Genomic DNA, 274,836 nt, shown 5'->3' with positions numbered 1-274,836 from the left:
CTCTGCCTCCTCTCCAGGCGGAGCTGGTGGTGCCACATGGTCTCCATCACGGCGTCCAACAGGTGCAGCACCTCCACAAGAGCTTTCTCTTCGGGGTCTCCTTGCTGAGACGGCTCCCTTTTGTCTTGCTGCTGCGAATCGGAGAGTTTGGGGGGAGAGAAGGGGAGAAAGAGAGCGTTGAGTAACCGCTTGCTTTCTCCCTTTATCGGTGGAATGACCCTCAGGAAGAGAGAGTGACAGACTGAAAGCGTTTTCCAAGGCATCTGGGAATCATGAGGCAGGGAGTTCCGCAGCCCCGCGACAATTCCTCCACGGTGTGGATTCGGCTGAGAGACAGCGGCTAGCTCAGGGCTACGACCTCCACCGTCCAGCAAATTTCCAAGTGAGGGTTGGAACCCTGGTCTCCTAGGTCCTATTCCGGGTCCATAACCACTACACCGCACTGTCTCTCTCCAGTTTTGTCAGTACAAGGCAACAGGTGTGTGGAACCTTTGGCCTGCAAGATGCTGCCGAACCACTAGCCTTGCTTGGCGTTATTTATTAAATTTAAAAACTGCCTTTTATCTGCAGATCTCGGGGCAGTTTGTGATATAAAACCCCCACAAAATACATGGTTAAAACTAAGAAACAGCCAATAACACATTTAAACGGGTGTCCATCAGATTTTGCCTGGTGCCTAAAGGTCTCACGGGTGTCTCCTCCTGCTTCTGCTACAATAAACTCCCCTCTTTTCGGCGTCTCACAGAACCAGGAGAGGCATGAAAAGGGTGTAGAGAGGTGGGCTTCCGGCAGGCATAGTCTCAGATTGCTTGGGAAAAATATTCTGGAGAGGAGGAGATTCTCCAGGGCTGCGTGCCTAGTTTCTGCCTTCTATCTCTCTCTCTGCCCCCCAATAAATAACCCACCCCCCAAAATACCTTCTGGGCCCGGAGAAATTGTTTGGTGAAGTGGACGATGGCGGAGATGGTCGTAATGGCTAAAATGCCGATGATGACCCAGTAGCAGTAGTAAAGCAGCGGCTGAGGGCTGAAAGGGAAGCCCAGCATTGTCGGGGAGGTGGCTAAAGTCACCCCGAAAGGGAAGTCCATGCCCCCGTAATACCACCGGGGCCGCTGCACCCCACTGATGCCCCACAAGCTGCTGTTCATCAGAAGACCCAAGGCCCACAAAGCCATTGTCTGGACCGGGAGGACGCAAAACTCCCGAGTTCTGATCCTGGTTCCAGAACCACCATCCCAGTGTTGCCGGGCGACCCAGGAGGAAACCATAAAGAGGAGGGGGGGAGAGAAAGACCCCCCCCCCACATTTATCCCAGCCCCCCTCGTGCCAAGCCCTTAGGGACACCTGCGGATCTGGAAAACCCGCAGTCCCAAAATATCAAGGGTTGAGTGAGCATCGGAGAGGCACTCTGCACGTGCATCGATGGCTAGTGGCCGGGGTAGCTGCTGCTCGCACCCGGATCTTGCTTGTGGGTTTCCCATTGTGAGAACACAACGTTAGATGGGCACCAGGGGTACAAACTTGAGTAAAACATTGGCAGGCCTGCGCATGGGCACAGCCAGGAATGGTGATGTGAGCTTTTTATTTTTTAGGAAATCAAAGTTTGTTGAGTTTTTACTGGGGGGCCTGGACCCCGCAAATATTTTATAGGGACCTCAGCCCCTAGGTGTTGGCTTCTACGATGGCCTGATCCAGCGGCACAGCTCTTTGGGTGGGCTTATGGAGCCTCCAGCTCCAGGGGCAGTCTATTTTAGATTCCTAGGTTCTGCGGTGCATCTTTTTTTTTTTTTTATGATATTTATTAAAGTTTCAAAAGAAGGATACATAAATAAGAAAAATAAAAATAGAAAAAATAAAAATACAAAATACAAAACACAGAAAACAATTAAAAACAATTCCATCTTTTCATCACTTCTCTTTCATTTGCTTGTTTCCCGGACCTCCTCTTACCTCCCTTTTTTGTATTCCAGTTCAATTTATTAGTTCAGCAATTCCTTTCCCTCCTTTTTAAACCTGATCTTTAATCTTAATATATTATAGCATTGGGTTTTTACGTATTGAAAATCTAATTTTTCCATATTCTTTTATACCATTACAGCTAGAAACCATTTAACTTCAATCCAACATCATTCTAACATTCATTAATTTTGCAATATTTCTGTAAATAGTCTTTAAATTTCTTCCAATCTTCTTCCACCGACTCTTCTCCCTGGTCTCGGATTCTGCCAGTCATTTCCGCCAATTCCATGTAGTCCATCATTTTCATCTGCCATTCCTCCAGTGTGGGTAGATCTTGTGTCTTCCAATACTTTGCAATAAGTATTCTTGCTGCTGTTGTAGCATACATAAAGTTCTGTCCTTCTTTAACACTGATTAGCTGACTATGCCCAGGAGAAAGGCCTCTGGTTTCTTCAAGAAGGTATATTTAAATACCTTTTTTAATTCATTATAAATCATCTCCCAGAAAACCTTAATCCTTGGGCACGTCCACCAAAGGTGAAAGAATGTACCTTCAGTTTCTTTACATTTCCAACATTTGTTATCGGGCAAATGATAGATTTTTGCAAGCTTGACTGGTGTCATGTACCACCTGTATATCATTTTCATAATATTCTCTCTTAGGGCATTGCATGCCGTAAACTTCATACCTGTGGTCCATAACTGCTCCCAGTCAGCAAACATAATATTATGTCCAACATCTTGTGCCCATTTAATCATAACAGATTTCACCGTTTCATCCTGAGTATTCCATTTCAACAGCAAGTTATACATCTTTGACAAAATCTTGGTTCTGCGGTGCATCTTAGGCCACTGTAAAGGGAAGGACGTTCCTCCTTTGTCCGTAGGTCATGGGTAGGCAAACTAAGGCCCGGGGGCTGGATCCGGCCCAATCGCCTTCTCAATCTGGCCTGCAGACGGTCCGGGAATCCGTGTTTTTACGTGAGTAGAATGTGCCCTTTTATTTAAAATGCACCTCTGGGTTATTTGTGGGGCATAGGAATTCGTTCATTTCCCCCAAAATATATAGTCCGGCCCCCACAAGGTCTGAGGGACAGTGGACCGGCCCCCTGCTGAAAAAGTTTGCTGACCCCTGCCCGAAATGGTCACAAATTTCTAATGGGGAGGTGCCAATCCCACAGGAGGCGATATGGGGTGGCGGCCAGCAGGGGGCAGCAGTGGATTAGTTGCTGGAGCCCAGAGGATTTTTTTGAAGCTCAGAGCCGGGGATTGAAGTTCTTCCCCCCACACAGCGCTACAGTTCCCAGCACCCCTTGAACTACAACTCCCAGGATTTTTTCTTTGTGGGGTTTCTTAGGCTTGTTGTTTAGTCGTGTCCGACTCTTCGTGAGCCCATGGACTAGAGCACGCCAGGCAGACTAGCGTCCTTCAAAAAGAGGACTGACGCAGCAACGCTTTAAAAGGAAAAAATACTCTGGCGTGCATAATGGCTGGGTGGGCAGGAGTAATAATTTATTAAAAATGGGTTGGAGAAGAAATGTCTTTAAACACCTCCGGAAAAGCGAGTAAGGACAGAGAGGCATTCCATGAGCAGTCAAATCGACCCAGATCTGTGGGGAACCCCCCCAATTAATGCCTGCTGGACTCTAAACCGCTCACAGTGTACAGAGGAGTATTCATGTGCCCTGGAATATTATTCACAGCTGTTCCTCCATACTCTGAAACTGTAAGGGACTCCAAAGTGGTGTTCTTGTCCCACGACGGGGCCTTCTCGGTGGTGGCTCCCTGCTTGTGAGGAGCATCTGTCTCCCACGTTACTCACTTTTCAGGGTGGGTTTAAAGCAGGCATCCCCAAACTTGGCCCACCAGCTTTATTGGGACTACAATTCCCATCATCCCTGACCACTGGTCCTGTTAGCTAGGGAGGATGGGAGTTGTAGTCCCAAAACAGCTGGCGGGCCGAGTTTGGGGGTGCCTGCTTTAAAGCCATTCTAGTTAAACCAGGAATTTTGATGACAAAAATGATACTCGTGGAATCAGAGAAATGTAGACTTGGAAGGGCACCTCCAAAGGTCATCTAGCCCAACCCCCTTGCAATGCAGGTAATTATTTCTGAATGTGCTGCTTATACCTGCAAATGAGCACCTTCCACACAAATCTGTGTCCTGTTTCTTTTTTTAAAATGTTTTTATTTTATTTTTTGATGTGTGCCTGTCCTACACATAACATCCTGTCTGACAAAGAGCCCTGTTGCACTCAAAAGCTTGTGACATTTCTGCGCTCCTAAGAAGGTCCTGCAGGATCAGGCCGAGGGCATATCGAGTCCAGCATCCTGTTCTGTCCGTAAGTACTGCCGCCTCTATCCATGGAGGCACAGAACAGCCATCAAGGCTGGCTGCCATCAGCTGCCCTCTCCCCCTCTGCGAATTTGCCCAATCCCCTTTTACATCCTTGCTGGCCACCGCTGCCTCATGTGGCAGGGAGTTCCGCCGTTCAACTACGCATTGCGTGGAGGAGGACTAACATCCTGAATTTCCCAGAATTCAGCGTTGCTGACTGTCCACCAGTACTAGTGTTATGGAGAGAGTAAGAAAAACCTTGCCCTCTTTCTCTGTGCCAGGCACAATTTGCTAACCTTTTATCTCCAAAAGCTCCAAAATGCTGCAACCATCTCCTTCCATCCTTTGAGTTTTCCCCAAACCTCCTGCAACCAGACAGTACCCATTTTTGGCACGATACAACCAAAAATGTCCAGTTTCCCCCTCTCTTGCGGCTTTTGGCTTTAATGCTGGCATCACCAGCAGAGTCAACTGTTTGCATTTCAGGCACAGAAAATGCCCCAAATTGGCTGCTTCACAGCGGAAAGGTTGCAATGCCATGTCTGCAGCCGGGTACAAAGGCCTGCTTATTAGCAGCCGTTTCGGAGGAGCCAGAAATAAAACGCTTGCGTGTTTTTCGTTTTTCAAGCAGGAAACATGCCTAGGAACACGTACGACGTGGCAGCCCAGAGAACTGCACTCTGCACGTGTTCAGAGGCACCCCCGAGCATCCGAAACGGAGCTTGTGGCGACTTTCCCCCCTTTGTTTGTGTATTTAAGTATCGGGAGAACGGTTTCCTTTTTACTTCATTTTCTCCCTTGAAAATTTTCAGTTACCATATTTCAAAAAATTAGAATCACACACCACTTGAAAAACTTGACTGCTTGCTGTGGCAGCACCTGAACTTTGGAACTCCCTGCCTCATGAAACCAAGCAGGCGCCTGCACTCTACACTTCTCTGCACCCGCTGGAGTCGTTTCGGGTTTAGACGTGCCAACCCGGATGCTTAGAAAACTGGCGCAAGTTCCAGCCTGTTTTTTTTTAGTCTATAGTTAACTTTCAAAAAGTTTTAAATGGCCGTTATTATTTTACGGCTTTTATATTTTTCGTGAACTGCTTTCAAGTCTTTTTTTGCAATCAAGCAGAGTGTAAAAATTTTACGAAGCAAATAAATAGCGCACGACGGATAAGGCAGAACGCCGCGATTGGAGGAGACTCCTGTGTGACCTGGAAGTCTGCACGCTTCCTCTGGGACCGTAACCCTATTTTCTGGCCTGCTCCCTGCGTGAGGGCAGCTGCAGGGGGCTGTTCCCACAGGTCCCTGGACGCGGCTCCCTTCTCCTCCCCTCATCTCCCCTTTCCCAGATCTCTGGCTCCCCCCTTTCCTTGGGGATCAGGTAACCCACCCAGCTGCTGCCTTCCGTCAACACCGGGGTCCAGCCGCCGCCAGCTGCTCCTTCCACATCCCAGAAATCCACACACACACACACATTTCGCACGGAGAAATGAGATATAAGGGGCTGACGTTTTCCACCCGACTCCTTAAAAGTAGGCTGGAGCTGGGTTCGAATCCTTGCTCCCACCGGTGCGAAAGGCAATAAGGAAGAGTAAGGCAAAATTCGGGCAAAAATGACAGCAGCAATCAAAAATTCAAAAAATCAAAAATTCTATACAGAATGGGAATGCGTAGGGGAATACATGAAGAAATAGGGTCATAGAATCATAGAATCATAGAATCATAGAGTTGGAAGAGACCACAAGGGCCATCGAGTCCAACCCCCTGCCAAGCAGGAAACCCCATCAGAGCACTCCTGACATATGGTTGTCAAGCCTCTGCTTAAAGACCTCCAAAGAAGGAGACTCCACCACACTCCTTGGCAGCAAATTCCACTGTCAAACAGCTCTTACTGTCAGGAAGTTCTTCCTAATCTTTAGGTGGAATCTTCTTTCTTGTAGTTTGGATCCATTGCTCCGTGTCCGCTTCTCTGGAGCAGCAGAAAACAACCTTTCTCCCTCCTCTATGTGACATCCTTTTATATATTTGAACCTGGCTATCATATCACCCCTTCACCTCCTCTTCTCCAGGCTAAACATGCCCAGCTCCCTTAGCTGTTCCTCATAAGGCATCGTTTCCAGGCCTTTGACCATTTTGGTTGCCCTCCTCTGGACCCGTTCCAGTTTGTCAATGTCCTTCTTGAACTGTGGTGCCCAGAACTGGACACAGTACTCCAGGTGAGGTCTGACCAGAGCACAATACAGTGGCACTATTACTTCCCTTGATCTAGATGCTATACTCCTATTGATGCAGCCCAGAATTGCATTGGCTTTTTTAGCTGCCGCGTCACATTGTTGGCTCATGTCAAGTTTGTGGTCAACCAAGACTCCTAGATCCTTTTCACATGTACTGCTCTCAAGCCAGGTGTCCCCCATCTTGTATTTGTGCCTCTCATTTTTTTTGCCCAAGTGCAATACTTTACATTTCTCCCTGTTAAAATTCATCTTGTTTGTTTTTGCCCAGTTCTCTAATCTGTCAAGGCCGTTTTGAAGTGTGATCCTGTCCTCTGGGGTGTTAGCCACCCCTCCCAATTTGGTGTCATCTGCAAATTTGATCAGGATGCCCTTGAGTCCATCATCCAAGTCGTTGATAAAGCAGAACTCTTAATAGGCAATTGTTAAGAGCTTAAGGACAAAAGAAGGAATTATAATTCAACAGTTTTCAAGTTACTCTATTTTATCGAAGCAACTAGAAAAAAATATATATGATGGGAAGAGCTCACATAGGTGAAGGGAAGCAGTGGGGAGGAGGGGAGGGTTAGGTTTAGGTTAAATTTGGAAAATAAAATAATATAGGGGACAGCAAAGGATATAATAGATTCTTACAGAATAGTAATATATTGTAACCAGAAGTTTAAAGGGGAAGTGAATGTACTTTTAGTATTTTCATTATTATAATATTATTATTTCTTATCAGTAGAAGGCAATGTTAATTTAGACTTATTTGTTCTGCTGTCTGTATAATTTTTTTAAAAGTCAATAATAATAATAAAAAGATTAAGACTAAATGTCAGGAAGGATTTCATGACAGCGAGGCGCGTTCGGAAGCGGTGGAAGGCGGCCGGCTCTCAAGTTCAATTCTTCGGCTACGATTCCTGCATCGCAACGCGGGGTTGGGCTAGATGTCCGCTGGGGGTACCCCTTCCAACTCCACAGTTCAGTGGAGGGGAAAATGGAAATTCATCATAGCAATGTAGTGACTGAATCCTGCCTTCCTCCTCTACAAAACCAGTTTTTCACTTTGCATCACATCAAGCCAAAAATACACAGTACGACTGCCTTTTTGGCAGGGGTGTGTGTAAATAAATGTGTGTATATATATACCTCGATTCAAGAATCTTGCAGCCTTTTCACAGGGAGCTGCCTTAACTTGTGCGGCACTTTTTTAAGGTCCACCCAGCGGCTAAGAGGGGTTTTCGCCGCAAGGCGCTGTATCCCCAACAAGACAGGACCCAAAGACGACGCTTCAATCTCCAAAGCCCCAGGCAGATCAATTCCTCTTGGCAGAGTAACTATTGAATCACTGCGTTTTATAGTGTTGGAATGGGACCCCTGAGGGTCATCCAGCCCAACCCCGTGTGATGCAGGAATCTCAGCTAAAGCACCTCTGACAGGTGGCCATCCGATGTCCGCTTAAAAAACCTCAAAGGACCCCTTCAACCCCATGGATTCCCTCGCTTGCGTTCTCTACCTATGGCTTCTGTCTCTGGTGCTCAGGATCATGACGGACATGAGAAAAGTTGCAGGAGAAAAATCAGCCTCTGTGGGTGCCTTGGGCTAAGGACCTATAGCTTGGGGAGGCAACCTAAGGCCGGGGGCCGGATCCGGCCCAATCGCCTTCTCAATCCGGCCCCCAGATGGTCCGGGAATCAGCGTGTTTTTACATGACTAGAATGTGTGCTTTTATTTAAAATGCATCTCTGGGTTATTTGTGGGGCATAGGAATTTGTTCATATATTTTTGTCAAAATATAGTTCGGCCCCCAACATGGTCTGAGGGACGGTGGACCAGCCCCCTGCTGAAAATGTTTGCTGATCTAAAGGAACAGGGTTCTGGTTTCCTGAATGCTGTTGTCCGGTCTAGGTGAAAGTTAAATTTAAAAAGAAATTAAAGGGGGGGGAATGGTGGGTTTTGCGCTGAGCTCCGTGGAGCTTAAGAGGACCCCCGAAAAAGCAGGGCAGGACTGGAGAAGGGATGGCCCCTCCCTCCCCAGGAGGATTCAAACTGGGACCCTCTCCCTACCTGCAAGAGAGGAGGAGCCACCCCATACCAGGACTGCCCCCCCAGGAACCTCTGGGGAACAGCTCTTGCTGTTGGAATCTCCCTTCTTGTAACCTGATGTCCTGGGTTCGAGTCCTTCCTTCCAGATCAGCAGGAAAGAAGCTTGCACCCTATTCCATGGGGCAGCCCTTGAGACATTTGATGTTGGCTCTCATATCTCCTCCAGGCTAAACATCCGCAGCACCTTCAACCGTTCCTCATCAGGCTTGGTTTCCACACTCTCGGTTGCCTCCTTCTGCGCCCCTTCCAGCTTGTCAATGTCCTCTTTAAATTAGGGTGCCCAGAACTGGACACAGGACTCCAGGTGGGGTCTGACCAAGGCAGGATAGAGTGGGATTATTCCTTCCCTTGATCTGGACACTAGACTTCTGCGGATGCAGCTGAGAATAGTATTAGCCTTTTTTGCCACTGCATCACACCGTTGGCTCATGTTACGTTTGTGGTCCACCAAGACCCCCTTTTCACATGTCCAACTGGGAAGCCAGGTGTCTCCCCAGTTCTAAAACTGCTTGGGTCAGAGTTTGGGGGGGCCTCAGGCCCACCCGCCCTGCTTCCCTTGGGTCACAGCGGTTCTCCACCTGTGGGTCCCCAGATGTTGTTGGACTACAACTCCCATCATCCCTGAGCTCTGGCCTTGCTAGCTAGGGGTGATGGGAGTTGTAGTCCAACAACATCTGGGGACCCACAGGTTGAGAAAGGCTGCGCTGGGAGTTTGCGAAAAGAGAAATTCAGCCCCCACCTGCCTCCCTTTGGAACCACGGCTGAATCTCCGAGAGATGCCCATCCAACCTGTTTAAAAACCTTAAGAGCACAGGATTGTAGAGTTGCACGGGGCTGCCAGAGGTCATCCAGTCCAACCCGCAGGAATCTCAACGAAAGCATGCACTGGGGGGGAGAACCGCCCTCCTGTGGCCCCGCTGCAACCCACCCTGGCTCCAAAAGGGGCAAGACACCCCCATTTCCTCCCCAGAACCTCACCCCACACCTCGGTTTTCCAGTTCTGAAAATCTCTTTTATTTCCAAATACGAGAGAAGCAAATAATGCCGTCAGTTCCCAACAGCAAAGAAGTGCGAGGCGTTACGAGACGGGCCCAGGGGAGTTTCGGGGAACCCCAAAATATTCCCTCTCTCTCTGCAAACTGCTGCAGCGATTTGGGGGGGGGTCTTCACAGAGGGGCGCAGGCACTTGGGTCGGGTGGGGCGTGTGGCCACAAACGACACGGAGGCGAGACACGGGTTCAAGGCGGCTCCCTCTGAAGCAAAAAAAGCAGTACCCTCTAGCATTTCTTTTTGCAAGGGGGACGACGACACGTGTGTATTTCCAAAGTTAAGCAAATAAGTTCTGGGGTGCACCCTCTTCCCGTTCCTCCCGTGGCTTTGCGCTATAACTCCCAGGGAGTTGTAGCGCAACGCCGCAGGAGGGCGCCAGGTTGGGAAACTCCACCTTGCAGAATCGAATTGGGCAATTCGTTTCCCAGACTTACAGAGGTGGCCAAACAAACAACCCCCCCCCCAAAAAAAACCCCCACACACGCACCAACCAACAAACACAGACACATCTTTGGTGGCAAGCAGGATTGGGCACAATTCCAGAGTCCCCCCCATGGGGAAGGGGGGGTAAACACCCCCCAAAAAAGGCACTTTAAGTCCAATGAACTGCGGCCGAGGGGTGGAAAAAATAGAGAAGCCAATATTGCTATAGTGCAAAAAATCCCAACAATCGTGAAAAATGATGTCGGCGACAAGGGAGGTCGGTTTGCGTATCTTCCTTGCTGGCAGAATCAGGAATCTGAAATGAGAGAGGAGGAGAAAAAATAAATCTGTTTCAGGCACCAGGTCAACCAAAGAAAGGAACCCAGAGATGGGGCGAAAAAGAGGTTTAAGGGGAATTATTCCTCCCGGTCAGCTCTTCCCCCCAGACACTTTGCACGTGCTCAGAGAGGCCCTGTCCCTTCCTTCCCGTTGGCAGAGGGGGCCTTGGAAGAGTCCCCAGCTCAAGAGCGCAAGGCGCTTCCCAGCAGCCACAGGGCACTTAGAAATAATAATAATAATAATAATAATTATTATTATTATTATTATTATTATTTATTATTTATACCCCACCCATCTGGCTGGGGTATAAATACTGTCCTTAATTCTTAATCCGCTTTTCCAAACCCAGCCCCACAAGACACCCCCCCCCAAATCTCCGTAAGAGAGAGCGTTGTCCCCATAACTATGTCTCTCGTCCAGCAAGAAGCCAAGTTTCTGGAGCAACGAATAAAAAAGGAAAATACTAAAAAAAAAACGGGGGGGGGAGTTGTGTGTGCGTGCCAGGATGAGACCGCAGCAAAGCTCTCCCTGGTATGAAAATTATAGTCTGGGCCTGACGGATTGGGAACAAGGTCCCAGTGTCATTAAAAAAGAAAACCAGAAGGCCCTGGGCTGTGAGGGCCAGGTCTGCTCAAGAGAAAAGAGCCTCAGAACCTAGGAGTCTTCAGGATCGGGGCCCCCTGCGGCCTCAACTGGGAAACTCGCAAGCAGGATTTGAACTCCCGGCTACTGGTAGCCCTCTCCTCCTCCATGGATTGTGGCAGGGAGTTCCACAGTCTAAGAAGGAGTTTTCTTTTCTCTGCCCTGAATCTCCCCAAACCCAGCTTCACTGGATGCCCACGAATTCTCGTTTTGTGGGGAAGAGGGAAGAGACGTTTCTCTGTCCGTTGCGTAATGTCATCAGCTTCTATCTTCTTGCACTGAACTCGCCTTTTCTCTCAACGACAAAGCCCCAGGGCTGCGCAGGGGAGGCCCTGTCACCATCGCAGGGGATGAAGTTTAAGGATGGAAACGGGGGGGGGGCAGAGAGACAGCGAGGGGGGGCTGGAAGAAGAGATGGTGGGAAGGAAGGAATGTGAAATAGGAGGGAGGGAGGGAAAGGAAGGAAGGAAGGAAGGAAGGAAGAGGGAGGGAGGAAGAGGAAGGAAGAGGAAGGAAGGAAGGAAGATGAAATAGGAGGGAGGGAGGGAGAAAGAAAGAGGAAGGGAGGAAGATGAAGGAAGGGAGGGAGGGAGGGAGGGAGGGAGGGAGGAAGGAAGGAAGGAAGGAAGGGGGGAAAAGATGAAGGAAAGAAGGAAGGAAGGAAGGAAGAGGGAGGGAGGAAGATGAAGGAAGAAAGGAAAAGAAGGGAAGGAATATGAAATAGGAGGGAGGGAGGGAGGGAGGGAGGGAGGGAGGGAAGAAAGAAAGAAAGAGGAAGGACGATGAAGGAAGGAAAAGGAAGATAAAGGAAGATAAGGAAGGAAGGAAGGAAGGAAGGAAGGAAGAGATAAAGAAAAAGAACAAAAGAAAGAAATACAGTCATACCTCGAGTTATGAACGCTGTGGGTTGCGCATTTTTGGGTTGCGGACCACGCTGAACCTGGAATTACCGGACAGGGTTACTTCCAGGTTTCGGCGCTCGCACATGCACAGAAACGCAAAATGATGTCATGCGCAGAAGCTCTGAATCGCATTACGCGCATGTGCAGATGTAGCACTTCAGGCTGTGGGTTGCAAACGCGCCTCGCATTACGCGCATGTGCAGATGTAGCACTTCAGGCTGTGGGTTGCAAACGCGCCTCCCACACGGATCATGTTCGCAACCAGAGGTATGACTGTGGGAGGGAGGGAGGGAGGGAGGGAGGAAGAAGAGAGAGGAAGGGAGGAAGAAGGAAGAAAAAGGAGGATAAAGGAAGATAAAGGAAGGAAGGAAGGAAGGAAGGAAGGAAGGAAGGAAGGAAGGAAGGGATAAAGAAAAAGAGCAAAATAAAGAGGAAGGAAGACGAAGGAAGGAAGGAAGGAAGGAAGGAAGGAAGGAAGGAAGGAAGATAATGAAAGGAAGAAAGGAAGAAAAAGGAAGGAAGGAAGGAAGCTTTTGTGGCACACCCCAAAAAAGGAACGAGTGGAAAATAGCTTAGAGGAAAAGAAGGGCAGCCCTGGATCAGTGGTGGCCTGCAGACTGAATGTGGCCCCCAGGCCTCTCTATGTGGCCCTCGGAACCCTCTCCAAGGCCACTCCCCTCGCAGACCTTGCTCCGCCCCTTCCTCCAGTGATTTCCCCTGGGCCTTGAGCTTTGGCAGCGCGGCAGAGGATGGAGGGGGGGTGCAGAAACTGCCCCCCTTGCCATGAAGGCGAGAAGGAAAGAATGGAAGGAAGGGGGGAAAGAACTTGCCCCCCCCCCCCGCTCTCCAGGGACGGCAAGGCGGCCTCAGCTGTCGGAGGAAGCAGATAAATATAGAGAGGAATTTTAACAGGGCAGGTGAGGATTTGGGGAGATGGGGGAGGACGTCTTCTCTTCAAGCCCCCAAAACCGGGGGGGGGGGGGAAGCATGCAAATAGGTTTCTCCCTTTCCTAGAGTGCAGCCCCCACCCTTTCCCCAACCAGATGCTTTGGTTGGGGAAGGGGGGGCAGCCACCTACGAAACTCACACTTACCGCAATGGGCTCTCAAGACGCGCCCATTTCGCAGCTGGGGAAAACCGAGGCTAAAAAGCGGGGCTTGCTCCTTTGTGGGCCAGCAGAGATCCCGGGGTATAGAGCGCTCTGGAAATGATCTGGTGGGGGCAGGAGGGGACAGACAACGAACGATGGGAGATTTCGGGCAGATAAAAGTACTTTTTCGCATGGACTACGGAACTCCCTCCCACAGGAGGGCTCTAAAAGAGGACTGGGCAAATTCCTAGAGGGGAGGGCTATCGATAGCCGCCGGCCGCAATGGCTACACTCTGCCATTCATTCTGAATATTTGTTCCTAGAAACCGCAGGAAGGGAGAGTGTCGGTCTTGTGTTCGAATCCTGCTTTTGGGCTTCCCCTGACAGGCATCTGGTGGTGGCCGCTGTGAGAACAGGGTGCTGGTCTAAAGGGGACCCCTTTGGTCTGATCCTGCAGGCTGTTGAAGAAATCTAAGAACTGACACCTCTCTCTTAAAAGCAGGAAAGGGTTTGTATTATGTCTCTGGAGAGGTGGGGGGGGGGAATATGGGGTTGGGTGATTAAAGCCTGACATGGCTCAGGGTCTCAGTACCTTAAGGACCCCCTCTCCCCATACATAGCACCCCGGACCCTGCACTCTTCTACATCCCCTCCCCACCAGAGGGTGGCAACAAGAGAACAGGGCCTTTTCGGTGGTGGCGCCTTCGTCACATATATTTAGACACCAGGCAAAAACATTTCTCTTCAGAAGAATGGCAGATGAAGATGATGGATTTTTCGGAGCTGGCCGACCTAACCGGAAGAGTCCGCAACCAGAAGGAGGACAAGTATCAGGAAGAGTGGATTAAATTTAAGGATTACTTAGTTAAATATGTTAAGTCAAATTAACTGAAAGCAGCTTGCAGATACTGAATTGGCTTAGGACTTTATTTATGTTAAGGCATGAATTAATATGTTTAATTTCAGAATGTGAAGATCTCAGGGTGTTAATGTTTAAGTTAAATTTTATAAGAACTGTGATTTGGAAATCCGTTAAAAGGACATGCAATGAAATTCAACCAAGGGGAAGCGAGGAAGTCACTTAACAATGATAATAAGTGTAATTTTCAATAAGGCTATGATTTACGTTTGTCTTATGTGTTTGTTTATAATGTTGTAAAAACCAATAAAATTTTTTCCCCCTCCTCTTCAATGGCCTTTGACCATGAAATAATCTATGGCCTGTTAGAGCTGGGGGGGGGGGGGCGGGGGACTGTTATTATGATTATTTTATTATTTTATTATTTTATTATTAAGCTGCATTATGTGTACTATGTTTTATTATTATGCTGTTACGCTTTTTATTACGGCGCTCTGCAAAATGTGTTCTTAATGTTTTACACCGACCTGGGATCTTTTAATAAAGGGCAGTATATAAATTGAATATATTATTATTATTATTATTATTATTATTATTATTATTATTAGGCTGCCAGGGCAACAGCCCAGTCCCCCATTATACCCACTCCATATTTCTCCAAGGCAACTGGTCTTTTGTGGCGGGCCGCCTCTGAAGCAGGAAGTAATACAAAAGCAATTAATTTATAATTATTAATCAATCTGTTGTGGCAAGCAGCAGCCTTGGGTAGACGCCCATGGGATTGGTCTAAGTCACCTTTAAAAGCCCCCAAAGCAAGCCAGTGACTAACCCCCACATCATGTGTCAGGGAGTTCCACATGCTAAGCAGAGCACAAAGGCCTCAGAGAGGGAGGAAAACGCCTCTTTTTGTGCTACTCCTGCATGGATTTTCCCACTCCAACCTCCGAAGCCCAAATGCTTCTGCCGGTCATCCGAGGGGAGACCCCCACCCTGATTCTGTCCAGGGATCTTGGCCCTGCCAAGGTGGCCTTAACTTAAACCTTAAGCATTCACAGCTGTGAAAACACCTCTCCAAATTAGAGGCCTGAAATTAAGATGGGGAAGGAGGCCGGCCAAGATTTTTCAACCCACGGCCAGCTCCACCGTTTGCAATGCCAGAGGCAGCGGCGGTGCAGTGGTTAGAGCGCCAGACCAGAACCTGGGAGGGACCAGGTTCAAATCGCGCCCCTCAGCCAGGAAGTTCACTGGGTGGCCCCTGCCCAACTAGCCCGTCTCACAGGGTTGTTGTGGGGGTTAAATGAGGGGGGAGAGGACCGCGTACGAAGAACCTGCTGCCAACGGCCCCTCTGGTCCCGCAGTGGGAAGCCTGCAATCAGGATTCGAACACAAGACCCCCCCCTCCTCCCTGCAGCTTCCAGCACCTCCAAAAATTTGTCTTCTAAAGCCATCTGGGCTGCTGGCCGGGGCTGCTTGCTGTGGGAGGGAGTTCCGCAGGTTAACGGCGTGGTTCTTTTTTATCTGCCCGTTCGGGTTTTGTGAGATGCCCACGAGTTCGAGTGCCGCACGAGAGGGAGGAATACTTTCTTCCATCCGTGCCGGGCTTTAAGTTTACAAATTTCTGCACCTACCTGAGCTCCCTGGGGTAGAAAAAAGAGGGGATCTAATTTGCAATTGAATAAATGAATACGCAGAACTGCTGAGCCCCTAGCTCGGCCCAAATGCAGAGCCAGACTTGGCTGCACACCTGCTTGGCATGCAGAAGGCCCCATGCTTCATTTCCCGACAGCATTTCCAGGTACCCCCTTGCCTGAAACCCTGGACAGCTGCTGCCGGCCAGTGTCTGCAATATTGCGCTAGGGGGAACCCAAGTGTCTGGCTGGGCAAGGGCTGCAGTTCAGTAGCAGAGCGCTTCCTAGGCCTGCAGAGAAGGTTGCAGGATTCAGTCCGGCACTGCGCCCATGCTGGCGAGCTGCCACCCCTGCTGCCAGCCAGTGCAGGCTATATTGAGCTACCCGTGGCTCTGTTGGCCTGCCTCGGGATGACGACGTCCCTCTCCTCCCCGCATGAGGAGAGCACAGGGACCGCAAATTGGGACACCTGGGTACGTCGCCAGGAGTAATTTCGGACCGCGTTGTGCCGCCAGGTGAGCCTCACGGCAGGTGCGCCGCCAGGTTGGTGGCTGATAAGGCAAAGCAAACATGCCCCAGGCCTTGAAGGGAGGTTTGGAAATCACCGTGGTTAAGGAAGAAGCCAAACCCGACGTTTTTCCTCACTGGGCAGAGTAGGGGAGATGCTAACCTGTTTCCCAAAATTGCAGGAAAACGCTTAAAGGAGTTTAGAGGAAAGGCGAACAAATGGTGGCGTTGTAGAAGTTTGCAAAATTATGCCCGGCAGGGAGAAAAGGGATGGGGGGACGTTTTCTGCCCTCTCTCTTGTAACATTCGAACTCGTGAGCAGCCCACACAGCTGAATATTGGAAGATGGAGGGGGGGGAAAGATATTTCAGTTGGAGGCTATGAAGGATAATGGCTGAAGGCAGCCCTGTTTAGGGAAGCTTTTAATGTTTAATAGGTTATTGTATTTTAATATTCCATTGGAAGCAGCCCAGAGTGGCTGGGGAAACCCAGCCAAATGGGCAGGGTATAAATTATTATTATTATTATTATTATTATTATTATTATTATTATTATTATTATATCAGTCTCTCATTGTTTAATTGGTAGATTTCTCTGGCATTTATTTTCAGGAAGGGGGGGTACAGTAAAACCCCAAATGGGTGATCAAGACGGAATTTTACTCAATAAACATATTTTAGAAGTTTACAGAGCCATGACATTTATAAATTTTAATGATTGACTGCCTGTTTTTATGTTCTTATGTTCTTTGTGTACTGTGTTAGTTTTATGATGTTAGCCTGGCTGCGGCTGGGATAAAAATAAATTATTATTATTATTATTATTAATGAGATTTCAGAGTTGATTGTTCACGACATTTGCTCTGTATTACTAAAGACGTATTATTATTATTAAACGTATATTATTAAAACGTATGTCTGGAAAAAGAAAAAGAAAATGTTGGGAAGATGAAAGAAAGCATGTGGTTGACCTACGGAACTCATGTCCACTGGAAACAGTGACAGCCACCGACCTGGGGGGCTTCCGAAGAGGATGAGACAAACCCATGGAGGAGGAAGAGAAGAGGGCTCTCGATGGCTACTAGGCAAAGCTGTCAACGTTTCCCTTTTTTTAAGGGAAATTCCCTTATTCCGAATAGGATTCCTCGCAAGAAAAGGGGAAAGTTGACAGCTATGCTGCTAGCCGGAGTGGATCCGCTCAGCCGGAAGCAGCGCTGCTTCTCTGAATACATAGAATACTGTGAAACAACTTAAGAAGGCTGCGATTTTTAAAAAAATACCTAGCTGTGCTGGAAGCGCAGTACCTGCACCCGGGACCCTTTCAACCTACAATTCTAGGGGGCAGACTCTCCTTCGCTGGAGGTTTTAAGCAAGAGGCTGCGTGGACCCCCATCGCCAGTGGTTCTGTAGCTGCGACTCCTGATCCGAAAGGGGGTTGGTCTGGGTGACCCTTCTTGGGGGGGGGTCCCCTCCCAGCAGTTCTACGGCCCCGATCTAGCCAAGGGGGGGGGCCTCAGGGTGCTGTCCTCTCCCCCATGCTTTTCAACATCTATAGTGGCGCCCGCCCTGTGGAACTCCCTCCCACCAGATGTCAAAGAGAAAAATAACTACCAGACTTTTAGAAGACATCTGAAGGCAGCCCTGTTTAGGGAAGCTTTTAATGTTTAATAGGTTATTGCATTTTAGTGTTTTGTTGGAAGCCGTCCAGAGTGGCTGGGGAAACCCAGCCAGATGGGCGGGGTATAAATTATTATTATTATTATTATTATTATTAGGCTGAGTGTTCATCAGTATGCGGATGATACCCAGCTCTACCTCTCTTTTAAATCAGAACCAGTGAAGGCGGTGAAGGTCCTGTGTGAGTGCCTGGAGGCGGTTGGAGGATGGATGGAGGCTAATGGATTGAGGTTGAATCCTGACAAGACAGAAGGACTGTTTTGGGGGGACAGGGGGCAGGTGGGTGTGGGGGACTCCCTGCTCCTGAATGGGGCAACTGTGCCCCCGAAGGACCAGGTGCGCAGCCTGGGAGTCATTCTGGACTCACAGCTGTCCATGGAGGCGCAGGTCAGTTCTGTGTCCAGGGCATCTGTCTGCCAGCTCCATCTGATATGCAGGATGAGACCCTCCCCGCCCACAGACTGACTTGCCAGAGTGGTGCATGCTCTGGTTATCTCCCACTTGGACTACTGCAATGCGCTCTCCGTGGGGCTACCTTTGAAGGTGACCTAGAAACTACAACTAATCCAGAATGCGGCAGCTAGACTGGGGACTAGGAGAACACATAACACCAGTCCTGAAAGACTTACATTGGCTCCCAGTACGTTTCCGAGCACAATTCAAAGTGTTGCTGTTGACCTTGAAAGCCCTAAACGGCCTCAAAGGCCCAGTATATCTGAAGGAGCGTCTCCACCCCCATCGTTCTACCCAGACACTGAGGTCCAGTGCTGAGGGCCTTCTGGCGGTTCCCTCGCTGCGAGAAGCCAAGTTACAGGGAACCAGGCAGAGGGCCTTCTCGGTGGTGGCTCCCGCCCTGTGGAACGCCCCCCCCCCACGCATGTCAAAGAGAAAAACAACTATCAAACTTTTAGAAGACATCTGAAAGCAGCCCTATTTAGGGAAGCTTTTAATGTTTATTAATTATTGTATTTTAATATTCTGTTGAAAGCCGCCCAGAGTGGCTGGGAAAACCCAGCCAGATGGGTGGGGTATAAATAATAATAATAATAATAATAATAATAATAATAATAATAAAGGGACCTCCAAGCCACAGTGTCAAAGGAGAAGCGCCTGCCCCCAGCTCTAGGGACACGGAGAGCTTCCAAGCTAGGAGCAGCAGTGACCTTTCTCTCCCTAACCCAAAAAATCACTGCATGTTTCTCAATCCCGTCAGGCTAGGAATAGACTTTTAACAGCCCCTAGTAAATGCTTCCGCGAAAAGCCTGCCTGTTTACCCGGGAGGAGCAGCAGCCACGGAGAGGAGAGTCTCTCCCTGTCAGCAGGTTTCGTAGAATCTCTGAATTGTAAAGTTGGAAGGGGCACCCAGGGGCCATCTAGTCCAACCCGCCCCCCCGCAAAGCAGAAATTGCGGCTGAAGAATCTCGTGACAGGTGACCACCCAACCTCTGTTTAAATGCCTCACCCTCACCACGCCTTTAAAGCAGAATCACACAGCTTTAAGCAGACACGGCTCCCCCCCCCAGAGAATCCTGGGAATTGTAGTTCGTTAAGGGTGCATCCTGGGAATTGTAGTTCGTTAAGGGTGCCAAGAGGAGACCCGTATTCTCATCCCTGAGGTTCCCAGCGAAGAGGAATTGCAGGTTTGCGAGGGGATTAAGGGAGTCTCCTCAAAACCCCCAGCCCCTTTCACAAAGCGCGACTCCCAGAATCCTTTGCGTCCAGGGGCGTTGATTGGTTTGTGTCTTCATTCCCAGTTTTATTACGTGTTTTGTGTTTTTACCTATGTGTTTTTATGCTGTGAACTGCCCCGAATGTAGGAAAATTGAACAAATAATGAAACGGAACGGCCGAACTTTAAACGGATGCAGCCGTCCTCGCTCCCCAACCCAAGAATCCTCTTTGTCACGCTGCAGAGAACGGCTGCATGATGTATCGATAGATCGCCCAAAACCAGTTTGAAGTCCACATCGTGATATCGGTTTCATAGTTTTGGACCTTGCAATATATCACGAATCATGATGTGTGTCAGGTCTGCGCGACATATATCCTCCAAAACTGGTTTCAAGTCAGTATAGCGATATCAGTTTCCTAATATTTGATCTGGAGATATATTGCAAATCATGATGTGTGTCTGCTTTGCAAAAACCACAAAGTGGGGGAAACTGTGAAGCCATCAAAAGTCTCTATGTAGCTCTGTCCTTATTTCAGACATTGCGATACAGTGCTACCTTGGTTCTCAAACGCCTTGCTGGTTCCCAAACGCCGAAAATCCGGAAGTGTTCCAGTTTTCAAAAAGAATTTGGAATCCGAAAGTCCAGTGCGGCTGTCGGATATTGTTTCCGGGGCGCCTGCACAAATCAGAAGCTGCGCCTTGGTTTTTGAACATTTCAGAAGTCAAACGGACTTCCAGGATGGATTAAGTTTGGCAGCACTTTTGTTTTCACTATTTATTTTGCGTTTTTGTTTTTTGAGGCTTTTTTGGTTAATTTGTTTTTGTGACTGTGTAGAACCCAGTTCAGCTACTGGTCGATTGACTGCATGACTGCGGAACAATGACTATCATCAGCGCAGATAAAAAATTTTGTTTAATTTTTATCATCACAACACTGCGTTATTTATTTTATAGTACAGTAAATTGTTTATTGCTTTCATTTTATGGATCAATGGTCTCGTTAGATAGTAAAATTCATGCTGTCTGAGGGGTTGTTTTTAAAAGTCTGGAACGGATCAATCCGTTTTGCATTACTTTCTATGGGAAAGCGCGCCTCAGTTTTGGAACGCTTTGGTTTTGGAACGGACTTCCGGAACAGATAAAGTTTGAGAACTAAGGTAGCACTGTACAGTGGTACCTCTGGATGCAAACGGGATCCGTTCCGGAGCACCGTTCGCATCCTGAAGCGAACGTAACACGCGACTGCGCGACTCGCCACTTCCACACATGCGTGTGACGTCATTTTAAGCGTCTGCGCATGCGTGAGCGGCGAAACCCGGAAGTAATGCATTCCGTTACTTCCGGGTCACTGCGGAGCGCAACCCGAAAATGCTCAACCTGAAGCGTACTCATCTTCATCCTGAGGTATGACTGTACAGTGGTACCTCTGGTTTTGTACTTAATTCGTTCCGGAGGTCCGTTCTTAACCTGAAACTGTTCTTAATCTGAAGCACCACTTTAGCTAATGGGGCCTCCCACTGCCGGAGCCCAATTTCTGTTCTAATCCTGAAGCAAAGTTCTTAACCCGAAGCACTATTTCTGGGTTAGCGGAGTTTGTAACCTGAAGTGTATGTAACCTGAAGCGTATGTAACCCGAGGTACCACTGTATACCAATATACTGCGATGTTCAGCTGGTGATACAGACATGTTGTTGAAAACCAGGTACCTGCCCCACCTTCCCACCGACACCACTCACCTGCCCCCTCTGAGCTCGCCTTCTGCCCCCGCAGCTCCCCAGAGCGGTGGAAGTCGATGCTGGCATAGCTGTGGATCACCCCAGGCGGGGCGGGCACCGCTGGCAGCCGCAGGACAGGCGCCGCCTCATTCGCCAGGTCCAAGTCGATGTAGTTCAGGCCTGGCTCGACTTGCGCCTCTCCGGCCGGGGGCCCCACCCCATTCCTCTCCGCCTCGGGGAACGTCTCGGAGCAGTGCCGCCTCCTCCCTTGCGAGCGGGCACGTACCAGTCGGGTCCCGGGTGCCATCTCGGCGTAGTTGTCAGATGCCGACGGGGCGAGTCCCTCTGGCGCAGCCCCGGCCGACATGTTGATGTAGTCTGCGGCCGCCCAGGACCCGAACTCGATGCTGACGTACTCGCCAGCGCTGCGGGGCGGCGCTGCCGCTTCCCGGCAGGCGAAGAGGGTCCGCGGGTGTCCGCCCGCCTCCTCCAGGCTGTCGGAGCTTGTGGACGAGGACCCGGAGAGGTGGCGGGGGTCAAAAGGGCGCAGTGTGGCCTCCGGGACGTGCTTGAAGGAGCGGGGCAGGGAGAAGAAGGGGGCGCCGCCGGGCAGGGGGCTGCGCTCCGGAGGGGTGCTGGAAGCCGAGTGACTGGCGGATGACATATCCATGTAGTCGCCGCCGGCGGGGGATTTCGCCCACCGGGCCGCGCCGTCCGGGGAGCTGCCGCCACTGGGGGACATCAGCATGTAGCCTCCTCGCTCGCGGGACGGGGAGGCGCTGCCCGGCGCCATGGGCACATAACCGCGGTCCTCCGTGGGCACGCCAGGCAGCATGGCCATGTAGCCAGGGTCGGAGCCGCGGAGGTTGAGGCCTTCCGGGTAGCTGGCAGAGACGGAGGGCGGCTTCCTCCGTGGCAGACCCTCCTTCTCCAGCGCCACCGGGGGCAGAGAGGACCGCTTGTTGGCCTCCGCCGCCGCCGCCCAACGTGCCAACGAGGCGCTGTCTGGCGATGCCCTCTTGCCCATGGTGACGTAGTCTAGTTCGCCTCCCACCAGCAGGTAGGCCAGGGGGTCGGGTGTCCCGGCAGGACGGCACTCGCCCGGGCTGGAGCCGCCTTCGTCCGACGAGACGGCGCTGTAATCGCTCAGGGAACTCGGCTTCCGCGGCCCAGGCACCTTCTGCGCCCCAGGCACGTGGGGAAGGCAAGGGGTGCTCTCCGGACGCGGGCGCCAGAGGAAGGTGCCCTGGCCAGCTGGAGGGTTCCCCGGGTGCTGCCGCCGGGGCGGCACCGAGATGGGCGTGGAGGCCAGCGGCTGGCTCTTGGCACGGACCCGGAAGTCATCGCTCAGCGCCTTCATGGCCTCCAGGATGGTCTCGTGCATGTTCTGCGCCACCACCAGGTCCTCCACCTGCATCCACAACTCGCCGGGCCCCGTGGCGGCCGAGCGCCCAACCTCCATGAAAAAGTAGTTCTCCGAGTGGCCGCAGCGGCGGACGCTGAGCAGCTGCAGGACCACGGCGGCCACGTCCGAGTTCAGCCGGACAAAGTCGATGGTCTTCTCCGTCAGGCAGAGGAGGTAGACGCCGGCCAAGTTGCGCGTGTGGCCCAGGCCCCGGGGACGCAGGCTGACCTGCCAGACCTCCTTGAAGGGCTGGCGGGGGGAGGAGGCCGAATCGCGGCCGAGGGGGGCATTTCCTGCGAGGGGGGGAACGAGAGAGGAAAAGGCGAGTGAGAAGGAGGCCGTTCAGTCAGCTGCAATTCCTGCCTTGCAGGGGGCTGGGCTGGATGACCTTTGGGGGTCCCCCTCCCAGCTCTTCTGTGATTCTGCAAATAAATAATTGTACAGGGGGGAAGTACCTCTGAAGGTCTTTTGGACAACCCCCTGCAAGGCAGTAATCTCAAGTAAAGCATACATGATGGTGCATAGAGAAGTTCCTCTCTCCTAACTCAGAAGGGACACCAACCAAGCTGCGTGTTGGAGGAGGGTTCAGGACAACCACGGGATTGTAGAGTTGGAACGGGGTCTAAGGGTCATCTAGTCCAACCCGCTGCAACGCAGGGATTTTTCACCCAATGTGGGGATCAAACCCACAACCCTGAAATGCAGGGTCTTGTATCCCAGCTCATAGTAGCAGGAGACAGGCCAGGTCCAGGCCACGTGGAAATGAGCAGAGGCACTGCAGTCGAATCCCGGGCAGACGGCCATCCCACCTCCGCTTAGAAACCTCCAATGAATCATAGACCTGCAAGTTGGAAGGGGTCCCCAAGGGTCATCTAGCTCAACCCCTCCAGCAAGGCAGGAATCCTGTCTGCAGCCGTCCCTGGGTGGCCACAAACTACCAACCTTCTGGTTAAAAGCAAGACGCACTGACCCTGGGCAGAGAAAAGGAAGCGCACAGTTGGACTGCGGAACTCCCTGCCACAGGAGGCGGCGTGACCACCAACCTGGATGGGTTTAAAAGACGATGGGACAAAATTCACGGAGGAATTTTGATGGTGACTAAGCCACGAGGGCTATCCTCTGCCCTCCACAATGGGGGGCAGCGGTGCTTCTGAGGACCTGCTGCTAGACACCGCAGGAGGAGAGAGCTGCTCTCGCACTCAGACCCCACAGGAAACCCCGCACATCCCACCCGGACTGGCCGAAAGGATCTGGCCATGTGGCAAGGAGTGCTTTGGTTATTCAGTGGGTTGGAGGGGGGGAGGAGGGGGAGGACAACGGTTGGGGGGCACAGAAGGTGAAGGCAGTGGGCGGATGGAAAGAGAATCGGGTAAACAGACCCAAAAACAGCCGGGCGCCCTGGCAACAACCGCCGTGCGCGCGTCACCTGGAAAGGAAGGAGAGGGACCGGTTGCCGGGGAGATTGTGGCAGGATAATTCAAAGCCCCCCCTCGCCAACCTGAGGTTAACTCCGGGGTTCGGGAAAGAGCAAATGTTTAAGCTAAACAGTTCGGGGAAAAGTCGAGGGGGGGAGAGGACAGAAGATGCTCAGAGAGAAAGGTGTTGCAGGTCCAGCTGTGAATCACAGACCCCCCCCCTTCCCAAAGTAGGGGGGGGCGGGGACAACAGGATTTAATAGGGGGATTGTGTCAAGAGGTAAGGGGGCAGCAAAGGGGCGTTGGAGGTGTAAAATCCAAGGAGTGCAAAGTCGGAAGGGGCACCCAAAGCACATCTAGACCAACCCCCCTCTTGGAAAGCATGAGTCGCAGCACACATTGCAATTTGCACCAGGCTTTGATTAATGGATTTGATTAATGGCAGAATTGGATAAAATGACAGGAGGAATTCGAAACCGTCAAGACCAGAGATTCACCGAAGATTGGAAGAAATATACGAACTATTTAAAGGGCGACTGTAGTCAACAAATCACGCTAGTAGGACTACAAGGAGTTTTGGACGGAGAAATATATATGAAACATTGCAAAGTAGAGAAAGAGCAGAGATATTAGTTATGAGATTTGAATGTAAGAAGTGTATATGAAGCGAACAGATGGAAAAATTTTCAGATGCAATTGATGGAAGTAAAAAAAAACAACCAACCGTACAAGATGTAAAAGTATGTTTAATTGCTGCTGAAAATGATATGTTAAAAAAACTATATTTTTTTTTTTAAAAAATGACCACCAGGCTTTGGAAAGCCGGCTGCAGCTGGGTCGTGCTCGCGCCTTTCGCCCGGCCGATTAAATCACGCTGGGTTTTTAATAAATGCGCAGTTACCCATTGCCACTTTTGAGTTTTATCATTCGCTTCCTTCACAGGCCAAGTGGAAAAGCACCACTCAGGATAATGGGTTTTCTGCAAGGGGCACTGAGGATGGGGTTGTGGGACCAAGGTGTGTGTGTGAGGGGGTAACTCCTTGCCCCCCCCACCAAAAAAAAAAAAAGAAACTGCTGGTCTGGACCCAGAACTCCCTGTGTGCCAGGAGAACCCAGGAGTCCTGGGACCTGCCTCTCTGCCTCTCTCTCCCAGGAAAATCAGCCTTCCCCCCCCCGCAAGGAATAGTATAGGGGGGGAGAGGAGAGAGAGAACATTATGTACCAGGCGGCGCATACCAGCTGCGCACACAAACATACATCTCCAACACCGCAAGCTGCAAAATTGGAAAAGGGGAAAGAGGTTTTGCAAGGAAGCACGCCTTGAACCCAGAATAATTCTTGCAAGGGGAGAAGGTTTGGGGTTTGGGTGACACCCCTGCGCGCCCCGTCGGGAGCAAAGTTCAGGGCAGGCTCACACCCGCAGAGGCCAGCGCTTGGCACGGGACCCTCCTGACCCAGTTCCAAGGTTTGCCCACAGCCAGTTCCCTCCTCCCTGGCAGGCCGGCTCCGCACGCCACGCCTGGGCCAGGATACGGCTGGCTGGGCTGCAGAGATCTAGCCCAAAGGTCCCAGGGAAACCTTTGCTCCCAAAGCAGCCTCAAGCCGGGGGGAGGAGAGGGACACCATTATCCTGATAGGTCAAGAGAGCCACGGGGAGCTCAATATTGCATGCACTGGCTGGCAGCTGCACTTGCACCTCGCCAGCGTGGGTGTACTGCAGGATTGAATCCTGCAACCTTCTGTAGGTCTAGCAAGCGCTCTGCTACTGAACTGCAGCCCTTGCCCAGCCAGACACTCGGGTTCCCCCTAGCTCAATAGTGCAGACACTGGCTGGCAGCAGCTCTCCAAGGTTTCAGGCAAGGGGTCTGTCTCCCCGCCGTACCTGGAAATACTGTCGAGAAATGAACCATGGGGCCTTCTGAATGCCAAGCAGGTGTGGAGCCAAGCACCCTGGGAACAAATCAAGGTTCTATCCCTCATTGTTTTTGATTAAACGACGACATAGGAAGCTGGTGCCGAGACAGACTCTAGGTCTGTCTAGCTGGATATTGTCTACACTGGCTGGCAGCCTCCCTGGCCCAGACCAACGAACGGCGCCTGCAGAGCAACAAGACCCTGGGAGCAAGGAGGAAATAAATAGCTTGGTTAATTAGCAGGCGGTAAACAAAAAAGGTTATGCAGAGGCCCGGGGAGCAAAGTGCAATGGTTAGAGCAGCCTTCCCCTAACCTGGGACCCTCCTGCAGGCTGGGGCTGATGGGAGTTGTCGTCCAAAAAAGCTAGAGGGCACCAGGCTGGATCACAGCACAACAAAACGGGGGGTGGCGGCATTACAGGGTGGGTAGGGGTCTCCCAGAGGCCATCTAGTCGAACCCTGTGGCCTGCAGAGGATGTGTTTGATTGTGTGCTTGCCCATCTGTGAAATGGGCTCAAAGGACCTCTAAGGACCATCAGGGTCTCTACCCTGATCTTGGGCTAGGAGACTCATTGAATCACAGTACTGTGCAGATGAGAGGGACCCCCAGGGGTCATCCAGCCCACCCCACTGCAATGCACCCCGTGTCTCTAGCCCTGTCACCTGCTCCCACCTGGAAGCGAGAAAAATAGACCCCCGGGCAAGAGATGTGTGTCTTTCCCAGCCCTCCTGGGATCAAACTGGGAAACTTCTGCGTGCAAAGAAGTTGATTTATCACGTTTATATCCCGTACATACCTGCCCTCCCCATTTCAGCCTCGAAACAACCACCCTGTGAGGTAGGCTAGCCTAAGAGTGAGTGACTGCCCCCCCCGGGCCACACCCTGGCCTCTCCCAGGTCCTAGGTCCAGCGCTCTAACCACTACGCCACACTGTCTCTCCGAAACAGCTGGAGGGCACCCAGGATGAGGAAAGCTGGCCTGGGCATCTGAATTAAGATGCGGAAGGTCACGTGCCGCACAGAAGCTCCGTCACCACTGTTTTTGTGGAACAAAACTGCCCCTCCAGGAACCCCTGGGGGAAATCACAAACCCATAGATTTGGAAGGGGTTCCCAAAGGTCCTCTAGTCCAACCCGCTGCATCGGCGGAATCGCCAGTTTAAAGGGTCGGAAAGCAAAGACACGCCTCTGCTGGTGGCCCTGGAAAAGCCCCCCTTGGGTCGCAAACGTGGGCTTGCAGGAAGAAACAGACTGAAGGTAGCTTTGTGGAGTAGAGCCTCCACAGCTCAGCAGGGTATAGCCTCTGCCACTCGTGCAGAAGGCTCCCAGTTCAACCCCGGGCAGTTATCATCAAGTATGGGTCTACCCAAAACCAGAGAGAGCTGCTGCCCACCTGTGTAGGCAGTACTGCGGTAAATGCACCAACGGGCCTGGAGGGGGAAGGTTTGCGGCTCAGTGGCAGGACACCTGCCTGGCATGCAGAAGGCTCAATCTCCAGGGAGGGCAGGAGAAAGACTGCCAGCCAGTATCAGGCAGTATTGAGCTAGGTGGGCCGATGGCTGGCTGACTGCCAGTCAGTACCAGGCAGTATTGAGCTAGGTGGGCCGATGGCTGACTGACTGCCGGTCAGTACCAGGCAGTATTGAGCTAGGTGAGCCGATGGCTGACTGACTGCCGGTCAGTACCAGGCAGTATTGAGCTAGGTGGGCCGATGGCTGACTGACTGCCGGTCAGTACCAGGCAGTATTGAGCTAGGTGGGCAGATGGCTGACTGACTGCCGGTCAGTACCAGGCAGTATTGAGCTAGGTGAGCCGATGGCTGACTGACTGCCGGTCAGTACCAGGCAGTATTGAGCTAGGTGGGCCGATGGCTGACTGACTGCCGGTCAGTACCAGGCAGTATTGAGCTTGGTGGGCCGATGGCTGACTGACTGCCGGTCAGTACCAAGCAGTATTGAGCTAGGTAGGCCGATGGCTGACTGACTGCCGGTCAGTGCCAGGCAGTATTGAGCTAGGTGGGCCGATGGCTGGCGCCGTATAAAGCTTCCTATTACAAAGCTTCCTATTGCATTGCTCGCGTAAGTAAGCCACGCTTCTGGTAGGGAATTGAGGTCCCAGGGCCAATTCCTGGAGAGCCACTGCTGCCAGCCTGTGTGGGCCATGGCCTGAGCTGAACAGCAGCAGCAGCACCTTAGGAATAAATAGTAAAAAATTAAGAACATCCCCCCTCCCCAAGGCGTGTTTGGCTTAAAAGGCTGAAGATACTCCAAGAAAGTAAGGAAAACCCACCCAGTTGGGGATCCTGTTTGACAGTGGCCAAATGCCCCTTATAATTAAGAATCAAGATAGACTGCCACTGGGCCTGGAGGCTCCACAGCAGCATCAGAACAACCCTGCTGGATCAGGCCGGGGGGGGGGGCATCTAGTACAGCATCCTGTCCCCACAGTGGCTGAAAAATTGCCTGTGAGAAACCAGCAAGCACGAGAGGAACTCAAGAGTAGCCACTGACCGTTCAAATCCTGCAGCAGGGAGTTCCAGAGTTTAACTCCACGGGTCACATGCCGGAATTCCCCCCCCAGCGCAGGCCAGGCTGAGTGGCATGGGTCAGGGACACAGCAACTCCTCGCCATGCCATGCCACCACGATGCTCTCATGCCACCCCCCCTGCCAACGTGGACCCCCCCTTCCCACTCACCCTTGGAGTGAAGCTCCACCAGTGCTGTGTACCACGCCTGCTGCTGTTCCGCGTCCTCGGCTGCCACCCCGAAGGTGCCGTCGCGCCCGTAGAGCACGATGAGGTGCCTGTGCCGGGCGTCCGCCCGCTTGTTGACGTTGAGGGCGCTGGCCAGCAGGTAAGTCCTCTTGGGGCGCGTGCAGAGGCCCCCCGCCCGGAACTTCTTCTCGTTCTCGTAGTATTCCAGGCGAGGGGGGCCTCGCTCGCTGCCACGCCGCAGGACGAAGAAGCGACGGCGGTGGGACTTCTGCTTGCGCAGGTAGCCACACAGGTGGACGTCCGAGAAGGCGGAGTCGGTCACGGAGGGGTCCATGGCCGCCGGGACTCTAGAAGCCCTTTGCCCAGCGCATGCCAAGGCCCGGGAGAGGAAAATTAACAGAACAGACTCTTGCTAAAGCGACAGATGGCACAGAATCATACAGCGTGATGCCCCGAGTACCAGATTTCGGGCACGTTATGCACACAGAAAAACGTGAGGCCAGTTTTGGTGCCAGGGACAAGGCAAGCCACATCCAGAGGACCCCAGGGCACAAAGGGGGCACCGAACAAAGAGTGGCTGGCCGATTCGGGAAGGAATGAGGAGGGGGAGCCCGGCTACGTGCCCGTGCAACCAACAAGAGACCACCTTTCAGGGGTGTCGCACGACGGGAAGAGCGAAAGTTCCTTCTGAAGCTGTCCGGAGAGGTTCGGAGAGAAAAGGCTCACATCCCAGGAGCAGCCGTCATCCCTTGCAAATCGGAAAGAGCCTCAGCGAATCGCTTCCAGGACCCATCCGCCCACCAGGTTGGCACAGAATAGCTTCCCTTCTCTCAGGCTCAGGTGTCACCAACTCACTCCAGGTGCGAGATTTAGCTCATTTCTTCTTTCTAGAGGAAAACATACACACGTAAATCAGTGTGTCAGCCAAGTTCTTCCAAGTTGCAAAGTTACAAAAAAGAAGAAGGGGAAAACGAACGACGCCGAAATCGTGTTTGTAACCTGGACAGTTTTGGCAACGATCTTCTCCCCCCACGCCAAAAAAAACCCCTTGTTTGCCTTGGAAGGAGAGTCCTTTTCCAGCAGACAAAGTCTCCTTTTTTTCTTTTGCAAAAGCTACCGCTTGCAGTTTGATTCTAATAAAAATCACATGCGAAGAGAGAGCAGGAAGGGGGAAATAAATCATCGCCGTTTTTTCCATGGCAAGTGTGGCGCTCTCTGGACTTAGCAGCTGCTAAATAAAATAAAAAATGTTTGCGCTCAACCTCCCACCCCTAAAAGAAAGGGGGGGGGGAATGGATTCATTGCAAAAAAAAGTATTTCAGGTACCATTATTTTATTATTATTATTAATGGGATGGTAATAAGGAAGGAATGGAATCAGGTCATGTGGTCCCTTGACTGGCCAGGAGGAATGTTTATGGGTCTCTCATTAACCTGGGCTTGCCATGGGGGGTGAACATTTTAATGTGCTTTCTAGGCACCCCCCAGCCCAGCAGAGAACGTCTAGAGGGGTTTTTGCATCATCTCAACACTGCAAATCGAAAGGGAACTTTAACAGGGAACATCTGCTCCAAAGGGGAAAAAATGTCAACCGCAATCGTTGGCAAAATTTGGGATTGTGTGGCAAACTTCAGAGCTTAGTGCAAGTTTGCAAATTTCTGGCTGCCCCCTTTCTCTAACGCAGAAAAACAAACAAAAAAATTTATTCCACTGAATAAAAAATAGGTGTTGGAACCACCGTGTTAGAGGCGGCTCTGAGACCTAAGCAAGGAAAACAGGAGCGAGGGACCCCAGAGAAGCAAACACATACGGCGACTCCCGACGTACTCAAGTGACACATATACACGTGAACTGAAAATAAAAGTCGCCTTTAAACCTGCAAGATGAGGTTTCCCGAGGAACGCATTCCGAAACGACAAAAGTGGGTGAAAGGCGGGCGCGGGGGTAGAATTGGCCAGTTTGACACACATGCGCGGAGAGGGGCGACTTTTTTTTTATTTTTGCCAAGTGTTTTGCAAGAGCGGGGGGGGGGGATAGAGAAAGCTGGCTTTTCAAGCGCAGAAAACGCAGCTGGCTTTTAAATAAATAAACAAGTCAAGCCTCCGATTCGCTCCCAAACCTTTTTCCAGAGAGAGAGGAGGGGCGCGCGCGCTCCAATGGTCACCCAAGAAGAACCAGCAGAGGAGGAGAAAAATCTAGGGCGGCCAAAAAAACAACAACTTGCGAGCCGCTTCTGCAGCCGCCTCTAGCCAAGCAGGAAAAACAAATTTTATAAAAAGGGCTGGGGAGGAGTGCGGGATTTACCAAACCAGGGATTTTTTTCTCTCTCCTTCTCTCCACCCGCAAACACACAGGCGCGCGCCCAAACGCACCTTCCTCTCCTTTTAAATCGCAATTAAACCTCTTGCTGCAAGGCGCAGCTGCCATTAACCTGGCCGCGGCTTGCAATCCTGCTCACCCTTCCGCCTCTTGCCTCCGCGCACCGAAGGGCTGCAGCTGGTGGGTTGCAAGGGCTTTTTTGGGGGCCGCTCCCCTCTTGCAAGCTGCCGTCGCCCAGCAAGGAGGATCCTGCGCCTCTTCTCTGCACACCGACCACGTGCCTCTCCTTTCTCTTCCTTCTTGCAGCAAAGAAACCAAGACCTCCTCTTCCTCCACGTCTGGGGTCTTTAACTCCGCTCCCGGGTCCGGGGGATTTGGAGAGGCTGGGCGCGCCCGGGAGTCCGCGGCGCCCGTTACGCAGCGCGGCGCGGGCCCAGCAAGGCTCCTGCGGGCCCCCCCACTTCGGGCTCCCTCCCAGGCTGGTTTATCCTCATGCAAACTGCAAACAGACCCACATGCCCGCCTGCCCTGCATTTATACCCAGCGCTGGATGCAGCCGGCGGGAGGCGGCGCGGTCCTAGCGCCCGCGGGGTCTCGGAGATGCGCGCGGCTTGCGAAGCAGAGATGCGCGCACTTTTGCAAAAGGCGTCGACTCCCCAGGGTCCGGCAGGGGCGGGGAATATATATGTATATATATATATCGCGTGAAGGGTGTTGTTTTTTGCACGCGAGGCGCACACGTATTAACCAGGGGCCTGATCCAGCTCTGAAATAAAACGGGATTTGCGCGAGGGAGCCTTGCAGGATCGGGCCCGGGATGGGTCAGATCCTGCAGCCTTGTAGATAACGTCTCCTTCACTGGAGGCTTAAAGTACCGGGGGTTCTTTAGCAGTTTTTCCTACATTGCAGCGGGTTGCGCTGGATGACCCCTGGGGAGCCCTCGCAACACGACAATTCCATAAACTTTCTTGGGGCGCTAAACTCAGCGCTGCTTTCTAATTCTCCATGCGCCCCTCACCTTTTCCCCTCTTTCCAACACCCCCTCCATTTTCTAGTTATTTATATCTTTTTCCCAACTCTCTAACATTAGAAATCTGCCCAGGGGCCCTTGCTGGATCACACCGCAGAGCCTAGCACACCCAGCTAAAATCCAGGGTGAAATCTAGTCCCGGAACCCTCCTGCCTAGACTACTGCAGTGCGCTGCCCGCCTTGGGCTGCCCTTGAAGACTGTTCCAGAATCTGCTGCCCTCTCAAAAACTTTTAACCCCTTGAGGGTTCGGTGGGTCCCCACTTTGCCCAGTTTGCACCAGGCCCATCCAGGCGCTGGTTTTGTCTCTTAAAGCGCTGCTGGGGGGACGGCAACCCGGAGTTGTCAAGAAGGCCTGCTCCATCCATCCATGCTCGCAGGTCTTCCGGAAGAGGTAGAACAGGACTGATTCCTGCATTGCAGGGGGTTGGACTGGATGACCTTTGGGGATCCCTTGCAACTCTAAAATCCTGAATTCTTCGCCTCCTTCCCTCCCTGCTTTTTCAGACTCCCACCCCTGGCGCCTCCCCCGTTTCACCCGCTGCCTAATCGGCGCGCCAAATCCACTTTCCCCCAGTGGGCTCGTGTAAACGGGAGTGGCTCCGAATCGAAAGATCCGGATTTCCAGGCAGACGGGGTTCCCGATTGCAAGGGCGGGAGGGCGCATGCATGCGGCGGCTTGCACCAGCGGGCAGCAGCCTGCGCCCCCCCCCCCCCGGCGGCTGCATCAGGCACGGGCCAAGCTGGACGTCAGCGCCGGCGGCTCCGGTGTAGCCTCGGCTCGCCAATCCGCAGTCGGCTCCGGCTCTCCTTGCGCAATGTTGCCACCCAGCGGCCAATCGGAGGCAGCCTCCGCGCTCCCCTTTTCCTGTCGCGTCAGCTCCCCCCTCGAACACGTGTGTGGCTTGCTGGTTGCGTGTTTGGGGCGCGTCGTCTGAACGGAACAGCCAGGACCTCCGGGGGTGCAGTGGGGGGTGAGCGCGCAAGACCTCCTGATGACAGAGTCATGACGTCTTTCGCGCACATCCTTTCCAATTAAACATTCATTTAGTTGGTGGCAGTTAGCAATACAAAACACGTGTGATTGCAGTATACGGGATCTGCCGGTGCCCGCGAATAACAAGATCCATAATTGCAGGGGAGGTTCGCTGGAGGCGTGTGCAATAAATTGGGCAAGGTCCATTAATCCAGATTTTTATTCTTATTTTTATAAAACTTTTTCCTGTAGATGAGGACTGGACGTAGCCTTTCCCAAAGCTCTGGTTTTCCCAGTAGTGATGTATGGAAGTGAGAGCTGGACCATAAAGAAGGCTGATCGCCGAAGAATGGATGCTTTTGAATTCTGGTGCTGGAGGAGACACTTGAGAGTCCCATGGACTGCAAGAAGATCAAACCTCTCCATTCTGAAGGAAATCAGCCCTGAGTGCTCACTGGAAGGACAGATCCTGAAGCTGAGGCTCCAAGACTTTGGCCACCTCATGAGAAGAGAAGACTCCCTGGAAAAGACCCTGATGTTGGGAAAGATGGAGGGCGCAAGGAGAAGGGGACGACAGAGGACGAGATGGTTGGACAGTGTTCTCGAAGCTACCAGCATGAGTTTGACCAAACTGCGGGAGGCAGTGGAAGACAGGAGGGCCTGGCGTGCTCTGGTCCAGGGGGTCACAAAGAGGCGGACACGACTAAACAACTAAACAACAACAACAACAATTTTGTGTGTGTGAGTGTCTGGAGAGTCGCAGGGTCTCTCGCTAAGACGTGTGCGCGAGATCCTGCGTCCCATTGCAAAGGCTGCTTGTCTCCCAAGTCCTGCAGGCACGCAAACAGACGCCTAGTGGTGCAAACGCTCAGATAATTCCAAACTGGGCGTCAAGTTGCGTTTGAACAACAAGGGCTGGGGAAGGGCGATAAGGTGCCCCCCACCCCGCGGCTAGGAGCCGTTGGGCGCTGATCCAGGGGCTTTTCCAGCACCCTGAGAGTAGCTCATGGCAGAGGAGTTTTGCCCAGCGAAACTCCGGAGGCGCCGCTGGCCTCAGATCCAGGAAAATTAGAGCACTTCACATTTTGCAGCGAAAGGAGGCAGAAATGCTTCTGGATGCTTCCAGCTCCTGGAAACCTCAGGAAGGGAGAGTTGTCTTTGCCCTAGTTTTTGTTTTGGAGGCTTCTTCCTGGTTGGCCGCCGTGAGAACAGGACGCTGGACTAGGTGGGTCATGGCCTCTTCCCATGTTCTGACGCTGAAACAGTGGGAACATGAAATGCCAGAATTTGCGACCATCCCATGAAACAGACTTGGCTGTAAAAATTCAGGACGGATGAAAGAATCTGTTGCTTCTTTATGCAGTGCAATGAAGAACTGCGGAACTCCCTCCTGCAGCAGGCAACCTAGGTGGCATTATTATTATTTATTAAATTTGTTTACTGCCCTATTGTCTTCTTCTTTGGCGATCACTCGTAGCCGAGTAAGATTGTCTTCCATAAACACAGTTTTAACAGTGAGTCCGTAAGTGACTGTGGAGGCCAATTCTGGATCCACATGTCCTTCCACAGTGGGGACATTGGTTTCCAGGCAGGAGTTGATCACAGTGTGGATTTGCCAAGTGTGCCTTCCTCTTAGCACGTTTCTCCCTTGCGTCCTGAGTTCGAGTGTCTTCAAAGCCCATGACACCTTTGGTAAAGGCTGTTCTCCAACTGGAGCACTAGCAGGCCAGTGTTCCCCATTTATCAGTGTTTATACTGCATTTTTTAAGATTTGCCTTGAGACAGTCTTTAAACCCCTTTTGTTGACCACCAACATTACGCTTTCCATTTCTAAGTTTGGAATAGAGTGGTTGCTTTGGAAGACGATCATCAGGTATCCGCACAACATGACCAGTCCAACAAAGATGGTGTTGAAGAATCACCGCTTTGACACTGGTGATCTTTGCTTCTTCCAGTTCACTGATATTAGTTCGCCTGTCTTCCCAAGTGATGTGTAAAAATTTTAGGAGACACCGTTAATGGAATCTTTCGAGGAGTTGGAGATGGCGTTTATAAGTGGTCCACATTTCACTAGCATACGGTAAGGTTGGTAGTACAATAGCTTTGTAAACAAGCATTTTGATTTCCCTGCGAATGTCCCGGTCCTCAAACACTCTGCACTTCAATCGGGAGAAAGCCACACTCACAGAGCTCAGGCGATGCTGAATTTCGGCATCAGTGTTGGCCCTTGTGGAAAGATAACTGCCTAGGTAGGAGAAGCGATCGACATTTTCCAAGGTTACACCACTGAGTTGGATTTGTGGCGCTGCAGAGGGGTTATTTTGTACTTGTTGGTGCAGCACTTTGGCTTTTTGGATGTTGAGCGACAGGCCAAGCTTTTCGTAAGCTTCTGCAAAGATATTTAGGATGGTTTGGAGGTCATCCTCTGAGCGTGCGCACACTACGTTGTCATCAGCATACTGAAACTCTATGACGGAAGTTACGGTAACCTTACTCTTTGCTTTCAGCCTGCTCAGACTGAAGAGCTTTCTTTCCATCTGTTTGATATATGATTTCTACTCCGGTGGGGAGTTTCCCTTCGACAAAGTGTAGGATCATGGCAATGAAAATAATGAGCAGAGTTGGGGCAATAACACAACCCTGGAATAAACCCTTCGAATAGATCAAGGAGGATTAGGTAAGTTCCTAGAGGAGGAAGGCAAGCAACAGGTTACCAGCCACAGTGGTTATTCTCTCCCATCACAGTTGGATTCTGTGTCCAGTTCTGGGCAGCGCAATTTAAGAAGGATGTTGACAAGCTGGAAGGTGTGCAGAGGAGGGCGACCGAGATGATCAAGGGTCTGGAAACCGAACCTTGTGAGGAATGGTTGAGGGAGTTGGGGATGTTTAGCCAGGAAAAGAGGAGAGGAGATATGAGAGCCATCTTCACTTATCTCAAGGGCTATCACATGGAAGAGGGAACAAGCTTGTTTTCTCCTGCTCAGGAGGGCAGGACTCAAACCCATGGCTTCAAGTGACAAGAAAGGAGATTGCAACTCAACATCAGGAAGAACTTTCTGACAGTAAAAGCCGTTCAGCAGTGCAACGTCTTCCCTCGGAAGGTGGTGAATTCTTCTCCCTTGGAGGTTTGTAAGCAGAGTTTGCATGGACACTTTTCCGGGATGCTTTAGCCGAGATTTCTGCATCGCAGGGGGTTGGGCTGGATGACCACCGGGGTCCCTCCCAACTCTACAGTTCTGTGATTCCTCTCCAGCTGTTTCAGACCACAACACAGGGAGAGGACAGGTGGAGGGAGGCTGTTCTAAAAGGTGGAGGTGGAAGGGGACCCATGGCCAGCAAAGGGAGCTTTTGCCGCCAGGATCATGCCAGGTTCCGCACGTGGCAAAGGACATTATGGCCAGCTGCCCATAAAAGCAGCAAGTTCCCGTAAAGAGCAGCTGTTAAATCCCTTTACCAGGAAACGGTTCCCTTCTCTCTGCCGCCTTTTCTTTCCTGCGGAAGGAAAACAATTTTAAAAAGCGCCATTCATAATAACAGTGTCTGTGGCTTCAAATACAAACTGCATTCATTTTGTCTGTTTACAAATTGCCATCTGTTAATTTTTTGTTTTTTATTTGCAGGTTTGGGCGATTGGCGTGGAGGAAGCGGTTTCTGGGGGAGGAAGTTCTGCGTCACAGGATCGTAGAACGGCAGATTTGCAAGGGAGCCCCAAAACTTTACCTAGCCTAACCCTCCAAAATGCAGGAATCCTATAGCCTGTATTCACGTGCAGGGAAGAAAATCCCAGAGAAAGACAGATTTGCTCTGTTAAATTCCAGCTAAGCGTTTGCATCCCCGATTAACGCCTTGATCGGGCAATTCATGCGATGCTATGACCCCTTCTGAACCAGAATATTAAATCGGGGCTTGGTGCAAGGATCTGGCCCCTACCCATTTGCGATGAGAGATGTCCTCAAGAAAAAAGGATCAAGGTTAAGCAAGGGCAGACAGAGGGCAGGAAACTATTTACACCAAACACTTGGGCCCCTGATAAGTTATCTCTGTGGCAGGCGTTGTCCCCCCGCCCCCCCGAGAAAGATCCTTGGACAAGTCCTTGGAGGTTAGAACATCAGACAAGGTTAGTGGCGCCCCCCTGCCTCCGTCCTGTGGCAGGGAGTTCCACAGATGAACTGTGTGCTGAGTGAGGAAGGGCTTTCTTTTATCTGCCCTGAATTCCCACACTGCAGAGGGGGTTGGGCTGGATGACCCCTAGGGGTCCCTTCTGACCCTACGTTCTTCTATGAAACTTCCGACATTCAGCTTCCTTGAATGCCCTCAAATTCTAGCCTTAGGGGAGAGTTAGGATAGCTTTTTCCCTGGTCCCTAGGAATCTCTAGGGACCAGAGATTCTTAGAAGACTGGAGTAAATATTTGAAAAGCAATTGTAATAACGCTAGTAGGACTGCAAGAAGTTCTGTAAGGAGGACGATGCGAAATATTGCAAGGAAGACTATGATGAGAATTATTAGTTAACGGTAATTAAAAGCAATAGAGAAATAATTAAGAAATGCAGAATAAGTGATAAAGAACGGAAAATCTTCAGTGGTGGTTGACGAAAGTCCAAAATATTGAATAAGATAAGAAGTTATGTTAAATGACTGTTGGAAATGATATGTTAAAAAATTAATAAAAATGTGTATATATATAAAAAGATAGCTTTTCCCTGTGCTTTTTCCCCACGACATGAGTAATATTATAATAATCTACCATGGGCCAGGCTGATTTGCGAGGCCCTGATCGTTAGGGGCGCCTAACGATGATGACCTGGACTTCTGCTGCGTCCCCCCCCCCCGGCAGAACACCCCCCTTTGCTGGGACCCCAAAGCTCAGGCCTCTGCAAGCCCACGGTGCCCCCGCAGCTTCACCCACGTCAAGCCCATTTACTGGAATTGGAGCTAATAAAATTTGTTCCTGGCTCGCGGAGAGAAAGGAGGAGAAGTGGAAGGAGGGAGCGATAAACAATTAGGGCCTTAATTATATTGAGCACGGCTTCCTCTGTGTTTTCTGCGGTGGTCTAAGTGGTTTTGGAGATGAGCTCGGGGCTTATGCCGCAGCAGGGCAGGGAGTGGGGGAATCGAAATCTTGACACCCCTCCCCTTTCCCTGAGTAATTAATTAAAAAACAACAACAAAGGGGCTTATCACAGAACTGTAGCATTGTAAGGACCCCCAAAGGTCATCCATCCCAACCCCCCTGCAATGCAGGAATCCCAGCTTGTGACACCAGAAAGAATGGCTTTCGTGGGAGAAAGTTTCTTTCTTCAGATGCGTGTTACGTTCTTGGGAGCAGGCCTCCCGTTTTATCTTCACAGCAGCCCTGCGAGGCAGTCTAGCCACGAAATAATAATAATAATAATAATAATAATAATAATAATAATAATAATTTATTATTTATACCCCGCCCATCTGGCTGAGTTTCCACGGCCACTCTGGGTGGCTCCCAATCGAGTGTTAAAAACAATACAGCATTAAATATTAAAAACTTCCCTAAACAGGGATAAGATAGCTGCTTATTACCTTGACATCTGGTGGGAGGGCGTTCCACAGGGCGGGTGCCACCACCGAGAAGGCCCTCTGCCTGGTTCCCTGTAACCTCACTTCTCGCAATGAGGGAACTGCCAGAAGGCCCTCGGAGCTGGATCTCAGTGTCCGGCTGAACAATCGGGGTGGAGACGCTCCTTCAGATATACTGGACCAAGGCCGTTTAGGGCTTGAAAGGTCAGCACCAACACTTTGAATTGTGCTCGGAAACATACTGGGAGCCAATGCAGATCTCTCAGGACCGGTACGATGTGGTCCTGGCGGCTGCTCCCAGTCACCAATCTAGCTACCGCATTCTGGATTAATTGCAGTTTCCGGGTCACCTTCAAAGGCAGCCCCACATAGAGCGTGTTGCAGTAGTCCAGGCGGGAGATAACCAGAGCATGCACCATTCTGGCCAGACAGTCTGTGGGCAGGGAGGGTCTCATCCTGTGTACCAGATGGAGCTGGTAGACAGCTGCCCTGGACACAGATTTGACCTGTGCCTCAATGGACAGCGGTGAGTCCAAAATGACTCCCAGGCTGCGCACCTGGTCCTTCAGGGGCACAGTTGCTCCATTCAGGACCAGTGAGTCCTCCACACCCGCCCGCCTCCTGTCCCCCAAAAACAGGACTTCTGTCTTGTCAGGATTCAACCTCAATCTGTTAGCCGCCATCCATCCTCCAGCTGCCTCCAGACACTCATACAGGACCTTCACCGCCTTCACTGGTTCTGATTTAAAGGAGAGGTAGAGCTGAAACATAGCGGTTGGCCAAAGGTCACCTCCTGACCTTCGTAGCTGAGTTAGGAATTTGAGGGGAAGGGTGTCTAGAGTTTGGGGGGGGGCAGCTGTGATGAAAATGATGTATAGGTGGCATATTACTCCTGTGAAACTAGCTAGAATGTATAAAGTTAGTAATAAATGTTGGGAATGTAAAGAAAAAGAAGGAACATTTTATCACATGTGGTGGGAATGTAAAAAAGTGAAAAACGTCTGGGAAATGATATATAATGAGATGAAAAAGATGTTGAAATATACATTTATTAAGAAACCAGAAGCAATTTTACTTGGCATTGTAGGAGATGATATAAACAGAAAGGATTGTAAGTTGTTTTTATATGCAGTGACGGTAGCCAGAATACTATTGGCACAAAAATGGAAGCAAGAAGAACTACCGACGAAAGAAGAATGGAGGATGAAACTGATGGACTATGCAGAATTAGATAAATTAACAGGAAGGATTCGAAACCTGCGGGATCAGAGATTCTTAGAAGTTTGGAGTAAATATAGGAACAATTTGAAAAATAATAGGAATGAGCAGATTATGCTAGTAGGATTCCAAGAAGTTTTGTAAGGAGAATTATTGCAAAAAAGATAATGAGGAGAATTATCAGTTAAGGGCAATTAAAGGTAATATGAAACTAAGAAATGCATAATAAGTGATAAAGAATGGAAAACCATCAGAGGTGATGACAGGAGTCTAAAAATATAGTATAAGATGAGAAGTTATGTTGTATGACTGTTGGAATTGATATGTTAAAAAATTAATTAAAAATGTATATAAAAAAAATAGAATTTGGGGCCCAGCGTCACTGATAGGATGTGGTCATCTTGTGCATGGTTCTGGTCGCCTCGCCTCGAAATGGATATTGTCAAGTTGGAAAAGGTTCAGAAAAGAGCAGCCCAAACGATTGAGGGGATGGAGGAACTCCCCTGCTCATAGTTAGGCAGTGGAACTCCCTGCCACAGGAGGCAGCCATGGCCGCTAACCTGGATGGCTTTAAAAGAGGATTAGAAAAATTCACGAAGGAGGAGAGGGTGATTGATGGCTGTCAACCATGATGGCTGTTCTGTGCCTCCATGAATAGGGGTAGCAATGCTTCTGGATATCAGTTGTTGGAAAGCGCAGGAGGGGAGAGTCAAGGGCCATTGGGAGTTGTAGCTCAGCGAGTAAAGTAAATGCCAAGGTGTTACTTGGCATTGTAGGAGATGGGATTAATACACAGGACAGTAAATTGTTTTTATATGCAATGACGGCAGCCAGAATACCACTGGCACAAAAATGGAAGCAAGAAGAACTACCGACGATAGAGGAATGGCGGATGAAACTGATGGACTATGCAGAATTGGATAAATTAACTGGAAGGATTCGAAACCTGCAGGGTCAGAGATTCTTGAAAGACTGGAGTAAATATATGAACGATTTGAAAAGTAATAGTAATGAGCAGATTACGCTAGTAGGATTGCAAGATGTTTTGTAAGGAGAATTATATGAAATATTGCAAGAAAGACTATGAGAGAATTATTGTTGTTTAGTCGTTTAGTCGTGCCCGCCTCTTTGTGACCCCCTGGACCAGAGCACGCCAGGCACTCCTGTCTTCCACTGCCTCCCGCAGTTTGGTCAAACTCATGTTGGCCACTTCGAGAACACTGTCCCACCATCTCGTCCTCTGTCGTCCCCTTCTCCTTGTGCCCTCCATCTTTCCAACATCAGGGTCTTTTCCAGGGAGTCTTCTCTTCTCATGAGGTGGCCAAAGTCTTGGAGCCTCAGCTTCACGATCTGTCCTTCCAGTGAGCACTCAGGGCTGATTTCCTTCAGAATGGAGAGGTTGGATCTTCTTGCAGTCCATGGGACTCTCAAGAGTCTCCTCCAGCACCAGAATTCAAAAGCATCCATTCTTCGGCCATCAGCCTTCTTTAATAGATATATTAAGAAATGCAAAATAAGTGATAAAAGACGGAAAATCATCAGAGGTGTTGATGAAAGTCTAAAACAATGTATAAGGTAAGAAGTTATGTTATGTGACAGTTGGAAATGATATGTTAAAAAACGATATATGTACAGTGGTACCTCGGGTTAAGTACTTAATTCGTTCTGGAGGTCTGTTCTTAACCTGAAACTGTTCTTAACCTGAAGCACCACTTTAGCTAATGGGGCCTCCTGCTGCCGCCAGAGCACGATTTCTGATTTCTGTTCTTATCCTGAAGCAAAGTTCTTAACCTGAAGCACTATTTCTGGGTTAGTGGAATATATATGGGAGTTGTAGCTCAGCGGCGCCTGGAGGGCAGCACCTTGGGGACAGTACTTGGTGGTGCGTTGATGTGCTCAGACAAACGGACAAAGCAAAGCCAGTGAGGGAACAAGGCTCCAGCCCTTGCTGCAGAAATCCTGTACGCATTCATGCGTCGAAATCTCAACAAGCCTTGCATCCTTCCTGGGAGATGGTGTGCACACACCTGTCGAAAGGTTGCTGGCGCTCTGTTCCAGCAGCACCTGTAAGTGCCTCTCCTTGATATAAAATCGGTTCCTTCTCCTCCCTCCACCCCTCGACCCATCCTCGGCCTCCCCCAGAGGCACTGGGTGGGTCGCAGTCTTGCGCCCGAGACCACCTCTCTGGGGGAGGCCGAGGATGGTCCGGGGGTTGTTTTGGGTGCCACCAGACTCCCTGTTTACTAAACCCAAAGCCTCCTGCTGTCTGCACATCCTTCGTCGTTTGTGGGCAAACAGTCTCTGCTTCTGTTGCCAGCCAGCCGTGGCACGTGGCCCAGGGCAAGCGCTGCTGTGTTGCCATCACACACACAAGGGTGTTGCGCGAAAGCAACGCTGACCTCTGGGGTCTGCTGCCCCAAGAGATCTTCTCACGTAGCTCCTGGTTAAACCGTGCATCTCGCTCCAGCAAGAGACACAGCGATGGCCACCAAGCTGTGTGGCTTTAGAAGGGGATTAATAATAATAAAATTTTATTTATATCCCGCCCTCCCCAGCCAAAGCCGGGCTCAGAGCGGCTAACAATAAAAGTAACACAGCATTCTAAAATCAATTCATTTTAAAATCAATTCAGAATCAAATTAATGCCAACCATTGGGCTAGAGTTCTGTGAGGATTACCAAAGGAGGGGGGTCAGACTGTGCCTCGACCAAAGGCCTGGTGGAACTGCTCTGTCTTGCAGGCCCTGCGGAAAGATGTCAAGTCCTGCAGGGCCCTAGTCTCTGGTGACAGAGCATTCCACCAGATCGGGGCCACGGCCGAAAAAGCCCTGGCTCTGGTTGAGGCCAGCCTAACCTCCCTGTGGCCCGGGACCTCCAAGATGTTTTTGTTTGAAGACCGTAAGGTCCTCCGTGGGACATACCAGGAGAGGTGGTCCCGTGGGTACGAGGGTCCTAGGCTGTATAGGGCTTTAAAGGTTAAAACCAGCACCTTAAACCTGATCCTGTACTCCACCGGGAGCCAGTGCAGCTGGTATAGCACTGGGTGAATGTGATCTCGCGGCGAAGACCCCGTAAGGAGTCTTGCTGTGGCATTCTGCACCTGCTGGAGTTTCTGGGTCAGTCTCAAGGGCAGCCCCACATAGAGTGAGTTACAATAATCAAGCCTGGAGGTGACCATCGCGTGAATCACAATGGCTAGGTCAGGGCAAGGGTGGTTAGGCGAATTCAGGAAGGAGGAGGTGGATGGCTGCTAACCGTGAAGGCAGCTGGAGGCAGCAGTGATTCTGAATGCCAGCTGCAAAGTTAAGTAAGAGGTAGAAAAATCATAGCATCGTAGAGTCTGAAGGGACCCCCAGGGGTCATCCAGCCCAACCCGCTGCATGCAATGCAGGAATCTCAGCTAAAACATCCATGGCAGATGGCCACCCAACCTCTGCTTAAAAACCTCCAAGGAAGAAGAGTTCATCACCTTCTGAGAGAGTCCGTTCCACTGACAAACAGCTCTTGCCGTCAGAATGTTCTTCCTGATGTTTAGTCGGAATCTCCTTTCTTTGTAACTTGAAGCCATGGGTTCGGGTCCTACCCTCCAGAGCAGGAGAAAACAAGTTTGTACCATCTTCCATGCGACAGCCGTTCAGATGCTTGAAGACAGCTCTCATATCTCCTCTGAAATGAAAAATTTAAGGTCATATATATATATATATATATATATATATATATATAATAAATGTTCATAAATGTACTGTCTTAAGGGTATGTCTATGTATGAATAGGGTGAGCCTGTGACCTGGCTCAGGAACTAAGTATTTGTCATTGCAATAGACTGGCCAGGCTCCCCAGGTAATCCAATCAAGCAAGCATTAACAGGTAACCTGCCAGACAGGAGGTAAACAATGCACTCAGATTTCTGTTGTAGACCACCCTTACTGTGATGTAGGTATGATGTTTCTGGGGGTGGTCTTGGACTCCAGGGCAGGCAATTTAAAATGTCTATATAAGGGCGGGCACACCTTGGTTCGGGGTCCTCCTCCTTCTCCTGCGTGTGAAGGGGGCACCCTGTTGCAACAGATCAATAAAGATCAGGCTTACTAGCTGCTTTGCTTCCCAGTATTCTCTGGTTGGCCTCTGTTCTTTTCTCCGACCGATGGAGAACCTGCAAAGGACTCTATAAGGGCTCTTGTGTCCCCCATAAGGGAAGAAGGGCAGATTTTAGTTTATTACACCTCTCAGCCTCCTCTTTTCCAGGCTAAACATCCCAAACTCCCTCAACCATTCCTCATAAGCCTCGGTTCCCAGACCCGTCATCATCTTGGTCTCCCTCCTCTGCAAACATTCCAGCTTGTCAGCATCCTTCGTAAATTGTGGCGCCCAGAACTGGAAACGGCCTCTATCCACTTTCTCCATGTCGTGCATAATTTTTCAAACTTCTATCGTATCGCCTCTTAACTTGCCTTTTTTCTAAACTAAAAATCACCAAATACTGCAATTTTCCTATATAGGGGCATCACACAAATACTTCCAGAATGTGGCTATAGCCTTATTTTCTTCCACCAAGAGAAATCTAGTTAGTGGTTTCTCTACCAAGCCCTGATTCTCATTTAAATCCAGATTCAGTAACGCAAGCTCCGAAAACTTAGTAATTTTACTTTCCTTGATGGCGTGCATGTTCTTTTTCCTTGTTTTTTTATTCTTATCTGTCTTATGTTTTATTTTCTGTTTATATACCGGTTCAATGTTTAGCTGTCCCAGTTCTGTGTATGTTTACATTTTATCACCAGGAGATGTTGGTGGTGGTTGTTGTTTAACTGGAGGTTTTAAGCTTCTCTGTAGAGGAAGTTCCTAGAAAAGCAGACTGTGTATTTCAAGGAAAACAAAAAACAAAAACCAGCACTCGTGTTGGTCACAGGAATGAGCCTTGTGGCACAACTTAAAAGACTTAACTCATTTTATTATGCTATGAGTCAGCTTTCTGCAAGCTCCTGTAGTTTTGGACTACATTCCCCATCAGCTCCAGCTGGCGTGGTCATATGATGCCCCAGGGGCCTGACGGGAGTTGTAGTCCAAAACATCTGGAAGAGGAAAAGCCAGCTGACTGGCATAAATAAACTATTGCAGAGTCCGCTTCATCAGGCGTAGTGTGAAGGGATGGAAACTAGATGGAGCTTTAGGGTTTTGGAACAGGCCTTACCCAAGGTTTTTATCCCTCTCTCAGGATACACGAACTCGTGGCCGTCCAATGAAGCTGAGCTCTTGTGATAGGAATTTTATGGTTTTAGATATACGGCAACGTTCATAACCACACGTACATAGATCAGCACAGGAAAGCCAACCTGGAACCATTTTGATTCCTAAACTGAGCAAATGTTTCTCTGCATGGTAAAAGTGGAAAAGCCTCCCCATTGTCTCTTCCTTCACAAATCCTGTCTTAATCTGTGTTTGAATAAGGGTGTGAGCCTTATCATTACAAAAGACTGCCAAGGCTCCCCAAGAAATCCAATCAAGTAACCTGCCAGACAGGAAATAAACAAAGCGACAGGAGAAAACAACATGCAAATGTTCTGTTTTAGACCGCCTTATCTGAGGAGTGGTCTTAGGTTACACCCCTTCTGTGATGAATGCATAATGTTTCTGGGGGTGGTCTTGATCTAGAGGATGGGAATTTCAAAAGTCTTTATAAGCCCTTGCACAGCATTTTTGGGGGTCCTCTTCCTCTCCTGCGTGTGAGGGGAGCACCCTGTTGCAACAGATTAATAAAGATCAAGCTTACTAGCTGCTTTGCTTCTCAATATTCTCTGGTTGGCCTCTGTTATTTTCTCCTACCAATAGGGAACCTATGTAAGGACTCTATATGGGCTCTTGGATACCCCATAAGGGAAAAGGGCATATTTTTATTTACAACACTCTGCAGATTCAGAACAGGAAAAAGAATGTTCACGCAGCGCAGGATTAACCTTTGGAACTCCCTGCTGCAGGATGTTAATGGAGAAATCTGGACAAAAAGCAAGGACACCAGCCAGGAATACCAGAGCAAAACAGCAGCCAGTAGGCTTGGTCTTGATTGAAGACTGTCGCGACAGGACGCCCACCTGCCACCAGGTGGAACAAGATGGAAGCCCAGAACAAAAGAGACCCCAAACTTTTATTAGCTGCTCATCCCCATGTTACACCCCCCCAACTACATCACTCATACATCATGAAAGGGGAGGTCTGGTGGCCGGAATCTGAGCATCCTGGACCCTGCCCCATGGCTCCCCTTGCCCTCCACCAATGTAGCAGGAAACACACACCCCAAACAGCCATCAAGTGAAACATAAAAGATCTTTACATTTCCCTGTTTCCCAGCCAAGTTAATCCCACCCTTTTGCCTTCATCTGGGTTTGTTATTTCTGGAAGGGCTACCTGTCTGGCACTCAGGTATCAGGATGCCAGGGATTATCACTCAGGCAGAGGGGCTGCTGAGGAGCTGAGCTCACAGGTCTAGATGAATTTCTGATGTTTTCCCAGTGAGCCAGTACATAGATACGTTTATCAGTGAATTCTTACATTTGGTATTGTGCAGCAAAGGCCCTTTGAATAGGCAGGAAGAAACTGTGATGAAGTGTTTTGTGGGGACAAGTCACAAAAGTCACAAAAGTGATTGTGCTGGTTTTGATAGTGGGCTGCAGGTGCCTGATATCTGCTGGAGGGGCAGCCCCCCCAAACTTTACATAAATTCCTGCAACAGGCCTGATTCAGCAAGCACCCCTTGTGTTCTTAGACTTCCTGAAAGTCCGCAGAGGTCCACCCTCTTCCAAAAGTTGTCATTCCGACGCCCCGTGGCACAGTGTGTTTGGGGCTGCAGGGCTGCTGCCCTGGACGCAAAACTGCCAGGGGTGCAAAATTTCAAAAGGGGGGGGGGGAGGAAAGGAAAGTAGTAATACGCTCTAGGTCAGCAGTTCTCAACTTGTGGGTCCCCAGATGTGGTTGGACTACAACTCCCATCATCCCTGAGCTGTGGCCTTGCTAGCTAGGGATGATGGGAGTTGTAGTCCCAACAACATCTGGGGACCCACAGGTTGAGAACCGCTGCTCTAGGTATTTGAAGATGGCTATAATCTCTCCTCTTTTCCAGTTCCTTCAACCATTCCTCATAAGGCTTAAATTCCAGACCTTTGATCCTCTCGCTTTCCCTCCTCTGCACACCTTCCAGCTTGTCAATCTCCTTAAACTGTGGCACCCGGAAGGGAGTTCCACTCTGCGCTGCGTAGAACCATAGAACTGTAGAATTGGAAGGGACCCCCAAAGGCCATCTATTCCAGCCCCCTACAATGCAGGGAGAAAGAAGTCCTGCCTTTCACCTGCCCTGGGGTTGCCTTAACAAGCCACCCCTTTCCCAGGGGGGCTCTGGGAATTGGAGTACGAGGGTCTTCTCAAGACTCTCAGCTGCCCTTAAGGAACTACAACTCCCAGGATTCCTTGGGTGTGGGCGGGGAGAGGGGGCAGCGTCTTCCTAAAGGGTCCTGATGCTGGTCCAGGTGGGGCCCTTAGGATTGAGGAGGAGGGAGGGTCAAAGGTCGCAAAGGCCTGCATCAGCCTTGAGGTCACAGAAGGAGCCCTCCCCCATTCCTCCTCTTGCTCTCCTGGCCCCCAGCCTGGGGGCAGGCAGCCCCCACCCATGGTGCCCTGGGCCACCCTGGCCCTGGTGGGCATGAACCTCGCCCTCTTCTGGCACCCTCTCCATGCCCCCGGGGCTGCCTGCCTGAGCGTGAGGACGGTGTGGGACCGGGGCCAGTGGCAGAGACTCTTCCTGGCCCCCTTCCACCACCTGGGCCCCGCCCACCTCCTCATGAACATGGCCACGCTCCTGTGGCTGGGCCACGGGGTGGAGCAGGAGGTGGGCAGCCTGCGGACGGGGGTCCTGCTCCTGGCCTTGGCCCTCGTGGGGGGGCTCTTCCACCTGGCGCTCAACACCCTCCTGGCCGCACTGACGGGGAACCTGTGGTACAGGGAGCACTGCGCCGTCGGCTTCTCAGGTGAGCTGGCTCTCCCATCCCCAACACGCTGCCCCCGGGGCTCTCCATCTCATAGGGCTGCGAGAGTCGGGGGGGTACCCCCAAAGCTCATCTAGTCCAACCCCCCAATGAAATTTTAGAGTTGGGATTCCCAGGCGTTTTCTAGCCACCCCTCCGCAATGCAGAGATCACAGCTGAAAAACCTCTGGAGGGTTATCACCATATCTCCTCTTGAAAAGCTCCTGCAGATTTCAGACGTGGGGTTTTAAGAGATGGAAGGGCCCTCCAAAGGACATCTAGTCCAACCCCGCCCCGCGCCGCAATGCTGAATCGTCTCTGTGAAAGGGCCTGTGTCCAGAGGCAGAGGTCAGATGCTCCTTTGACGTGGCTCCTCCATCTTCTCCCTCCTTCCAAGCTGCAGGGGTCCTCTTCTCCCTGGAAGCCATGGGCAGGCAAGTGGAATCCGTCCCTGTGGCAACGATGTCCAGCGGGTTCACGGTCACGACCAGGTGGCTCTGCGTCTTGGAATGCCTCCTCCTGGCCATCCTTTATCCCAGGTAAGCCCCGGATGCGAGTCAGGGAAGGGGAAAGAAACCCAAGCAGCAGGGAGCCAGCATTCCTGCCCCAAGTGGGAGGTAGAAGATTCCAGTCCCCTCTTCTGAGGTCGTTCCAACACTCTAGACACGCTCAGAGGCACTCTTGTCATCGCCGCTTTCCATTTCCTCTACTCGCTTAGGGCAGAATCCCAGCACAGAGGTCGCATAGTTAAACTGTGGAACTCTCCGCTGCAGGAAAAGCAGAGAAGCCACCTTTGGCCTTTACCCATCTGCGGCTGCAGAATTCTCCTTAAGATTTAAAAAAACAGGCCATCTGGCCACCTGCCAGGGGTTCTTGAGCTGTGGTCCCTGCATTGCAAGCAGCGGGTTGGGCTAGGTGGCCGCAAGGGGACCCCTTCCGACTCTACGGTTTTATGATTCTGTGATGAGCTTGTGCTGTGAGCTCTTTCCCCTAGAAGCAGCTTGAGTCACAGGAAGGAGAGGCTGAGTCATAGTGTGTGTGTGTCTTCTCCTGTAGGTGCAAGGCTGGCACAATACTTTTTGCAGCCTGGGGCAAACAGCGAGGTGCAGAATAACTGAGGGAACCACCAGCTGGCGACTGGACAGACCCCCAGGGCTTAGTGCAGGTGGGGCAGGGGCATGGGGCAAAGCCTCGTCCTCATAGAACGGTAGAGTCGGAAGGGATCCCCTGAGGTCATCCAGCCCAACCCGCTGCAAAGCAGGAATCTCAGCTAGATCACACACGGCAGGTGGACACCCAACCTTTTCCTTATAAGCCTCCAAGGAAGCCACCCACCTCTTGTGGGTGCCTGTTCCGCTTTTGAACAGCTCTTGCTGTCAGGTGGCACTTCCTGGGGTTTAGTCAGAATCTCGATGCTGCGAGTTCGAGTCCTGCTCTCCAGAGCAGCAGAAAACAAGCTTGCTCTGCCTTCTATGTGATGGCCAGGCCAGGGTCGGTACTATATGCTCAAGCCGCCTTGCCCCAGTGAGAAACCTGGCTTCCGAATTCTGCCCCAGCTGGATGTTTCTGAACAGCCTTTGGGGCAGCCCCACGTATCCCGTGTTGCAGTAATAATAATTTATTATTTATACCCCGCCCATCTGGCTGGGTTTCCCCAGCCACTCTGGGCGGCTTCCAACAAAACAGTAAAATACAATAACCTATTAAACATTAAAAGCTCCCCTAAAGAGGGCTGCCTTTAGATGTCTTCTAAAAGTTTGGTAGTTATTTTTCTCTTTGACATCTGAAGGGAGGGCGTTCCACAGGGCGGGTGCCACCACCGAGAAGGCCCTCTGCCTGGTTCCCTGTAACTTGGCTTCTCGCAGCGAGGGAACCGCCAGAAGGCCCTTGGCGCTGGACCTCAATGTCCGGGCTGAACGATGGGGGTGGAGACGCTCCTTCAGATATACTGGACCAAGGCCGTTTAGGGCTTTAAAGGTCAGCACCAACACTTTGATTTGTGCTCGGAAACGTCCTGGGAGCCAATGCAGGTCTCTCAGGACCAGTGTTATATGGTCTCGGCGGTCGCTCCCAGTCACCAGTCTAGCCTAATCTAACCTTGAGGTTATATGTCCACTTCTCCATCCTCCAGGAGTTCTCTCACCGGCCACGTCTCTGGGATACTGGCTGGGTTGGCCCTCTCCGCTGTCCCTCTGAACTAGGGCGACTGAAGATGTGAGCCTCTGGAGGAAGACCACCACCCACCACCCGCAGGAGCCATCAGTGCCGGCCCCCCACCCACCAACTCAATAAACCTGCCCTCCCTCTCTCCCTTCTTCCTCAAGTGATTCCTGAATCCAGCAGCGCCTGGCAGGTTCATAAAAGGGAAAGCTGACTCAGCCAGAGCAGGCTTCCTGTCCGAGGGCCACGTTGGCAACCTGCCAGGGGCCGCATGGTGGCGGCAAGTGTCCAGAGCAGGTCAACCATTGTCCAGTCTCCCTTCTGCGCCAATAGGTGGGCCAGCAGTGCAAACCTTTGAGAGGTTCCTCCACCTCCCTCTTTCTCCATTCTGCGTTGCAGGGGGTTGGGATGGATGACCCCTAGGGGTCCCTTGTGGCTCATGCAGGTGAGCAGAAAGCGCCCAGGGGGAGGACAAGGCCAGCAACGGGTGGGAGCCTGGGGAGGTCCAGGCCGAAGGCAACATTTGCCCCCGCGCCAGGTTTCCCCCACCCTCTATGATGCAAAGCCTGCCTTGGGCAGGGAAGAGAGTGTCTTTTGCTATGAGGTCCCAGTTTCCAGGGCTAAGATCCACTGCTGAAAACAGGTTCAGACCCCTGGCTTGTAGTGATCCCCGAATGTGACCGTGGAGATATCTGGTTTCCAGATATCTGCCTGGTCCCTCCTTGCAATTTTAGCAGGTCGGCAGAAGAGCTGATTCATTGCATTTATATCCCTCCTTTAGGGACGTGGGTGGCGCTGTGGGTTAAACCACTGAGCCTCTTGGGCTTGCCGATCAGAAGGTAGGCGGTTCGAATCCCCGCAACGGGGTGAGCTCCCGTTGTTCAGTCCCAGCTCCTGCCAACCTAGTAGTTTGAAAGCACGTCAAAGTGCAAGTAGATAAATAGGTACCACTCCGGCAGGAAGGTGAACAGTGTTTCTGTGCGCTGCTCTGGTTCGCCAGAAGCGGCTTAGTCATGCTGGCCACATGACCCGGAAGCTGTACGCCGGCTCCCTCGGCCAGTAAAGCGAGATGAGCGCCGCAACCCCAGAGTCGGCCATGACTGGACCTAATGGTCAGGGGTCCCTTTACCCTTATCCCTTCCTTTCTCTCCAAGGCGGCCACCACCCTCCTAATTTCTAGAATAACCCTGCGAGGAAGGTGAAGAGGCTGTGACTGACTCCCAGGTCACCTGGGGAGCTTCAAGATTGAGTGGGAATTCGAACCCAGACCTCCCAGGTCCTAGTCTGACACTCCAACCCAGTGTTTCCCAAACGTCGAGTCTCAATCTATTTCTGGACTACAACTCCCATCGTCCCCTAGCTAGCAGGACCAGCGGTCAGGGATGATGGGAGCTGTAGTCCAAAAACAGCCAGAGACCCGACGTTTGGGAAACTCTGCTCTAACCACTGCACCACATTGCCTTCCTAGCGTTCTCCTGCTATGGCTCAGCTCTATCAATTAAGCCGGGGGGAAGCAAAATGCCGTTCAGAGAAGGATCTGAAATGTTGCCCTCGAAGCTTGAACTGGATGTTGCTTTGAGACTTTTTTCTTTAAAATATAAAGCGGTAGAGAAATGAAAATATTAGCAATTATAAAAAAAATTCAACGGGGGAGACAAAGTGGTGCCATTGTGGCGAACATAACCCAGGTTTAAGGTGCCATTTGGCAGTGTGGTTATATCCGAGTTTCTAACGCTGCCACTGGCCCACTTAGCACTACCTGCTCGGACTGGCAGCCACAGCTCTCCAGGATCTCTCTCAACCCTTCCTGGACCCTTCCAGGAACCACCTCTGAGCGAAGGCCTTAGATTTAAGGCTTGCTTTCTTGTTGGGAATGCCTTTGGAGGCCGAGACGCAGCCCGCTCCGATCTCTTGGCGACGCTTCTCCAGGATTCAGAGCCCATGAACCCAGAGGCCCCGATCCAGCCGCTTCCAGGCCCGCAACCCGAGAGGCAGGCGTTTGCCGAAAGAAGACCAGGAACCACCATGTTTGTTTTTCAAATAGATTTTTCCCCCTTCCCCATATAGATATCTATAGACATTTTGAGTGCAACAAGTTCTGCGCTTATTATATATTTCGTGAGTATATATAGATATATATCTTTTAAAAATGTAGTCCATACTTTTGTTGAAAATATAAACTCCAGTCTTCCTTAAGGGGGTGGGGGAACGTATCCGTTCTGTTCCCAGGAGGGGCAATTGAAGGGTTACCCCAAAGAAAGGAAAAAAGCCCCGGCCGGCCTAGGGAGCCTGGGATAGGTAGAATACTTGTGCGCGGGGAGGGATTGTGGCCTTTGAAGGAGCCTTGGGTTGAAAGTGTGCGGGTGAAGGAGGAAGCGCGAAGGTGGGAGCCGGGCGGACGGTGCGAAGAATTAAAAGAGCTACAGCACACTGAAGGAAGCACAACGAGAGCTGCCGCCATTCGCTTAGCAAAGCCGTAGTTTTCCCTGCTCCCAGGTATCGAAGTCCAGCCAGCACATTCCCCAACCCATTTCTGCATTCAGCCAAACAGAATTACGGAAACTTAACGCTTTGGTCAGATTTCCTGAGACCACGAAAAAGGAGTGGGGGAGAAAGGGAAGGGACTTGCTTTCGAAAGATGCATAAAACCCCGCTTTTGAAATGTTGGGACTCTGCAGGCACTGTCTGACCAGGTGAGGCTGGTGGAAGACCTCCGGGGGGGGGGGGGGCTGGAAAGGCAGTTTTCTGGGGTTCCCCCAGGGCGGGAAACGCGGACGTCGGAGGGTATTGTGGCTCAGGGCATCTTTTTTGGCAGAGACACGGCTCTGAGCGCGTGTCAGCTGGGAGAGGAGATGACAGCTCTCCCTTCTGCCCCCTGAACTTCTTGGATGTTGGGGGGCTGCTCAGAGACCCTTGCCAAGGCTTTCCCAGAAGGCTCCCCCAACCCAGCAAGGCAATGCACATTGGCAAAGCACACAGCCGGAAGTGGGGGACCCAAGCAAGGACTGACTGCAAAGTCTGGGTTGCCAAACTTTGGGTTTTGCACGACAGCACAGACCTCCAAGCCTGGGGAGGGGGCCCAGACCTTTTCCAAAAGAGCCCCAGACCATACACACTGTCTCTGTCTTTCTTCCAAGCCTCTGGACTTGATTCTGGGGCTCCGGCATTGCAGCCTGGAGCCTCCGTTGCTCCAGAAATGCTTCGTCTGCTCACAAGCAGGCAGGTGTGTTTGTCGGCGACCCTGACCGCGTCTCCCTGCTGCCTCGTCTAGTGCAATAAAATGATGAGAGGAAGAGGCAGGACGGGGAGAGCAGAAGAGGAATCCTGTCTGCCTTCGGGGCAGCTTCGCCCTAGAGGAGAAGGGGGCCTGAAGCCTCCCCACGGCGGCTGGCAAGGGGGCCCGAAAGAAGCCAGAGAGACGTGGAAGGGGGATGCAGGCTGGTCTGTGTAGAGCCCGAATATCCTCCTCTCCTCCCCACCTTGGCAATCCCAGACCCCCCCCCAACAAGGGCTGCTGGGAAGCTGGTGGGAGGGGTGGCCAAGGAGGAAGCAGTTGACTCACAGGGGCTCCTGGACTTCCTGTTTACCCAGCATGCACATCCACCTCTAGGGACTGAGCTTCCCCAGCATCACTCAGAACTGCTTGCCGCCCCCCTCCCCAAATCTTCTCCCCAGAAAGCATCACTGCCCTGGTTTGCAGCCAGCTAACCCAGCTCCCTGGCAAGTCACATCGTGCGCTGCTTTCTGGAGGGAGAGGCCATAGGTTCCCCCCCAAAAAAAACCTTCTGAAAAGCACTTAAGCGCCCACCCCCAGTCCAGGGGGCGGGAAGAGTAAAGTGCCCAAGTGGCAAAGACGCTCTCTCCTATATGACACACATACACACACACACTCTCGAGGTGAGTCGGGGGTCTCCGGCGGTCTGTCGTCTAGCCAGCGCTATAAGAAAGGGTTGGTGGGGGGGTGTTTCGCCAGGGAGAAAGGGCCAGCAGGCGAGGAGGCCATCGGGGTCTGTGGGAGACAGAGACAGAGAGGTGGGTGAGTGGGGGGGGACGGGGACGGGGACGAGAGAAGGATCAACACACACACACAGAGACACACAAACACCCCAATCAACTGAACGGAAAGATCATCTTGAAATATCCAAAGATTCTGTAAGCTAGGGAGGGAAAGCCTATTTATTCCACTGACACCCAAACAGAGGAAAACACTATAAAAAAATTCCTTCCAGTAGCACCTTAGAGACCAACTAATGTTGTTGTTGGTGTGAGCTTTCATGTGTCTCTGAAGAAGTGTGCATGCACACGAAAGCTCACACAAACAACAAACTTAGTTGGTCTCTAAGATGCTACTGGAAGGAATTTTTAAATTTTGTTTCAACTACGGCAGACCAACATGGCTACCTACCTGTAAGAGGAAAACACTGTTTTCCTTCAGTTATTCTCAATAACGTAAGGGCTCCCCTGCCTGTTCCAGGATCCTGTTCCCACAGTGGCCAACCAGCTGCCTCTTCTGGGAAAACCAGAACCAGGATCCAAGCACAGGAGCGACCCTCTCACCTCCTGGGGTTTACGGCAACTGGGTTTCAGAAGCATCGCTGGGGTTAAAAAGGCAACCGTAGTGACATCTTCCTTTAAAGCCTCCTGCTGGAGGGAGTGCCACAGTTTAACTATCAGCTAGAAGGACTTTCTTTCATGTGCCCTGGATGCCCTCCAGTTAGGAGAGAGGGAGGAAAAAAATTCTCTACCCGCTTTTCCCGTGCTATGTGGAACTTTGAACATCTTCCTTGCCTTTCCCTCTGAACTGAAGAGTCCCAAACGCTGCAACTTTTCTACGTAGAGAGCCTGTTCCCACCCTGGCCCCTCAAACTGAGGAAAAAACATTGCTTTCTTTGATTAGTATCTAGATCACGTGAGCATCACCTGCCTTCGTACTGGAGCCTTCACGGATGCACACACACACACAGAGAGAGAGAGATCTAGGGGCTGGGGTGTGGAAAGGTGATCACAAGAGATGGGGAACTGGCAAGCAGGAGAGGTTGGAGGGCTGGAAGAGGAGGGGGAAGGAGAGGGGTAGGGGCTTGCTTACCACAAAAGGGTTGGTGGAGATCCCAACAGGCTGCCCAAGGGGTCTCTGTGCAGCTTTGGCAACAGAAAATCCACTGAATGGGGATCCTGAGGCAGGAGAGACACACAGAGAGAGTGAGTGAGTGAGTGTTGAGATGACTTTTGCCGTAATGAGATGAAATTGAAATACTTTATTGTCACTTGTACAACTTGTATGCAGTGAGATTACATAAGCACCGCCCACTCAGCTCTCTTAGTCTTAATTCCCCTCGTTTACTGACGGACACCCGCCAAACCCGAAAGTCAGTTGCCCTGTTGTTATCTTTTCATTCAGCAGTTTAACAGCCCAGGATAGAAGCTGTTCTTTACCCTGTTGGCACGACTAATCATGCTTCTATATATCTTCTGCCCGAGGGCAGGAGATCAAGAAAGTGCCAGCCAGGGTGTGAATCATCCCAGAGAATTTCCCTCACTCTCCTGAGGCAACGTTCTTCTGCTATTTCATCCAGTGGATTCACGGGACAGCCCATAATATCTTGTGCTGTATTCACCACCCTCTGTAGGCACTTCCTATCAGTAGATGTCAAACCGGCGTCCCACACAGTGATGCACTATGAAAGGACAATTTCTATTGTGGACCGGGAGAAGTAGATCATCAAATGTTGATTGACATCGTTCTTCCGCAATACTCTGAGGAGATGGAGTCACCCAGAGGGCCTAAAACACACCCAGGGAGGCTGGAAATGTTTTTATTTTTATTTTATTGCCTTTATATCTCCAAGGGTTCTCCTGCCCTCCTCATTTAACCCCCCAAACATCAGCCCTATGAGGTGGCTCAGGCTGAGAGTAGGTGGGGCAGGTTCAAGCCCTGGTCTCTCCCAAGTCCTGGCCTGACACTCTAACCGCTATAGACCGCCGCTGGCTCTCTTAAGAGAGTCTGGAGCTCAAGGTGGCATGTGCACGGTTCTCCCTGTCCTCATTTAACCCCCAGAGCAACAACCCTGCGAGGGAGGCTAGGCTGAGAGGCAGTGACCGGCCCCAGACCAGGCAAGCCAGCCCTCTGCTTCAGACATATTTACACTCTGCTTCAAATCCTGTGGGAAGCTTTTGTGCTATGTGCTGATTTCAGGGGCCCCCTCTCTGCTGTGCTGGTAAAGGTAAAGGGACCCCGACCCTAAGGTCCAGTCGTGGCCGACTCTGGGGTTGCGGCTCTCATCTCGCTTTACTGGCCGAGGGAGCTGGCGTACAGCTTCCAGGTCATGTGGCCAGCAGGACTAAGCCACTTCTGGCGAACCAGAGCAGCGCACGGAAACGCCGTTTACCTTCCCGCCAGAGGGGTACCTATTTATCTACTTGCACTTGGACATGCTTTTGAACTGCTAGGTTGGCAGGAGCAGGGACCGAGCAACGGGAACTCACCCCGTCACGGGGATTCAACCCGCCAACCTTCTGATCTGCAAGCCCTAGGCTCTGTGGTTTAGACCACAGCGCCACCCGCGTGCTGGTAGAAGGGGCTTAATCGGGGTCACCGAGGTCCTTTCCCTGTAGCATTCTCTCCTTCTCCCATGAGCCCCATGGGAACAAGGGGCAATGAGCTATGTGGGGACCCTCGACGGCCTTCCTCTAGCCTCGAGAGGTTTTGGCCACGCATGTAGAGCCCGTCAATGTGCCCATCACAACCCCAACGAGGGATAGGACCTTGACTGTCGTTTATTACCGTATTTTTCGCTCTATAAGACGCACCAGACCACAAGACGCACCTAGTTTTTGGAGGAGGAAAACAAGAAACAAAATATTCTGAATCTCAGAAGCCAGAACAGCAAGAGGGATCGCTGCGCAGTGAAAGCAGCAATCCCTCTTGCTGTTCTGGCTTCTGTGATAGCTGCGCAGCCTGCATTCGCTCCATAAGACGCACACACATTTCCACTTACTTTTTAGGAGGGGAAAAGCGAGTCTTATAGAGCAAAAAATACAGTAATTTTTTTCTATGAAGATGAGGCTCAGGCTGCTGAATTCCACAGCGCCTCAAATGTGAAAGCCCGCAGTTTCTCTGGGTGAGTGTGCAATGGCATGTCTACTTCTGGACTAAGTGCCACCCCCCGCAAAGAAAAGCACCTCTTACCGCCATTCTGCTGCTGACTCAGCATTGCTTGGGTCTGGAACAGAGGCGGTTGCTGGTGCTGCAGTGGGGAGGCGAAGACGCTGGAGAGGGGGGAGGTGGAGAAGCTGCTGGGGGACCCCACCACGAAGGCGCCTGCAAGAAGAGAGAGAGCCAGAAAAATGAGGAAGGGGCATGAATAACAGTGGAGGGTGGGGGATGCCTGGCTTGACGGCTGCACGTGTGAAAAGGACACAGCGGGTCTTAGGGGGCCACAAGCTTATGGACATGAGCCAGCAGTGTGATGCAGCAGCAAAAAAGGCTATTGCTATTCTCGGCTGCATCCACAGAAGTCGAGTGTCCAGATCGAGGGAAGGAATAGCACTGTTCCATTCCGCCTTGGTCAGACCACACCTGTCCAGTTCTGGGTGCCACAATTTAAGAAGGGTATTGTGCAGAGGAGGGCAACCAAGGTCAGGGGCCTGGAAACTGGAGGGTGTTGGGGATGCCTGGAAAAGACTGAGGAGAGAGGGCAGCCATCTTCAAACATCTGAAAGATGGAGCGAGCTTGTTTTCCGCTGCTCCACAGCGCAGGACCCAAACCGGCTGGTCTAGATGGGTCAATGGCCTGATCCAGAACACTCTTCCAGCTGTCTTCTATCTCCACATGTCAAAGGAGGTATTTCTCTGAATACCGGCTGCTGGGAACTGTGGGTGGGGAGAGCACTGTTGCACCCAGGTGCCGCTTGGCGGCTTCCTCCCGCAAGTATATTTACACAAAGGTGCCTTTTGCTACTCTCTTAAAGCCATCGAAGGGTCGGGTGCTGCCAACTGGGTTGCAGGGAGCAACGGGAGATGCCTGCCTTGCCAGAGGGTGGGCTAGATGCGCTTTGGGGGTCCCTTCCAACGCTACGGTTCTATGAGTCCTGCAGGGCAGAAGGCGGCTTACAAAACCCGCCCCTACTCCTCCTTTGCCCGACTCGCCGTCTCTCTCTCCGCCCTCCCACCTCTGCTCGAATGATAAGAACCACAGGACTGTAGAGTTGGACGGGACCATGAGGATGTTGACATTTCCATTGCACCTTAAGGAGCAGGCGTGTGGAACTGTTGCGTGTCACATGTCTGTTTACATTGCTTGAAGCTTCCGTTGTGAGTAGCTTTTGCTTTTCCTGTTCTCTCTGAGACGACGAGAGAGACGACATGTTTGTCCTGATTTATGATTAATAAATCTGTAGTTGTCGTATGCTTCCGCAAGCCTCACGCCTATTCTGTGTGCGCAGTTTGCTCTGCTGATAGTGTGCCCTGGCTCAGAAGCCTGGGTCCATACTCCACAGAGCAGCAAGCTCGGGAAGCGTGGTGTGCATGGCGTATTTGTGGGGTATGAAAAGAGTGCCACCATTCTCCTAAGAAAGAGGAGATGAGTGCTGAAGACTTGCGTCTATTACGTAGATCTGAAAGGGCCACAAAGGGCAAACCTCCAAAGAGGTATGCTGATGAGTTGGCTAAAACAGCAGTAGCTGCTGTTAGTAGCTCAGAGAAGGTGTGGGAACCTTCAAGCTCAGAAGCCCGAGTCGCTGATTTACGTCGGATGGTTTTCGCAGCGGGATGGCTGGAAGGAGGCGACAACAGAGGGCCCTCTAGCCCAAGCCCCTGCAATGCAGGAATCTCCCCCCACTCCCAAAAAACGGGGCTCAAACCTACGACCCCAAGAGTCTCAAGGCGGCAGGGAAAGGCTTACCTGGGCCCATGCCGTTGGTCTGGAAGGGGTTGGTGGAAGGCAGCGTGGGCTGAGCGACAGCAGAGGTGGCGAAAGGATTGGTGCAGGCTGGACATCAGAGAGAGAGAAAGAGAAAGTGCCCCGAGTTATACCACAAATGAAGCAACTGGCCTCTGCTACACCCCAGGAACGTGCCAGGGGTCCTCAGACTTTGCCATAGTAACCGAAGACTTGTGCCTAGAAATCTGCCCCTCCTTCTAAGACACACACCGCTCCCCAAAATTTCACGTCACCATTTTACTTCCTCATTGGATGACACACATGCACAGGCCTCGCTATGTGAGCACAATCAGTTCCTGCTCAACAGTATTTATTCAGTAAGCAGAGAAACGCATGGAAAACACACGGTTTTGCAGTACGGAGGGCTGACGAGGGCGGGGGAGAAGGCGATTTTGCGATGGATGCAGTTGTATAATAAATAAATTTATATATATATATATATATATATATATATATATATATAATACCCCGCCACTCTGGGCTGCTTCCAACAAAATATTAAACTACAGTAGTCCATCAAACAGCAAAAGCTTTCCTAAATTTGTGCATAGATTTCTGCATCTGACTCTCTGTATACCTGGCTGTGTCTATCTGACTCTCATGTGACACTCTCTCTCTCTCTCTATGTAACATTATGGTACAAATTCTTGGGATTAGCCAAATACTGCGGACCCCCCCCCCCCCGTTTTTCAAAAGCCAAGCAGTGCCACCAGACCCTCCAGTGTGTCCCAGTGCAAAACGAGGGCTCTGCCATCTCCCGGGCTGTGCATGTTGGTTTCTGCTTTCCTTCACTGTGCAGCGAAAGGGCTTGTCACGAGACAGGTGTTTACATTCCACAGTCTGTACTGTTGGAGTTTCTCACGGGAAAGGGAGACTGGATGTGACGTACACTGGTTTCCTGTTTTTCACTGTGTGATTCTCTCCGAGCTGTCGAGGAGAGAGGATGCATTTTCTGCTCCGGCAGAGGCAAGATGTCTTTCTGTAATATACCAGCTTTGAACTGTAAATAAAGCAATATAGAGTATGCAGCACGTACTCCTCATCCTTCCGCTGGGCACGAGACTCTGCTTTAAATCAACACGTGGTTATGGGCTCCAGAAGTCGAATCGGAGTGCCGGCAAAGGATCGGAATGCAGAGGGACAGATCGGATCGGAATCTGCTCTGCGCGTAGAGGTGATTGATGAGGTATGTGCTACTGCTCCGGGCAGCCTGCCAGCTTCTAGTTAATGGCTTTATGGCTTTATGGCTGGACTTTGAACCTTTAAAGCCGGTTTTGCCGGGAATAGGCAAAAGGCTCCCAGGCACAAGTCACTATGCTGGGGAAATCGAAAGTAACTTTTAAGTGCGCTTTTGGAATAAAGCAGCTGCAGCAGTGACGCAGCAAGATTTAAAGCAGCATATATGACGCTGAAGGCTAATGCCAGAGTCATGATGGCCCTTCAGGATGCTTGTGGGATTCCTAAGCTCAACAAGAAAAATTATGCCGACTGGGTTCTGTATGCAGAGGCAATTCTGCGGAAAGAGGGTTTGTTTGAGGTGATTACAGAAACCCCCCCAGCTCCAGTTACAGATGCATGGGAAGCTAAGGATTCCAAAGCAAGGGGAACTCTTACATTGATAGTATCCCCGGAAGAGCTCTGTCTATTGCGTGATAAGACCTCAGCCAGAGAAATTTGAGACGCTTTGAGAGAGGCTCACTTAAGGACAGAAGCTGGATCCACTATGTTTTACTTTAACAAGCTGCATAATATGGCTCTTGCTGAAGGTGGAGATGTGCGTTTACATCTGATGGAGATGCAAAATCTGAGACATGAGCTGCAACAGAGAGGACTCAACTTTCCAGAGGCTGTGTATTCTTTCATGATACTACAATCTTTGGGTTCAGGTTGGGAGTCTGTTGCAACCCAGATTGCTGTGCAGCCAACCGCTCAGCTAACAGTGGACTATGTAACTGCCGTGATTTTAAATGAAGCAGATCGCCGGGGTGCTAGCTGCATGGGCAAGGGGGAGTCTTCACAGACGTCATCCCATAGTGCAGTGGAACCACCAGATGGCGCCAAAGCTTTGAAGGCAGTGAAATGCTACTCGTGTGGACGTCTAGGCCATATGAAGAGGGAATGCAGATATCCCAGGGCCAAGACAGAACAGCGCAGCGATAGCTCATCGCGCGGAAAAGGCCGAGGCAAAGGCAAAGGTCCGGTGTCTAGGACAACGCAGCACAAGGCTATGGTTTCACGCTTCACTCCAAAGGTTGCAGAGGTCCAGAAGACGTCTAGATCTTTCTTCGTTGTTGATTCAGCGGCGACCCACCACATGTGCAACGATAAGAGACTGTTTGTGTCTTTTACACCGCAGGAAGGTGCGATTCACCAGGCGGATGACCACACTATTCCCAGTAAAGGCTACGGAACTGTTGTTCTTCACAGTTTGGACTTATCGATACAGAATGTGCTTTACGTGCCAGACGCCAAACATAATCTGCTCAGCGTTGGACAGCTGAATGAGCGGAACATTGACGTTTCCTTCAAGAACAAGAAGTGCATCATCACAAAGAAAAATGATTATGTATTGCATGCAGAATATGTTGATCGTTTGTTTGTTTTGTATTATGATGATGTTGAAAAGGATGACACTTGTTGCATTGCAGGTTCTAACAAAAGTTTGCATGCAGAATGTATTCACGATTTTCATAGAAAATTTGGTCATTTGCATTTTGAGGCAGTATCTAAAATGCCTGCCTTGGTTGAAGGTATGACTATTAAACCCTGCAGGTACCACATGAAGTGCAAAGCATGCACAGCAAACAAGGTGAAAATGGCTGCGAAAGGTAAGGTGTCTAGTAGGCAAGCTACGGAACCATACCAGGTTGTTCATGCAGATTTGGTTGGACCACTAGCGCCCTCTTTGGGTGGAAATAGGTACTTCATGGTTCTCGTTGATGCATTTTCCAGATATATTTTTGTGTACAATCTCAAGCAGAAATCAGAGGCTTTTCCTAGGTTCAAGGAATTCTGTGCTTGGTTGGAAAATGTGCACGGTAAGAAGATAAAGACTCTTTTCACTGATCGCGGGGGGGAATTCACTTCTCAGCAGTTTGAAGCTTTTCTGACTGAGAAAGGAATTCAACACGATTTGTCTAGTCCTCGCTCGCCATGGCAGAATGGACTTGCGGAACGGGCAAATCAGACATTGCTTCAAGGGTTAAAAACCTTGCTGCATGATGCCAATCTTCCAGAGAGTTATTGGGCCGAATCTCTCTCGTGTTTTGTTTACAGTTACAATCGCAGGTTATCTTCAGCGATTGGTTGTACCCCCTATGAGAAGATGTTTGGCAAGAAGCCATACATCAAACACATGAAGATTTTTGGTTCTGACATGTGGGTTCACTCACCACAAAATTCCAAGTTAGACAAGCGTGGATTGCATGGTATCTTTCTAGGTTATCAGAAAGGGTCTTACAGAATAATGATGACTGACTCTAAGACAATTAAGCTCACGAGAAGTGTTGAGTACAATGCAAAGTGGGGGGAGAATGTGGGAATTTTCCAATGTTATCCTGATGACGGTGATGAGACTGAGGATAGTCAAAAGCAACCACAACAACCCACACCCACTGATGAAGGTTCTGAGTCTGAATCTGAAACTGAATCGGGTGATTCAGAGGATTTCAAGAGTGCGAAAGCCTCTATGCGACCCTCTGAAAGCTCTGATCAAGAATTGGAGGAACCATTGTTCACAGTAGGTCGTTTTTCTCCTAAGAAGGAAGAGGAGAGTGTTGAAGACTTAAGGCTAATTCGCAGGTCACAAAGAGCCACAAAAGGCAGACCTCCAAAGAGATTTGCTGATGAGTTTGCTACGATAGCAGTAACAGCTGTTAAAAGCTCCAAGAAGGTATTTGAACCTTCAAATTTCCAAGAAATCCAGGGTTTGGATTCAAAGGAAGCTGAGCCATGGTTAAATGCCATGAAGGCTGAGCTTGATTCCTTAGAAAGGAACAAAACATGGGAGCTAGTTCCAGTAGTTCCAGGAATGAAACTGCTTGGAAGCAAATGGGTCTTCAAAGCGAAGACAGATCAAAATGGCAAGATAGTCAGACACAAAGCCAGATTGGTAGCCAGAGGTTTTGCACAGGTACCAGGTGAAGACTATCACGAGACCTATTCACCCACAGTGAGATATGAAAGCATTAGGCTTATGCTCAAGCTAGCTGCAGAGGAAAATCTACACATTAGTCACCATGATATTAATACAGCTTTTCTGTACGGATCTCTAGATGAATCACTTTATATGCTTCCACCTGATGGCGTACAGGTAAAACAGGGATTTGTTTGTGCTCTGAAGAAATCCCTTTATGGTCTCAAACAAAGTGCACGGTGTTGGCACACAAAACTCACTGAAGTATTGTTTTCTCTAGGTTTTCAGCAAGGAAAAGCTGATCCATGTGTATTTGTCAAAGAGGAGGGGCAAAAGAAACTGTACTGTTTGTTTTATGTTGATGATTTATTATTCTTTTGGAAAGATGTCGCAATGTACAATAACGCCCTAGCTCAACTGAAAGAGCACTTTGACATGAAAGATCTTGGTGAGGTAAACAACTACCTATCTCTGGAAATAGAGAGAGATCAAGATGGTAACATTCTAGTACACCAGTCACGGAAAATTGCTGATGTGTTAAGCAAACTAAATCTGATGGATGCTAACCCTGTAGACACACCGATGACAACAGGTTATCAGGTAGATGACACTGAAGAAGCATTTTCTGACACTACACTGTACAGAAGTGTGCGAGGCAAGCTAAACTTCATTGCCAGATGTTCAAGACCAGACATTGCTGTTAGCTGTAATTTGCTAAGCAGACAAGTCAACAATCCTAGTGTCAAGGATTGGAAAGCTCTGAAACGCATAGCGCGGTATTTGAAAGGCACTATGCATTACAGACTGAGATTTAACAATCAGAAGTCTGGTGGTCTTGAGATATTTGCAGATGCAAGTTTTGGAAGTGACACTACAGACAGGAAAAGTACGTCTGGAGTTTGCTACATGTACAATCAAGGTCTGTTTGATTGGTCATGCAAGAAGCAAACAACAGTTAGCTTAAGTACTTGTGAAGCCGAACTGAATGCACTGTCTTATTCACTTAAGGATTGTGAATGGTTAGTACAATTGTGCAAAGATATGAAAATTCCTGTCAAATGTCCAATCCAGGTTTACCAGGACAACAAAGCATGTTTGGCTTTGCTGAAGTCTGAAGGTTGTAAGCAAAGCACAAAGCACTTGCAATTAAAGTTGCAGCATGCTAGGGAATGTATTCAGAAGGGACTCGTAACGGTGTCCTATATGCCAGGTAATGAAATTCCTGCTGATGTATTGTCCAAGATTGTATCGAGGGATCAACACTGTACCTATGTGCAGAAGTTGGGTTTGTACTGATATTGTACGAATACGCTGCCCAGTGATGTTCACAGAAAGGGGGAGGATGTTGGTTTCTGCTTTCCTTCACTGTGCAGCGAAAGGGCTTGTCACGAGACAGGTGTTTACATTCCACAGTCTGTACTGTTGGAGTTTCTCACGGGAAAGGGAGACTGGATGTGACGTACACTGGTTTCCTGTTTTTCACTGTGTGATTCTCTCCGAGCTGTCGAGGAGAGAGGATGCATTTTCTGCTCCGGCAGAGGCAAGATGTCTTTCTGTAATATACCAGCTTTGAACTGTAAATAAAGCAATATAGAGTATGCAGCACGTACTCCTCATCCTTCCGCTGGGCACGAGACTCTGCTTTAAATCAACAGTGCATCCCTGCAAGTCATGTGACCAGCGTGAGAGCATGGCGCCCCGAAACAGGTGTTTTTTGGGCACTGTAATCTCACAATCTTTTGGGCACCTCCCAAAAGGGGATGTCCCAGACAGCTGACAGGTATGTGCCACAGATCCCCGGTTGGGTTACGCAGATCCCAATTGGGAGCACTGGTTTAGCGGGTTCTTTTGGTGGGGTTTGTTGCTGCTCTCGATATTAACTTTTTGTAGATTTGTTTTTAGATCTTACTATGACTTGCGTGAAAATCGTTCTGCTTGGTTGTGTACTTTTTTTATCTGTTCCTTTCACTGTTTATGACTACTTTTGTTATGTTTGTAATTATGTAAATCTTTCCGTGTTGTGAACCGCCTTGAGCTTGGCTTTAACTGTGGAAAGGTGGCCTACAATTAAAACGATGACGATCTTTCATGTGTGGGTAACTGAAGGTTCACACAGCAGCACCTGAGGGCATTCTCTTTCCCGTTTAGTTCTTAGCTTATCTGTATTGTTTTCGTATGGATTTATGTTCTGTATATATTATGATTATTTCTAATCGTTCTTGGGGGGTTTTTTGTTTTGTTTTTTGAATTGTTCTATTTATTATTGTTCGTTTGCTGCGATGCAAGACACTTTGATCACCGCCATGGGAAAAGTGGCCTACAAATAAATAGAAGATGACGACAGCAGCAACCATCAGAACCGAGAGGAGGAAGGAAAACTACTTACCCCCGTAGGCCGTGGCTGGGCTGGGCGGGGGCAGGACAGGTGACTGGCTGAGGGCCCCAAAGACACTGGCAGAGAGAGGGGGAGGAGGAGGAGGAAGCAGGTAAGTACAGGCTCTCTGGGAGATGCACCCAGAGGCCACTTAGACTCACACACACACACCCGTTGGCCAAAGGCAGAAATGTCCACAGACCCACCAGCCCCAAACCAGTTGATCCAGAGGGAAACCCATTACCTGCTTGGGACTCCGCCCACTCTGAAGGCCCCGCCCATGTCTGGAATGCCCACTCCTGGTTGGCTAGCAGGGGAGGCGGGGAAACCGCCCATGTGGGTTCCACCTGCAAGGAAGAATATTAATTAATATTGGTTTGTTTGGGAGTTATTGGTTTGTGTTTCTTTGTTCTTGTTTTAATCGTGTGTTTTGTGCTTCTATGTTGCATTTTTATGCTGTGAACTGCCCTGAGATCTGCTGATGAAGAAAGATATACAAAATTAATATATTTTTAAAATTTTCTCTCTGTCTCTCTCTCCCCTCACCCCCACCTTCCCACCATTTTCCCAGACCAGGACTCGAGCTGGTTTACACAAATTAAAACATAGCAGGTAAAATACAAAAAGCTAAAAGCATATAATATGTAATAGCTTAGTTACATTTTAAACTATCTTTTACCGTATTTTTTACTCTATAAGACTCACTTTTTCCCTCCTAAAAAGTAAGGGGAAATGTGTGTGCATCTTATGGAGCGAATGCAGGCTTCGCAGCTATCCCAGAAGCCAGAACAGCGAGAGGGATCAATGCACAGTGCTCCCTCTTGCTGTTCTAGATTCTGGCTTAGCCCCTCAGTCCCTTCCCCCACCTCCCGGAAAAGCCCCCAAGAGCCGTGCTCCCTTTCACGAGCCGCGTGGAGCGTGTGCGCAGCTCTTGGGGGCTTTTCCCCAAGGAGGGAGAAGGGCAGCCCGTCAGTGATGGGCTGGCCTTCTCGCTCCTCGGGGAAAAGCCTGCAAGCGCCGCACCCACGCTCCTCTCGGCTCGTGAAAGGGAGCGCTGAGCAGAGCCTGGGATGCAGACAGGCTCTGCTCAGCGCTCCCTTTAAAGAATATTTTTTTTCTTGCATTCCCCTTCTAAAAACTAGGTGCGTCTTATGGAGCGAAAAATACGGTATGTTTTCACTTTTAATGCAACAGAATTAAAGCAATGCAAAAACAAATCTGTTAAAATGCAGGTAGTAGAAAAAAATCTGTCAGTTCCCAAAGGCCTGTGGGAGCAAAACAGTCTCCGCCTGCCGACGAAAGGAGAACGAGGAGGAATAAAACATTGCGAGGATAAAATAGGGGGGTGAGGAACTATAGGGGAGGCGGAATATAAACGGAATGAACAAAATATTAGTACCGTATTTTTTGCACCATAACACTCACTTTTTTCCTCCTAGAAAGTAAGGGGAAATGTCTGGGCGTGTTATGGAGCGAATGCCTATGGGTGGCGGGGGGGGGATCTGCTGCAGTCGTGAGCAGAGGATCCATGGATCCCCTTCCTTCCCCCCTCCTCCGTGGCTCGCTTTAAAACAGCAAAGCAGGGGAGGAGCCGCTTACACAGGTGTAAGCGGCTCCTGTCTGGTTGGCTGCTTTAAAGCAACCGTGCTCTCTGTCCCTCTCTCCTCCCTACTCAGCTCACTAAATAGCAGCAAAGCTTTTCAGCTCTCTAAGCCGGGGAGGAGGGAGAGAAGCAGAGCCTGCTTGTTTTAAAGGAGCAAAGCGGGAGAGGAGAGGAGCCTTCTCCCCTTATACCCCTCTTCTGCATTATTAGCAGCATCCTTCTCCACACACCCCACACATTCTCCTTGTCCCTTGAGTGCTTTTCCTTCCCTCCCCACTTAAAACGTGGTTACAAAGCACAGATCCACATGGATCCTCAGGATTTTTGCACTGGGTCACCCCAAATTCACCATCAGATCACATAGCATGTCCATGTCTACAGCCTGCACCAAAAATATCACGGATCCACTGTTGCCTGCGACTGCAGTGGTGCAAAAACGTAGTTACAAACCATGGATCCACATGGATCCTCAGGATTTTTCCATTGGGCTCCCCAAACTCACCGTCAGATCACATGTCTGTGGCCACAGCATGAACCACAAAAATCATAATCCACTGTTTCGTTTAGAATATTTTTTTTCTTGTTTTCCTCCTCTAAAAACTACATGCGTGTTATGGTCAGGTGCGTGTTATAGAGCGAAAAATACAGTACTTACGGGGCATGTTACCGGCTGCCATGGGCTGGCTCTGGAAAGGGCTGTGGCTGGCGGCTAACGCGTCCCCAAAGGTCACTCCAGCAGGACTTCCTCCAAAGGCATCGAAACTGGTGAAGGCGGCCTGGGCTGGCACCTGGCCTGAGAAAGAGAGCGCAAGAGGGATTATTTAGCCGCAGTGTTGTGCATGGGTTAAGTTCCTTCTCTGGCCTGTCCTGAATCTACCACCAATAGATTTCTTCCTGCATCGAAGGGGCCTCCAACCCTCCAAGTCTAGGGCTCTGACCTCCTCGAGCAAATCTGAGTGCAGGGCATTAGGAGAAAAGGGAGAACGTTCTCATAGAATCGTAAGTGTTGGAAGGGACCCTGAGGGTCATCCAGTCCAACCCCTTGGCAAGGCAGGAATACTCCCCTCCATCACACCTTCTTCACCCCTCTTTTGTAATACCATAGGAAAGCAATTAGAGCCTGTTGGATCTGCCCAGTGACCCAGCTACTGCAGAATCACGTTCTCACCAACTCTCCAGGTTTGTAAGCACACCCTGTGTCTTAGCGGTCCGTTGTCTAAATCAGGGTTTCCCAAACTTGCCAAAGAGAAAAACAACTACCAGACTTTTAGAAGACATCTGAAGGCAGCCCTTCTTTAGGGAAGCTTTTAATGTTTAATAGGCTATTGTATTTTAATATTCTGTTGGAAGCCACCCAGAGTGGCTGGGGAAGCCCAGCCAGATGGGCGGGGTATAAATAATGAATTATTATTATTATTGTATGCTGCCAGGTGCCATAAGAAAGCGGCAGAGATAGCGCAGGATAGTGCGCACCCCGGAAATGATCTCTTTCAGCTTCTGCCTTCTGGAAGAAGGTACAGGGTTATAAAGGCCAGGACTAGCCGCCTGAGAAACAGTTTCTACGCAATGCAATTCTGGTTCTAAACGCAGCATAAGGGGTCTCTATAGTATAGTGTACTTTAAAATGGGGTTTCAGAGTTTTTAGGGGTTTTTGAATGTTTTATGTAGTTTTTCAATTTCATTGTTCTGCATGGACAATGACAATAAAGATATCGTATATTATTGGCTCCCTGACTGTTTTTGGACTACAACTCCCATCATCCCTGACCACTGGTCCTGGTACCGAGGGATGGTGGGAGTTGTAGTCCCAAAAAAACCCAGCCAGAGACTGTTTGGGAAACCCTGCTCTAAGTCAAGGAGCCGAAAGCCAGTGTTTTCGTTTTTCTTTCCCCATGGTGGAAAAGGCAGCTCCCCCAACTCCCTGGTTGCTTGGGATCCCCCCCCCCCGATGCCCATTTTGAAGCCTCTTCAGTTAACACACTCCCTCCAGATCAAAACTGTCCAGCCAGACACACCCACCCTCTCTCTGGTGTGATAAGGAGCCACAAGAAGTTACTCACTCCCAAAAGCAGGGAAGGCTGTGAAGGCAGGTCCAGGCTGAGGGGCAGCAAAGGGGTCTCCCCCAATGTCGGCCAAGAGGTCCATACTGGCTTTCTTGGCTGGCTGGGGGCCCTGCGGCTGGCTCCTGTCTGCAATCTGGAAAAAGAAATTCAAAGACTATCTTCAGAAACATTTACAGATAGGTAGCCGTGTTGGTCTGCCATAGTCAAAATAAAAAAAATCCTTCCAGTAGCACCTTAAAGACCAACTAAGTTAGTTCTTGGTATGAGCTTTCGTGTGCAAGCACACTTCTTCAGATACACTGAAACAGAAGTTGCCAGATCCTTCTATATAGTGAGAAGGTGGGGAGGGGTATTACTCAGAAGGGTGGTGGGAATGGGAGATTGGCAGATAGCTGAGATGAGCCTGCTGACGACTCTTAACGACTGTAATAGGTCTTACAGGAAAAGGCAAGGGGTGAGAAGGTGAGAAATGGCTTAGTCATGTATAATGGGATAAGAATCCAATGTCTTTGTTCAAACCAGGTCTCTCCATGGTTTTAAGTTTGGTAATGAGTTGCAATTCAGCAGCTTCTCTTTCCAGTCTATTTCTGAAATTCCTTTGTAGTAAAACAGCTACTTTGAGATCTTGTATAGAATGTCCTGGGAGATTGAAGTGTTCTCCTACTGGTTTCTCTGTTTTGTGATTCTTGATGTCAGATTTATGTCCATTTATTCTTTGGCGTAAGGTTTGGCCTGTTTGTCCAATATAGAGAGCTGAAGGACACTGTTGGCATTTGATGCCATACACAATGTTAGATGATGAGCAATTGAATAGTCCCGAGATGGTATGTGTGATGTTGTTGGGGCCAGTAATGGTGTTGTCCGGGTGTATGTGGCAGCAAAGTTGGCATCTGGGTTTATTGCAGGCTCTGGTGCCAGTGTCCGTGTTAAGTCTGGTTGTAGTATTATTGTGGGTAGGCTCATCAGCAGGCTCATCTCAGCTATCTGCCAATCTCCCATTCCCACCACCCTTCTGAGTAATACCCCTCCCCACCTTCTCACTATATAGAAGGATCTGGCAACTTCTGTTTCAGTGTATCTGAAGAAGTGTGCTTGCACACGAAAGCTCATACCAAGAACTAACTTAGTTGGTCTTAAAGGTGCTACTGGAAGGATTTTTTTTATTCAGAAACATTGTAAAATTAAAGAATGCTAGAGTGATGTTGGACTGAAAATAAGCGGTTTCCAGCTGTACAGGTTAAAGTTAATGATAGACTAAGATTAAGATTAGGACTAAAGATGTTTAAAGAAATGGAAATCTGACAATTAAGAGGGAAAATTTTAACGTTACATTATATTAAGATTAAAGATCAGGTTTAAAGAAATTGAAGATATATATTACAATATTATATTAAAGTTAAAGATTGGGATTAAAAAAAAAAGTTGAGAAGAAATTGCTGGACAAACAATTTGGATTGGAATACAAAAGAGGGAGGTATGAGGAAGTCCAGAAAATAAGTAAACTAAAAAAACGGAAATGGAAAAGAGATATTGTTTTTAATTGTTATGCTTTTTGTTTTTTATTGTTGAATTGTGTTTTCTTTTGTGTGTTTTTGTAATCTTTTTTTTCTTTTTCTTTTTTGAGATATGTATTGTGTATGTTTTTCTCTTTCTTTCTTCGTTGTTCAAAACTTAAATAAAAATCATTTTAAAAAAATAAAAAAAATAAAAGTGGTCTTCAGGAGACCATGCTAAAGCACCTGCAATCTGGAAAAAGGAAAGCCGGTCAGAATGAAAGGCCGGGATCCTGCCCATCAAGAGATCTCTCCCCCCCCCCGAGCCCGGCATGCACCACAAATGCACTCTGAAGCAAGTTGTGGCCCACTGAGGTGCTAAGGGAGAATACTGTGTCCTGGGCTGTATATTGTTGGAGCATAAGGAGAAAGCTTTATGTGGCTTTAGCACGCAGAAGATACACAGCGGCTAGGAGAAGAGGGTATCGCAAAGGTCTCCCTGGCACGCCATGCTTGTTTTGAACTTGAGCAAAGTTTCAGAATCTACTGATTCTGTGGGGCAGGATGGATTGTTGGTTGTTGAGAAGCACTAGGTGAACATGTTCCTCTCTAACCAGACCTTTGGTAGTATATGGCCTTTTAAACTGGGGCGAGGGGGCAGTGTTGCTTTTGTTTGTTATTATATTATGCAGTTCTGTGAACCGCCAACCTTCCGATCGGCAAGCCCTAGGCTCTGTGGTTTAGACCACAGCGCCACCCACGTCCCTATGCCTTATCCTCTGTGAATTTCTCGTTTCTCACTGTCTCTTGCTTGAATTTTCTCCAAATTACACAAGCCCCGAACACTGCAAACTACAGCCCACCGCCCCCTGCCCTGCTACTCCCCAACAGCTGTCAAAAACCTGGTATCAGAGCTTGTGAAACAAGGTAGGGGCCTAGCCTGGGCTGGCCAGCGAATGGAAAGAATTTCTGAGCAACTTAGTCGAGCCAGAAGGATGCCCGATACTCCCAACCTGGCTAGGCTTGGCTGCTGTAGGCATGGCTCCTGAGTCTCCCAGCAGCGTCTTCACTTCCACCGTGGAGCTTTGGGATGTCAGCGAGGGCAGGTTTTTGGCTTGCTCTGGAGAGATGTACCTGCAGGGGGAAGCCAGAGGAGAGGATAGACCACCGCCCAGGATAATCTCCCCACCCTCTCATTCCTTGGGGGGTGAAAAGTCAACATTTCGCCTTTGGAGTAAGACGTGAAAATAAACAGCCCACGCCAGTTTGCAGAATTTCATCTGAGTCCTTTACCACCCATAAGCTCCTGGATTTGAGCTCCCCTTGAAGGACAGGCTCCTGTCATTCTCACCATCTCTTCTTCTCATATTTCTCCTGCAGAAACTCCTTCACTTTCTGAGGGTCCTGGGAATCTGGCAGCAGAGACGTCCGCGAGTCAAAGGTGCCCAACCAGATCTTCCGACAGGCCTGGGGTGGGTAAGGGGCCCAGAATTATTTACTTCGTAAGATTTAGACACTGCTTGCTTGTAATAGAAGGGACAACTCAAAGAGAGAGAAACAACAGAATCATCAATAAAAGCTACTATATAATCAAAAAAATTAAACTAAAAGGGGATAAACACAAATCGACCAGGCAGGCTTGCCTAAACAAGAATGCTGTTTAGCAGGAGCTGGAAAAGTACGGGGAAGCCACCTACCTGATGTCAATAGTTTAGGTACTGCTGCACTAAAAGATACAGGTTCTTATCAATGCATATGAGGAATAAGGTGCAATTCAGAACTCTGGGCGTTGTTCGGGAAGTGAGTGGGCTTGAACCGAGTACCACAGGAGAGGACCGTCACCTGCCCACCCTCTGAAACCTCACTTGTGCCTTCCGTTGGCCTCTCAGTCACCAAACCGAGCTCGCCACCTTGCTGTTATAAATTGTCTTATATATACATGTAAGAAAGCAGGACACAACTGCCATGAAGGCCTCAGCGGGGCCCCGACTCACCTCGTTCCCACGGGTCTGGAGGTACTGCACCTCACTCTCCGTGAAGGTTGTCATGGAGATCGACTTGACCCGGTGAGGGGGATTCAGGCCACGGCTGCATTGGGGTGGGGTGGGGGAGAAGAATCACAAAACTGTAGAGCTGGAAGGGACCCCCAAGGGTCATCTAATAATAATAATAATAATAATAATAATAATAATAATTTATTATCTCGCCCTCCCCAGTTGAAGGCAGGCTCAGAGCGGCTAACAACAATAAAAGTAACACAGCATTCTAAAATCAATTCATTCTAAAATCAATTCATTCTAAAATCAATTCAAATCAAATTAATGGCAACCATTGGGCTAGAGTTCTGCAAGGATTACAAAAGGAGGGGGGTCAGACTGTGCCTTGGCCAAAGGCCTGGTGGTACAGCTCCGTCTTGCAGGCCCTGCGGAAAGATGTCAAGTCCCGCAGGGCCCTAGTCTCTTGTGACAGAGCGTTCCACCAGATCGGGGCCACGGCCGAAAAAGTCCTGGCTCTGGTTGAGGCCAGCCTAACCTCCCTGTGGCCCGGGACCTCCAAGATGTTTTTGTTTGAAGACCGTAAGGTCCTCCGTGGGACATACCAGGAGAGGCGGTCCCGTAGGTACGAGGGTCCTGGGCTGTATAGGGCTTTAAAGGTTAAAACCAGCACCTTAAACCTGATCCTGTACTCCACCGGGAGCCAGTGCAGCTGGTATAGCACTGGGTGAATGTGATCTCGCAGCGAAGACCCCGTAAGGAGTCTTGCTGTGGCATTCTGCACCCGCTGGAGTTTCTGGGTCAGTCTCAAGGGCAGCCCCACGTAGAGTTACAATAATCAAGCCTGGAGGTGACCGTCGCGTGGATCACAATGGCTAGTCCCAGCAATGCAGGAAACACAGCAAAGAGAAAAGCACCTGCTGATTATAGCCACTGAGTAGATGCTCTCTAGGGGAGAGCAGGAGAAACCAGGCCTTTGAGTTCAGCAAAGTGTGTGTGCTTTTGCAAGAGAGACACCTTGGTGAAGAGAATGATGTTGACAGCTCTCTGAGCTGCCAGGAAAACGCAGAGAATGCTGTGCATCCTGAGCCGCAGAATCCAGGAGAGGTCTGGGCCCTCAGGGAAGAGAGCCTAGATGTCGACTCTGCCCCACTGGGCTCCTCATGGCCCTGTCCCCTAGCGCTCTGACCTGCTGATGCAAGGATTATCTCTGCCCGTGGCAGTTAATTATTAAGAGGGTGGGAAATGAAATATCCAGAATGTCACGGAGAGAGGAGGAACCCCATGTGGGGAGAACTTCCTCAGGGAGTCAACCTGGATTAGGGATCTGGGCAACCTCGGTGGGGCAGGGGGAAAAGAAATTAAGGACTCATATCACGACAATTTAAGAACACAATCTGGCCCATCTAGCCCAGCCTCCTGTTCTCACAGAGGCCAACCAGATGCCCATGATGGGAAAATCTGCAAGCAGGATTCGAACACAAGAGCAACTCTCCCTTTCCTGTGCTTTCCAGCAACTGGTGTTTAGAAGCATTGCTACCTCTGACCACCCAGTAGCCATCGAAAGCCCTCTCCTGGTCCATGAATTTGCCCAATCCTCTTTTAAAGCCATCTAGGTTGTTGGCCATCACCGCCTCCGGTGGGAGGGAGTTCCGCAGTTCAACTATGCTCCGTGTGAAGACAGACTTCCAGTTATCTGTCCTGAAGCTTCCAGCATTTGGCTTCATTGGAAGCCCACGAGTACTAGCGTCGTGAGAGAGGGAGAAAAGCTTTTCTCTATGCCAGGCATAATTCTACACACTTCTACCATGTCGCCTTTTACTCGCCAGGTTGACAACGGCTGGCTTAAAAGCATTCCACAGATTTCCTTTTTTTCCACCCTCCCTCTCATGTCAGCCATACCCCACCATCCAGGGCAACAACCCGAGTTTCTATTTACTTTGGTCAAAAGGTGTTTAACCTGCCTTTCCGCTCAAAGGGGAGCTTATGAAACTCTTATTTGTTTTAGCGAAGAGATGCCTCTGCCTCCCACTGGCCAGCGAAGGCCAAAGAGCACGGCTAGCATCAGGGAGCGGCCCAGGATGCATTGCGCCGTCTTGCAGCAGCCAATCCCGCGCTATCCCAGAGGTCCTTCTGCACCCCACACGAAGCGCAAACAAGGCCTCTTCCAAATCGCTGGTGCCTTCTGTCTGTTTCGTCATCCGCTGCCCTCCTTTTAATTGTGCGCACAGTTTCTAAAATTTTAAAGGTAAAGGTAAAGGTACCCCTGCCCGTACGGGCCATTCTTGACAGACTCTAGGGTTGTGCGCCCATCTCACTCTAGAGGCCGGGAGCCAGCGCTGTCCGCAGACACTTCCGGGTCACGTGGCCAGCGTGACGAAGCTGCTCTGGCGAGCCAGCGCAGCACACACGGAAACGCCGTTTACCTTCCCGCTATAAAGCGGTCCCTCTTTATCTACTTGCACCCGGGGGTGCTTTCAAACTGCTAGGTTGGCAGGCGCTGGGACTGAGCAGCGGGAGCGCACCCCGCCGCAGGGATTCGAACCGCCGACCATGCGATCGGCAAGTCCTAGGCGCTGAGGTTTTACCCACAGCGCCACCCGCGTCTAAAATTTTACTTGCTGCTTTATAACTCCCGCAGTTTGCTGAGGGTCGCAAATGGGGAGAGATGCTGTTGCGCTCAAGTCCTGCTTGTGGGTTTCTTCCATTCGTTTGGGACATCTGGTTGGCCACTGTGGGAACAGGACGCTGCCCTAGAGGAGCCACTGCACTCCTCCCGCAAGACTCGTCTCACGTCCTAAGCCTCCAGATGATTTTGCCAGGTGGTCTCATATACGTCACAGAGGTGACAAGCAAATCCAAAGGTCGTCTAGCCTTCAGTCAACCTGGAGTCAACCTGGAGCCCCTCAGCGGTTTTGGAGTACAGCCCCCAACCCTCGGCCAAGGCTGGCTGTGGGGCTGATTTTATTATTTATTTATTAAATTTGTATACCGCCTTCATCTGTAGATCTGAAGGCAGTTCATAAGATCGAGACACATAATAAAAACAAGGGCAACAACAGAAACAAACCAGTATGTTTCCGAGCACAATTCAAAGTGTTGGTGCTGACTTTTAAAGCCCTAAACGGCCTCAAAGGCCCAGTATATATGACGGAGCGTCTCCACCCCCATCGTTCTGCCCGGACTCTGAGGTCCAGCTCCGAGGGCCTTCTGGCGGTTTCCTCCCTGCGAGAAGTTACAGGGAACCAGGCACAGGGCCTTCTTGGTGGTGGCGCCCTCCCATCAGATGTCAAGGAAATAAACAACTATCTGACTTTTAGAAGACATCTGAAGGCGGCCCTGCTTAGGGAAGCTTTTAATGTCTGACGCTGTATTGTTTTGAATATTCGGTTGGAAGCTGCCCAGAGTGGCTGGGGAAACTCAGCCAGATGGACCGGGTATAGATATTAAATTACCGTTACATTATTATAACCATTAACCCCTTCCCCCATGGGGTCCCTGACGCAGCTGGGAGGGCGCCAGGTTGAGGAAGGGTCTCCATCGCCCCGCCCTTGGCCCCGCCCCCAGGAGGCATTCCGCGTGGGAAAAAGCCCCGCCCCCGCGCATAGCGGCGTGGCCCCGCCCCCTGGCCTCGCGCATAGCGGCGTGGCCCCGCCCCCCGCCGCACTCACAGCGCCCCCGAGCAGGCGGTGCAGACGTAGCTGCCGATGGTGATGTCCACGTAGGTGACGCCGCGCTGGCCGCACTCGAAGCAGAGGCGGCTGGCCGGCTCGGAGCTGACCAGCTCCCTCACCCGGCGGGACCAGACCTCGGCCTCCGAGTCCCGCGGGGAGCTGGGCTTCCTCGCCCCGGACGCCGCCATCCGGGCGCGCACCTCAGCCGCCTCGCTCCCTGTCAGCGCCGCCGCCCGCCGCCGCGCATGCGCCCAGCCGCCCCCCGCCGCGCACGGCGCATGCTCCGCTCTCCTCCGGCTGGGGCTTCCCCCCGCCCCGCCCCGCCCTCTCCCGGCGACCTTTCGATCCCACCCCATTCGTCCTCGCCGCCGCCGCCGCCCCCTGAACCGCTACGCGCAGGCGCGCCAGGAAGCTCGCCTCGTCTGCGCGTGCTCCGGCTTCCCAAGCCGAGGGAGGCGATGAACCCGCGCGGGGAGGAAGGGGGCTTCACGTGCTTTCAGTGCGCAGGCGCACCGTCTCCTTCCACTTCGGCGGCCGATGAGTAGCCGACGGCGGCCTGTTTTTTCCCCCTCTGGTAACGCATGCGCAGATTGTTCCCGCCTTTTTCCCCTCGCCAAGCGTCTTCTTTGCCAGCGGACGGGTGCTGCGAGTGTTTCCCGCCCAAAAGGCCACGTGACCCCTCAGATTTTACCTCAGAATTCAGTTTCGCCCATCTTACGACTGAAGTTTTCTGCTCAATGTTTCCAGTTCTGCCGTTTAATTTAATTTATTTAAGAAAGTTGGTGCATCCTTTGATTAAAAATAACAGATATTAGCAAAGCCGGTTAAAAAAAGAGAACTATTTAAAACATTCCCCCCCCCATGCATATAAAGCTAGGATTAAGGTAATAATAGCCTGATGGTAACACATGTGTATGATATCTAGGTAGGTTTGCCTGAAAAAAGTGTATTTTAGCAGGTGCCCAAAAGAGGGCAGCCTGATGTCAATAGGCAGGGAGTTCCAAAGTGCGTGTGCTGTTGGATTTCTTACCAAGACGTGGATGTTGTGTGGCACCCGTAACTGCCATTTTCTACCATAAAAATAATAGCCATGATTAAGGGCACGGCTGCTGGATCAGAGCAGGACAGGAGTGAGGCAAACACGAAGGGTATAAAATAAAATAATAGAGTGAGCAGAAGGAAAACCAGGCTGATTCCCCCTAATAGCTTGCAGAAAAATCAAATGATTGAGCAAAGCAGGGAAGCAAGAGCTTGCCCAAAGCGTAAAAAGCAAAAGAAGGAAGTTAAACCGGGCAATCACTAAACAACAGGAAATTCCTGATAAAGTTCGTTTTAGAAGGGGAGCAACCGCAGCAGAAACCACAAGCTCTGTAGGAAATGGGGTATTTCCTACAGATATATATATATATATATATATAGTATTGCATATTTATACACTTCAGAGAGAGAAGTAGAAAATCTGATTCAAGCAAAGAATCATGTCAGGGGAATGAGCAAAATGGAAAACAACCCAGAGGAAAATGAAGCCCATTTGTGATGGATTTTAAAATTAATTCCGGTGTCCTTTCAAAGCAGGGCTGCCTGATCCTACTGAGCCCAGGGGCCACATTCACCCATGACTAAACCATCTGGAGGCCACGTGGCAGAGTGTGGCCACCCATTAAATTGTCAATGTAATGAGCAGGGAGGAAGGGAGGCTTTTGTCATGGCGCTGGGCTGGGCAGGGAGGTTTAACCTTTTTTTGCACATCCCACCACTGTGTCAATATGTTATATACTCTCTCTGTCACCACTAACAAAATTGGGGGATCTCAGATGGGTAGGAATTTGCTAAGGAACGGGTTCAAATCATGTCCCTGGCATGGAGGTCCTCCAGCCATTTTTCTTTTCTTTTCAGGGGCCTTTCCTGGAATGGCAGAACTGATAACACTTGAACGCCGAACCCATTTTATAGCTTGCAAGACCAGCCACATTTTGCTGCCCCAACTGACTGCACTGCATCCCAGCAGCCTTTGTGAGCTTACAGGTAAAAAAAAATAATTGGGGGTGGGACACACCTCCCACATTATTTTGCTGTCTTCCCGTTAAAAAACATGTTGCCCTGAGCAACGGGCAATCCACTTTTAATTGTTTGTTTTGTTTATTTGTTTCATTAAAAAATTACAGACTCCTTGGCTGCTAAGGAAAAAACTCAAAGTGGTTTACAAAAAGTTAAAACATTGAAAGCCGAATTTTAAAATACACTGAAAGTCAAAAGTCAAAAGAGAATAGACTAGCCAGGCATGTCCAAAGTCCGTTTCGGGGGCCTAATCCAGCCCACCGGTCGGTTTAATCTGGCCCCTGTGGCAGTTTATTTCCTGGGGTAAAATCCTAAAGAAACCTTAACAGCTTCAATCCTAAAAGAAGCTCAACAACTTTGGTCAGCCTTCACACATGTTCACTTCATCAAATCTGGCCCTCTTTGAAAAAAGTTTGGGCACCCCAATCTATGGCCTTTAAATTGTGAGTGTGGGGAGGGGGGCTATTGATTTTGAGGTAAAATCCTAAAAAAAGTTCAACAACTTCAAAAGGTCAACAACTGTGGTTGGCCCCCATGGCCCTTCACTTCATCAAATCCAGCCCTCTTTGAAAAAAGTTTGGACACCTCAAAGTAAAACTCATGCAAGCTTTCTACACAACTGGGTAAAGGTAAAGGGACCCCTGACCATTAGGTTCAGTCGTGGCCGACTCTGGGGTTGCGGCGCTCATCTCGCTTTACTGGCCGAGGGAGCCGGCATACAGCTTCCGGGTCATGTGGCCAGCAGGACTAAGCCGCTTCTGGCGAACCAGAGCAGCGCATGGAAACACCGTTTACCTTCCCGCCGGAGTGGTACCTATTTATCTACTTGCACTTTGATGTGCTTTTGAACTGCTAGGTTGGCAGGAGCAGGGACTGAACAATGGGCACTCACCCCGTTGCGGGGATTTGAACCGCCGACCTTCTGATCGGCAAGCCCTAGGCTCTGAGGTTTAACCCACAGCGCCACCCACACAACTGGGTAGACTTGTCTAAATTAAGAATGTATTCAGGCGTCGAAAAGAACAGTGAGGGTGCCTATCTGATATCAATAGGAAGGGAGTTCCAAAGTGTTGGTGCTGCTACACTAAAGTTCTTACAGATGTGGTGGGGGCATTATGTGAAACTTGTAAAAGTGCCAATTTTGCCCAGGCTTGCATCATGCAGAGGTCTCTTCGGTGCTGCCAACAACAACAACAACAACAACAACAACAAAACCTCTAAACTTTATTAGCACGATGCACATGTTAAAAAACCAATAAAATACCTACCTGTGTGACTGCAATGTAAAAGGCACGACCACAAATGTGATGGGAAAGTATGGGGAGGGAAGAGGAAGGTAGCAAAGTCAGGTACTGGTTCTTACAAGTTGCAAAGTTCTTAATTTCCACAGGAGGAGCTGTGTGACTCTTTTCCAGCCAAAACAACAAACGGTTTTGCAGAATCTTAAAAGACTGGTACACATTTCTTATGGCATAAGGTGTTTTTTTTTTTTTGGACCAGAGTCCACTTCATCAGGTTCATCCTGAGTCATAGGTATATAAACCATATGGTTTTGCTGCAGGGTGGGGGTTGTAAAAAGTGAGGTCAGAGGAAAAAGAAATGTGGGGAGACTGCAGGCAGTGATAATCTCATACTTAGCAGTGGTAATTCACAAAACAGTTCTTGATCCTTGCACCGACAAGCCAATTACCACAAAGAGTGTGCTAAAAATCCTTTGACTTGGATAGCCCTGAAACACTTCATCTACCCAGCGCTTTCACAGAGCTTCAGTCTCCCTCTGAAGTTGTTTTGCTGCAGGACGGCTATTTGACGGTCATTTATCCAGTGTCCTGGCAGGTTGAAATGTTCCCCCATTGGCTTTTGGATGTCGTCATTTCTGGTGGCGGAGTGTGTGTGTGTCTGCTTCTTATTTTGTGTGGAGACTGGCCTGTTTCTGCTATGCAGAAGGGCATTGCTGAGGGATGATAGGAATCACCCCGGAAAGATGAGCAGGTGAATTAAGCCCTCATGCTGTGGATGGCATTCCTAGGGTCTCCAACATGAAGATGTGGAGATGGCATCTGGGCCTGATTCAAGGGCTGCCCCCTGGATCTGGATCTCCCCTTGGGGAGGGGGCTGCCTGTGAGCCAATACGGGCCTCCCACCCAAGGACCCATTTGAATGCAATCAATTCAGGAAGAAGTGGAGCCAAACCCTGAGAAGTGTAGTTTGTTAAGGATGCTGGGAACTATAGCTCTGTGTGGGGGTAAACTACATTTCCCAGGATTCTTTGGGGGAAAGCCTTGCACTTCCAATAGAACGATAGAATTGCAGGGTTAGAAGGGACCCAAGGGGTCATCTGATCCAAACCCCTGCAATGCAGGAATCATAGCTAAATCTTCTTCTTCTTTGGCGATCACTTGTAGCCGAGTAAGATTGTCTTCCATGAACACGGTCATATCAGCAAGGCCGTAAGTGACTGTGGAGGCCAATTCTAGATCCACAAGTGTGGTGTGGATGTGACCTTAGTGCCTCAGATTAGCTTGGTTGTCCCATATCTCTCCCCATCTCTGCTCCTGGCAGGTGGCTCTTTCCTCTAGCCTTTGATAGTTGATATGTTCTGTTTTGCGGGACCCACCTTGTTCTTTGGATTTATGCTGTTCTGTTCCATTCAGAGCGGGTTTGTTTGTTTTATAATTACAATAGCTTTATCTATTTTTCAGTCTGTATGCTGTAATGTTGTTAACTGCTCTTACTGTGAAGGGTGGGTAAGAAATGTTATAAATAAATAAATAACTTGAGTGCGCATCTGCCAGGAATTAAGCATGCTCAGGTATTGTTAAGCTGATGAACTGTGCACCTTCCCTGGCTGAGCGGCTCTTAGGTCTGGGCTATGAAGTTTTATTACTATAAAAATAAGTGAACAACTGTGAGAGGTGAGAGATTCTTTGAATGCCATCAGGGGGTGGTTACTTTCACTTGTGTTTCCCCACCCTCAATTCCCTAACAGCCTTAATAAGAGAGTTGCTTAATGGATATTTGCAGCTTGACCTATTGGTAAGCTGTATGCATATTTAATATACATATTTATAACATACATACTTACACAGGAAAAGCCAGCTGCACAAAGATGGGGGACACCTGGCTTGCCAGTAGTCCATGTGAAAAGGATCTAGGGGTCAGTAGACCACAAGCTTAACATGAGTCGACAGTGTGATGCAGTGGGGGTAGCTAATTCTATTAGACTGAATCAACAGAAGTCAAGTGTCCAGATCAAGGGAAGGAATAGTTCTGCTCTATTCTGCCTTGGTCAGACCACACCTGGAGTCCTGTGTCCAGTTCTGGGCGCCACAATTTAAGAAGGGTGTTGATAAGTTGGAACGGGTGCAGAGGAGGGCGACCAAGGGTCTGGAAACCAAGCCTTAGGAGGAACAGTTGAAGGAGTTGGGGATGTTTAGCCTGGAAAAGAGACTGAGAGGAGATATGATAGCCAGATATCTCAAGAGCTGTCACATGGAAGATGCAGCAAGCTTGTTTTCTCCTACTCCAGAAGGGAGGACCCGAACCAATGGCTTCGAGTTACAAAAAGGGAGATTCTGACTAAACATCATGAAGAACTTTCTGACAGCAAGAGCTGTTCTGCAGTGGAATGGACTCCCTCAGGAAGTTGAGGACTCTCCAACCTTGGAGAGCTTTAAAAGAGGATTAGACAGATTCATGGAGGAGGAGAGAGCTATTGATGGCTGCTAGCTGCAAGAGCTATTGCTCTGTCTGTATAGTCAGAGGCAGGGATGCTTCCAAGTACAGTACCAGTTGCTGGAAACCACAGGAGGGAAGAAAGTGCTCATGTACTTGAATCCTGCTTGCAGCTTTTTAACCACTGTGAGGATATCGGCCACTGACCAGCAGACTCTTCTCATGTTCTTAAATGAACTGTTAATTGTTGGTTATTAATTTTCTTAGTGCTACATTGCAGTGATACCTGCTTTATTGTGTTCTGACTACAGTATTACTACTGTAGTTACTGTAGTTAGACTTGTGATTTTTGTGTGAGCCACTTTGAGCACATATTTGCTTGTGGCCAATGTGGTTTGTAAATAACTAGACAACGATTTTTAAAGCCAGTCTTGTGAATTTGGGAAAGGGTGTGTGCACTGGGGCGGGGGCATGGAATGGGTTTGATTTCAGATTGCTGTTCTTTTTTCTGACCAGTGGGCAGCCCCGTGTTTGTATGAGAATGAGCTTGTGGGGTTTATATTTTGTTGTTGTTTCCTCCTTCATTAAAAATGCAGCTTGTTGTCAGGAGCCAGGCTGTTTGCAGCTTTCTCATAACCAAAAGGAAGTAGGCGGCAGTGAGGAACTGTTTAGCTCTTCACACTTTGCTGCTGCGAATAAATTTCCCAGCCCCTAAACCTCCTGGAGGAATTCACAGCAGTGGCGGCAGCAGCGAAGACACCTCCAGGCTGCCCATGCAGAACCTGACACCACCTGGGCACATGCTGGTCATGTTTTACCCCAGACCTATTTCCCCAGAAGTTGCTTCTCTTAAGTTTTCTTGTCCACTTTGTCGCTGTGGAAATTTCAGCTTCACAGTCTTTCTGCAGAAAAGGCTTCATAGCTTTTAGTGCAGTCAGAAATCGAGCCATCTTGGGGGCAGGTGAGCAGAGTGTTTGCGAGGTGCAGCGTCAGGGTTCACGTGACGGCATTGGGCTACAACGAATGGGGCAGGGGTAGTTCAACTGAAACAGCTTAAAATAGCACATATTTCCCCAGCTTTCCATTAAAAATAAAAAGAGGCGGACCCCTAACAGATAGTTCAGTCTAGTTCTGTGTCTGTCCCCCAGGTGTTTACCCCTGTGAGGATTAATGTGTAGCAACTCACATTCAGATCCAACATGCCCTGGTGTCCCTGTTGGGCAGAGTAAGGTAGTTGCCCCAGGCAGATGACTTTGGGTGTCATGAAAGGGAAGCAGGCTGCCAGTTGTTTTAATTCATTGCTAGGAGTGCTTTTACTCCCAGGGAGAGATGTTGGTGGGACTTTCAGCCTCAGGTGGACAAAGGTAGCCAGCCTTGGGAACTGCATTCTGTGCTTTTCTTATAGGAAAAAAAGGTGCCAATACAGTGGTACCTCGGGTTAATTACTTAATTCGTTCCGAAGGTCCATTCTTAACCTGAAACTGTTCTTAACCTGAAGCACCACTTTAGCTAATGGGGCCTCCCGCTGCTGCTGCGCTGCCGGAGCACAATTTCTGTTCTCATCCTGAAGCAAAGTTCTTAACCGGAGACACTATTTCTGGGTTAGTGGAGTCTGTAACCTGAAGCGTATGTAACCTGAGGTACCACTGTACTCCCCATGAAGTTGTTACAGTAACTGCCACACTTTTAACCAGAGTGTTTCTACTGGGGGGAAAAGGTGCCTGTACTGCGTACTCTTGAGTGCCCCCAGAAAGACTGGAAAAAGCCCTGGCTGCTATCCAGCCAGTACTGGCTCCTGAAGACACTGTTGGATGAGGCAAGCATGCCCCTGAAACTTGTGGCTTTATTGCTTTTTAGAAGACCTGTTTTAATTGCTATGCTTTTTAGCTCTTTGCTTTATTGTCTGTTTTAATTAAGGCTGCTTGAATGTTAATGCGTGTTTTTAATTATGGTTGTATGCCACTTAGAAGCTGTTCTGGCACACGAGCAGTACAGTGGTGCCTTGGTTCTCAAACATCTTGGTACTCAAACAACTTGGAACCCAAACACTGCAAACCCAGAAGTAAGTTTTCTGATTTGCGAACCTTTTTCGGAAGTTGAACATGCTCTGTTTTGAGTGCTACACTTCCGATTTAAGTGCCACACTTCCATTTGGAGTGTTACACTGACAATTTGAGTGTTACACTTCCGATTTGAGTGCCACGCTTCCGTTTGGAGTGTTTCGCTGAGGTGAGGTCTGTCTGTTTTTGCTATTTATTTTGCGTTTTTGTGGCTCTTTTTTTTTTTTGAGACTGTCTGGAACCCAGTTCAGCTACTGATTGATTGATTGTGTGACTGCAGTACATTGTTTATTGCTTTAATTTTATGGATCAATGGTCTCGTTAGATAGTAAAATTCATGTCATGTTTTAGCGGTTGTTTTTAAAAGTCTGGAACGGATTAATCCATTTTGCATTACTTTCTATGGGAAAGCACACCTTGGTTTTGGAACACTTTGCTTTTGGAACAGAATTCCAGAACGGATTAAGTTTGAGAACCAAGGTACCACTTATATAAATTAATTAATTATAAATGCACCTTGTCGTGGTATGGTGGTGGCCAGGATGTGGTGGTAGAGCAGGGAGAGACAGACACCATTTGCTGTTCAGCCTCAGGAGCTGAAATTTCTCAGGCAAGCCCTGTCATTTCCCACGTCCCCTCCTCTTTTTCACTGTGCTGATTTTTAATTGGCAAGCTTTTGAAAATATTTAAAAATGAATGAATAAACAAACAAACAAACAACAACAACTCACCCCCATGCTGCATGCTTTGCAAAGACTAAACTCTTCCCGATTTATTAATGCAGCACGTGCAGATGAGGGTGGGTGGGCAGGCAGCGCCTCTGTGTAGCTGCTCTGGGGTGAGGCTGGGGGAAGCGGCTGCGTGTGTGGATGTGACTCAGAGAGCTCCTTGATGTGAGGCGTTGATGTGCGGGCATCAAGCACTCCTGTTGAGTGAAATCTCCCACTCCCTTATCTTCGCCCTTGCCTTCCCCGCCCTGCTTTTTGATATTCGTCAGGAGGCTGCCTGTGGAGGAAGGAGTCATGCCAACCTCAGCACCGCCACGCAGTGTTCTTGTGATTAGAGGCAACAAATTGTTCTGTGCATGCTCCATGTGAGAAAACACTCCTCATAGTGAGCAACCTGCCTTGGCAGGTCGGATGGCCAGCAGCTGACACAACCTCAGGTGTTCTGAGACTGGACCGTCTCTCCCTTGGGATGGGGTGTGCTAGTCATTTGGGTGGGAGGGGTTCCTGCAAGTAGTGGAGCCAGAAAGGTCCTTTGTTGTTTAGTCATTTAGTCGTGTCCGACTCTTTGTGACCCCCTGGACCAGAGCACGCCAGGCACTCCTGTCTTCCACTGCCTCCCGCAGTTTGGTCAAACTCATGTTGGTAGCTTTGAGAACACTGTCCCACCATCTCGTCCTCCGTCGTCCCCTTCTCCTTGTGCCCTCCACTTTCCCAACATCAGGGTCTTTTCCAGGGAGTCTTCTCTTCTCATGAGGTGGCCAAAGTATTGGAGCCTCAGCTTCAGGATCTGTCCTTCCAGTGGGCACTCAGGGCTGATTTCCTTCAGAATGGAGAGGTTTGATCTTCTTGCAGTCCATGGGACTCTCAAGAGTCTCCTCCAGCACCAGAATTCAAAAGCATCCATTCTTTGGCACACAGACTACTGTTGGAGGTAGTAAATGCCTCCACATTCCAGCTGCTGGGAGTCGCTAGTGGGGAGATCACTGCTGTTATCCTCAGTTCATTCTTCCAACAGACACTGTGAGCATACGATGCTGGACTAGATGGGCCACCTTTGGCTCCATCCAGCAGCCAGGCTCTTCTTGGTTTTATGCTTACCATCACAGCCTTCAGACCTGCTCTAACCGTGACACATCAATCATAGTTGGGGGGGGGGGGAATGTGCCAAGCAGAACTGATTCATGGACGCATGGTGCCTTTTGCATTAGTTTAACTTTGTAAATAAAGGGGCCATGGTGATGACTGGTTTCCTGCAGTTGCTGAAAAGGTGTGCTGCTGTCATTGACTGAGTACAGTGCTAGCAGCAAGCTCTAGAGAGCTTCCAGCAGAGTAGAGAGGGAGATGATAGGAGGAAAGAGGAATTAGGGTGAGATCATCTTCTGAGGCCCTCCTTCGTGTGCCTCCTCCTTGAGAGGTCCAGAGGGTGGCAATACGAGAACGGGTCTTCTCTGCAATGACTCCCTATCTATGGAATGCTCTCCCCAGGGAAGTTCACTTGGCGCTTTCATTTTACACCTTTAGGCGCCAAGCAAAAACATTTCTTTTTAACCAGGCCGTTGGCTGATTTGATTGACATCCTATGCCCTTTTAAAATGTGGTGTTTTTTGGGGGGGGGGCGTTATTGGGTTGTTGTTTTTATTTTGATTATATATTTTGTGATTTTATATTATGCTTTTGTTCTGTGAACCGCCCTGAGGCCTTTAGGTATAGAGCAGTATATAAATTCAATCAATCAATCAATAGGAAAAATTGCTTGGATGAAATTCCCTAACCACGGAATCATAGAGTTGGAAGGGAAACACCCCCCTCCCCCAAGGCTCAACTAGTTCTACCTCTGCAGTTCCGGAATCATAGCTAAAGAATCCCTGACATTTGGCCATCCAAGCTCTGTTTAAAAACCTCCACCAAAGGAGAGCCCAGAACCTTCCAAAGGAGTCCGTTCCACAGTCAACTAGCTTTTACCACCAGAAACTTCTCCCTGATGTTCAGTCGGAATCTCATTTCTTGTCATTTCAGTCTGTTGGTTCAGGTCCTACCCTCTGGAGCAGCAGAAAACAAGCTTGCTCCATCTTCCATGTGACAGGCCTTTGAAAACATTTGAATATGGCTATTCGAATCCCCGTGACAGGGTGAGCTCCCGATGCTCAGTCCCAGCTCCTGCCCACCTAGCAGTTCAAAAGCACCTCAAAGTGCAGGTAGATAAATAGGTACTGCTCCGGCGGGAAGGTAAACGGCGGTTCCGTGCGCTGCTCTGGTTCGCCAGAAGCTGCTTAGTCATGCTGGCCACATGACCCAGAAGCTGTACGCCGGCTCCCTCGGCCAATAAAGCGAGATGAGCGCTGCAACCCCAGAGTCGGCCACGACTAAATCTAATGGCCTGGGGTCCTTTTACCTTTTTATCATATCTGTCTGCTCTTCTCCAGGCTAAACATACCCATCTCCCATATCCAAGCTACGGAGGGATAGGGAATATGTATATAGGACCATCCAGCCACAGCTAATGTTAGTATGTTGCCTCACTGCCCCAGGCCTTGTAGAAAGCTGCATACCTCTCTATATTCATGACATTTACATACTGCCTCTTTTTGGCCAGTGCCCTCCAATACATTCTGCTGAGTGTGAAGAGTCTACACCTGGCTATGGGTGGGTGGAGGTTTCTAATTCTGGAAGGGATCTCCCCCCAAGTTCAAATATTTGAGACACCCTTGCTGCAAAGAGTCTAGGTCCAGGCAATGCCTATCATAAGCTGTCCTCAACAAAATGCTTCTTGTGTTTAGACCAAGCAGTGGCTCATCTCTGTTTCGTACTTCAGTATGCATGACTGACCAAGACATGCTCTGTCTATGAATCATAGAATCATACAGTAATGGAGTGGGATTTTTTAAAGAGGCCGTCTAGTCTAGCCCCATGCTCAGTACACCACCTGCAGCTACAGCATCTATCCTTGACTGATGGCTGTCCAACCAATGCCTCCGACAAAGAAGAGCCCAACTTTCTGTTTCATTGCTGAACAGTTCTGGCCATTGTAGGTCAGTTATTCCTAACATTTGGCCAACGTTTGCTCCCTCGCAGTTCCCACCCTTACGTTCTAGTCTGCTTTGTCTCCATCTGACCCACCAGACTTTCAGTTATTGTTGTTGTTTAGATGTTTAGTCGTGTCTGACTCTTCGTGACCCCATGCACCAGAGCACGCCAGGCTCTCCTGTCTTCCACTGCCTCCCGCAGTTTGGTCAAACTCATGCTGGTAGCTTCGAAAACACTGTCCAACCATCTCGTCCTCCGTCGTCCCCTTCTCCTCGCGCCCTCCATCTTTCCCAACATCAGGGTCTTTTCCAGGGAGTCTTCTCTTCTCATGAGGTGGCCAAAGTATTGGAGCCTCGGCTTCAGGATCTGTCCTTCCAGTGAGCACTCAGGGCTGATTTCCTTCAGAATGGAGAGGTTTGATCTTCTTGCAGTCCATGGGACTCTCCAGAGTCTCCTCCAGCACCAGAATTCAAAAGCATCCATTCTTTGGCGATCGGCCTTCTTTCAGTTATTAGAAGACCACTATTGTGTCCCCTCTTAATGGTTTAAGGCTTAACCTCCTCTTCTCAACTCCCTAGGACTGCGGCACAACCCTCCAGGTGTGATGTGACCAGCCTTGAGTAGGTTGGAACTATTAACTATTTAAGAAAGGATGAGGAAGAAAAATGCTTCCTTCTCTCCCTGCGACTCCCCCCCTCCCTTTCTGGTTCCTAGTGAGATCTTAACACCAGCAGCATTTCATCCAGGGCTGTCTTTGTCTTCCTCCCCTCCTCCCCTTTCTCCCCCCACCTTCGAGGAAGAGCTTTCCACGTTCCACGCTGAGCAGGCAAATATGAAAATGGGCAGCCAGTTATTAACATTGTCAGGGGATAGGAGAGATCAGCATCTCATTCTGCTTGGCTGTGAATCTAGGCAGACTAGACCCAGAAACCCTTTCCCAGGGCCTGGGTCTTAAGTCTTGGCGCATGTGAAATAAGACCAAGAGTTTCTCTGAGCTTGTTCTTAGCATGTTTCCCACATCACCAAGCAACCGCAGCCTGTCTCCTCACATCTTGGATTTATCGGACAGGATTTGCACAGCCAAACAGGGCAGATTCCAGGACAGCTCAAATGTCCCCGCAGCACCGCTCCACCCACCTTTTAAGAAATTAAACTCATCAAGTACCTTGTTCTACCTGGAAGAGTAAAGGTGGTCTCTTGGTACTAGGAGAAAGGGGCTGTGGGCTCTTTTGGCGGCTTTCACAAGATGAACTAATGGTCAACAGAGTTTGAGTGACGGCCACCAACATGGATTGCTTTAAAAGAGGATTAGACAAATTAATGGAGGAGAATAAGGCCATCGATGGCTACTAGCCACAGTGGCTAGGTCCTTGGAGGTAGTATCGCCTCTGAAGGTCAGTTGCTGGCAGTCGCAAGAAGGGAGAGTGCTTTCACACTCAGGTCCTGCTTACGGGCTTCCCTTTGGGGCACCTGGCTGACCACTGCGAGGAGAGTATGCTGGACTAGATGCCCCCCCCCCCTTTGGCCAGACCAAGCAGGTCCATTCTTATGTCTGCATGAGGGCGTATCTATACCTCAGACCTGAGCCATGACTGTTAAAGAGGAACAATCTTAAAGTCTACTTAGCGTTGATACAACTAATATGAACCGGCAGCTTCCTAGTATGAACCACACCTAACAAAAATCAGGTTTGGGGGCTTTTACAGAGAGCTGGGAGGTTTAGGGTTAACTTCTAGAAACGCATGCCACAGGCTTGATGTCCTTTCCCTTGCAATTGCCTTGGTGTCCAACTACCATCGACCATAACATCCTTCTGGACCGTCTTGAGGGGCTGGGAGCTGGGGGCACTGTCATACAGTGGTTCCGCTCCTTCCTCCTGGGCCGTGTCCAGAAAGTGGTGGTGGGGGATGAGTGTTCAGACCCCTGGGCTCTCACTTGTGGGGTGCCTCAGGGTTCTGTCCTCTCCCCCATGCTTTTCAACATTTACATGCAGCCGCTGGGAGAGATCATCAGGAGGTTTGGGCTGGGTGTTCATCAGTATGCGGATGATACCCAGCTCTACCTCTCTTTTAAATCAGAACCAGTGAAGGCGGTGAAGGTCCTGTGTGAGTGTCTGGAGGCGGTTGGAGGATGGATGGCGGCTAACAGATTGAGGTCGAATCCTGACAAGACAGAAGTACTGTTTTTGGGGGACAGGAGGCGGGCAGGTGTGGAGGATTCCCTGGTCCTGAATGGGGTAACTGTGCCCCTGAAGGACCAGGTGCGCAGCCTGGGAGTCATTTTGGACTTACAGCTGTCCATGGAGGCACAGGTCAAATCTGTGTCCAGGGCAGCTGTTTACCAGCTCCATCTGGTACGTAGGCTGAGACCCTATCTGCCTGCGGACTGTCTCGCCAGAGTGGTGCATGCTCTGGTTATCTCCCGCTTGGACTACAGCAATGCACTCTACGTGGGGCTACCTTTGAAGGTGACTCGGAAACTACAACTAATCCAGAATGCGGCAGCTGGACTGGGAACTGGGAGCGGCCGCCGAGACCATATAACACCGGTCTTGAAAGACCTACATTGGCTCCCAGTACGTTTCCGAGCACAATTCAAAGTGTTGGTGCTGACCTTGAAAGCCCTAAACGGCCTCAGTCCAGTATACCTGAAGGAGCGCCTCCACCCCCATCGTTCTGCCCGGACGCTGAGGTCCAACGCCGAGGGCCTTCTGGCGGTTCCCTCATTGTGAGAAGCAAAGCTACAGGGAACCAGGCAGAGGGCCTTCTCGGTAGTGGCGCCCGCCCTGTGGAATGCCCTTCCAGCAGATGTCAAAGCGATAAACAACTACCTGACATTCAGAAGACATCTTAAGGCAGCCCTGTTCAGGGAAGTTTTTAAAGTGTGATATTTTACTGTATTTTTGGTTTCTATGGAAGCCGCCCAGAGTGGCTGGGGGGGCCCAGCCAGATGGGCGGGGTATAAATAATAAATTATTATTATTAATATTATTATTATTATTTTGGAGAAAATGCAGCCTGCCTCTTGCCATTTCACAAAACTACCTTCACCAAACTGGGGCATCAAAGAAGCAGACTATATTTCAAGATTGGTTCTGGAGTTCAGAAAATGGGGGAGCCTCCAATTTGCTCACACCACCTTTTAAAGGGAGATAACAGCCTGTCTTGGGTGGGGTTGACTCTGAAACATAGAGTGGGGGGGGGGTGGAATGTCAGGTTAAACCAGGGGTAGGCAAACTAAGGCCCGGAGGCCAGATTCGGCCCAATCGCCTTCTAAATGCAGCCCATGGACGGTCCGGGAATCAGCATGTTTTTACATGAATAGAATGTGCCCTTTTATTTAAAATGCATCTCTGGGTTATTTGTGGGGCATAGGAATTCATATTCCTCCCCCAAAAAAATATAGTCTGCCCCCCCCCACGGTCTGAGGGACAGTGGACCGGCCCCCTGCTGAAAAAGTTTGCTGACCTCTGGGTTAAACCTTTCAACCAACTTCTTTTGAAAAACCAAACAGCCCTGCTTAAATCAGGAGATAAAATACGTTAGTTAACTTGCATAATTCATTATCACGAGATGTGAAGATGGCCACTAAACTCAGGCTGCTTTAGAAAAGGACTGTGGGAAATGCTTGTAGAGGAGGAGAGGTCTGTCCAAAGGTTACTAACAGCCATTGGACAGACCTCTCTAGCTAAACTGGTCTGGAGGCAATCTCTACCTCTTCATATCAGGTACATGGGGATGAAGAAAACTATGTTCCCCCCCTTGGAGGCTATAGAGGAAGAGACATAGCTAGGCTTTCTTGTACCCTCAGCAAGGAGCTGTACTGGAACACACACACACTGTCCCTTGTGCCCTTGCCACGGGCCCCTAGTCGCTCCAAACCAGAGTAGAGAGGCGCGTTTTTCACACCTCCCTGGGCCTTTGACGGGGGCCAACCTAACCAACCCCTAAGGTACTTCCCTGTATAGAGGCAAAAATCTGGTGGCTGGCTACTGTCTAGGCTACATGAAACTTGGTTTGATGCTGCACAGCCAATTCCTACAAGAGGTAAATATTTGCAGGTGCCTCCTCTAAAAAACAGTGTTCTTGAAGCTACCAGCATGAGTTTGACCAAACTGCAGGAGGCAGTGGAAGACAGGAGTGCCTGGCGTGCTCTGGTCCAGGGGGCCACGAAGAGTCGGACATGACTAAACAACAACCTCTAAAATATCTATTACAGTGGTACCTCAGGTTACATACGCTTCGGGTTACATACGTTTCAGGTTACAGACTCCGCTAACCCAGAAATAGTGCTTCAGGTTAAGAACTTTGCTTCAGGATGAGAACAGAAATTGTGCTCCGGTGGCGTGGCGGCAGCAGGAGGTCCATTAGTTAAAGTGGTGCTTCAGGTTAAGAACAGTTTCAGGTTAAGAACGGACCTCCGGAACGAATTAAGTACTTAACCCGAGGTACCACTGTAATATTATTTCCTCAGGTGCTTGCAAGCAGAGCTTTTCCCATGAACTTAGCCAGGATTTTGGGGGGGGGGGCAGGACTTTTTTGGAAGGCAGAACTGACATGATCGGTCAGTTGGTTAAGCATTTCTATTGTTTTACTTGATCTGGGGGGCAGGTGCCCCCCCCGGCTATGCCCGTGGCTATTCCTGTCCATGGCAGTTGTGCTTCAAAAGAAGCATGTCCTTTAAGGTGGCTGAGAGGATGAATCCATATGAACCGTCAGGAAGCTGGCACCAATCTTTCTACAGCACTTTCCCATGGAAGTTCGTTGGGTCTTGTGTAGCCCCGTCCAAAGCAGAAACACAAATCCATTTCAATCAATGCAGTTTTGCAATGATGCCTGGGGGTTCCTGTGCATTGCTGAAATCTTTACCGTAACAGAAGATGTCAATAAAAATTGGGACGGGGTGCACAGATTGGCAAATTCTTCGCTGCAAAACACTGAATTGGTAGCAGATAATTTCCTGTAAATATATATATTTTTTAAAAGGAAAACCCAGCATTGAGTGCAAGAAACTAGTCCTCAGAAGAGCAACCCAGCGTGACAGTTTTATTTTCTTTCCATCATTTTTTAAATATATAAATACCCTCCCATGAATCCCCAGCATAAATATTTTTGCAAAGCAGTTTCATCATCTTGCTACGCTAGACAATCTTGTGAAATATTTAAATCGGGAGGGTTAAGAACATAAAACCCAGGACTCCCAACTGGGTTCCCTCCCCCCAGCCCTACAGTGGTGCCGTATACTTCCCTTCTCCCCCCTCCCCAGTTTGTAACCCTAGTTTCTAATTCATGCCAGCGCCTCAACCGGTCCAGCCGTGTCTTGCGGACGCTAACAGGAAATTGTGGCTAATGGATTTACACTTAGTTGGAAGAAGACGTGAGAGAAAGGATGGGTTCAGTGGTGCTGAGATGGATATGAAGAAGACTTGCACCCCCTCCCATAACCCAACTAGGTTGGCAAAGATGAGATTTTAAACACACCAACTAAAAATGCTTGTATAGACATTGTTTCAGTTCAACCTACAGACCTCTCCAGCTGCGGTTTCCCATCAAAGCACTGACTGCAGAAAGAGAAGTCATAATCAGTGAGGATATGTTTTGATGCCAGGCAAATGGAAGGATATGGAAGGGGACACTTATGGGACTGGGAGTAAGAGATGGCGTTTGCGGAGAGGATGAGGCAGGCGGGGAAGTGGGCAGGGGGAACGTGGACCACTAAAAGGATGAGCATGATATTGCTTTGACAAAATCCCACACTGGCCTAGGCTGCTTCCAGACAATGCGTTTATTGAGCATTCATTCACACCAATTTGCTTGCAGGGCAGTTAGGCAGCGCTGCATTGAAGCAAGGGCCCCCCCCCCATGATTTCCTTATCGCAAGAGGACGGAAAGCGCCCTTCGCGACAGTCTGGAAGCGCTCTTCATCATCTACATCCGTGTGAGTTTAAAAGGGTTACCAAGTGAATTGGGGGTTGGGGATGGGGGGACAGGCTGGGCAACACTGGCTGGCCTTCTGGGGCACCCCCCGCAATGAGCTCTGTTGACTAGCTCTACGAAGGGGGAAAGTGGGCAATGTCTAAATAACTTTATCCCTGCCCTCCCCCCCAACATGAGGTGTTCAATGCATGTCACACTTAGCCCCAACATGAGGTGTTCAATGCATGTCACACTTAGCGTATTATGATGTCTGGCACTAGTTTACGTCACGTTCTTTACCCTGTGTTTAACCTGCTATGAATAAAGCCCACAGAGTTCTTGAGTCCTCCAGTGCCCAGAGAGGGCCAGAATCTTCTTGCCACAGCAAGGAGCTAATGTTGAGCTGAGGATGGAGATTCACCCCTCTTAAAAAAACGTCAAGAGAGGACGAAAGGCATCAAGGCAGTTCCGCCCACCTGTGTTTTTCTCATCAGCACTCTTTGAATTGTGGCAGAATCGTAGTACAGTCATTTGAACCTAAGCCAAGTCCTAAGGATATGCCGTTTCCATTGTGGAATCTTCTCCAGGCTCTCTCAGACTTTCCACTTTGCTTTTATTGGCAGGAAAAATTAACCAGCCTAAAGGAATTCTTTAAGTAGACTTTAACTGAGTAGAATCAGTGGGAGACGAGAGGTTGGGCAAGGTCCATTTTCACGTCTTGAGTCTCTAAAATCAACCCAACCTGCTGGATCTGGAAAGTATCGGAAATGAAAAAGGTGGGGATAGGAGTACACTATCGCAGGTCACATCTGTAACTATTAAACGTTTTTGCTACTTGAGAAAACATTAGATTTGGGGTTTTTTTGGTGGGGTATGGGGAGATCTGAAGAAGTGCATTTTCCACCAAAAGTCTGTTCCCTTTTCTCAGATCTAATGGATTAGAAAGCTGTGTTTTTATAATTCCACTGCCAGGCTGGAAGTGGCTTGATTTTGCTTATTTTATTTCATTATCGTAAGCGAATGGGGGGGTCATACCTTTTTTTAAAAAAAAGAGAGCTGAGAACTGACAACAGACAAGAGTCTCCATGTGTGTAGAGAGACAAGGCTCAGCTCTGTGATTTATTTAGCTTTGCTATGAAAATTTTTTTAACCTATCCCTGGCCTAAATAATTGTGTAAAAATACCAGGTAAAATATTACAGGCTTGTCAAAGGTCATGACAACCCAAAGCATCAGGGTGGAACAAGATGGCACCTTCGCTCCTTTCTCTCTCCTTTCTCTCTCTCTCATTCTCATTTCAGGGGGTTGGACTAGATGACCCTTGGGGTCCCTTCCAACTCTACCATTCCACAATTCTCTCTCTCTCTTTCTCTCCAGAAACTGGCTAACCAAAAAAACCTCAGCACAACAGGTTTGGGAGCTCAGCCACTCTCTCCCCTCCCTCTTTCCTCCCAAATTGTTCAGGAAAAGCAGGAGAAATTTCAGGCACCTCTAGTCAGCCCCCCCCCACCCCCACCCAATGTGAAGTTGCAGCCCTCCCTCCCGCCCCCAAAACATCCACTCCCAAGTGGCATTTTCAGAGATGGAAGGGGAAAAACCGTGCGAGCGATTGGAAGTGCGCCTGGCACTTTTAACCACATCATCTTTTGGCAAAAGGAGGAGGCGGCTATCTTTTCGCCCGACACACACGCAACCACAGCACGGCTACACCTGCCGCTCCCCGCCCCCCCCGCCCACAACCTCCTAAGAAAGGCGAGTGTTGGTGTCTTAGATGTCAGTCAGTTGGCATAGATGCAGCTGGCTCTGGCGTGGGGAGGTGGGGGCAGCTGTTCCAAACAGGCAACCTTTTGCTTGGCTCTGATATGCAGCTGCCTCTGTGGTGTGGCTGTGGCCATTGATGCAGGGGTTCCTCAGAGGGAGGTAGCAGCAGCGGCAGCAGCAGCGGCGGTGGCGGTAGCTGGCTGTCCACCAGGATGGGTGTGTCTTGCCTGGCGCTTCCAGCATCCATCCCTATCTCTTTTCCATCCGTGATATCGCCAAGGAGAAATCCCCCTCTCCTTCGCCAAAAGTCATAGCTCAGCAGGGAGCTGGCCCCCAGGCAGCCCAGGCAGTCTCTGGTCAGTCCCAGGCCAGAAGGGCCCTCTGGGGCAGGCAGGGCACCATGCTGCCAGCAGTCAGCCCTGCGGCGACGACGACGATGTGTTCAGCTCGGCCAGCACAAGGCACAGGTTCCTTGGGGCTCAGCCCCCACTCACTGTCATATGGCCGTGTCCCACAGCACCGTCTGCTGGCGGCGGCAGGGCGGCGTCCCGGACTTGCGGTTCTCCGTGTTCCTCCGCCAGCTGGGCAGGATGGGCATGCTCTCCTGCTTGCACAGGCTGCGCTCGGGACGGTGCCGTGCTTTGATCTCCTTGCAGACGCACCGCTTGCGCTCAATGACCTCCAGCAGCTTCCCGTCCCTCTCGCGGGAGCTCTGCGGGGGCCCCGACGCCGGCAGCTGTGCGTGCTGCAAGGCCTGCAAGGGGAAAAGGGGGTTGGGAGGACATTGTCATTGGAGGTGGGCAGGGGGGGGAGAAAAAATGTCCCCAGCAAGGCTGTCCTCCTCCCTCTGAGGCGGCCTTTGCCAACATGGGGCCTCCCAGGTGTCCCATTAGCCCCACCCATCTGTAGTCCCATCAGACCATGAGATTTAGTTTGAAGTGATCTGGGGAGCAGCAGGTTGGCAAAGGCTGCTCTAAGACACAAGCAGCTGGATCTGTTGCCCTCCCCAAATATGCTCTGGAGCGTGGTGGGGGTGGGGACCTAGAACAGATTAGCGAGGAGAGGAAGAGAGGAAGTTCCTCTGCGCAGCTGAAAATCTTTGCACTAATGGAAGCACTTCCCTCCACAAGATAGATTATGAGCCCGCCTTGGCATGTCAGCTGCCTATGTCCTAATGAAATTTTTTGTGTTGGTGGAGCAGCAGAGCAAGGGGGAAACCTCATATGCCGAGTAGGATTCTTTTCTATCTCTTTACATCCTACACCTCCTTTTTTAGCCTATGAATTATTATTATTATTATTATTTTGTTGCATTCCTCGTGAAAGCGACTCAAAGCAACTTACAGAAAAAATAGAATCACTCGGACCAATTACAATGAGCACAACCAAGAAAAAAACTAGAAAGCCACCCTGACACAGATAACAGGTGGGTCCTGCCCCACAAAGAGGCCACAGATACCCCAAACCCTTCCAATTAAGTGCCAAAAGTCCACGTAGGAAGGACAGGTTTTTTTAGCACCTCAACATAGACAAAAATGGCGCCACGCATGCCTCCTTGGAGAGAGCATTCCACAAGTAGGGAGCCACTCCTGAAAAGGCTGTTCTCTTGTCGCCACCCTCTGGACCCCCCCCCCCATGGCTCCTGGAGAAGGGCCTCAGGTGACAATGGCTGGGTCTGAGTCAGTTCATGTTGCAATAGTTTGTGTCTTATGTTACTCCTACGCACACCAAAACAGCGCAAGTAATTTTGCAGCTATTTGTTTCCCCCACAAAATCTGGGAAAGGAGACGCATTTGTAAAATTAAGTGTCGCTGCTATTTGTTAATATTCATTTGTTGCTTTCCTCAAGAAAATGACCCAAAGTGTATTTACAAGCACAATGAGAAACTCTAACCAATCAGCACAACCCATAAAAACTTTATAAACCATCACTGTACAAATAATGGGCAGATCTTACTGATCCTGATCCTGATCCTTTATTTTATTTTATTTTATTTTTATTGGAAAGCTTTAATGATGAAAGATAACAGCTACTGTTTACAGACGGCGACCACGGCGACTGCCCTTTCTGCGAGTGCTGTCTGATGGGATAGGGGTGACATCCTCAATGCGCCCTATCTTCATGCCAGATCGAGCCAGAGCTCTGAGGGCTGACTGGGCTCCAGGCCCAGGAGTCTTTGTTCTAGTTCCACCTGTAGCCCGCAACTTGATATGAAGGGCAGTGATTCCCAGCTCCTTGCATCTCTGAGCTACATCCTGGGCAGCCAGCATAGCAGCATAAGGAGAAGACTCGTCCCTGTCAGCCTTCACTTTCATGCCACCAGTTACTCGGCAGATTGTTTCCTTGCCAGACAGGTCAGTTACATGGACAAAAGTGTCATTGAAGGAAGCGAAGATGTGGCAGACTCCAAACACATTCTCTCCTTCAGCCACCAAAAAGAGGCTGCAGATACTCTCTAAATCCTTCAAATTAAGGGCCAAAAATCGGAGATAAAAGGGAAAGGTTTTTGCCAGCCCTTAAAAATGAAGATGGCGCCACCCAGTGTCACCCAGGACCTGATCTCCTGCTGCCATGTCCCCCATGGCCCTGATACAACAGGCTTCCTCTCTGTTTTCAGAGAAACGCAGGTGTGCACACACACACACACAGAATCCCTCGGTCTAAGCCACTAGGCCCCAACCCTTTCCAACCACTCAACCCCCACCCCACCGGCCTTCACTTCCAACATACCAGGCTGGCTGGGTCCCGAGTGTGGCTGCACGGTCTCTGCGCGTGAATCACGGCATGTCGGACGCCAGAGGTGGATGCCGAGCGGCCCAGAAGGTAGCCCCCTGTGAAATCTGGGGTGTGCGAGGGGAGAGCAGGAAACAGACTATTGAGCAATGGGACCCCCTACTGAGCACTCCCTCCCCCCTATCATGGCTGGCCCCCGATGTTGCCTGTCTTTCTCTCTAAGAGGAGGTGTGCCAGGAATGTGTCTGAAAGGGAGCAACAGCCTTGTATACTGAATAAAGCAAAAACAATGAAGTCTCCCTCTTCCTTCCTTGGGGAATGTCCGTAGCTCAGGGAGAGAGCACCTGCTTTGCATGCGGAAGGTCCCAAGTTCAAGCGCCGATGGCCTCTCTAGGTAGGGCTGGCAGAGACTCCCTGCTTGAAACCTGGACAAGTCCCTCTCAGCCAGTGTAGACGGTACTGGGTTGGTGGACCAATGGTCACACAATAAGAGGTAGCATCCTCTGTTCCCCCTCAACCCCAACAGCAAAGCAGGATTTCAGGGGAAACGAGGGACCCTCGGGAATAGCCCCCAGCCGAAAAGAGCCTGGCATGATGAACAAGTGAACAAACATCTCTCTCAGTGTGTGTTTCCCCCCCCCCTCTCTCTCTTCCTCTCTCTCTCTCTCTCTCTCTCTCTCTCTCTCTCTCTCTCTTCCTCTCTCTCCTCTGCATCCTGCACTTGCTTGCTGCAGTCTGTCCTCATTTGAAGGTCACCTGCTCCTTTCTTTTGCAGCTGCATCGCATACAAGTTCTGCAGCCAAAACGAGGCAGAGAACAAAGAGGGATCCCTCACAACCCCCACCCCGCAAAAGCAAGGCTGCGCCCTGCAAGCCCCCCGCCCCCGGCAAAGGCAGCCTCACCTCCATTACGATGACAGGCAGGGAAGGTCTGGCAGGGAATGGGCAAATTTGTCCTCCCCACTGGCATCTTGGCAGCCAGGCCCTCTGGCCCCGGGGCGCGGACAGGGATGCCCGACTGCAGGACCACCGGCGGCTGGTGGGCCTTCTCTTCCTTTTCCATTTTCGGTGGAGCGCCGTCCCCACTGTCCCATCCCTGGGGGCCTTCTGCAGCCTCTGAAAAGTCAGGGGAAAACGAGCTCAAGGAGGGAGGCAGGAACGGGCACAAGGAGGTGGGAAAGCTCCCGCGTATGCTCACACCTGTCTGACAGGGTCAGCCAGCGCAGGAGGCCTGCATAATGTGCATCCCCAGGGACCACTGGAGCCTTGGGAAGGTTGGGCAGGGAGGCATGCCGCCAGAACCCAAAACTCTCTGGATCGACTTCTTGTTAGACTGGAAGCCTCATTCGTTCTGCAAGTGGTTGGAGAAAGGGTCCCCTAGGGAGGAAACCCGCCCTCTCCCAGTGCTGGCAGCTGGGCCCAAAAGGGATGAAAAAACTCAGCCACACTCCCCAATAGAAGGGCACTTTGGCTGCTCTTCCTCACCACGCTCCTCCTCACTGGTTTAGTGCCAGCCGGCGGGTGACCCCAGGCCAAAGGCAGCATTTTCCCCAGGAGAGAAGCTTCATCAACGTTCGGCCTCCCAACCCCTAGAATACCAGCCAGAATTGTCTCCCTGCCCCCACCTGCCCCGCCCAAGGGTTGGTGCCTCTGGACCACACTCACTCTCCGGCTCTTTCCCCTTCTGGCTGGCATAGCCCATCCTCCTCTGCAGGACCCATCCAAAGGGCTCCTCCTCTCCCAACGGGGGCCGGCCGCACTCCTCGCTGGACAGGACGTGGGAGCAGGCGATGCTGGTGAATGCCCGGTCCTGCAGCTGGATCTTGACCGCCGATGAAGCCTTGGTGCCCACGTTCTTGACGCTCTCGTATGCCGGCGGGCGCTTCATGCCCACGCAGGGCGCAGGGTAAGTCCAGACCATGCCCAGGGGCGGAGGGTCGGGCAGCGTGCACGCCCGCTGTACCTGCTTGCAGGACGGCACGGTGGACGGGCGGGCGCACAGCAGGCCGTGCAGCACCGAGATCTCCTTCTCCGTCTTCTGCTCGGCCGGAGCGGAGTGCGTGGTGACCTTGACCGCCGAGTACACCATGGTGTAGGAAACAGCCGGCTTCTCTTTCACCGGCAGCATGGAGGGGACGGAGGCCGCGGGCAGCACTGGCGCCGGGGCCTGCTTGGCCGGCGGGCAGATCATGCTGTGGGAGTTGGGGAGCTCCTTCTCTGCTTTGCTCTGGCCTGCGGGCTGTGGAGGGAGCGGCGTGGAGTGGCTGCGGGCACGGCCAGAGGGCCCCAGGGCGGCGCTCTCACTGCTCCGTGGGTGGTGGTGTTGGTGGTGGTGATGACTGGGGACCTGTGGGGTCATGGGGGCGGAGGGCGCCTCCTTGCTGTGGCAGGGGACGGGCAGCTTGGAGCCGTCCTGACCTGTGGGTTTGTACCCCTTCTTCCCCTGAGGGAATGCCAGCAGTGGGGGGCGATGCTGCAGGAGATTGGGGAAGGGCGGAGGGATCTCGCAGGGGGACGTCTTGGTGCCTGGCGGTGGTGCTGCCGCCTTGGCAGCCTCCCGCTTCACAGGGCGGTGGCGCGGGGAGGCCGGGGCCCCATTGGGGCGGGACTCCCCCCCACCTTCTTCAGGGAGCGGGTATTTCATCTCCTCATAAATGGCTTCGCTCTCGTCAGAGTCCTCGTCGGCTGTGGGGGGCGCTTGGGATGGGAGGCCGGGCCCCCGGAAAATGTCCCCGACCATTTCGATGTACACGGGCTCGTCTTCCTCGGCGTCAGAGCCCTTTGCCTGGCTGTGGGAGAAGGCGCGGCCGTAGCGTTGCATTGCCCCGGCCGCAGCGGGGCCCGGAAGTCGACCTGAATACGTCTCGTCGAACGAGACAGATAAGTGGGTGTTGGGGCTGCGCTTTGGCTTCTGCGGGGGAACCTTGCGCCCCGATTCTCGGCTCTCTGCGCTTGACTTATGGGAAGCTGGTGGAGAAAAGGAACAGCGAAGGAGGGGAAAGGGCCTGTGTTAAAAGCAAGACAAATGGTGGCCGGATAAGGAGGCAGGGGGCTTAGCTCCAGGACCCACGTGCAATACTCCAGTTGCGTACACACCGTGCATCGAAAACGCCTGCCAAAGAATCCAGGGAATGGTAGTTTACTCCTCATGGAGCTACAATTCCCAGCACCCTTAACAAGCTACAGCTCCCAGGATCCTCTGGGGGGCGCCATGTGCTGCAAAAGGAAGAGAGGTGGCGTCCAGGTGCAAACTGAGCTGCTGCTGGATCTCCAAGGTCGTTCTTTCTCTGGGAATGATGGGCAGCTTCCCAGGCTGCCTTAAGAAATGCAGGACTGGGTGCCCCCCCGATGCTTCTCCCAGGGGCCCACTAGTGCTGGACGATATCAGCTTTTCAACATCGCAGTGTATCACCAGCGAAGGCGATAACCTGCGCTGTTGAAAAAACAAGCTGCCTTGGCCTCTGTCCACGAGGTACCTGGTTTAACTGCCCCAGCTCTTACCTTGGGGTCTGAGGCAGGTTCACCCAGGCGCTCATGGGCTGGGACAATGCAGCTTGTTTGTGTGTCCCCCCCCCCCCCCCAGTTGAGACAGCTCACAACAAAAGACCAGGCCCAAGGCCCAGATGGTTCAGCAGCCTGTTCTCAGAAGGAGGACCTGAGTGTGACAGCGATTCTTCCTTCCTGCAATTCCCAGCAACCCGTATTCAGAGGCGAGAAGCCTCCTATGGTGGTGGGAGAACACAGTCGTCATTAGAAGAGCCCGCTGGATCAGGCCAACGGCCCATCTAGTCCAGCAGCCTCAATGGAAAACCAGCAAGCAAGATTTGAGCACAAGAGCAACACTCTCCCCTCCTGGCGTTTCGAGCAACTGCTAATCAGGAGCATTGCTGCTTCAAGCTGTGAAGGCAGAGCAGAGCCATTGTGGCTAGAAGCCATGGATAGCCCTCTCCTCTTCCGTGGATTTGTCCCGTCCTCTTTTAAAGCCATCCCAGTTGGTGGCCACCCCTGCCTCCTCTGGCAGGGAGTTCCAAAGTTTACACGCTTTGGCGGGGAGACGGGACACTTTCTTTTATCTGTCCTAAATCTTCCAACATGCATCTTCATTGGGTGCTACAAGAGAGCGAGGAAAACTTTTCTCTGTCTGCTTTCTCCATGCTAGGCATCATTTTATAATCTTCTATCCTATCCCCTTTTCCTCACCTTTTCCTTGCCTCAAAGGAGGTCCCTCCATCCCCTCCATTGTTCTTTTTCTGAACCTTTTCCAATTCTATTGAGGTGAGGCAATGGGGTCCCTCACTTTGTCTTCTGATTGGGTAACCCCAGCTGCCATGTTTTCTTCCCACCATGTCCCCCCCCCCCCCCCCACTGCTGGCTGGTTTTGTAAGTCCAGCAGGCAGCTTGTGCCCCAGGGGTGGCAAGCCAGGCAGGCCTGCTTCTCCAAGCAACACGGCCCCACCACCCCAAATGCCACCCTGGCCCCCCCCGGCACATTCTGTCTCTGCTTCCTAGGGCAGCCCCGTCCCGCTCCTTACTTCCTCTCTTGCTCCCCGCCGGCTCCAGGGCGGACCTGGCCTCGGCGCTCAGCTTGGTGCTGGGGTGGCGCTTGGGCTTCGCTGGCGGCTTCCGGGATCCTGCGGCTGCATCCCCTGAGCTGTTGTCCACGCTGCCCACCGAGTGGCAGGAGAGGGAGCGGGGCGCCATGCTGCTGGCGCAGGGGTGCGGGGCATGCTCCTGCGAGGCCGGCATGGTCATGAACCCCATCCTGAAGTGGCGGCGGAAGGAGGCCACGTCCCGCACCTTCCCCACGCTGGGCTCCTTGGCCGAACTGCGGAGGAAGAAGCGGAGAGGGGTAAGGACAAAGCCACCGAGCCCTCAAGTTCATGAACGGGTGGTTGGGAGGGAAACACACACACACACACACACACACACACACACAACCTCATCTGCACCAGGGCTTATTTATTTCACAAAATTTTATACACCACTTGATTGGGGCGGGGAAACTAACCACCTCAAAGAGGTTTATGAAAAAAGAGAAAACAATATTATCGGTAATAGAAATAGGCAATAGCAATGTAAGGCTTTCAAAAAATTAAAATGTCAGTAGACTAGCAGTTCTAGTATTGAAGTAATCCATGTTATTGATGCAATAAGGGCACATTAAAGGTAAAGGGACCCCTGAACATTAGGTCCAGTCGTGACCGACTCTGGGGTTGTGGCGCTCATCTCGCCTTATTGGGTGAGGGAGCCGGCGTACAGCTTCCGGGTCATGTGACCAGCATGACTCAGGGGCTTCTGGCGAACCAGAGCAGCGCACGGAAACGCCATTTACCTTCCCGCTGGAGTGGTACCTATTTATCTACTTGCATTTTGAGGTTTTTTGAACTGCTAGGTTGGCAGGAGCAGGGACCGAGCAACGGGAGCTCACCCCGTCGTGGGGATTCGAACCGCTGACCTTCTGATCGGCAAGTCCTAGGCTCTGTGCTTTAACCCACAGCGCCACCCGCGTCCCAGTCAAGGGCGCATTAGAGGCGGATTTACCCTGGACTGTGTCCACACATCATTCTGCTTTATTAGCTGCGATGCTTCTCCCAAAGTTACTGTGTTTTTGCCATATGGACGAGATAAACCGGGACGTTTTAGGCATAAATAGTTAATAAGATTCCAACGGGAACTCACGGAGATTGCATCGGTTGGAAATGAAACCGAACGTCCGCCCTGAAAGTTTTGCAGCCGCCAACCATATTGTTATTCCTAGTTTATTTTTATGGACAAACATGCCCCCAAAGTGGGACTTCTGATAATTGTTTATAATGCAGGCACAAGGACAAACCATCACTCATCCACAATAAAAGTGATGTGAGGGTGGAGGGCAGAGCTGGTGTCATGTGGTAGTTTTGCAATGAGGAGGGAGATTGTCACAGCTGTGGCTTGAAGCTGCAAGGCTGCCCCCTCCTCAATTGGCCCCACACCCAGTATAAGCTTCTGTTCTTCTGGGGTTTGCCTTAAGCAACACCTTGTGGCACCCGGCTGACCTTAGAAGAACTCCTCCCCTCAGGGTACCTGCAAGGGAAGCCACCTGACTGCTTCTTTGTGAAGGAGATTGCTAGATAATAGCCCAGAATGGCCCTTAATGGGAGCTAATTGGGAGAACTGTGTGCAGAAACTTGCACATCTCTGTGTAGGAGAGAGAAACAAACAGCTGTTGGCAGTTGGAAGAGGCAGGAAGGCAGCTCACGCAGAAGATCTAGGTCGGGTCACCAGCATCTCCCAGTGGGGCTGGGAATGTCCCTTGTCTGAAACCAGGAGAGCCGAGCAAGTGGAAGCACACGGAGAGCCGGCTGGATCAGGCCAGTGGCCCATCTAGTCCAGCATCCTGTTCTCACAGTGCCCCAAAGGTCCGGCCTGGCCCAAGATGTTTTGACACCTGAGGCACAGCACAAAATGGTGCCCCCCTCCCACCAGGGAAGACGGGGTGAGTGAAGATCTACATCAGGAACAGGGAGGGAATCCAACCAACCTCACCTGACAGTTGAAGTGGGAATAAAAGGCCATTGCAGGGGGAAGGGGCCTGTTCTGATTACACCAGGAGACCCCAGAGCGTGGCCCCTGCTCCCTGCCATTTCCTCCCCAGGGGTGGAAGGGGACCAGCAGCACCTCCGTTTCGCCAAGAGGACACTGTGGTAGTGATGTATGGAAGTGAGAGCTGGACCATAAAGAAGGCTGATCGACGAAGAATGGATGCTTTTGAATTATGGTGCTGGAGGAGACTCTTGAGAGTCCCATGGACTGCAAGAAGATCCAACCTCTCCATTCGGAAGGAAATCAGCCCTGAGTGCTCACTGGAAGGACAGGTCCTGAAGCTGAGGCTCCAAGACTTGGGCCACCTCCTGAGAAGAGAAGACTCCCTGGAAAAGACCCTGATGTTGGGGAAGATGGAGGGCACAAGGAGAAGGGGACGACAGAGGACGGGATGATGGGACAGTGTTCTCGAAGCTGCAAACATGAGTCTGACCAAACTGTGGGAGGCAGTGGAAGACAGGAGGGCCCAGCGTGCTCTGGTCCAGGGGGTCACGAAGAGGCGGACACGACTAAAGGACTAAACAACAACACCAAGGAGGGGGCAGACGTGGTCTCCAAGGAATGTGCTGCAGTCGGGAGCAACAGAGGCAGACCAGATCAGAGACCAGATCCTCGGAGACCAGATCTGCTGCCCTGTGGATCCTGCTCCCTGAGGCGGTCACCTCCCCCTGAAGTTTCCAACAACTAGCATCCATAAGCATTGCTGGCTCCAACTTTGTAGGCAGAGCGCAGCCATCATGGCTAATAGCCATTGATAGCCGTATCCTCCATGAATTTGTCTAATCCTCTTTTAAAGCCATCTGGGTGGGCGGCCACCCCTGCCTCTTTCTGCGAACTAAAAGGGCCTGCGGTGTTTCCTCACAGGGGGGTTGTTCTGTCCCCTTGCCTTGCGGAAACACCTGCTCCCTTTGCCTCCACTGACGCTCTCCACTTCTCTGACAGGCCAGGCTCCAACAGAGGCTCATGTTCGCTCCTCTAAAGGAAGCCGAACCCTAGGAAGTGCTGTGCATTGATATTCTCACTGCTGGGAAGCCCGGGGGGGGGGACAGTGTGTGTGTGTGACCCCACCCTTGCTAGCACAGATGTTTTGGGCTGCAGTTCCCACCAGACAGCTGTGCTACCAAGGGCTGACGGGAGTTGTAGTTTAAAACACCTGTGGGCCAAAGCTGTGTTAAGAACTGAACTTCTCATTACTGAAGAATACGATGCCCCCAAAGTCTATGATTCCCTCCCCGCATTCTTCCAAAAGGGTGTCCCCATTTGCACAAAGAGCCTCTTCTCTCTCCTGCGACCCCAACCCCTTTTTCATTTTAAAAAGAAATCCGATCACCCACTGTGATCAGGACTGCCTCTCAGTTAACTGAGGCATCCAGGGGGTGATTTGAGCCCCTTGGTTTCTGGAATGAGGGCTGGGACGGAGGGTAAGAAGAGCCTGCTGGATCAGGCCAAAGGGGGTCCCATCCAGTCCAGTTCTCACAGCCAGGTGCCTCTTCTGGGAAGCTCACGGCAAACAGGACCTGGGTGCAACAGCACTCTCCCCGCTTGTGATTCCCAGCAAGTGCTATTCAAAAGCGTAACTGCTTCTGATAGTTTTGGGTGGGTGGGTGAGAGAACATAGCTGTTGTGGCTAGTCACCAGTGGCCGCCTCCCCCTCCTCCATGAATTTGTCTGATCTTCCTGTAGAGCCACCCAAGCTGGTGGCCACCACTACAACTTGTGAGAGGCAAAAAAGAGAGCTTTATATCCACTGTATCCATGCATTAATATATACACACCTCTTGTCATTTATACACCCTTATTCACCTCCCCCCTGCAAATATAAAACCCCCAAATGCTGCAACCTTTCCACAAAGCGAAGGATGTTCTGGAGAGGACCTGAGCACAACTCCACCCCTGATTTCCAGCAAATGATACATAGAGTGGAGGGGGAAGCAATCACGGCTAGCATTTTCCCCCCTCCACCAACCCTGCCTCCATGTACCACGTTTTATTTTTTTTTAAAGGCATTTCCCCCTATCTTCCCCTCCCCCCTGCACAGCAACATACACATCACACTTGCCGGCAGCAGAGAAATGTGCTGCAGTGTGTCAGCTGCAGCTGGCAAAGAGCCAAGGGCTGGGAGTGGCTTCTCCCAAACGCCCCTTCATCCCGATGAGCAGCCCCTTCCCGCAGGCCCCTTCCTCCCTCCCTCCCTCCCTCTCTGTCTCTCTGTGTCTTGGCACAGTGGCAGAGAGAAGACAGGAGAGAAGACAGGGCACGTGCCAACAGCAGATGCTGGGCGAGTAAACAAACCCTCAGCTGCTCCCTGGTTTTCGGAGACAGAGAGACGTTGGCTGAGGCCCAGCCAGTCTGGCATCGCCAGATCCCACCCTCCAGTCATCACACCAGATCTGGGTGAGACGGAGGAAGGAGCGAGTGCCTGCCTGCAGCAATCTCCACAGCCAAGCAAGAAAGGAGCTGGCCAGATGAGGAGAGAGAGAGGGAAGAGCGTATTTCATGCCCATCTGCCTTTGCCCCATCCTGCTTCCCGAATGGTCCCCTCTTATCTGCTCACTCCACAGACTGCCTTCCTGCATCCTGCCCATCTCCTAAGTTAGTTTTCTTCGCCAACGTGGTGTGCTCTAGATGCTTTGGACTACAGCTTCCACCAGCCCCCAGCTGGCACGGTTGGCAAAAGCTGCCTTAAGCCCGTAGCCTAAGACAGCTAGGTCAGCCGCAATGTTTGGCCCAGACGCAGGCCTTTCCCTACATTGTTAGTCCACATTTTTTACAGCAGCTGCACCAGTACCAAAGGAAGACAGGCCAGACGGAGAATGATTCGCAGGGTACCTTCAGTTGGGACCATTTTTGTTTCAGGAAGGAAGCTAGCAGGCCATTGAACTGCAAGGAATTGGTCTCCAGGGCAGGGTCCCTTAAGAATTCTGTGCAGCTGCAAAACTTGCTGCCTTAAGCCATTGCTCCAGGAAGCTTAGTCTCTTCTGTGCTGACTGGCACCAGCACTCCAGAGATTCAGATTGGGATGGGGACCATCTGCATGCCAAATAGGTGCCATTCACACCTTTCCAGCTGGTCCAATAATGCTCCTGTTGCCCCCAAACCACTTGGGGCTTTGCCTTTCGAAGACCCCTCCCTCCCCTACGCAACCCAACACCTCCCACCCCCTGCTCACCGCCATTCATCCTCCCAGCTTTCCCACCTCCACACCCACCCGCCCATTGACATCGCATCACGATTCCTCCTCATGATGTGCCATCCTCCTCCTTCCTCAGCCACCCTCCTCCTGACTTCCTTCTGGCCACACCTCTCCCAGCCTCCCGCTGGCAGACCTTCAGCATCTCCTCTCTTTCTCTTCCCTGGTTTTATTCGCTGGAGTGAAGGGTCCTGGGTACCAAAAGTATGAGGATGCAGCAGGATGCTGGCGGATGGCCCAGCAGTTTCCATGGAAACTGCGTCTGGGTGACCTGCAGGAGCCAGGCAACATCAGCCTGCTGGTGCCTTTAACCCTTCACTTCCTGCGAACCAGGGGAGGAGGGAAACAATCCCCACCCCAAGCAGGTTTCATTATCTCTGGGACAAGTGGGAGTGAGGCAGCTGCGAGGGTAGCTGTGGAGGCGGTCTCCCTCCCGGCCTCTTGGAGAATGCGTCTGGAGCCCAAGCTGAGCACTCAGAGCCACCTCAACAAACTGAAGAAGAGGGCAGATCAAAATGGGAATTCAGGAATGTCAAACAAGCTGAAGGGGGGGGGAGAGGGGCAGAATGGAGTGGGCTTGCTGGCTTGGCTGGTACACAGGGCAGGACTTGGTCGGGGTTAGGCTGAGCCTGATCCAAGACGACAAGAGAAGAGGATGAGTAAGAGCTCACCCTCTGGAAAAAGTTACCACGACACAAATCCTAGGCAGAGGCAGCCTTATCCCCTCACCCAGGTGCTCAGCAGCTGGCATCTTTGGGCATTTGCCAGAGCTCCAGCAGGACTTGCTGGTGCCAACACCTGCTCCGGACCCTCCCCACCAGGTGGCAGAAAGCTACAAGCTGCTAACCTCTTTTCCCACAAAGCACTGGGGCAGCACTTGGGCATTCCAAGGCATTCTGGGAAATTCTATATGGCAGCTGGAGGGCAGCATCAATGAGTGAGCCTGCTGGAGGGAGACAGATCAGGCACTGCGCTATGGGCCATGCTCAGAACCTCCAAATTATGCAAGCAAGGGAGCAGGATGCCATTAGGAACAGGACCTGGGACCTTCTGCACGCAGAGAAGCTGCTCTGCCCACTGAGCTATGGACTCTGTTACCTCCGTGATCAAAATTAGCATGCCTCTGGGTGTGAAATTGCTGGGGAGTAACACCAGGCCTCTGCTCTTGCCTGTGGGGTTCCCAGAAGAGGCAGCTGGTTAAACTGCAGTGGAAAACGGGAGGTTGGACTAGATTACACAGTGGTGAACCGAAGACCTTGGTGAAACAAAACATGGGCAAAATTCACCGTTTTCTGTTAGAGCCAAAGCTGGCTGAGATGAAATTGCTTGATGTCACGCCCCACCACTCGGGTCCAGGTTTGGAAGGGACATCTGAACCCACAGATTCAAGTTGCAAGAAAGGAGAGGCCAACCAAAAGTTAGGAAGAACTTCCTGGTGGTAAGAGCCATTCGACCGTGGAACGGACTCCCTTGGAAAGTGGTGGGCTCTCCTTCGCTGGAGGTTGTCAAACACAGTTTGAACATCAGGGATTCTTTTGCTGACTAGATGAGCTCTGCAAATTCTATGATTTTGTGACAGCCACTGAGAAAAGCAGGCACTAGCTTGGCCTTAAGCTGAAAGGTACTGTGGAATACAACCTGAGTTCAGATCCAACCTTGGACACGGGCCCAACATGTCATCTGCCACCGCACTCCCTCCCAAAAACCCAAACCCCTCAGCACCTTGCCTGTAAAATGGGACCAGCAGCGGCCCACCTCACTGGGCTGCTGTGGGAGCAAATACGTTCAAGACTGCGCCGTGCTTTGCAACTGGAAGGACTGCATAAATGTTTTCTCTTCAAAAAGGCAGAAAGGTTGCCTGTCCGTAAAAGTCAGCTGCCATGTCAAAACTGTTCTTGTGAATCATCCGTCTGGAGCAGAAATCAAAGCCCCTCCAAGGAACTGTTTTTGCTGATGCTCCCCTGAGTCACGCAGTCGCAGGCTGAAGCCAGCAAAGGCTTGATTTGACCCAGAACTCAGCGAGCTTTAGCCCCAGGACCTGTTTTCCAGTGTCTAACAAGTGAGAATTAAAATTCCGTTGTACATATGCAGAGCACTCTTCCCTCAACCAGCCTCCTCCTCTCACTGTATGCGCAAGGAAATCCAGGCGAGGCAGTACCTCTCATGGAAGCCGCCCATCTTACCCACCAACACACAAGGGGGATAGAGTCACAGGACAGATAAACCCCTTCTTCATGCAACACATATTTAAACTATGGAACTCACTGCCACAGGAGACAGGGATGGCTACCGACTTGGATGCCTTATCATGTACAGTGGTACCTCGGGTTACAGACGCTTCAGGTTACAGACTTCGCTAACCCAGAAATAGTACCTCGGGTTAAGAACTTTGCTTCAGGATGAGAACAGAAATTGCGCGGCGGCGGCAGCCAGAGGCCCCACTAGCTAAAGTGGTACATACTTTACCAACTGCCCTGGCTCCCGGTGGAGTACAGGGTCAGGTTTAAGGTGCTGGCTTTGACCTTTTAAAGGACCCATGTACCTACGGGACTGCCTCTCCTGGTATGCCCCACGGAGAACCTTAAGGTCCACAAATGACAACATTTTGGAGCTCCCGAGCCTCAAGGAGGTTAGACTGGTCTCAACTAGGACCAGGGCCTTTTTAGTACTGCCCCCACTTGGTGGAACGCTCTGTCCCAAGAGACCAGGGCCCTGCGGGACTTGACATCTTTCCGCAGGGCCTGCAAGACAGAGCTGTTCCGCCTGGCCTTCGGTTTGGACTCAGTCTGACCCTTGTGTTTCCCTCCCCTTATGGTTTTGATGAGGCTGCATTTTAAATTGCATTTTAACCTGTATTTTAAATCCCCCCCCCCATTATGTTTTTACTGTCAGAGTCGCCCTGAGCCTGGCTCTGACCGCGGAGGGCAGGGTATAAATAAAATTTATTATTATTATATTTTTATTATTAAGAACAGACCTCCGAAACGAATTAAGTTCTTAACCCGAGGCACCACTGTCCTCTGTGTTTTCATACTGTATTTTTATGTTGTGTGAACCACCCTGAGACCTATGGGTGAAGGGCGGTATACAAATTTAACAGATAAATAGGAGAGGATTAGACAAATTCACAGAGGTGGAGAGGACCATTTATGGCTACTAGCTGGAGGCAGCGATACTCCGGAATACAAGTTGCTGGAAACTGCAGGAGAGGAGAGTTGCTCTTGTGTTCGAATCCTGCTTGTGGGTTTTCCGTAATGGGCACCTGCCTGGCCACTGTGAGAACAGGATGCTGGGCTAGAGGGACTGTGGGCCTGATCCAACAGGCTCTTCTTATGCGGCGAGGACAGGCCCCCACTGCCCGGCACTTGCTGGGTCCTGCCTGAGCCACTGAGCCTGAGATCTCACGGACAATCTGCCCCTCCAAATAATAGCCAATCATTAGAGCAGCTTTTCTGTATCAGATGGGGAAGGCAGGCTCTCATTCCCCACCCCACCATTCAGCGAATGCGGCTTGCCCCCCCCCCTCCACCCCAGATTATCTGAGGATAACCTGGGCTTTTTAAACGCCTGTGAAAAACACCAGGGGCTATATATAGAGCACTTAGTCCAGGCAGGGAAACTTCCACCAGGGCACACGGATTAGGGCCAGAGGGGAGAACATCTGCCAAGAGAGAGCGGGGCATCTCAAAAATAATGTGTAGGGGAGACAAACCAAGGGGCTTTAAGGCCAGGTGGCTGGCGCTCGGGAAAACCGGTCAAGGGCAGCAAGACGTCACCAGGCACTGGTGGGTTCCAGGAACAGTGAAGTCGTTGCAGGGAATCGCTCTCTAAGCCAGGGGTCAGCAATGTGCGGCCCATGGGCCAGATGCAGCCCACAAAGGGCATTTTTACCAGCCCACAAGCCGCCCCTGAACCGAGCTGCCTGCTTGGCAAGTCCCCCATGCGCTGCACTAAATCAGCACAGCGTGGTGTGGGGACTCGCTGAGCAGCGCCGGAAATCGCGTCTGCGCATGTGCAGATACCGGAAATCGCATCTGCGCATGTCCAGACGCCAATAATTGCTTCTGCGCAGGAGTGATTTTTGGCGTCTGGGCATGCGCAAAAGCGATTTTCGGCACCGCGGACATGCACAAACTCGATTTCTGGCATTGCGCAGCACCAGTCCGGCCCACAGACAATCTCCGTGGGAGTGATCCGGCCCATGGCCGTTAAACCTTGCCGACCCCTGCTCTAAGCTCTTCCTCTCCATAGAATCATAGAATTGTAGAGTTGGAAGGGGCACCAAGGGTCATCTAGTCCAACCCCCCCCACAACGCACGATGAGCAGCTTATTATTGTGCATCTCTTATTAAAAGCCTCCATTGAAGGAGAGTCCACCACCTCCGATGGGAGTCAGCTGCACTGCTGAACGGCTCCTACTACCAGAAAATTCTTCCTAACATTTGGTCGGAATCGCCTTGCAGTTTGAATCCATTTGGGTCCTGCCCCGCAGAGCAGCAGGAAACAAGATTGCTCCTTCTTCCAGGGGACAGGCCTTTAGATATTTGAAGATGGCCATCCTGTCATCTCTTAGTCTTCTCTTCTCCAGGCTTAACATCCCCAACTCCCTCAAGTTCATCATCTTGATGGTCCTCCTCCACAGTTTAACCCGCAAGGCCCCTGCCTCTTGACGATCTCACACCTCTGCTATGTGGGAATGTTCAGGGCATGCAGGGGAAGTCTGTCCCAGCCCAGAAGGAAACAGGAAGTTTACCTGCTGGCTGGACAAACAATCCTCCCCATGTGTAAACACGTTCACTCTAGGAATGAAGAAGTGTGCATGCACACGAAAGCTTATACCAAGAACTAACTTAGTTGGTCTTTAAGGTGCTACAGGAAGGATTTTTTTTATTTTGACTATGGCAGACCAACACGGCTACCCATCTGTATCTAGGAATGTTGTACTTGACTGCTCTTGTGTTTCACATCCCACATACTACCCCTCTCCTTGCATCAGCTTTCCTCAACTTGGTGCCCTCCAGGTATTTTGGCCTACAACTCCCATCAGCCCCAGCCGGCATGGCCGTGTGATGTTGAGGCCGATAGATGTTGTAATCCAAAAATGTCTGGAGGGCACCAGGTTGGAGAAGACCAGGCTAGCCTGTTTCATTGCGCGAAGAGCATGCTTGGAAAACGCCTGGCAGCGCTGAAGGAAAAAGGAGGATTTGGAATTGGAAAGAGGTTCTCACTTTGGTTTCTAATGAATATACGGTGCTGCCTTATCCATCCCCTCATCCATATAGTTCAGTATTGCCTACACTGGCTGGCAGCCTCTCTCCAGGGTTTGAGACAAGGGCCATTCCCAGCCTAACCTGAAGATGTCATCAGGGATCAAACCTTCTGCATGCCAAGCAGGTGCTCTCCGCCTAAGCGAAGGCCCTTCTCTCTATTCAAGGTTCTGCAGCAATCAAGGAAAAGCAGACAACCTATGTCTCCCCTCACTGTTCTGCTATATATCACCATAACAGCGTTGGGAATGAAGATAAGCAAGGTATGATCTCAGGACCTGGGTGGCTAGATCAAACACACCGCAAGAAAAACAGCCAACGCACAAGTAAGCTTTGCATGAGGTCAAATACAGACCATTATAAGATCGGAACTGGCATATCAAGAGGCCAGCTGCCGTTATTTTCAAACCGGACTTGTAAAAGAGAACCAAAGGAAAAACCACAACATTAAGCAGTGACAACAGTATCCAAACAGGCCTCACGAGTCATCTGAGAAAAACGGAAATAAAAGCCATCGTCGCAGCACCACTCCACAAAAATAGCAGCCTCAAACTCGCAGGTGACCGAGGCATTTAAAAGCACACCAAGTTTTTCTTGGGTTTATTCTGGGCCTGGCTCAGAGCAAGGCATTCTGGGCTTTGGTCTTTTTGTGTTTTGAATCTATTTGGCCTGCAGCCCTCAAAACCTGGCTGTCCACAACATCCTTTAGAGACCCACTTCAGATCCAAGCTAGTTCCAAGACAGAATCCTGCCTGCCTGAAATGATCTCCCAGCTGTTGAGAAAGATTCTCAGGGGCTGGGCCCTGCCAGGTCTCCAGCTGAAGGGAGTTCCAGTGGTGCCGGGCGGCTACCCAGGTCCCTCCGAATGTGCCCTTTGCTGCCCAGCACTGGTGGGTGAACTCCATGGACAACCTTTGTACGGACCCCTGCCTAACGCTATACCCCCCATTGCCTTTTCGGCGCCTGCGGAGCACGTCAGGGCCCAACGCCTCCACCCCTCGCCTACCTCTTCTTGGGCTCGTCGTCCTTGCTCTGTTTCCACTCCACCTTGCTCTTGCGGTACAGAAGGTTCATTTCGTTGCGCAGCTGCTCCCGGGGGTGGCACGTCTGGCTCAGGGCCCCGTAGGCCCAGCGGCCACGATCCTCAATGAACTGCAGAAACACGGAGATCAAAGCTTCCTGGGGGCCTGCATTCATCTTCCGGTGGCTGGCAGGCGGTGGGGAGGGGGTGCCCAGAAAGGGGGGGCTCTGCTGAGGGAGAGAGACTATATTAGGGGGAGGGGGACAGGTAGATAGGTGTTCCTGCGTGTGTGTGTGTGTGTGTGTGTGGATCCACCCATCTCAGAGCTCAGGCCCAGAACGCTAAGGAATGTAGGAAGCTGGCTTACGCCAAGTTGAGTGTGTCTGCACTGGCTGGCAGCAGTGGTTCTCCGGTGTTTCAGATGCGGGGAGTCTTACCGTTCAGTAATGCTAGAGAGCGCCTTGCTGACCACTAGCCGACAAACATCTCTTTTTGCTGGGGGCAACCGTCTCCATTTGTGGCCCAGTCCTTATGGAGTTCTGGGCTTGGCTGTAGGGGATGTCACAGTCCAGATGTAGCCCATAACCTCCTGGGGGGGTGCCTGTGGGCTTCAGCAGAACTCAAGGCCCAACGCAAGTGGCGGGGGGGGGGGGCGGTGGCCCTGAGAAGGACCAGACCCAGAGAATCTCAGCCCCCACAGAGGCGGCCCAGAGCTCAGACTCCTGGGTCCCCTCTCTGGCCCCAGATTTTGCTGATGGGACACTTCTGCCTGCGGTGGGGTGCCAAAGAGAGATCAGTTGGGGGCTCAGCCAGACTGGTGAGAGCAGGCAAGCAAGGGAGACCCCTATCGGGCGGGGTATGCGTCACACCCCACGACTAGCCTCCCCCCCCCCAAGGCGATGGCTAAATACCTGCTGGGCTGGAGCCGCCGGGGCCCCTTGCGGAGGGGGCTATCTGGGAGGGCAGCCGGGGCAGGCTCGCTGGGGCATGTCCTCCGCCCGCGGCATGGATCAGGCCCCTGCTTCGGCGCCGGGGGGGCGCCCCTCCATGCGGCCTCGGGCCTCGCTTGCCGGCCGGCCGGGAGGGAGGGAAGGCGGGATGCTGGTCGCGGCTGCTGGGGCCCAAAAAAGAGAGAGAGAGAGAGAGAAAGGCCTTAGAGGAGGCGACGCGGTGGCGGGGGGGGGGTCTCTCTGCTTCCCAGCTCCCCCCTCCAAGCCATACCTCGCCCATTCCCTCCCGCCGCCCCCCCTCCCCAAGCCCCGATCCTCCGCAGGCCCCTCGCCTCCCGGGGCCGACCTGCCTGGGCTAGGAGGGCACCTGCGCCCGCCGCATCCCTGCGCGCTTGGCCCAGCCCAGCCTCATCCCGTTGCCGCGGCGACGTTGCCGGAGGGAGGGAGATGGGGAGGACCACGCCGGGATCGCGGGCGGGCGGGGAGGGGGGCGCAGGCAGGCAGGCAGGCAGGCAGGCGCGGCTCTTGGGCTGGCTGGCTGGCTGGCTGGCTGGGGTGGGGGGCTCTCCCTCTCTCTCCTCCCGGCCGCCGCCGCCGCTCACCTGGCCTCAGGGCTGCTCCGTCCTCCCCATCGCGGCTCCGGCTGACGCAGCGTCGCGGCGGCGGCGGCGGCGGATCCCTCCGCCCAGCAGCAGCAGCCCGAGAGCGAGCCAGCCAGCCAGCCAGCCAGCCGGGGAGCGCGCCCGGCGCGCGGGGTGGGAGGGGGAAGAGGGAGGGCGATGGCGGGACCCCCACCCCTCGGAGAGAGGGCAGAGCTGCGCGCGTACGGGGAGCTTTGAGCGCGCAGGGGGTCGGGCACAGGCGGCCTGGGCGCCCCTCTCGGCCCGGGCAGGTTGGGAAGGGAAACGGGGCGCGCCCTTTTTGCAGCCTCCCAACGCGCCCCCCCCCTCCTCCAGCGCGGACCGAGCCCCCGCCTGCCACGCCCGAGCTGGATCCGGCGCCAGGGACAGCCGCTGCCTTCGCCGCCCAGCGTGCGCGCCTTCCAAGCGAAGGGCAAGATCAAGGCGCCATCCCTCATCGAGGAAGGCCGGGACGAGGGGAGGCTGCAGCCCGTATCCAACTCAGGCTGCTGGATCAGGCCGGACCGGGCGGAGGGTGGGGGTACCTTGAGGGCAAGGAGGATGGGAAGGGTACCGGCTTCTCTTTGCGCCGCGAATCGAAGCCAGCGCCCGCATCCATCCTATGCCTGAGGGACGTCGGGAGCAGCTTTAGATTGACTCCAGCCTGCTCAGCATTGTCAGCGCCGGCACGGACCGGCAGCAGCAGTTCTCCAGGGTTTGGGGAGGGCGTTCCCAGCTGTACCCAGAGACGCCTTCGGAGACTGGGCATGGGTGCCTCTCCTCTAGAAGCGCGTAGCTTGCGCGAGTGATCTAGGATCGCGGGAAGCTCCTTTGTTATACTGAGTCAAAGCAGGGGTCCATCTACTTTAGTATCGCCTACACTGACGGGCAGCAGCGGCTCCCCGGAGTTTCAGGCAGGGAAGCCTCTCCCAACCCTCCTTGCAGATGCCATCCGGGACTGAACCTGCGGCCTTCTGCGTGCCAAGCAGGGACTCTGAGCTATGGCCCTTCCCCAGTTGAGATCCTTGGCCCATCTAGTTTGATATTGTCTACACTGAGCGGCAGCGGCAGCTCTCTTCGGGCTTCAGGCAGGAAAAGCCTCTCGCAGCCCATCCTGGAGACTGAACCTTCAGGGGCTGAACTTTCTGCGTGCCAAGCAGGCACCCTGCCCTTCTCCTTGCTTCCCACAACCACTCAGACTCTGCGCGGTCGAAGCGGGGCTTTCTAGAGGCCATTACCCCGGAGCGGGGCTGTCCGTCTATTCTGCTGAAGCTCTTAGCCTGGGACGAGGATTTCTTTGAAGAAGGTTCGGCCTTCCCCCAGAAATCTGTACACGCCACTCTGGTCTTGTGAACGCGCTGATATGTCTGACCTGGAAAGTCTTTGCAAAAAAAGGGGGGGGGGGGCGGAAAGCCGAGTCTGACCTGGATTTATAGTTGGGTGTCTGCGGATTTCACAGGGACAGGCAAAGTGTCTGAAAAAGGCGGGCGCAAATAATTGAATAGGAGGAGACGACTGCCTTGCAGACCCAGAAATTCTTACCCCAGAACCTGTTTCTGAGCACCTTGCTAAACGATTCTGCTAAGCATGTACAGAGTGCCTCTCCCTCTTCGTGCGTAGGGCTGCAGCTAAGACTCGCGCATGCGCCTCCCTTTCCAGAAAGCGAAGCAAGGCCCCCCTAGACGGCTTGTTCCTTGCCTGATCCTGCACCCAGGTCCACTCCGCAGCAATCAGCACTGGCCGAGGGGAGAGCGCCCCGTCCCTTCGCAAAGCGGCGCTGCTTCCACCTGCTGGCCGCTCGAGCAACTGCAGCCACGTCCGCCCGCTTTGGGGCGAAAGGCAATGGCAGCGCTCATCCGCCAGGTGGCAGCAGCGCCCTATCTCCCAGGCGCAGACGGACCTATAGCATCGTGTCTCAGGTGGTGATGCTGGGGGGAGGGGGGGCTGATGGGAGTTGTAGTCCAAAACATCTGGATGGAGAAGGCTGCCTTTCAGAGGCTGCTTGATTGCTCAAGAGCCCTTCCTAGAGGGGGGCAAGTTTCTCCCAGGGGGTGCGCTCCTTCTTACCCTACACCCCACGGTGCCCTTCGTAGTCTCAATTCCAAGATCTGGGGTGTGTCTTGGGGGACGACGACTGTTCTCCTGCTCACTCCAGTCTCTGTGTGGGAACCCCTCATCCCCTCCCCGCCCCCCGCAGAATGGCGCTTGCCCCCCCCACCCCCTATCAGGTGGCAGGTCCTGTTCCCAGGGAGATAATCCCCCGTTTCCGATCCCCCCTGAGCCTTTAATCGCGTTACTTTCTCCGGGTTGTTACGGATTAGCCTCCCGGCACCTCCCAAGCTCAGTTTCCTTTGCCAGGAGTTTTGCGGGTTGGGGTGGGGGACTCTCCAGCCCCACTCCATCCCTGAGCTAGGGGGTCCCCCGAGGTCGAGGGTCCATTCAGGTCTTGCAGAGCTGAGCTGGTCCCTCATCAAGCCTAAGGCCTCCAAGCCCAGGCTGAAGGCTACCTTGCAGGGTTGGCAGTAGGACCGAGGGAAGAATCGGCCCCACAGCTTCATCACCACAAAAGGCCTGCCAGGTGGCCTAGAAAGGGATCAGGGAGGGGGTGGGTTTTGTAGAGCCTCAAACAGGGAGCCCCGATTCTATGAACCTGGTGCCCTCCAGATGCAGCAGGGCTGTTTGACGCAGTCTAAAACTCCCCAGAGCCCAGTCCTGGTGGGGGCACCTGAGGTCAGGGCCAGTCTCAAACCAGTGTTTCTTTCTCAGAGAGGCAACACAAATGTGTCTGTCCCCCCAAGCCTGCAAGGGAAGGAGACAAAGGGAGGCTCCTTCAATGTGCAGTGCTCCTCTCCAACCCACAAACTTTGGGGAGGGTCTCTGGACGTGCCCCACTGCCAGCCTTGCACTTTGCAGACTTGCTGGTCCGTTGGAGGTTCAAAAGCTCAGTGCATTTGCTTCATCTCCTAGTCTTGGGGACATGATGGATGCCCTGGTGGTTTGTCCCAGCTCTCCACAGGATCTGGTTATTCGGAATGGAGGAAGAGGCACTCCGTGTATGCTCAGAGGCACAGTGAAGACTCGCTTGCTTTATTCATGTGTTCTCTTGAGCCAAAGATCTTTTTTAAAATAATAATAATAATAATAATAATAATAATCCAGGGTGGTTTCCCTATGCCTTTCCCTGGGCCAGTCTCTCCATAACGCACAAGTTGCGCTGAAGGCGGAGGAACAGAGTGCTTGGGTCAACCACAGCCCTTAGGCTAGCGCAGGGAAGGCTCAGCACTGGAACTCGTAGAATCACAGAATTGTAGGGCAGGAAGGGACCCCAAGGCCATCTAGCCCAACCCCCTGCAATGCAGGAATAACAAAGAAGATACTGTCCTGGAGCATGTGCAAAGTGCCTTTCCATCACTGATGAGACAACACGCTTCTGGGAATCAGCAGGACCCTTCCAGGTCAAGCCCCCACCCCAGCATTTTAGAAATGAGGCACTTACTGGGAAATCTGTGCACTTACTGGCTCCAACTGTGAGAACGGCTCATTTATTTATTGCATTTCTATCTCCTCCCCCCCCCCAAAAAGAGCTCAAAGTGGGTCTTCCCCTTTTCGTCATCCCACAACAGCCCTGCTGAGAGGCAGTGATTGGGTCCCAAGGTCACACCTGGAGGGTTTCCTGGCCCATCCAGCAGAGAATTTGAACCCTTGTCTCTCCCAGGTTCTAGCTGCTGCGCCACAATATCTCTTGGGGAAAGGCCAGCGGAAAAGGCTCCTCTTCCATGGTGGCTCCTTTGTTTATTTCATTCATGGATTGCTCTCCATGGGGCATTCCAGAACGATTGACAGTAGTATCTATACACCTATATAGACCTATGTAGATATAAAACAGTTACGTATATAAGAATAGCTTAAGCAGTTGCACATATAAGTGTTAAAAAATAAAATTGAATGTTGCCCACCCACCCACAAAAAGCGATGCTGGAGGAAGCCCAAAGCTATGAGCCATTGTCGTGACGATTCACTGGGGAGGGGTACCCCAAAAAAACCCCCGCACTCTGCACATGTTCACCAGTCAGCGAGCCTAAGAGCCGCGGAGGATCAGCTCAAAGGCCTGTCTAGTCCAACGCCCCGTTTCAAAGTCCGACCCCCCCCTTTTTTCGCCCTTTCCGGGCGACGCCCGAGTGTTAAAGCCGCCTGGATAAGCCCCGTCCGTGCGCAAGGGAGAGGACCTATTGCGCATCAGCCTCGCCTCGCCCGATCCAGGTGCGCCGGACTACAACCCCCATCAACCCACAGCCAGCGCTGCCTGGGGGCGGATGGGAGTTGTAGTCCGCCGCCCCTGGAGCTCGCGAGGTCCGCCCAGGAGGGAGACCCCTCCGAAAGCTGCCAAGCGCGCCCCGCGAACCCGCCCCCTGCGCAGCCATCTATCCGAGCGCAGCGTGGGGCACCTAAGGAGGAGTTGGGGGGAGGATCCGGTGGCGGAGGGGTTAAGGCAGCTCTTGGCCGGCCCCCAGCTATTGTGGGGCGGGGGGGGCGTGTGCAGGCAGTCAGCTGGTTGGGAGGGGGCCGGACTTCCTGGTGCTGGGGCTTGTCAACAGGCGGAGAGGAAGGCAGGCAGGCAGGCAGGCGGGCGAGGAGGCTGGGCAGCGCTAGGCAGACGGGGAGCCGCCGCCGCCGCCTCTGCGATCGGGGAGGGCTGCCCGGGCTGCCCACCCACCCGCAAAAAGCAAGGAGCCCGGGGGGCAAACGCCGGGCAACTTTGCTCCTCCGCGCAGCAGGCTCTCCGTTCCTGCAGAAGTGGCCCCTAACGCACCCCGGGCCCTTGCGGGCACCCCTTGGAGACCGCCAGGATGCGCCCGCGCCTGAGCAGCGCCCTGGCCCCCTAGCCCCCCAGGAGGGAGCCGGGAGCCCCGCCAGCAACCATGCAGGATCGCCCAGCGGTTGCAAGCGCTCGTCCTTAGGCCCCGGCGGGCCACCCCACGCCCAGCCGCGCCGGATGCTGGCATGCGCCTGGCTTGGCCCCCGTGCCTTCTGCCTGGTGGTGCCCCCGAGACTCGACCCCCCTGGCGTCGTCGGTGAGTCTGGCCTGGCCATGGCCCTGGGCTGGTACTGACCCCGACGGCAGGGCTGGCTCCTTGACCTGGAGAGGCTGCGCTGCTCCTCTGCCCTCCGCGCCCGCTTTCCTCGGGACCATGAGCGGCGGAAAGAAGAAGAGCGGCTTCCAGATCACCAGCGTCACCTCGGATTACGAGCAGCAGAAGGAGGGGGGCTCGTCCCCAGGAGGGGAGGCCAAGGGCCCCTCCAGCCCCAAAGTGTCCCGGGGCGGCGAGGAAGCCGACCCCCTCGAGGACGACGGCGGAGCCTCTGTGCCCAAGAACGGGCCCTCGGCCTTGGGCTCCCCGGGGGTGGCCCCGGCCTTCCAGGGCCCGGCCGGGGCCGCCTCCCGCTTCCGGGTGGTGAAGCTGGACCAAGGTTCGGGAGAGCCCTACAAGAGGGGCCGCTGGACTTGCCGGGACTTCTACGAGCAGGAGGCGGACTACCACCTGACGGGGCGCCTGGCGGAGTCGGGGAGGCACCCCCAGTCCCTGGACTCCCGGCTGGAGGTGGCCGGGCTCCTGGCCAGGCCCCCCAGCCCCTTCAGCCCCCAGCCCCAGCGCCGAGGGGGCTACCTGCAGTCGCAGCTGGTGCTCCCCTCGCCCGGGCACTCGGGCCACCAGGCCCGCTCGCTGGGAGGAGGCTTGCCCGTGCTCATCCGCCCCATCAGGACTCCCCCCAGCCCCGTGGCACCACGCAGCCCCCTGGTGGCTCTGGAGACCCGCCCGCCAGCTCCCGGCGAAGGCAGCAGGGAAGCTGGCGAACCGGGCCCCTTGGCGGGCACCATCCCATCATTGATGGTGGAGGAGCATCTACTGCCCAAGAGCGTCGCCCAGCTCCTCCCAAGGGGGACAGAGGAGCGGCGCAAGGTGAGAGGCGTTGGCCAGCTGTGGTGGGCTTTGCGGGTGCGGGGAGGACGAGGCTCCTGAGTTTATGTGTGCCCATACACTAGGGCCAATTGGGGACACAGTGAATTTCAGCTGAGCCTAAAGAGGATGGATTTAGGCCTGGGAAAGCCCCCAAGCACACCTGGTCCTTACAGGGTGCTTGCTCTGTGTGTATGTGTGTTTTCTTTGCCCTGCGGAACTCCTTGCTGCTTGGAATTATACATTGCACGTACCAGTTCTCCAGACGCCCTCCTTTCACCTTCCTGGCTGGCAGCACTCAAAACCTTTCAGTTCCACAAATCAGGGGTGGAGGAGCGGGGCCTGGGCAAGACTGGCACCCCACAGCGCTTCTGTGGCTCAGCAAGGATTTCATCCCAGGTCGTAGAACCTCCTCCCCACAGCGCTTTGGCCACAGGTCCTGGTTCTCCAGCCTCTGGACATAGCTGTCCTTCCGTGACCGAGGTGCACGATGGGAGAATCTCTTGGTGGGCCCTGGGTGGCCCCATTGGTCTGTTCTGGGGGTGCGATGGGTGGGTGTGGGTGGGCAGACTTTGGCAGCCGGATCCTACCCAGCCAAGCGGGAACTTGGGGGTCCGCAAGCCAGTCCCACCTTTCCCACCCCCGTCAGAACAATGAGCCATTGATTTATTTTGTTGCGGGCTGAGCAGGAAGGAAGGAGTCGGACACCTGGGTTCTTCTGGAGCAAGGTCCCCAGGAAGGCGCAGGACGAGGGGCAGGAGGGCCTCTTCTCCCCACACCATCCTCTTCACTCCACCCCCTGCCCCTCTACCAGCCTCCTTCCTCTCTTCTTAGAAATCCCTCTCTGTTCCTTCCAGCCGGGGCACACAGGGCTTCTTGTTTTCTGCCTCATCCGCCCTGACGCTCCTTGGAATAAACCCCCAATGACCCTCACAGCGTCGGGAGGGGTGTGGGTCTCTCACCACTCACTTAACCACCAGGCTCTGGGAGGGGGGTGCTTTCCCCAAGTCTGCAGCCTGCGGAAGGCCTTTCAGCTCTGGTGCCCGCTAGAGGTGGGGTGGGTTGGGGGCAGCAGCTGTGGGTCAAGCTTACCCTCTCTCTCTCTCTCTCTCTCCCTCCCCACTCCCCCTGCCTCGCAGGTCTTGCCCAGAGAGTCCCGCTCGCGCCCATCCTCCCCGGCTCCTCCGCTCTTCCGAGATGCCAGCCCCTGCCGCAGGACCTCCGACCCCTTTGGCGCTGGCCGCTTCAGCCTGGCGCGGTCCATGTTCGGCATGGGGGGCGCCCAGGACAGCGACGACGACAGGTGAGGCATGGGGTGGTACGCCCGGGTTTTGTCTGTGTGTGTGTGTGTGGAGGGGGGAATTCTAAAAATCACAGAACCGCAGAGTTGGGCCCTAGAGTCATCTAGTCCACCCCCCAAGTGATGCAGGAATCGCATCTAAGGCAAATTATTATTAATATTTATTTATTGCCTTCACTCCTAAGGTCCCAGGGTGGGTTACACCATCAGAACACTGTGGTTTTTTTATTTGAAAAGTGGAACGACTTTAAAGGCCGATTGGCCCAGTCTGGGAGGTATGGGGGCATTGTGCAAATAACAGCCCCTCTTCTCACCCCACCTGCTTGTCTTTCTCTGAAAGCCGAAGTAGTTATTGGATGTGTGTTGACATGTGGGGGTGAAGGGGGTGCTGGCAGGTTCATAGGAAAGGTAATTCCTTCCCCCCCCCCAGAAGAACTCAAAGGGAGGCTAAGCAAGGAGTAGTTCCACCAATGGATCATGGCCTAATTTCTTAATTTCCGAGAGGGTAGAGACTGAGGGGCCAAAGCCCTTTTCCCCTCCAGGGTGGGGGAGGGAGGGAGCTGCACTCCGCATATGCTCAGAGGCACCACAGCCTATGTGACCGGGCTGAGCCTTGGCAAAGCTTGCCTGGGTTCCTTGGTCATAGCTGTCTTGGCGGGGGGGGGGGGGAGAAAGTGTTCAGACTTGGGCAAGAGGAAGGAAATGGGGGGCGGTTAGGACTCCACGCTCTCCCTCCTCCCTCCAGCAGCCTCCCGCTGAGAGCGGAACAATTTGTACGAAGCAGCCACATCTGTATCTGGTTGCGTCGTCGCAATATTCATTTGCTACTCCAGCGACAGGCCGCCCGCGGTGGCTTCGGGACAGGCGTCTCGGAGGGAGGGGAAGCTGCGGTGCGCCCTGCAGCGGAAATTCAGCGGCGGCTCAGAGGGGTGTTTCCACGGGCGCTGAGGACTAGGAGCATGCTTTGAAACGTGGGGAGGGGAAACCTTGAAAGCTGAGGTTTTTAAGCAGAGGTCAGGTGGCCACCTGCCAGTCATTTTTGGGCTGCGATTCCTCCATTGTAGGAGGCAGGCCTGGGCGACCGGCGGGGTCCCTTCGTTTTACGAAAAAGGGAAGCTTGCGACTTTTTTCTTTTAGTGGGTGGGTTCCAGGCCTTCTGCTCTCCCAGGCAGGTGAGATTCTCCACACTTCCCTGCCGCTGGGCTATTTCCGTCTCGGCCCTGGGAGTTTGCCAGCCCCTGCAGTGGGCACGGACGGATCTATTTCAAGTGTGACCCTCCATGACCCTCTGCCAGCTCTGCCCAGTTCCGCTCTGCTGCCAAACGCCGTCTCCTCTCCAAGCCGGGGTGGGGGGAACACCTTCTCTGCCCTCGTTGCCCCCCAACCGCATCATTCGGCCAGCTGCCCTCTCATTGCCATGGCTGGGGGCCCCGTGCTTTCTGGCTCATGCTGGCACCCCAGAACCACGTGCCGCGGCCGTCCCTCCTCCTGCGCACATCCAAGCATGCATGGCATTTTTATTTATTTTTAAAAATGTAGCAGGTGGGTTTGCAGCCGCAGCAGGCAGTCCAGGGACCAGAAGCAGGCCTGGGAGGGCAGGGCGGGCAGAAAATGCTGCGCATTTCCTCCTCCCTCCCTCCCAGAAGGGAGGAGATGTCTCCAAATGGGGATGAGAGCATTGGCCCGGAAGAAATAGCAGCCGTGCACTGATGCATTGATCCCACATGGGGAGCCAAGGGTTGCCCCGTGGGGGTGGGGGGCAAGAGCAAAGCAACGAGCCCTTACAACCAGGGGCAGGGGGGCAAGTCAGGCCGAAGTCTCCTCCCGAGCAGGACTCCCAAGCCCTCTGTCCCCTGGCTCTCACACAGGCACATAAGAAAAGCCCTGCAGGATCAGACCAATAGCCCACCTCGCCCAGCGTCCTGTTCCCACAGCAGCCAACCAGATGCCCCTAAAGAAAACCCACAAGTGGGATTTGAGTACAAGAGCCACCTTCTTCTTCTTGTGGCTCCCAATTCAGAAGCATGGCTTTTCCTGACTGGAAGCTGAGCATAACCATTCTGGCTGGCTAGTTAGCATATGTGTGTGTGTGTGTGTGTGTGTGTGTGTGTGTGTGTGTGTATTTTCAAGGTACATTTAATAATAATAATAATAATAAATTTTATTTATACCCTGCCCTCCCCAGCCAGGACCGGGCTCAGAATGGCTAACACCAAATATAAAAACAATTGATTAGAATACATCTTAAAAAACTAAATTAAAACACAACAATTAAAACATTCAAATGCAGCCTCATTTCAGTGGAACTTAATCAAAAACTTTTTTGGGGATAGATTTAAAGACCCTCCTTCCCCTAAAGGACGTCAGGGCAGATTCTTCCCACACCACCCTCTGTTTATCTCCACAGCAACCCTCCAAGGCGAGTTAGGCCACATTTGCACCAAACATTTAAAGTGCTATGATGCCCCCTTCCCCCCTCCCCACAAAACGGATTCTGGGATTTGTTAAGGGTGCTGAGACCTTCCCCAGGGTGGTTTAAAAGTCAGTCTCCCTTCCCAGGGAACTCTGGGAACTGCCTGTTTAAAGCCGCATCGTGGTGCTTTAAAGATATGAACCAGACAGACAGGACAGACGGACCCAGGAGGCTGTGTCTGTGTGGGGATTTGAATCGGGGCCCCTGCCACTTTCAACCACACAGACCCATCTGCAGCCTCCTCCCTGCTCCCTGCTCCTGCAAGCAGGCTGGCTGTTCAGGTCCCACACGGGCAAAACCCTGAATACAGGCGCATGCTTATTTTCACACTGACGGCCTGTGGCTTCCCCACCACCACCGCATACCTCCAGCATCTCCAGCGGAGGGGAGAGGTGTTTGCATGTTAACACCTTGCAACCCAGCCTGGAAGCAAGCCTGGAAGCAAGAGCAGATCGCCCTGGATGGTGCCCGCACTTCTCTCCCTCCCAGCAGTGGGACCGGGAGAGGCCGGGCCAAAGCCACAGCGAGGAGGAGAAGGAGGCTGGTTTCAGCCAGCACCCACCACATTCCTCCCCGGATTTGGCTCTGCTATTCTTAGCCCTGTTTATGCAAGGGCTACCTTGGAGGGGCGCGGGAGGACTCCGTGGAGAGGGGGTGCTGGAGGGCAGCCAGAGGGTGGAGTTAGGGGCAGCGTGGCATTCAGAGGGGGATGCCCCCTTCTGCAGGACAGCCCTGAAATGTGGGGGAAGTTGGCACAGTTGCTACAACCCAGCAGGAGAGGAAGAGACAGGAATAAGGAATAAATCCTTTTGAGGTGTTGGGAGAAGGAGGAGGGTCCATGGAGCTGGTGAGGAGGAGGAGGAGGAGGAGGCGGCCTGGGCTGAGGCGCATGTGAGGCGTGAAGGAAGGAGTGGGTGCAATTCAGAGCAGGCCCCTGTTCCTTCCTGCCCAGCTGGTGCAAATGTGCCCCTGGGCCAAGGAGGATCCTTCTCCCTGTCACTTCCGAAACCTGCAAGACGGGTTCTTGTGCTCACACACAGGTTCATGCCCCACTGACCCCCACCCCACCCCAAACGGTGCCCAGGTCTGGGGTTAACCCATGGGTTGCTGGGCACCCCCTCTCTCCATTTTTGCCAAGGGTTCGCCAAACTCAACGCCCTCGGGATATCTAGGGCTGCAACTTTCCTCAGCCGCCAGCCAGCTGGAGGGCGGCAGGTTGGCAACGCACCCGGTAGGCACTGCCTCCGCCAGGCTTTGGCAGAGAGCAATGGCTGCCGGGTGATTTAGGGGAGAGTCAAACCCCACCCAAAGCTTTGGACTTCAACAGAGATCTTGGGCTGCAATCCCAACATGGTTAGCGGGGCAGGTTTTTCGGGGAAGGAGGCCTTCCTCAAGTTAGACTCAGCAGGGGTCAGCAACCTTTTTCAGCAGGGGGCCGGTCCACCGTCCCTCAGACCATGTGGGGGGCCGGACTATATTTTGGAAAAAACTATATGAACGAATTCCTATGCCCCAGAAATAACCCAGAGATGCATTTTAAATAAAAGCAGACATTCTGCTCATGTAAAAACACCAGGCAGGACCCGCAAATAACCCAGAGATGCGTTTTAAATAAAAGGGCACCTTCTACTCATGTAAAAACACGCTGATTCCCGGACCGTCCGCAGGCCGGATTTAGAAGGCGATTGGGCCAGATCCGGCCCCGGGGACTTAGGTTGCCTACCCCTGAGCCAGAGGGTCCATGAAAAGAGGGCAGACCCCACAGCTCAAGAGCAGGCACCCACCCTGCAGAGGAAAGAAGCACCATTTGCAACAGAACCACAGACTAGCAAAGTTGGAAGGTACCCTAAGGGGACATCCAGCCCAACCCCTGGCAATGCAGGAATCGCAGCGAAAGGAGCCCTGAAAGATGAGCATCCAACCTCTGCTTAAAAACCTCCAAGGAAGGTGCGTCCGCCACCACCTGAGGGAGTCCGTTCTGCTGTCAAACGGCTTTGACCCTCAGACAGCTCTTTCTAACAGCTTCCGGTCTGCCTCATCCCCAAGACCCGTGGCAGTCACAGTGGAACACCCAACTTCCTCCCCACTCCCCTGTAATTTAATTCAGACTCTGTACATGTTTATTCCTGTTTTAAAGCTTAACCGAGCTAGAACATTTTTTTGGGGGGGGTGTTAATTAGATTTGGGCAAATCTCCAAAGCAAAGGGAGCGGCAGAGTTTGGGGGGCAGGCAGTGCCCTCTCTGCCTGCTCCACCCCAAACCCCACTTGCACACTGATACGCGGGGGCTGCAGCTGGCTACCTCCTTGCCCCAGCGAGGGTGGCGTGGGTGGGAAAGCACTGCAGGTCTGCCTTTGGACTCCCACGAGCGGCCGGTGGGAGGGGAGGGAAGGAGGTAGGAGGGAAGCCAAGGTCACCCTGCCCTTGCCTTGCAAGGGAGGGTCAGTAGGCTTCCTCTTTGAGCAGGCTTTGGGAAGGGGAACCCAAGTCTCTGTGTCTGACGTTTGGTCTCAGAATCCAAGAACTGTAGCGTTGGAAGGGACACCGCAGGGTTATCTAGTCCAGCCCCACCAAAAAGCAGGAATTGCAGCTAAAGAATTTGTAATGAAATGATTTTAGAATGTTGTATCATTTTACTGTTGTTAGCCGCTCTGAGCCCAGCTTCGGCTGGGGAGGGCGGAATATAAATAAAATTTTATTATTATTATTATAAGAATCCCTGGCAGGTGGCCGTGCGGCCTCTGCTTTACAAACCTCCAATGAAGGAGAGTCCATTGCCTCCTGAGGTCATAGAATTAGAAGGGACCCCCCACTGCAATCTAGCCCAACCTCTCCGCATTGCAGGATTTCCCAGCACAAAGCCACCGCCGCAAGTGCCCTACGGACAATCCTGGGTCCCATTTTTTCTCTCCCCTTCACCGCATGTAGCCCCGAAGTCCCTATGCACACATGTATGTGTGTGTCTGCACATACACACACACACACACACACCTTCCTTCTTTCCTCCCCCCCCCCCCCCGCCCAGGCTGGGCTGGACTCCGGCGCTCCCCCCGCTGAGAAGCGCCTGGTGCTACGTTATGTAATGCCTTTGGGCTCTGGTCCCAGTTTCCATGGCGACGTCCCCACACCCCCTGGCATTCCCCCCCCCGGACCGGATTGGCATAAACAGAGGGTGGCAGGTTTATAAAGGCCCCTTTGTGAGTCCGCCCTCCCTGCTGCATCACAGCCAAGAACAAGGCAAGGGTGAAGGGAAGGTGGACTTTCTTTGGTGTGGGGGGGGCAAAGCAAACAGCATCGATCTTGCTGTTCCCCTTCCAGGGTGGGTGGGGGGGGGCCATCTGATTTGAGGGTGCTCCTCAAGGCACAAGTCCTCTGTGTGTTTGCGGAAAGGGGGGAGAGTGGAGAATGGTGCAGCTGATGTCCCTGGCTGTCATTGATGGGGCGTGGGGTGTGGGGAGGAGAAAGAAAGGAATAAACACACACACACAGCCACATGGCCTTGGCCAATGGGAGTGAATGAGAGGGGGCCTGAGCGCCAGGCACAGAGATGGCTATTTATGCCCGGCCAGGGAGCACCGCTGGGCATCGCTGCCCAGGGAGCCCATCCCAGCGGTTCAGCGCCTCCTGCTGCCGCCGCCACCCAGCCCCCTCACTCCGCCCAGGACTCCTGGGTTCCTGCCGCAGCGCTTCTAGACAGAAGACCACCGCCAGCTTGTGCAGGATCTGGGAGCGGAAGAGGACCTTAGCGAGGAGGGATCTGGGCCAGGGGTCAAAGGGCGCCTGAGGACTCTGGCGGCCCAGAAGCGCAGGACCTTCCTCGACCGCCAGCACCTGGAAGACCCGAGGAGGGAGCCGTTATGGCGCTGGACTCCCTGGGGGTGTCTGTCAAGTCCAGGGTGAGCGCCTTCGAGGTGCAGCAGGAGCCCCAGGGCTGCGGCTGCTGCATGCTCCCCGATTCGAGGGACCCCCGGCGCCCCCGGCAGCGGGGCTGCACCTCCCCGGCCCACTCCAGGGACTTGTCCCCTGCGAAGCCGAGAGAGACCCCCAAGGGACGCAGGAAGCTGAACGGACGGAAGAAAGAGGTGGACAAGACCCTCGTCTCCCTCCTGCTTGTCCTGCACAGGTAGTAGAGGGGGCAGATTTTGGGGGTGGGAGTTTGAGGCAAGCATGGGGGGTGTTTTTTGGGGGGGGGCGTTGATGGTTGGGCAGGGGTTTTGAGGCTAAGGAAGGAGTGTGGGGTCAAGGGCATCAGAGGACAACTGTGGGTGGGCCAGGGAGAACCTTAAAACCCTGTTCCGCCGCAAACCTGTTTACTGCATAGCCTTGGAGTAATATCTCTCCCTGGCCTACCTTGCAGGGTTCCTGGGAGGATAGAGGAGGGATGGGGGAGCTCTCAGGAGGAAGGGTCTGAGTGAAAAATGCAGACGAGCTTGTTGTGTGTGCCAGGAGGAGGCCGAGGGTTCGATTAGCAACAGGTATGGGGAACCTGGGAATTGTTGGACTGCCAGTTCCCAGCTGCCCGATAGCCAGGGATCATGGTGGCAGAGCTCCATGTTAGTCACCTCTGGAGTAGGGGAAAGGCAAGGGAGCTCCCTGGAGCCCTTGACTGGCCACGGGTGCAAATGGAGCCCTGTGTTGATTGGGAGCTTGGTCTAGTCCTGTCAGGAAACCCTGGGCTGACATTTCAGGAGATCAAAGCGGCCCAAGCTGGAAGCATTAAGGCAAGGGTTTCTCTGCAGAGAAAAGCAACTGCTTTTAAATATCTTTAACTGTATTAGTTTTTTGGGAAAGTTTAAATCTGTTTTTGCTTTTTTATTATTAAGGAAAGGTGCATCTGTTTTGCTGCCCTGGGCTCCTTTGGGGAAGAAGGGCATTCCCTCAATCAGAAAAACAACCCCCAAACCCACCCAGGTGTGCCCAGAAGTAGGGTGCTTATTTTGCAGCGTGTCACGACTAAACTGGTGGGGCTCAAATGGGTCTGGAGACACACAGCCTCCCAAGACAGAAGCCTTTCCCTGCTAACCCTCCTCCACCCGCCCCCCCCAGGTGCAGTTGTCCTCACTGGCAGGTGAAAGGTGCGCTGGTCTCGCTTCAAGTCTTGTTCTCGTTACCACTTAATTCTTACAAGCATTACAAGGCATGCATTTGGGGGTAAAGAATTAGGTGTTGTTGTCTGGGGATGGCGCCTAGCAAGGTCTTGTTTAAGAGAGATTTGTGGCTGTGTGGCGATACCATTCAATCTCATTGGAAGTGCAATCCCCCACCCAGCAAGAATTTTGGACACTGTAAGGTTATCCCGTCCCCCCAGTTACAATCCCTAGTGATTCCTGCATTGTGGGGGTCGGACTAGATGACGCTTTTGGCGCCTTCCAATTCTGCAATTCTCCGATTCTCCAGTGCCCAGAATACTTGGGGGGGGGGATGCGCTTTAGAAGTATAGCGTGTATGCCGTCCCTGTGTTGCAAAGGAAGGAGGCGAACTCAAAGGGAGCTGAGCATGCGATGCTGCAGCAAAAATAGCTAACACAATTCCACTGGAGTCTGGTGTCCAGATCGAGGGGTCAGAGTCCTGTGTCCAGTTCTGGATGCCACAATTTAAGAGGGATATTGACAAGCTGGAAGGTGTGCAGAGGATAAAGACCAAGATGATCAAGCGTCTGGAAACCAACCCTTGTGGGGAATGGTTGAGGGAGTTGGGTATGTTTAGCCTGGGGAAGACGAGACTGAGAGGGAATGTGAGGACCAAATATTTAAAGGGCTCCTACATGGAAGAGGGAGCAAGCTTGCTTTCTGCTGCTGCAGAGGGAAAGACCCGAACCAATTGATTGAAGCTGCAAGAAAGGGGATTCCAAAGAAACATTAGGAAGAACTTTCTAGTGTGGTCTTCAGCTGTAGTTTCTGCCTTGCAGGGGGTTGGACTAGATGACCCTAGGGGCATATCTTGCAACTCTACAATTCTACAAGTAGGAAAGTCTTGTGAGAACAGAAGTGGTGGAGGTTAGCTAAAGAGTGTGTGTGTGGGGGTTGTCTGTCTTGCCTCCTGATCCACCTGTCCGTCTCTTCCTCACAGCGGAACCAACAGCAGCATGATCGCCATAGACAACAAGATTGAACAAGCCATGGTGAGTCAAAGGGGTGGGGGAAATGTCGCAGGCCCCCTCCAGGCTGGGACTGTGGCCCTGAGCTCTGCCCAGCCTCTGAAACCCTCTACACATGGGCAGGAAAGGGTCGTAGTGGGTGAACAGATGAGCATCCCTCCCTCCCTCTCGGAAAAGAAAAAAGCAAGGGTCCAGCCAGACTGGCCCACAAAATACGCATTTCAGGCAATCTATTTGTTCATACCTGAGCGGCTTACGTTCAGATGTGACTTTAACCCTGGGTTCCTCCATCCCTTCTCCCCGTTTTGTGCTATCTGCCGCTTCCGTAGAAGCTGCTCCTCATCCAAGTCGCCCATGTAAAAAAATAAAATAACGGACAATGGTACCCACTGAAAACTGGTGGGAGTGCTTTTAAAGCGGAGCAGACGTCACCTTCGGATTTTCTGAGGGCAGGAAAACTCCAGGTTTAGCAGGGGGGTGTTTGGGACAGCAGCTGCATCGATAAGGTGGGAATTAAAGCGTGTATAGTTAAGCTGTGGAACTCCCTGCCACAGGATGCAGTTATAGGCTCCAATCTGGATGGCTATAAAGAGGATGGGATAAATCCATGGGGGAGGAGAGGGCTATTGATGGCTATGAGCCAGGTTGGCTTCGCCCTGCTTCTTCAGCTGGAGGCAGCGATGCTTCTGAATACCAATGGCTGGAAGCCGCAGGAGGTTTGCTTGAATCCTGTTTTGGGGCTCCCCATTTGGACACCTGGCAGGCCACTGAGAACAGGATGCCGGACTAGGTAGGCCATTGGTGTGATGCAGCAGGCGCCTCTTATGTTCTTAACAGCCTCCAAGTACTCCTCTGCAAGGGGAGGGTTGTCGTGAGGGCAATCCATGGGTCTTTACATGCCGGAGGGTCCCTGCTTCAATCCTCAGCAGCTCCAAGTAGGGCTGAAATCCTGAAGGGCAAGTGTTAATGAGCTAGCTGGACCAGACCGTCTGGTCTGGGAGGAGGAGGCTGCAAAATCAGAATTGAGAATCAGTTGCAGGCACAGTTGTGGTTGTGTGTGTGTGGAGGCAGCAACTCTTTGGTTGCGACTCCTTTGTTGCAGGAGTTTTGGCCTGTAGCAGGCATGTCCAGCCTGTCGATCGCGATCTACTGGTCAGTCGCGGGTGCCTTCCAGGTCGATCTTTGGTTGAATTGAAAAACGGACTCAAAAATTGCAGGCTCTCGGGAGTTGGACGTGCCTGGCCTATATGATCTTTAGGGGGGCCTTCCAACTCTACAATTCTATGACCTCAGAAGGCAGTGGACTCTCTTTCATTGGAGGTTTAAAAGCAGAGGTGGGCAGGGGGCATCATTCAGGGATTAAAGGTAAAGGGACCCCTGACCATTAGGTCCAGTCGTGGCCGACTCTGGGGTTGCGGCGCTCATCTCGCTTTATTGGCCGAGGGAGCTGGCGTACAGCTTCCGGGTCATGTGGCCAGCAGGACTAAGCCGCTTCTGGCGAGCCAGAGCAGCGCACGGAAACGCCGTTTACCTTCCTATTTATCTACTTGCACTTGATGTGCTTTCGAACTAGGTTAGCAGGAGCAGGGACTGAGCAATGGGAGCTCACCCCGTCGCGGGGATTCGAACCACCAACCTTCTGATTGACAAGTCCTAGGCTCTGTGGTTTAACCCACAGCGCCACCCGCGTCCCCTTTCAGGGATTAATTGGCTGCAATACTGCGGAACTGTTGGTTACCGAAGCTGGGGAGGATTTTAGAAAAGACGCTGGGGAGATAAACGGTCTCTTTCAGAGCCCGCGGGAGGGAGTTCCACAGTTGATGTGCTGCATGAACTACATTACAAACGCTACGATCCTGTGAGTGGAGGCTTCCCACATGCCTGACGGTGTCCCTGGCCTCTCTCTCTCTCTGTGTGCCCCACTCCTCTCTAGGACCTGGTGAAAAGCCACCTGATGTTTGCCGTGCGGGAGGAGGTGGAGGTCCTGCGGGAGCAGATCAAGGAGCTGTCGGACCGCAACGCCTTGCTGGAGCAAGAGAACGCCCTCCTGCGCTCCCTGGCCAGCGCAGAGCAGCTCAGCCGCTTCCAGGCCCAGCTCCACGCCAACGCCAAGCCTCCTTCCGGCGGTGCCGCGTGACCCTGGGCCGGCAGGAGGGGGCTGGACTTGGACACTGAGGGGTGTGTGTGTTTGCGTGTTTTGGGGAGGGGGCACTCACTAATGGATTTCCCGCAGATGTGAAACGTGGGGGGGGGGGCACTAGCATTGCTGGAAGGGGTGCGTGTGCGTGCGCGTGCGTGGAGCCAGCCTTCTGGGGTGCGGGGTTGGGGTGGGGTGGGGAGAAAGGGGGCCTACTAACACAGCATGTGCCTTTTCGGGGGTGGAATCAGGACTTGGTTTTACCCCCCCAGCTCTGGGAGTGGGGGGACCTTTTTTTTTTTGCGCAAAGACACGTTTTACCGGCTGCGGAGGGGGACTGCCAGGTTGGTGGGCTGGGGCGGGGGCTTTTGGGGAGGGAAGCCGCTCACAGACTTGGGAGTGATTCCCGCCTGCCCCTTATGGGCCTGACTTAACGCCCCTTGGCCAAATCTCATTGGGACAGCTCTGCAGTCGCCCCATTGAAATGGGGAACGGGATGGGGTGTGGGGCCGGAGACACGATTGGGGGCGAGGGGTGCAGGCCAGGTTAGGTTGGGTGCGGGGGGCGGATGGAGCTGGCAATAAATTTTCTATTAAGGACACTTTTGCAGTATTTCAGGTTATTAAAGTACAAGACTGCTAATGTCACTCTGTGTGGCGTGTGGATCTCTGGGCTCAAGGGGGCATGGGCTGGGGGTTCAGTTCAGAGGGGAAATGCTTTGTCGGTGTATGATGCAAATGTCGAAAGCAGCTACAAGAAGGGCGGTAGAGGCATCACAGGACATTTACAGAATCACAGTGAAATTGGAAAAGGGACCCCCCTCCCAAGGGTCATTAGTCCAGCCCTCTGCAATGTAGGAAGCGCGGCTAAAGAAGCCCTGGCAGATGGCCGTCCGACCTCTGCTTAGAAACCGCCAATGCACTCCTCCCACCACCTGGCAAACACACACACACACTGGCCACACCCCCTGCCTGCCCCCCAGGCCTCTGCAGTCCATCCCGCAGTAACCCACATCCCCAAGATTGCACAATGAGGTAAAGATGCTTGCTGACCTTGGCAGCCTCCGAGTGGCTCTGGTAAGCGAGTCAAGCTGTACATAAAATCCAGGGAGGAATCCCCTTCCTGCCCCCACCTCTAACTCAAAGGAATTTCCTCCTACGCCCAAAAAACCCACACACAAGCACAAACTGTCCCCTGAGCATAAGCAACCTTACTTGCCCCCTAGGCACCAAGCATCCCCCTTCCCCTTTGAAGGAAGCAGGTGGAACCGGCTGTGAGCTTCCCAAAATCTGCAGCTGTTTCTATTATTTATTTTACTGCGCTTGTATCCCACCTTTTCCCTGCAAGGAGCTCAAGGTGGTGTACATAGTTCTCCCCCTTCCTCACTTAATCCCCACAACAGCCCTGGGAGGTAGGTTAGGCTGAGAGGAGGCAAGGACTGGCCCAGGGTCACCCAGTGAGTTTCATGGCCACCAAATGGGTTCCCCCCCCCCAACCCTGGTCTCTCCCAGGGCTTAGCCCCCCGCTCTTAACCAGCGGCTCCAGTCGCACCCAGGGAAACGCTGGATGCGGGAGGGAGCCTGGCGTGAGCAGCGGCAGCAGTAGAGGGGCACGTGCCACGCAGGCGGGGTGACAAAGGCTATTGTTCTTCCCCGGCCCCTCTCCCCCTTCCTGCGCAGGATCATCGTGTTCCCACAGGGCATGGGACAAACAGCAGCACTGAGCGACGCACAGTTGCTGGGATGAAAAGCACCTTGTTTGTTGTGTCGTGGGCCAGCCCAGTCTGGAAGCATTAGGCAACACCCCCCCCCCCACACTGCTGCAATAAAAGCACCCGCCTCACACTTCTTGCAAGAGGCAGCCCTGGAAGCTGAGGAGAGTTGGGATCTGGCACCAACCTCCCCCCAGCACCACCTCCTTGGGGTAATTTTCCAGCAGGAGGAAAGAGTATTGCTCCTGTGCGCTAATCCTGCTTGCTGTTTTCCCACAGCCACAGGATGCTGGACCAGATGGGCCACTGGCCTGATCCGGAACAAGGCTCTTCTCATGTGCTAAATCTTATTTATTCAATAGGTTGTTAGCCAACCTTTTCTCCACTCTGCTCACAACTCTGCATGATAAGGTTCGGCCGAGAGTGATACAGACTAGCTGTCGGGGGGGGGGGCACACCCAGTGAGTTTCACAGCCGAGTCAGGTGTTAGTTTGACATTCTTTAACCACTGTACACCACCACCACCAGCCCTCCTGAGTGAGAACATCATAGTCTGCACATCATAGGAAGTCAAAACTACTTATGGCATTGTACATGGTTCTTCTCCTTCCTCATTTACAACAGCCCTGTGAGGAAGGTCAGGCAGAGAGAGAAAACTTTTAATATTTCAATTTTTGTATGCGTTACTTTAAAGTAACGTAGATTTTTCTTGTTCTATCTTTTCGTAAACCGCATTGAGGTTTGTTTGCTCTTTTTTTTTACAATCAAGCGCTCTATAAAACCTATTAAATAAATAAATAAGTCCTGTCCCCCCCCCCAAATAAAAAATATTAAAGCACTGGTTGATGCTTTTGAATTCTGGTGCTGGAGGAGACTCTGGAGAGTCCCATGGACTGCAAGAAGATCAAACCTCTCCATTCTGAAGGAAATCAGCCCTGAGTGCTCACTGGAAGGACAGATCCTGAAGCTGAGACTCCAATACTTTGGCCACCTCATGAGAAGAGAAGACTCCCTGGATAAGACCCTGATGTTGGGAAAGATGGAGGGCACAAGGAGAAGGGGACGACAGAGGATGAGATGGTGGGACAGTGTTCTCGAAGCTACACGAACATGAGTCTGACCAAACTGTGGGAGGCAGTGGAAGACAGGAGGGCCTAGTGTGCTCTGGTCCAGGGGGTCACGAAGAGGCGGACACGACTAAATGACTAAACAACAACAACAAAGCATTGGTAGAGCAAAGTAGCTCCAGGTGTTTCAAGTGAGTGAGCCAAGTCGTATGCTGTTCAGGAAGGCAAAGGTAGGGGAACGATGCCCACCAACAAGTCAGAAACCTAAATCCATAGGAAATACCATTGGGCTAGTATCTCCCCAGAAAAGCTCAGCCAGGTGGCTGGTCATCCTGTTGCCGGACAACATATTCAAGCAGAAGTATTCAGCCTAACACCACCCCAGTTCCAGATTTGGTCCCTTGACTTTGTCCCATACTGGTCCACAGAAGCTTCAAACGACGGTCTCCCTGGAAACTGTTCCCTAGCAACCGGCTATCTGCCGCAAATATCCCTAGAAGAATCATGGGGCTGTGGCGTTCCTCCTTGTTCTTCCTAGCCTGGATCTTGGCGACCCCTGCCCACTCGAGGAGGCAGAGGGTCAGCGAGCTGGGCCCGGATCAGGGAGAACCGCAGGAGGAAGCCTGCTCCCTCGGGATTGGTGGGGGCTGGCTAGCCAGCGATGACTGCACCTTGCCGCTGCTGCTGGTCCTCTCAGGCGCTCTCGCCCTAATTTATGTCTTCCTCTTCAAAGGGCAAAGGGTGAGTCTGGGAGGGCGTAAGGGCCGCCTGCCGGCTCAAGCAAATCACCTCTTTGTGATGGCAAGCCTTGCTGGATCAGGCCAAAGGGAGCCCAGCATCTAGTCCATCACCTTGGTCTCGCAGTGGCCAAATGCCCCTAAGAATCTAGGAATTGAGATAGACTGCCTTGGGACCTGGAGGTTCTGTAAAAGTCTGGCTGATGGATCAGTCCAGTAGCCCATTCGGTACCATTGCTGCCTCCAACCGTGGAGGCCGAGCCGAGCCACTGTGGCTAGGAGCCGTTCACAATCTCCACCTCCTCCTCCAGGAATTCCTCTAATCTGCTTTTAAAGTCATCCAAGTGGGAGTGAGTTCCACAGTTTAAGCCTGTGCTGCGTGAATGACTTTCTATCTGCCCTGAATCTCCCAATCAAGTTTTTGAAATTCCTCAGGTACCAGGTGGATTTTGCTACTTGGTGTGAGTCCAGTTGCGTCTACGTGGAGATTTCTGGGCACCAGGTTGGTGACCACAATTTAAAAGCCTCTGCCTTAGTCCATAGTTAATAGCATTCACATTTCCATTATGTGTGTTTCTCCCTCTTGCATCCTGGGACAAGTGAATTGTTGTAAGAGCGAGCTACAGTCAAGCAATGCAGCTGAGATCATAGAATCGTAGAAATTTAGCGCTGGAAGGGACCCCGAGGGTCATCTAGTCCAACCCCCCGGTGAACAGACATTCCTTTGTGGTGACCGTAACCTAGATTCAAGGTGCCATCTGGTCCCTAGCTTGTACATCTGAATTACTAACACTGCTTCCAATGCTCAGCTTCATTGGACGTCCACATGTTCCTGATTTATGAGAGAAAAAACTTTTCCCTATCTTCTTTCCAGTGTGGTGTAGTGGTTAAGAGCGGTAGCCTCGTAATCTGGGGAAACGGGTTCGCGTCTTCTCCTCCACATGCAGCTGCTGCGTAACCTTGGGCCAGTCACACTTCTCTGAAGTCTCTCAGCCCCACTCACCTCACAGAGTGTTTGTTGTGGGGGAGGAAGGGAAAGGAGATTGCTAGCTGCTTTGAGACTCCTGAAGGGGAGTGAAAGGCGGGATATCAAATCCAAACTCCTCTTCTTCTTCTTCTTTCTCCGCCTCTACCCATTTCCCCGCTTTACTCTCCTTTTCTCTAAACTGAAAAGCCCCAAACACTGTAACTTTCCCTCCAAGCGAGTCGCTTCATCCCCTCGATCATTTTGGTTGCCCTTTTCTGAACCCTTTTCCAACTTGACAGCATCCTTTTTGAGGCGAGGCAACCAGAACTCTACAGAGTATTCCAAATGCGGTCACATCATAGGCTTGTATAACGGCGTTATGAAATCGGCAGTTTTGTTTTCGGTTTCTTCCCTAACCATCCCTGGCATGAAATTTGCCTTTTCCACAGCTGCCGCACACCAGGTTGACGACACCTTCGCTGAGCTCTCCGCCTGTGACCCCACGATTTCATTCTTGGTCCACACCTCTTCTCGCAGCCAACATGGCGGCAATCTCGATTTCCTGTTCTTGTTGAGACATGCCTTCGCTTATCTCCGAAAGGGAAGTTGCAGCAGCGCTGGCTCTCCATGGGAAGGCTCAGCGGCCCGCCATGTGTTTGTTTAGCTCTGCTCAGAAAACTATTTATGCTACTGACCATCGCAGCCATGAATCCCCAGGAATAATTGCACGTTGTCTGGGGAAGTACTTATCTTTTTGTTTTGCCTTTCAACCACCTGCCTGTCAATTTTGTGTGTGGCTAGACTCAGAGGCAGGGCGAATGATATATCTCCCTTGTTTTTGTTCTAAATGTCTACTCCATGCCCTCGCAGGCTGTGCCGGAACCAAGTTTTAACCACCTGTGGAGGAAACAGACAGAGAAAAGTCTTCCTCCTTCTCTCCTAACACCAGAACTCGTGGCCATCCCATGGAGATGAACGCTGCAGATCCAGGAGAGATAAAAGAAAATCTGTCTTCACAAAACACAGAGTTGAAGTGTGGAACTCACTCCCGCAGGGGGACAATAATGGCCAGCAATTTGGATGCCTTTAAAAGAGGTCTGCACAAATTATAGGAGGAGGAGAGAGCTATTAGCCACAACAGCTACTATTGCTTGATCCATTGGGCTCTTCTCATGTTATTAAGGAAGATTATTCTTATCTATTCCTTTATTCAGTTGGGATCAGGGAGGGTGAAAGGCGCTTCCCCCCAAATCGGCTCACGCCCTCCTCTCTGCCTTCAGGATGTTCTGGGACTTCTAGTAAGGCGGAAGACAGGAAGGGAGAGCGAATCACCTGCTTACTGGGAGAGTGAGGGGAAATTTGCGTAATCAGGGGGTGCAACTGCTGTGCCACTGAATAGCTGTGATTTCTGCATTGCGGAAGGTGGACTCAAATAACCCTTCAAGTTCTGCAATTCTAAGGAGATGTTCTTCCCTGGAGGTTGCCCCGACCCCCACCCCGGAAATCCTTTCCCTGCTGTGAGGTCTGTCTAGGGCTGCTCAGGGGCATACAAGGCACTGTGCCTATGCTCAGGGGAAAAACAAAAATCCCTTTTTTAATCTCGCATGTTCCAGGACTGGGCTGCCGCCCTGAAAAACAGGTTCTATTCCCTGGCTCGATTTCTACCTTGCTGTTTGAAAGATGGAAGCCTCCCGCACTTCTTCAGAGGCGTGTCAAAGGTAAAGGTAAAGGGACCCTTGACCGTTAGGTCCAGTCGTGACTGACTCTGGGGTTGCGGCTCTCATCTCGCTTTACTGGCCGAGGGAGCTGGCGTACAGCTTCTGGGTCATGTGGCCAGCAGGACTAAGCCGCTTCTGGCAAACCAAAGCAGCGCACGGAAACGCCGTTTACCTTCCCGCCGGAGCGGTACCTATTTATCTACTTGCACTTTGACGTGCTTTCGAACTGCTAGGTTGACAGGGGCAGGGACCGAGCAACGGAAGCTCACTCTGTTGTGGGGATTCGAACCGCCGACCTTCTGATCGGCAAGTCCTAGGCTCTGTGGTTTAACCCACAGCACCACCCACGTCCCATGTCAAAGGTACCGTCCCCTTTATGACCCATTTCCTGCGTTCCAAGGCTGAGCCCTTGTGCTTCTCTAGGGATAAACCTGGGAACAGAGCTGCCTTCTTGGTCCATACTGGTGCCAGTATTACCCACACTGGCTGGCAGCTTGGCATGCCAGGGTTTAAGGCCGGAGCGCCTTTCCCAGCTTTACCTAGTGACGCTGCTGGGGGTTGAATCCGGGTCCTGCTGCATGCCAAGCAGGTGCTCTTTCGTCGGTCCATCCAGCTTGGTAGTGCCCACACTGACTGGCAGCAGCGACTCTCCAGGGTTTCAGAAAGGGAGTCTTTTGCAGCCCTGCCTGGAGGTGCTGCTGGGGATTGAACCCGGGTCCTTCTGCACGCCAAGCAGATGCTCTCTCGTTGAGCTGCAGACCTTTCCCAATCAGACCCATCGGTCCATCCAGCTCGGTAGTGCCCACACTGACTGGCAGCAGGGGCTCTCCAGGGTTTCAGAAAGGGAGTCTTTCGCAGCCCTGCCTGGAGGGGCTGCTGGGGATTGAACCCAGGTCCTTCTGCATGCCAAGCAGGTGCTCTCTCGTTGAGCTGCAGACCTTTCCCAATCAAACCCATTGGTCCATCCAGCTTGGTGGTGCCCACACTGACTGGCAGCAGCGGCTCGCCAGGGTTTCAGAAAGGGAGTCTTTTGCAGCCCTGCCTGGAGGTGCTGCTGGGGAATGGACCGGGGGCCTTCTGCATGCCAGGCAGGTGACCTGCCCACTCAGCCACAATGGCCCCCCTTCCCCACGCAGGGTGCAGAAGCCGCCGCGGACCAAGACGCCCGGCTGGATGAATCCCTGCTGCGCGAGGTCTCCAGCATCCTCCAAGTTATCCGGCACCGGCTGTGGGAGGTTGTGCAGGACAGAAGGAAACAGCGCAGCCCCAAACGGAGAGCATCCGAGCGCTAGACCAGAGCAGAAGCACTATTGCCACGTGGGGCGAGGAGGGTCTCTTCTGGTTGTGCAGCCGGGGAATAAACGGGAACCGGAGAAAAACGGCTTCCCTCTTGTGTTGCCTCTGTTGTGTTTCTTATTACTTCATAGAATCATAGAATCATAGAGTTGGAAGAGACCACAAGGGCCATCGAGTCCAACCCCCTGCCAAGCAGGAAACCCCATCAGAGCACTCCTGACATATGGTTGTCAAGCCTCTGCTTAAAGACCTCCAAAGAAGGAGACTCCACCACACTCCTTGGCAGCAAATTCCACTGTCGAACAGCTCTTACTGTCAGGAAGTTCTTCCTAATGTTTAGGTGGAATCTTCTTTCTTGTAGTTTGGATCCATTGCTCCGTGGCCGCTTCTCTGGAGCAGCAGAAAACAACCTTTCTCCCTCCTCTATGTGACATCCTTTTATATATGTGAACATGGCTATCATATCACCCCTTAACCTCCTCTTCTCCAGGCTAAACATGCCCAGCTCCCTTAGCCGTTCCTCATAAGGCATCATTTCCAGGCCTTTGACCATTTTTGTTGCCCTCCTCTGGACACGTTCCAGTTTGTCGGTGTCCTTCTTGAACTGTGGTGCCCAGAACTGGACACAGTACTCCAGGTGAGGTCTGACCAGAGCAGAATACAGTGGCACTATTACTTCCCTTGATCTAGATGCTATACTCCTATTGATGCAGCCCAGAATTGCATTGGCTTTTTTAGCTGCCGCGTCACACTGTTGGCTCATGTCAAGTTTGTGGTCAACCAAGACTCCTAGATCCTTTTCACATGTACTGCTCTCAAGCCAGGTGTCACCCATCTTGTATATGTGCCTCTCATTTTTTTTGCCCAAGTGCAATACTTTACATTTCTCCCTGTTAAAATTCATCTTGTTTGTTTTGGCCCAGTTCTCTAATCTGTCAAGGTCGTTTTGAAGTGTGATCCTGTCCTCTGGGGTGTTAGCCACCCCTCCCAGTTTGGTGTCATCTGCAAATTTGGTCAGGATGCCCTTGAGTCCATTATACAAGTCGTTGATAAAGATGTTGAATAAGACCGGGCCCAAGACAGAACCCTGTGGCACCCCACTAGTCACTCTTCTCCAGGATGAAGAGGAACCATTGATGAGCACCCTTTGGGTTCGGTCAGTCAGCCAGTTACAAATCCACTGAGTGGTAGCATAGTCAAGACCGCATTTTACCGGCTTCTTTACAAGAATATCATGGGGCACCTTGTCAAATGCCTTGCTGAAATCAAGGTAGGCTACATCCACTGCGTTCCCTTCATCTACCAGGCTTGTAATTCTGTCAAAAAACGAGATCAGGTTAGTCTGACATGACTTATTTTTCAGAAATCCATGCTGACTATTGGTGCTCACAGCATTCCTTTCTAGGTGCTCACAGACTGTTTGCTTAATGATCTGCTCCAGAATCTTCCCTGGTATTGATGTCAGACTGACTGGGCGGTAATTATTTGGGTCCTCTCTTTTCCCCTTTTTGAAAATAGGGACAACATTTGCCCTCCTCCAGTCTGCCGGGACTTCGCCTGTTCTCCAGGAATTCTCAAAGATGACTGCCAGTGGTTCTGAGATCACATCTGCCAGTTCTTTTAATACTCTTGGATGCAGTTCATCTGGCCCTGGAGACTTGAATACATCTAAACTAGCCAAGTATTCTTGTACTATCTCCTTAGTTATGCTGGGCTGTGTTTCCTCTTCATAGGGCTGTAGTGTTGGAAGGAACCCCCAAGGGACATCTAGTCCAGCCCCTTGCTGCAAACGCAGGAATCGCAGTTGGAGAATCCTTGACGGACAGCTGCTTGAGCTCTGTGAATTTAATAATTAATAGTTAATAATATTAATAAGGTTATTATTTATACCCTGCTCATCAGGCTGGGTTTCCCCAGCCACTCTGGGCGGCTTACAGCACATATAAAAACATAGTAAAACATTATTTTGAAACATATATTTAACACTGTACTGTTTTTAACACTTGATTGGTAGCCGCCCAGAGTGGCTGGGGAAACTCAGCCAGATGGGCGGGGTATAAATAATAAATTATTATTATTATTATTAGGCATTAAAAATTTAATGCATTCATCTCCTATCCTATATATACTATATATATATATATATATATATATATATATGTATATATATATCTGTGTGCGGGTTTAATACTCTCTCTATATATACGTGTGCATATATTCACACAGAGGTAAAAGCAGGTATTAAAAGTATTTTTTAAAAAAGTGATTAAAATCAGCAGCAGCTGAAACACACACAAATCTAGTCTGTTTAGGTCTGGACAGGGCTTGTTATTATACTTAGCCAAAACTATACACTACACCTCTTCTTGACCCCCAAGAGAATATAAAACAAAATAAAAATTACATTTTCTATTATTTTTCACAAGTCAGGCGCTGGTATGAAATAGCATTTCAAGGCGATGAAAACCAGCAGCAGTTGAAAACAACGCGCGCCCCCCCCACAAAAAAAATCACACCCCCTCTGAAATCCCTGAGGGAAGCTCGTGAGGGGAAGGACTACGCTTCCCATGATGCTCAGCGCGGCAGGGGGGGAAAAAGGGCGGGAAAAGTCTCGACGGAGGCTGCGCGTGAGGGAAAGAGCCGTAGGCGCATGCGCCAGATTTGGGAAGGGAAAGAGGCGACGGAGAGGAGGAAGGAGGAGCGCATGCGCCCGGCCGCCCCGCGCTGCTTTTTCCCGGCGGCCCTTGGGAGGTCTCCTCCTTGCCTGGCTTGGGCGCCCCGCTCTCTCTCTCTTCTCCTCAGGCCGCCGCGAAAGCTTTTCCGGGTCTCCCCCCCCTCCTTTCTAGGCCCCGCCCCCTTTTCCGCGACCCCTCCCCCACCCGCCGCTGGTGATGTGATGAGTCCGGAGCGGGTAAGTCGCGCGGGGCGGGGCTCGGTCACGTGGGAGGGGCCGGGGGGCCGGGCCAGGCGACCTCGCGTGTTTGCGTGCGTAACGTGGGAACGCGTTACCTCGAAGAGCAGTGGGGCGGGGGGAGGAGTGCGGGGTCCCAGGAAGAGGTGGGGGAGACCTGAAATGGCAAAGAGAGGGAGGGTGGAAGAGGAGGGCTGGCTGGAAGGGGAGCTCCTCCCTTAGGGTCATCCAGTCCACCCCCCCTGCAACGCAGGAACCAGGTGGCCACGAAGCAGCGGTTCTAAAGCCGCCCCATGAAGTTACGCTGGGGTGGTTCCCCGCAAGTAGAAATGTAGCCCCTCAGGTTCTAGCTCAGCCCATTTGCCGCTCCTGCTTCATGAGTTTTCCATTTCCAGCGGCAGATTGTTTTTTGGGGATGCCGTTCCTTTATTTGTTGTCGTTTAGTGGTGTCCGCCTCTTCGTGACCCCCTGGACCAGAGCACGCCAGGCCCTCCTGTCTTCCACTGCCTCCCGCAGTTTGGTCAAACTCATGCTGGTAGCTTCCAGAACACTGTCCCACCATCTCGCCCTCCGTCATCCCCTTCTCCTTGTGCCCTCCATCTTTCCCAACATCAGGGTCTTTTCCAGGGAGTCTTCTCTTCTCATGAGGTGGCCAAAGTCTTGGAGCCGCAGCTTCAGGATCCGTTCTTTCCAGTGAGAACTCAGGGCTGGTTTCCTTCAGAATGGAGAGGTTTGATCTTCTTGCAGTCCATGGGACTCTCAAGAGTCTCCTCCGGCACCAGAATTCAAAAGCATCCATTCTTCGGCCATCAGCCTTCTTTGTGGTCCAGCTCTCACTTCCGTACATCACGACTGGGAAAACCATAGCTTCAACTATAGGGACCTTTGTTGGCAAGGTGATGTCTCTGTTTTATTACCTGGCCATAAGAAAACCTCGTAAGGCAGTTTACGATAATATAAAGAAATCATATGCTCGTTAAAAGAACAAGTCAAAAGCAGGCGCGTAGCAACGTTCAAAAGCCAACAGTAGCTAAAAAAGGATAAAACGCTTGCCTAGGCAGAAAACACTTTAGGCAGGTTCCAAAAGAGAATACAGTGAAGGTGCCTTTCCAGATATCTCTAGGCAGGGAGTTCCAAAGGTTAGGTGCTGATCGAAGCGGCCAAGCGGGTGCATGTGGGGTCAGGCGACCTCACAGGTAAACTGGTCCCGGGTTGCCAAAGGGCTTTATATGCTAATAGCAACACCTCGAACTTGGCCCCGGAGCAAACCAGAAACCAGCACAGGTCTTGGAGCACAGGTACTGACAAGGCCTGGAAGTGAGAGCTGGACTATAAAGAAGGCTGATCGCCGAAGAATGGATGCTTTTGAATTCTGGTGCTGGAGGAGACTCTTGAGAGTCCCATGGACTGCAAGAAGATCCAACCTCTCCATTCGGAAGGAAATCAGCCCTGAGTGCTCATTGGAAGGACAGATCCTGAAGCTGAGGCTCCAAGACTTTGGCCACCTCATGAGAAGAGAAGACTCCCTGGAAAAGACCCTGATGTTGGGAAAGATGGAGGGCGCAAGGAGAAGGGGAGGACGGAGGACAAGATGGCTGGACAGTGTTCTCGAAGAGACCAACATGAGTTTGACCAAACTGCGGGAGGCAGTGGAAGAGAGGAGGGCCTGGCGTGCTCTGGTCCAGGGGGTCACGAAGAGTCGGACACGACTAAACGACTCAACAACAATTCTGTGCTAAGCTGCAGCTTCTGAATCGCGCAAAGCGCAGCCCCATGCAGAACATGTTGCAGTAATCCAGCCCTGAAGTCACCAACGCCTGAACTAGTGTGGTCCAGGAACGGCCGTGCGTGTTGCACCAGTCGCAGCGGGTAAAGGTTACTGGGACTGCCTAGGCCTCCAGTGGCAGAGCTGGGTCTTGAAGCATCCTAGGCTGCATGCCTACTCCTTCGGCGTGAGTGTGACAAGGGAAGGAAATTGGTCAATTTCTCGGACACTCGCCCACGGTGCCTCCATCTGGCCAGGAGTCAAGCTCAGCTTATTTTTCCTTGCATCTTACACCACTGCATCCAGGGCCTGCACAGCCTCTCGTGATTAATGTGTTATTGAGAAATAGAGCTGGGTGTCGTCAGCATGCAGCCTTGCCTGTGAAGGCGGTGAAGGTCCTGTGTGAGTGTCTGGAGGCGGTTGGAGGATGGATGGCGGCTAACAGATTGAGGTTGAATCCTGACAAGACAGAAGTACTGTTCTTGGGGGACAGGGGGTGGACCAGGTGTGCAGCCTGGGAGTCATTCTGGACTCACAGCTGTCCATGGAGGTGCAGGTCAGTTCTGTGTCCAGGGCAGCTGATTATCAGCTCCATCTGGTACGCAGGATGAGACCCCACCTGCCCGCAGACTGTCTGGCCAGAGTGGTGCATGCTCTGGTTATCTCCCACTTGGACTACTGCCATTCACTTTACGTGGGGCTACCTTTGAAGGTGACCTGGAAACTATAACTAATCCAGAATGCGGCAGCTAGACTGGGGACTGGGAGCAGCCGCCGAGACCACATAACACCGGTCTTGAAAGACCTACACTGGCTCCCAGTACGTTTCCGAGCACAATTCAACGTGTTGGTGCTGACCTTCAAAGCCCTAAACGGCCTCGGTCCAGTATACCTGAAGGAGCATCTCCACGCCCATCGTTCTGCCCGGACACTGAGGTCCAGCGCCAAGGGCCTTCTGGCAGTTCCCTCCCTGCGAGAAGCCAAGTTACAGGGAACCAGGCAGAGGGCCTTCTTGGTGGTGGTGCCCTCCCTGTGGAACACCCTCCCACCAGATGTCAAAGAACAACAACTACTAGACTTTTAGAAGACATCTGAAGGCAGCACTGTTTAGGGAAGCTTTTAATGTTTGATGCATTACTGTATTTTAATATGTTGTTGGAGGGCGTTCCACAGGGCGGGCGCCACCACCGAGAAGGCCCTTTAGGAGAGGCTGCACCACCGCCTGTTTCATGGCACCAGGCTCCTTCCGCCAGATTTAATAAGCCCTGAGGGCGAACATTCGGAAGTATTGCGGCCTCAGCTGATTGCGTGAGCTGAGAAAAACCCGCGCAGGACATCACCTGCTGAAGCACTGGGCACATCAAACGGAAATGCAATAAATTCAGAGTCAAGGTCGCTCTGAAATTGAATGGCTTCATCCTCAAAATGTGCAGCCAGTTGGTCACAGCCGGTCCTCAAGCGCTTCGGAGATCTCTCCCCCGCTGTGGGAGTCGGTGATCTCTGGACTGTCCAAAATAACTCTGTTTGCCGGCTGCTAGAAGGTGCAGTTCAAGCAGCAAAATGAGCCTTATTTTCAACCTTTGCCGTCACATGGTAGGCACGGTCCTGTGCGTTGTGCAGTGTTTGGAGAGCTTCTGAGTAAGACTTGTTGTTATTGTATATTTATATACAACATAAATATTGCGCATGTATGTGGGCTTACAGATAAAAATAGGAACAGCTAAAAATATTACTGTGGGCGGTGGAGTTATTAAAAAGCGATTAAGCACTAATAGAATTAAAATTGTTTATAAATATAAAATACCTATTTGAAACGTACAGATAATTACAATAAACACAGCACGGCGTTGAAAGCATTGAGTTCCTCAAAGCTATTTGGAATAAGTAGGTTTTCACCTGCTGACGAGGGATGAGGAGCGAGCCGGTCTGACTTCTCCAGGAAGGGAGTTCCAAAGTCGTCTGGAGAAGTCGCCATCGAGAAGGCCCTCTCCGGCATCCCCACCAAGCGGGCCTGAGAGGGGGGTGGGACTGAGAGAAACCCCTGGGCAGGTTCATATGAGGGAACGTGGCTTTTTCCAGCAGCCCAGACCTAAGACTTTTCAGGCTTTGCGTTGGACCGAAGACCAGCAAATGGTTAAACTATGGAACTCCCTCCCACAGGATTTTAGAATCTATTTCAATTGATTGATTGTGATTTTATGTGAACTGTGTTGCATTTATTGTTGTTGGCCGCTCTGAGCCCGGCTTCGGCTGGGGAGGGCGGGATATAAATAAAATATTATTATTATTATTATTATTATTATGGCTTTAAAAGAGAGGATTTGACAAATTCATGGAGGAAGAGGGGGCAATCGAGGGCTACTACTTGCACTCAAATCTTGCTTGTGGCATCTGGCTACTGTGAGAAGAGGATGCTCTCCCAGGTGGGCCGTTGTCATGATCCAACGGGGCTCTTCTGATGTTTTTCGGAGGGCAAATGGCTCCACCATCCCAACCGCTGCAGAATCCTGCTGCGTTCCTGAGCTGGGAGCAGAGGAAGGAAGGAGCACTGTGCTGCGCCCCCCCTTTGCACTAGGTCGCTTTCTTGCCTGCCTGCTACTCCTTACCACCTGTGGCTACCAGGCTAGTGCTTAAATGCAAGGGGGTGTGTTAGGCTGCCGCGGCACACGAGGAAGGCGGAGGGACCAAGGAGGTTTGGAGCAGCAGAAGTGGGGATGGTCTGGGTGGGACCCCCTAGGAGAGAAGCTCTTGTGGGACCCCTTTGCCGATTGCGTGGTTCATGTGGTGCAAACCGGTGAGAGGCGGGGAGAATCATCTCCGCTGCAGCTGTGGTGTTTGGCAAGGTGTGGAACTTCTACCTGGAGTTTCCTTGCCAGGCGGCTGATAAGTGTGGCACAAATCGAGGGCCAAAAAGGAAGTTGCGCTGTTTGTTCTGAGCTCCTGGCTCATCAGAGAGGCTTAGTTTGAGGCTTTGCTCCAGAGGCGCTCCCCGTGGGTAGGAAAGGCAGCTGTGAATTTCCACTTCCCAAACAGTGTGAGTGGTCTGAACACCTCTGAGTAAAGGGGGCTGTTGCCAGGGCCTGAACGGCCTGCCCTCAAGTCAAGGCAGCACACGTCAAGCAGGCATGGGGAAGGGGGCACCACAGGTCATCTAGTCCAACCCTCCTTGCAGATAGCGTTATAATAATAATAATTGTTGTTATTATTTATACCCTGCCCATCTGGCTGGGCCTCCTCAGCCACTCTGGGCGGCTTCCAATGAAGTATTAAAATACAGTGGTCTGTTAAACGTTAAAAGCTTCCCTAAACAGGGCTGCCTTCAGATGTCTTCTAAAAGTCTGGTAGTTGTTGTTCTCTTTGACATCTGGTAGGAGCGTGTTCCACAGGGAGGGCGCCACCACCGAGAAGGCCCTCTGCCTGGTTCCCTGTAACCTGGCTTCTCGCAGGGAGGGAACTGCCAGAAGGCCCTCGGAGCTGGACCTCAGTGTCCGGGCAGAACAATGGAGGTGGAGACGCTCCTTCAGGTCTACCGGGCCTTTGAGGCCGTTTACGACTTTCAAGGTCAGCACCAACACTTTGAATTGTGCTCGGAAATGGACTGGGAGCCAATGTAACTCAGGTATATAAGCTAACCACCAAATGGCACCGCAAACCACAACGGGACGTCTGTTCTCCAGGGGGTTGGGCTGGATGACCCTCGAGGTCCCTTCCAGAGCCAAAGACCTCCAATTCTATGACCTCAGCTACATTGCTTGACTGTCTCTTACAACAATTTGCTTGTTCCCACATGCAAGAAGGAGAAACACACACCATGGAAATGGTTTTGAACTATGGGCTAAGGCAGAGATTCCTAAACCGTGGTCTGTGGATTCCCTTGGAGTGGAATGGCTTCAGCACAGTCGTGTGGATCTGCACCCATCCCTGTCCTCATTTTCCTCAATGTGATGATGGTGGAGGACTGAGATGCCCAGCAAGGGGTCCGTGATTCTCAACGGCTGCGCATAAAACAAGACATGCGTCTTTGCCTCTGGTAGCAAAACCTGCCTGGCACCCAGGGAATTTTGAACGCTGAGTGCAATGCGCGAATTGCAGCTCAAATCATCCTGGATCGAAGGCCGTCCAACCGCTGCTTAAAAAACTAGGGATGAAAGTCCTCCTGCTTTCCGTTCCACTGTCAGAAAGTTCTTCCTGAAGTTCACAGACATGTTTGGATAGAACTGGGAAGAACCTGAAGCCCTGTTGGCAATACTTAGCTTTTGTTGTTGTATAGTGGTGTCCGACTCTTCGTGACCCCATGGACCAGAGCACGCCAGGCACTCCTGTCTTCCACTGCCTCCCGCAGTTTGGTCAGTCTCATGCTGGTAGCTTCGAGAACACTGTCCCACCATCTCGTCCTCCGTCGTCCCCTTCTCCTTGTGCCCTCCATCTTTCCCAACATCAGGGTCTTTTCCAGGGAATCCTCTCTTCTCATGGGGTGGCCAAAGTCTTGGAGCCTCAGCTTCAGGATCTGTCCTTCCAGTGAGCACTCAGGGCTGATTTCCTTCAGAATAGAGAGGTTGGATCTTCTTGCAGTCCATGGGACTCTCAAGAGTCTCCTCCAGCACCAGAATTCAAAAACATCCATTCTTCGGCGATCAGCCTTCCTTATGGTCCAGCTCTCACTGGGGGAAAAAACCATAGCTTTAACTATACGGACAGTAAATCAGCTTCCTGGGTTCAGACCAAGAGATACGCTGGGTTTTCATCAGGACTGCGCTGAGCCTCCAGAAATGGAATCTCGCTTGCTTGACAAAACCCCGAGGGCTTGACTGCACAGCTGTCTGCCCTGTAGAGGCCACACCCTTACCTGTTGGAAGGATGCTCTCAGCCCCCTGCCTGTTGCCGTTCCCTCTTGGAACAGGTGTGTTTCCCGTGTTTGAACCTCGCTAGGCTTCCTTGCACAGAGCCGGTGAAGTTCGGAGTGGGAGAAGGGGACCTGGCGCACGTTCTGGGGCGCCTGTTCCCTAGCGCCACGAGCGTGGTCGCTTGGATTTCACAATAGAAGTTTGCAAAACTGCACAGCATGGAGAAAGTGGATCAGGGGTCAGCAAACTTACCGCGCCTCGGGCCAGTGTCTCCAGCGCTGATCGCACGGGGGAGTGTGTGCGCACACGCAATTTCCGGCGCACTTCCGGGTCGGAGGAGCACCGGAAATAGCTTGTGCGCATGTGCACGGGCCTCCTCCGACCCGGATGTGCACCGGAAGTAATGCTTGCGCATGCACAAATAACGCTTGCTCATGCGCACAAGTTATTTCCGGTGCTCCTCTGACCCAGAAGTGGGCAGCCGCGCAGCGCCGGTAAGAGCAGGCGGCTGCGGGGGTCGCCGCGGGCCAGATAAACGAGTCCCTTGGGCCTTATCCGGCCCGCGGGCTTTAGTTTGGGGACCCCTGAAGTGGATCGAGGGCTGTTGTTTTCTCTCCACCTCTCATAAGACCAGAATTTGAACGCTGAATGTTGGAAGATTCAGGACAGATAACAGAAAGCAGCACATGGTTAAACTGTGGAACTCCCTGCCACAGGATGCGATGACAACCACCAACCTGGATGGATTTAGAAGAGGATTGGATAATTTCATGGCAGGCTGTTGATGGCTCCCAGCCAGGATAGCTGTGTTCTGCCTCCACAATGCCAGTTTGCCAGAGGAGGGGAGAAGGCTAGGATCCTGCTTGTGGGTTTCCCATAATGGACACCTGGTCGGATGCTGGACCCGACTCTTCTCACATTCTTCATCACCACATCCGTTTGCAGGCTCCCTGTCAAGCTCTGGGTGTTTCCTAAGAAGAACTGGTCATGTAAAGGCATGCCCACTTGCCTGCTGCTGAAAACTCCTAGGATCATAGACTTGTAGGGGTGGAAGGGACCCTGGCGGTCATCCATCCCAACCCGCTGCGATTCAGGAGCCTCGGCTTAAGAATCCCTGACCGGCAGGCCATCCAACCTCTGCTTAAAAACCTCCAAGGAAGCAGAATCCGTTGTTGAACAGCTCTTGCTGTCAGAAAGTTCTTCCTCATGTTTAGTCAAAACCTCCTTTCTTGTAGCTTGGAGTTGGCTCTCTGGCTACCCCTGTGTGTTTTGTGGTATAGCTGTGGGAAGCCCTCTTTTCTTCTTCTTCTTCTTCTCCTTCTTCTTCTTCTTCTTCTTGTCAAATTTTATTTATATCCCTCCCCAGCAAAGATCGGGCTCAGGGCGGCTAACACCAGTATAAAACAATTGATTGAAATACAGTGGTACCTCAGGTTACATACGCTTCAGGTTACAGACGCTTCAGGTTACAGACTCCTCTAACCCACAAATAGCACCTCGGTTTAAGAACTTAGCTTCAGGATGAGAACAGAAATCGTGCTCTGGCAGCGCGGCGGCGGCAGCAGGAGGCCCCATTAGCTAAAGTGGTGCTTCAGGTTAAGAACATTTTCAGGTTAAGTATGGACCTCCGGAACGAATTAAGTACTCATCCTGAGGTACCACTGTACAACTTAAAAACAAGATTAAAATACAACATTAAAATGCAGCCTCATTTCAGTAGGAACTCAAATCAAAAACTTTTTGGGGGAGAAGTCTTCGCCAAGGCCAGCTGTCCAGAGCCTCTGCTGCCAGCCAGAGTAGTCAGTACTGAACTACGTGGACCAGTGGTCTGTTTGAGTATAAGGGAGCTTACTATTCGGAGTCTCCCCCGGGTTCTCTTGCTAGTTCCCCCACAAAGGGCTGTCAGGGGAGAGGCTGGAGTCTCCGGTGGCACAACCTGGGCTGCGGCGCATCTTGTCTTAACCTGCCCGGCGTCTTGGCGCACCTTCGGCTGCCTTGCTGTAGCCCACTCAGACCTGCCCAGAGAACCCAGGTGTTCTGGCAGCAGAACAGAAGAGGGGGGGGGTGAGCTCAGCCCCCAGAGCGGTGCAGATGGGCTCCCGGCGCCCAGCCCAAGCCTAACTGCCGGATCTGTGCCCCCCGAGGGAAAGCTGTTGCGCTGCAGATGAGCGATAAAAGCCGCTCGCGAAATCAAAACTCCCGTCTCCTCGCCACTCCCAGGTTCTGTGGAAGAGCCGTTCCTCTGGAGGGGTGGGAGGGGAACTTCCTCTGATGTGCCTGATCCGACTGGGAAACACGGCTGCAAGAGCAGAGAATTGGCGGCTAACAGATTGAGGTTGAATCCTGACAAGACAGAAGTACTGTTTTGGGGGGATGGGAGGAGGGCAGGTGTGGAGGACTCCCTGGTCCTGAATGGGGCAACTGTGCCCCTGAAGGACCAGGTGCGCAGCCTGGGAGTCATTTTGGACTCACTGCTGTCCATGGAAGCGCAGGTCAGTTCTGTGTCCAGGGCAGCTGTCTACCAGCTCCATCTGGTACCAGGATGAGACCCTCCCTGCCCGCAGACTGTCTCGCTAGAGTGGTGCATGCTCTGGTTATGTCCCTCTTGGACTACTGCCATGCGCTCTACGTGGGGCTACCTTTAAAGGTGACCTGCAAACTACAACTAATCCAGAATGTGGCAGCTAGACTGGTGACTGGGAGCGGCCGCCGAGACAATATAACACCGGTCTTGAAAGATCTACACTGGCTCCCAGGACGTTTCTGAGCACAATTCAAAGTGTTGGTGCTGACCTTGAAAGCCCTAAACGGCCTCAAAGGCCCAGTAGACCTGAAGGAGCGTCTCCACCCCTATTGTCCAGCCCGGACACTGAGGTCCAGCACCGAGGGCCTTCTGGCGGTTCCCTCCCTGCGAGAAGCCAAGCTACAGGGAACCAGGCAGAGGGCCTTCTCAGTTGTGGCACCCGCCCTGTGGAACACCCTCCCACCAGATGTCAAAGAGAAACACAACTACCAGACTTTTAGAAGACATCTGAAGACAGCCCTGTTTAGGGAAGTTTAAAATATTTAATGCTGTATTGTTTTTAACACTTGATTGGAAGCCGCCCAAAGTGGCTGGGGAAACTCAGCCAGATGGGTGGGGTACTTATTATTATTATTATTATTATTATTATTATTATTGAACTGGAGAGTTGGGAGGGGCCCCCCAAGGGTCCTGTAGTCCAACCCCTTGCAATGCAGGAATCTTTTGCCCAGCACAGGGCTCGAACCCACAGCCCTGAGATTAAAAGTCCCGTGCTCTCCCGACTGAGCTATCCCCACCCCACAAAGAAAAAGTAGAATCGCACGGGACTCACACGGGACCTTCAAGGGCCCGCCACCTTTTGAGGTGCAGTGTTCCCTCCGCTGCCAAACCGCTCTCACGCTCAGAAAGCTCTTCCTAACGTTTAGTTCGAATGAATGGCTTCGACGGGAGCGGGATTCCTTTATCAGGAGCAAAGATCCCTGCTACCCACCCGTGGGAAAATGAGAGGTCAGAGCAATTCCCTCTAGGAAAAAAAAGAGAGCGTTAACCTGTGGAACTCCCTGCCACAGGGGTGGCCACCAACTTAAGTGGCTATAAAAGAGGATTAGGCAGATTGTGTTTGGGTTAGGTAAGCTATGTCCTGATCTAGCAGGTTTGTTCTTTTAAGAAGACAGAGGGGAACCTTTTTCGCAAATTCCCTGTCAGGTGTGAGGAGTTTGGAAAAGGCCAGATAGGGAGAGGCTGGGAGCCGGGATACCTGAGCTGCTGCCCTTCCCCCCACCCCCACCCATGGGTGCTCTTGAACACATACCTTCTCCCCGCAACACCAGGAAGCTTGAAACTGGATGGCAGGCTTCCTCTGCCAAAGCAAACCAGCCGTTGGTTAAACCTGCCGGTCTGGAAATGTCGGTGTTTATATCTCCTTCCCCAAAACCGTGTGCATGAAATCCTTTGGCACTCACCTGGCCAGGGACGGAGTAGCGTTGGCAGGTGCATGCACAGGTGTGTGTGTGTGAGAGAGAGAAAAGCAGAGAATGTCAGGGCAGGGAGAGGCAGCGTGGTGCAATGGCTAGAGTGTCGGACTAAGACCTGGGTGGAAAGGATTTGAATGCCTCCTGCTCAGCCCTGAAAGTCACTGGTTGACCTGGGGGGCGGTCCCTGCCTTCTCTCTGCCTAGCCAACCTCGCAGGATTGTTGTGGGGGATGAAACGGGGTGCAGAGGACCACGGTGCCCCACTGTGAGCTCCCTGGAGGGGGAAAATGTGGGACGTGAGTGTAATAAATAATGTGGAACACGGGACTCTGTTCACAGAATCACAGAGTTGGAGGGGACCCCACGGGGTCATCTAGTCCAACCCCCTTTCATTGCAGGAATTGAACTGTTGCGAGGGGTTGAACTTGGGAGAGGGCAAGCAAAGCACTGGGCTCCATCTCCCTGCTACAACAATGCGATGTCAATATAAACTCATTATATAATCTATACAGAACATTGAACAATATGAAATATGCACTCTCTGCAAAACCAAATAAACAGAAATCTTCCATATAGATGGGGTATGTACTTTTGGTTTTATTTCATATTGAATTGACATTATAGTTCATTCGTATAGTTTATAATTGAGGGACATGGGTGGCGCTGTGAGTTAAACCACAGAGCCTAGGATTTGCCGATCAGAAGGTCGGTGGTTCGAATCCCCGTGACGGGGTGAGCTCCCGTTGCTCAGTCCCTGCTCCTGCCAACATAGCAGTTCAAAAGCACAAAGTGCAAGTAGATAAATAGGTACTGCTCCGGTGGGAAGGTAAACGGCGTTTCCGTGTGCTGCTCTGGTTTGCCAGAAGCAGCTTAGTCATGCTGGCCACATGACCCGGAAACTACACCGGCTCCCTTGGCCAATAAAGTGAGATGAGCGCTGCAACCCCAGAGTCAGTCACGACTGGACCTAATGGTCAGGGGTCCCTTTACTTTATAGTTTATAATAATTTTAGTTATTGTAAGTTACAGTGTATATGCAGGTCGTCGTTTCAATAATTGAATTGCAGTTTATGAAGCATTTCTGTATCCTTCTGCTGTGCTGAAGAAGAATTCCACGAAACAGTGGCTATATCCAAAATCACTGTTCTCTATGTCTGTTTGTGGACCACTTCGGCAGCGTTGGACGTTATAAAACAAATCTTTACAGCTTGTTTTCACCAGATAAGACTCTGACCCATTGCTTCTCTCAGAGACTTTCATAGCCCACAAAGACTTTCAGAGACCTATAAGACTTATGTTTATTTGGTTCTAGGTTTTCAAGAGAATCCATCAAGAGTGCATATTTTGTGACTTTCAGAGATACAGAAGATTTCTGTTTATTTGGTTTTGCAGAGAGTGCATATTTCATATTGTTCAATGTTCTGTATAGATTATATAATGAGTTTATATTGACATCGCATTGTTGTACTTATTGCCTTTGGATATTACTGGTATTTGTTTGCAACACAGGGGTTTAATTGTTTGGTGACTCCATCTCCCAGCTGGCAGAGCTTTCCGGAACATCTGGAGGGCGCCCGGTTGGGGGGATAAGCAGAGCTCTGCTGGGCCAAACTTTTTTTGGGGGAGGGGGTCCTTCTCCTCCTGGCTTCTGCAGGCGTTCCATCGGGAAGCTAAGGGCAGCAGGAGGCTGGATCAGATGGGCCTGGTCCTGCTTTGACTCTGCAGTACCAACCCCAGTTCCTGGAAACCTCAGGAGCAGAGAACGTGCCCTCGTGCTTGGATCCTGCTTGCACGACAGACCGGCTGCTGTGAGGGCAGGATGCCGGCCTGATCCAGCAGCCCTCCGTGCCCTCGATCCAGCGACAGAGCCACACCTTCCCACCTCCTCTAGATACATTGAGCATTTCCCTAATGCCCGGACGCCCGTCTCTCCTCCTGCCTGCAGCCCTGGCACCCCCAGGCACTGCCCATCAGTCTGCGGCCTTGATCCTGACCTTCCCTTTCTTTCTCTCCCTTCTGCAGTTCCTCAGCAGGCTGCCTGCCTCTCCCTCCTGGATGTGGCCCGTCGACCCGGGACCCTTCAGCTGACACAGTGACAAAAGTTGCCGTGAGTTTGCTCTGGGGGACGGATCCAGACGTGTGCGTTGGGCTTGAAAATGCTGAAAGCAGAACTTCGGCCCTGTCCTTTCCCTCTCCTCCACCAGCTGCCTTTCCAGGCAAGCTCTCCCAACCCAGGAACACGGCATTGTGGTCAGGAGTTCGAAACCACAGGCCTCCAGGGGCTGCGAATAGCCGGCTGGGCTGAGGTTTTGCCCACGAGGACAGAGAGAGATCGGATGACTGGGGGGCTTTGTCCCAGGCCTCCTAGAGAGGGTGTGTGTGTGTGTGTGTGTGTGTGTGTGGTTTATCGCTGAACAGATGCTTCTGTGGCACTGGGCGGACAGGGGAACTGGCCGGGACGTGGTGTTTGCAGAGCTTGCGAGAGAGTCGGGGAAGGGACGTGCGCGGCGTGACTGCGGCGAGGAGGGCCCCTGGGTGCCCTTTGCTGACCCGTTCTCTCCCTCTCTGTCTGTCTCAGGAGCCTGGAAGTGGAGTAATTGCGTGACCCACAGGAAGGAGACATGGAGAGAGCGGCCGAGGCGCACGTCAACCGCCACGAGGAAGACGAGATGGTCAGTGGGTGGTGGCGCTTCCTGGAAAACGCTCCAGAGCGTTCCCCTAAGAATGGGAGGGTCCTCTAGCCCAGGCATCCCCAACCTTCGGCCCTCCAGATGTTTTGGACTACAGTTCCCATCATCCCTGACCCCTGGTCCTGTTAGCTAGGGATCATGGGAGTTGTAGGCCAAAACATCTGGAGGGCCGCAGGTTGAGGGTGCCTGCTCCAGCCCAACCGCCCTGCAGTGTGGCGACTCTTGATGCTGCTGCTGCTGTTTTATAGTATTTATAAAGGTAAAGGGACCCCTGACCATTAGGTCCAGTCGTGGCCGACTCTGGGGTTGCGGCGCTCATCTCACTTTACTGGCCTAGGGAGCCAGCGTACATCTTCCGGGTCATGTGGCCAGCAGGACTAAGCCGCTTCTGGCGAACCAGAGCAGCGCACGGAAACGCCGTTTACCTTCCCGCCAGAGCGGTACCTATTTATCTACTTGCACTGGCGTGCTTCCGAACTGCTAGGTTGGGAGGAGCAGGGACCGAGCAATGGGAGCTCACCCCGTCGCGGGGATTCGAACCGCCGACCTTCTGATCGTCAAGCCCGAGGCACTGTGGTTTAACCCACAGCGCCACCCGCGTCCCTTTTATTATACCCTAATACCCGCAGGTCGTAGTTCACAGGATGAAATCATGATACAAAAGCACAACATACATAATCAAAATATGAACAGGTGCAACCCAATAGCCCTGCCCCCCAAACACATTTTTAAAAGGCATTGAATGTCTTTTATATATATATATATTTGTTTTTTGTTTTTTTTCAGATTAAAATTTTATAGTCACGTATCCAACGTACAACCTAAAAACAAGATTCCAGGGAAACTTCCCTCCTCGCTTTCATGGGAGTCCTATTGTCAATCATTTCCTCCTGCATCTTCTAGAATATTCCAAATCTTTTACCTCTCTATTGTTTCCAAAATTCACCATTAAACTACAAGTGCTATTCCAGTCCTTCTAATGATTTTAACCAATTGCAAAAATGCCCAGAGCAGGGTGACGGAGCAGAGCCAGTTGGGGGCATGGCCTGGAAAGTGTCCTGAGGGCCATGCAGAGGGGTGCTGGGGGCCGCATTTGCTCCCTGGTTGCCCAGGGTCTCCCGTTTCTCCGCGAGAAAACCTTCGCTTTTCCTCCCTCCTTTCCTCCCTTCTGCGCAGGAAATCTCCGGCTACAGCCCCTGCTGCTGGAAGCTGGCGCTGGTCTCGCTGGGCACCCTTTGCAGCGGAGGTTTCCTCCTCCTCTTCCTCTACTGGCTGCCGGAACTGAGCGTCAAGTGGACCTGCCGCGCCGTGCCGCTGAGGGACGCCTGGGTCGTGCTGCTGAGGACCACGGTAGGCGGCCTCGGGCTCTGGGAAGGGCCCCTCGCCTCCCACCCCTGACCCCCATCACCCTGTCTTGCTGTTTCGCCCGGTGGTGTGGGGTTGCCAAGCGTGCAGAGGGTCGCCTAGGGATTTTTTTGTTTTGGATAACATTTTATTGATTTTCCAAAAATAACAAAACGGGGGGAAAACAGAGGAAAGGAAATCATAGCCAAATTAAATCATCATTTTCAATCAACTTCACTCCCCCATCTTGGTTCCATTATAATATACCATATTTTTCACTCCATAAGACTCACCGGACCATAAGGCGCACCTAGTTTTTAGAGGGGGAAATCAAGGGGGGGAAATCTTATTTCCCCCCCCATCCCCAAAGAGCAGCGGACAGGCTGCGCACAGGCTTTCCGCTTCTCCCAGAGCTTCTGGGGCCGCCCGGGGAAGCCCGGGTTCACCCCCCATCCCCAAAGAGCAAAGAAGCCAAGACAGCGAGCGGGATCCATCCTACTCGCTGTCTTGGCTTCTGCCATAGCCGTGTGCAGCCTCTCCCAGCCAGAGGGGCTGCGCACGGCTATGGCAATGCCCCCAGCTCCCGCAAAAGCCCACAGGAGCCACGCGCCCTTTAAGGAGCGCGCGGCTCCTGCGGGCTTTTCTACGAGGAGGGAGAAGGGACTGACTGGCCGCGTCAGTCCCTTCTCCCTCCTGGGGAAAAGCCCGCAAGAGCCGCGCGGAGCTTGTGTGCGGCTTTTGGGGGCTTTGCCTGCCTGCCTCCCCCCTGCATTCGCTCCATAATACGCACACACATTTCCCCTTACTTTTTAGTAGGGAAAAAGTGTGTCTTATGTAGCGAAAAATACGGTACTTGTTCCTGCACGTCCATAAAATCTTACATACTTAACAATCCAATTTTAAAACCTCCTTCGTCTTATTACAAGTGGCTTTTAAAAGTTATACTAATGTAAAGATCTATACCCAAAGCTTCCAGGGTTTTATCTCCTTGCTTCTTCTAACGAGCTGGCGTCCCACCAAAACCATAATAAATCAGAACTAGAGCTCTCTTCGGTTGGCAGTGTTGCAAAACCATCACAGTATTTCACATAGTCGATTCTTTCAAGCGCTCTGTAAAGAAAATCATAAGTTCTTGTTGAACCCCAGCAAACAATGTTTTCAGTAGGGGCTGAAACGAGTGCAGCTGAAGGCATCAATAGGCAGGGAGTTCCAGAGGACAGGTTTCACTGCAGCACCGAAAAATCTGAGTTTGTAGGAAACGTGGGCGACCGCTCACCCTCCCCGCTGCTTATCTCCCGCAGGACGAGTTCCGGACTTGGTCCCGGGTCCGGGTGCGCTCCTTCTTCGCTCCCGGATCGAGCCCGCTGGGCTTCCCGCAGGTGCCAGAGAGCAAGAGGCCTCTCTGCCAGGCCGGCCCCTTGGAGGACTGGGATTGCGAAGAGGGCAATCTTCTGTCCCAACCCGCCTGCGGGGAGCAGGCAGAGGTGAGCTGGGGGCCTTTGGGAGGGGGTGGGGGTCTCTGCTGCAGCCTTCCTCTCTTCCCCCACCCTCACGGACACCTTTCTCTCCCCCCCCCCCGCAGATCCGCTTCTTCGTCCACCAGAATTCACGCTACCTCTGGAGCCCCGAGTCCCAGTCCTTCCAGCGGCTCAGGGCCCTTGATGTTGGGCTGTCGTGCTCCTCCCTGCACACCCTCCACGGGGCTGGCCTCCCTCGCAGCACCCAGGACTACCGGTGAGTAAGGGGAGAGGTGCGAGGGCGGGCTGCGCCCATGCTGAACATCTCTGGGCAGTGGGTGAGACGGTTTTGACGGAGGGAGGAACCATCTCCTGCCCCCTTCCTTGCCCAAAGTGAAAACCGCTCGCTCATTTCCCTGGCAGACCTCACTACACTCACGAAGACCCAGGAACCCCTGAGACTATCGCCCCCTGCATTTCCCAGGCAGTTCCCTTGTACAGTGGCACCTTGGTTCTCAAACTTAATCCGTTCCAAAACCAAAGCGTTCCAAAACCAAGGCATGCTTTCCCATAGAAGGTAATGCAAAACGGATTAATCCGTTCCAGACTTTTAAAAACAACCCCTAAGACAGCCATTTAACATGAATTTCACTATCTAAGGAGACCATTGATCCATAAAATGAAAGCAACAAACAACGTACTGCAGTCACACAATCAATCAGTAGCTGAACTGGGTTCCACACAATCACAAAAACAAAAAAAGCCACAAAAACGCAAAATAAATAGCAAAAACAGGCAGACCTCAGCAATCAACACAGAAACGTAACACTCAAAACTGAGCACATTCGGGTTCCGAAAATAGTTCGCAAACCGGAACACTTCCAGGTTTGCGGTGTTTGGGTCTCAAGTTGTTTGAGTACCAAGGCGTCTGAGAACCAAGGTACCACTGTAAGTTACTCGGAGAGTAAGGGCAGCCCGTGCTCCCCACGTCTCTCCCAGATCTCAGAAGAGTGTCCTGGCCTCTTAGCTCTGATCCGAAACTCCCAGTAGCAGGAACTCCAACCGTCTGGGCATATGGTGGATCCTAAAAAACCCAAGGTTGGCAGTTGCACACACACACTCCGGTGGTCAAATTAGTAATAAAAATAATGATGATGATGATGATAAATTTTATTTATACCCCGCCCTCCAGTGTGGTGTAGTGGTTAAGAGCGGTGGACTCGTAATCTGGGGAACCGGGTTCGCGTCCCTGCTCCTCCACATGCAGCTGCTGGGTGACCTTGGGCCAGTCACACTTCTCTGAAGTCTCTCAGCCCCACTCAACTCACAGAGTGTTTGCTGTGGGGGAGGAAGGGAAAGGAGAATGTGAGCCGCTTTGAGACTCCTTAAAGGGAGTGAAAGGTGGGATATCAAATCCAAACTCTTCTTCTTCTTCTCCCCGGCCAGAGCCGGGCTCAGGACAACTAAGACCAGTAAAATTACAGTAAAAACATGATAGGAAAAAAACCAATTTAAAATACAGATTAAAATGCAGCCTCATTTTAAAAGTAGCCCGTAGATCAAAACCATAAGGGGAAGGAAGCATAAGGGTCAGACTGAGTCCAAACCAAAGGCCAGGTGGAACAGCTCTGTCTTGCAGGCCCTGCGGAAAGATGTCAAGTCCCGCAGGGCCCTAGTCTCTTGTGACAGAGCGTTCCAACAAGTTGGGGCCAGTACTGAAAAGGCCCTGGCCCAATTGAGACCAATCTAACCACCTTGCGACCTGGGACCTCCAAAATGTTGTCATTTGTGGACCTTAAATTCCCCCGTGGGGCCTACCAGGAGAGGCGGTCCCGTAGGTACGAGGGTCCTAGGCCGCATAGGGCTTTTTTAGGAAACTTTCTTCAAAATAACTGGAGTAGAGGAAAAGCAGGCAGGTCAGATCAGAACACAAAACATACCAGAGCTCTGTGGTTCCAAAACTGGACCAATCCTTGCCTATACACAACACCAGAGTTGTGGTTTACTCACAAGGAAGCAGTGAGGCTGGTCAGCTCCATAGAAGGTCCGGTCTAGGTCCCTGGTGGTGGGACAACCGTTCAAGGAGAACTCAGATTTTTTAGAAGCCTCTCTCCCTTCTCCTGGAAGGAGTGACCTCCGGCTCTTTCTGACCAGTGAGATTTGGAGTCCAGTTGCTCAGGTCCAGAACATCAGGTGTAGTGTGCTGGTCCCATGGGTTACCCAAGAGGCAAGGTCCAAGTCCGGTCCGTGGTCAAAGGTGCAACGAGGCAGCAGCCTGTAGTAGCTGAAGCTGGGTGCAGGGCAGGGAGCCGGGTGAAGTCAGGAACAGGCATGCAAGCAGGGAGCCAGGATGGGGCAGGAGCTAGCAACCAACAATGTTGCTCCCGCATCTTGAGACTGGGGCTGGCCGGCTTTTATCTGCCCCGAGGCATCGGGTGGCCCCAATCCTCTGGTGACTTGCCTCTCCTGGCCTGGAGGCGAGCACTCCTCCTGCGGGAACTTAGTTCCCTCCGCCTCTCTGCCCTGAGCCTCTGCAGCTCAGGAGAGGCTGGAGGGTTACCGGACCCAGAGGCCACCTCCGCTGCTTCTGCCGAGGCTGAGAGTGGAGCACCTGCAGGCAATGGGTCCTCCATCACCTCAGGAGCCAGAGCAGACTCAGCTGGTGCCTGCACCTGAGGACCCAGCACAGGTGAGGACCCTTCAGGCTCATGCCCCAGCCCCGGCTCAGCTGGTTCTGGAGGCGGGGAATCCTGTGCAGGCTGGGATTCCTCAGGTTCAGCATCTGAGTCCGAATCCCAGGCCATCACATGTAGGCAGCTCAAGGACCCCCCTTTATTTTTTGTATTGCATTTGAAGAGGTTGGGAAGGAAGGTAAGCGACCGGCGGGCCGAGAGGCATGGTGGAGGTGTGTGGAGATCAGGGTGTCCTCTTTCTGCATTGCTTCTGAGATATTAGCTGGGACAGAGGGGCAATGGGGGAAAGATAATTCACCCCCTCTGCTGCCCCCCTGATTCTGAACACATGCATTCTCCCCCCAATCCAACTTCTGTCTTTAGGAGGCTTTTCTACGGAGCCAACCAAATTGACGTTCAAGTGCCTTCCCTCCCCAAACTCCTCATCAAGGAGGTAAGTTTGCAGCCTTTGCAGTCTTTGTATGTGTGTTGTGTGCGTACATTTGCAGGGAAACCAAAATGCTTGTTTACAAAGCTATTGTACCACCAACCTTACTGTATGCTTGTGAAACATGGACCACTTATAAACGCCATCTCCAACTCCTCGAAAGATTCCATCAACGGTGTCTCCGAAAATGTTTACACATCACTTGGGAAGACAGGCAAACTAATGCCAGGGGACTGGAAGAAGCAAAGATCACCAGTGTCAAAGCAATGATTCTTCAACATCCACTTCGTTGGACTGGTCATGTGCGGATGCCGGATGATCGTCTTCCAAAGCAACTACTCTATTCTGAACTTAAAAATGGAAAGCGTAATGCTGGTGGTCAACAAAAGAGGTTTAAAGCCTCTCTCAAGGCAAATCTAAAAAAATGTAGTATAAACACCAACAATTGGGAAACACTGGCCTGCGAGTGCTCCAGTTGGAGAACAGCCTTTCCCAAAGGTGTCACGGGGTTTGAAGACACTCGAACTCAGGACGCAAGGGAGAAACGTGCTAAGAGGAAGGCACGCTTGGCAAATCCACACCGGGATCGACTCCCGCCTGGAAACCTATGTCCCCACTGTGGAAGGACGTGTGGATCCAGAATTGGCCTCCACAGTCACTTACGGACTCACTGTTAAAACCTTGTTTATGGAAGACCATCTTACTCGGCTACGAGGGATCGCCAAAGAATCGGTCACCCCTGTCAGAGGCTGTGGTGTGTTTTCAAATGCCAGTCGCTGGAAACCACAGGAGGGGAGAGCGCCGCTCTTGTGTTCGAATCCTGCTTTGTGGGCATCCCATAATGGGCACCTGGTTGGCCAGATTTAGGTTTGATGAGGCCCTAAGCTACTGAAGGTAATGGGGCCCTTTATATGTCCAGCTGTCCTTTGTCAACAACAAATTGTCGCTGCTTTTTGTGTTGAATATATGCTATATGGTAATTTGTGGAACTAATAGGTATCTAAAGCCCCCCAAAGGTCATTTAGACCAACCCGCCAAAATGCAGGAGTCCCTGGCAGGCAGGCCGTCCAGCCTCTGCTTAAAGACCTCCAACGAAGGAGAACGCGCCACCTTCCGAGGGGGTCTGTCCGATGGCTCTATCCACCACAAAGTCCTGACCTTGCCGGGGGCTTCTCCTCTTCCTCCCCTCCGCAGGTGTTGAACCCTTTCTACATTTTCCAAGCCTTCAGCATGGTGCTGTGGTCCCTGGATAACTACTACCTGTACGCCTCTGCCATCCTCTTCATGTCGCTGGTCTCCATCTGCTCCTCCCTCTACACCATCCGGAAGGTACCGCCCGCCAGGGTCACGGTTGGCGGAGGGTTGGGGGTGTGGCTGGGAGGGGGGGCAAAAGGGGAGAGGACGCGATGGCGGGTGGTGGCTTTGAAAGAGGATTAGAGGCCACGATGGCCGCCAGCCCAGGTGTCTTTGAAAAGAGGGCGGGACAAATTCACAGAGGAGGAGAGGGCCATTGATGGCTGCTAGCCGCAGTGGCTATGCTCTGAAGCAATGCTTCTGGGTCTCCGTTTCTGGAAGCCACTGGAGAGGACAGTGTCGCTCTGGTCCCCGGATCCTGCTTGCCGGTTCCCCGCAGGCAGCTTCCAGGTGGACCAGGTGAGCCCTTGGCCCTGCAGGACCTTCTTACGAGAGGAGAACGAAATTGTCACGAGGTCGTAAGCAAGCTTTTGAGTCCCACAGGGCTCCTTCTGCACGGGTGGCGCTGTGGGTTAAACCACTGAGCCTAGAGCTTGCCAATCAGAAGGTCGGTGGTTCGAATCCCTGCGACGGGGTGAGCTCCCGTTGCTCGGTCCTTCTCCTGCCACCCTAGCAGTTTGAAAGCATGTCAAAGTGCAAGTAGATCAATAGGTACCGCTCCGGCGGGAAGGTAAACGGCGTTTCCGTGCGCTGCTCTGGTTCGCCAGAAGCGGCTTAGTCATGCTTAGCCACATGACCCGGAAACTGTACGCCGGCTCCCTCGGCCAATAAAGCGAGATGAGCGCAGCAACCCCAGAGTCGGACACAACTGGACCTAATGGTCAGGGGTCCCTTTATCTTTTAGGGTTCTTCTGAGACAGGCGTAGGGCAGGCACACATCCCAACACACCCTACACCCCCCAAAAGAGGGCACAGATTTGTGTGGAAAGGTGCTGTTTTGCAGGTGTGAGCTGCACATTTAGAAATAATGGCTGTAATTGCCATAAAACTCACATCTTGTCCCCCCCAGTTGCTGGAATCTGCAGGGGTGCTGCTCCTGCATTCGAATCCTGCTTGCGGGCTTCCCTTTGGGCACCTGTGAGGAGGACAAGATGCTGGGCTGGACCTACCTGGTGCTCACCCCCTCTCTCTCCTTCTCCCCTTCAGCAATACGTCCTGCTGCATGACATGGTTGCTGCACACAACATCATCCGTGTGACGGTGTTTCGGGGGCTGTATGGTGAGTGAGCGTCGTGGAAGGAGGGAGGGAGGTCCTGGGGCTCAAGTTCCCTTGGCAGGTGTGGAGGGGCTTCGGGACGCCCTCGCAGCTACGAGAAAAATGGTTCAGAGCCAGAAAGTTTGGGGAACCCAGCGTGGCTGAATCACACGTGGATCATATACACCCGGCCATAGTTGATTCTCTCCACTTCCAGCATCGCTTGGGGCCGTGTGGGCAGTGTGTGGAGTAATAATAATAATAATAATAATAATAATAATAATAATAATAAAATTTATTGTTTGTACCCTGCCCATCAGGCTGGGTTGCCCCAGACACTCTGGGCGGCTTCCAACAAAGATTAAAAATACATTAAAGAAGGGGAGACCTGCACGAAGCGCTCCGAGATCTGGGGTTGAAGGGTGGTACACAAATTTAATTAGGAATAATAATAATCTGGTATGTTTTGTTCTGCTTTTCCTCTACTCCGGTTATTTTGAATAAAGTTTCCTAAAAAGCCCTATGCGGCTTAGGACCCTCAAACCTACAGGACTGCCTCTCCTGGTACGTCCCACGGAGGACCTTACGGTCTTCAAACAAAAACATCTTGGAGGTCCCGGGCCACAGGGAGGTTAGGCTGGCCTCAGCCAAAGCCAGGGCTTTTTTGTCTGTGGCCCCGATCTGGTGGAACACTCTGTCACAAGAGACTAGGGCCCTGCGGGACTTAACGTATTTTTCGCCCCATAGGACGCACCGGCCCATAGGACGCACCTAGTTTTTTGGGGGGGAAATAAAGGAAAAAAATTTTATTTCCCCCCCCCCCCAGGTGCGCTGCGCTAATCCCGAAGCTTGGGGCATGCGGAGCTCAGCGCGCCCCAAGCTTCTGGGTGCCGGCAAGGTCTCCGCTAGCCGTGGGAGAGCCACGCGACTTCGCACGGCTCTTCCACGGCTAGCGGAGCGCTGCGCTAATCCCGAAGCTTGGGGCGTACGGAGCTCAGCGCGCCCCAAGCTTCTGGGTGCCGGCAAGGTCTCCGCTAGCCGTGGGAGAGCCACGCGACTTCGCACGGCTCTTCCACGGCTAGCGGAGCGCTGCGCTAATCCCGAAGCTTGGGGCGTGCGGAGCTCAGCGCGCCCCATGCTTCTGAGTGCCGGCAAGGTCTCCGCTAGCCGTGGGAGAGCTGGGTCTCCCACGGCTAGCGGATAGCTTCCTGAAGCCTGGAGAGCGAGAGGGGTCGGTGCACACCGACCCCTCTCGCTCTCCAGGCTTCAGCGAAAGCCTGCATTCGCCCCTTCATTTTTGGAGGGGGAAAAGTGCGTCCTATAGGGCGAAGAATACGGTAACATCTTTCCGCAGGGGCTGCAAGAGAGAGCTGTTCCACCAGGCCTTTGGCCAGGGCACGACCCCTTCCTTTGGCAATCCTCACAGAACTCTAGCCCAATGGTTGCCATCAATTTGATTCTGAATTGATTTTAGAATGAACTGATTTTAGAATGTATTTCAATTAATTGATTGTGATTTTATGTAAACTGTGTTACTTTTACTGTTAGCCGCTCTGAGCTCGGCTTCGGCTGGGGAGGGCGAGATATAAATAAAATTTTATTATTATTATTTATTATTGTGGGGTTTCCCAAAGAGGCGCCTGGTTGGCCCCTGTGAGAACAGGATGGCTAGAGGGGCCCCCTTTGGCCTGACGCACCAGGCCCTTCTTACGGTCTTCTGCAGCGATGGCTCTCCTTCCTCTCCGCAGAGACAGAGGAGATCTTTTCCACGCAGCTGGTTCCGGGGGACGTCCTGCTGGTGCCTCCCGAAGGCCTGACCGTCCCGTGTGATGCGGTGCTGATGAGCGGCACTGCTATCGCCAACGAGAGCATGCTCACAGGTAGGCAAGGCTGCCTGTGCTGGTCCGGGGGGGGGGGTTACCACGCGGCGTGGTCTGAGTCCGATCCTAGGTCAAGGGTCTGGAGGCTGTCCGTCAAGGGCGAAGCAGGGTCCAAGGCAGGGAGCCAGGCGTGGTCAGGAACTCTGGAAGAGCAGGACAGGATGCTGGCAGGAACAGGTTACCAACGATGTTGCTCCCGCAACCTGGGACCGGGCTGACTGGCCTTTATCTGCCCCGAGGCATAGGGCGGTTCCGGCCCACAGGTGACTCGCCTCTCCTGGCCTTAAGGCGAGCGCTCCTCCTGAGAGAACTTAGTTCCCTCCGCCTCTCTGCCCTGAGCCTCTGCAGCTCCGGAGAGGCTGGAGGGTTACTGGACCCAGAGGCAGCCTCACCTTCCCCTGACAGGGCTGGGAGAGGCGCACCTGCAGGCAATGGGTCCTCCATCACCTCCGGAGCCAGAGCGGATTCAGCTGGTGTCTGCTCCTGAGGATCCGGCACAGGTGAGGGCCCTTCAGATTCAAGCCTCTGCCCCGGCTCAGCCGGCCCTGGAGGCGGGGACTCCTGTGCAGGCTGGGATTCCTCCGGTTCAGCCTCAGAATCGGATTCCCAGGCCACCACACTGCCTCTGGTATGGGCGGAGGGGGAACTGCGTCTCCTTAGGAGCTGATCTGCCACCCTCTCATTCTGGAGGGATAGAAGGGAGTCCTTCACCCAGCACAGAGAGTTAAACCAGACTCCCTGCCCCAGGAGGCCGCCAAGCTGGGTGGTTTTATAGAATCCCAGAACTGTAGAGTTGGAGGGGACCCCAGGGGTCATCTAGTCCAACCCCCTGCAATGCAGGAATCTCAGCTGAAGCCATCCAACCTCTCGCTGTAGCGTTCCCAAAGCAAGGAAGGATTGGACTCTGATTAATAAAATACCCACGAGGCTTGACCAGCAAGACTCTTCATGTTCTCCAAATAATTTAGAAAAACTATTGGATTGATTGGGGATTTTAATTTTTATTCCGTACTTTGTGTTTTTTATATTGTAGTTTTATGTTCTGAACTGCCCTGAGATCTACGAGTATAGGGCTATGTACAAAGTTAATTAATAATAATAATAATATTTTGATGCGATACGACACTGAAATGTTTAAATGTTTCCGTGGTGGTCCTTGAGTCTCCCTGCCACCCTTGCCGTCCTTTCCTGCCACACCAGGGGGGGGCGCAACACCCCCCCCCATTGAGAACCACCAGCTTGAACAAAGAGGTCCCCAAGCTGTTTTCAAATAGGAGAACAACCAACAGCAGCAGGTGAAAACACTGGCTCTGTCATCCACAGCCCGAACCACCAAATGTTCCTGAATCCTAGGTTCAGGATGTGGCATTCCCAAAGCAAAGGAAGGATTTGTTAGGATTAGACTCTGATTAATAGAAGACACACAGAGGCTTGACCAGCAAGACTCTGGGAGGGGTGCATATAATAATAATTCCTCTCCACCCCTTGGCCCAGGTCGTTTTATTCACAAAAGAACTTTTAAACAGTGTTCGTAAGAACCAATCAGATTTCCTCTGAGCATTTCAAAAAACCCCACGTGGGACAAAGTCAGATCAGAAGAAATTCTTTTAAATACAAAGAAACTGTTTCCTACTTAAGCATGCATATGTTGTTGTTGTTTAGTCATTTAGTGGTGTCCGCCTCTTTGTGACCCCCTGGACCAGAGCACGCCAGGCACTCCTGTCTTCCACTGCCTCCCGCAGTTTGGTCAGACTCATGTTTGTAGCTTCGAGAACACTGTCCCACCATCTCGTCCTCCGTCGTCCCCTTCTCCTTGCGCCCTCCATCTTTCCCAACATCAGGGTCTTGTCCAGGGAGTCCTCTCTTCTCATGAGGTGGCCAAAGTCTTGGAGCCTCAGCTTCAGGATCTGTCCTTCCAGTGAGCACTCAGGGCTGATTTCCTTCAGAATGGAGAGGTTTGATCTTCTTGCAGTCCGTGGGACTCTCCAGAGTCTCCTCCAGCACCAGAATTCAAAAGCATCCATTCTTCGGCGATCATCCTTTTTTATGGTCCAGCTCTCACTTCCATACATCACTCCTGGGAAAACCAGAGCTTTAACTATACGGACCTTTGTTGGCAAGGTGATGTCTCTGTGCGTCAAATGAGGGGAATTAAGACTAAGAGAGCTGACGAAGAGAGACTAAGAGAGCTGTATACAAGTGACAATAAAGTATTTCAGTTTCAATTTATTTCAATTTCTCCTGCCCCCAGGCGAGAGTGTCCCTGTGACCAAGACAGCCCTGCCAGACCCTTCCCGAGGGGCCAGCGGGCCGCTGCAGGACCTCGCCTACGACCCCGAGGAGCACAAACGGCACACCCTTTTCTGCGGCACCTCCGTCATCCAAACGCGGTACTACTCTGGGGAGGCTGTTCGGGCGCTGGTCATCCGGACAGGTAAGCGCACCTTGGGGCGGCGGTGGCGGTGGGCTCCTGTTCCTGACTCAGGACGTCGAAAGGAAGGAGGGTGTGTTTGTGTGTCTGTGGGTTTCTCCCGCTTTTTCGGAGCCCTCACTCGCGTCTCTCCGCCAGGTTTCTCCACCTCCAAAGGGCAGCTGGTCTGCTCCATCCTATTCCCAAAACCGGCAGATTTCCGCCTCTACCGAGATGCCTACCGGTTCCTCCTCTGCCTGGTCGGCGTCGCCGGGATCGGGATGCTGTACTCGGTGATCCACAGCGTGCAGCAGGAGGTAGGTCTCCTCCAGAGGAGGCTGGGGTGCGGTACTATTCCTTCCCTTGATCGGGACACTGGACTTCTGTTGATGCAGCCTAGAATAGCATTCGCTTTTTTTGCTGCTGCATCACACTGTGGGCTCAAGTTCAGCTTGCGGTCCACTAAAACCTCTAGATCAGCGGTTCTCAACCTGTGGGTCCCCAGATGTTGTTGGACTACAACTCCCATCATCTCTGAGCTCTGGCCTTGCTAGCTGGGGGTGATGGGAGTTGTAGTCCAACAACATCTGGGGATCCAAAGGCTGCTCTAGATCCTTTTCACATGTACTATAGGAATAATAATTTATTATTTATACCCACACCCATCTGCCTACGTTTCCCCAGCCACTCTGGGCAGCTCCCAACTGAATATTAAAAACACGATAAAACATCAAACATTCAAAACTTCCCTAAACAGGGCTGCCTTCAGGTGTCTTCTAAAAGTAAGATAGTTGTCTATTTCCTCGACATCTGGTGGGAGGGCGTTCCACAGGGAGGGCGCCACCACCGAGAAGGCCCTCTGCCTGGTTCCTTATAACCTCACGTCTCGCATGGAGGGAACCGCCGGGCTGAATGATGGGGGTGGAGATGCTCCTTCAGGTCTACTGGGCCTTTGAGGCCGTTTAGGGCTTTCAAGGTCAGCACCAACCCTTTGAATTGTGCTTGGAAACGTACTGGGAGCCAATGTAGGTCTTTCAGGACCGGTGTTATATGTTCTTGGTGGCCGCTCCCAGTCACCAGTCCAGCTGCCGCATTCTGGATTAGTTGTAGTTTCCGGGTCGCCTTCAAAGGTAGCCCCATCTGGGCGCATGGCGGTAGTCCAAGCGGGAGATTACTAGAGCATGCACCACTCTGGCCAGACAGTCTGCGGGCAGGAAGGGTCTCATCCTGCATCCCAGATGGAGCTGGTAGTCCACTGCCCTGGACCCGGAACTGACCTGCGCCTCCGTGGACAGCGGTGAGTCCAAAATGACTCCCAGGCTGCGCACCTGGTCCTTCAGGGGCACAGTTGCCCCATTCAGGACCAGGGAGTCCCCCGTACCTGCCTGCCCCCCAAAACTGCTAGTAAGCGAGGTGTCCCCCACCCTGTATTTGTGCATCCGGTTTTCCCTGCCTAAGTGGAGAACCTGACCTTTGTCCCTCCAGGCTAAGCAAACCCATCCCTCTCTTTCTCCCTCCTGACCAGGAGCTGGTCGGTCGCATCATCCTCAAGTCCCTGGACATCTTGACCATCACGGTGCCCCCCGCGTTGCCGGCGGCCATGACGGCCGGCCTGGTGTACGCACAGCAGCGCCTCCGGGGGCAGCGCATCTTCTCCATCAGCCCCCAGCGCATCAACATCTGCGGGCAACTCAACCTGATGTGCTTTGACAAGGTACCAGACCTCGACCCCCAATCCTCGGAGGGAGGGAGAGAGGGGGGGAGATCCTCTCCTCTTCCGGCCTCATCCCGGGAGCGTTCACGGCAGCTGCTGCTTCGTCTCTTGCAGACGGGAACCTTGACCGAGGACGGGCTCGACTTCTGGGGTTTCGTGCAAGCCCAAGATGGTTGGTGAGTGAGCAGGAAGAAGCGCCTTCAGCTGGGCTCTGCCTGCACGGTCAGAGGCAGCGATGCTTGTGAATCTCTTGCCCTCAGGTCCCACTTGAAGGTCCGGCCGTGTAATGCCTCTCATTTCATCATTGTTTTATTTACACATTCATTCATTACCCTAAGGCAGGGGTCAGCAAACTTTTTCAGCAGGGGGCCGGTCCACTGTCCCTCAGACCTTGTGGGGGGCCAGTCTATATTTTTTTTGGGGGGGGGGGAAATGAACAAATTCCTATGGCCCACAAATAACCCAGAGATGCATTTTAAATAAAAGCACACATTCAACTCATGTAAAAACACGCTGATTCCCAGATCATGGGGAGGCCGGATTGAGAAGGCGATTGGGCCGGATTTAGGGCATTGGTAGGCAACCTAAGGCCCGGGGGCTGGATCTGGCTCAATCGCCTTCTTAATCCGGCCCGCTGACGGTCTGGGAATCAGCATGTTTTTACATGAGTAGAATGTGTGCTTTTATTTAAAATGCATCTCTGGGTTATTTGTGGGCCATAGGAATCCGTTCAAAATCCCCCTTCAAAATATAGCCCAGCCCCCCCACAAGGTCTGAAGAAGAAGAAGAGGAGTTTGGATTTGATATCCCGCTTTATCACTACCCGAAGGAGTCTCAAAGCGGCTAACATTCTCCTTTCCCTTCCTCCCCCACAACAAACAAACTGTGAGGTGAGTGGGGCTGAGAGACTTCAGAGAAGTGTGACTGGCCCAAGGTTACCCAGCAGCTGCATGTGGAGGAGCGGGGAAGCGAACATGGTTCACCAGATTACAAGACTACCGCTCTTAACCACTACGCCACACTGGCTCTCTGGCTGTCTGAGGGACAGTGGACCGGCCCCCTGCTGAAAAAGTTTGCTGACCCCTGCCCTAAGGTCCCAGGGCGGGTTGCAACATCAAAACGCAGCATTAAAAACAATCTTAAGACAACTTGCAATCATACAAAATTATTATTATTTATTTAATTTCCATACCGCCCTTCGTCCGAGGATCAATATAAAAACACAAACTGCGTAATGTAGTAACAGACAAAAACAACGATCTCTCTGGTTTGTTAGGCCGTAGATTGTTTAGTTAGCCAAAGGCCTGGGAGAAGAGGGTTTGCTTTTGCCTGGCACCTACCGTATTTTTCGCTCTCTAGGACACACTTTTTCCCCTCCAAAAATTAAGAGGAAATGTGTGTGCATCCTATAGAGCGAATGCAGGCTCCTTGGCTTCAGCGACAGCAACGCAAAGCCTCCAAAGCGCAGAGGGAGCGCTCCTTCCGCACTCTGGAGGCTTTGCGTTGCTTTCGCTGAAGCCTGGAGAGAGAGAGGGGTCGGTGCGCAACTGAAGCCTTCGGAGCACAGCCCGAGTTCCCTCTGCGCTCCGCAGGCTTGGGGTTCCTTTCACTGAATCCGGGAGAGCAAGGCTCTCCTGACTTCAGCAGAGAGCGATGGCTGTGCAGCGCCCCTTCAGCCAAGCGGGAGGAGAAATGGAAGGGGCTCCGTTTCTCCTGCCGCTTCACTGAAGGGGCGCTGAGCAGAGAGGGGGAGATTTTTTTTTTTCTTGTTCTCCCCCTCTAAAACAAGGTGCGTCCTATAGAGCGAAAAATACAGAGGTGCACCTCAGGTTTGCCTCCTGTTCAGCTGCAAACCACCCCAGGATCCCCGGATCAAGTGTGGTATATAAATTAAGTAAGTAATCGTGATAATAGTCCTCAGGAAGCTGTGCAGTGCAGGGCCAGGCGGGCCTCTTTTGGGGGGGAGTTCTGCAGTTTGGGGGGCTGCCACAGAGAAGGCCATGTGCCCAAGCCTTTGAGCGCTTATCCAGAGAATCTCCTCTGCCCTCCTCAGCGCTTGGCTCCCTAGAGAGATTCTCACAGCCCGTCTTCCTCCCCTCTCAGCTTCCTCCCGGCAGGGCAGGATGTCCGGGGACCCAGCCTGTCCGGCTCGCCCTTCCTTGCCACCATGGCCGCCTGCCACTCTCTCACCACCATCGGGGGACGTCTTTCGGGGGACCCCCTGGACCTCAAGATGTTTGAGGCCACCGGCTGGGTAAGGCGTTTGGGGAGGGGAGATGGCGGGGGCACGGCTGTGTGTGTGTGTTTTGATCGGCACTGGAGACCGGAGGCTGTGGCTGAGTCCCTTCATGGCCACGGCAGCTCGTCTCAGAGAAGGGACCCTCGCGTCCCCCGCTTGGGGCCTGGGGTGCTGCCTGAAGCCCCCCCTTCTTCTTCCCAGGTCCTGGAGGAGCCGACCCAAGAGGAGACAGCCCTGCACGACCAGATCCAGCCCACGGTTGTGCGGCCCCCTGACCAGACGCCTCCTGCCACCTCGGAGGGGACCCCTGAGGACGAGGTGAGTAGGGGAGCCCTCCCCTTGCCCACTCGGCCGCCTCAATTGGACGAGCTGGCGTTGTGCCAGGAGCTACACAACACCCGTTCTGTGTCCGAAAGAACTGGGTCTTTTAGTGCAGCAGCATGTACCGTATTTATCACTCTGTAGGACGCACCGGACCATAGGAGGGGGAGAACAGGGGAAAAAATTCTCCCCCTCTCTGTGCAGTGCCCCTTCAGCGAAGCGGCAGGAGAAACGGAGCCCCTTCCATTTTTCCTCCCGCTTCGCTGAAGGGGCGCTGCGCAGAGAGGGAAAACTGTGCAGCGCCTCTCCAGCAAAGCAAAGCCTGGAGATCAAGAGGGATCGGTGTGCACCGACCCCTCTCACTCTCCAGGCTTCAGGCAGCTATCTGCAAGCCTTCAGAGTGTGGCGGGAACTCCTGCTGCGCTCCGAAGGCTTGCGGATAGCTGCCTGAAGCCCCCAGAGTGCAGCGGGAGTTCCTGCTGCGCTCCGGGGGCTTCAGGCGGCTGCAGCGAAAGCAACACAAAGCCTCCGGAGCGCGGGGGGAGCGCTCCCTCTGCGCTTTGGAGGCTTCGCGTTGCTATTGCTGAAGCCAAGGAGCCTGCATTCGCTCCATAGGACACACACACATTTCCCCTTCATTTTTGGAGGGGAAAAAGTGGGTCCTATAGAGTGAAAAATACGGTACTCTGTGGAACTCCCTGCCCCTTGATCACCAAGCAGGCGTCTTCGCTGTCATCTTTTCGGTGCCTGCTTGACAGCATTCTTGTTCAGGCAAGCCTGCCCACAGGTTTCAAAAGTTGACATGAGCTTTATTCCGTTTTTATACCTGTTGGAAGCCGCCTAGAGTGGCTGGGTCAGCCCAGTCGGATGTTTTATCTTGGGGGCTGGGGCGGAGAAGTTTTTATTATTACTACGTTTTATAACGTGTTGTGAAGCAGAGAAGGCAGCTATAGTAGCTGTTGAAAACCAAAAATTGAAACCCATAAAATGAGTGGCTGCAGAAACCCAGCCAGACTGGTGGGGTATAAATAATAAAATTAATAAATAATAATAATTAATAACAACAAGACAGAATGATCACAGTTGTGTGCGGGTTAAATCCTTGTTTCATCCTTTTTTTGTGTGTAAACTGCTTTAATAATAAATAGTAATAATTTTTATTTATACCCCGCCCTCCCCAGCCAAGGCCAGGCTAAGGGCGGCTAACAACCAATAATAAAAACAAGTTGAATGAATGCAAGTTAAAAACAAGATTAAAATACAACAGTAAAATGCAACCTTTGAGGTGGTGTTTCGCTCTTTGTGTTTTCAATGATCGAGCCGTGTATAAATTTTACGAAATAAATATAAAAGGGTACCATGTTTTTCCGTATATAACATGCACCCATGTATAAGACACCCTCTATTTTGGGGGTAAAGGTAAAGGTACCCCTGCTGTACGGGCCAGTCGTGTCCGACTCTAGGGTTGTGCGCTCATCTCACTCTAGAGGCTGGGAGCCAGCGCTGTCCGCAGACACTTCCGGGTCACGTGGCCAGTGTGACGAAGCTGCTCTGGCGAACCGGCACCAGCGCAGCACACGGAAATGCCGTTTAGCTTCCCGCTATAAAGCGGTACCTATTTATCTACTTGCACTTAAGGGTGCTTTCGAACTGCTAGGTGGGCAGGAGCTGGGACCGAACGACGGGAGCTTACCCCGTCGCAGGGATTCGAACTGCCGACCATGCGATCTTCAAGTCCTAGGTGCTGAGGTTTTACCCACAGTGCCACCCGCGTCCCTATTTTTTGGGGAGGGGACTCCAAATTGAGAAAATGGGGGGAGGTTGTATCCGTGTATAAGACGACCCACATTTTTGAACCTAATTTTTAAATAAAAAAACCCAAGTCTTATACACGGAAAAGTATGCTAATTAATACTAGCACAATGCCTTTGGGTCTCTGGAGCCCACATTTGCTGGCTCTTGCGCAGGTTCTTATGCATAAGGTAAAGGGACCTGGTAAAGGTCCAGTTGTGACCGACTCTGGGATTGTGGCGCTCATCTCACTTTACTGGCCGAGGGAGCCGGCATACAGCTTCCGGGTCTTGCACTTTGACGTGCTTTCGAACTGCTAGGTTGGCAGGAGCAGGGACCGAGCAACGGGAGCTCACCCCGTTGCAGGGATTCGAACCGCCAACCCTCTGATCGGCAAGCCCTAGGCTCTGTGGTTTAACCCACAGCGCCACCCGCGTCCCTTCTTATGCATAACGACAGGCTATTGACGTCTCTCTCTCTCTCTCTCTCTCTCTCTCTCTCTTTCTTTCTTTCTTTCTTTCTTTCTTTCTTCTCTCTCTCCCTCTCTCTTTCAGGAGCTGATGGAGCTGATGGTGAGTGGTCCCTGCTTTTCGCCTCCTCCCGGCGCCACTGGAGTTTTCTCCACCTTTTGGGGGGGCTTGGGGATGGGAAGCGCAGGTGCCCCGAGACAGCCTCCCACCTGGCCCCTTCGCTCACCTCCTCGCCTCTTGCAGAAAGTCTACGAAATTGGCATCCTGGCGCAGTTCCCCTTCTCCTCCAGTCTGCAGCGCATGAGCGTCGTGACCCGAACGTTGGGGGAGAAGCGACTGGTGGCCTACATGAAGGGCGCTCCGGAGACGGTGGGCAGCCTCTGCCGCAAGGAGACGGGTGGGCTGCTTCTTTCTTGAGAATAATCGCTTTGGTTAAGATCATAGGTAGGCAAACTAAGGCCCAGGGACCGGATTCGGCCCAATCACCTTCTCAATCCGGCCCGCGAACGGCCCGGGAATCAGCGTGTTTTTACGTGAGAAGAGCGTGTCATTTTATTTAAAATGCACCTCTGGGTTATTTGTGGGGCATAGGAATTCGTTCATTATTACTTTTCAAAATGTAGTCCGGCCCCCCACAAGGTCTGAGGGACAGTGGACCGGCCCCCTGCTGAAAAAGTTTGCTGACCCCTGTTTAAGATTAATAGTTGTCCTTGTTTCTTACCTGCCCTGCGTCTTAGGGTCCCAGGGCCGGTGGCAGCCGCGTTGAGGATGCAGAGACGTAAACAATTCAAAACAAGCTGCAGTCACTATAACAGGGTGATCCTAATAATAATAATAATGATAATATTTATACCCCGCTCATCTTGCTGTGTTTCCCCATCCACTCTGGGCGGCTTCCAACAAAAGATTAAAAATACCGTATTTTTCGCTCTATAAGACGCACCAGACCGCAAGACACACCTAGTTTTTGGAGGAGGAAAACAAGAAAAAAAATATTCTGAATCTCAGAAGCCAGAACAGCAAGAGGGATCGCTGCGCAGTGAAAGCAGCAATCCCTCTTGCTGTTCTGGCTTCTGGGATAGCTGCGCAGCCTGCATTCGCTCCATAAGACGCACACACATTTCCCCTTACTTTTAAGGAGGGGAAAAGTGAGTCTTATAGAGCAAAAAATACGGTACATTAAAACATCAGTCATTCAAAACTTCCCCAAACAGGGCTGCCTTCAGCTGTCTTCTAAAAGTCAGATAGTTGTTTATTTCCTTGACATCTGAAGGGAGGGCGTTCCACAGGGCGGGCGCCACCACCGAGAAGACTCTCTGTCTGGTTCCCTATAACCTCACTTCTCGCAGGGAGGGAACCGCCAGAAGGCCCTCAGAGCTGGATCTCAGTGTCCAGGCCTTAAGTATGTATGTAAACCCAGTGAGAGGAATCAGCTTGCAGTTTCACTTGCTGCCCTTGTTGTCGTTCTTAAAATATATCTATTCATCTTCTGCAAATAATTTTAAAAAAACTATTGGATTGATTGGGTATTTTTATTTTTATTCAGTACTTTCTGTTTTTTATATTGCAATTTTATGTTATGAACTGCCCTACGAGCATAGGGCTATATACAAAGTTAATTAATAATAATAATATTTTGATACTATACAACATTGAATAATAATGGTAATAATAATAATAAATTTTATTTATACCCCACCCTCCCCGGCCAGAGCCAGGCTCAGGGCGGCTAACATCAATAAAATTTCAGTAAAAACATAATAGGAAAAAAAAGAATTTAAAATACAGGTTAAAATGCAATTTAAAATGCAGCCTCATTTTAAAAGTCAAAACCATAAGGGGAGGGAAACGTAAGGGTCAGACTGAGTCCAAACCAAAGGCCAGGCAGAACAGCTCCGTCTTGCAGTCCCTGTGGAAAGATGTCAAGTCCCGCAGGGCCCTGGTCTCTTGGGACAGAGCGTTCCACCAAGTCGGGGCCAGTACTGAAAAGGCCCTGGCCCTAGTTGAGACCAATCTATCCATCTTGCTACTTGGGACCTCCAAGGTGTTGTCATTTGTGGACCTCTCTGTGGGGCGTACCAGGAGAGGCGGTCCCGTAGGTACAAGGGTCCTAGGCCGCATAGGGCTTTAAAGGTCAAAGTCAGCACCTTGAACCTGACCCTGGACTCCACCGGGAGCCAGTGCAGTTGGAAAAGCACTGGGTGAATGTGATCCCACAGCGAGGACCCCGTAAGGAGCCTCGCCGCGGCATTCTGCACCTGCTGAAATGTTTAAATGTTTCTGTGATGGTCCTTGAGTCTTCCTGCCACCCTCGCCACACCAGGGGGGGCACGACACCCCCCCCCTTTGAAAACCGCCGGCTTAAACAAAGAGCTTTCAGAGCCCTGTACAAATAAAACAGCAGCCTCAAGCTGCTAGCCACAACGGCCGTTCTCTGTCCTCCACAGCCTGAAGCACCAAATGTTCCCGAATCCCAGTTCCCGAAAACCACAGGAGGGGAGGGTTTCTCTTGGGCACGGATCCTGCTTGCAGGTTTCCCAGTTGAGGCCTCCACCCGACCACTGCAGGACCAGGGTGCTGAACTGGGCAGGCCACTGATCCAACCAATTTGTAAGGAACCTCCAGGTTCAGTGGCAGTCTATCAGGGTTCCTGGGTTCTTAGGGTTATTTGGCCCCTCTGAGATGAGTCGCTGGCCTGATCCAGCCATAGGGCTCCTCTCCTGCCCCCCACCTTTAACACCTGATGTTGCCGCCGTTCAGTTCCAGATACCTTCTCGGCCGTACTGGAGTCCTACACGCGCCGAGGGCTGCGGGTCATTGCTCTGGCGAGCCGGCGGTTGGAGAGCAAGTTCACCTGGCACAAGATCCAGCACATCAGCAGGTCAGACTTTCTCCTCCGTTAGATGTTAACACCTGTTAAGATGGCTGAAATGTTCAGATCTGGGAGAAACACTTGCAAGGAATGCAGGGAGGCTGAAGGCACATAGATCCACACGTGGTGGAATGTAGCGTTCCCAAAGCAAGGAAGGATTGGACTCTGATTAATAAAATACACATGAGGCTTGACCAGTAAGACTCTGGGAGGAAGTGCCAATAATAATAATCCTCTCCACCCCTTGGCCCAGGTCGTTTTATTCACAAAAGAACTTTTTACACAGTGTGCGTAAGAACCAATCATATTTCCTCTGAGCATTTCAAAAAAACCCACGTGGGACAAAGTTAGATCAGGAGAAATTATTTTAACTACAAAGACTACTCTGAGCATGCACACATTTCTGAGAGTAAATAAAACAGGACTAGAGGAATGCATTCAGCAAAACCCCAGAGGTCATAAAACAGCAGTAAAACATGAGAGGAAGGAAGGATGGGTAGTAATAATAATAATAATAATAATAATAGTAATAATAACTTATTATTTATACCCTGCCCATCTGGCTGAGTTTCCCCAGCCACTCTGGGGATTTCTTTCCTTTGTGAACTCTCTTCCTGAACTCTCTTCCTGGCCCTAAAACCTAACAATAGCTACATCAAAGCTAACTATCATCTATCTTTATGACCCAGGATGCCTGATGTAGCAACGAGCAACTGGTCTGTGTCCTAGAACGCTTATACAGTGGTACCTCGGGTTACATACACTTCAGGTTACAGACTCCGCTAACCCAGAAATAGTACCTCGGGTTAAGAACTTTGCTTCAGGATGAGAACAGAAATCGTGCTCTGGCGGCGCGGCAGCAGCGGGAGGCCCCATTAGCTAAAGTGGTGCTTCAGGTTAAGAACAGTTTCAGGTTAAGAACGGACCTCCAGAACGAATTAAGTACTTAACCCGAGGTACCACTGTATGTGCTTGTCAGACATAGAGAATTGGGCAGTAGAGGGGAAATGGCAGAGGTGGAGAGGCTTGTGGGATTGGATCAGAAATTATTGTCGATGAATCAAACCCAGTCAACGCCATGCTTTCATCGCGGACACAATGGCTTGATGCATATTTCATAATTCCTCATAGTAATCCCATCTGATCGCTACAGTGGAGCAGTAAAAAGATCAGACAATTTTGGGAAATGATTTATAACGAGCCGAAGAAAACGTTCAAATGTTCCTTCCCTTAAAAAAACCCCTGAAGCCTTCCTGCTAGGAATTACAGGAAATGAAATCCCCCCCCCTAAAAAAAAATACAGGAGAGTCTTTTAATGTATCTTAAAGTCGCTGCCAGAATTCTAATCGCAGAAGGCAAAATAAAGTAAGTGAATACGCCGAACAGGCGAGGTTATCAGCAAGGTTAAGAGACACTGCAGATGGGTTTTGTCTTCCCGGAGAGTGGTATATTTACAGAGTTATGTAAAAGAACATTGTCAAAAGTCCATTGGCAGGTCTTGACTGAGCTTTGGTGTGCAAATAGGATTTTTATTTTTATTCAGTACTTTGTGTTTTTTATGTTGTAATTTTATGAACTGCCCTGAAATCTACGAGTGTAGGGCTATATACAAAGTTAATTAATAATATTTTGATCAAAAGATCAGTCCGTTGGCAGGTCTTGACCGAGCTTTGGTGTGCAAATAGGATAACTGTACAAAGCAAAATTTATAGTAAGTCAAATAATACGGCTAAAGTAAAGCTCAAGCAAGTATTTAAGGAATTTAAATTGGGAGTGCGTGGGGAAGATCGGGGGGGTCTTGACAAATGTAATCACAAATGGATGCACAAAACTAGTTAAAGAATGAATAATGTTTTTTTTTTAAATTTCTGATTTTGCCTATAATATCTGTTGTGCATTTCTGTTATAAAGTTTTCAATAAATAAAGCACTTAGAAGACTGTCTCCTCCGTCCTCCTCCCTGCCCCTCATTTTCCCTGACATACACCGGCCACGATCCCCTTTTTCCCTCTCTCTCTCTCTCTCTCTGACGCGCCCCTCTCCCTTGCAGAGACGTCATCGAGTGCAACATGGACTTCCTGGGTCTGGTGGTGCTCCAGAACAAGCTGAAGCCCGAGACGGTCCCGATCCTGGCCGAGCTGCAGAGGGCCCGCATCCGCCTCGTCATGGTGACCGGTGCGCTGGGTGGGGCCTGGAGGCGGGGCAGCGGGTGCTCAGCGGACGTTCGGGATCAAGAGTTCTGCTTCCCTTTGATGGGCTACCTGCCCAGGCTGATGAGCCCCCATACACACATAAACAAAATAATGATTCTTTCCAATACCGTTTTAATATATTGGCCTTAACATACATTACAGTGGTACCTCGGGTTAAGTACCTAATTCGTTCCGGAGGTCCGTGCTTAACCTGAAACTGTTCTTAACCTGAAGCCCCACTTTAGCTAATGGGGCCTCCCGCTGCTGTCGTGCTGCCAGAGCACGATTTCTGTTCTTATCCTGAAGCAAAGTTCTTAACCTGAGGTCCTTTTTCTGGGTTAGCGGAGTCTGTAACCTGAAGCGTATGTAACCTGAAGCGTATGTAACCTGAGGTACCACTGTATTGTTATTTATAATAAATAATAAGAATAAATAATAAATTTTTATTTATACCTTGCCCTTCCCGGTTCAGAAAACCGGGCTCAGGGCAGCTAACAACAAATTTAAAACAACAAAAAAACCAGCATAAAATACAGTATAAAACGTGAATAACAATAAATTCAGAATTCAAAAATCAATTTAGGGGGGAAAACCATCCAATAAACATTAGATGATCACCAGGGCTAGCTGGCTGAATTAGTCCAATTTGGGCCAGTGAGGAGACCAGGGGAGAATTAGCTGTGGGGTCTCAGAGCAGGTAATCTTCATAAAAAGGGAAGGAAGGGGAATAAAAGATCAGGCTAAGTTCAGATCCAGGCAGAATAGCTCTGTCTTACAGGCCCTGCGGAAGGAGGTTAAATCCTGCAGGGCCCTGGTCTCCTGGGACAGAGCAGTCCACCAGGTTGGAGCCACCACTGAGAAGGCCCTGCAAAGCACCCTGAGATCTTCAGGCGAAGGGCAGCGTACAAATTTACTAAGTAAACAAACACACGGCTGCTTGAACGGTCCGTGCCCAAAAATGGGAGGAAGAAACAATTCCGACTAAAGAAGATCGGCGATTAAAATGAACAGAATACGCAGCAATGGCAAAACTTACAGGAAGAATAAGAAATCAAGAAGAGAGATTTTTAAAAATAGAATGGGGGAAAATTTATTGATGATTTGAGGACATATTGTCAACGAATTAAGAAATTCATCGGGATTGATATAAACACGTGCAGTAAGAGATAATTAAGGGGAAATGTATACAGTCGTGCCTTGTTTTGCGACAGGGATTAGTTCTGGAGCCCCGGCCACTAGCCGAAAAGGACGCGGGGCAAAGTGCTGTTTCTGCGCACGAGCGAGGAGTGCTTGGCACTTCTGCGCAAGCGCGATTTAGCACTTCTGCGCATGCGCGGGCGGCAAACTTGGAAGTAACCTGTTCCGGTACTTCTGGATTTGCCACAGACGTTCGCCGAAGTGAGGCGGACATTTGCAGAGGTATTACTGTAAATATATTTGAATTGGATATGCAGTGATAAAAAAGATAAGGAATAAATACCCACAAAAGGAAAGTCGAGGAGAAGGTAAATTAGATTTGTAAAGGCTCTGATTGTTTGTTTTTTGGCTAAAATGTTGAATTTTTCCCCCTAAAAATTAAACGAATCCAAATTTCACCAGCCATTAGGACCCTAGAGCAAGACCAGGGGCAGTGGAATTAGGGGCCAGGATACCTGGGGTGCCTAGCTTCCCCCCCCCCCAGCAGTATACCTGAAGGAGCGTCTCCACCCCCATCGTTCTGCCCGGACACTGAGGTCCAGCTCCGAGGGCCTTCTGCCAGTTCCCTCCCTGCGAGGTTACAGGGAACCAGGCAGAGGGCCTTCTCGGTGGTGGCTCCCGCCCAGTGGAACGCCCTCCCACCAGATGTCAAAGAGAAGAACAACCACCAGACTTTTAGAAGACATCTGAAGGCAGCCCTGTTTAGGGACGCTTTTAACGTTTGATAGGTTATTGTATTTTAGTGTTCTGTTGGGTGCCGTCCAGAGTGGCTGGGGAAACCCAGCCAGATGGGCAGGGTATAAATAATAAATTATTATTATTATTATTATTATTTATTATTTATTTGCTGCATTGCTGTGACGGTCTTTCTCTTCTCCCTGCCCCTCCTCCTTCTCCTTCTCTTCCTCCTCCTCCTCCTCCTCCTCTTCCTCTTCCTCTTCCTCCTCTCCCTGGCCAGGAGATAACCTGCTGACGGCCATCTCGGTGGGGCGCGAATGTGGCATGATCCCCACCAAGGGCAAGGTGATTCTGACCGAGGCCCTCCCTCCCAGAGACGGGCAGCCGGCCACCATCCACTGGCAGTACGCGGACGAGCTCCCTGCGCTGGAAATATCAGACAAGGCAAGCAAGGAGGTGAGGCTCCTTTCCGATGCCTGCAGCAGTGATACCCCCCTTTTATGACTTGTTTTTTGGGGGGGGGGGCAGGCATTAAGAATGCAAGGGGATCCTGCAGGATCAGGCCAACGGCTCATCTAGCACAGCATCCAAACGGTTGCAAGCAGGCTTCCTGGAACCGTAGAGTTGGAACGGGGCACCCAAGGGCCATCCAGTCTGACCCCAAGCACAAGAGGCAACTCATCCACCTTTTCATCCGTTTCTAGCAACTGGAATTCGGAGGCGCTTGCTGCCTCCGGTCTCCCCAGGGGGTGCAAGTCACGGGCGCCAGGTCAGGCGTAGGGAGTCCTCTCCTCCCTTCGGTAACTTCCAAGACAAAGAAGGAACGAGCAGTTTATAGTCCTTTTTATTCAGTCATCTGGTTGCAAGCAAAAATCCACATCCCTCCGCAAGGAGAGGAGTTGGTTACTCCATATTGTGGGTAGGCAAACTAAGGCCCGGATCCAGCCTTCTAAATCCGGCCTGCGAACGGTCCGGGAATCAGCGTGTTTTTATATAGGTAGAATGTGTCCTTTTATTTAAAATGCATCTCTGGGTTATTTGTGGGGCATAGGAATTCATTCATTTTTCTTTTCAAAATATAGTCCGGCCCCCACAAGGTCTGAGGGATGGTGGACCGGCCCCCTGCTGAAAAAGATTACTGACCCGTCCTTGTCTTTGGAGAGGGAGGGTTTTCCACACTGTCTAATAATAATAATAATAATAATAATAATAATAATAATAATAATTGATTATTTATACCCCGCCCATCTGGCTGGGTTCCCCAGCCACTCTGGGCGACTTCCAAGGAAGATTAAAAATACATCAAAACATCAGACGTTAAAAACTTCCCTGAACAGGACTGCCTTCAGATGTCTTCTAAATGTGAGGTAGTTGTTTATTTCCTTGACATCTGGTGGGAGGGCGTTCCACAGGGCGGGTGCCACCACCGAGAAGGCCCTGTGCCTGGTTCCCTGTAACTTGGCTTCTCGCAGTGAGGGAACCGCCAGAAGGCCCTCGGAGCTGGACCTCAGTGTCCGGGCTGGACAATGGGCGTGGAGACGCTCCTTTAGATATACAGGTATACTCTCGAATACCAGTTGCTGGAAACGGTGGAAGAGGACGGGGCTCTTGCGCTCGGGTCCTGTTTGCGAGTCCCAACAAGGCATCTTCTTCTTCTTGTTGTTTAGTCGTTTAGTCGTGTCCGCCTCTTTGTGACCCCCTGGACCAGAGCACGCCAGGCCCGCCTGTCTTCCACTGCCTCCCGCAGTTTGGTCAAACTCATGCTGGTAGCTTCGAGAACACTGTCCCACCATCTCCTCCTCCGTCGTCCCCTTCTCCATCTTTCCCAACATCAGGGTCTTTTCCAGGGAGTCTTCTCTTCTCATGAGGTAGCCAAAGTCTTGGAGCCTCAGCTTCAGGATCTGTCCTTCCAGTGAGCACTCAGGGCTGATTTCCTTCAGAATGGAGAGGTTTGATCTTCTTGCAGTCCATGGGACTCTCAAGAGTCTCCTCCAGCACCAGAATTCAAAAGCATCCATTCTTTGGCGATCAGCCTTCTTTATGGTCCAGCTCTCACTTCCAGACATCACTACTAGCTGGTCACTATGAGAACTCAAGTCATTATGGAATACCGATGGGTGGGCATGCAAGCATCGCAGGGCGAATTGCCCGCCTCCCTGTGGACCGAAACAGGTGAGTGGAGCTATGTCCCGTTCCTGTTTTCCTCCAGGAGATCAAGTTGATGCTGGACAAGGAGGACCAGCCCCCTGCGGCATCCCCAGACACCAGCTACCACTTTGCAGTTGGCGGGAAGTCCTTCTCGGTCATCCTCGACCACTTCCCGGATCTCTTGCCCAAGGTACGTCCTTTGGAGAGAATGGCAGAGTGGGGGGAAAGGTGGCAGGTTCAGACCCTGCTAGGGGCATCTCTGGGTAGGTCTGAGAGGGGGAGAGGTGTCGCCTGCATCCGAACCCTTGGAGAACCGCTGTTGTCAGTCAGTGCAGAGAACGGCAAGCGGGGTGGACCGTGGGCCACAGAGTCAGGATTTGAACCCAGGTCCTTGTCTTCACAACAACCCTGCAAGGTAAGTCACGGCCTAGGACCCTCATACCTTCGGGACCGCCTCTCCCGGTCTGCCCCACAGAGAGCCTCAAGGTCCATAAATAGCAACACCCTAGTGGTCCCGGGCCCTAAGGAAGTCAGATTAGCCTCAACCAGGGCCAGGGCCTTTTCAACACTGGCCCCGGCCTGGTGGAACGCTCTGCCTCATGAGACCAGGGCCCTGCGGGATCTCATTTCTTTCTGTAAGACAGAGTTCCGCCTGGACTTTGGCTTGGAATCAACTTGATCCCCTCCCCCTCTTTCCTTTTTCCTTTCTCCTTCTGTGATGGAACTCCTATTTGGGGACTTCCCTGACTTTTTTCTGGCCCATGTAGGACCAGTCTGGATAGCTGGCCTTGGTGAAGACTTGACGTTTTCATCCCCAAAGACGTTTTTGATTTGAGCTTCCATTGAAATGAGGCTGCATTTTAATGTTTCAATGCTGTATTTTAATCTTGTTTTTAAGTTGTATTTCAATCAATTGGTTTTATATCAGTCGTTAGCCACCCTCAGCCCGGTCTTGGCTGGGGAGGGCGGAGTATAAATAAAATTTATTATTATTATTATTATTATTATTATTATTATTAAAAGCGGCAGCAACAGGGTCCCCAAGGCCGCACCCAGCGAGCTTCACAGGCACAGAATAGGGATTTGAAGCCTTGTCTCTCTCAGGTCAAAGTCGGATCCTGCCATCTCCTTTCCTGTAGGTCCGTAGTTCCACATCTGCCTTTGCTGCCTTGGTTCGCCCTGGGTTTTCACGCTTTCCGGAGGAAGGGGGGTTAGAACTGCTGCCCCCAGTGGGGCTGGGATGCCTCTGGTTTTTGTTCGACTCCAGCCTCCTTCTCCCTCCGTTGCAGCTGCTCCTCTGTGGCACCATCTATGCCCGGATGGCCCCTGAACAGAAGACCCAGCTGGTGGAAGCCTTGCAGAAGATGGAGTGAGTACCGGTCCCTGCCATTGCGGCTCCCCAAGTCCCAGCCCCGGCTCCGGGAGGTTGGGGTCTGGCCCCACAGAGCCTTGCAGAGCCAGGCAGAGGCCCAGGCCAGGTAGATAATGTGCCCCCCCCTTTTTTTTACCCTGGGGATAACTGAAGTCTTACAAATAAGTAAGTATATACAGTGGTGCCTCGCAAGACGAAATTAATTCGTTCCGCGAGTTTTGTCTTGCGATTTTTTTCGTCTTGCGAAGCACGGTGTCGGGAAGGTTTTGGAAAAGCTTCAGAAATCACCAAAGTCTTTAAAAACCTCAAAAAAGGCTACCACTTTGAAAGCAATGAGTTGCTCCTCGAAGTCAAGTCGCAACTGTATTAACGGTGTTAAGAAAAAGGAAACAAACTTGCAAGACGTTTCCATCTTGCGAAGCAAGCCCATAAGGAAAAGTCTTGCGAAGCAGCTCAAAAAACAAAAAACCCTTTCATCTAGCGAGTTTTTTGTCTTGCAAGGCATTCGTCTTGCGAGGTACCACTGTAAATAATTTTCACAAAAGGTATGCTGACAAAATTTTTTATTTCAAGGCTTGAACCGTTACCTGCATATAAAGACAAAATGGAAAATATAGGTAGACAATAGTGCTTTTTAAAAAGGATTATTTTAAGTATTTACACTTAAAAATGCTCTCCTAGCTTTCTTTTCTGCGAATTCTTGAATTACGCAGGAAAAGTCAAGCAACTTCGCCTTATCGTGGTTTATGTTTATCATTGGTAAACCGTTTAGGCGTTCTTGAGCCGTTGTCGATCGAAAGAAAGACTTAATTCGTTTTAATATATCGAAACTCCTCTACAGGCCGCTGTAGCTGGTAAGGATAAGAAAATGCCTAATGCAATTAGAAGTTTTGGAAAAACGTTTTCCAAATTCAAGTTTAGTATTTGGGACTTCCGGGTCAGCGCCATCGTTAATGGCAGATTCCCTCTGAGTCTCGGAGGGACCAGCTCCACGGGATCGGGTCTTACCACTGCGGCAAAGCGGGGGCCCTTTAAAAATCACAGGCGGGGGAAGCCTGTGAACGTGGGGACTCGGCGGGCACCTTTTGCGCCCCCCCAAGTTGCGAAGGGACCCTTTTAAGGGCTCCGGAGTGGGACGGGGTGAGCGGCGCGGTGCTGAGAGTCGACTGCTTCTTCCGCGGAGTGAAGCCGCACAGCCATTATCGGAGAGCGCTGACTTTTTCCTGGGACAATTGGACTTTGAAAGCAACTACCCGTGAGTAGGATTAAATTGGATTTAAAAGGAGAAAAAACAAGTTAATTCGACACCGAAGCGGGAAGGTATAAACAGGAAGTCTGCCTTCCTTTCTTGTAAATAGATCAAAGCAAAGAGACTGTAAAGCGGAAACTCGGAAAGACGTTTGGAAAAAGACTTAAATCTTAACATCTGGAAAGCGGTCTCCCCTCCGGATTGCAGGAGAGGAGGGGGGAAGGTTTGAACTGTTTTTATCTGCAAAAAAAGGGGAAAAGGAAGCTAAAATCCGCTGCCTAAAACCTGGGAACGGACTGCCCCTAGATAAAGAACGTCGTTCAGTGGAAAGCCTATCTGTAAGCAGTGACTTTTGACAGCTAACTCTGCAAAAGAGATACAGTGTTTCTGGACCTCTCCTGGTTCTAAAGTAACTGTTTAAGTGTAATTGAAACTGTTGTTTTTAGATGAATTGGGGGACTTATAAGGACTATTCTCATTTTTAAAGGTTGCAAGCTTTGGCGGTTACTGTGTCCCCCTAGAGGAGGTTTGACATTGCTACAATAACAACTGGGTCAGAGGAAAATTCCATTCCAAAACAACCTTTCAACTGTGGGATCGACCTTGAATTTTCATGAGAGTGCTATGGCAGATGGGAGAGGAAAGTTAGAGCTGGCGCAGGAAAAAACAACCAGGTCTGGCAGACCCTATCGGACAGATACTGCGCAGCAGCGAAGGGCTTCAACATCTGGAGCATCTGGAACATCAGGGGCTGCTCCTCCACAGGTCAAACCAAAAGTTATGTCGTCCGAAGACGTTTTGGCACATGCACTTGGAAAAATTAATGAATCTTTGGAAAATTTAGCTAAGCAGGTAGCCGAGACAAATAAACAAGTAGCTGAAGCATCAGTTAAAATTGACCTGAATACTACAAGCATTAATAATTTGGGACAGAAGGTGAATACCAATACAGAGTCTATTGAAAAATTATTACAGGAATCTGCTTCGACCCGAAAGATAGCCGAAGAAGCAAAAGATATAGCAACTGCTACTCAAGAGAAGATACCACCGGTATATAAGCAATTGGAGGACCACGGTTTGACATTGTCTATGATTGAATTGAAAGAGAAACAAAGAAATCTAAGAATCAGGGCTATACCAGAACGCGAGAAAGACAATTTGGCTGAATTCCTTACACAGGAATTTACAGATTTTTGGCAACAGGACTTGGGGAAGGAAGAATTTAAGATAGTGAATGCATTTAGACTTGGAAGAGGACAAAGGAGGAACAAGGCTAGGGACTGCTTGATTACTCTTCGAACAAAAGAGGAGAGAGACAAAATTTTGAATCTGCACTATCAAAAGACTTTGGAAATTTACGACTCAAGTGTGGAGATATTTAAGGACATTCCAAAACATCTTTTGGACTTAAGGTTTAACTACGGAGACCTAGTAGCCCTGTTGAGAAGAAATAGAATTCTCTTTAGGTGGGAATTTCCTCAAGGCCTATCCTTTAAATACAAAGGAAGAAAGATAAAAATAAGATCAGTTAACGATAAAGATAGGTTTCTGAAAGATCACGAAGAAGACCTACAGAAAGAAGCGGAATCCGGAGAAAAGCCAAAAGCACTGGAAAAAGGAATACTGGACATAGCAAACTTATCTTTTGGATTGCACGGCCCAGAGAAAGAGACACCAATTTTAGTATATGTGCTGCCGAAGCGAGCACACCTCGGGAAGTACTGGAAGACACAAGAATTGCCCACCCGAGAAGAATGGCAGATGAAAGTGATGGACTATATGGAACTGGCTGAGATGACCGGCAGAATTCGAGACCAGGGAGAAGGGTCGATGGAAGAAGATTGGAAAAAATTTAAAATATATCTTCAAAAATACTGCAATATAAAAGACTGTTAGAAAGAGGTTGGAAAAAGAATATTAGGTCGTTTTGGTAGATATGATATAAAGGATTAAGCAAAAATGAGATGATGAAGTTGATGAAATAGAGGAGGTTTAATTACATTATTTTAATTTTAAAATACGTAAATGAAAATAAGGTTAGAAGGATTTGCTGGAAATACGATCTGAACTAGAATACAAAATTGGGAGGTGAGAGGAGGTCATGGAAATAAGTAAAGGGAAAAAGGCTATGTAAAGGTTTAATCTGTTTTCGTTTTATTTTAACTTAATGTATTTTTATATTTTTTGTTAAGTTTTCTTTTTTATTCTATTTTATTGTTCATTTTTACTTGTTTATTTTTCGCTTTGTTATGTGTCAGGGAACTGCCATCGGAAGGAAGGGAAGTGAAAGGGCTCACACAGGTTGGGAGAGACTCAGCAGCTGAAGAGGGAACCAGTAGGGGGAGAGGAGCTGAGCTGAGGGAAAGGGAGCTGGAGGGATGGCTCAGAGACACTTCCAGCGAAAACAGTGGGGAGGTTTCAGGACCTCCTGTAGGGACACCCACTCCTCGCCGGAAACTGTCACGCAGAGAGTCCAGAAGACGTGTTTCCGTTAAGGAGCTTTTATGTTGGAAGCGATTCCGAAAGCAACCACTGTCGGAATCTGCCAGCGACTGACGGAGCCATGTTTAAGGGGCTCCGTTACAGACAGAGGTTTGCAAACTTGACCAAACTCTGAGGGACTAGGATTTTACACACAAGCAGCTCATCGTCCCATCACATTATGGTTACAGTCTTTTTTGTATTTTGTATGGTTTTTCTTTTTCTTTTTTGTAACTTTAAATTTGGAATAAGTATCATTTAAAAAAAAAAAAAAGAGAAAGAGACACCATTGACAGAACAAGAACAGACACTTGGCGCAGTTGGAGGTAAAGCGAAGTAACCCCATCATGGCTCTGCAACTGTTAAGTTGGAATTGTAATGGTTTGAACTCTCCTCGAAAGAGAAAAAGTGTTTTTCATTTACTAAAAAAGGAACAATTGGACTTGATTTGCTTACAAGAAACACATGTAACAAGGCTACACAGGAAACTACTGATTAATAAAAGATTGGGACAGGAGTTTATCTCATCTGACAAAGTTAAAAAAAGAGGAGTTGTGATATATGCAAAGGAGAGACTATCACCGAAATTAATTTTTAAAGATGAACAAGGCAGATTTTTGGCAATTGAAATTCAAGTTCAAGGAGAGAAATTTTTGATCATAGGAATTTATGCACCGAATGAGGGGAAATCTGAATTCTTTAAAAAGTTGCATGAGACTTTATTGGACTTTTTGGATTACAATCTGATTCTGATGGGGGATATGAATGGAGTAGTATCTACAAACATGGACAAGGCACAAAGACAGGTAGTTACCAAGGATGGTAGACTACCGAAAACATTTTTTGAGATGACAGACAATATGGACTTAGTGGACATTTGGAGAGTAAAGAACCCCCTGGGAAGAGAGGGAACTTTCTTTTCTGAAGCCAAGATGACATGGACTAGAATTGACCAAATATGGGTAACTAGAGGAATGGCACCAAAGATAAAGGAAGTGGAAATCTGCCCAAAAACCTGCTCCGACCATAACGCTGTAAGGATGGAGATGAAACAAATATCAACTGGCTCCTTCAGATGGAGGATGAATGACACCTTATTTAGAGATGAAGAAGTCTATAAAAAGGCCCCAAAAAACTTTGAGAGATTATTTTGAAATAAATATGAACACCAATGTAGAAAAAAGAGTAATCTGGGACGCAAGTAAAGCTGTTATGAGAGGGTTTCTGATACAACAGAATGCAATAAAGAAGAGAAGTCAAAATGAGAAGAAAGATAAAATTTTGGAGAAAATAAAAGAAACTGAGAAGAAACTGAGAGCAAAACCAAAGTCGCAGGAGACTTTGAGAGAAATAAAATTATATCAAGTACAATATATGGAAATGATGAATCAGGAAATAGAATGGAAAATTAAACAAATGAGACAAAAAACATTTGAATCAGCTAATAAATGTGGGAAATTGCTGGCCTGGCAAATGAAAAAAAGACAAAAATTAAATACTATCACAAACTTAGAAGTGGAAGGAAAGAATATACATAACCCAATTGAGATTAGAAACTGTTTCCAGAGGTATTTTAAACAATTATACACATAAGGGCCACAGAAAGAAATGGATATAGACAAATTTTTGAAGACAAATGGACTACAAAAAATCTCCCAAGAAAGCAAATTAATGTTGAACTATAAAATATCTGAACAGGAAGTAGAAGGTGCCATTCAAAACATGCAATTGGGCAAATCTCCAGGACTGGATGGGCTGACTTCTAGATATTATAGATCTTTGAAAGAGTGGCTTTTACAACCTTTGAAGGAAGTCTGTAATGAAATATTGGAAGGGAAAAGGGCACCAGAGTCGTGGAAAGAGGCGTACATTACACTTATACCGAAAACAGAGACTGAAAAGACTCAGCTTAAGAACTACCGCCCTATATCGTTACTTAATGTGGATTACAAAATTTTTGCAGACATTTTGGCCAAGAGATTGAAAAAAGTATTGATGGAAGAGATCCATAAAGACCAAGCGGGCTTTCTCCCAGGAAGACACTTGTCTGATAATTTGAGAAATATAATTGATATTTTGGAAAAACTAGAAGTGAATATAAATACTAAAGCAGTTCTGATATTTGTGGACGTGGAGAAAGCCTTTGACAACATCTCTTGGAGCTTCATGAAGAAGAACCTACAGGGGATGGGGGTAGGCCAAGGTTTTGAAAATGGTATAGGTGCAATATACTCTGAACAAAAGGCTAAATTAATTGTAAATAATGTGGTGACGGAAGAATTTAAGATAGAAAAAGGGACACGACAGGGGTGCCCAATCTCCCCACTGCTTTTTATATCGGTCCTGGAGGTTCTGCTGAATATGATTAGAAGGGACCGGTTGGTTAAAGGCATACAGGTCGGAGCCAAACAGTACAAACTGAGAGCATTTGCAGATGACTTAGTATTGACGTTACAGGAGCCAGAATCTAGTACTAAAAGGGTTTTAGAACTAATTCAAGAATTTGGTCAACTGGCAGGATTTAAACTGAACAAGTTAAAAACTAAGGTTTTAGAGAAAAATTTAACACCGACTGAAAGAGAGAGGTTTCAGAATGAGACAGGCCTGACTGTGGTTAAGAAAGTGAAATACCTGGGGATTAATATGACAGCCAAAAATGGGAACTTATTTAAAGATAATTATGAAAAATGTTGGACGGAAGTGAAAAAAGATTTAGAAATCTGGTCAAATTTGAAGCTTTCACTGTTGGGTCGTATTGCTGTGATAAAAATGAATGTATTGCCTAGAATGCTGTTTTTGTTTCAAACATTGCAAATTGTGGACAAGATGGACTGTTTCAAGAAGTGGCAGAGAGATATTTCTAGATTTGTCTGGCAGGGCAAGAAGCCCAGAATAAAATGTAAGATATTAACTGATGCAAAGGAAAGGGGTGGATTTGCCCTGCCAGACTTTAAACTTTACTATGAATCAGCAGCTTTTTGCTGGTTGAAAGAATGGCTACTTCTTGAAAACACAGACATTTTGGACTTAGAAGGTTTTAACAATGTATTTGGATGGCATGCATATCTGTGGTATGACAAGGTCAAAGCACATAAAGCATTAAAAACCCATATTGTCAGGAAAGCACTGTTTAATGTTTGGATAAGATATAAGGATTTATTGGAGAACAAAACCCCAAGGTGGCTGTCACCGATGGAAGCGAAAGCTCTGAAAAGGCTCAATATGGAGGCCAATTGGCCGAAATATTGGGAAATTTTGGAACAAGATGGAGATAGATTGAAACTGCAGAGTTTTGAGAAACTAAAAAATAAAGTGTGAGACTGGCTTCATTATTATCAGATAATGGAGGCATATAATTTGGACAAGAAAATTGGCTTCCAGGTGGAAAAATCAAAATTAGAAACAGAACTGTTAGAACCCAAAACTAAGAATTTGTCAAGAATGTATAACTTGCTGTTGAAATGGAATACTCAGGATGAAACGGTGAAATCTGCTATGATTAAATGGGCACAAGATGTTGGACATAATATTATGTTTGCTGACTGGGAACAGTTATGGACCACAGGTATGAAGTTTACGGCATGTAATGTCCTAAGAGAGAATATTATGAAAATGATATACAGGTGGTACATGACCCCAGTCAAGCTTGCAAAAATCTATCATTTGCCCGACAATAAATGCTGGAAATGTAAAGAAACTGAAGGTACATTCTTTCACCTTTGGTGGACGTGCCCAAGGATTAAGGCCCTCTGGGAAATGATATATAATGAACTGAAAAAGGTATTTAAATATACCTTTCTGAAGAAACCAGAGGCCTTTCTCCTGGGCATTGTAGGCCAATTGGTGCCAAAGAAGGACAGAACTTTTTTTATGTATGCCACAACAGCAGCAAGAATACTCATTGCAAAGTATTGGAAGACACAAGATTTACCCACTGTGGAAGAATGGCAGATGAAGCTGATGGACTATATGGAACTGGCAGAAATGACTGGCAGAATCCGAGACCTGGGAGAAGAGTTGGTGGAAGAAGATTGGAAGAAATTCAAAGATTATCTACAGAAATATTGTAAAATTAATGAATGTTAGAATGATGTTGGATAGTAATTAAGTGGTTTCCAGCTGTAATGCTTTAAGGGAATATGAAAAAAGGGTTATAAATAGGTAAAAATTTAATATTATTATTTTTAAAGGATTTGCTGAACCAACAGATTGAAGTGGAATACAAAAAAGGGAGGTATGAGGAGGTCCGGGAAATAAGTCAAAGGAAAATAAGTAATGGAAAATCTGTGTGTTTTTAACTACTTTTATTTTATATTTTTGTCATATTTTTTTTTCATTTTTATTGTAATATTTTAAAAAAATCTTAATAAATATCTTATATAAAAAAAAAAGTTTAGTATTTGATGGGCAATTTCTTTCGGTGACAGAGAATTAAGTTTGAAATTCGTATCGAAAGAAGGAGCACTTCACTTCGCCCCAATGCATCCCCTGCGATTGTGAATATGTTGACCGAGGCCCCATTTGGAATCTGAGGGCCGGGCCAAGGGGCCCATATGGCTCCCCCCCCCCCCGGTCTGGGCCTGTGGCCCCGTCTCCCTTCCAGCCCCGGATAACCTGCCTTATTCTGCCTTCCAGCTACTACGTGGGGATGTGTGGGGACGGCGCCAACGACTGTGGGGTAAGTCGCTGAGGCCGCTTTTGCCTGCGTTCCATTATGGTGGCAGCAGATTCGCACCCAGGGCCGAGCTGCGGGTGTTGCTGCTTGCGTGTAAGGCCTGTAACAGCTCTCCTCCCCTCTCCTCCTCAGGCGCTGAAGCGGGCCCACGCCGGGATCTCCCTCTCGGAGCTGGAGGCCTCCGTGGCCTCGCCCTTTACCTCTAAGACGCCCAACATCTCCTGCGTCCCGGATCTCGTCCGGTAGGTGGCAGCTGGCTGGATCGCCAGGAAATTTGGAGGACTTGCAAATCGGTTTCTTTGCGGTGGGGTGGGTGGCCGGAATGCATGCTGGGATTTGTAGTGCGCTCGCCTCGCCATGTTTGCTGACAGCCGTGCGCTTCTCCTCATTGAGATTGAGGTTGGATCCTGACAAGAATGGGGCAACTGTGCCCCTGAAGGACCAGGTGCGAAGCCTGGGAGTCATTTTGGACTCACCGCTGTCCATGGAGGCGCAGGTCAATTCTGTATCCAGGGCAGCTGTTTACCAGCTCCATCTGGTACGCAGGATGAGACCCTCCCCGCCCACAGACTGTCTCGCCAGAGTGGTCCATGCTCTGGTTATGTCCCTCTTGGACTACTGCCATGCGCTCTACGTGGGGCTACCTTTAAAGGTGACCTGCAAACTACAACTAATCCAGAATGTGGCAGCTAGACTGGGGACTGGGAGACCACATAACACCGGTCCCGAAAGACGTACATTGGCTCCCAGTACGTTTCCAAGCACAATTCAAAGTGTTGGCGCTGACCTTGAAAGCCCTAAACGGCCTCAAAGGCCCAGTAGACCTGAAGGAGCGTCTCCACCCCCATCGTCCAGCCCGGACACTGAGGTCCAGCTCTGAGGGACTTCTGGCTGTTCCCTCCCTGCGAGAAGTGAGGTTACAGGGAACCAGGCAGAGGGCCTTCTCGGTGGTGGCACCCGCCCTGTGGAACGCCCTCCCATCAGATGTCAAGGAAATAAACAGCTATCTGACTTTTAGAATACATCAGAAGGCAACCCTGTTTAGGGAAGCTTTTAATGTTTGATGTTTTATCGTGTTTTTAATGTTCTCTTGGGAGCCACCCATAGTGGCAGGGGAAATCCGGCCAGTTGGGCGGGGTATAAAGAATAAGTTATTATTATTACTCATCCCCAGTGAAGGCCGTGCTGCTCTGGTCACCTCCTTCTGTGTCTTCAAGTTCATGGCTCTCTACAGCATCATCCAGTATCTCAGCGTCCTGCTCCTCTACTCGGTAAGTAAAGGGTGCGAGGCGACCACGGCTGCCGGATCAGGCCCAAGGTGGCCTACCTAGCCCATCCTCCTGTACAGAACAGCAACAACGCTCCTGTTTCCTGCCTTCCAGTATTCCGGGCTAGACTGCTCTTAGGCATGGAGGTTCTGCTGTCGCCCCAGACTTCTGTATGCAGAGCCCTGCTGGACCGAACCAACAGGGGCCGTCCAGTCCAGTACCTTGTTCTCACAGTGGCCAGAAGAAGTTTATTTAATAGATGTAGTTAATAGAACCGTACTGAGTTCCTGGGGGTCATCTAGTCCAGCCCCTGCAACGCAGGAATCTTTTGGCCAACACGGGGCTCGAACCCACGACTTTGAGATACATGGTCTCATACTCAACGGGCTGAGCTTATTTCGGGAGACCTGCAAGGGGGAAATTCCCTGGGCCAGGTATTTGCAGGAATCCTTGAGAGCTGAAGGCTTCTTCCAACCTCTCCCTTCTCTTCCAGATCCAGGGCAACTTGGGAGATGTGCAGTACCTCTTCATCGACGTGGCCATCATCATGTCATTGGCCTTCACCAGTAAGTGGTCCAGGGGAGCAGGGACCCCCTAGCACCCTTAACAAACTACATCTCCCAGGATCCTTTGCGGCAGGGGAGCCACGACTGCTTAAAGGGGCATGGCAGTGCATTAAAAGTCCGGTGCGAAGGTGGCCGGGGACGCCTTGCATGGGTGGCTTGCAATTAAATCAGCTACGTAGTAACATATTAACTGGGAGTGGCCAGCGAGACCATATAACACCAGTCTTGAAAGACCTACTTGCTCCCAGTACGTTTCTGAGCACAATTCAAAGTGTTGGTGTTGACCTTTAAAGCCCTAAATGGCCTCAAAGGCCCAGTATATCTGAAGGAGCGTCTCCACCCCCATCGTTCTGCCCGGACACGGAGGTCCAGCTCCGAGGGCCTTCTGGCGGTTCTCTCCCTGTGAGAAGTGAGGTTACAGGGAACCAGGCAGAGGGCCTTCTCGGTGGTGGCACCCGCCCTGTGGAACGCCCTCCCACCAGATGTCAAAGAGAAAAGCAACTACCAGACTTTTAGAAGACATCTGAAGGCAGCCCTGTTTAGGGAAGCTTTTAATATTTGATAGGTTATTGTATTTTAATATTCTGTTGGAAGCCTCCCAGAGTGGCTGGGGAAGCCCAGCCAGATGGGTGGGGTATAAATAATAAAGTATTATTATTGTTGTTAACAACGAAGCATGTATAAAACTTGGTGGCGTCAGCCTTGCCCTGGTAAAGGGGCTGGGGTGGGGGGCACTCGGAGGGAAGACTGTGTGTGCCCCCCTCCCTCCCCAGGGACCAAGAGTGTAGAATCATAGCTGTTAACATTTTTAAGGGAAATTCCCTTCTTCGGAATAGGATTCCTCGCAAGAAAAGGGAAAAGTTGACAGCTATGGTAGAATGGTGGCTGACCTGCTCCATGCAGAATTGGGGGGATGGGACCTCAGCCCCCCATTTGGGCTGGGCGCCTGGCGAGGAAGGGGCTGCGAGACCCTCCGCCCCACCTTCCCACCCCTCTTCTCCCTCTTCAGTGAGCCTGAACCGAGCATGGAGGGAGTTGGTCCCCCAACGCCCGCCCACCAGCCTGGTGTCGCCCCAGCTCCTGCTCTCCGTCTTCACCCAGATCCTCCTGTCCCTGGGCTTCCAGGTCGGAGCCTTCCTCCTCGTCCAGGGACAGCCTTGGTACCACAGCCAGGAGAACGGGTGAGTGGCCGGGGCGAGGGGTCTGGGACGGGAGGGTGCAATACCTTGAGGTCGCCTCTGCAACCGTGTTCTGAGGCTCCTCCTTGTCCGCCTCTTCCGGAGGACGGCCTTTTCTGCAGTGGCCCCCCCTTATGGGACGCTCTCCCCAGGGAGACTCGCCTGGTACCTTCATCGCACACCTTTTCAGTGCCATACGAAAAGTTTCAAGACGTCCTTGAACTGCGTTGTTAGGTATATTGTTTTGTTTTGTTTCGTTGTTATGATGCGTGTTGTGTTTTTAAACATAGTTTTTATTAAATTTTCTGTTTTACAATTTAAAAGACTCGTTTTACGTCCTTAAGATATTCATCCCTTCTTCTCTTTCCATGGTTCGTTTTCCATATCGTAAACCCCTGCGGGGAACGCTGGTTTGCTGCATCTGAAATGCGTTACGTGTATATTTATATAGCATATAGATTTTTTAAATTGATTTTCCAAAGAATTTTTTAAACAAACATAAATCTCAACCGTATTTGAACCAAACTTAATAACATTGTTAAATGACTTCCTCGTATCCCCCTGGTTGAATTTCAGTGTATATCATTTTAACGGTTTTCCAAAACCACTATTCTTACTAAATTAACTTAACATCATTATATTTTCCTTTCCAATTCAGTATTAAACATATTAATTCATACATTACCTAGTTATGTCCTAAGCCTATCTGTTATTTGCAAGCTTTTCCAATTAATTTAACTTAACATATTTAACTAAATAGTCTTTAAATTTCATCCATTCTTCCTGATAGTCCTCCTTCTGGTCACGGACTCTTCCAGTCAGGTCGGCTAGCTCCGAAAAGTCCATCATCTTCATCTGCCAATCTTCCACTGTTGGAACTTCTTGTGTTTTCCAATTCTTAGCTAATAAAATTCGAGCAGCGGTTGTGGCATACAAAAATAATTTAACATCTTTCGTGGGCAATTATAGATGCCTTTCTCTCCGCTGCCTTGAGCTTTTGGGAAAGGCGGGGTGTAAGCGAACGAGCTTGACGGAGGTCTCCTCCTCCTCCTCCTCCCTCCCCCAGGACCTGCAGTCTTCTTCCCAACGGCACAACCCCGGCGAACGTCACCGCAGGATCAGCGCCGGAAGGCAGCGGCGAGGACGACGAGGACTCGGTGCGCGGCTTCGAAAACACCACCCTGTTCTACGTCTCCTGCTTCCAGTACGTGGCCGTGGCGCTGGCATTTGCCAAGGGGCGCCCCTTCCGCCAGCCGACCCGCACCAACGGTGAGTCCGGCAGCGCCGCGTCAGGCTCTCAGGGCCCGTTTTTGCGCACGCGGTTCGGGGTGGGGAACCCCAAATTCAAGCAAGGGATCAGGATCTTAAGCGATTGCTCGACTCCGCGTGACTTTGGGGTTTCAGGGAACGTGGTTCTATGCCTGCCCGCCGCTGCTCGCTCTTTTAAAAACAATACTTTTGCATGATAGTTACTGTATTTTTTGCTCCATAGGGCTCACCAGACCACAGGGCGCACCTAGTTTTTATAGGGGGAAATCAAGAAAAAAAATCCTATTTCCCCCCCAGCCCCAAAGAGCAGCGTACAGGCTGCGCGCAACCTCTCCCTGCCGGAGGGGTTGCGCGCGGCCATGGCACAAACCAAGACAGCGAGCGGAGAAGAGGAGACCCTTCTGTTCCTCCTCCAGCTTCCAGGCAGGCGCATGGCTGAAGGGGCGCTGCGCAGTTCTCCCTCTCTGCGCGTCGCCTCTCCTGCGAAGGAGAGGCGCTGCGCAGAGAGGGAGAACTGCGCAGCGCCCCTTCAAGCGAAGCTGGAGAACCCTTCTGTTCCTCCTCCGGCTTCCAGGCAGGTGCGTGGCTGAAGCCTTTGGAGCGCAGCGGGACCTCGCACTGCACTCCAAAGGCTTTGGGTTCCTTTGGCTGAAGCCAGGAGGGTCCTGCTTTCCCGGCTTAGGCTAAAGGAACCAGAAGCCTTCGGAGCACAGCACAAGGAGCCTGCGTTTGCCCCATAGGACGCACACACATTTCCCCTTCATTTTTGGAGGGGAAAAAGTGCGTCCTATAGGGCGAAAAATACGGTATGTATTTGGACAACAATTTTAAATAACTATTATTTCAAAACAACAAGGATTATGATATTCATTGCTTAGTGCACTTCTGTGATTCTTTCTTAACTGCTTAGAGGTGGGTTTTTTCCTCCTTTTTACAATCAAGCAGTGTATAAACTTTATGAAACAAAGTGAGTTTATAAATCCCGCTGGCTGACGCTTTGCTCCTGTTTTTCAGCACTGTTTGTCGTCTCCCTCGCAGCCACCTCCGGCTTTCTGCTCTTCCTCCTGCTCTGGCCCATCCCTGCCTTGGATGAATTCTTTGAGGTAAGGGGCCTGCAACTGCCCCCCACTCACCCCAGGACGCTGTGAGCTGGAGGGGCCCCCTCTCGATTCTGCAACTGAGCAAGTCTCTGCTGTCTCGTACTCCCCGGTGCAGATTTTGGGATACTCCCAAGTCCAGCAGCCTTATCTAGGGCGACACTAAGGTCCTGAGAGCCTGGTTGGGGCAGCTGATTCGGTGTGGGGGACTGGTCGAAGGGGAGAGGGTGTAATATTTAATCCTAAAATTAAATGATTAATGCTTTAACCTTTTGTTTTTATGCTGTGAACCGCCCCAAGATCTTCAGGTGAAGGGCAGTTTGCAGATATTATTATTATTATTATTATTATTATTATTATTATTATTACCCTGCCCATCTGGCTGGGTTTCCCCAGCCACTCTGGATGGCTCCCAACAGAATATTAAAAATGCAATTAAACATTAAAGACTTCCCTAAACAGGGCTAAGGGACACAGGTGGCGCTGTGGTCTAAACCATTGAGCCTAGGGCTTGCCGTTCACAAGGTCGGTGGTTCGAATCCCCGCTACGGGGTGAGCTTCCGTTGCTCAATCCCTGCTCCTGCCCACCTAGCAGTTCGAAAGCACACCAGTGCAAGTAGATAAATAGGTACTGCTCCAGCGGGAAGGTGAACGGCTTTTCCGTGCGCTGCTCTGGTTCGCCAGAAGCGGCTTAGTCCTGCTGGCCACATGACCCGGAAACTGTACGCCGGCTCCCTCGGCCAATAAAGCGAGATGAGCGCTGCAACCCCAGAGTCATCCACGACTGGACTTAACGGTCAGGGGTCCCTTTACCTTTACCTTTAAACAGGGCTGCCTCCAGATGTCTTCTAAAAGTCAGATAGTACTTTAACTCCTTGACATCTGATGGGAGGGTGCCACCACCGAGAAGGTCCTCTGCCTGGTTCCCTGTAACCTCACTTCTCGCAGGGAGGGAACCGCCAGAAGGCCCTCAGAGCTGGACCTCAGCGTCCAGGCAGACCAATGGGGGTGGAGACGCTCCTTCAGGTATGATTTATACAGCTATAAATTGGCTGAACGTGAGCCAGGGATAACAGCTTTTCAAAGCTTGGCTCTTAGCATCCCTCTAAGGAACCCCCGGACCACTGAAGGGTCCTCCAACTCATTTTGGGAACCTCTGCCACAGAAGGAAAGCAAGACTCACTGCCCCCTCTTTTTCCAGCTGGCTTGCATCCCCTTTGAGTGGAGACTCATCCTGCTGGCCTTGACGCTGAGCAACCTGGCGCTGTCCCTCTCCCTGGAGGTGAGTCGGGGAGAGGGGAAGGATCCTGCTCCCCTCTTGGGGGTGTTTGCCGAGGGGGCAGGAGGGTGGGTGGGCTCTTTTCCTCTCCCCAATTTGGGTTTCCAAGTCTCCGTCCCATAACAGACCAAGCCTGTCGTTCTCTCTGTTCGCCTCCCTCCTTAACCTGTACGGCAAGAGTTTGCTACTGTACTGGATTGTTTGTTACGCAGGTGAGGGGCCGCCTCTTAAATAAAACGATTAATCCATGAAGGACCCTCCCAGCGTTTATTATATCTATGGCAATAGGGCAGCCCTGCCAACCAGTGGCTCGGAAGAGCCGGTTCGAAAAGGCTGCCCAGAGAGGTATCAGAATGAAACTTAGGTAGCAGTTGAGACACAGCAACCGAGGAACAAACGCCGTTCTCCATACATCAGGTTACAGGCCAAGGGATATCAAGATACCATATTTTTCATAAGACGCACTTCTTTTTTCTTCCTAAAAAGTAAGGGAAAATGTCTGTGCGTCTTATGGAGCGAATGTGTGGTCCTTGGAACCGAATTGCCCAGGGGCGAAAAGCAGATCGTGCTTTCTTTTTTTTTGAAAGAGGGAAGTGGGTGTTGAAGCAAAGCCACTGATCAGCAAGCAATAGGGAGGGAGATAAGGGAGGCTAGAGATAAAGGAGGCTACCTGGGAGGGGGAGGTAAAGACAGCAAACTTGCAAGGAGAGGAGACAGGAAGACTAAAGCAATGAGGAGAGAAGTTAGAAGAAAAGGAGGAGCAAAAAACTCTCCAGCTAAGGAAAAGACACTAAGGCAAACAAGAGGGAAGGGAGTGTTGAAAGGAAACAGCTGATCGATAAGTGATCAGGAAGGAGATAAGGGATGCTAGTGATAAAGGAGGCTGCCTGGGAGGGGGAGGTAAAAGCCCATGGATCCTCAGGGTTTTTACATTGGGTCACCCCAAATTCACCATCAGATTACATAGCATGTCCATGGCTGCAGCCTGCACCAAAAAAACCACACGCATCCACTGTTTTGTGGGGTCGCAATGGCGCAAAAACGTGGTTACAAAGCACAGATCCACATGGATCCTCAGGATTTTTACATTGGGTCACCCCAAACTCACCGTCAAATCACACGTCTGTGGCCACAGCATGAACCACAAAAATCATACACCCACTGTTTCGTTCAGAATATTTTTTTTCTTGTTTTCCTCCTCTAAAAACTAGGTGCGTCTTATGGAGCGAAAAATACGGTACATTGGTATCAACTTCCCTGGGGTGTATCAAAAGGAGGGAGGCGTGAGAGTCACAAACCACAGGTGCTCAGGGAACATTTGTGGAGACGTTCAAGCCAAAGGTTCGACGCAATGAACATTGGGACGTTTTTAGAACAAAATAAAAACCCACACCCTAGGTCTCTTCAATTCTTATCTCTCCTAGAACTTTGTCTGTGACTGCGACACCCTGTGGCAGCGGGTTTGCTACACGAGGAGGAAGTACGAGTATCCGAACCGGGCCACCTACCCCCAGGTACGGGCAGACCGACAGTTTGTGGGTTTGTTGCTTTACATCCCTCCTTTTCCCGCAGCGAGCTCAAAGTGGCGTGCGTCGCTCTCCCCACAATGATCGTGTGAAGGAGGCGAGGCTGAGAGTGAAGGGCTGGCAGCCAAGCTCACCTCCCAGCAGGTTTCCCCCAGACCCTAGTCCGACACTCTAACCACTAAACCACGCTGCCTCTCTTCCTCTTGTGAGGAAGAGGGCAGGGCATGGTGAGCAGCAGTGGGAGGGCATGTCTGAATCCCATAGATTCTGTGGGTTGGGACTCCAAGGCTGCTGGGATACTTGACTGATGTGCGGCGAGAAGAATAGTCCATAGTGCCTGCCCTATGTCAAGGAAATAAACAACAATCTGACGTTCAGAAGACATCTGAAGGCAGCCCTGTTTAGGGAATGTTTTTAATGTCTGATGTTTTGATGCTTGGGTAGGCAACCTAAGGCCCGGGGGCCGGATACGGCCCAATCGCCTTCTCAATCCGGCCCGCAGACGGTCCGGGAATCAGCATGTTTTTACATGATTAGAATGTGCGCTTTTATTTAAAATGCATCTCTGGGTTGTTTGTGGGGCATAGAAATTCATTCATTCCCCCCCCCCCCAATATAGTCTGGCCCCCCACAAGGTCTGAGGGACAGTGGACCGGCCCCCTGCTGAAAAAGTTTGCTGACCCCTGATTTAATGTATTTTTAATCTTTTGTTGGAAGCCGCCTAGAGTGGCTGGAGAAACCCAGCCAGATGGCCGGGGTATAAATAATATATTATTATTATTATTATTATTATTATTTATTTATCATCATCATCTCCCCACATCTTTGGATCCCCAAGGTTCTCAGAGAAGGATTCACCACTAAAGACTCCCTGACAGGTGGCCTTCGAGCCTCTGTTACCCCCCCCCCAAAAAAAACCAGGAGTCCACCACCTTCTGAGGTCATAGAATCACAGAACTGCAGGGTTGGAAGGGAACCCCAGAGATCATCTAGCCCAACCCCCTGCCACGGAGCAACCGCATTTAAGCGGGAGGGTGCCAGGTGCTGTGTCGCACAAGTCCTGAGAGGGGGGAAAGTCTTTGTAGAAAACATTGCTTGGAGGAGGGCCGACCGGGTGCGTGGGAAACGTAGTTCTCGACTCTCAAGAGTGCCATCTGTTGGGGGAAACGGTTCTCTCTCCTTTTTTTTTATTTTTTAAGTAAATTTTATTAGTATTTTCCACACAACAACAGCACAAAAAATAACAATACACAAAACACAAAAACCAGCATACAAAAAAACTAAACAAATCCATATCTTACAAGTTAATAATATAAACACTAAAAACAAGACATTGACTTCTACCAATCCCACAGCACCTCCTTTACCTCTCATTGTGTCTTCCTGTTTTCATGTCTTCCTGATCATCTCTAACCTAGCATCTCGATATAAATCCCTCTTTCTTATCCTTTCACTTCACACGGTTATTCTAGACTTGGCCAGATTTATGTCCTCGAACCTTGGCTTTTAAGGTATTCCTTTAGGCACTCCCTTTTTCACTTCCCTTTTGGGTTTTTGCCTTATTATATCTGTCAATTTGGTTAATTCTAAATATTCTGAAAGCTTACATAGCCATTCTCCCTTAGTGGGTGGTGATGATGATGATGATGATGATAATAATAATAATAATTTATTATTTGTACCCCGCCCATCTGGCTGGGTCTCCCCAGCCACTCTGGGTGGCTTCCACAGAGACCAAAAACACACTAAAATGTCACACATTAAAAACCTCCCTAAACAGGGCTGCCTTAAGATGTCTTCTGAATGTCAGATAGTTGTTTATCGCTTTTACATCTGAAGGGAGGGTGTTTCACAAGGCGGGCACCACCACCGAGAAGGCCCTCTGCCTGGTTCACTGTAACTTGGCTTCTCGCAGCAAGGGAACCGCCAGAAGGCCCTCGGAGCTGGACCTCAGTGTCCGGGCAGAACGATGGGGGTGGAGACGCTCCTTCAGGTCTACTGGGCCTTTGAGGCCGTTTAGGGCTTTCAAGGTCAGCACCAACACTTTGAATTGTGCTCGGAAATGTACTGGGAGCCAATGTAGGTCCCGGCGGCCGCTCCCAGTCCCCAGTCTGGCTGCCGCATTCTAGATTAATTGTAGTTTCCGGGTCACCTTCAAAGGCAGCCCCACGCAGAGCGCATTGCAGTAGTCCAAGTGAGAGATAACCAGAGCATGCACCACTCTGGCCAGACAGTCTGCGGGCAGGGAGGGTCTCATCCTGCGTACCAGGTGGAGCTGGCAGACAGATGCCCTGGACACAGAATTGACCTATAAGAAAAACTTAGTTTTGTCTTTTGGGGGAAATGGTTTTCGATTCTGGGCTCCCAGAGCTGTCCAAAGATACTGACCCCCTTCCCCTCTCCCCATTGCAGCTGGAGCTGGACGAGGGGGCGCCTGGCTACTCCTGCCGCCGGAACGCCCCTCCACGGGCCAAATACAAGCGCCTGGCCCAGGAGCTCCTCTTCGACCCGGACTGGCCTCCCCAGCCCCAGACGAGCACCCGAGCCCAGGTGCCCCCTGCTGAGAGCAGCGCCTGATGAAGGCGAAGAGGCCCTTCTGTTGCTTCAGCCGCAGTCCTTGCCGGGAAAACGCCTCCGAGCTTTTATTATCATTATTATTTATTCCGCACCCTTTCTTTGTTGGGTTCGTTGAGGGGAAGCGCCTCTTGGGAACTGTAGTTTGCAAGCTGCTATTTCTCTCCGTAAGGTGGGCGTGGCGAGACCCCACGCTCCAAGCCATGTAGCGTTCCGTGCGGCACGATCGCATCTCACGCAGCGGCTGTTCGGTTCCGAGGGTTCTGCGTGTACATGGAAATGGCGTGTATTCAAACCCTGGGAGTCACCCAAGCGCCGGGCGGGGGGATCCCCTGTACTCCCAGAGGCCAGCAAGCAAAGCGGGGGCAGCTTAAAAGGCTCTTAGCCTGCGAAATTGTCTCCTCGCTCCACATTTGCCCACTCAACCTCTTCGATCGGCAGAATCGGGGCTATGTAACCCCCATTTCCTGCGCTCGCACGCCCTCAATCGTTCGGCGCAGCAGTGTCTGCAGACTTTGGAACTCCCCGCCTATTGATCCCAAAGCGAGCGCTTTCAGCTGCGCCCCTTTCAGCGCCTGCTTAAAAGCATTCTCCTTTAGGCAACCCGACTTGAAATTTCAACCTGTTTCAGCTTTTCACTACAGTGGTACCTCTGGTTGTGAACGGGATCCGTTCCGGAGGCCCATTTGCAACATGAAAAGAACGCAACCCGCAGCAGAGCGTCTGCGCATGCGCGGGTTGCGATTCGCCGCATCTGCACATGCGTGTGACATCATTTTGCGCTCATGCGCGAGCGGCGAAACCCGTAGGTAACCCTTTCCAGTACTTCCGGGTTGCTGTGGGACGTAACCTGAAAGAACGTAACATGAAGCGGACGTAACATGAGGTATGACTGTACAGTGGTACCTCGGGTTACATACGCTTCAGGTTACATACGCTTCAGGTTACAGACTCCGCTAACCTAGAAATAGTACCTCGGGTTAAGAACTTTGCTTCAGGATGAGAACAGAAATCGTGCTCCGGCGGCGCGGCAGCAGCAGGAGGCCCCATTAGCTAAAGTGGTGCTTCAGGTTAAGAACAGTTTCAGGTTAAGTACGGACCTCCAGAACGAATTAAGTACTTAACCCGAGGTACCACTGTACGTTTTAAATTGCTGCCGTTGACCAAGTTCCCCTCGATTTCATAGTTTCATCTTTTGGGAGAAACCGCTTTGAGATGCTTGCCACCAAGCGGCGCATGGATTTTACAGAATAAATGAGCAGAAACCAACCTTGCGGGGCTCTAGGGTACCTGTGGTGTGTGTGGCAGTGCAGGAAGTCAGATGTTAATGAACATACCACAGCCGGCGCAATGAGCAGGCATCTCACTCCCCAAGCATATCAGACAGCTTAGAGAAGGGGTCCCCAAACTAAGGCCCACGGGCCGGATCAGGCCCAAGGGACTCGTTTATCTGGCCGATGGCGACCCCCACCACCCGCTCTTACCGGCGCTGCGCTGCGCAGCCACCCACTTCCGGGTCGGAGGAGCACTGGAAATAGCTTGTGTGCATGCGCAAGTGTTATTTCCGGTGCACATCCGGGTCGGAGGTAGCCTGTGCACATGCGCACAAGCTATTTCCGGTGCTCCTCTGACCCGGATGTGTGCCGGAAATAGCGTGTGCGCATGCGCAAACAACGCTTGTGCATGCGCATAAGTGATTTCCGGTGCTCCTCCGACCTGGAAGTGGGCGGCCGCGCAGCGCAGTGCCGGTAAGTTTCCAGTGCTCCTCTGGCCCGCCGCGCAATCGGCGCTGGAGACACCGGCCCGAGGCGCGGTAAGTTTGCTGACCCCTGGCTTAAAGGCTCTTTACGCCCTGGGTAACCCCAGGTGGACCTGGTGCGAAAACAGCCCTCGAACGCTCCACCTCACCCGGATTCGACTTGTGCCGTTTCAGCCGCGCATGGCTGAAATTGCGCAAGTCAGGTGCGCACGGGATTCGATTGTGCTGCACAGCAACGGTTAGCTGGTACGTCCCCCCCCCTTTCCTCCCCGATTCCGGCTCGCATAAACGCCCCACCTGCCCTGTTTTTAACGGTACCAGGAATTAGTATTACGGTTAATTACCTCTGCACAAGAGTCAGGGTTTTTAAGTGGGTTCTTTGGGGGGGGGGAGTTTTACATGGGGCTGGTCTTTTTTAAGGGGGGGTGTCTTTTGGATACCTCGCTCCTCTGGCAATTTGGGGGGCAAAGCAAGAGCCTTTGGGTGGGGGTCCTGTGCCCCTCTTTTGGGATCAAGGAACAGGAAGCCGTTGCCTCCGAAGGGGGCCGGGGGCGGCTTTTAAACTACTTTTTCTTTCACTGGCTTTCTTTTTTTTATTAAAAGGAAAATAAATAAATAAAGATTATTATATGTAAAACTTCTACGTTGTTGGGTTTTTTTGTAACTAATTATTATTTAATTTCCAATTACTAAAATCCGATGTAAACCACATGTTATCCATTTCAAATGGCAATTCAGATTCAAATATATATCAGTTATAAAGCCAATTATACATTTTGGATGGTCTCCCGCGTGCTGGATTTCAAGGTGAGATGATTTTGTTTCAGCCTGGTTCCGAAGTCTGAACTCATCCAATTACATTCAGTCTTGATCTTACGCCATTATCAGCAGCTACAGGAGTTTTAACACATTTAATAAATTTTATTTATTATAAAATTTATAGATTTTTTTTTAAAAAAAACCCTCTATATTATTGTTGATTGTGGGAGAAAATCAATCTCTCTCTCTCTCTCTTAAATTCTTCTTCCCTTCCAGAAGTTCTGGAGAGATAGTGGGGAAAATATTTTCCCACACTTGTTTTTGCCCCAAAGAGGAATAATGGGATCGGATTAATTTTATTTACGGGCTTGGAAATGACCGTTTCTGCATGCGCTGCACCTGACAGGAGTTTGCGCTGACATTGCAGTCCTACGGATGACGAGAGCAGTAGATCTTTTTGCAGCCCTGCCAAGCGCAGGGGAATTAGAATGTCAGAACAAGGCGGGACAAAAACGTCGGAATTGCTTTTTGGGGTGGGGGCCCTTGTGCTTTTTCTGGCCCCTTTCATCAGTAATAAACGAAAATCTGCCCTTATTCCCTTATGGGGGACACAAGGACCCTTATAGAGTCCTTTGCAGGTTCACCATCGGTCGGGGAATTTGCTTTGTATTTGCGATGGAGAAGAACCCCGCTGGATCAGGCCAGTCCAGCCTCCTAAACTCACAGCAGCTGAACAGTTGCCTAAATGGGAAACCAGCAAATAGGATCCGAGTTGTTAAGTTGTGGGCGAACATATCAGACGACACAGCGATTCTCCAACAGCTCTTGTTTATTCAGAGGCCAGAATAGAACTGAACTGAAGAGCTCAGTCAGCCTGCTTACCGTATTTTTCACTCTATAAGACGCACCAGACCACAAGACGCACCTAGTTTTTGGAGGAGGAAAACAAGAAAAAATATATTCTGAATCTCAGAAGCCAGAACAGCAAGAGGGACCGCTGCGCAGTGAGGGATCGCTCCATAAGACGCACACACATTTCCCCTTACTTTTTAGTAAGAGTCTTATAGAGCAAAAAATACGGTATTTAATAAATGTACCAAGCAAACACGTACATTAATATATTAACCACATGTCTGAAGCAGCACAGGAAGACAGTCCTGAAACCATTCTGACTCCCAAACTGACCAAATGATTTCTCTGCAAGGTCGAAGGAAAATGGAAAAGCCTCCCCGTTGTCTTTTCCTTCACAAATCCTGTCTTAAGGGTATGTCTGTGTATGAATAGGGTGAACCTGTGACCTGGCAGGAACAAAGTATTTATCATTGCAAAAGAATGGCCAGGCTCCCCTGGGTATCCAATTAAGTGAGCATTAACAGGTAACTGCCAGACAGGAGATAAACAACGCACTCAGATTTCTGCTGTAGACCGCCTTTTCTGTGATGTAGGTATGATGTATCTGGGGTGTGGTCTTGGGCTTCAGGGCGGGCAATTTAAAATGTCTCTATAAGGGAGGGCACACCTGGGTTCGGGGTCCTCCTCCATCCTCCTGCGTGTGAAGGGGGCACCTTGTTGCAACAGTTCAATAAAGATCAGACTTACTAGGTGCTTTGCTTCTTAATATTCTCTGGTTGGCCTCTGTTCTTTTCTCCGACCGATGGAGAACCTGCAAAGGACTCTATAAGGGCTCTTGTGTCCCCCATAAGGGAATGAGGGAAGATTTTTGTTTATTATACTGGAAAACCCCAAACGCTGCAATACTTTCCTCCTAGGCTAAGAGGGAATCGCTCTCTTCGTTTCAGTGGCTCTTTTTCGAACTTTCCCCCCGTTCTACAACAATGCGCCTCCGTACTAGGAGAAATACGGTAGCCCTTGGTGGCGTCGGGGAGAATTCGGCCCTTCTACTAGGTGGCGGCGGTACTTTGGGCAGAGGCCAACATGGCGGCCTCCTGGGCGGCGTCAGGAAGCTGCGCCTGCGCGGGGAGGAGCCGGGGTTGGGGGGTGGGAAAGGAGGCGGCCCCCCGCCCAAGGCGCCACGACAACAGCGGCAGCTGCTCCAGAGGTGGTGGTCTTGGCCCACCCCCCCACCTTGACCAGCCCCCCCAACTCGCCGCCATGTCTGGGGTGCAAAGGATGAAAGTGGCCAACGAGAGGCACAGCAAGAGCATCACTCAGAGGGGGGGCCTCCATCGGGCCCCGGTATATGTGGGGGCTGGGGGGGAGTTTGCAATGGGGGGGTGAACTAGGGAGGGGGAATCGGAAAGGGGAGAAAGTGGGGAGGGGGAGTTTGCAATGGGGGGTGAAAGTGGGGAGGGGGAGTTTGCAATGGGGGGTGAAAGTGGGGAGGGGGAGTTTGCAATGAGGGGTGCACTAGGGAGGGGGAGTTGGAAAGGGCACAAAGTGGGGAGGGGGAGTTTGCAATGGGGGGGACTAGGTGGGGGGAATTGGAAAGGGGAGAAAGTAGGGAGGGGGAGTTTGCAATTGGGGGCGAAAGGGGGGAGCACCTGGGCTTGTGGGGAGATGAAGAATTGGGGAAGCAATGAATTTATTTCAAAAACACCCCCCCCTTTTGAGATTTTTGCAAAGATGGGGGGAGCAGCTTAGGTCAGGAGGGATGAGGTTCGGAGGGGAGTGGGGAGGATCACCTGAACTCTTGCCCCCCAAAAAACCCCCACAGGTAAGTCTGAGGCTGCAACCCCATTCATGCACCCTGAGTTCCCTGGGAGCAAAGCCCCCCCCATATGAGCACCCTGGGGTCTTCTGCGGAAAGGGGAGCGGAGTTGCACCCTCACCGCTGGAGGGGTTGCTTAGGGAAAGCCTGATTTTGGGGGGGGGGTGTTTTGCAATTGTCTCTTAAGGGGGCTGGAATGGGGGGGTCTATCCTTGGAAGGACTCCCCCCCCATTAGTTTCTATTAATTTCCAGGGCCTCTTCTGCCAGTTTTCTGATTCTGCCCTGTGTTTATTATCTGCGTTTGAATAGGGGTAAACCTATAAGAGTTGCAGAAAGCTAAAAACGCATGGAAGATAATTGTAGCTAAACGGATATATTTTCTGCGTCAGTTTAGTTTGCGTAAGCCGCCTCGAGTCCCAGTCTGGGGGGAAATGGGGGGAGGTATAAATAAGTATAATAATAATAATAATGGTCTCTGAGCCCATCTGTGTATTGCTGTCCTATGATCAAAGTGTGTGGGGGGGGGGGGTTAAAAGGGAATTTTGGGAATGTGAGGGAAGTCACCTAGGAAAGTTGTGTCTCTCTAACACTCTCCTGGTCTCTTTCCCTTCTGTGAAGACACCCCAAGAGGAAAAAGCCCCCGTTGGCCCCTGGCTCCTGGCCCTCTTCGTCTTCGTGGTCTGCGGATCAGGTGATTTTCCCATTTATTAACAGATTCTCATAGAATTGAAAGGGACCCCCAGGGGCAAATAAGGCCTTTAAGAACCATATTGTCAGAAAATCACTGTTTAATGTCTGGACAAAATATAAAGACTTGCTGGAAAATAAAACACCAAGGTGGCTTTCACCTCTGGAAGCTAAGGCCCGAAAAAGACCCAATATGGAGGCTAAATGGCCAAAATATTGGGAAATACTAGAAAAGGATGGAGACAATTGGAAATTGCAGAGTTTGGAGAAAATGAAAGACAAAGTGCGAGATTGGTTACATTACGCTCAGATTAAAGAAGTTTTCAAAAATGATAAGAAACTAGGGTTCCAGGTGGAGAAATCGAAACTAGAAACAGAATTGTTAGAACCAAAGATTAAGGTACTTTCAAGGATGTATAACTTGCTGTTGAAATGGAATACACAAGATGAAACGGTTAAATCGGCTATGATAAGGTGGGCACAGGACATTGGGTATAATATTATGTTTGAGGACTGGGAGAGGTTGTGGAGTAATGGATTGAAATTTACTGCATGTAACGCTCTGAAAGAAAATGTAATGAAAATGATTTATAGATGGTATATGACCCCAGTCAAACTCGTAAAAATTTACCACCTGTCTGATAATAAGTGTTGGAAATGTAAAGAGTGTGAGGGAACGTTCTTCCACCTCTGGTGGACTTGCCCTAAAGTGAAGGCGTTCTGGGAAATGATTTATAATGAATTGAAAAAGGTATTTAAATATACCTTCACTAAGAAACCAGAGGCCTTCCTTTTGGGTATAGTCGGCCAAGGGGTGGCAAAGAAGGATCAGACATTTTTTATGTATGCAACAACAGCAGCAAGGATACTTCTCGCAAAACACTGGAAAACCCAAGATCTACCCACACTGGAAGAATGGCAGATGCAACTGATAGACTGCATGGAACTGGCTGAAATGACCGGCAGAATTCGTGACTTGGGAGAAGAGAGGATTGAGGAGGATTGGAAGAAATTTAAGAATTATTTACAAAAGCATTGTAATTTGAGTGAATGCTAAATAAGATGCTAGACTAAAATAACTGAGCACCACTAAACTTAGAAGTTTTTAAGAAAATAAGTAAGACTGTGAAAATTTAACTCCTTTCGAGAATTATAAGATTATGAAATATAGAAGGGATATAAGAATTTAAATAAGATGATAAATTGCTGACAAAATGTTACAACGATGAAAGTGGGAGCGGGAGATGTGAGGAAGTCCAAAGAAAATGTGAAACTATGTTAAGACAAATGTTATATTGTTTATTATGTTTACTTTTATTGTAAAACCCAATAAATTGCTTTAAAAAAAAAAAAGAAAGGGACCCCCAGGGGTCATCCAGCCCAACCCGCCACAGTGTCTCTCTTTTCCTTAAAAAGCTCAGGGTTGCAAATGCGACTTCCCATTTTATCCTCACAAAAATGAGGATAAAATGTGGGGGGGGGGGGGGCACGAGAGAGAGCAACCAGTCCAAGAAGAACATTTTTACTCATTTATTTCAACAATTTAGATATTGCTTAAGCAGTGTACACAAAGGTTATGAAAGAGGCATGGAAAGATAAATTCACTTAACATGGACAAGAAGGTAAAAGGTAAAGGACCCCTGGACGGTTAAGTCCAGTCAAAGGCAACTATGGGGTTGCGGCGCTCATCTCGCTTTCAGGCCGAGGGAGACGGCATTTTGTCCACAGACAGCTTCTCGGCTCATGTGGCCAGCAGGACTAAACCGCTTCTGGCACAACGGGACACCGTGACAGATGCCAGAGCGCACGGAAACGCCGTTTACCTTCCCACCGGAGCGGTACCTATTTATCTACTCGCACTGGTGTGCTTTCGAACTGCTAGGTTGGCAGGAGCAGGGACTGAGCAACGGGAGCTCACCCCGTCGCGGGGATTCGAACCGCCGACCTTCCGATCGGCAAGCCCAAGAGGCTCAGTGGTTTAGACCACAGCGCCACCCGCGTCCCTCATTGACAAGAAACACTTACTGAAAAGGTCTGGTTAAATTATTATTATTATTTATTATTGTTATTATATTTATTACCTGCTGTTCTCCACATGGCCCTCCAAAACATTTTTAGTTAATTTATTTCATAAAATTCACACACCAGCAGGGGGAATGAACAACAATAATTTAAGATTATTGAAAGGTAAAGCTGTTCTGCCCTGTGTGAACAGGATCCTGGAATGGGTGAGCCCACTGGCCGGATCCAAGCATGTTATTCTTACGTTTCTCCCTCTTACTCTTCACAGCCATCTTCCAGATTATCCAGAGCATCCGACTTGGAGGTTAATGGGGAGAAGACGGGATGCTTTTCCGACTGCTGCCACCAATCCTGCTCTCAGGGAACTGTGGGATCTTTTCTGGACCTCCCAAGTTGCAGCCATGACAGTCTTCCTCTGCCTGCTTCCAAGAACCAGATCTCTCCCTCCCTGCCTGCTCTCGTGAGACCCCCGAACCGATTCCCTCCCCGCTCTCTGTCCCTTCAGCTGTTGACCACTTCTGAGGGACGCTGGACTGAACGGGGGCGATCCGTCTCCTCTCCCCTTCGCCTCGTGGAAGCGCGGGGCTTTTTCCTTTGGAACTGAAACGATGCGTTGCAACAAGGAGGAAGGTCTACAGCCGGTTTGCGGCATTTGGGGTTGGAGGACGGGGTGCAGAGTTGGGGAGGCTTGTTCCGGATCCCATATTCCTCTCAACCCGTTATCAACCTGCAGTTCATTCTCCCTCACCATTCCGGTCGAGCCGCTGAAATAAAGTCGCCTTGTTGGAATATTTGCCACAAACCCAAGTAATTCTAAATTTCTTAATAAATAGTGTCACCATGTTGTTGTTGTTGAGTCATTTAGTCGTGTCCGCCTCTTCGTGACCCCCTGGACTAGAGCACGCCAGGCCCTCCTGTCTTCCACTGCCTCCCGCAGTTTGGTCAAACTCATGCTGGTAGCTTTGAGAACACTGTCCCACCATCTCGTCCTCCGTCGTCCCCTTCTCCTTCTGCCCTCCATCTTTCCCAACATCAGGGTCTTTTTCAGGGTGTCTTCTCTTCTCATGAGGTGGCCAAAGTCTTGGAGCCTCAGCTTCAGGATCTGTCCTTCCAGTGAGCACTCAGGGCTGATTTCCTTCCGAATGGAGAGGTTGGATCTTCTTGCAGTCCATGGGACTCTCAAGAGTCTCCTCCAGCACCAGAATTCAAAAGCATCCATTCTTCGGCGATCAGCCTTCTTGATGGTCCAGCTCTCACTTCCATACATCACAGCTGGGAAAACCAGAGCTTTTACAATACAGACCCTTGTTGGCAAGGTGATGTCTCTACTTTCACCATAGAGAGGGTTGTTTATGTGTGTGTGTCTCCAAATCCATTTGCCTCGTCTGCCGTTTGCCAGGCCAGGAAATGACAGGCCCAGTTGCCCTAGAGATCCATCATAGACCTGTCGGTGGAAATCTAAAGTATGTAGGTGGCAAGTCCCTTTGTGCATAGTTAAACTGAAATTCGCTCCTCCGGGAGGCAGTGATCACCACCAACCTGGATGGCTTGAAAAGAGAATTGTACAGATTTGTGGCGGAGAGGGATTTCTGTGGTTTACTAGCCATAATGGCTATACTCTGCCTCCACCATCCCTCCCCACCCCCCAATTTTTTTTATTGATTTTCACATTTATCACATAAAAGATTAAAAAATAACATAAAGAAAAATGCTTCAAATTCCTAATTTCATTACATTAATAACTGACTTCCTCAAATCTCCTCTGACTGAATTTCATTATATCTCCAGTTTAACAGTTCTCCAAATTCATATTTCTAATGATATTAACTTCTTTCATTTACTAACCTCATCTCCTTTATTAATATTAAAATCCATAATAATTACTAACACATGTTCTTATTCTACCCCTAAGCCTATTTATTACTTCCAAGAATTTTCTGTTTATCTTATATTACAATATTTAGCTAGATATTCTTTAAATTCCTTCCAGTCCTCTTGTGTCTCCTCTTCTTTCCGGTCACGGATTCTTCCAGTCAGGTCTGCCAGCTCCAAAAAGTCCAACATCTTCATCTGCCATTCTTCTATTGTTGGTATCTCTTGTGATTTCCAATTTTTGGCTAATAAAAGTCTTGCCGCTGTGGTGGCATACAAAAGCCTCCACCCTACCTCTTGAAATGAACAGAAGTAAACAGATGAGACTGGTGCTGTTTAGTTTCTTCACCTTTGCGTAATATGAAGGAGGGTGAAATCCGAAGCAGCCGAGAACTTCTGAAATTACCTTCTTCAAACTGGGGGGGACAGACACTAGGATTTCAAATGAGAGTCAAGATAAGCAAATACAATGGGACCCAGAAATCCGACTGGATTGGAATGCGGTCTTGGGGTTGCAGTGGCCGGTTGTTTTTGGAAACACATCAACTCAGCACACAGGAACAAAAAATAAATGGACAAAGCAAATTGGGTTTCGGGCATAATCAGAAATTAAACTTCTGTCATAAAAAAAACCCTTTTATAAGTTTCCTTTGTGCTACGCTTTGGTCTGACCCTTCTAAGAAAAGAGATTGGCAGCGCTGGGAGACGTTTAGAAGAGGATGAACATAGCACAGAGAAAGGAGGACCAGGAAAGACCCTCTGTCTGAAAATATGGGGAGCTGCTGCCAGTGCTCAAGGCAAGGCCAGCTGCTTCTGTGCCTATATGTTGTTGTTTAGTCATGTCCGCCTCTTCTTGACCCCCTGGACCAGACCACGCCAGGCCCTCCTGTCTTCCATTGCCTCCCGCAGTTTGGTCAAACTCATGCTGGTAGCTTCGAGAACACTGTCCCACCATCTCGTCCTCTGTCGTCCCCTTCTCCTTGCGCCCTCCATCTTTCCCAACATCAGGGTCTTTTCCAGGGAGTCTTCTCTTCTCATGAGGTGGCCAAAGGATTGGAGCCTCAGCTTCAGGATCTGTCCTTCCAGTGAGCACTCAGGGCTGATTTCCTTCAGAATGGATACGTTTGATCTTCTTGCAGTCCATGGGACTCTCAAGAGTCTCCTCCAGCACCATAACTCAAAAGCATCCATTCTTCGGCGATCAGCCTTCTTTATAGTCCAGCTCTCACTTCCATACATCACTACTGGGAAAACCATGGCTTTAACTATACGGACCTTTGTTGGCAAGGTGATGTCTCTGCTTTTGAAGATGCTGTCTAGGTTTGTCATTGCTTTTCTCCCAAGAAGCAGGCGTCTTTTAATTTCGTGACTGCTGTCACCATCTGCAGTGATCATGGAGCCCAAGAAAGTCAAATCTCTCACTGCCTCCATTTCTTCCCCTTCTATTTGCCAGGAGGTGATGGGCCCAGTGGCCATGATCGTTTTTTTGATGTTGAGCTTCAGACCACATTTTGCGCTCTCCTATTTCACCCTCATTAAAAGGTTCTTTAATTCCTCCTCACTTTCTGCCATCAAGGTTGTGTCATCTGCACATCTGAGGTTGTTGATATTTCTTCCGGCTGTCTTAATTCCAGTTAGGGATTCATCCAGCCCTGTGCATATATAAGAAAGGGCAAAGGGTGTGGATCTTTTCTGGCTTAGAAAAAACAGACAACTGGGAGGCAGATCTGTTATGCAGGCTGAGGCAGCCAGCCTGAACTTGGTGCAAAAATTGGGGATCTCCATGGTAAGAGGTTTTAAAATAAAATAAATATCAAAGACCATATTGCAGGGCTGCTGTTAGCAGGGCGCCCAGGGAGAGAACATCCTGGCGCAGCCTTCCCTGTCCTGCATAGCTGTCAACATTTCTCTTTTTTTTAAGGGAAATTCCCTTATTCCGAATAGGATTCCTCGCAAGAAAAGGGGAAAGTTGACAGCTATGCGGTCCTGGCCCTCTAAAAGGGAAACATTTCCTTTTAATAATAATAATAATAATAATAATATCAACAATAATTTTTATTTATACCCCGCCCTCCCCAGCCAAGGCCGGGCTCAGGGCGGCTAACAAGCAATAATAAAAACAAATTGAATGAATGCAACTGAAAAACAAGATTAAAATATAACATTAAAATACTGAAACATTAAAATTTTAAAATCCAGCTTCATCATAGGAGGAGAAAGAAAAAAGAGAACATTTCCTTTTAAGACTACAACTCCCATCCTCTCTCTCACTGCGAGCCTCGCCCAGCTGTCACTGGCGGGAAGTGGAGTCTCTGGAGGGCGCCAGGTTGGGGAACGGGGGCGAAAGGGAGCCGGGACTTTCCGCTTGCCACGCTACTCTAGCCCTTTCACCCAGCTCTATTGTCGCGCTGACGACACTCTAGCCACCGGCGGCCTCCTCGCCGGAAGACGCAGCGTGTGACGCTCTAGCAGTCTCCTTTTTCGCGCCTCTTCTCCCCAACATGTCGGAGCGCCACAGAGCGCCCGCGTCCTAGAGCGTCCCACCCACCCCCTTGCCTAGTCTGGGCGGGGCTTTGGTTCCTTTTTTTCCCCCTTATGAATTCCACGAACGCTGCTTTCGTCTAACAAGTCGTTACTTACTTTCCACACAAGCCCAATTATCATCATTAAAGGAAGGAGAGTTACCGGAAGTCCCGCCTCCACCCAAGCCCAATTATTATTAACGGGAGGAGAGATGCCGGAAGTCCCGCCTCTTCCTCTCCCATTGCACATCCGGGTCACGCCTCCGTGCCTCGCGACCTCATTCGCTGTCCGGAGAGGAACCGGAAGTGGCGGGTGACCCGGAGCCAGTCTTCCGGCGCGGGGGAAGGAGAAGGAGCGCGAGGCTGCGCGGGCGAGCGAGGAGAGAGGGAGGCGGGAAAGGAGGAGAGGACCGGCCCGGCCTTCCTCCGCCCTGCTCTTCCTCCTCTGGCCGGGGCGGGAGGCGGCCCCGTCGGTGAGTGAGGCCCCCTCGGGGCAGCCAAGGCCCTGAACCAGCGCCTCTTCAGCCTGTGGCTCCCCAGGGGCGCGTGGACTACAACGCCCATCATCCTTGACCAGGCACAGGCAAAGTCCGGCCCTCCAGATGTTTTGGAGGACATCTGCTTCCTCCAGGAACCTTACTTTTCTAGAATGTAACGGTGTCCATCTTCTCCAGGCATAGGCAAACTCAGCCCTCCACATGTTTTTGGGACTACATTTCCCATCATCCTTGACCACTGGTCCTCTTAGCTAGGGATGATGGGAGCTGTAGTTCCAAAACATCTGGAGGGCCGAGTTTACCTATGCCTGCCCTTAAGGGAAGCCCAAAACTCCGGCCCTCCACATGTTTTGGGACTACAACTCCCATCATCCCTGACCACTGGTCCTGTTAGCTAGGGATGATGGGAGTTGTAGTCCCAAAACATGTGGAGGTCTGAGTTTGCCTATGCTTGCCCTAAAGGGAAACCCAAAATCCCAAGACTCTGGCCCTCCAGATGTTTTGGAACGACAACTCCCATCATCCCTGACCACTGGTCCTGTTAGCTAGGGATGATGGGAGTTGTCGTTCCAAAACAGCTGGAGGACCAGAGTTTGCCTATGCTTGTCCTTGACCGTTGGGCTGAGCTGGCCGTGGATGATGGGGCTTGTAGTCCAAGACCACTGGAGGGCACCGGGTTGGGCCAGGACCAGTGGTCAGGGATGATGGGAATTGTAGTCCCAAAACAGCTGGAGACCCAAATTTGGAAAACACTGGACTAGAACAGTGTTTCTTCAACCTGGGCGAAGTGGGCTAGGCGTGGGTGGACCACAACACCCATCATCCTTGATCGTTGGGCTGAGCTGGCCGTGGATGATGGGATGTGTGGCCCAAGACCACTGGAGGGCACCAGGTCGGGGAAGGTTTGTCTGCAGCAGGGTTTCCCACACTTGGGTCTCACGCTGTTTTTGTGACTGCAACTCCCATCATCCCTGGCTGGCCATCCTCTGCCTTAAACCCTGGAGAGCGGCTGCCAGTCACTGTAGGCCAGGCACCCCCAAACTCGGCTGTTTTGGGACTCCAGTTCCCATCATCCCTGACCACTGGTCCTGTTAGCTAGGGATGATGGGAGTTGTAGTCCCTAAAGAGCTGGAGAGCCAAGTTTGGGGATGCTTGCCCTAGGCAATACTGAGCTAGATAGATCAGAGGCCTGACTCAGTCTAAGGCATTGGTTCCCAAATAGTGTTCTTTGGACTCCAGAGGGTCTGTGGTACCATTCGCATAACAAAAATTGCCATAGATATATCAACAATTTCAAAAGTAGGGGATCCATGGCTTGGCTTTTGAGAAACGGGGTCTGCAGTACTTAACTAACTGGCAACCACTGATCTAAGGCATCTTTCTACGTTCCGAGAGTTTTCTAAATGTATTTCCTTTTAACTTCTCTGACTATAATGCCACGCAACCATATGTAAATGACTATCCATTGAAAATCTGGCATCACTGGATCGAATTCCTCAATTTTGTTGAGTTAATTAAACAGTTTTAATTGGATTGTGAATAAATGTGCAATTAATTGTTATTGCTTTGAATTTTATTGTCATTCTGAATAGTGCTTTTTAAAAGGGTTGGGTTCCGGAAATGTTTGGGAACAAGTGTGGGCATACTTATTTTTCTTTTCCTTGTGCTTTGCCAGGGGTCTTTTTGCCCTGAAGACAGCTGTGCTGGAGCCCCTCAGAATAACTGCCTCTTGTCTGCAGAACCAGGGATAGTCGCAACCTGCAACTATGGGTGACAGCGATGACGAGTATGACCGCAGGCGCAGGGACAAATTCAGACGTGAAAGGAGTGACTACGACCGTTCTCGAGAACGTGATGACAGGCGGCGAGACGACTGGAGCGACAGGTACACCCCAAGTGACCTGGGGAATGGAAGCAATGGCGGATGTGCTTAGAGAGTTGCTCTCTTCCCAGGGAGACCAAACTTGATGCCTTTCTTTTCTGTGGCTGCAGGAAAGCCCATTCATTCTTGGGGGAGGGTGTCTACAAGATAGGAAGGAGTTCTATATTTATTGTTTTCTTTATTTCATTAAAATGATACACCGCTTGATTGTTTAAAAAACTACATCAAAGTGGTTTACAAAAAACCCCAATAAAGCTATGAATAAGAATTAAAATAACTAGGGACGCGGGTGGCACTGTGGGTTAAACCACAGAGCCTAGGACTTGCCGATCAGAAGGTCGGTGGTTTGAATCCCCGTGACGGGGTGAGTTCCCGTTGCTCGGTCCCTGCTCCTGCCAACCTAGCAGTTCGAAGGAACGTCAAAGTGCAAGTAGATCAATAGGTACCGCTCCAGCGGGAAGGGAAACGGCGTTTCCGTGCACTGCTCTGGTTCGCCAGAAGCGGCTTAGTGATGTTGGCCACTTAACCCAGAAAAACTGTCTATGGACAAACGCTGGCTCCCTCAGCCAGTAAAGCGAGATGAGCGCCGCAACCCCCGAGGCAGTCACGACTGGACCTAATGGTCAGGGGTCCCTTTACCTTTAAATACAGGTTAAAACCTGCACCAGCTTTCTAAACACCTGCTTGTCTAAAGAAAAAAGTTTTTAACAGGCACCAAAAAGAGTACAGTGAATCTGCCTTCCTGATATCAATAGGCAGGGAGTTCCATAAGTGCTGCTGCACTAAAAGATTGAGTTCTTATAAATGTGGAGCAGGTATTTTGTGTGACAGCAGCAGTTCTGCCCATCTGGGTAGGCTTGCCTGAAGAAAAACGTTTTAAGCGTATTAGAATCCTTAACACATGATGGTTGATGGTTGATTGCCCTGTTTTTGAGGGGGGCAGGGTGGAATCCAGGTAGAGCAGGTCCTGAAATATTTCTCAGGCACTTCAGCTCATGGCACAGAGGGCTGGTAGAAAACCCACTTGGGCTGATTTCTGCCCTGCCAGCCGCAGAGAGGGGTCAGTTATGCATGCCCTCCTTACCAGCTCTGTGGTGTTTGCATCCAGGGACTGGGACAGGGGCCGAGAGCGCCGCAGCAGAGGCGAATACCGTGATTATGACCGGAACCGGCGGGAACGCTTCTCCCCACCTCGCCACGAACTGAGCCCTCCACAGAAACGGATGCGGCGAGACTGGTAGGTGGCTTTTCGATCTCCTCTGGGTTGTTTCTTCCATTCTTGTTCTGCGTTACGTGGCTCTTCAGTTTCTGGTTCCCAAGAGGAACTGCTCAGCAGAAACAGCATATTGGATTAGGTCTGGGGAATCGCTGACCTTCCAGAGCATGAAGAATATAAGAAGAGCCCCTCTTGATCAGGCCAGTGAGTGTCCCATCTAATCCAGCCTCCAGTTATCACAGTGGTCAGCCAAATGCCCCATTGGGAAATGCAGAAGCAGGACCTAAGCACAAGAGTGTAGTGTTCCGAAAGCAAGGAAGGATTGGACACTTGATTAATAAAACACACACGAGGCTTGACCAGCAAGACTCTGGGAGGAGTGCGTATAATAATAATTCCTCTCCACCCCTCGGCCCAGGTCGTTTTATTCACAAAAGAACTTTTTACACAGCGTTCGTAAGAACCAATCCGATATTCTCTGAGCATTTCAAAAACCCCACGTGGGACAAAGTCAGATCAGAAGAACTTCTAACTTCAAAGAAAGCATTTCCTACTTGAGCACGCATATGTAGTTCAGAGTAAATAAAAGAGGAAGCAAGAAGGCATGCTTTTAGGAAACCCTGGACGTCATAAACAGGAGAGGCAGGATGGCAGTATTTACCATCTCTTTGTGAATTCTCTTCCTGGCACCTTAAGATCTATCTAAAGATTAAACTACATCAAAGAACCTACTATCTTTATGTACTGAGGATGTCTGATGAACAACTGGCCTGTGTTTCAGAATGCTTATACGTGCCTGTCAGGGTAGAGAAAGCAAATGGCAGAGATGCAGAGGCTTGTGGGATTTGATCAGAAATTATTGTCAATGAATCAAACCCAGTCAACGCAATGCTTTCATTGGGGACACAATGGCTTGATGCATATTTTATAATTCCTCATAGTAATCCCATCCCATCTGATCACTACACAAGAGCAACTCTTTCCAGCAACTGGGATTAGCTGTTCTCAAGGACCTTGAGTCCTTGTCAGGGGAAAAGGCAGGGTATCAATAAATACATAACAATAATTCAAAAGCATTGCTGCCTCCAACTACGGAGGCAGAATGTAGCAGTCATGGCTAGTAGCCACCTTAGTTGGTGACTGCAGGAGGGAGTTCCACAGTTCCACTGCGTTTCTTTTATCAGTGCTGGCTCTCTCAGCGTTCAGCTTCATTGAATGTCTACGAGTTCTAGTGATACGAGAGAAGGAGGCAAAACCTTTTCTTTATCCAGGATAACCTGGGCGGAGGGGGAAGGATGCTGGACGTGGAAACGATTGTCCAAGTTTGAAAAGCTGGTATCGCAGGATCCAGTTTGTCCATTTTGTTGAATTAATCAAGCTAAATGGTGTGAATTACCGTATTTTTCGCTCTATAGGACGCACCGGACCATAGGAGGGGGAGAACAGGGGGAAAAAAATCCTCCCCCTCTCTGCTCAGCGCCCCTTCAGCGAAGCGGCAGGAGAAACGGAGCCCCTTCTATTTCTCCTCCTGCTTCGCTAAAGGGGCATTGCGCAGAGAGGGAAAACTGTTCAGCACCTCTCCAGCGAAGTGAAGCCTGGAGAGCGAGAGGGATCGGTGTTCACCGACCCCTCTCACTCTCCAGGCTTCAGGCGGCTATCCGCAAGCCTTCGGAGTGCAGCGGGAACTCCTGCTGCGCTCCGAAGGCTTGCGGATAGCTGCCTGAAGCCCCCGGAGCGCAGTGGGAGTTCCTGCTGCGCTCCGGGGGCTTCAGGCGGCTTCAGCGAAAGCAACATGAAGCCTCTGGAGCACGGGGAGAGTCTCCCTCTGCGCTTCGGAGGCTTCGCGTTGCTATCGCTGAAGCCCAGGAGCCTGCATTCGCTCCATAAGACGCACACACATTTCCCCTTCATTTTTGAAGGGGAAAAAGTGCGTCTTACAGAGCGAAAAATACGGTAGATTTTGAATATATGTGCAGTTAATGGGCACCGTTCTGAATTTCACTGTTCCGTTATCGTGGGTTGTGCAGACTGGTATTCTGAATATTGCATTTTGTAGGGTAAGGCAGGACACACCGGGGATGAGGTTATGGCACCAAGGGTGTGGACCAGCCAGAAACAGTTTGGGAAGAACTGGTTTTAACACCTATCCCCTTGCTCCAAAATAAATCGGGATCAATTAACACTTTGGTTCTCCCCCAGTCCTCTTGGTGGTTTTAACTTTACCCCCTCCCCCAAAAAACTTCTGCAGGGATGAGCACACATCGGACCCCTACCACAGCGGCTACGAGATGCCTTACAGTGGCGTCACCACCGGCCCTACCTACGGACCTCCGCAACCTTGGGCTCACCCAGAAATGCACGTGACACAGCATCACATCTTGCCTATCCAAGCCAGGTAAGCTGCTCCGAGCACGTCCTGCGTCTTCAAGCCAGGTGGCCTTTGCCACACAGGTGAGGGCTGCTCTGCCTGAAGACTGTGAGAGATGTTGGTCAAATCGTCTGCCCAAGAACAGGTGCCTACAAATACTGAAATGCCTCCCTGTTGCTTTCCGTGTGACAAAGTAGAATAATAGGATTGTAGAGGCGAAAGAGACCCCCAAAAGTCATCCATTCTTACCCCTTGCAGTGCAGGATAATAACAGCTAAATAAAAACTAGGCCTAGGACCCTCGTACCTACGGGACCGCCTCTCCCGGTCTGCCCCACGGAGAGCCTCAAGGTCCATAAATAGCAACACCCTAGAGGGGCCGGGCCCTGAGGAAGTCAGATTAACCTCAACCAGAGCCAGGGCCTTTTCAACTCTGGCTCCGACCTGGTGGAACGCTCTGCCTCATGAGACCAGGGCCCTGCAGGATCTGATTTCTTTCCGCAGGGCCTGTAAGACAGAGTTGTTCCGCCTGGCCTTTGGCTTGGAATCAACTTGATTCCCTCCCCCTCTTTTTCCTTTTTCCTTTCTCCTCCTGCGATGAGGCTGCATTTTAATATTTCAATGTTTCAATGTTTCAATTGTTTTATTTTAATCTTGTTTTTAAGTTGTATTCATTCAACTTGTTTTTATTATTGCTTGTTAGCCACCCTGAGCCCGGCCTTGGCTGGGGAGGGCGGGGTATAAATAAAAATTATTATTATAATTATTAATAATAAAAACAGCTAAATAAAGAGCACTTCAAACAGGCTCAACCCTGGGCATGAAGAATCAGATGATAAGGCAGCATTTGATCACCTGTGGGTGGGCCCTGGAGAAGACGGACGTGGCCCCCGCCATCCATGCTTCAGTTACTTCCAGGGGCGGCCCTGCCATGCACACAATGTGGGGCTCACTTTGGAGATAATCTGAGAGCTTTAGGTTTCTTCAAATGCAGCAACCAGGGCTTTGCTTCGTGCTCATAGGCTGGGGAACATAACTGAGCTTTCGTCAGCTCCATTGACTTCCAATTTCCACCTGGGCTCCTTTAAAGCCCTAAGTGGCTTAGGGCCAAGTTGCCACTTGGTCTTATAATTCATATTGTGCCGCTCCGGGTACTTAACGGTAGAAAGTACCCAGGCTTCTTAAGTAATTACAGTTAATTAAATAATTACAGTTAAGTAAGCCTTGCACAGGCTTCTTAAGTAATTACAGTTATGTTGGATTTAACAGGGTTTGGATTGGTTACGTCAGGTTTACACTGGGTTTGTCGTTAATCCTGTTGGTAAAATAAAAACAATACTAGCTATTCGTTTAGCTAATGCCCACTTTTCACTGGAGGTCCCAGGGTGGGTTACACCTTTAAAACAAAACGTTGTAAACAGTTTAAAACAACAATCATAAAATTAAAGTGGGGCTGAAAGATATGCCCCTCAAGTGTCAAAAACCAGGGGAAGGAGGTGCATCTTCAGCGTCCTCCGGAATGCTGTATGATAGAGGTGAAAGGTGAACCTCTGCAGGGAGGGAATTCCATATCTTGGGGGCCACCACAGAGAAGACCCTCCCCCAATCTACCACCAAGAGTCATTTAGAACTTTCAACTACAGTGGTACCTTGGTTCTTGAACTTAATCTGTTCTGGGAATCCATTCGACTCCCGAAACCGTTCAAAAAACCAAGGCGCAGCTTCTGATTGGCCACAGAAGCTTCCTGCACTCAATTGGAAGCCGCGTCGGACTTCCAAAAAAGTTCACAAACCGGAACACTTCCAAGTTTCGCGGCGTTTGGGAGCCGATTTGTTCTGGAGCCAAGCCGTTCGAGTTCCAAGGTACCACTGTGTAATGTCAGCACCTTGAATCTGGTCCGAAAACAAACTGGCAACCAATGCAGCTGCTTTAAAACAAGGGTTATATGGCATCCCAGCCAGTAATCCGGCCACTGAGTTTTGGAGCCGTTGAAGTTTCCCAGTCTTCAAGGGCGACCCCACATAGAGCGCGTTGCAGTAATCCATTCTGGAAGTTAGCAGAGCCAAAGTCAAATCCAGGAGCAGCCCCAAACTGCGAAAAAAATTTGGAAGCCGCCCAGAGTGGCTGGGGAAGCCCAGCCAGATGGGCGGGGTATAAATAATAAATTATTATTATTATTATTATTATTATTATTATTATTATTATTATTCCTCCAAGGGGGTGCGACCCCATCCAGGGCAGGCCACCCCTCCCATCTCCTGCACTTGACAACTCAACTTTGCGCTTGAAAAGGGTCTGCAGAGCTTTGCTGCTTTTGAAAGGGTCGCCTCTTTGCGCCGGAGACGTCGAATTGCGAGAACGCACACCTTTTTATTTCCCTTTTTCTCCTTCCCTCCCAGGCTGGGGAACATCGCGGAGGTGGACCTAGGCATCGCCCCTCCCGTCATGAAGAACTTCAAGGAGTTCCTCCTCTCCTTGGACGATTCCGTCGACGAGACGGAAGCCGTCAAGCGCTACAACGACTACAAGCTGGACTTCCAGCGCCAAAAGATGCAAGACTTCTTCCTGGCCCACAAGGATGAAGAGTGGTACGTCTCTCGTGGGCTGGGCCTTCTTGCCTTGGACCGGGGCGGGGGAGAGGCGGGAGGTGGAGCAAGGAGAGGTCTGGTTCCCTCAGGGATGTGTATCTGTAGTTATGCGTGACTGGCAACCTAAATAAGAGGCCTTCAGAGCGGAAGATAATTCAGTAACCAGTTGGTAGATTTGTCAGGCGTTAGAAGGCTGCCGCTGCCTGGCCTTCCGATGGGTGTAGCTTGCTGGAATGCTCAGGGCTTTAAATGACTTGTGTGAGTTAAAAAAATTCAGTGTAGCATGAAGTCTCCAGCTAATTGAAAGAATATTCTGCACATATCCCTGTGAAGTCCTTGCACCTTTTCTCCACGGGGTATATGAGCCCCATCCCAGACACACACAGGCAGGCTAGAAGAAGCAGCACGCACACATCCATTCTGGGTGCTGGCCTTGTTCCTGAGGCCCCCCTCCCATAAATAGGCCCCCCTTTCCCCTTGGACTGCCAGATTCGGGTGCTAATTCGCCCTCCCTAGTCTACGTTTCTAGTTTACAGATAGCAGAGCAGCGTTAGTGAGTGGGAGAGCTCTGTTACAACCAGGGCAGCCAATGAAATCAACCAGCTGTTCCCAGCATATTCAGCTCCGGCTCCCCCAGCCTGGTGCCTTCCAGGTGTTTTGGACCACAGTTCCCATCATCTCTCATCCGAGCCGGCTGCGCCCGTTGTCCGAAGCATCTGGAGGTTGTCAGGTTGGAGTTGGTTGGTTTAGTTGAAGCAGCGGACTTTGACTTGGCGCGCTCAGGTGTGCTCTACGAAATGTAGAAACTGCTTAGAAGGATGTGGTGGTTCAGGGGGTCAAAAAGGAATGCTGAGGAATACTGAATGTGTGGAAATAGGGACAAGAGAGGTGGGAAATGAGAGACGTGTAGAAACCCCGCCTCTCTGGAAGTCTTTGTTGTTCTCCTGCCATCTTCATCACCTACATACCGTCTTTGCTCCCTTGACATGTTTTCCACTAGTTCTCTTTCACATCAGTAAGCATAAAAACTTCTTCCACCAGCGGCTGGGTTCACACATGACTCATTTAGCGTCTGTGTGGCTTGTTAGAAGTCCCAAGCCCAACATGCTAACCATGGTTTGTTCTCTGGCAGCAGACCCAACGTGAAGCTGCGGCTTGTTGCTGGCTTGTAAACCATGGTTTGTTCCAATTACGGTCTTAACCCCAGGGGTCTAACCCCAGTGATCTCGCTTGACCCCTACCCTAGATGCTCTCCAAGATTCAAGGCAAGGCTGGGTAGCAAAGCAAGCTTTGGAGAGAACAAACCATGGCTTGTTGTCACGTGGTTCGTCGAACAAACCATGGTTTAGCATTGTGTGCGAACACAGCCATGATTATCTGAATCCAGATGGTAACGAGCTGTTTTGCACCCACTCCCCTCCTCTCACTTGTAAAATGCAGCTTTTCATCATTTAGATGTCTTGTGCTTTTTCCTAATTCCTGTCTGCTTCTCAGCTGACTTGCTTGTGTACTAAATACTTTCAGAATTCCAGTTTGGAAACCCCAGTTCCTCTTTTACTTGGGTTCGCCGCTCAATAGCTCCAGCAGCTTGTTCGCCTGCTGTTAAAAGCACACGCACGCTTTCCAGCAGAATCCTTGAAAACTGAGCAAACGCAAAATAAAATTGAGAAAGAAAACTGCCAGCCACTAGTCAGGCGAAGCATCCTTGTATTGATCTTGTTAATTATCTGCTGCATTTATACCCCACTTAATTTATCCAAAGAGCTCAAGGGGGCGTGTTCATGGTCCTCCCGCCTCATTTAATCCCCACTGTAACCCTGCAGGATAGGATAGGCTGAGAGGCAGTGACTGGCCCCCAAGGGCCGAATGGGAGGATTCGAACCCTGGTCTCTGCCAGGTTCTAGTGCAACAACTCTACTCTGCTTTTGAGGGCATGTGTGGGTGGGGCTTGGCCCATCGGATGGGGACGTTTCTGGTTTTTTTGTTTTAGTTTCTACAGAGCACGACCGCAGCTGCTATTATTGAACCATCCGAAATCAGTTTACCAGGTTGGCAGGATGGGTGGAGCAGGCTTCAGGTCAGGCCCACGGAGAACCGGGAGGGTTAGCGAGGGTTGCTCCAGGGCAAGGGAAGGAGGCTGGGGGCGAAAGGTAGCCTCTGGATGGACGTGGCCGAGATTGTTTGCGTGCCTGGGGAGCGGAGGGCCACTTTGCTGCGGCGCTGGATGGGGGAATCTCAGCAAGGGGAGTCAGCTGTGTGTGGTTCCTCTCCCCTAGGCGATTGGGTATCTAACACAGCTGTGTCTCTCTGTGTGTGTGTGTTCACTTTTGACCATTTTAATTTCCTTTGATAGACTTGAACTTCTTTCATTTTTGTTAATTGGTTGTTGACTGTAATAACTTGGCCTTTTCTCCCCTCCTCCCAAGAACCTCTCACAGGAGACTCCAAAAACCATCCGTCCTCAGCCTGGAGAATCCATAAATAAGCAAAACAAACCAAAGAGCCTTGAATGTGCTTTTTTTTTTTCTTTTCAATTTTACCCCCTTCCTCTCTCTGCTGGTGGTGGCGATTTTTTTTCTTCTTCCTCCGTAGCGCAGACAGTCAGGGTCTTCACTGTGCACAATGCAGTGACTAGCTGAATGTGACTTGGCAGGATGTAGGCAGAGCAGGGCGAAATCGCAGGCACCAGAGCCTCCTCTCTCTTTTGTTTTTGTTTTCACGAAGTCCTGCGGCCCAGCGAGAGAGAGAGAGAGAGATTTTCCAATCTTTTGGGGGTTAAGCCCGTGCTGCTTTTTTCTTAAAAAATCCGCCGAAGAAAACTCTCTTCGCTTGGAAGGCTCGGAGTGTGACTCCTCTCAGTGTATGTATGACGTGTTCTGTCTTCTTAAATCAGAGCTGAGAGCAAAAAAAAAAATAAAAATCTAAAAACGCATATCTTGTATTTGCAAAAGGTAAAAAAAAAAAAAAAAAAGACTGTAGAAGGCGTGTTTTGGATTTGGTTGTATTAATTTCCACCCTTCCCCTTTTTAACTGCCTTCCCCCATCGAAGCTGCTTTTACATCTCCCCCCCACCCAATCTCCAAATCCTGAGAGCGTATCGTGTCCCAAATAGGGCGAGGCAGGATTGGGCCAAAGAGGAGAGAACTGCATCCTGTACTCACAGTAGCTGAATGCCCCAAAGAACCTAGGAATCTAGGTAGACAGGAGGCTGCAGTGTCCATAAGGGCTTAAGGAGAGCTTTGCTGGATGAGGCTCATAGCATCCTGTTCTCAGGTGCCCGTTATGAGAAACCAGCAAGCAGCAACTCTCCCTTCCTGTTGTTTCCAGCAACTGGGATTCAAAAGCATCGCTTCCTCCGGCCGTGAAGGCAGAGCGCAGCTGTTGTGGCTAGCAGCCTTCGACAGCCCTCTCCTCCACGAAAATGGAGTAAATGGCTGCCTCACAAGCAGCGACCCCCAGATCTCCCCGCAGAGTTTGACCTCTTTGACAGGAGCGACCCCCGTGGAGCTAGCCCTCCCCACACTCTGAGCTGGGGGGCGGGCTGAGGCTTTCTTCAAACAGGGCTCTACTTCCTTATTACACATAGTTAGCATCTGCGGACAAAAGAGGGCTTTCCGTCCCTGCCTGGCAGGTGAGGCTTGGGGTGTGGGGACATTTTAGCATGGCAGCGGTGACCTGGCCATGGCGGAGGACCAGACCAGGGGAGGCTTGAGGAGAAGCCTGTGGCAAGCCTTGAGAGTGAGGCAGGAGGGGCCTGGAATAGTTGTTGCTGCTGCTGCTGTTATTATTATTACAATTTATGACCTACGTTTCACTCCTAAAGTCCCAGGGCTTGCAGGGCGTGACAATGAAAACCCAATCCAAGGTGCTTGTGTCGGCGTTTAAAGTTACCTAAAAGGTCGCCTCCTTCCCTACAGACCCCTTCGGGTGCCAGGATCTGCGGAGAGGTCCCTCTTGGCAGTTCCTCCACCCTCAGAGGCTCAGGGTAGGGGTGACCTAGGGGGAGAGGACCTTCTCTGTGGTGGCCCCTAAGCTGTGGAACTCCCTTCCCTGTGATGCTCCTGGCGGGTGCTGAAGACGCCCCTTTTTCCCCTGGCGTTCGACACTTGAGGCGTACATTTTTAGGACCCGCCTTCCCTTTGCAGTGGCTAAGTAGATTTGATAACCACAAGCTTTCTCTGGGACCATAATAATAATAATAATAATAATAATAATAATAATAATAATGGAAGGCGGGGAATAAACTTGACAACGGCAGCAGCAACAACAAACTAAACCCAAAGAGAGAAGGGGAAAGGATTCTGAACCGAGCCAAGTTGCCGAGGAGTAAGAGGCCCTTTCTTAGACCAAAGCAGTCTCCCCGAAGCACCCACTCTGCAAAGAATCTCGCTGGCACACCCGCCTTCCCTATGGCGGGAGACAGTGAGCGAGCGGCGCCCCTTTTTGTGGAGGTGGGCTTTGGCCTGGCCTGCCAGCGACCGAGAAATTCCTCAAGCAGCGCTCCCCTCCCCTCTACACTTCCATTTCCGCAGAAACCAAACCAAACATAAAAGGCACCTGGAGTTTCCTCCCTCCTTCCCTCGCTTTGCATGTGTGAATTAGCGACCGAGAGGGTCGTGCTTCCCTTTCCCTTTTTCCTGGCTAACACATTTCTTCCCCTCCCCTTCGCCCCTCCTTTTCTGTCTCTTTCTCCTGCCCCTCCCCACCCCCCACCCTTCTGCTAATTTGGGTTCCGTTCAGGTTCCGGTCCAAATACCACCCGGACGAAGCCGGCAGGAGGAAGCAGGAATCTCACAACGCCCTGCAGAACCGCCTCAATGTCTTCCTCTACCTCATGGACAATGGCTGGTTCGAGAACTTGCAGCTGGAAATTGACAAGGCCAACGCCATCATCAAAGTCTTGGATGCCGGTACAGTTGCTGCTGCTGCTGTTGTTGTTGTCGTCCTCCTTGCATATACCGTATTTTTCGCTCTATAAGACGCACCAGACCACAAGAAGCACCTAGTTTTTGGAGGAGGAAAACAAGAAAAAAAATATTCTGAATCCCAGAAGCCAGAACAGCAAGAGGGATCGCTGTGCAGTGAAAGCAGCAATCCCTCTTGCTGTTCTGGCTTCTGGGATAGCTGCGCAGCCTGCATTCGCTCCATAAGACGCACACACATTTCCCCTTACTTTTTAGGATGGAAAAAGTGAGTCTTATAGAGCAAAAAATACGATATTTATTTGTAACGAAAAGCAACACAAGCCACGACGATGCAGAAGTGCGGTGAAGCCACACTTCTACAGACAGATTTCCATGCCAAAAATCCACGTAATAAGTTAATATCTCAAAGTTCCGAGTAGCACAGACCTCCTTTCTCAAGAAGATCATGAAAAGGCTCTGTTTCCCTCTTCTTCTCACCATATACAGTGGTACCTTAGGTTACATACGCTTCAGGTTACAGACTCCGCTAACCCAGAAATAGTGCTTCAGGTTAAGAACTTTGCTTCAGAATGAGAACAGAAATCATGCTCTGGCGGCGCAGCGGCAGCAGGAGGCCCCATTAGCTAAAGTGGTGCTTCAGGTTAAGAACAGTTTCAGGTTAAGAACGGACCTCCGGAACGAATTAAGTACTTAACCCGAGGTACCACTGTACTTAATTCGTTCTGGAGGTCCATTCTTAACCTGGAAACTATTCCTAACCTGAAGCACCACTTTAGCTAATGGGGCCTCCCGCTGCCGCTGCACGATTTCTGTTCTCATCCTGAAGCAAAGTTCTTAACCCGAGGTACTATTTCTGGGTTAGCGGAGTCTGTAACCTGAAGCGTATGTAACCTTAGGTACCACTGTATGCAACCTTAGCCAGATATACAACGTCCCAGATTGCAGTTACCCACGCTCTCATGATTGGTTTTCTCATCCCCCCTCCCCCCTTCAGTTTTGACAAATATTTCTGGCAGCAGTTAAGAGACCTTGCATTAATTCCCTGCCCTTTGTTAGTGCTTCTTTCCTTAACATAACCAGATAGCAAAATTAGAGGATCCATGGGTAAAGTAAATCCAGTTATTACTTCAACAGTAGGGTTCAGTTTACCTAATCTGGCCTCAAGATTTCTAGCGAAGGAGAGTTTTTGCTTTGGGTGCCCAGAAGGCCATTGCGTCTGTCCTCCTCGCAAGCCAAAGCCTGCTTCACCTCCAGGCTTGACTACTGTAACTCGCTCTATGCGGGGCTGCCCTTGAAGCTGACCCAGAAACTCCAGCGGGTGCAGAATGCCGCGATGAGGCTCCTTATGGGGTCCTTGCCGCAGGATCACATTCATCCAGCGCTTTCCCAACTGCACTGGCTCCCAGTGGAGTACAGGGTCAGGTTTAAGGAGCTGGTTTTGACCTTTAAAGCCCTATGCAGTCTAGGACCCTCATACCTACGGGACCGCCTCTCCTGGTATGCCCCGCGGAGGACCTTAAGGTCCACAAATAACAGCACTTTGGAGGTCCCGAGCCTCAAGAAGGTTAAATTGGTTTCAACTAGGGCCAGGGCCTTTTCAGCACTGGCCCCGACGTGGTGGAAAGCTCTGTCACAAGAGACTACGGCCCTGTGGGACTTGACATCTTTCCGCAGGGCCTGCAAGACAGAGCTGTTCCGCCTGGCCTTTGGTTTGGACTCGGTCTGACCCTTATGTTTCCCTCCCCTTTTATGGTCTTGATTTATCGGCTACTTTAAAATGAGTCTGCTTTTTAAATTACATTTTAACCTGTATTTTAAATTGGGTTCCCCCCCTCTTTTTCCCCTATTATGTTTTTACTGTGATTATTTATTGGTGTTAGCCACCCTGAGCCCGGCTTTGGCCGGGGAGGGCGGGGTATAAATAAAATGTATTATTATTATTATTATTATTATTATTATTATTATTATTATTATTTTACTCGAGACAGCCTATCTCCAGACACTTAGGCGTTGACATATTTTTAATCTTCTGGGCTGCCGGTTTTAATTATCTTTATAAACAGTTGTGAAGAAAGGTGGTGGCATTTGGAGCAGCCTGGGGTCCATGTAGATCTTTTGCTGAGTTTGAAAGCTGCTGAACCCCCCAGAATTGCCTCCACATGCCATAGTTAAGAGCCTGTCAGGGTCTTGACGGTGGTGGCTCCCTCTCCCCCTGCAGCCGTCATTAAGATGGAAGGCGGGACTGAACACGACCTGAAGATCCTGGACCAGGAGGAAGAGGAGGAGCGTCAGGAGAAGGCAGAGCCAGGGAAGAAGGAAGAGAACCGGCTGCAGGAGCTGGACCGCAAAGCCTCGGAGAAGGACGACAAGAAGGAGGAGGCCAAGAAGGTAGGCCCTGGGGAGGCGGGTGCAATCCTGGCTGGGCCTTCCTTGCTGCTGCCAGCTGGGCAGGGGTGTCTGACGTGCCTCCCTGCTCTGTCCTAGGCTGGCGACGAGGAAGCTGTCGAAGACAAGGCGAAGAAGGCCTCGGAAGAGGAGGAGAAGAGGGCTGAGAAGAAAGAGGAGGCGGACAAGGAGGCCAAAAAGGTGCAGGGCCCTTCGTGCTTCCCTTCATTGAATCAGGGCAGGCGGGAAGTGGATGAGCTGCCAGAGTAGGGTGTTTGTGGAGGCAGGTCTGTGCCATTCTGGAGGTTAGATAGGTGGGAGGGACGCGGGTGGCGCTGTGGTCTAAATAATAATATAATAATAATTTATTATTTATACCCCGCCCATCTGGCTGGGTTTCCCCAGCCACTCTGGGCGGCTTCCAACAAAACACTAAAATGCAATAACCTATTAAACATTGAAAGCTTCCCTAAACAGGGCTGCCTTTAGATGTCTTCCAAAAGTTTGGTAGTTATTTTTCTCTTTGACAACTGGTGAGAGGACGTTCCACAGGGCGGGCGCCACCACCGAGAAGGCCCTCTGCCTGGTTCCCTGTAACTTGGCTGCTCGCAGCGAGGGAACCGCCAGAATGCCCTTTGCGCTGGACTTCAGTGTCCGGGCTGGACGATGGGGGTGGAGACGCTCCTTCAGGTATACTGGACTGAGCCTCTTGGGCTTGCCGATCAGAAGGTCGACAGTGCGAATCCCCACAATGACGGGGTGAGCTCCCGTTGCTCAGTCCCAGCTCCTGCCAACCTGGCAGTTCGAAAGCACGTCAAAGTGCAAGTAGATAAATAGATACCTCTGTGGTGGGAAGGAAAACGGCATTTCCGTTGCGCCAGAAGCGGTTTAGTCCTGCTGGCCACATGACCCAGAAAGCTGTCTGTGGACAAACGCCGGCTCCCTTGGCTGATAAAGCGAGATGAGCGCCGCAACCCCAGAGTCGCCTTTGGACTTAACCGTCCAGGGGTACTTCACCCTTTTATATAGGTAGGTAGGTAGGTAGGTAGGTAGGTAGGTAGGTAGATGGGGAACAAACCTCCCTGCCTCTTTAAAGAAAGGCCAAGCGTTATTCCAGGAGTAAATGATGCAAAGGAAGCGGGAGGAAACAAGAGCATTGTTGGGTCAGACCAAAGGCTCCCTCCTTGTTCTCTTTTTGTCAGCCAGCGGAGGATACCTTATTCTAACAGGCCTTTTGCAAGCTGACTGTTTTCAATTAAAGAAAGGGCTTTGAAGTAATGCCACGCTGTTCTCATCACCTGTGTTTTAATAGACCTGCCTTTTATATTTATTTTAAGTCTCTCGTAGTTTAACTATTTATAATAATAATACTTTATTATTTATACCCCGCCCATCTGGCTGGGCTTCCCCAGCCACTCTGGGCGGCTTCCAAAAAAATATTAAAATACTGTGATACATCAAACATATTTCCTAACGGGTCTCTCTTAAGACGATTTTATCCGTGTTGCGTTAATTTGTGGCAAGCCGCCCCTGAGGCGGGGAGGTGGGATTTAGAGATAATGATGATAATATGCCCCAGAAATGAGAATTTTTGGGGTAGGATCGACTGCTTCCTTTCTCCCACCCCTCCCAGATCGGCCACAAACACAAACGGAAGCGCAGTGGAGACGACAGCTACGACGAAGGCAGCGTTTCTGAATCTGACACAGAGTCAGAAGGCGGGCGCCCCGAAGAGGAGGACAAGGAAGGTGGGTGGAGAGATCCAGTAGAAAAACAACAACGAATGGATGTACTGTATTTTTCTGTGTATAAGACGCCCCTGTGTAAAAGACGCCCCCTATTTTGGGGAGAGGGCTCCAAATTAAGAAAATGGAGGGAGGATTGCGCAGAGTTGTTGAGTTTTTTGGGGGGGCAGAGTTATTGAGCTCCCCCCCCCCAATAATATTTATTATTTTCAGTAGATAAACATAGTAAAGAAATAAAAGATTAACAATAATAAAAACAAACAAAAAAGAAAAGAAAAAGAGGGGGGGAAAGATACATAGAACATATTACCACTTAATTAATTAAAATTAAGTACCATCCATCTTCATAAACATAGTATTTGACTTCCTCGAATCTCTTCCATCCGAATTTCTTAGTAATTATATGTAGCAGTTTCCAATATCAGTGTTTCAAAAGACCATATCACAGTCCTATTCATGTTACATAGCTTTCCTTATCGTACATTTTCTTATTTATAAATTTAATTCCATTTTAATCCTAGGCCTAATTGTTTCTTTCAAGTGGTTATATATCTTTAATATTACAATATTTATTCAAATAGTCTTTAAGTTTCTTCCGGTCTTCTTGATGTTCCTCTTCTTTCTGGTCGCGGATTCTCCCGGTTTTTTGGGGGGACTCCAAATTAAGAAAATGGAGGGAGGATTCCCCAGAGGTGTTGAGCTTTTTAGGGGGGGGGTTGCCAAAAATCGCTCACCTGCCTGACATACGTTGCCACTCACACGCGTTGCAAAACCCACCTATCACCCGCCAAATAGCTGCGGTGACAGCCAATCAACACCAGCCCTTGCCGCAGCCACCAATAACACGCCCAATAGCCGCTGACAATCTCCGGCTCCCGGGAGCAACCAATCCCACGTCCCCACTATGCGCTATCCGTGTATAAGACGACCTCCTGTTGTACATCTGACTGGGTCCGGTATACTCCCACTGCTCCAGAATTCCCAGCCAGTAGCAGAGCGGCAGCATGTGCTTGATGTGTGTGTTAAGAGAAGAGTCCGCACGCTGTTTCTTTCTATACTAAACAGCTTTATTTACATTGGACAGATAAAACAAACAATCCCGTCAGAGACCGGAGACATGGCGCGCGTCTCTGACTCTTCTCCGTGAGAAGTGAAAGTATCACACAGACAAAGAACTCAGCTGTAGGAAGCTCCTCCCCAGATGCAGGACACATAGAGGTTAACCCCATAAATACCCCCCCCCCCTTTGTCATAATTTTCTAAGAAAAAACAATCGTCTTGTACACGGAAATGTGCGGTATACATTTAAGATGCGTGAGCAGTGAAAGGAAGGATTGGAAAGCAAACTGGAACGTGTCCAGAGGAGGGCAACCCAAATGGTCAAAGGCCTGGAAACGATGCCTTATGAGGAACGGCTAAGGGAGCTGGGCCTGTTTAGCCTGGAGAAGAGGAGGTTAAGGGGTGAGATGATAGCCATGTTCAAATATATCAAAGGATGTCACATAGAGGAGGGAGAAAGGTTGTTTTCTGCTGCTCCAGAGAAGCGGACACGGAGCAATGGATCCAGACTACAAGAAAGAAGATTTCACCTAAACATTAGGAAGAACTTCCTGACAGTAAGAGCTGTTCGACAGTGGAATTTGCTGCCAAGGAGTGTGGTGGAGTCTCCTTCTTTGGAGGTCTTTAAGCAGAGGCTTGACAACCATATGTCAGGAGTGCTCTGATGGTGTTTCCTGCTTGGCAGGGGGTTGGACTCGATGGCCCTTGTGGTCTCTTCCAACTCTAGGATTCTATGATTCTATGAAAGCCGTATTGCGAAAGGGCGTTTGCCCCGGCGCTCTGGTCCAACTTGCTGGCATACCACTATGGCCATCTGGTCGGCCGCTGTGAGAACAGGATGCCAGGCTAGATGGCCTCATCCTGCAGGCCCGTCTTACCTTCTTAACATTTAGAGGTCTCCAAATTAGAAAAGAGCGAAGGGTTTTGCCTCTGTGGCTTTGCTGAAGCCAGAGATAAGCCTCTGTAGCTTGAGCTGTTTCTTTCCTGAGTCTGGTTTTTTCTTTTTTTTAAAAGCGTTTCCTCTGGTAAACCAAAGCTCCAGTTCTTTGGACCTAGAGATGCAGGGGTTTGTTTGCTTGTTTGCTTGCTGAGATGTGTAATTCCAAGAAAAAAGCACACCAAGAACTCAGGCCAATGTAAGTTTCAATAGTGGGAGTGGTTCCTACTCACAAGTCAATTCTGACAAGAATTACAAACTCGAGTAGAGTTTACAAACTCTAACAGAGATCTCAAACTCATAAAGAGACGTATAACACAATAATTTGTTAGAAAGATTTTCTCTTTTTCACTCTGTTAGAGTTTGCAATCTCTACTTGAGTTTGTCATTCTTGTCAGAATACATATTTTTGAATGGATTAGTTTTTGTTACTATTGACTATTGACTTGTCAGTAGGGACCACTCCCACTACTGAAACTTACATTGGCCTGAGTTCCTGGTGTGCTTTTTTCTTGAGATGTGTAATCCGGCAGCTCGCAAGAGTCAACCTGCTCTTCCGACGCCTTGGGATTCGCAATTCCCTCGCCGCCGGTTAGCCGGAGGAAATCCGCCCCAGAGGCCTTGCTCAGAGTTCTTTGCCGCCTCTTTTTTGCAGACAGGAAGCCGAAGGAGGAGAAGGCCGGGGCGGCGGCAGGGGCAGCCGGCGCAACAGCGGGGCCAGCGAAGGAAGGCGGTGAGGAGCCCCCCAAAGCCAAGGAGAAGGACGGGGAGCCCAAGCCCCGCCCCCTGCACAAGACTTGCTCCCTCTTTGTGCGGAACATCGCCCCCAACATCTCCCAGGCAGAGATCGTGGCGGTGAGTGGAATCCAGCTTGCGTGGCGCTGGCCTCTCTCGATAGTGGCGCTGCAGGGAAGAGCAGGTGTCTCTGGGGTGGGCTGTGAGACCCTAGGAGGCCCCTCCAGGGAGAGGGCAGGCTTGGGAAGGCTTATAAGGAGCATAGGTAAGTCAGGCCAATGGGGAATCTTGTCTGTTTCATTAATAATATTATTGTACCTAGCTTAGTGATGTCGACACTGGCTGGCAGCTGTGGCTCTCTGGGTTCTAGGCTAGGTGTATTCTCAGCCCTGCCTGGAGCTACCAAAGGGGAGGAGAGAGCCTGGGACCTTCTGCATGCAGAGCAGCTGCACTGTCACTGAGCCCTTTTGGATATACCGTATTTTTCACTGCATAAGACGCACTTTTTTCTTCCTAAAAAGTAAGAGGAAATGTCTGTGCGCCTTATGGAGCAAATGCGTGGTCCCTGGAGCCGAATTGCCCAGGGAGAAAAGCAGATCATGCCTTTTTTTGTGAAAGAGGGAAGTGGTTGTTGAAATAAAGTCGCTGATGGTTTGCCAATCGGGGAGAGAGATAAGGGATGCTAGAGATAAAGGAGGCTGCCTGGGAGGGGGGAGGTAAAGACAGCAAACTTGCAAGGAGAGGAGACAGGAAGACTAAAGCAGTGAGGAGAGAAATTAGAAGAAAAGGAGGAGCAAAAAACTGCTCCAGCTAAGGAAAAGACACTAAGGCAAACAAGAGGGAAGGGAGTGTTGAAAGGAAACAGCTGATCGGTGGGATCGGGAGAGAGATAAGGGGGGAGGTAAAAGCCCATGGATCCTCAGGATTTTTGCATTGGTTCACCCCAAATTCACCATCAGATCACATAGCATGTCCATGGCTACAGCTTGCACCAAAAAAGCCATGCACCCACTGTTTCGTGGGGCCACAGTGGTGCAAAAACGTGGTTACAAAGCACGGATCCACATGGATCCTCAGGCGTTTTGCATTGGGCTACCCCAAACTCACTGTCAAATCACACGTCTGTGGCAACAGCATGAACCACAAATATCATACATCCACTGTTTCGTTCAGAATATTTTTTTTCTTGTTTTCCTCCTCTGAAAACTAGGTGCATCTTATGGAGTGAAAAATACGGTATATGGTGCTCAGAGCTTTCCAGACAGCCTCCCTCCCTCCTTTCAGTAAACCTGGCATCTCTTTTCCCAGCACGCTCTGGCAGGGGGCAGACAATCAGCAGTGGTCAGTTGGGCGGCTTGGGGCCAGTCACTGCCTCTTTCAGCCTAAACTACCTCGCAGGGTTGTTTTGATGACAAAACAGAGAGGCAGGGACATGCGTATACCGCCTCCAGCTCTTGGTGGGGTATCAGTGTAAGAAATGAGTGGATTGTAGGATTGTAGAAGAGCTGGAAGGGACCCCGGAGGACATCTAGCCCAACCCCCTGTAATGCAGGAATCACAGCTGAAAAGTCTTTGACAGCCACCCAACCTCTGTCCAAAGGCCCCCAACAAAGGAGAGCCCACCACCTTCCGAGGGACCCTGTTTCGCTGCCGGGCGGCTCTTGCCACCAGAAAATTATTTCTGATGTTTAGCAGAAACATTTGAATCAATGGGTTCGAATCCTAAGACGGGCTGCCCTTCTGTGATAGAGGAGCTGACTTGGCAAGGTTTCTTATTCTGGGGCCGGGGGTTGAGCAGGGTTTTCTGCTTTCTAATAAACGAAAATCTTCCCTCATTCCCTTATGGGGGACACAAGAGCCCTTATAGAGTCCTTTGCAGGTTCTCCATGAGTTGGAGAAAATAACCGAGGCCAACCAGAGAATACTGAGAAGCAAAGCCTGATCTTTATTGATTTGTTGCAACAGGGTGCCCCCTTCACACACAGGAGGAGGACCCAGAACTCAGGTGTGCCCGCCCCTATATAGACATTTTAAATTGCCCGCCCTGGAGTCCAAGACCACCCCCAGAAACATCATACATACATCACAGAAAGGGGTGGTCTACAACAGAAATCTGAGTGTGTTGTTTACCTCCTGTATGGCAGGTTACCTGTTAATGCTCACTTGATTGGATACCCTGGGGAGCCTGGCCAGTCTGTTGTAATGACAAATTCTTCGTTCCTGAGCCAGGTCACAGGCTCACCCTATTCATACACAGACATACCCTTCAGACAGGATTTGTGAATGAAAAGACAATGGGGAGGTTTTTCCATTTTACTTGACCTTGCAGAGAAATCATTTGGTCAGATTGGGAGTCAAAATGGTTTCCGGGCTGTTTTCCTGTGCTGCTTCAGACATGTGGTTTATATGTTTATGTACATGTTTGCTTGGTACATTTATGAACATTTATTATATATACACGTATATAAGACCTTAATTTTTTATTTCAGCCTTAACATACCTACCCCACAATTTTCCAGCTTTTGACTCCCCTCCCTTCTTTCTCAGCTTTGCAAAAGGTACCCTGGCTTCATGAGAGTGGCTCTTTCAGAACCCCAGCCGGAAAGGAGGTGACGTTCATTTTTTGATCCCACACCCAAAGACTGCTTGCACGTTGCTTGTGTGTCTGTCTGTGTCATATCAGTCATAGTTCCATAGGATCCCCTGTCTGTAGAACAGCATAAGAAGGTAAGAAGAGCTTGCAGGATCAGGCCAAAGGGCGCCCATCTAGGCCAGCCACCTGCTCTCGCAGGATTCGAACACAGGATCAACGCTCTCGCCTCCTGCGGTTTCCAGTAACTGGAACCCATAAGCATTCCTGCCTTCCAACTGTGGAGGCAGAGCCATTGTGGCTAAGAGCCATCGACAGCCCTCTCGATAGAATTTGTCCAGTCCTTCAGGCGTGTGGCATCAACTTGGTTTTTTTGCTAGAACCACTAACTGCAGCTGGGTAACTCTCAGAGATTAAAAAGAAATACAGACCCCCCCCCCCCCCCCGGTGCTCCAAGCTTTCTCCATTCTGGCAATATACGGAAGGCGTTGTGGGGGGGAGTCATTTAAGTTGGTCCCATCGTTAAATAGTTGGGAGTCAGAAATCCTTCCTGATCTGCTTACATCCCTGGGAGATCCACGGGTCCTCCTCCTGCTGCTCTCTAGAGGGTGGGGGGAAGAATTCCCCTATTTTCAAATCTCTGCGGAGCCGTAAGCCTTAACTGAGTGGCTGTGAACAACTTACTCATCATTTCTGCTCTTTATAAGAGGTTCTTCTGCTAAGCAATTGCAGATCCGCTTTTAAACAGTGCAGAAGGTTCCTTTGTTAGGCCGGAACAAGCATACCAGCAATTTGGCAGCCGAGAAGTCCTTTCTACAGAGAAAAGCAAGGCAGTTGCTGTATCTCAGCCTCTAGCCTCCCACGCAGGGCCGTTGTGTGGCTGAAATGAGAAAGCCCTTTGTGAACTGGCTTGGAGGAAAGGCAGGGTGTGTGTGTGTGTGTGTGTGTGTGTGTGTGTTCATGTGCCTGCGAGGGGGAGAGGGCGTTTGAAAAGCCCGGCAGCCGAACACCTTTCTCCTTTTCAGGTTTTTCCGAAGAGGCTGGGTGACCTTTGACCGCAGCGTCAACATCAAGGAGATCTGCTGGAACCTCCAGAACATTCGGGTAAATGGGCGATTCCCAAAGGGGGCAGGAGGCAGGGGGATTCCCTAGGGGACCCTAAGAGGCGAGGGGGCAGTGGGGAGGGCACTGGAGGTGCAAAACAAATGTCAAATTTTGAGAAGCTCGTATCCCTGGAATCAAGTTCATCCGTTTTGTTGATGAACTGATTCGTTTTTAACTGGATTTTGAATGAACTCTGCAGTTAATCTTTCCTGTTTTGAACTGCATCACGTTGTTATCTTCTTGAACAGGCCGTGCAAACCACTTTTCTGAATACAGTGGACGCTCGGGTTGTGAATATGATCCATGTGGGATGCACGTTCGCAACCTGCAGCGTTCGCAACCAGCGTCTGCGCACGCACGGGTTGCAGTTCGGCGCTTTGACGCATGTGCGACCGCCAAAACCTGGAAGTGACCCGTTCCGGTACTCCCGGGTTTCGGCAGTCCGCAACCCAAAAAAATGCAACCTGAAGCGTCTGTAACCCGATGTATGACTGTAATGCTTTTTGTAGGGGGCAGTGGGGGGGTGATGAAGCAGAGGCGAGGATGGCCCCCAAAAGTTTGGGAACTGCGAGAGACGAATCCCACCTCATCCTTCTCTTAAATTGTATATCCCGATCTGTAGGGTTTTTTTCCCCTGGGGTAGAGGATAAACAATGCCTGTGATGCTTGGACACAACTGCGTGCCAGGAGCGGGGAGGGTGTCCCTCCCTGTCTCAGCAAGGTTTGGGGAGCTGTTCTGGCGTTGACCCTGCCCTCCGCCCTCTCCCCAGCTGCGGGAATGCGAGCTGAGCCCCGGCGTCAACCGCGACCTGACCCGGCGCGTCAGGAACGTCAACGGCATCACGCAGCACAAGCAGATCCTGCGCAACGACATCAAGCTGGCGGCCAAGCTGATCCAGACGATGGATGACCGCACCCAGCTGTGGGGGGCCGGGGAGGCCCGCCCTGCCTCCGAAGTCTCGGTCAGTTCGGGGCCCGGGGTGGGGGGACTGCCTGGGAGGCGCTCGCGGCCCTTGGGTTTTTCTGCCCTTCGGATTTCTCTGTGCCTCTTCAGATGGCCCAGTGGATTGAGCCTGCTGTACGTGAAAACCAGAAACTTACCGTATTTTTCGCTACATAAGATGCACTTTTTCCCTCCTAAAAAGTAAGGGGAAATGTGTCTGCGTCTTATGGGGTGAATGCAGGCAGGAAGCTCTGCTCAGCGCTCCCTTTAAAGAGCCGCGCGGAGCGTGTGTGTGGCTCTTGCTGGCTTTTCCGGGAGGTGGGAGAAGGGACTGACGGGCTGCCCTCTGTCCCTTCCCACACCTCCCGGAAAAGCCAGCAAGAGCCGCTGCCAGGCTCTGCTCAGCGCTCCCTTGTAGAAGAAGAAGAAGAAGAAGAGTTTGGGTTTGATATCCCGCCTTTCACTCCCCTTAAGGAGTCTCAAAGCGGCTAACATTCTCCTTTCCCTTCCTGCCCCACAACAATCACTCTGTGAGGTGAGTGGGGCTGAGAGACTTCAGAGAAGTGTGACTGGCCCAAGGTCACCCAGCAGCTGCATGTGGGGGAGCGGAGACGCGAACCCGGTTCCCCAGATTACGAGACTACCGCTCTTAACCACTACACCACACTGGCTCTCTTTGTAAGGGCTCCCTTTCGTCCCTCCTGCCACTTTGCTGGGAAGCCAGTAGAAGAGGCGCTGCGCAGCTATCGCTCTTTCTCTGCTGGCTTCTCATCAAACCGGGAGGAGGGACGGAAGGGTTTAAAGCAGGGGTGCCCAAACATTTTTCAAAGAGGGCCAGATTTGATGGAAGTGAGCATGCATGAGGGCCGACCAAAGTTGAGCTTTTTTTTAGGATTGAAGAGCTTTTTGGGGGATGTCCCCCCAAGGTTTATTGACCCTTTTAAAGGATTTGACAGCAATAAATGAATGAACTGCCACAAGGGCCTGATAAAACCGGCCGGAGGGCCGAATTGGGCCCCAAAGCAGACTTTGGATATGCCTGCCTTAAGAACTAGCACAAAATAACCCATACATAAAACACAGTACTTGTTGCTTCTTGTTATGTGTTACACACACACACACACACACACACACAAAACACGGTACTTGTTGGTTCTAGCTCCTGAAAGCTCTATCTAAAAAGACCTCCAACCCCTTTGCCACCATCTATTTCCCGAATTCTTCCGTTGTCCCCCTGTTGTTGTCTTTTTATAATATAGCATTCATCAAGAATACAAACAACAAGTAATGGATACCGGTCACCAGCTACAAAGCGAAATGAGGTGGAAAATAATAGCAGCAAGCTAAAATTGTACTTTGGCTTCAGGATCAGTGCTACAAACTTTTCTGTTTGTTTGTTTGTTTTTTGGAGGGGGGGAGGAAAGCTGCACCCTACTTTGCTAAATTCCGACTTATCCTCATGAGGGAGGTTACAATCCCATTGACACCAGCCCCATATTTTTTCCACCTCTCTGACTTCCCCCACTCTCATATCTATATCTATATCGGGGGAAGCAGCCTCGCCTGCACAATAAGCGATAAATAGAAGGGCGCTGCTGCTGCTGCTGCTGGGCTTTTCTTCGCGGGCTTTCTGCTGGGGGGGCGGGCGAGGCGGAGAGCACTCTGCACATGCTCAGGAGACCCCTTAGCCCACAATAAACACCCTCCCCCCCGGATCCTGAGGAGGCAGCCCGGCCTCTCTTGGCGGCTCCCCACCTGCGCCGCTCCCGGACGAGGCTCCGCCGTTCTCCTCCACGGGCATCGCGCCGCCGCTTCCGAGTCGCGCCGGGTTTCAAACGCCTCGCGGCACTTCCGGCGGAGTGGGCGGGGGAGGGGGGAAAACCGCGCGCTTTCCAAATATCGCGAGATAAAAGTGGCGGCTTCGCGGGAAACTGCCGAGACAACAAATCCCTAGACTGGCGGCCGGCGGAGGCTACACGGGCCACATGACGAGACGGATTCGGCCCGCGGGCCTTGTGTTTGACACCCGTGGTTTAAAGCAAGAAAACCAAGAGCAAAACATGCTCTGCACAGAATATTTTTTTCCTTGCTTTCCCCCTCCAAAAACTAGGTGCATCTTATGGTCGGATGCGTCTTATGGAGCGAAAAATACAGTAGCTGCGATGCCTGCCTTGCCGGGGTTGGACTAGATGACCCCTGGAGGTCCCTTCCAGCTCTGTGACTCCATGAAAACGGCTCACCTCGGAAGCCGGTTCTTAGCTGAATGTCTACATATGATGCAGGAAGTCGCCTATGTTCTTATCGCACTTTCCCTGAGCTAGTGTTCCTCCCGCTGCTTTGGACTACACTTCCCATCAGCCTCAGCTAGCATGGCTGATGGGAGTTACAATATGATACAATAATATTTATTGTCATTGTCCCATACAGAACAATGAAATTGAAAAATCTACATAAGACATTCAAAAACCAACAAGCCTGCTATGCCAGGCTGGTTAGCCCCCCAAAAACTCTGATACCCAATTTTTAAATACAATATAATCCCATAGAGACTCCTTACACTGCGTTTAAAACCAAAATCACAGTTGGGTAGAAACTGTTTCTCAGGCGGCTAGTCCTAGTCTTTATAACCCTGTAACCTTCTTCCAGAAGGCAGAAGCTGAAAGAGATCATTTCTGGGGTGCGCACTATCCTGCGCTATCTCTGCAGCTTTCTTATGGCACCTGGAAGCGGAGATTTGATCCGAGGTGTGAAGAGTGCACCCAATTATTCTCTCCGCAGTTTTTACAACCCTGGACAGCATTGCCTTCTCCCTAGCCGTGCAGCTCCCAAACCACACACACAGACCATACGTTAATACACTCTCCACAGTACGATGGTACAATGCCACCAACAGGTCGTTTGAGAGACTGTTTTTCCGGAGGATTCTCAGAAAATATGACCTCTGCTGTGCTCTCTTCATCGGGTCTTCGCTGTTTTCTCTCCAGGTTAGGTCATCTCTCAACTCCATTCCCCTGAAATCGAAACACCAGGACCTGTTCCACGCACTTCCCAGTTGTAGGGAGTTGTAGTCTAAAGCAGCAGGTGGGCACCAGCTCAGGGGAAGTCTGCCCATAGAGAAACACAGTGGCTCAAGTGATGGGTTGTTGGTTTTTAACAGAGTTGGACCCATAGCCGTCGGAAGGAAGGCTTGGCCTTCTGTCTTTTAGAGAGGCACTTACTCTTGGGAGCAAAGCTCACAGCGGTCTCTCTCTCTCTCTCTCTCTCTCTCTCTCTCTCTCTCTCTCTGCCACGCCAGAGCTTGCCTTCCCAGAACCCCATCCTGAAGAACATCACGGACTACCTGATAGAAGAGGTCAGTGCCGAGGAGGAGGAGCTGCTGGGCAAAAGCGGGGAGCCCTCTGAAGAACCCCCCAAGGAAGGGAACCCCGCTGAGCTCAACGTGGAGAGGGACGAGAAGCTTGTCAAGGTGACTCTTGCGTGAGAGCGGCTCGGTTTGAGGATGGGGGAGGTTGGAGGACTGGAGCTTTCATTTTTGGGAAGCTGGGGACCTAGGAAGCTGCCTCCGCCCAAGTCAGACCATCAGGGTCCGTCCAACTCAGTGCTGTCTTACACCCTGGCCAGTGTGAGTTTCAGTAGTGGGAGCGGTCCCTACTCGCAAATCAATAATCAATAGTAACAAAAACTAATCCATTCAAAGGTATGTCTTCTTGTCAGAATTAAAAACTCAAATAGAGATTACAAACTCTAACAGAGATTACAAACTTAAACTCATAAAGATATCTATAACACAATAATTTGTTACAGAATTAGAGATAAGAGCTTATGAGTAGAGATAAATTTATGTTAGTCCATAGTCTGAGTCGACGTGAAGGTCTTAGTTTCAACCGTAGAGTAGAAGTCAGAAATCAGTTATGGATCAGAAGCCATTACAGGGCCCTGTTTCGATGTATTCACCTTCATCAGCTGAAAGTATCAAATATTACATGAAAATACATTTAAATTCTAAATTATCATAAATTATAAAACAGTATTATATAACATTTGGTTCCTTACCTAATTTTTAAAGGGTTGTTTAAGTTTGAAGACTTTCAGATAAATATATCCTGTTATTTTCTACATTTCTCAGGGATAATAACTGAAAATAATCAATATTAATAATAATCACATGTATTGAATCAAATTAAAAACTCTAAGGCAGCAAACAATCATATGATTCCTCACCTACATGTGGGTAGATCAACATGTATCTAGAGCTTTCCTGTGTGTTTTCAATTTGGAAGTGAGCCTGTTACCTTTTATATGCACTTAGAGGGGTAGATGAGATCCCTAGATCTTCTCAAAGGCATAGAGTTCTAAAGTTCAGAGGACAGCTGCAGTTTAATTTGAGGTCTTAAAGAAATGATGTATAATCCTGATAGCTATTCAGACCCATAGGGGTCATGGTCTTAGGGATGTACCGGGCTTCCTGTTGTAATAACAGTTTATTGATATCTCTCCGATTGAATGGGTCTACTCTAGGTTTCCAGATAATGAAAAATACAAAATCATCTTCCTGGTGTTTCTGTTGTATGTAGTGTTCTACTAACAAGGCTTCTAATATTTTATTGCGGATTGGTGAGCAATGTTCATTTATGCGTAATTTTATCGGTCTGGTACTCTTGCCAACGTACAGCTTCTTGCACGGACACATCCATACATATACCCAGTTCTTGGTATTACAATTACTAAAATGTTCAGTCTGGAACTTGAAACCAGTCTATTCATTGACAAATTCCTTTACTTTGGAGTGCATATTTACAGATAATGCAATTTCCGCATCTGTGATGCCCCTTTACTGTTTCTGCTGGGTACAATTCCAGAGATCCACTAACTCCAGGGGCTGCTGTGAGCTTGGTCTCCCCCTCCACCCCCGGTGGGCTTCCCTTGCGGACCCCCCACCCACCCAGGGCCAACTTCCTTCCTTCCTTCCCTTCAGGTGCTGGACAAGCTGCTTCTGTACCTGCGCATCGTCCACTCGGTCGACTACTACAACAATTCGGAGTACGTCAACGAGGACGAGATGCCCAACCGCTGTGGGATCATCCACGTGCGGGGGCCCATCCCCCCCAACCGGGTCACCCATGGAGAAGGTGGGCGGCGTGTGTGTGAGAGAGAGAGAGAGAAAGAGAGAGAATCATCATCATCACTTTTAATTTGTATGCTGCCTTTCTATCTTACAATACCCCAAAGCGGTTTACAAGATGAAGAAACAAAGAATGCACACCTTATAACAATCTAACACAATGCAAAAATGTGCTAATAAAACATAACTTTAAAATAAGCAACCTACATCAAATAAAGTAACATTCAACAATCGTTAGAATAGTATGGAATAATAATATCAGCATATAAAAATTAGAGATCCACTCTTAACAATTACAATACAGTGGTACCTTGGGTTAAGAACTTAATACTTAATTCGTTCTGGAGGTCCGTACTTAACCTGAAACTGTTCTTAACCTGAAGCACCACTTTAGCTAATGGGGCCTCCCGCTGCCACCGCGCCGCCGGAGCACGATTTTTGTTCTCATCCTGAAGCAAAGTTCTTAACCTGAGGTAATATTTCTGGGTTAGCGGAGTCTGTAACCTGAAGCGTCTGTAACCCGAGGTACCACTGTAAATAATTTCTAAACTACAATCAATAAAACAACAGCATGCCACAGAGCATAAAATAATACGATACAAATTGAGAAGCAGGGACTGGAGGATGGGGCAAGTCATCTGGCTGGGTTTCCGCAGCCACTCTGGGCAGCTTCCAATAGAACACTAAAATACAATAACCTATTAAACATTAAAAGCTTCCCTGAACAGGGCTGCCTTCAGATGTCTTCTAAAAGTCTGGTAGTTGTTTATCTCTTTGACATCTGGTGGGAGGGCGTTCCACAGGGCGGGTGCCACCACCGAGAAGGCCCTCTGCCTGGTTCCCTGTAACTTGGCTTCTCACAGTGAGGGAACTGGCAGAAGGCCCTTGGCACTGGACCTTGATGAGGATAACCATCTCTGATTCTGGGAAGAAAGAGAGTCATTTGGGTGAGGAGACGGACTGGTACCCAGAACTCCTGGCTCCTCAGCTCACTTCAATACTATAAGAGTTGCCTTTCAAATGGCCCATCCAATTCAGCATCCTTGTTCTCTTGGAGGCCCCACGAGCTCACTTTGCCCTCCCTTTGCAGTGTCTGACTGGCAGAAGACCTTTGAGGAGAAGCTGACCCCTTTGTTCAGCGCCCGGGAGTTCCTCTCGGAGGAGGAGGCCCAGAAGATGGGCAAGAAGGACCCTGAGCAGGAGGTGGAAAAGTTCGTCACGGCCAACACCCAGGAGCTGGGGAAGGACAAGTGGTTGTGCCCCCTCAGCGGGAAGAAGTTCAAGGTGAGCCCAGTTTGCCAGCTCCAGGTCTGACCAAGGGGAAGGCCACGCTCCCTGATGCACGTGCACAAACGCCCCTCTCCTCCCTCTCCAGACCACCAGCTTAACACAAGCCTGCGGCATGATGCAGCAGCAAAAAAGGCTCGTGCTATTCCAGGCTGCATCAACAGAAGTCTAGCGTCCCAGTCAAGGGAAGTCATAGTGCCGCTGTATTCTGCCTTGGTCAAACCCCACCTGGAGTCCTGTGTCCAGTTCTGGGTGCCAGAATTTAAGGAGGTTATTGATAAAAATAATAATAATAAAATTATATTCATATCCCGCCTTCCCCAGCCAAAGCCGGGCTCAGAGCCACTAACAACAATAAAAGTAACACAACATTCTAAAATCAGTTCATTCTCAAATCAATTCAAAATCAAATTGATGGCAACCATTGGGCTAGAGTTCTGTGAGGATTACCAAAGGAGGGGGTCAGACTGTGCCTTGGCCAAAGGCCTGGTGGAACAGCTCAGTTTTGCAGGCCCTGCGGAAAGATGTCAAGTCCCGCAGGGCCCTGGTCTCTTGTGACAGAGCGTTCCACCAGATCGGGGCCACGGCCGAAAAAGCCCTGGCTCTGGTTGAGGCCAGCCTAACCTCCCTGGGGCCCGGGACCTCCAAGATGTTTTTGTTTGAAGACTTTAAGGTCCTCCATGGGACATACCAGAAGATGCGGTCCTGTAGGCATGAGGGTCCTAGGCCATTTAAAGGTTTAAAGGTTAAAGGTTAAAACCAGCACCTTGAACCTGATCCTGTACTCCACCAGGAGCCAGTGCAGCTGGTATAGCACCGGGTGAATGTGATCCCGTGGCAAGGACCCTGTAAGGAGTCTCGCCGCGGCATTCTGCACCCGCTGGAGTTTCTGGGTCAGTCTCAAGGGCAGCCCCATGTAGAGCGAGTTACAATGGAAACTGGAAGATGGGCAGAGGTGGGCGACTGAGATGATCAAGGGTCTGGAAAGCCTTAGGAGGAAGGAGTGGGGATGTTTAGCCTGGAAAAGAGGAGACTGAGAGGGAAATGAGAGCCTTTCTCATCAAATACCTGAAGGCTGATGCACAAGAAATGGAGCAGGCTGCTCCAGAGCGCAGGACCTGAACCAAAGGACTCCGATTGCACGAAGGGAGATATTCTGATTTAACCTTAGCAAGCACTTTCTGACAGTGAGAGATGTTTCACAGTGGAACGGACTCCCTTGGAAGGGAGGCTTGTTGGAGGCTTATAAAGAGAAGCCACCTGCCAGGGTTTCTTCAGGTGCGATTCCTGCATTGGGGTTGGACTAGATGACGCTCAGGGACTCCCTTTCGGACTCCCCGATTCCATCGCTCTCGTTCTTCTCTCAGGGCCCAGAGTTTGTGCGCAAGCACATCTTCAACAAGCATGCGGAGAAGATCGAGGAGGTGAAGAAGGAGGTGTCCTTCTTCAACAACTTCCTCATGGACGCCAAGAGGCCTGCCCTGCCCGAGCTCAAGCCCAACCAGCCCCCAGGACAAGGTAAGGCAGAGAGGGACAGGCAGAACCAGGGGGGTCAGCAAATGCACAGGGCGCAGGGGTCCTTTTCAGAAGAGGACACACTCAGATCGTGCTTGTTTCCCACAATATTTTTATATTGGGAGAGGGCACTCCGGGGCTCCTAATGCAGCAAAAACCACACAGGAGGCAGCAGTTACAAGTTGCCGGTTTCTCCAGCCACAGCAGGCGCTGCGATTCTCCAGCCGTTTGGCTTCACCTCCGGAGGCACACTCCGTTGTCTCTCGAGACAAATGTATTGCCACTGACAATGTACCGTATTTTTCGCTCCATAAGATGCACTTGGGCATAAGACACACCTAGTTTTTAGAGGAGGAAAGGGGGAAAGCCTTGTTTGGGGGGGGGTCAGCTCACAGTTGTGCAGCTTCTTTTGCAAAGGGGAAAAGCCCCCTTTTTTGAGGATCAGCTCAAAGTTGTTGAGCTTACTTTGCAAAGGGGAAAAAATCCTGTTTTTATGGGGTTCAACTCACAGTTCTGCAGCTTCTTTAGGAAAGGAAAGGGATCCGTTTCCACTGTTTCCAGACAGATAATCTAATCAGCCATTCACACGTCGCTGGGGAAAGAAGCAGCCTCCATCGGCAGAACATTCAACAATGGTGGCCTGGGCAAGGCGGCAGAAAGGGAGCCAGCGATCGACCGCACATTCGCCCCATAAGACACACAGACGTTTCCCCTTACTTTTTAGGAGGAAAAAAGTGCGTCTTATGGAGCGAAAAAATATGGTATTTATTCCTATATTCGGAAGGAAAAACCTCAAAGCGGTTTAAAAACCACAGTGAGAGCAAGGTCCTGGACTACAGAGGGGGGCCCTGGCCTGACGCAGCGGCTCTCTTCCTCTCCCCAAGCGTCCCTTCTGCCTCTCTCCCGCAGCAACCGCAGCGCTTTCCCTCTTGCAGGCTTGGCTCCAGGGCTGCCCTACCCTCCGCAGGCCCCCCAGGGATTGTTGCCCTACGGACAGCCCCGCCTGCCCATCCTGGGATACGGAGGTACGTAAAAGCTTCTGGCGAGGCCTCCCCACAAGGGGGCACCGGGGAGCAAGCAGCGCTGTTGCCCTGGGAGCAGGCTTTGTCCAGGGGAGCCCCGCAGGAAATGCTATTCCACAGGCAAAGACTGCTGTCTTCTGGGGTGGCTTTACAAGAGGACTGGATGAATTCGTGTAGGGGAGGGCTCTTCACAGCTACTGGCTGCAATGGCTCCTATCTGCTTCCATGCTCAGAGGCAGCAATGCTGCTGACGACCAGTTTCTGGAAACCTCGAGAGCGGGGAGTGACTCTTGGGTTCGAATCCTGATTGTGGGTTTCTCACTGGGGCAAATGGTTGGCCCCTGTGAGGACAGGATGTTGGACTAGTTGTTCCGCCTGGCCTTTGGCTTAGAATCAATTTGACTCCCTCCCACTCTTTTCTTTCTTTTTTCCTTTCTCCTCCTGTGATGAGGCGGCATTTTAATGTTTTAACGCTTTGATGTTGTATTTTAATCTTGTTTTTTAAGTTGTATTTCAATCAACTTGTTTTTATTATTGGTTGTTAGCCGCCCTGAGCCCGGTCTTGGCTGGGGAGGGCGGGGTATAAATAAAATTTATTATTATTATTATTAGCCTGATGCAGCCAGGCTCCTCTTTCTTTCTTATGGAAAACAAACACATTAATTTTTGTTTCGGAACAAACAGTTTAATAACGTGTACTTAAAACATCTTTATCAACTACAACAGAAACGAAAACCCTCCCAGCACCTTCCAAAGACACGCCAATAATAACACAGTGTGTCAGTTTCTGAAGATCTCCCCCCCCCCCCTTTGGTCTCTCGCAGGGGGCCCTCCTTACCCGCCGACCCCATACGCCGCTGGCAGGGGGAACTACGACACCTTCCGAGGGCAGGGCGGCTACCTGAACAAACCACGCAACAGGTAGGTGTTCATGTCTCTAATTCAAACAAGAGCAGAGATGGGCCGCCGCAAACCCATTGTGGAGGGGTGTGGGGCTGTGCCTTACAGGGGGGTCAGAGAGGGCGCAGCCAGGCCCCAGAGCCCCCATCTCACCCCCAATTCTCTCCGCAGGATGGTGCGAGGTGACCCACGGGCCATAGTGGAGTACCGAGACTTGGACGCCCCAGAAGACGTCGATTTCTTTTGAGCCGGGAGTCGTCCTGCCAAGTTGGGTTTCAGTTCTGCCCCCCCCCCCAGCTTTTCTTTTTTTTAAAAAAAAATGAAGCCGCTCAATCCTGCTTGCCCCCCGCCCCGCCCACCCGTGTGTTAGTCTCTCTTCCACCCACCCAAATGCTGTGTCCTTTTATGGGTATTCATGTTAACTTTTCCAACGAGATTTCAATAAACGTCCCTGTTTGAACACCGTTTCGGGGTGGCGTTCCTGGGTTTAGTTGGGTCACCTATCTCGCCCTTTTAATTCTGGAGTTCTGCAAAAATTGACTCCCCCCCCCCCCCTTAAGGTAGGGGTTGGCTGGGGGAGCCCTTTTTTGGCTCTGGGAGCCGAATCTCGCAAGGCCAACTTTGACGCGGGGAATGGGGGCAACCCACCTGTCCATCGTGATGTTGCCTGATTTGACAGGTCACCAGCCCCACCCCACCCCACCCCAAAATCCCTTGCGAGGACTGTGGAGCCTGAAAAGAGGAGGGGGCTTCCAAGCTGTCCCTGAGGAAAGATCAGCTCTTGCAAAGAGCTTCTTCCTGTTAGGATTTTATCTATCCGAGCTGCTCCAGCGAGTGGTACTGGGCAGGCAGAGAAAGATAAGCCTGTTTTTTGGGCAAGCAGGCGTCACCTCTGACAGGGACTGCCTAGCGATGGGAGGAAAAATCTGGACCTGCCTGTTGTGGTTCCTGCTTTGTGACATTTGCAGCTTGGAAGACGGGACACACGAACCCGCAGCCAAACTGAGCAGGATTTGAACCCGCGCCTGTCGATCAGGGGTTAAATCTTGCTGCTTCGGCAGCGGGGGCCTGTTCCTCACCAGGAGCAGGCACTTGCAGCAGTGCAGAATTGAACCCAGCCCCCCTCCACCATCAGGAGGGGGGGAATGGGACCAAAATGGGTGATTCCTGGATTCTATCTGCTCCAAGTCCACTCTGAGGAGCGAAGGGAGGCTTCTGGGCTGTCGCAACGCCACCGTTCAACCCGGGTAACTTTAAAGAACTCTGAACAAGAAGGCTATTAAACCGGCCAGCCCCTCCGTGGGGCATAGGGGGCACCCTAGACACCTGAGCCCAAACCATGAAACCGGAGTATGTACCTAACTCAAGTCCCATCCCCTTGGGGGTCGCCTAAAACGTTGGGCTCAGTCCCAGAGCTCCTTCCACACTTCCTCCATCCTCTCCATCGAGACCCCGTGGACGGTCAGGGACTCCTTGTACGCTTCGGGCTCGTCCTTGGTGACCCCCCTCACCTGGAAGCGCCCCTCGTGGCGAAGGGTGATGCCGGCCGCCAAGGCCAGGAACCCCAAATACGGCTCGTCGAGAGGGAAGACGGGCAGCTGCAGGGAGACTCGGTAGAGCTCCGGGATCAAGGCTCCGGGCAGGGTGGTTTCCCCCGCGATGAACGGCGGGTAGTGTTCCAGCGGGTAGAGGAGGCAGGGCACCGCGGCATCCCCCGTCCTCACGACGGGCTCCTCGTTGGCCAGGTTACCGTGGATGAAGTCGGAGGCTCTGGGGAGCTCCTTCAGGTACTGCGTCAGCTCATAGGGGTTCACAAAGATGTCGTCGTTCGCTGCAACGGCAGGACATAAGGGTTAGCGCTCGGTTTCCCGTTAGCACAGTTCCTACCACTGGGGTATTGTTTTATTTGGAATTCTTTAACATCGTACCATTCAAAGTGTTAGTGCTGACCTTGAAAGCCCTAGGTAAAGGTAAAGGGGTAAAGGGACCCCTGACCATTAGGTCCAGTCGTGGCCGACTCTGGGGTTGCGGCGCTCATCTCGCTTTTTTGGCTGAGGGAGACGGCGTACAGCTTCTGGGTCATGTGGCCAGCAGGACTAAGCCGCTTCTGGCAAACCAGAGCAGCCCACGGAAACGCCGTTTACTTTCCTGCCGGAGTGGTACCTATTTATCTACTTGCACTTTGACGTGCTTTCGAACTGCTAGGTTGGCAGGAGCAGGGACCGAGCAACGGGAGCTCACCCCGTTGTGGGATTTGAACTGCCGACCTTCTGATCAGCAAGCCCTAGGCTCTGTGGTTTAACCCACAGCGCCACCCATGTCTTCTTGAAAGCCCTAAACAGCCTCAAAGGCCCAGTGTACCTAAAGGAGCGTCTCCACCCCCATCGTTCTGCCCGGACACTGAGGTTCAGCGCCGAGGGCCTTCTGGTGGTTCCCTCTGCGAGAAGTGAGGTTACAGGGAACCAGGCAGAGGGCCTTCTCGGTGGTGGCGCCCCTCTGTGGAACGCCCTCCCATCAGATGTCAAGGAAATAAACAACTACCAGACTTTTAGAACACATCTGAAGGCAGCCCTGTTTAGGGAAGCTTTTAATGTTTAATAGGTTATTGTATTTTAGTTAAACATTTAGTTAAACATTTTAGTTAAACAAACATTAAAATGTCACACATTAAAAACCTCCCAGAACAGGGCTGCCTTCAGATGTCTTCTAAATGTCAGGTAGTATTGCAGTATTTCAGATAGCCCTCCTTACAAAACTTCTTGCAGTCCTACTAGCGTAATCAGTTCATTACAATTACTTTCCAAATAGTTCGTATATTTAATAGGTTCTCGCTGTTATCTGTGGCGTCCTGCCTTGTGGGAACCCACCTAAACTTCAGGGACATTCCGGGATCAAATCAGAAACCGGCTAATAATAATAATAATAATAATAATAATAATAATAATAATTTATTTATACCCCGCCCATCTGGCTGGGTTTCCCCAGCTACTCTGGGCGGCTTCCAACACTAAAATACAGTAACTGAAATATACTCAGATACATAACAGTAACCTATTAAACATTAAAAGCTTCCCTAAACAGGGCTGCCTTCAGATGTCTTCTAAAAGTCTGGTAGTTGTTTATCTCTTTGACATATGAAGGGAGGGCGTTCCACAGGGAGGGCGCCACTACCGAGAAGGCCCTCTGCCCGGTTCCCTGTAGCTTTTCGCAATGTTCCTCTTCTGCATCAATAACTGGATAAGGGTAAATGCACAATACCCCCAAAGGAAAAAAGGGAGTTCATCAGTCGCGCATGTGCAGAAGCACTAAATCACGCTATGCGTAGAAGCGCCGAATCACAACCCACATGTGCCGCCGGTCGCGAACGTGCCTCTTGCATGGATCGCGTTCACAACCCAAGCGTCCACTAGTCCCTTCCAATGCTACAATTTTCAGGATTCTCCACTAAAAGGAAAGACCAAACCCCGAAAGAAACAGGTGTGTGGCTCCTCCTCACCCCCCCAACCCATAGCTGTCAACTGTCCCTTATTTGGTGGGAAACTCCCTTATCCCAGCGCCTTGTCCCGCTGCTGTCCTTTATTGATGATGTCCCTTAAATTTCCCGGGTTTCAAAGGAAGCAGCTCCTCTCCCTCCCTCCCTGCCGGCCAGGGAGGAGGGAGGCTCCAACTGTGTTGCTTGGCTGCGTTGCTCACCCAATAAGGAGTCTGAGAACGACTGGGGGTGGAGCTTGCATGCCTTGTGCCAATCAAATCGGCCGCGTTGCCTGGGGACTTGCCTTTGCTCAGCGCTTCCCAGCGGAGAGGGGACGGTGGTTTCCCTTGCTGCATCCCCTTTGCCGGGTTGCTGTGCTGTGGGAACCACCGCTTGAGGCTTCGTTTGGCTGCTGGCTGGGCTTTCTGCCTTTGGCTCGGAGGGGCTCAGAAGCTGAACATACCGTATTTTTCACCCCTTAGGACGCACCGCCCTATAGGATGCACCTAGTTTTTTTGGGGGGGGGAATAAAGAAAAAAAATTATTTCCCCCCCCCCCCAGGCACGGGGCTGGCGTGGGGGAAGACCGAGCTTCCCCCGACCCCAGCCCCCAGAACAGCCTGCTATTCGCAAGCCTAGGGAGCCGCGCCAGTCTCCCCAGGCTTGCGGAGAGCTGCGCGAAGCCCGGGTGCGCTCTTCAGCGCGGCAGAGGCTTCGGAATGCAGGCAGCTCTGCGCAACCTTCGGGAGCCCGGCGCGGCTTCCCTGAGAGTTGCGCAGAGCTTCCTGAAGCCTGGAGAGCGAGAGGGGTCGGTGCGCACCGACCCCTCTTGCTCTCCAGGCTTCAGCGAAAGCCTGCATTCGCCCCATAGGACGCACACACATTTCCCCTTCATTTTTGGAGGGGAAAAAGTGCGTCCTATAGGGCGAAAAATACGGTACCTGTGCTTGGAAAATCCCTTATTTTGGCTGCTGATCCCTTCTTTTTGAGGCTGCTGGTCCCTTATTTTCAAATCTGTAAGTTGACAGCTATGCCCCAACCTCACCTAGAATCATAGAATCATAGAGTTGGAAGAGACCACAAGGGCCATCGAGTCCAACCCCCTGCCAAGCAGGAAACCCCATCAGAGCACTCCTGACATATGGTTGTCAAGCCTCTGCTTAAAGACCTCCAAAGAAGGAGACTCCACCACACTCCTTGGCAGCAAATTCCACTGTCGAACAGCTCTCACTGTCAGGAAGTTCTTCCTAATGTTTAGGTGGAATCTTCTTTCTTGTAGTTTGGATCCATTGCTCCGTGTCCGCTTCTCTGGAGCAGCAGAAAACAACCTTTCTCCCTCCTCTATGTGACATCCTTTTATATATTTGAACATGGCTATCATATCACCCCTTAACCTCCTCTTCTCCAGGCTAAACATGCCCAGCTCCCTTAGCCGTTCCTCATAAGGCATCGTTTCCACCTGCACCCACTCACCTTTGAAGACATAGGCCACCCCCTGGCAGTGGTTGTGGACCCATTGGAGCAAGCAGCGCTCCTTCAGGGACTGGTTTCGGGGCGACTCCCCAAAGTCCCACCACAGGATGTCGCTGAACACTTGGATTTCCTGCAGCAGCGCCTGCGCCAGGCTGTCTTCGGAGGCCGTGGCCACCAGGAAGACAGGCTGGAGGAAGAAGCCGTCCATCGGCCTCTGCTGGGCCCAGGTGCGGCGCAGGACAGCTCTCCTTTCCCAGGACGCCGGGTGCGACTTGATGGCCAGGAGGAGCAATGGGGCAGGCCAGGGGCCGCGGCACCAGGCGTCCTCAGAGACCAGCTCCCGGCAACGATATCGCTGCAGGTGCGGGTACAGGGCGAGGTGGACGCCAAGGTCCAGCTGGAAGCGGCAGCTGCCCATCTGAAGGACGACGGACCTGCGGCGGGCGAAGACGTTCTCCCAGTGGGTCAGGCCGATGTACAGGATGGCCGAGACCAGGAGCCCCACTGCGACCCCCAGGTGGAGGGTCCTTCGGAAGGGGAGTTGAGGAAGCCTGCAGAGAGCCGGGAAACCATTCTTCAATACATAGTTTCGTGGGACCACAAGGACCAGCTATTATTATTATTATTATTATTGATACAACAAGAAAAGAGAAAACACAAATACCAAATTTCACACAGGAATAACCATAGACACGTAATTTTCTTAACAAACGATAAAATATAAATTGGTCTTCACACTAAAGACCCAACCTCCTGTCTATTCCACATTTCGATTCCATATTACTTAATGCCAATACACGCTTTTATCATAATTAAACCTTTTCTTAATATACCTTAATGCTTATAACTACCTTGCAACTATTACTGAAGTTCCTCGAATGCTGCAGCAGAGTTTAAACTACTATATTTATATTTCAGATATTCTTTGAAAACCTCCCATTTTGAGACAAATTCCTGTTTTGATTTATTCTTTGTTTTTTTCTGATAGACCGTCTAATTCGGCATATTCTGTCAGCTTTTGGATCCGATCTTGTATAGAGGGGATTTCATTACTCTTCCATTTTGCCGCAATAAGATTATTATTATTATTAGAATTAGAATTTATATACCGCCCTATACCCAGAGGTCTCAGGGCAGTTCACAAAATAAAACCAAGATATAAAACCACAAAATACCTAAGGAAAACAAAAACAACGACCCAATAGCCACCCCCCTCACCAAAACACCACATTTTCAAAGGGCATAGGATGTCAACCGGATCACCCTGGTTAAAAAGGAACATGTTTGCCTGGCGCCTAAAGGTGTATAATACAGGCACCAGACTAACTTCCCTGGGGAGAGCATTCCACAGACGGGGAGCCACTGCAGAGAAGGCTCTGTTCTCGCCTTGCCATCCTCCGGACCTCTTGAGGAGGTGGCACATGAAGGAGGGCCTCAGAAGATGATCTCAGGGTCTGGGCGGTTCATATTGTTAACGGAGAAATCTGAGGGCCCCCTTGGACAAAGAACAAGGACCCCAGCCAGGAATACGAGAGCAAAACAGCAGCCAGTAGGCTTGGTCTTGATTGAAGACTGTCGCCACAGGACTCCCACCTGCCACCGGGTGGAACAAGATGGAAGCCCCCAACAAAAGAGAACCCAAACTTTTATTAGCTGCTAATCCCCATGTTACACCCCCCAAACTACATCACTCATACATCACAGTTACATCATGAAAGGGAGGTCTGGGGGCAGGAATCTGAGCATCCTGGACCCTGCCCCATGGTTCCCCTTGCCCTCCACCAAACACCTATCAAGTGTAACAAAAAGGATCTTTACATTTCCCTGTTTCCCAGCCAAGTTCATCCCACCCTTTTGTCTTCATCTGGGTTTGTTATTTCTGGAATGACCACCTGTCTGGCACTCAGGTATCAGGAGGCCAGGGATTATCGCTCAGGCAGAGGGGCTGCTGAGGAGCTGAGCTCACAGGTCTATAGGAATTTCTGAAGTTTCCCAGTGAGCCAGTACATAGATACATTTATCAGTGAATTCTTACATTTGGTATTGTGCAGCAAAGGCCCTGTGAATAGATAGGAAGAAACTGTGAGGAAGTGTTTTGTGGGGGCAAATCACCAAAGTCACAAAAGCGATTGTGCTGGTTTTGGTAGTGGGCTGCATGTGCATGATATCTGCTGGAGGGGCAACCCCACCCCCCCAACCGATACATAAATTCCTGCAATAATATGGAAAGAAGTGGTCTTTGAGGTCTTGCGGTCCTGAGCCATTTAAGGCTTTGTAGGTCAAAACCAGCACTTTGAATTGGGCCCGGAAACGAATCAGTAGCCAGTGCAGTAGGGCCAGGATCGGTGCAATATGCTCAAACCTTCTTGCTCCAGTTTGCAACCAAATTATGCACTAGCTAAAGTTTCTGAACTGTCTAGTTCCATCCCATGTAAACCTATGAAGAGATCCTAATGAAAACAGACAGAGGTTGGAAATTAAAGCCTTACAATTGTATCGAGGATGTTTTAACAGGATGGCTGCAATTCCACCAAAGTGAATGATGTGCTTATGTGTGATAAGAAAGTAGGATTTAATGATAAAAAAATCCAGATTTCAAATTGAATTGTTGGAAGGCAGGACCAAATTATTATCCGAAATGTACATTTTTTTTATTAGAATGGTACACCAAAGACGAACAAAGGAGGTGATGAGAAAGGGGGCAATAGATTTTGGGTACAATATGGAGCATGATGCGTGGGTGAGATTGTGGAATGAGATGGTACATGACCCTAGTCAAGCTTGCAAAAAATTATCATTTGCCCGACAATAAATGTTGGAAATGTAATGAGACTGAAGGTACATTCTTTCACCTTTGGTGGACATGCCCAAGGATTAAGACATTCTGGGAGATGATTTATAATGAAATGAAAAAGGTATTTAAATATACCTTCCTGAAGAAACCAGAGGCCTTTCTCCTGGGCATGTTTGGCCAATTGGTGCCAAAGAAGGATAGAACTTTTTTTATGTATGCAACAACAGCAGCAAGAATATTCATCGCGAAGTATTGGAAAACACAAGATTTACCCACCCGGAAAGAATGGCAGATGAAGTTGATGGACTATATGGAAATGGCAGAAATGACTGGCAGAATCCGAGACCAGGGAGAAGAGTCGGTGGAAGAAGACTGGAAAAAGTTTAAAGATTATTTACAGAAATACTGTAAAATTAATGAATGTTAGAAAAATGTTGGAATGAAGTTATATGGCTTTAGTAGAAATGTTATAAGGAATTAAGTATAAATAGATTAATAGTGTATTAAAGGAAAAATAAGGTTAGAATGTGTTAAGATAATTATAGGATAGAAAACAGAGGAAGATGGAAAGGAATTGCTGAAACAATTAACAGAAGTGGAATACAAAAAGGGAGGTGTGAGGAGGTCGTGGAAACAAGTGAACGAAAGATAAGATAATGAAATGGTTTTGTTTTTGTTTTATTAGTTTTATGTGTTAGTGTTTTGTAGTGTTTTTGTATTGTATTGCATTGTCTTCTTTTTATGCTTTTTTTTGTAGTGTTGTGTTTAAATTGTTGGAAAATTAATAAATATTATACAAAAAAAAAAAAAAGAGAGATTGTGGAATGAGAGTCTAAAATTGACAGCATGTGCCACCCTGAAAGAAAATATAATGAAAATGATGTACCCCTGGTACTTGACCCCCGTGAAATTGGCAAAAATGTATAGGATGAGTAGTAAATTATGTTGGAAATGTAAAGAGAAGGATGGCGATTTTTATCACATGTGGTGGTCCTGTGAGAAATCAAAATCATTTTGGGAACTGATTTACAACGAATTGAAAAAGATGCTTAAATATACCTTCCCCAAAAAAGCCGGAAACTTTTTTTGCTGGGCTTTTTTGGATAGAGGAAATTGGAAAAGCAGATCAAAGTCTATTTATGTATGTGACGACTGCTGCTAGAACTTTGTTTGCCCAAAAATGGAAAATACAGGAATTACCAGCGGTGGAGGAGTGGCAGACGAGAATGATGGATTGCGCGAAACTAGAAAAAATAACCTGCAAGATCCGAAACCAGGAGGAAGCAAAATTCCAAAGAGACTAGAGTAAATTTATGGATTATATAAATAATAACTGTAGAAATTTGAAGGCACTAGTAGGACTGAAATAAATCTTACGACGTGGACTTGAAAAAATAAGAAGAAACTGCGGGAAGTAGACTGAAACAGGAAAACCTTTTGGAGGGAGGGAGGGAAGTCATTGCTTGGCAGAGCGATGGACAAGGAAGTGTGTGGGTGATTGTTGAAATTGTATAGTTAAAGCTCTGGTTTTCCCAGTAGTCATGTATGGAAGTTGGACCATAAAGAAGGCTGATCGCCAAAGAATGGATGCTTTTGAATTCTGGTGCTGGAGGAGACTCTTGAGAGTCCCATGGACTGCAAGAAGATCAATCCTCTCCATTCTTGAGGAAATCAGCCCTGAGTGCTCACTGGAAGGACGGATCCTGAAGCTGAGGCTCCAAGACTTTGGCCACCTCATGAGAAGAGAAGACTCCCTGGAAAAGACCCTGATGTTGGGAAAGATGGAGGGCGCAAGGAGAAGGGGACAACGGAGGACGAGATGGTGGGACAGTGTTCTTGAAGCTACCAGCATGAGTTTGACCAAACTGCGGGAGGCAGTGGAAGACAGGAGGGCCTGGCGTGCTCTGGTCCAGGGGGTCAAGAAGAGGCGGACACAACTAAACAACAACAAAATGGAAAATTAATTTAAAAAGCATTGGGGGGGGGGGAAAGGAATGCTCTCCCCAGGGAGGTTTGCCTGGCGCCTCCGTTATTTATTTTTAGGCGCCAGGCGAAAACGTTCAACCAGGTCTTTTGGCTGAGTAATATTCTACAGCCGAAAAACCCAATGCTAGTCTAGGCTGCATCCACAGGTGTCCAGAACAAGGGAAGTCATAATCACACCGTATTCTGCTCTGGTCAGACCCCACCTGGAGTCTTGTGTCCGGTTCTGGGCACCCCAATTTAAGGAGGACATGGACAAGCTGGAAGGTGGGCAGAAGAAGGCGACCGAGATGATCAAGGGCCCAGAAACTGAACCTTGTGAGGAATGGTTGAAGGAGCTGGGTATCTTTAGAGACTGAGAGGGGATATGATGGCCAACTTCAAATATCTAAAGCGCTGTCACACGGAAAATGGAGCAAGCTTGATTTCTCCTGCTCCAGAGCGGAGGACCTGAAGCAGTTGATTGAAATTGCAATAAAAGATACATTTATAAAGAAACTAGAAGGATTTCTCTTGGGTATTGTTGGAAACGATATAAATAGAAAGCAATGTAAGCTTTTTCTATATGCAGTAACAGCAGCAAGAATATTATTGGCCCAAAAATGGAAGCAAGAAGAATTACCAACGATGGAAGAATGGAGGATGAAATTAATGGACTATGCGGTACTTGACAAACTAACGGGAAGGATCCGAAACCGGAGGGACCAGAAGTTTACCGAGGACTGGAGTAAATTTACGCAGTATTTGAAAAGTATTTGTGACAACCAGACGACGTTTGTAGGTTTGCAAGAAGTTCTGTGAGGAATAATATTAGAAATATTGCAAAAATGGAGAAGGAGATGTGATATGTTAAGAATGTAAAGGCAATATTAAGTTAGGAAATGCGTAAGAAGTGATTAAGATGGAGGATTATCAGAGGGGCTGATGGAAGTCCAATAAGAATGTATTTGTGATAAATTGTGTGGTATGCTTTATAATTTTGTATGTTAAAAACCAATAAAAATATTTTAAAAAGAAATTGCATTAAAAGAGACCGACCAATTACTGCAGCCAGTCAGGTCATAGCGAGTAATTGGGAAAATGCAGAAGAGCTAGGGGTGAACCAATGGAGGAATAAACTGAATCATATTATAATTTTAGAATACCTGACTGTGAAGATATATAGAGTGAAAGGGCTTAAGGTCAGTGAGAAAGAGGAGGATTGGTTTGAGAAGATATTGAATTATTTGAGTAGGTTTGAACAATTGGGGGCAATTAAAAATGTTAAAAGTTAAATAAACCTTGTGGAGGGAGGAGTGTTAAGGTATATAGAAGTGTACATATGGTTAATTTGACTATATTATTGAATATTATTGAATATGTATATTATTGAATATTTATACCCAATGTATCAGCCGCCTGGGGGGTTTCACTGTTCGTGTTTTGGTGGTTGGTAAAAATAATATATATATATTTAAAAAGAGAGAGAGAGAGAGAGACTGACCAAATGTTAGGAAGGGCTTTCTGAGGTTGTTAAATCTTTTATTGGGTTTGAAATTGCTGGCTGGCTGCCTCGCTTCAACCCGAGATTGTTTTATATACATTTTTACTGTTGATGTTTGTTTTGTTAGATTCCTTTGACGTGTTTTACGGTCCCGGGGGCAGAGGGCAACAATGGAAACCCAGTATTCAAAACAGTTCAAAACAACTTTACAACCGCAGATATATGCACAGTCCTAAAAAGGTGCATCTTGAGCGTCCAAAGCCCCGGGATGGAGAGCATTTATTTCATTGTGAAATCTCTTCCTGGGATGCACCCTGAAGAAATTTATCTCTCTATCTCACGCACATATCTGTGATTGCTTTCAGGAACCCAGATTTTATTGCATGTGTAAAAACCATCTCAAACCCAACGAGATGCGGTCAGGGGATGAGATAAAAAAATATATGCGTAGAGCAAGGCTTCTTGAGAGAGGAAATGAAGCAGGGAACGGCTTCCCCTGATAAATCGGTTGCTTCTGCAAAGTTGCCAGAGTTAAACCAAGCCCAGATCCTGGCTGGGCACACGACGTCCCTGCAAGGCGGTCCAGAGGCCTAACCTCTTGGCGAAAGCTGGGGACAGGGAAGCCCCTGCAAGAATTGCACCCCCTCCTCTGTCTCTGCACCCCACTCCTGCCCCAAAACTCAATAGGGCCCCCCCACTCCCCCTCTACCTACCTACCTACCTACCTGCCAGCAGCAAGCAGCACCTCCTTGAACTTCAGGGCAGCCATCTTTGTTGAGGGCAGCAAACAGGGCCCAATCCTGCAAAGATCAGGCCTGGCTTGAGCCGTCGTGGTGCGTCAACATGCAAAGCCCTGGATTATCGCAATGCAGATATATCGCCGGAGGAATTTGGGAGGGTGTGTGTGGTGTGATCCTGGCCCCTCAAATAGTCATTGCAATTTTTATTAGGGAAATCTCGTTGAAATGGCTACGCACGACATAACCGCCAACATTTCTGCGATGAAAATAGGGATGTCCTATTCAATAATAATAATGATGATGAAATAAAGAAATTAAGGTCTTTTATATATATATATATATATATATATATATATATATATATAATAAATGTTAATAAACGCACCAAGCAAGCACGTACATCCATATATAAACCACATGTCTGAAACCCCACAGAAAGTCCTGAAACCATTTTGTCCCTCCCAAATTGACCTCAAACATTTCTCTTCAAGATCAAAGAAAAATGGGAAAGCCTCCCCATTGTCTTTTAGTAAGACTGGCCAGGCTCCCCAGGGTATCCAATCAAGTGAGCATTAACAGGAAACCTGCCAGACAGGAGATAAACAACACACTCAGATTTCTGTTGTAGACCACCTTTTCTGTGATGTAGGTATGATGTATCTGGGGGTGGTCTTGGACTCCAGGGCAGGGAATTTAAAATGTCTATATAAGCTGCTTTGCTTCTCAATATTCTCTGATAGGCCTCTGTTCCTTTCTCCGACCGATGGAGACCCTGTAAAGGACTTTATAAGGGCTCTTGTGTTCCCCATAAGGAAATAAGGGCAGATTTTTGTTTATTACAACAATAATAATAATATTTACACCCTACCCAACTGACTGGATTGCCCCAGCTACTCTGGGCAGCTTCCAGCATATTTAAAAAGCATAATAAAACGTTAAACGTTAAAAAAACCAACACTTCCCTATACAGGGCTGCCTTCGGGTGGCTTCTAAAAATTGTATATTTACGTATCCCCTTGGCTTCGGGCGTGGTGTGCGGTCACATAACTCCATACCCTCCAACATTTCTCTGTTGAAAAACAGTGACTTCCTAAGACAAAGCAGGGCATTCTGGATCAAATCAGAAACTGGGGCAGCTTCTATAAATCCAGGACTGTCCTTGCAAAAAAGAAGACCGCTTTGCAAATGTCCAAAATACGGTATTTTCTTTCATGTCACCAAACTGTTGGGTGGGGGTGCAATAAACCTGGTAAATAGTTTCAGGGAGGTAGCCGTGTTGGTCTGACATAGTCGAAATAAATAAATAAAATTTCCAGTAGCACCTTAGAGACCAATTAAGTTTGTTCTGGGTATAAGCTTTTGGTAAATCGTGATCCTTTGCAGTGGGAATGCAAGATGGGGTGAGGTTTTGGAATCTGGTTTTTCGACAGAAACGGCAGCATATGACTAAATAAGGTATTGTTTGCCATCCAGAATTAGTGTTATGGAATATCGTGGCCCCGCTCACTCTAATAGAGCGGTAATGGATAAAATGACACATAATTTGATATTTCAGCACAGACCAGAAACTCCACACGTTTTTATGATTTAGCATTCCTTTGTGACTCATACGGCAGAACCGTCATTTCCAAGCCAAGACTGGCAAATCTGGAGATTGTCTTGTTAATTTATTTTATTTGTAAAATAAAATATTATTTATGTGTCGTAGGAATATATTCGCAGCAGCAGCAACATAGAAATATAAAACCTTGAAAAACCTGCACTGGTCTCTATGGTGTAGGAACTTAGGGACTTTGGCTACTGCGGAAAAAAATATGCCTAAACTGTGTGTTTCCAGTGGATGATGGGAGTTGTAGTCCGAAAACATCTGGAGACCCAAGATTGGGAAACAGTTGTTTAGCGTGTGATAAGAATATTAAGGTCTTACATGTGTAATAAATGCAAACACGTACATAAATATATAAACCACATGTCTGAAAACCCCACAGAAAAAGAGTCCTGAACAAAATGACCTCAATTATTTCTCTGCAAGGTCAAAGTGGAAAACCTCCCCATTGTCTTTTTCCTTAACAAATCCTGTCTTAAGGACACATTTAAGATATGAATAGGGTGTGAGCCTGTGACCTGGCTCAGGAACTAAGTATTTATCATTTCAAAAGACTGGCCAGGCTCCCCAGGATATCCAATCAAGTGACCATTAACAGGTAACCTGCCAGACAGGAGCTAAACAACGCGCTCAGATTTCTGTTGTAGACCGCCTTTTCTGTGATATAGGTATGATGTGTCTGGGGGTTGGTCTTGAGCTACACCTCTTTTGTGATGTATGTATGATGTATGGAGGGGTGGTCTTTTGCTCCAGGGCAGGGAATTTAAAATGTGTATATAAGGGCAGGCACACCTTTGTTTGGGGTTCCTCCTCCTTCTCCTGCGTGTGATGGGGGCACCCTGTTGCAACAGATCAATAAAGATCTGGCTTACTAGCTGCTTTGCTTCTCAATATTCTCTGGTTGGCCTCTGTTATCTTCTCCTACCAATAGGGAACCTACGTAAGGACTCTATATGGGCTCTTGGGTACCGCATAAGGGAAAAAGGGCAGATTTTGTTTACAACAAGAGGAAGAGGAGCTTGTAAAATTATGCACAGCTTGGAGAAAGTGAATAAATGCTTTCCTCCCTCTCTCATAACTTGTGGGCAGTCCATGAAGCCCTACATCACTTCCCAAGGAATACAGATAAGTGTATTTTCAAAAAGAGCAAAGCGCCTTCTCAAGGTTGGAGCTGGTCTATTTGGTTAAGCATTGAATTGCCATTGCACAGTTCCGTTTCACGCCGACCAGAAGAAGATTTATGAAACAGAGATTGAAATCCGGCTCTCTCTTTCGTCGGATTTCCGTCGGCAAATATACACAGAGAGTTATTCTCTCGGACTTATTGCGAGAACTTTGGACCACTTGGGATATTGAGTAGTGTGTGCTGTCATTATTATTTTGGCCTTGTAAATATCATTTAAGAAGGTGTCGGATTTCTGTACATAGAATCATAGAGTTGGAAGAGACCACAAGGGCCATCGAGTCCAACCCCCTGCCAAGCAGGAAACACCATCAGAGCACTCCTGACATATGGTTGTCAAGCCTCTGCTTAAAGACCTCCAAAGAAGGAGACTCCACCACACTCCTTGGCAGCAAATTCCACTGTCGAACAGCTCTTACTGTCAGGAAGTTCTTCCTAATGTTGAGGTGGAATCTTCTTTCTTGTAGTTTGGATCCATTGCTCCGTGTCCGCTTCTCCGGAGCAGCAGAAAACAACCTTTCTCCCTCCTCTATGTGACATCCTTTTACATATTTGAACATGGCTATCATATCACCCCTTAACCTCCTCTTCTCCAGGCTAAACATGCCCAGCTCCCTTAGCCGTTCCTCATAAGGCATCGTTTCCAGGCCTTTGACCATTTTGGTTGCCCTCCTCTGGACACGTTCCAGTTTGTCAGTGTCCTTCTTGAACTGTGGTGCCCAGAACTGGACACAGTACTCCAGGTGAGGTCTGACCAGAGCAGAATACAGTGGCACTATTACTTCCCTTGATCTAGATGCTATACTCCTATTGATGCAGCCCAGAATTGCATTGGCTTTTTTAGCTGCCGCGTCACACTGTTGGCTCATGTCAAGTTTGTGGTCAACCAAGACTCCTAGATCCTTTTCACATGGACTGCTCTCAAGCCAGGTGTCCCCCGTCTTGTATTTGTGCCTCTCTTTTTTTTTGCCCAAGTGCAATACTTTACATTTCTCCCTGTTAAAATTCATCTTATTTGTTTTGGCCCCGTCCTCTAATCTGTCAAGGTCGTTTTGAAGTGTGATCCTGTCCTCTGGGGTGTTAGCCACCCCTCCCAGTTTGGTGTCATCTGCAAATTTGATCAGGATACCCTTGAGACCATCATCCAAGTCGTTGATAAAGATGTTGAATAAGACCGGGCCCAAGACAGAACCCTGTGGCACCCCACTAGTCACTCTTCTCCAGGATGAAGAGGAACCATTGATGAGCACCCTTTGGGTTCGGTCAGTCAGCCAGTTACAAATCCACTGAGTGGTAGCATAGTCAAGACCGCATTTTACCAGCTTCTTTACAAGAATATCATGGGGCACCTTGTCAAATGCCTTGCTGAAATCAAGGTAGGCTACATCCACTGCGTTCCCTTCATCTACCAGGCTTGTAATTCTGTCAAAAAACGAGATCAGGTTAGTCTGACATGACTTATTTTTCAGAAATCCATGCTGACTATTGGTGATCACAGCATTCCTTTCTAGGTGCTCACAGACTGTTTGCTTAATGATCTGCTCCATAACTGTTAATGGATTTTTGTAAATCACATACGGAGTTATTTCGTTAAAAAAGAAAAACATTGTGAAAGAAATAACCCAGAGATGCATTTTAAATAAAAGGACACATTCTACTCATGTAAAAAAACGCTGATTCCTGGACCGTCCGCAGGCCGGATTGAGAAGGCGATTGGGCCGGATTTGGCCCCCGGGCCTTAGGTTGCCGACCCCTGTGCAAAACGTTCGGACACCAGCTTGGCTGTAGATTTGCACAGGGTTAACTCCTGAAAATGTCCCACAAGGTAAATAAACATATGCAAATAAAACCGTATATGACCGTCTCCAAGGACCGTCGTTCTAAACCGGATTAAGTACTGGAAACCCCTGGAATCTGTCGCCAGGGTAGCAATATCCTGCACGGTGTGTTTTTGAGAAATATTTATTAGGAAGGATGCCACCAATGGACTTGGGTTGCTCACGAGTGAGGTCACTGCCACCCGTTGATGTGAGATAATAATTTATTTATATGCCACTCAGCATCGGACTGGCTTACCTCAGCCATTCTGGGCGGACTTCCAACAAATTAAAACAAAAGAAGACGTCAAGCATTCAAAACTTCCCTGAACAGGGCTGCCTTCAGATGTCTTCTAAAAGTCAGGTAGCTGTTTATTTCCTTGACATCTGACGGGAGGGCGTTCCACAGGGCGGGCGCCACCACTTGTATTTCGGCTTTGTGAATTGCTGACCCGTTAAATATCTCTGTGTGAAGCAAGATTTTAAGAATGGCATGTTGTTAAAGTGTCAAAGAGGCTGTTTGGCTTACCTCAGCAAGACTTCTTCGTGATCCATTGAGCCGGATGATGAAACCGCAGACTGGGAGCGGCCGCCGAGACCACATAACACCAGTCCTGAAAGACCTACATTGGCTCCCAGGACGTTTCCAAGCACAATTCACAGTGTTGGTGCTGACCTTGAAAGCCCTAAACGGCCTCAAAGGCCCAGTAGACCTGAAGGAGCGTCTCCACCCCCATCGTTCTACCTGGACACTCAGGTCCAGATCCGAGGGCCTTCTCGGTGGTGGCGCCTGCCCTGTGGAACGCCCTCCCATTGGATGTCAAGGAAATAAACAACTATCTGACTTTCAGAAGACATCTGAAGGCAGTGTTTAGGGAAGTTTTTAATGCTGGATGTTTTATCATGTTTTTAATAGTCTGTTGGGAACCGCCCAGAGTGGCTGGGGAAGCCCAGCCAGATGGGCGTGTTAAAAATAATAAATTTTTATTTTTATTATTATGAAGGCAGCCCTGTTTAGGGAAGTTTTTAATGTTCGAAGTTTTATTCTGTTTTCAGTGTTCTGAGCCGCCCAGAGTGGCTGGGGAAACCCAGCCAGATGGACAGGGAATTAATAATAAAATTACTGTTGTTATTATTATGAATCAAAAGCAGAACCAGATAAAGGAGAAGTGAGATCCATTGAACCATGAAACTTTAGGGCTGATGTCCCCCAAGGGTCAACTAGTCCAACACCACCTCTCTGAAATGCGAGGATCACAGATAAACAGTCCCTGACAGGTGGCCAAGCAACCTCAGCTCTTGACTTCTGGAAGTCCCCAAGAAGACAGCTTTTGCCAACCTCATGCCCTCCAGCTGTTTTGGACTTGCAACTCCCAGCTGGAGGGCACCGGGTTGGCAAAGGGTGTCCTAAGAACGGCCCCACAGACTCCGGGAGACGTTTTGCGGTCAAAAAGAGGCACGCCTCTCCTTCTTTCACGTTGAAGGTGTGGAGTGGAACCGTTCTCCCGGACGCCGCACCTGCCGAAATTCCTTCTCCCGTGTCACAAACGTCGATGGGCTTCCACCCGCTGCCACGCAGCAATCTCAACTGAACTCGATGCAGCATTAACCTACGGAACTCAATTCCACAGGAGACAATGGTGGCTGCTAAGCTAAGTTGGCTTTCAAAGAGAACTGGACAGATTTGTGGACAGGCGTTACAGGTGGCCAGTTGCGACGGTGTGTGAGGGTTTCCCATTGGGGCAGCGATTCTGGACTGCTGTTGTTGTTTAGTTGTTTAGTTGTGTCCGCCTCTTTGTGACCCCAGGCCCTCCTGTCTTCACTGCCTCCCGCAGTTTGGGCAAACTCATGCTGGTAGCTTCAAGAACACTGTCCAACCATCTCGTCCTCCGTCGTCCCCTTCTCCTTGTGCCCTCCATCTTTCCCAACATCAGGGTCTTTTCCAGGGAGTCTTCTCTTCTCATGAGGTGGCCAAAGTCTTGGAGCCTCAGCTTCAGGATCTGTCCTTCCAGGGAGCACTCAGGGCTGATTTCCTTCAGAATGGAGAGGTTTGATCTTCTTGCAGTCCATGGGACTCTCAAGAGTCTCCTCCAGCACCAGAATTCAAAAGCATCCATTCTTCGGTGATCAGCCTTCTTTATGGTCCAGCTCTCACTTCCATACATCACTACTGGGAAAACCATAGCTTTAACCATATGGACCTTTGTTGGCAAGGTGATGTCTCTGCTTTTTAAGATGCTGTCTAGGTTTGTCATCGCCTTTCTCCCAAGGAGCAGGCGTCTTTTAATTTCGTGACTGCTGTCACCATCTGCAGTGATCATGGAGCCCAAGAAGGTAAAATTTCTCACTGCCTCCATTGCTTCCCCTGGATGGGCCCAATTTGGCCTGATCCTGCAGCCAAGCTCTCCTTAGGCTCCTGCCTCTCTCGGCTCACCACCACTGCTTGTGCATTCTCCTGAAGGGCCCCCAACCCCAACACTGGGGTCAGGATCGTCTTCGCTGCTGCCACGTCACCCGTTAGCAGTTGTCAGGTTGGACCAGTTTGCCCGAACTTATTGGACGCAGCAGAGTGGAATTCTGCAAAATATATTTGTTCTCAGGGTGGGGTTGAAAGAAACCGTTTGGAATTTATTGGTTTCCTGGAAATGTCTCGACTTGTCTGGACTTGCTCTGTTTGCATACAGAAGCAGAGAACCGTAGAGTTGGCAAGGGCACCCCAGGGGTCATCCAGTCCAACCCGCCGCAAGGCAGGAATCTCGGCTAAAGCGTCCATGGCAGACGGCCACCCAACCTCTGCTTAGAAACCTCCAAGGAAAGAGAGTATGCCACCATCTGATGAAGACCGCTCCCCCTTTTGAACCGCTCTTGCCGTCAGAGAGGGGCTCTGTGCCAGAGTGGGGGGCTGGTAGCTAGAAGGACAAAAGCCAGGGCTGTGTGGGGTAAGTTGGAAGCAGAGAGAATAATTGGGTGCCCTCTTCCCACCTTGGATCAAATCTACGCTTCCAGGTGTCATAAGAAAGCTGCAAAGATAGCGCAGGATAGTGCACACCCCGGAAATGATCTCTTTCAGTTTCTGCCTTCTGGAAGAAGGTACAGGGTTATAAAGACTAGGACTAGCCGCCTGAGAAACAGTTTCTATCCAAATGCGATTTTGGTTTTAAACACAGTGTAAGGAGTCTCTGGGACGCAGTTGGCGCTGTAGGTTAAACCACAGATCCTAGGACTTGCCAATCAGAAGGTTGGTGGTTCGAATCCCCGCGATGGGGTGAGCTCCGTTGCTCGGTCCCTGCTCCTGCCAACCTAGCAGTTCGAAAGCCCATCAAAGTGCAAGTAGATAAATAGGTATCGCTCCGGCGGGAAGGTAAACGGTGTTTCCGTGCGCTGCTCTTGTTCCCCAGAAGCGACTTAGTCATGCTTGTCACATGACCCGCAAGCTGAACGCCGGCTCCCTCGGCCAATAAAGCGAGATGAGCGCAGCAACCCCAGAGTCCGCCACGACTGGACCTAATGGTCAGGGGTCCCTTTACCTTTACCTTTTAAGGAGTCTCTATGGGAGTATATTGTATTTAATTATGGGGTAACAGAGTTTTTAGGGGGCTAACCAGGTTGAGATAGCTGGGATAGCAGGCTTGTTGGTTTTTGAATGTCTGATGTAGATTTTTTCAATTTCGTTGTTCTGTATGGGACAATGACAATAAAGCTTATCGTATCGTATCATATCGTATCGTAAGCAGGTGCTTCTGGGGAACCAGAGCAGCGCACGGAAACGCCGTTCACCTTCCCGCCGCAGTGGTACCTATTTATCTGCTTGCACTTTGACATGCATTCGAACTGCTAGGTTGGCAGGAGCAGGGACCGAGCAACGGGAGCTCACCCCGTCATTGTGGGGATTCGAACCACCGACCTTCTGATTGGCAAGTCCTAGGCTCTGTGGTTTAACCCACAGTGCCAGCCGCAACCCTCAGGTTGTTATATATGTATGCAAATAAATCGTTTATCCCAGGGGTCAGCAACCTTTTTCAGCTGTGGGCTGGTCCACCGTCCCTCAGACCATGTGGTGGGCTGGATTTTATTTTGAAAAAAAATTATGAACGAATTCCTATGCCCCATGAATAACCCAGAGGTGCATTTTAAATAAAAGCACACATTCTACTCATGTAAAAACACGCTGATTCACTGACCGTCCGCAGGCCGGACTGAGAAGGCGATTGGGCCAGATCTGGCCCCCGGGCCTTAGTTTGCCTACCCCTGGTTTATCCTAAAGACACCAATGTCTCCGCTGTCTGTCCCTTGTTCCCTGGAAACTGAACCCTGGCTAAGTACCAAAAACCCCTGGAGTCTTGCACCTCTCAGAGACTGGGGTGACTCAATGCACTCAAGAGGTATGTATCTTCCCATATGCATAAAAACGTAATGCTGTCGTCACACTGCAGTCAGCGCAGTCGCCAGTTAGGCCACGCGTGGAAACACCAATCTTCCCCTTGTAACATTAATATTCTCCAGGTGTATTCCTCCTCATTTTACACAGGGAAAAGGGAGAATGGACTCAGGGCATCTATTTCGTGCCTGAAGATTGAGGAAAAGTCCGGTTTCGTGTCGCCCACAAGCGACGGGATCAGACAAATCGTTTCTGGAGCTGTCTACGGCAGCCTCCCCCAACATGGTGCAATGTTTTGGGCTGCGTGCAGGCCCCACCTGTACAAACATGCGCTGTTCCCAGGGGAGGTGGGAATGTGCTTTACACGTGGGGTGTGCAGGCGAAACTTTGTCCAATCTAGTCTGTGTAGGTAGGACACTGAGGTCCAGCGCCGAGGGCCTTCTGGCAGTTCCCTCCCAGCGAGAAGCTAAGCTACAGGGAACCAGGCAGGGCCTTCTCGGTGGTGGCGCCCGTCCTTCGGATGTCAAGGAAATAAACAACTACCTGACTTTTAGAAGACATCTGAAGGCAGCCCTGTTCAGGGAAGTTTTTAATGTGTGACATTTTAATGTATTTTTAATCTTTGTCGGAAGCCGCC

The 274,836-nt window shown here is 50.6% G+C and overlaps 11 protein-coding genes and 2 long non-coding RNA genes across 30 annotated transcripts in view; 7 read left to right on the top strand and 6 right to left on the bottom strand.

Annotated features, from left to right (window-relative positions):
• LOC308460950 (uncharacterized protein) overlaps positions 1-1,213 on the bottom strand; it is a gene marked incomplete at its 3' end in the record, with an annotated part of 2,322 nt that extends 1,109 nt beyond the window's left edge. Inside the window, exons 1-2 of the mRNA XM_080977484.1 lie at positions 918-1,213; positions 7-131 (exon numbers count right to left, since the gene is read on the bottom strand). Of these exons, the coding sequence (XP_080833610.1) occupies positions 7-131; positions 918-1,175 (383 nt within the window). The 5' untranslated portion in view covers positions 1,176-1,213. The remainder of the gene's footprint in view (positions 1-6; positions 132-917) is intronic.
• An 8,390-nt stretch (positions 1,214-9,603) lies between these two features.
• LOC308462232 (insulin receptor substrate 1-like) lies at positions 9,604-31,489 on the bottom strand. 5 transcript variants are annotated; one of them, XM_080979743.1, is made up of 4 exons: positions 30,934-31,489; positions 28,545-29,449; positions 21,138-22,814; positions 9,604-10,402 (listed from the first exon to the last, which is right to left on the bottom strand). In XM_080979743.1, the coding sequence occupies exons 2-4, from the start codon at positions 28,894-28,896 to the stop codon at positions 10,395-10,397; spliced, it is 2,037 nt and encodes a 678-aa protein (XP_080835869.1). In that variant the 5' UTR covers positions 28,897-29,449; positions 30,934-31,489; the 3' UTR covers positions 9,604-10,394. The 5 variants fall into 5 exon arrangements, with proteins under 5 accessions (XP_080835869.1, XP_080835871.1, XP_080835872.1 ...); XM_080979745.1 differs by having other exon boundaries at positions 30,963-31,489; XM_080979746.1 differs by having other exon boundaries at positions 30,993-31,489.
• An 11,349-nt stretch (positions 31,490-42,838) lies between these two features.
• On the bottom strand, positions 42,839-47,266 carry LOC308462427. The gene is made up of 3 exons (XR_013979146.1): positions 46,803-47,266; positions 44,842-44,902; positions 42,839-43,319 (listed from the first exon to the last, which is right to left on the bottom strand). It is a non-coding gene; the product is annotated as an uncharacterized lncRNA (long non-coding RNA).
• LOC308462365 (rhomboid-related protein 4-like) lies at positions 47,253-49,970 on the top strand. Of its 2 annotated transcripts, none has more exons than XM_080980043.1 (3): positions 47,253-47,665; positions 48,066-48,201; positions 49,794-49,970. In XM_080980043.1, the coding sequence occupies exons 1-3, from the start codon at positions 47,308-47,310 to the stop codon at positions 49,861-49,863; spliced, it is 564 nt and encodes a 187-aa protein (XP_080836169.1). In that variant the 5' UTR covers positions 47,253-47,307; the 3' UTR covers positions 49,864-49,970. The 2 variants fall into 2 exon arrangements, with proteins under 2 accessions (XP_080836169.1, XP_080836168.1); XM_080980042.1 differs by having other exon boundaries at positions 48,060-48,201.
• A 1,880-nt stretch (positions 49,971-51,850) lies between these two features.
• On the bottom strand, positions 51,851-76,335 carry AGFG2 (ArfGAP with FG repeats 2). The gene is made up of 12 exons (XM_080979807.1): positions 76,095-76,335; positions 72,424-72,517; positions 71,781-71,896; positions 71,443-71,563; positions 68,934-69,069; positions 67,529-67,666; positions 65,515-65,617; positions 65,283-65,347; positions 58,723-58,809; positions 57,009-57,140; positions 54,909-54,994; positions 51,851-53,831 (listed from the first exon to the last, which is right to left on the bottom strand). The coding sequence occupies exons 1-12, from the start codon at positions 76,283-76,285 to the stop codon at positions 53,760-53,762; spliced, it is 1,341 nt and encodes a 446-aa protein (XP_080835933.1). The 5' UTR covers positions 76,286-76,335; the 3' UTR covers positions 51,851-53,759.
• Positions 76,336-76,469: 134 nt separating this feature from the next.
• Positions 76,470-94,401, top strand: LOC308462403. Of its 6 annotated transcripts, none has more exons than XR_013979113.1 (3): positions 76,470-76,981; positions 77,994-78,122; positions 92,938-94,401. It is a non-coding gene; the product is annotated as an uncharacterized lncRNA (long non-coding RNA). The 6 variants fall into 6 exon arrangements; XR_013979114.1 differs by having other exon boundaries at positions 77,973-78,122; XR_013979115.1 differs by having other exon boundaries at positions 77,964-78,122.
• Positions 94,402-95,112: 711 nt separating this feature from the next.
• NYAP1 (neuronal tyrosine phosphorylated phosphoinositide-3-kinase adaptor 1) lies at positions 95,113-115,158 on the bottom strand. 3 transcript variants are annotated; one of them, XM_080979727.1, is made up of 7 exons: positions 115,021-115,158; positions 114,095-114,339; positions 102,582-102,874; positions 99,715-101,016; positions 98,953-99,165; positions 98,048-98,157; positions 95,113-96,071 (listed from the first exon to the last, which is right to left on the bottom strand). In XM_080979727.1, the coding sequence occupies exons 2-7, from the start codon at positions 114,283-114,285 to the stop codon at positions 95,814-95,816; spliced, it is 2,367 nt and encodes a 788-aa protein (XP_080835853.1). In that variant the 5' UTR covers positions 114,286-114,339; positions 115,021-115,158; the 3' UTR covers positions 95,113-95,813. The 3 variants fall into 3 exon arrangements, with proteins under 3 accessions (XP_080835853.1, XP_080835852.1, XP_080835854.1); XM_080979726.1 differs by having other exon boundaries at positions 114,095-114,336; XM_080979728.1 differs by having other exon boundaries at positions 114,095-114,240.
• A 5,710-nt stretch (positions 115,159-120,868) lies between these two features.
• On the top strand, positions 120,869-134,289 carry TSC22D4 (TSC22 domain family member 4; the record flags this gene model as incomplete). Of its 2 annotated transcripts, none has more annotated exons than XM_080979862.1 (4): positions 120,869-121,639; positions 122,776-122,939; positions 131,481-131,529; positions 133,439-134,289. In XM_080979862.1, 4 exons carry the CDS (start codon positions 120,869-120,871, stop codon positions 133,640-133,642), a joined length of 1,188 nt encoding a protein of 395 aa, XP_080835988.1. In that variant the 3' UTR covers positions 133,643-134,289. The 2 variants fall into 2 exon arrangements, with proteins under 2 accessions (XP_080835988.1, XP_080835987.1); XM_080979861.1 differs by having other exon boundaries at positions 131,478-131,529.
• Positions 134,290-136,469: 2,180 nt separating this feature from the next.
• LOC308462375 (uncharacterized protein) lies at positions 136,470-141,242 on the top strand. 2 transcript variants are annotated; one of them, XM_080980062.1, is made up of 3 exons: positions 136,470-137,161; positions 139,738-139,848; positions 140,979-141,242. In XM_080980062.1, the coding sequence occupies exons 1-3, from the start codon at positions 136,925-136,927 to the stop codon at positions 141,132-141,134; spliced, it is 504 nt and encodes a 167-aa protein (XP_080836188.1). In that variant the 5' UTR covers positions 136,470-136,924; the 3' UTR covers positions 141,135-141,242. The 2 variants fall into 2 exon arrangements, with proteins under 2 accessions (XP_080836188.1, XP_080836189.1); XM_080980063.1 differs by having other exon boundaries at positions 136,473-137,161; positions 139,738-139,842.
• A 2,594-nt stretch (positions 141,243-143,836) lies between these two features.
• LOC308462199 (polyamine-transporting ATPase 13A3-like) lies at positions 143,837-208,561 on the top strand. 3 transcript variants are annotated; one of them, XR_013979062.1, is made up of 34 exons: positions 143,837-144,049; positions 156,679-156,763; positions 157,235-157,328; positions 158,523-158,696; positions 159,992-160,174; positions 160,273-160,424; positions 163,204-163,273; positions 164,462-164,596; positions 165,668-165,740; positions 167,465-167,596; positions 169,848-170,030; positions 170,166-170,323; positions 171,532-171,720; positions 171,835-171,896; positions 173,824-173,974; positions 174,161-174,277; positions 176,626-176,643; positions 176,785-176,938; positions 179,302-179,422; positions 181,463-181,587; positions 183,760-183,935; positions 185,689-185,817; positions 186,917-186,996; positions 195,365-195,407; positions 195,537-195,646; positions 196,579-196,675; positions 197,166-197,238; positions 198,248-198,419; positions 199,483-199,685; positions 200,700-200,788; positions 201,984-202,064; positions 203,486-203,575; positions 206,000-207,047; positions 207,292-208,561. XR_013979062.1 is itself a non-coding variant. In XM_080979625.1 (33 exons), the coding sequence occupies exons 3-33, from the start codon at positions 157,278-157,280 to the stop codon at positions 206,162-206,164; spliced, it is 3,756 nt and encodes a 1,251-aa protein (XP_080835751.1). In that variant the 5' UTR covers positions 143,837-144,049; positions 156,679-156,763; positions 157,235-157,277; the 3' UTR covers positions 206,165-208,561. The 3 variants fall into 3 exon arrangements, 2 of the variants coding, with proteins under 2 accessions (XP_080835751.1, XP_080835752.1); XM_080979625.1 differs by having other exon boundaries at positions 206,000-208,561; XM_080979626.1 differs by lacking the exon at positions 143,837-144,049 and adding an exon at positions 154,491-154,673 and having other exon boundaries at positions 206,000-208,561.
• Positions 208,562-210,676: 2,115 nt separating this feature from the next.
• On the top strand, positions 210,677-214,902 carry LOC308461798 (stress-associated endoplasmic reticulum protein 2-like). Its single transcript, XM_080978967.1, has 3 exons — positions 210,677-210,875; positions 211,967-212,039; positions 214,326-214,902. The coding sequence occupies exons 1-3, from the start codon at positions 210,792-210,794 to the stop codon at positions 214,364-214,366; spliced, it is 198 nt and encodes a 65-aa protein (XP_080835093.1). The 5' UTR covers positions 210,677-210,791; the 3' UTR covers positions 214,367-214,902.
• Positions 214,903-218,764: 3,862 nt separating this feature from the next.
• SRRT (serrate, RNA effector molecule) lies at positions 218,765-253,731 on the top strand. 2 transcript variants are annotated; one of them, XM_080979705.1, is made up of 20 exons: positions 218,765-218,924; positions 220,624-220,833; positions 221,939-222,067; positions 224,295-224,441; positions 226,814-227,002; positions 231,743-231,912; positions 234,146-234,315; positions 234,412-234,513; positions 235,946-236,060; positions 238,709-238,908; positions 241,336-241,397; positions 242,404-242,482; positions 243,253-243,444; positions 246,721-246,891; positions 248,401-248,554; positions 249,638-249,831; positions 251,202-251,352; positions 252,285-252,374; positions 253,196-253,292; positions 253,443-253,731. In XM_080979705.1, the coding sequence occupies exons 2-20, from the start codon at positions 220,715-220,717 to the stop codon at positions 253,516-253,518; spliced, it is 2,607 nt and encodes an 868-aa protein (XP_080835831.1). In that variant the 5' UTR covers positions 218,765-218,924; positions 220,624-220,714; the 3' UTR covers positions 253,519-253,731. The 2 variants fall into 2 exon arrangements, with proteins under 2 accessions (XP_080835831.1, XP_080835832.1); XM_080979706.1 differs by having other exon boundaries at positions 218,768-218,924; positions 220,688-220,833.
• Positions 253,732-253,878: 147 nt separating this feature from the next.
• LOC308462302 (acetylgalactosaminyl-O-glycosyl-glycoprotein beta-1,3-N-acetylglucosaminyltransferase-like) lies at positions 253,879-265,343 on the bottom strand. The gene is made up of 3 exons (XM_080979930.1): positions 265,201-265,343; positions 258,216-258,766; positions 253,879-255,102 (listed from the first exon to the last, which is right to left on the bottom strand). The coding sequence occupies exons 1-3, from the start codon at positions 265,242-265,244 to the stop codon at positions 254,675-254,677; spliced, it is 1,023 nt and encodes a 340-aa protein (XP_080836056.1). The 5' UTR covers positions 265,245-265,343; the 3' UTR covers positions 253,879-254,674.
• Between the last annotated feature and the right edge of the window lie 9,493 nt (positions 265,344-274,836).

Source organism: Podarcis pityusensis, assembly GCF_964106645.2.
Source record: "Podarcis pityusensis genome assembly, chromosome: 13".
In the NCBI taxonomy this organism is placed as follows: Eukaryota; Metazoa; Chordata; class Lepidosauria; order Squamata; family Lacertidae; genus Podarcis; species Podarcis pityusensis.
The sequence above is the reverse complement of the archived record's forward strand: the minus strand, read 5'-3'. Positions and strand labels throughout refer to the sequence as shown.

What these genes read in the sequence shown, in the direction of transcription:
- LOC308462302 (XM_080979930.1), bottom strand. Translation starts at nt 265,244, where the DNA reads ATGGCTGCCCTGAAGTTCAAGGAGGTGCTGCTTGCTGCTGGCAG. An exon ending in GTGCTGCTTGCTGCTGGCAG is followed by an intron (nt 258,767 to 265,200) that starts GTAGGTAGGTAG and finishes GGCTCTCTGCAG; the next exon opens with GCTTCCTCAACTCCCCTTCC. An exon ending in GGTGGCCTATGTCTTCAAAG is followed by an intron (nt 255,103 to 258,215) that starts GTGAGTGGGTGC and finishes CTGCCGTTGCAG; the next exon opens with CGAACGACGACATCTTTGTG.
- AGFG2 (XM_080979807.1), bottom strand. Translation starts at nt 76,285, where the DNA reads ATGGCGGCGTCCGGGGCGAGGAAGCCCAGCTCCCCGCGGGACTCGGAG. An exon ending in TCCAGACCCGTGGGAACGAG is followed by an intron (nt 71,897 to 72,423) that starts GTGAGTCGGGGC and finishes TACCCACCCCAG; the next exon opens with GCCTGTCGGAAGATCTGGTT. An exon ending in GACCAACGGCATGGGCCCAG is followed by an intron (nt 57,141 to 58,722) that starts GTAAGCCTTTCC and finishes CTCTTCTTGCAG; the next exon opens with GCGCCTTCGTGGTGGGGTCC.
- SRRT (XM_080979705.1), top strand. Translation starts at nt 220,715, where the DNA reads ATGGGTGACAGCGATGACGAGTATGACCGCAGGCGCAGGGACAAATTC. An exon ending in ATCTTGCCTATCCAAGCCAG is followed by an intron (nt 224,442 to 226,813) that starts GTAAGCTGCTCC and finishes CTTCCCTCCCAG; the next exon opens with GCTGGGGAACATCGCGGAGG. An exon ending in CCGGGTCACCCATGGAGAAG is followed by an intron (nt 248,555 to 249,637) that starts GTGGGCGGCGTG and finishes CTCCCTTTGCAG; the next exon opens with TGTCTGACTGGCAGAAGACC.
- LOC308462375 (XM_080980062.1), top strand. Translation starts at nt 136,925, where the DNA reads ATGGGGCTGTGGCGTTCCTCCTTGTTCTTCCTAGCCTGGATCTTGGCG. An exon ending in TCCTCTTCAAAGGGCAAAGG is followed by an intron (nt 137,162 to 139,737) that starts GTGAGTCTGGGA and finishes CGCATGTTCCAG; the next exon opens with GACTGGGCTGCCGCCCTGAA. An exon ending in GAGGCGTGTCAAAGGTAAAG is followed by an intron (nt 139,849 to 140,978) that starts GTAAAGGGACCC and finishes TTCCCCACGCAG; the next exon opens with GGTGCAGAAGCCGCCGCGGA.
- LOC308462199 (XM_080979625.1), top strand. Translation starts at nt 157,278, where the DNA reads ATGGAGAGAGCGGCCGAGGCGCACGTCAACCGCCACGAGGAAGACGAG. An exon ending in TCGTGCTGCTGAGGACCACG is followed by an intron (nt 158,697 to 159,991) that starts GTAGGCGGCCTC and finishes TATCTCCCGCAG; the next exon opens with GACGAGTTCCGGACTTGGTC. An exon ending in TGCGTCCCGGATCTCGTCCG is followed by an intron (nt 195,647 to 196,578) that starts GTAGGTGGCAGC and finishes ACTCATCCCCAG; the next exon opens with TGAAGGCCGTGCTGCTCTGG.
- LOC308462365 (XM_080980042.1), top strand. Translation starts at nt 47,308, where the DNA reads ATGGTGCCCTGGGCCACCCTGGCCCTGGTGGGCATGAACCTCGCCCTC. An exon ending in CTGCGCCGTCGGCTTCTCAG is followed by an intron (nt 47,666 to 48,059) that starts GTGAGCTGGCTC and finishes CCTCCTTCCAAG; the next exon opens with CTGCAGGGGTCCTCTTCTCC. An exon ending in CTGGCCATCCTTTATCCCAG is followed by an intron (nt 48,202 to 49,793) that starts GTAAGCCCCGGA and finishes TCCATCCTCCAG; the next exon opens with GAGTTCTCTCACCGGCCACG.
- NYAP1 (XM_080979727.1), bottom strand. Translation starts at nt 114,285, where the DNA reads ATGAATGCAGGCCCCCAGGAAGCTTTGATCTCCGTGTTTCTGCAGTTC. An exon ending in GACGACGAGCCCAAGAAGAG is followed by an intron (nt 102,875 to 114,094) that starts GTAGGCGAGGGG and finishes CTTCCTCCGCAG; the next exon opens with TTCGGCCAAGGAGCCCAGCG. An exon ending in CTCGGGACCCAGCCAGCCTG is followed by an intron (nt 96,072 to 98,047) that starts GTATGTTGGAAG and finishes TTCCCCTTGCAG; the next exon opens with GCCTTGCAGCACGCACAGCT.
- LOC308461798 (XM_080978967.1), top strand. Translation starts at nt 210,792, where the DNA reads ATGTCTGGGGTGCAAAGGATGAAAGTGGCCAACGAGAGGCACAGCAAG. An exon ending in GGGGCCTCCATCGGGCCCCG is followed by an intron (nt 210,876 to 211,966) that starts GTATATGTGGGG and finishes CCTTCTGTGAAG; the next exon opens with ACACCCCAAGAGGAAAAAGC. An exon ending in CTTCGTGGTCTGCGGATCAG is followed by an intron (nt 212,040 to 214,325) that starts GTGATTTTCCCA and finishes TACTCTTCACAG; the next exon opens with CCATCTTCCAGATTATCCAG.
- LOC308462232 (XM_080979743.1), bottom strand. Translation starts at nt 28,896, where the DNA reads ATGGACCCCTCCGTGACCGACTCCGCCTTCTCGGACGTCCACCTGTGT. An exon ending in GGTGGAGCTTCACTCCAAGG is followed by an intron (nt 22,815 to 28,544) that starts GTGAGTGGGAAG and finishes CCCCCCTCGCAG; the next exon opens with GAAATGCCCCCCTCGGCCGC.